We start from the raw sequence: 288,358 nt of genomic DNA on the forward strand, positions 1-288,358 counted from the left end.
AGACATTCTGCTGCAAGTTCTCATGGAATGACAGTTACTGCTTAGCATAGAACTTTATTAGCACCAATTGTCATCTATCTCAGTAATAAGAAAGTTTGTGTTCACAGAAAACAGATTCCACCTGTGAATTGAATATTGAAAAAGAAAAATCAGTCCAAGAGGATAAAAAAAAATAATTCTTCAAAAAAGTATTTTTTATTTTTTTTATTTTCACATATACTATTCTATGGACAAGAAAATTAAAATGATAGTTACACTTTAAACGTTATTGGGGCCAATATCTCCTATGGAGGGGATGTTCTACCATTTAGCCCCATGCCTACTTACTGTAACTGCAGGTGGCCTCAGATTCATCACTTCCATCAGGACATTCCTCCTCACCGTCACACTTCCAACGAGCTGAGACACAGTGGCCATTGTCACAGGTGAAGTCGGTCTCTGCACAGGTTGTTTTAGCTGCAAGAGGAACAAGGACCAGTCAGTCAGAGAGAATATCTGCTACACAAGAATAAAGATCAAAAAAATATTCTAGACCCCAGTTGTAAACCATAGTACAACAGAGCAAACTAGGTCCAGAACACTGGTATCTGAGAAATGTATGATGTGACGGATCCTCAATAAAGAATTGGAAGAGAAGAGCTTTTGATAGTCTACAAAAGCCAAACATTTGCTAAAAAAGTATATTCCCTCACCCTCAGGCTTACATGTAGGATAAACTTTGTTCTTACTGCTAAGTTATCCAAAATACTGCAACAACCAATTTCAGTTTCTGACAGAAAAACAAACCAAATATTTTGATCAGTGTGTGATCCAAGTGTCATCATCAGTTTTTCTTGTAGATAAAAAAAAAATAAAAAAATAATTCTCCACCTTCTCCTAATGTGACATCTCGTGAAATTTGGACCACACTCGGATGTCATCCAAGTGCAGTCTTTTTTTTTTTTTCACAGACTCGTTAACTTGCTTTGCAGATTTTGATCCGATCCTTGAATCAAACAATAGAACAGGTCTCCAAAATTTTCACCAAAAATCACGGACATGTGAATGGCCCTATAGACTATAACAGGTACACGTGCTATAAATGTGAAAAAAACAGATATCACACGTAGGTGAATATGCTCGAACTAGTGTACATTTTTACACCAACAATTTTCACTACTAAATAGCCTGTCTTAATAAATTTGATGCAGCAACTTAAGCATGCCCTTAATTCCTGATGCATTATTTAGGGTTCTATTTTGGTCCATTTTGCAAAAAAAAAAAAAACAACACACTAATGCATTTTAATTTCTGACATTTTCCTCGAGGTTTCTGAGATAATGTATTAGTTTGAGACACCCAAGGACATTATAAGAATCTTAACTGCATTTACACCAAAAGTAATGGGCATAGGAGCAGAATTTCCCATCATTTGATTCCCGCTATGACAGGTCCCTGTGGTCTCACAAACCAAGAAAAACCTCCTGACCGTTTTTTTTTTTTTTTTTTTTTAATATAAGCACCACAGTGCAGTCCTCGTATGCCGACAACACGTATCACCTGCATCAAACAGAAGACAGAATCATCTGCCTGGATCTGCCCTAAGAGGCCACCAGGGACCGACTGGAGTGTGGGAAAGGGAAGGTAAGACTTGTTATTTTACACATCTATATCTACGTTTTGACTAGAGATACAACACAGCAGTGTGTGTTCACACAGAATTTTATTTTTCACTTTTTTAAGGTATTATGAATATTTAGATTTTTTTTTTTCTTCCCGAAAAGTTTTTGCAGTAGAAACTACTTGTGCACATACTCGTATACAAATGTAGCTGTTGGGCTTCATATCTGGTAGCACTGCGGTCAATCTCTTAGATCAAGTGGTTGTCCACCATCTTGATAGAGCTTGTTGATAGGCCCAGGATGGTACAAAAAAAAAAAAAAAAAAAAAATTTATACATATAAAAATACTCAATCCGCACTATGTTTCCAGCAGGGGGCATCAGCTCATTTCTTCTGACTTGGATGATCTGTGGCCCCTGTAGCCAATGAGATAATGCTAATTTGCTGCAGTGGTTACCCAATACCATCACCCAGCCAGAGTGGTGCAGAGGGGCATTGAGGGTCCTAGATGGCCCATACAATCCCTACACGCGAGATTACATTTTAAGGTTGGGTTTTATATAGACCATCTGGTAATTATGTGAAATTACAGCAAAAAAATATAAAATGGCGCTTATCCATTTTGCACAAAACCTACAGAGATTATATATATTTTATAAATACACACACACTGCTTGAAAAAAATAAAGGGAACACTAAAATACCGCATCCTACATATCTCTGAATGAAATATTCCAGTTGCAATTTTTTATTCATTGCATAGTGGAATGTGTTCAGAACAACAAAACATAATTATCAATGTAAATCAAAATGAATATCCCATGGAGGTCTGGATTTGGAATGATACTCAAAATCAAAGTGGAAAATCAAATTACAGGCTGATCCAAATTCAGTGGAAATGCCTCATGACAAGGAAAAGATGCTCAGTATTGTGTGTGGACTCCACGTGCCTGAATGACCTCCCTACAACACCTGGGCATGCTCCTGATGAGGCGGTGGATGGTCTCCTGAAGGATCTCCTCCCAGACCTGGACTAAAGCATCCACCAACTCCTGGACAGTCTGTGGTGCAATGTGACGTTGGTGGATGGAGCGAGACATGATGTCCCAGATGTGTTCAGTCGGATTCAGGTCTGGGAAACTGGCGGGCCAGTCCATAGCTTCAATGCCTTCATCTTGCAGGAACTGCTGACACACTCCAGCCACATGAGGTCTGGCATTGTCCTGCATTAGGAGGAAACCAGGGCCAACCGCACCAGCATATGGTCCCACAAGGGGTCTGAGGATCTCGTCTCGGTACCTAATGGCAGTCAGGCTACCTCTGGCGAGCACATGGAGGGCTGTGCGGCCCTCCAAAGAAATGCCACCCCACACCATTACTGACCCACTGCCAAACCGGTCATGCTGAAGGATGTTGCAGGCAGCAGATCGCTCTCCACGGCATCTCCAGACTCTGTCACGTCTGTCACATGTGCTCAGTGTGAACCTGCTTTCATCTGTGAGGAGCACAGGGCACCAGTGGCGAATTTGCCAATCCTGGTGTTCTGTGGCAAATGCCAAGCATCCTGCACGGTGTTGGGCTGTGAGGACAACCCCCATCTGTGGACATCGGGCACTCAGACCATCCTCATGGAGTCGGTTTCTAACCGTTTGTGCAGACACATGCACATTTGTGGCCTGCTGGAGGTCATTTTACAGGGCTCTGGCAGTGCTCCTCCTGTTCCTCCTCGCACAAAGGCGGAGGTAGCGGTCCTGCTGCTAGGTTGTTGCCCTCCTTTGGCCCCCTCCACGTCTCCTGGTGTACTGGCCTGTCTCCTGGTAGCGCCTCCATCCTCTGGATACTACGCTGACAGACACAGCAAACCTTGCCACAGCTCGCATTGATGTGCCATCCTGGATGAGCTGCACTACCTGAGCCACTTGTGCGAGTTGTAGAGTCCGTCTCATGCTACCACGAGTGTGAAAGCACAACCAACATTCAAAAGTGACCAAAACATCAGCCAGAAAGCATTGGTACTGAGATGTAGTCTGTGGTCCCCACCTGCAGAACCACTCCTTTATTGAGGGTGTCCTGATAATTGCCAATAATTTCCATCTGTTGTCTATTCCATTTGCACAACAGCATGTGAAATTGATTGTCAGTCAGTGTTGCTTCCTAAGTGGACAGTTTGATTTCACAGAAGTTTTATTTACTTGGAGTTATATTCTGTTGTTTAAGTGCTCCCTTTCTTTTTTTTTGAGCAGTGTATATATATATATATATATATATATATATATATATATATATACACACACACACACACACACACACACACACACACACACACACACACACACAAACGTTGCCATTGATTTTTTTTTAGTCGAGCTTATTGAGAGGGTCAGGATTAACAGATCATTTGTTACCAGAGAATTATAAAAAAAAAAATTCTAGTGAAAATCTATTTCACCTCTGATATTAAAAAAAAAAAATGTGGTGCTTCTTACACCAGCTGGCTTTTATTCCAGACTTGAGAATGAAAATTTAAAGGGAATTTGCCAATAGATTTTCACTATGTAATCTGAGAGCAGCATGACGTAGGGACGGAGACCCCAATTCCAGCGATGTGTCACTTACTAGGCTGTGTGTTGCCGTTACAACAACATCAGTGTTTTTTTCAGCAGCAAATGACTACAGGACTAGTGCCTCCTAGTCAACTACTCTGACCCCGCCCACACCACTGATTGGCAGCCTTCGGTGTGCACTGTACAGTGACAGACAACTGCCAATTAGTGGTGTGGGTGGGATTATACAAGGCTCAGTATTCTGAGTACAGCTACATCTGCATCTGAGAAAACAAGGATTGCATGAAAATGACAGCAAGTGACAATTGGAATCAGGGATTCAGCCCCTACATCATGCTAGTGTTTGATTACATAGAAAAAAAATGACAGATTACCTTTAAGATTGTCCTACCATTAGGATAGGACATCGATGTGTGACCACAATTCATTAAATCCACCACTATCCTTATTTGAATGCAATGATCAGCAAATATATCCAGTATATGCAGATTGTTAAAAAGGTGACTTGTGCAAGGTCATAAAAGATAAAAGTGGTCCAGATAGTCTGCCCCTGTCATTACTATTCTGGGAGCATGTTTCATCACTGCGCGGCCCCAGCAGCAGGTAAGATGTAGGAATTTAAATTCCTTCCGTAATATCCTCATAAAACCATATACCGCAGTGCTGAGCATCCAGGACAAGCATTCCATTAATATCACAGCCTCGCTGACATACCTCCCAGAAATACAGCAGGTGATGACACCACAAGAAACATGAAGTGCGACAGCACGCGTCATCTCCATAATGGCTGAAGGCTAAACTCTTATGGCACAAGAAGAAAAAAAAAAAAGTTATTTGGAACTTGCAGATCATGACTGAACTGCTGCAACTCACTACTAATAATCCTTTCACTAAAGCCTCGCTCACTCCTCATGTGAATTTGGCCTTACTCTTCTAGCGGAGACAACCCATGAATGCTGCAGCCAATCACTGGCCACAGCAATGATGTACCTTTGTGAAGGGTATGATTGCAGCAGTTACGCAAAGGAAGTGAGTGTAATGGGGCAATATGGTGATTGCAGATCAAAAAGTATATACGGTAGATATACTGTAAGTAGATGGATATAGATAGATAGATATATGGAGATATATATATATACACACATACATTTTTTTTTCATTATTTAATTTTCAAACTATGTTGAGTCTGTTCATGATATATAACTTTTTTTTTTCCAAGGACAAAGTATTATATATTTCATCTGGCACGCTTGTCAAATATCTGAAAAAGCAATTGACGTGACGCAGAGGCCGAGCCCTGACCTTGACGTGACGCAGAGGCCGAGCCCCGACCTTGACGTGACGCAGAGGCCGAGCCCCGACCTTGACGTGACGCAGAGGCCGAGCCCTGACGTGAACCAGAGGCCGAGCCCTGACCTTGACGTGACGCAGAGGCCGAGCCCTGACCTTGACGTGACGCAGAGGCCGAGCCCTGACCTTGACGTGACGCAGAGGCCGAGCCCTGACCTTGACGTGACGCAGAGGCCGAGCCCTGACCTTGACGTGACGCAGAGGCCGAGCCCTGACCCCGATGTGACGGAAAGGCCAAGCCCTGACCCTGAAGAGTAGGATCCACCATCAGGCAGCTCTGCTGGACAGTATTTCTTCTGAAGAGCAGACCACTTCAAAACTTCACACAATCCTTGTTATTTGGGTCTCCGTGTATGTATAGTAACACAGGACAGAGAGGACACTGGGTATTGAGAGTTGTTCACTCTGGGGAAAAGGATGCTCAGAGTTGCTCACCAAAGAAGAGCTCCAAGGGCCCACCAGGTTGCCCATTTGCTAGTGAGCCCCTACCTATGAGTGGTCCATGGCAGCCACCCCCGAGAACTAATTTTAATAACTGAACACCTGAAGTGAACACAGTGAAGAATAATTGGTGTTGGCAGTGCTGTACAACAGGTGAAATTCATCCATGTTAGAACGATGACATGATGGACCAAGTTCCAACCATCAGAAGAAAGACCAATGAGCTCTGCACACTACGGGTGTGGAAATCAATGACTTACTACCTGTCGTATGACACGTCTTCAACGTGGTTTTAAAAAGGAAGCTTTTATTGATTACAATTACAGAATAAAATCCATATATGTTTGAACCTACAAAATGTTCATAAATCATGAAATTCCGCACTGATATTTCCAGGATCGGAGAGTTCATGTTGGCCATAGATTTTCAACTAGAAGATGTAAAAGAGCCCATCATTAGATCGATCTGTAGATTACTGTAACATACTAGAATAGGCACACTACACGCTCAGGTCTTCTGAACCGGCATGTGCGGCACAGGAGGATTACATTTTAATAATGTGTAAAGCCTTCAGAGCAGCAGGGATTAGAGGAAGATGTGCCCGCACCGAGGAGCGCCAGGACAGGATGATAACCTATGCCAACCTATAGGTCCTCTAGGAATAGCAGACACGGAGCATGGATTTTTCCCTCATCCTAAAAGGATCGGGAAGTGAAACTTCCTATTTCTACACGAGTTTCCAGGTCTCCAGCCCGTTGTCAAGACAACAGCCGCCATTAGAATACAAATCACCTCCGCTGCAGCAAGCACCAAAGCTGCATGCAAATGTGAGAGGGCGACTGAGTAAACAGGGGAGTCATTGGGGTCACGGTAGACAAACATAATACTAAGCGGAAAGGTTATTAATGTCCTACACTGTCCCCTTTCTCCATGGGAACCGCAATCGCTCAACCGCTATGCGCGGGGCCTTGCATATCATCATGTGTGAGCCTAAAGCTTGTCACTTGGTTGTGAACTGTGCCACAATGCCTGGGTCACATAGTAACCTCGGCTCTGGCCATTTAACACAAGGGAGTTTGCAAAATAAATAAAAAAAAAAAATCCAAGACAGGAACATAAATAACTCAAAATACATAACTGCTCAGAGCCATTATTATCCAACCCAATACGTCTCTATAGAGCCGGAGACAATATGTCACTGCCTAGGCCTCTCGAATACAATTAAAAGGCAATAGTGGTAACCGTTCTCTATAGCTGCGTGTTGCCTCATTGCGTAGGTGTACAACAAAGTGAACAAATTACTTTCCAGTCTCCTTTTCTATTCCTTATGCCAAATACCTAATGCATTCTAATATCTCAAGAACCTCCAAAAAAAGGGCAGATAAATACGACCACAGCATGGACTGCCGATGCCCATGCTGCCCCGCAGAGCTGAACGGCAAGGCTTGTTTTTCTCCTCCGGGAGAATTAGGCCCCTTAATCCTCTGACCTAGACTGTACACACAAACACATACTCTGTGGGGATACAACCCCCATCATTTGTGTCCACAGGAAGGGTGTCCTCCCCCCAGACCTCATTCAGGGTAATGACGGGCAATTCTGAAAGTACGGCGCAGAGAGATTCTTACTGGACGAATGGAATATCTGAGACAACCGTGGATATTCTTTATGTTTAATACAAAAAAAGGAAACGTTAAAAGGAACAAAAGGACCGAAATGCAAAGAGCAGAGTGAATAGGAAAATGACCATAAAATAGACCGTTCATGTAATCATTGTGCAGTAACGTTAGAAATAACAGAGCTCTAAAGAAAATGGTGTACATTTTTTATTTATTTTTTTAAAACACAAAATGCCCAGAAATTATAGAATAGGAAAAGCAACGGTTTACATAATCCCTACTGCAACCTAAAAAAGGCTCCCTTTTCAGAACTTAATATACAAGAAAAATGCAAAAATAGGAAATAATACAGCATCATTATTGGATTATTCCCCCCCCCCCCCTTCAGCCATGAAGGCATTCCAATAAACACACAAGGCTAGTTTTGCACTGAATATTAGGGCGCCCATTATTCATACCCCGCTGCGTGCTCCAGTCTGCAGAGTTGTTCGCTAGGAGTCTCCGGACTTGGACTCCCACCGATCTACAGATAATTAAAGTGCCAGCCTACTAGTATAAAAAAAAAAACACAACAATAACAACATGTTCCAAGTCTAGCTACTCTTAAAAAAAAAAAAAAAAACAATGTTAAATGCATTCTCACTCACACATGCACAGTATAAATGTCCGAGGAAATACCGTAATTCCTTTTTTTTTAATTTATTTTTTTTTTTTTAAACACTGGAAATTTTGCACGCTTCAAAAAAGGAAAGAAGGACATATGTGACAATATGAAAACGTCATGCAGAATCCAAACAGAAGTCAAATCAGGTCAACCTCCATTGTGGTAGAGGTATTAACTCATAGAACCATTGTTTTGATGGTGGACTATTGGACAGATGGAATCCCCAAAAAAGCTAGTGTCTTAATACGATGCACATTGATTTGGAGAATCTTGGTCAGAAGTGGGCAGCACGTTGACTCATTAGTTTGCACTGTATGGTGGCTAGCACTGTTGCTTTGCAGTGCAGGGGTCCTGGGTTCAAATCTCACCAAAGACCACATCTGTATTGAGTTTGCATTTTCTCCCCATTGGTTTCCTTTGGGTTCTCCAGTTTCCTCCCACACTCCTAAGACATATACTGATTTAGGGAATTTAGATTGTGAGCCCCAATGGGGACAGTGATGATAATGTCTGTAAAGCGCTGTGGGCCGGACATAGATCTCCCCGAGAATCTGCCTCCAGAGCTTATTATAAATAAAAGGGGGAGTTACCAGTGTGAGACATGTAATGACTGACAGTCTGCTCTCCTGATCTCCACGTCTTTAAAATACGCTCTGGAGGCAGATTCTCGGGGAGATCTTTGTACTGCTTGCAGATCTTAACATCTCATTTATATATTAAGAAAAATGTGAATTACTCAGGAATAAAAAACATTGCATCACAGATATCAAGGCATCATTTTATTAAACTTTCTATGACCTAGATGTCAATATTAACGGCTTAGGAAGGTTGATCCTACTGTCAGATTCCCTTTAACTAGGTCTATACCTCCTCAATACTAGATATTGTAATGCCTGTACTTAGAATTTTTTTGTTATATAAATTGATCAATAAAAACGAATCTTTAAAAAAAAAAAAAAAAACCTGCTTGTTGTTATCTGGACACTATAGACGAAGAGTAACTAACAGTAGCCCTATAATGGAGAGGTGTAGCTTCACTTAAATCCAATTTATAGAAGACTGCAAAGTTCACGGATGACATCAAAGCGATCATTTACAGAAGTGTACACACTATCCAGGATGTGCAGGGTCACGAGAGGATACACCTTAAGCCTGCAACTAAGGGTACCGTCACACAGTGCCATTTTCATCGCTACGACGGCACGATTCGTGACTTTGCAGCGTCGTATGATTATCGCTCCAGCGTTGTAGACTGCGGTCACACGTTGCAATACACGGCGCTGGAGCGATAATTTCATGACGTATTTGCGATGTAGAAGCCGTTGGTTACTGTGCGCACATCGTATACAACCTGTGTCACACGATGCAATCATGCCGCCACAGCGGGACACTAGACGACGAAAGAAAGTTTCAAACGATCTGCTACGACGTACGATTCTCAGCGGGGTTCCGGATCGCAGTAGCGTGTCAGACACTACGATATCGTAACGATATCGCTAGAACGTCACGAATCGTGCCGTCGTAGCGATGAAAATGGCACTGTGTGACGGTACCCTAAGGAGAGAGTTTAACCTCTAACTTAATCCTATAAAAAAGGTGCAGCAAACATCCCCACAGAACATGTCAAGATAATTCAATCTGGGGGCATATGCAGACAGTAAAGGGGCTATATGAAATATATGAAATATAATAAAAATAAATCCAACAGCAGGAAATTGTAGAATATTAATAATAATGTTATTGGAAGTGCATGAATTATGGACTTGGCAATATTATTGCTGAAGCAGAGGAAAAACTGAAAAAAGATAGTGCCGATGTACGGACCACACCACGATGACCCCAGCTCAGCCTTATCGGCATATAGGACACTTATGGGTTCGGGTCAGGAAACCTGTGGCAGATCCAGAGATCGATCTCTGCACACGGACTATGAAACAAGGACAACTAAAGCTGGCCTTACAGATACAATGCAGAAGATGAATGTAACAAAGAAATTGCTTAAAAGGACTGCACACTGTACGTTGTAGTATTTGTAGGACTATTGGGGCCTGTGGACACGTCATGGTATGAGGATCGCAAGGCCATACAACTCTGACAAAATTAAGAGACCACCACATCAAGTCCTTGTCATGGGCAGCCCAATCTCCAGACCTGAACCCCAATAAAAACCTCTGGAATGTAATCAAGAGGATGATGGATAGTAACAAGCCATCAAACAAAGAAGAACTGCTCACATTTTTGCGCCAAAAGCAGTGTGAAAGACGCATGAAAGCGGTGATTAAAAATCATGGTTATTCCACAAAATATTGTTTTCTGAACTCTTCCTAAGTTAAAACATTAGTATTGTTGTTTCTAAAGGATTATGAACTTGTTTTCTTTGCATTATTTGAGGTCTGAAAGCACTGGGTTGATTTTGTAATTTTGCCAACTTTTCAGGAAAAAAAAATGTATTGCTTGGAAATTCGGAGACATGTCAGAAGTTTATAGAATAAAAACAATTTACATTTTACTCAAAAATATAACTATAAAGAGAAAAATCAGACAAACTGAACATTTTGCACTGGTCTCTTAATTTTTGCCAGAGCTGTATAGTACTGCAGCTCCTTTCAATGTATTCCACTGCTAGAGCCGCTGGGAGCGGATGCATGGGGGGTGCCAAGTGTCGGACCTCCACTGATCCAACATTACCCTGAGGATAGGTGATAAATATCTTTTGACCGGACGACCCCGTTGAGCTCAAAAGCTTTACAAAGCCATATAATACTCATGGGTGTGAGATCTTCGTTAATGCCATTATATGGAAACAGTCTTGGAGTGACTTATTTGCTTACACTTTTCTTAATATTCAGCAGTTATTAAAGTGATCCCACCCAAGAATGAATTGTGTCGCAGTGAGACGAGGGTCTTTCACACAAGATATCTCTGCAGAGTTCTAGAAAACAGTTACAGAATGGATCAAGGAGCTTGAGTGACAGCGCGCTGTAATAACTCCGCTTCCCAATAATTACTGCACAGCATGGTGAGCCGGAAGAAGCTTAGCCTGGGGATCCTTGTGCTTTAATTACGGTTCCATTGGCCGCACTTCACTACAAACTGTTTGAAGTGCCGCTCAATCCATATTATTCTCCATCTAGCGCAGAGAATCTTCATACCGCCACACACTTCCCAATTGCTCCCAATCCAGCCATGTGCTAAAGAAAATTTTGTTGATTTAGCCTAAACAGTAGATTTCAATAACATGGACGATGAGGTTTTTGTCCAAGCTGAACCAGCTGTGATCGGCCCTCAGATGCCGCAATATTACAATGATCATTCCTATAATTATATTTGCATAATGTCATCGCTCTATTGGGAATCTCTGGATAATGTTAGTTAATGCTGCAATATACACACGTGTATTTCAAATAGGCATCATCAGCCATGGGACATCCACTTACTCCTGGTTATAAGTCTATAGAGACCAAAAGATTTAACAGTGTATTTATTCCTTAGTGTGTGCATAGGTGAGGCAACATATTTTGCCTTTACTTAAAAAAAGAAAAAAAAACAAAAAAAACAAAACTGTAATTCAATTTGTAAGGTTCATGTGTGGAAGACGTCCATGGAGCCAAAGCTTTCCCGGCAATGCTCAACCCAAATGTCCTTTTCAGTTATATGCCAAGAACCCTAACCCCAAGGATACGTGCACACGGCCCTTTTCTTTCCATCTGGGAAAAACAGTCCAATTATTTTGATCAGAGTGGCATCAGATTTTCGCAGACGTGGAGTGAAAAAAAAAAAAGTTTTTCCACTTTCTCCATTAGGTCAGTCCATGAAAACTGGACTGAAAAATCAGACAACACTTGTAGCAGTCATCTAATACAGTGTTCCCCAACTCCGGTCCTCAAGAGCCACCAACAGGTCATGTTTTCAGGATTTCCTTAGTATTGCACAGGTGATTGAATGCTTGCCTGTCCAGGTGATGCAATTATCACCTGAGCAATACTAAGGAAATCCTGAAAACATGACTTGTTGGTGGCTCTTGAGGACCGGAGTTGGGGAACACTGATCTAATAGATGCCCTTGATTGACAGGGTTTTCCAAAAACAAAAACTTGATTGCTTAGACTCTAAACTGGCCATCATGGCTTGCATAGTCCATCGATTGTCACCAGAAAGTAGTGGTAGTGGTGTTATACACAGAAAGCAGTACCTGGTACTAAATGTAAGCGATCACACCATGAAGTTTAGACTAGCTAGAAACTCCTTTTGAAGTGATTTTTCGAGAGTCAAAACATCTAAAGCAGTGTTTCTCAACTCCAGTCCTCAAGACCCCACAACAGGTCATGTTTTCAGGATTTCCTTAGTATTGCATAGGTGATGGAATTAATGCTTGAGCAGGTGATGAAATTATCACCTGTGCAATACTCAGGAAATCCTGAAAACATGACCTGTTGTGGGGTCTTGAGGACTGGAGTTGAGAAACACTGATCTAAAGGCATGAAGAAAGCAACCAGTAGCACTATCAACGGATGAAAAGTCGAAAGCTACAAGGAACCCACTTGAAGATAATCCAGTACATAATGAAAGAGTAAAACTAAATTTATTTAGTCATGAAAGGCAACGTTTCGACCTATCAAAAAAGATCTTTATCAAGTACTTGATAAAGCTCTTTTTGACATGTCGAAACGTTATCAAGAACTTGATAAAGACCTTTTTTGATAGGTCGAAACATTGTTAAAATTTATTCTGCCATATAAAAGGTGTTTTACTTTTTCACCCGGAACTTGGACGCTGTCTTTTATTACTTAAAGAAAAAAAAAATTCTAGAAAGTCTAAGCAATAAGGACATTATATCTGAAAGTAGAACCAGACAAACTAGAGTCAATAAGGCCTCATTCAGATGTCCATTTTTGCTTTTCACAGAACATATGCCTATTACATTCTAAGGGCCTTTTGACACACTTATTTTATTTTTTGGGGAAATGGAGATGTCCAATTACGATCAGATCTGCAGATAAAAACTGCCCATTAAAGTCAATGGGTTCGTGAAAGAAAACGGATATGCCATCTGTGTTGCATCAGAGTGCTGTCCATTTTTCACTGTAATAGGTCGAAGCTTGGTAACCTTCAATGTTGGCTTTGCAAATGAGAAGAAAGGATTACACACTGATCGTTCAAATGGACACAGAAGAAAAAAAAATAAATGTTTTGATGAAAATCAGATCCAGCATACTAACGAAAAACGGTTTACAACACAATTAGAGCTAAGAGATTACGTCACAAGACAGCAGAATGTAGAAAATGTATTCCTTTCCCAAGGGCAATCAGCAGATTTCTAGTAGCAGCTTTAACCATGATATAACAGACTATAATTAAAAAATAAAAATAGTACAAAATAACAACAGCCAAATATTAACAAAAAAAGATTTTAAATGGTAAAATGATCTCATAAGTTCAAGTATGTACAATATTGTGCCATTTTATTTGAGAGGCATTTAGACCTATTGTTTTCTATTACAGCTTTAAGAATCCACATGGTCACTGTCTACAATGTCTAAAGCTTCATATCTATTTCAGCCCTATTAATAACGTTGGCAGCGTCTCATGTGCACCAGTCACTCCAGTAACATGCTTGTCAGATGGGTCCTGGGAGTGGTTTGGCAGAAGACCCTCCGTTTCCCAGCTGGTTGGAGGAATTGGTAAGTTTTAGAAATTTGACCGTACAAGCAAAACTCAGAACCTTTCACGTGTTCCCAGCGTAAGGGCTGAATTCAGACTTCTGTGTATCACAGTCCAAATAAGGACCCCCGTTCTTGATGCGTTGCCTGGCCGCAGGTTTCTGGACCCAAACTTGGACAGCCTCATAGGCATATAAGAGGCTGCCAAATTCAGGTCAAGAGAGACAGCCAGTCAGCACATTGCAATCTGTATTCGGAGCATGATACATGGACCTCTGAATTCGGCCTTAGGCTCCATGCACACTGCGTCTGAAGGTTGTGTACCTGAGGCCAAGAGTATCTCCAGCGTCCATTGGGGTGGAACATGTTAGTATCTTTTTTTTTCCCAGTTTATAGCAAAGTTCTGCAGACTGCACTCAACATGCCTCAGCAAAACGAAAAATAAAGAGGGAATTTTTCTTCTTATATTGACCTACATATACTGTGTAATATGAAGACTTGTCACAAGGGTGTCACGTCCCCCTGAAAGACCTGGAGTTAAACGGTCACGTCGAGTAATGAAAGATCTTCTTTAGAGATGGTGTGATTTGTGTGACATATTAAATGGATTTAGTTTCCTCTGGTGCTGAAGAGGGTAACGACCCTGTTTATGCTGGTCAGAAACATACTACAGCTCCATTTCAGCTGCTTCTGATCTGGTCATTAACTCTTCCTATATAAACTAGTCAGACCTTTTTGTAAATGCCGGTAAAAGATTCATCTTCCTGTGCTGTGTGCTAAAGCTAAGTGGTTGGAGTAGAGATGTTGTACAAATGTTCTGTGGTTTGCTGTTGTACGTGTGTATTTATCTCCTGGACCCTGTTACCATATAGTTTATTCCTCCTGGTCCCTATCCTCCTCCCCATCTCCTGGACCCTGTTCCCATTTAGCTTATTACTCCTAGTCCCTATCCTCTTCCCTATTGTTGGTTAGTGCTTTTGTATGTTTTTTTGCTTTCTGTTATCCCGACTTTGTTATTGTGGGACAAGGGAGGGGGCAGATCAGGGTTTAACAGGAGCATAGTAAGCTCGGAGACTCAGGCAGCTCTACCTTCAAGTAGTACCCCCAGGACAAGGATAGTTAGGGTCCGACAGTTTGAGGCCCCACTTTCTTACTGAAGACCGTCACATTGTGACAAGACCTGTACAACTGGAGGTATAATATAATCAATATGGCCTCTTAGCTGTAGTGCATCATGCGCATGGTCACCATCTGTCCTCTGGAGTCTTAGTTGGAGTCATTGCTAGTTTTGGGTGGAGTGAATAGAAATGTACCAACTCTTGATAGATATAGCATCTCTCTATCTCTATATAGTACTGAAAGCTCTATGTTCCCTAATGGATGCCCAGGTTCTACTACCGTACATACAAAATGTAATGGCAACCCAATCTGTGGAGTTAAGGTTCTGACTCCGGCTCGTCTATTTTTCCACAATTTAACCTTTTAAAAAATGGTCAATATTTTTAATATCAAAAGTCAATTATATATATTGATGGGCAAAAGCCATAGCATGATACAGAAGAAAATTTCAGATTCGCTGGCGAGAGAAGCAATATTATGATATAAAGCAGGAGACTTGGATTGATGGGATAGATCCAGTAAAGGCTCCACGCCCTTTAGACTAAAAGTTGTCTGAATACGTGGACATTGGCTGGATTGTTCAACAGTCTAATGTGTATGGAGCCTCCCACCCAACTCTCCCAATACAGATGATGTGGGGAAAAAGAGAAGGATCCGATAAATTGGGTTTCCAACAGCCGACCATTTTTGTTCTCCAGGAGATAGAGTCTGGAAGCCACATGGTGCTGCATGTTGCATCTACTTTGGAACCGATACTGTAGCTGCTACATAATAAAATATCAAATCACCAAAATAAAAAACTGAAGACAGAGATAATAAGAAATTCAATAAGACTGATTATCTAGAACCTGTTCAGAATTAAATAATAATTCCGTTGCCTCTCCTTTGGCGGATACCAGGAAACAGTAGATTAAACTCCTAGCCAAAACAAATACAGAGACAACAAACATAAAGGCTCCAGATTCATCATTTTAGTTTTTTGGTATTTAAGAAACTCTTCTTTTGTCTTGGTAGATTTGGTTGCGAAATTCTTACTAGTGCACACTTGGGTAAATGAATTTTACGCAAATAAAAGTTTTTTCCACCTAATCTTTTACATTCTTTGCACCTTTTTAAAAACAAAACTTTCAGCTAATTCTTTAAAAGGTTACACGATAGACTTCATCTATGCAAAGTTAAGATGAACACCGATGTTATACTCCAGTAGGGGACTGGAGTTACCTTAAATTCCACCAAAAGTATGGGACAACCAGTACAGCAGAAAAATAAATAAGATGAAGTCAAGTTATCTTAGAAAATGGCGCAACTAAAATAACGAATAAGATGCACAAATAATTTTTTTTTTTAAAAACTCACAATTGGAACCATTTTTACTCCAGAAATAAAAGGTGAAAAGGTCTGCGTCTCTGACTCGTCACAAGGATGAATTTATCAGAAAGTTTCACAGCTTCACGCACTTTAACAAACTATATTTTCCAATCAATTAAAATGCTGCTCCTGCAGAAAACAAGCAACACCATCCCTGCAAACGGACAGCGACTGATTAAACACCTTCCGACAATAAAAAAAATCCCTCGGCTCTAACCTGCCAGCAAGTACGGCGACAGGCTTTGATTAGTCTGCTGTGAACTCGAACGCAATCTCTGCTGATGTAATTAACAGCACGGCTAAAAATGGAACCACCACCTCATCAGGCGGAAAGGTCTCACTTAAAAAATATATATAAATCGATCTCCCCTTCTTCCCCAAAGTGTAAACGTAGCAATACTGTCACATTTAGGCAGTTAAACATTGCAGCTCAATCTAAGGATTTGCAAAAGTTGCAGCAAAACATACAATACAAAAATAATGCGTGAGTGTTTAAAAGCAAGGCCAACAATGACAAGCTTCATAATAATGGAATACAAAGAAGTGCAAACAGTCTTGGGGGCCGATTCATTTTCCTTATACTATTCCCTTTAGAATAATATTGTAAGTTTGTGGACCTTTTTGGTATTTGAACGGGAAGTATTTTTGCCAAAAAAGATAGGAGTTGTCATTTTCAGAGAAAAAAATCGAAAGTGAAGTGTTTAAATTTCCCTGCAGCACCTCCAGAGGAGAAATAGAGCATTACACAACTTTTGTTAAAATCATAAGACAAGTTTGCCATGAGCATGTTCAGTGGGGAGAGGGGAGTAAACTAGAGGCAGACACATCTGGCAGCAAACGAGCTCTCCTAAAAAAAACAAAAAGGATCGTGAATTTACATTCACAAAGCCTGATACTTCTTATCCCCAGCATAATCTTTTGGGAAGTTTGGAAGCCCCCACACGCATTAGTTTGCCATCCTGCTAAAGTTAGCAAGTTCAGCCCACTTGTCTCTAATGGGTATGGGGACTTCAAAGGGCCCCTTAAACATTACGCCAACATCATCTGAACCTTCAGATATCAATGCGCTTGGCTGACAGTAATTTGTATGTGGGTCCTCGAACATTAGATTAGCCTCTGGCAGACATCTCTGGCGGAGGCTCTCTCAGAGGACACAGGATCACTCAGCTGAGTGAACGCTCCCGTGCCACAGAAAGATGGGTGACATAGCTGCCAGCCATCTAAAGTTCATAGTGGGTTTAAGGGGTTTTCCACTACAGACAACCCCTTCCCATGTTATGTTTACCCCAATTAAAGTAATACCTGTACTCACCTCCGGTGCAGGGGCCATTCCAGCGGTGTTGACACCGGCTCTCCTGGGTATAACCATGTCACGCCATCTCTGTGGATAATTAGCAGCCACTTTAATGTTCCATCCTTTGGGCAAATCAGACAGCCGGAGGTTGTGAGCAGCAAAGTTATCACTTTCTCGGGATGCCAATTATGTCCAACAGAAGGGAAAGTGAAGTGGCCGTTGATTGGCTGCAGGGATGGCATGATATAGACCGGGAGAACCAGGGATTATAGCACTGGAACGGCGCCGGCCCCAGAGGAGAGTATAGGTGTTATTATTTAAGTGATCGAGAAGGCGTTATCCAAGTAGTAGACAACCCCTTTAAGTCAAGACGTTTTGATTAATTTATGGTTAAGACAAAAGTGTAAATTAAAATTTATTAAAAAAAACAAAACAAAAAAAAACCGAAACAAAAACACCAGATAACTTGTCATCTGCTACGTGCAATACTAGAATACTGATAAGACTGGCAAGGAAATGGTAGACATAACAATCTAAAGACAAGCGAAGGTTTAATAGTGGCCAACTTTTAGCATCCAAGACAAATCACATCACTTTTCAGATTCTTCAACAGAAAACAACCTTGAACTCCCCCGATTACCCCAGGGACCGTCTCCAGTCTAATAATCTTATTCTGCAATGTGTGAGGGCTGACAGCAGACTTGTCACGGGGAGAGTTTACTGAAGAGCAGGAAGGTGAGCAAAGAAAAGATATCCCAGCTACTATATTCCCAGCATCTCAGATACAAGGCGGTAAAGCAAGACATAGAAAGAAATCACATTTAACATCACAAATTTAGAGTTCATCACCTCTGGGGTTGGAAACACTTCAAGCATCCTGACATCTTAGATATTACTGTAGCCATATAAAAAAATACAAAAATAAAATATAAATGCAATCTTTATGAAATACAGGAATTTATCTCTGAAATCTACAAAGTGCGTCATTACATATAATAGAGAAGAAGAAAAAAAAAGAAGAGAGGAATAAATACAAGACATAAGTTGTCTACCATCTACAGACCGGCCCTATATGCTGCACCATTGGGCGCATTGGTCTCATTGTAACTATATTGGCAAATTTAATTAAAAATTAATAATTCTTAGTCCTTACCTTAGTTATGGGATGGAGAGTAATGAAAATAAAATTAAATTGGGATTTATCTTATAAGGTGCACGCCAGCCCTACAGACACATCTATATATCACAGAGACTGGATTCCTATAGTAATTTCAACCCAGATTAATTCCATGTTCAATTTTATTTTTATTTTTTACAGCAGCTGTTTGCCTAACGCTCAGTTTGGTCCCCATCTTCCCAGCGGCTGTCAGACTCTGCAGCAAATAATGGATGGAGAGGCTGATGGAATCAGACAAGTGCATTGATTACATGGCCAATAGAAGCAACCTGCAAGCCGCTAGACAGCATTAATATCAGGAACTGAAAAGTGACACCTGCTTCTTAGGAAGGGAAAGCCTCACCCTCTTGTTCTAGGTATTCTCTCTGATAAGGACCCTGTGTAGGATTAGTCTCGCCCACGTTCTGCAGATGACTTTTGGCAAATCGCTCAAAATCTTCAAGGGACTATAAAATGAAATTCTTAAAACAGGCCAAAAGATTAAACTTTTGGCAGAATGATTATTTCAGTGTCGCACGGCACATGTAGCCCTAACCCAAGTGTTCTTGTACCTGGCTGTATTATGGCTCCATACAAGCTTGGAGTTGTATGAAGTCATTATAAAACACCCTATAGTAGGAGCAAACACATTAGAGGGCCCAGTTGCGAGAACAGTATATGGGCCCCGTACCGTACGATAATGCGTCTGTGGCAGGAGATGCTTGCCCCTTTGGAAGTCGATGAAGACGCCCCTCACCTGTTGGGCCCTTGCACCGGTTGTACTAATGGTAAGTCCACCCCTGCCCTACAGAGATCGGCTATTCCAATTTTATGCAGAAACATTTTTATTTCTGGTTTATATAGAACAATTCTGTATCCCAGAGAACACATTTGGACTATTATTGTTTATTTAATGGAGCACGGTACAACATGTTTTGGCAGATGTATACAGAATCTACTATGAAGATCCAATGCATGCCACCATATATATATATAGAAATTTGTGGAATACTATAGCACAGTATTTTCCCCACACACTTTAACCTCTATTTATAATTAGGGCTCCATAAAACTCCACAGATCGATAGCAATATAGATTTATTTATTTTTTTAAAGGGGTTGTCTGGGACCAACATTGATGGCCTAAGCTTGGGACAGGTCCTCATTGTCTGATCTGTGAGGTTGCGCCACCCAGCACCCACACTGATCAGCCGTTACCAGAGATTGTGGCGACCGGAACTTCTCAATTACGGAGCTGCACAGCTTTGTCGACAGACTAATGGCCACAGCCAGGTACTGACGTCAGCTCCCTATTGATTTCAATAGAGGGCGGATGTGCAGTACCCAGTCACGGCCAGTATACAGTCGATGGAGCTGTGCAGCTCCGTAAATGAGTAAATCCACCTGCCGGCAACACTGGGAACAGCTTATTGTCAAGGCTACTGGGTTTCATACCCCCCACTCAGACATCGATGAATTACCCTGGTCAACGCAATTTTTCTGGCAAAAGGTTTTAAAACATATTTTAAGTCAATTTTGGCTGCTAATTACGAATATGAACTCAGTTTTTGGCTATCACATCAGGATTTCAAGATTTTTCAATTTTTGATGAAAATTACTCCTAATGTTTTATGATAAAAACACATGATTTTTGATACTACATTGTATATTTTTAATCAAGGAATAACAAAGATTACAAAGTCTATGTACAGCAAATCAAATATACTTACAGAATTAAACTACAAAATATAAAAACACATATATATGGCACACAGATGAATGACAAATGGCAGTTATTTGAACTTTCTTTTCTTGGCTGATCTGTGATGTCCAGCTTCTGGGTTGTCTCTCATCAAGCTCCAACAATAGTCAGCCATCATATGTGAGTCCCACCGGCCTTGATACCGTTCTTCCATTGTTTTAATGTCCTGATGAAAAAGCTCCCCTTGTTCCTCGCTCACATCCCCAAGGTTCTCTGGAAAAAAGTCCAAATGGCTGTGTAAATAGTGAATCTTGATACTCATTCTACATCCAAGATTTCGCAGACTCATTAGTAGCTCTTCCACAATCTCTTCATAGTTGTCCGCTTTCTTATTCCCTAGAAAATTCTGCAGCACATTACAAAATGCATTCCAAGCTCTTTCTTCTGTCTCATTCATTGATGTGATAAATTGGGTTTCTCATAAGTGTGCTTATTTGAGGTCCATCAAATATTCCAGCCTTTTTCTTCTCTTCACTAAGACCAGGAAAAGTTGAACATATATAGTTAAAGCATTCTCCACTGTGATTGAGAGCTTTGACGAGCTGCTTCATCAATCCAAGTTTTATGTGTAAGGGAGGAAAGACAATGTCCTTCCTATCCACTAGAGGATCATGGATGACATTCTTATCGCCAGATGCCAAACTCTGTCGCTGAGGCCATTCAGTTTTCACCCAATGCTCTGCTGTAGCTCTACTGTCCCAGTAGCACAGAAAACAATGGTGTTATCATAACAAATGGGAATTATGCATGTTCTAAGAAAACAAAGATATTCTCACATTTATTTGGAGACTAAATGAAAACTAAATTTACCTTAGTGAACCGTATAAACCGGCACTTTTCATACACTACTTATATTTATCATGTAATTCTTGCAAATGGGCTATATACCTGTAGCGCAAAAACATGATGTGATAGAGACATTATAAGATCGGATTTGAATTCAGCACCCTCAAATTAGTCTAAAACTGTTCTTAAAGTCCATGCCAGAAATTGTTTTTTTTTTTTCTGTAGACCAGTGTTATCCTAAGGATAGGCCATCATTGTAAAAGTCCTGAACAACCCCTTTAAGGAGACTAAAAATGGTGAAAAAAAAAAGTATATACGCTGCTCAAAAAAATATCCCGACTGCCATTAGGTCCCGGGATGAGATCCTCAGACCCATTGTGAGACAATATGCTGGTGAAGTGGGCTCTGGGTTCTTTCTGATGCATGACGATCCTAGGCCTCATACGGCTGTACTGTGTCAGCAGTTCCTGCATGATGAAGGCATTGAAGCAATGGACTGTCCCACCCATTGCCCAGATCTGAATCCAATCGAGTACATCTGAGACATCATGTTTCGCTCCATCCACCAACGCCACGTAGCACCACAGACCATCCAGGAGTTGACTGATGCTTTAATCCAGGTCTGGGAGGAGATCCCTCAGGAGAACATCCGCTGCCTCATCAAGAGGATGCCCAGGCATTGTAGGGATTTCATACAGGCACATGGAGGCCACACACACTACTGAGCATCATTTGTCTTGAAGCATTTCCACTGAAGTTGGATCAGCCTGTAATTTGATTTTCCACTTTGATTTTGAGTATCATTCCAAATGCAGACCTCCATGGGATATAAATTTTTATTTAAATTGATAATTTTTATGTTTTACTGTTCTCAACACATTCCACTATGTAATAAATAAATATTTGTAACTAGAATATTTCATTCAGTGATATTTAGGATGTGGGATTTTAGTGAACCCTTTATTTTTTTTGAGCAGTGTATTTTGTTCACAAAAATGTGTTCGTAAAAGCTTAAAAAAAAAAAAAGGTATTAAAGTATTGTTTATCAAAACTAATAGCAAGACTGGCACTGTTGCTTATGGGAACCAATCTGAGCACAGCTTTCATGTTTGTTTTTTTCCGGAATAGTTTAGTACATGAAAGAGGATTTCTGTATGATATAAATCTGAAAATTCCCAAAATGTTCAGAAATTTGATGTGAAAATTATAAATCTTCCTCTATAAAAAAAAAATGTAGGCCTTAGTAGTAAAATCATCTTTGTTGCCCATAGCAACCAATCAGAACTACACTTTTATTTCTTAAATGACTCTGGAAAAATGAAAGCCGGGCTCTGATTGGTTGCTATGGGCAACAGACAGTTTTACTCCTAGAGATTTGATATATGAGGCCTTGATCTGGAAGAACACCTCAGACCAAAACTAAAACAAAAATAGCCATCTTTTTTCCCCACAGAGGAATTTCTTCTCATTAGTTTATATCCTCAGGCATTGCCAGTTAACACACTGAGCAAACTTGGGACTGAAATTCAGTTTGGTCATTAAGGCCACAAATCTTGAGTCGAGGCCTCAAGAATTAATAGTCAAGCATTAAAGGATTTATTCCAAACTTCATAAATAGGTATTGTTGCTTAGTGCTTGTAATGACAAGCAACTTTGCAATTAACTGCTTACAACACTTTTTTTTGTTTACACCTAGTTGCCAGAGAGACCGACCACCACTGCTAGACCGCAGAACATGAGTAGCGTGCTTTCAAGTGTTTTTCTATTGAGCTTGTAAATGCTGCTCTGAATCCAGCCAGGATTGCTGAAACATGCCATTACCTCCTGACCCTGGCCAGCTGCAGAGCACAGCTGTCAAGCTAGACTGCAGCAGTGGTCGGTCTCCTAGGCAACAAGCTGTGACCAAAAGAAAAAAAAGTGTTAATATCTCAAGAACAGCTGCAAATTTTAGTAAGAAGTAAAATGGCAATTTTTTTTTTTTATTATTTATTTTTATTTTTTTTATGTAATACAAGCACTATCCGACAATGTCCATCTACGAATATGGGAATAACACTTTAATATATGTTGGGTACTACAAGCCTAAGCCTGTCCTAGGCATGAATCCATAAATTAACCCAAGTGATTGAAAATATACATAGATTAAAAATGAGAACACCTGCCGCTGCCATTCAGAGCAGACAGTCAATTTCTATGCTGAACTCCTATTCATGGAGGATACCAACGATCAATTTTAGCCAGTCCATCAACAGCATGCATTCTCCTGAACATTGATTTAGTCTTTAAAAGGCGTTTGTGTGTGTAAATGTGAATTCTAATAATGGATTGCCTGGTAAAAAAAAATTAAAAAAATTAAAAAAAACACAGCAAGCATATTTTATGGAAGCATGCATTTTTACCAAATATTCATACTTTATGTATGAAAAGGAAATTCTACTCCAATTGGCAACTAAAACAATTGCAAATGGGGCCAAAAATAATTGGCTCACCATTTTTTTTTAAATTTGGGATAAAGTGATTTTTTTTTTACCCTGGATTTAACAAACTGACTACAAATTAGCTGCCACCAGAGGGAACTTACTGCGTACAGTTTCATTACCATATAGGTTTTCACATTGTGTTTCGGCACCCGTTCGGTGGCTATTGAGCCCCCCCCAGGATTCGGACGCATGTGAAGGGGCCATAGACTAATGGTGCTGCTGAGCAAACGTGCTCTCGGCCATGCATCACTTTCGAGCGTGTATGCCAACTGGAGGCAGACACTCAGACGTAGTAAACGGCACCCGACTATCCACCTCCAGGAGGCATACACGCCCGAAAATGATGCACGGCAGAGCGCATGAACAGGTGTGTCCAAACTTTTGACACGTACTGCATATACATGCATTTTTAAATTTTCAAATCCATAGCATAATAAATTTAAAGGATTTATATTGCTAGTGGATTTTTTTAATTTTATTTTTTTTTTCCTATAGCCTGATTGGCATATATGGTAACAAGTGATGAGCGAACGTGCTCAGATAAGGTGTCATCTCAGCATGCTCCTGTACCAGCCAAGTGTCTTCTGCGTGCTCTAAATATGTACGAGTCCCCGCGGCTGCATGTCTCGCGGCTGTTCGACAGCTGCAACACATGCAGGGATTGACTAACGAACAGGCAATCCATGCATGTGTTGCAGCTGTCGAACAGCCGCGAGACATGCAGCCGCAGGGACTCAAACTTCTTTTTTCGAGCACGCAGAGCACTCGTTTAGCCCCCGACCATGCCCAGATAACACCTTATCCCAGCACGTGAGCTCGTCATCACTAATGGTAACCCTAATGGGAGCAGACAGAGCACTTTACATTGCTTCATGCCCACAAAGCAGTAAAACTGGTGTAAAAAGAGTAATTCCAATCACATCCACATGAGTGAAAGACACAATCACCATTTTGTTGTGTGGAAATTTTCGCATTATATGTGATGGATAATGAAACATTTATACGCAGCTAAATGAGCAGCTGGGAAATGTAAATGTATATTCCCTACACAATGACACTGCTCATTAAAAATTATTTTTAAGAATGGGCATGAAATGAAGCCCCACTGGGAATGGCAGCTCCTCTACCCACGAGGGTGAGGACGGTATGTGAGCGTGGCACAGTCCTCTCTACCGGTGTGATTAATGTATTCAGTCATAGTGATTTATAACAGGATCTACAGCGGGTTCTCCAGCAGCCGCATTACTTTCTGCACATTTTCCACTTTAACCCTTTGATATCGTCATTCTTCTCTATAACGGAGTCACCTTTCAATAGGAGCCACTTCAGTTACTGACGTACATATACCCTATGTAAGGGTAGATATATGGGAGTGCGGAATAGTATATAGACTGTGCTAGAAAAGAAGATGGCAATTAGGAGACATCTCAAATTCTTTGACCCCATTCTTTCCTTTCTATGCAAATTACTGTATTCAACGTCGGAAGACTTTCAAAGATCTTGGAATATGTTGTACTTGTCAGCTTTCCACCATAGGAACAATTCAAGGAGCTTTCCACCATAGTAACCGTATCTACTGAGAGCTGGCGGTATATCTACCGTACCATCAAGGCCCCATATACTGTAGCATATAGCTATGCGGTCTGTGGATGAACCATCCAGCTCTATAAGTGGGTTGTAGAATGTATTCTCAAGGAGGACCATTTCAGCTACTTTATCTTTTAGCTTACCAAATGTATTGGGAGAAACAACTTTTTGACACTTCCGAATAAAAAAAAAATATATATATATATATATATATATATATATATATATATATATATATATATATATATATATATATATATATACATACATACATACATACACATACACACACATACCTACATACATACCTACATACATACATACATATATATAGCGTTATTGCTAGTCTAGCATTCCACATAGCGACTAAAAAATGGCAGGTCACGGAGGAGCATGTGACTAGATCGGTCCATCAGCCTTCTCAAATTGAAACTGGGAGAATATAAGAATGGGAAAGCCGATTTTCTGCGGGAGCAAGTTGACAGACAGGTTTGGGTACGTGTTCCTATAATTAAATTAACAAATGAGAGATTTCCACAGCTTGAGGTCTACTAGAGTGTTGGCAAGCAGGCTCTGCCATTTGATGGTCAAATTTTGCAGGGCAAGAGAGGGTAGCAAGAACTGCATCAGCAGGAATTGTAGAGTGAAGTACATGGTTCCTAAGGGGGAAGAGATTGGAGGGGACACCAGGTCAGGCGACAGCTGTGGCCCAGTGATTAATTATAAAAGGATCAAGAGGGCAAAGAAGAGGGGTAGTCGGCGCCTGGACCTATGCCGGTACGGACGTGAGGTGCAGTGCTGTTGACATAGCCGCCTCCTTGAGTAACCAGATCCAAGTGAGGAATGGAGTGACCAGATCAGAGGGAGGAATAGTGTGACCAGAACCGGAGACTACAGACAAGAGCTTTGGAGACCCGAGAAGTGTAAGCACTGCCAGGGCTGAGAGAGCCTACTAGGCCTGCAGAAAACGGATGTGTAAGATGTAACAGTTGGCAGCCAGCACAACAGGTGTGCAAAGTGACTGACGGATAACAGACTTGTATAGCATTGTAGACTTCCGTTGAAGCCTGTACGACAGTTCGTATTGCCTAAGAGTAACAACGGTGACGGGCCCAATAGTAACATGACGCCTTTTTGGTCGAGGTAGGCCTACGATACCCCTGACAATACTAGTCATTCACTTTTAACAGAACAATGGTGCGTGAACAAAATTGTGTTAATAATCAGTATAGCCAAATTGCGGTATTCTCATTGTATAATAATTGACTATTTTGATTGTTTGTTTTCCCCTTTGATATTGTGCTGTAAGCATCAAATATATATCTGTTAGGCTACTTTCACACTAGCGTTAACTGCAATACGTCGCAAATGCGTCGTTTTTGCGAAACGCCGCATCCAGCAAAAGTTTTTGCTGGATACGTTGTTTCGTCATAGAGTAACATTAGCGACGCATTTGCGACGCATTTGCGACGCATTTCCAAACGGTGAATGCGTTTGGCGGCGTTTGGGCGTATGGTAGCGGTCCGTCGGGAAAACAAAACGCTACATGTAACGTTTTTTGCTCCCGACGGTCCGCTTTTTCCGACTGCGCATGCGCAGTCGGAACTCCGCCCCCACCTCCCCGCACATCCCCGCACCTCACAATGGGGCAGCGGATGCGTGGAAAATATGCATCCGCTGCCCCCGTTGTGCGGCGGAGACCACACTAGCGTCGGGAACGTCGGCCCGACGCGCAGCGACGGGTTGTTCCCGACGCTAGTGTGAAAGTAGCCTTAGTCAAGTGACTACTGAGTCCTCATTCTGCGCGGTTGCATCCTCATACCTGTTTACACTCACCCAGTCAGCGGCAATTTGAGAACAGAAAAGCAGTGCAGTATGATGATGGCGGCACTAACGTGTAGTATAAGGAGCTGTAATAATTATGTATCAGGAAGTATCTCAACCATGCTCAAAACACATTTGTAAAGATAAAGTGGACCATCCCTCTAACTTCATACAATGTACTTGGGTTGTACTGCCATTATGTGTGAAGACCCAAGTCTCCAGACAGCATTTTATAGATCTCCAGGATACAAATCGTCACCATACTTTTATTCCCATCATTCTGGTACAGGTTGATCTTAGTATCATCTATCCAAAGCATGCTTTTTCAGAACGAGGTTGTGTTCTTTAGATTTTTGTTTTGGCAAAGTCGATTCTGGCCTATTTTTACAGATGATTAATGGTTTGCACCTTGTGGTGAACCCTCTGTATGTGCGCTCATGAAGTCTTCTCTTTATGGAGGAGTTAGACACCGAAACACTTCCAGTAGTGTTCTACACTTGGGTGGATACTGTAAAGGGGCTTTTCTTCACCATGGAAAGGATTCTGCCATCATCAACCACTTCTCTTCTGTGGACGTCCATGCCTTTTTGGAGTTCCCAAGTTCAATAGTGAACACTTTCTTCTGCAGAATATACCAAACTGTTGATTTGGATACTCCTAACATTTCTGCTCTCTAATGGATTACTTTTTTTCAAGATGGTTATATAAATCAATATGGGTTTAAAGAGCTAAAATTTGTGACGCACAAAATCTATTGCACAGATCCAGCATTAGCCAATACTTTGGGAAATGGCCTCTTACAATACAATGGAAAGATATCACCGATTATAGTCAGGCGGCTCCTTTTTTCCAATATGTATTTTTTGTTATCCTTTCGGTGAGTAATAGAATTTCACTTTCCATTATTTCCTTTTTATAAACCAATGTTTGCACTGTTTGAATGGAAAAATACAAACATTTCCAAATGGAAATTAAAAAAGCTGGCCATGCAGTCTGGATGTCCGCGAAATGCTCACCGGCTATTCTTCTGGAAACTCCATAAACCTATACGCTTGCTCAGCAGTGCAATTATTTCTTGGTTACTTTACTTTTTTTCTTTGCAGCAGTTTTAATACATCTCCCACATTGTGCCACTTGTACACGAAAAATGGACTTGTGAATTAGTCCAAATACTACCCATGTTTTTCACAGCATTTGTACCTTTGACTGTCTGTGGGGCGGTTTACATTTGAAACAAGGTAAATGTAGCAGCCTCACCAATCTCTGTATTCCAGGCAGTAGCAGCTTAATAAGCAGTTCAAGATAAGATGTTTTAAGCATAGCGACCTGTTCATTTAAGGACCACGCGGGTTTAAAAGCCCCCATCGGTGACAGCTTGGCATTCATCACAAACAAAGTGATAAAATTTCATGCAGAGTAATGCACAACAAGCAACCAAAATATTCATAGTCTCCACACAAGTGCTGCAAGTATATTGTATTATACTAGAAGCCAAAAATCCAATGTAGCCATCTGCAGGGTGTTCTCTAATTGGGACTGAAACATAATTATCCCGCTAGACACTTGTCACCAGCAGCATGTCCCCAATTTTCCTTGATGCATAAGTCTTGCCATGTACAGATGGGTCCAGTAACTGGATTAGAATAACCAATTACTGAAATATGACAGCAGAAAACAGTTCCCTCCAGAACATGTGACTTTTACGTCATATTACTTACCTAGTCTGGGAAGCTCTCTATCTGGTAACCTTGTTATATCTCCTACTACTAACTGGGGGAAATGATATGCCGCTATCAGCATAAATGTACAGTACCTTTCACTTTTTCTTCCTCTTTTTCCAAGAGTCGCAACTTTTTTCTTTAGGCACTGTACGGTAAAAATGATTTTGTAGCATGATTTTTCCTGGTTAGTATGATTACCGTGATACCAAACCACATAGCAAGTTGGAAATAAGATTATATATATATATATATATATATATATATATATATATATATATATATATATATATTTATTATATACACATATATACATACATACATACATACATACACACACACACATACATACACACATATATACATACACACACACACACACACACACACATACATACATATGTATATACATACACACACACACATATATTTGCTTGTGCCACCATATTCTGAGATACAACTCAACCCTGCTAAGCTAACCCAGCTGCTGTTAGGCCTGAAAACTCCAGCTGCAGTATGGGAACAACCTTTCCCACGCACTCTGTTGGTCACTCCTAAATCTCGGATCCAAATTTTATATAAATATTTTTATTTATTTTTTTGCTTGTGCCACCATATTCTGAGATCCATAATTTATTTTTTATTTTTTTAAACTTTATTAATCATTAATGATGAGCGAATATACTCGTTACTCGAGATTTCCCGAGCACGCTCGGGTGACCTCCGAGTATTTTTTAGTGCTCGGCGATTTAATTTTCATCACCCCAGCTGAATGATTTACAGCTACTAGCCAGCTTGAATACATGTGGGGATTCCCTAGCAACCAGGCAACCTCCACATGTACTTATGATGGCTAATAGATGTAAATCATTCAGCTGCGGCGATGAAAACTAAATCTCAGAGCACTAAAAAATACTCAGAGGTCACCTGAGCATGCTCGGGAAATCTCGAGTAACGAGTATATTCAATCATCACTACTAATCATACATACTTGCTTACCCCAATGAAATTACCATCTTATCTGTTTTGTGCAGTTCCTCCGATATTCCGCCTATTAATACTTACATAAACTGGTTTCCCTTCTTAAAGGGAACCTGTCACCTGAATTTGGCAGGACCAGTTTTGGGTCATATGGGCGGGGTTTTCGGGTGTTTGATTCACCCTTTCCTTACTCGATGGCTGCATGCTGGCCGCAATATTGCCTTGCGCTGGCGTGTACTCCGGAGGACAGAGAATGAACTTCAATCCAATATTGCGGCCAGCATGCAGCCAGCGGGTAAGGAAAGGGTGAATCAAACACCCGAAAACCCCACCCATATGACCCAAAACTGGTCCCGCCAAATTCAGGTGACAGGTTCCCTTTAAGAGGACGTGACCGTACATTTTGTTCCTTAGTTATCAATTTATTACGAAAATTCACAGGAATGACAAAAGAGGAGCAGCCCAAAGCAGTTTCTAAAAGATGCTCCAGGATAGCCATTTGATCAGAAATACAAAGTATTTACTAAAACAAAACAAAAACATATCAGGAGAGGAGGCCGGCCCTCTGTAGGGAAGCCTTCATAGAGTCTAAAAGCCGTCCATATATTTATTTCTTAATGATGCATTAGCTCAGGCTGGCGGGGTATGTGGGACGTAGACTTTCACATCACCTGGGAAACTGAAGCTTACCCCACTTTGATCTACAAATTTCAATAGCGCCGCACAATATAATGGCTGATTTAGTGTTTCTATGGTGTTTTACATTGCAAGTGCTTTGTGCTCTATATTCTCTGCCATTGTTGCATATCATAGCATTAAGGGGCCATTTATAAGACACTCATTTTTCCAGGTCACATAAAGCTCTAAGTGAATGTCATACAGCTTGCATATGGCAACCATTATTTAAAGAAAAAATAAAATAAACACCATATGAGGAGGAAAAACTTTTTTTTTGCTGTGACTTAATGTGTAGAAAAGTAAAACAGGGTATAATCAACATATACATATAATGAAATCACCAAAGCAAAAGACAGAAAACAGACTGAGGTCCAAGTGCATAAATAAAAACACAAGCTTTATTTATAAAAAAAAATAAAATAAAATAAAAAAAAAAAAAAAAAAAAAACACAAAACACTGAAAATGCCTGACCTAAAAAAAAAAAATCTGAATCTGTACATAAGAAAAGGAGGAAGAACTCAAGAAATAACAATTTGCACGTTCAAAATTTGCATTAAACAAAAACCCTACAGTAGCCACAAACACGAGTCATACATACAGTATGGCGCATTAGGCCGGGGTCAGACCTAATGTATAAAAATACGGTTCGTTTTTTACGGTCCGAGATACACAGAAAAGTTCCTGAACAGTGATCCGTATTCAATGCGAGGATGCAATTTTTTCTCCAAAAAACCCGACAGGATATGAGACATGGTTTACATACAGTAAACCATTTCATATCCGTTATATTTTTACATATTCCTCAATATTAATGTTAGTAGAGTGTGTGTGTGGGTGGGAGTGGGAAAGCCAGTGACTGAGGGCAGATATTAATAGCCTGGAGAGGGACCATGGTTATTGCGCCCCCCCCCCCCCCCCCCCCCGGCTAAAAACATCTGCCCCCAGCCACCCCAGAAAAGGCACATCATTAAGGTGCGCCTATTGCGGCACTTTGCCCTTCTCTTCCCACTCCCCTGTAGCAGTGGGAATTGGGGTAATTAGGGGTTAATGTCACCTTGCTATTGGAAGGTGACATTAAGCTTGGTTAAAAATGGAGAGAGGTCAATAAGACACCTATCCATTATTAAGCCAATATTAGTAAAGGGTTACAAAAACACACACATTAAGAATAAAGTTTTTTAATGAAATAAATAAACACATGAGGTTTTATTATTCTTTATTGTACACTCAATCCAACTAACGACCCTCGTTCTCCTGAAAAAAAAAGAAAAAGGAAAATAAAAAAGCAACAATATCCCATACCTGTCCGCCGTACAATCATGTCCCACGATGTAAATCCATCTGAACGGGTTAAATACAGTAACAACCAGGAGCGGTGCTAATGCGACTGCTCCTGGCTGTAAGAGACTGGAGAATGAATGAAATTAAGGTAACGGAGCTTCGGGGACTTGCGGTGCCGTCACCGAAGCTGCGCCCCCTGGTGGCATAAACTCATGAACTCTGTAGCGCGAGAAAATATTCAGAAAAATTCTCATGCTACAGTTCATATGAGTTTATGCCACCAGGCTGCGCAGCTTCGGTGACGGCACCACTAGTCACCGAAGCTCCGTTACCTTAATTTCCTGTAGTATATACGTGTACAATGTATGTACAGTATATAATGAAAAAATTGAAACCGCACCATCAAATTCCTCAATAGTGTGCAAAGCTTTTCCAACCAACAGTCCAATGGTTCCTTATAATAAGGTAAAAAGAAAAAAACGCACAAAAAATGAAAAAAATTGACTTCGGTTAGAATAGATTGGACAGAATAGATATATACACATAGTATAGGTAGAGATATAATATATATATTTAATACAGCGCTAGAGAGCATAAGAGCCCGTAATTCAATTGCCGGCTTTTGCTAACTTCTTATCAAACCCGACAGGATGTGAGACAATTCAGGTGACATGTTTATATATTTGACATGTAACGCACCATCATGCCATGGGAAGAAGACCTCTCCATGACCAGTTATTAAGTAATAGTGTCACACTGGGAACTAGACAGAGATCCCTTATGCCCACGCCAAGTGATCTAATGCCCTAACATGACCACTATAGGGCCTGCTCCCCTCTCATCATCATGCATGCTGTGACTGCAGCGATCAGGGGGCCTCAAGTATTACCTAATTCTTATTTTTACAGTGTATTTTGAACAATGAGTCTCCACTTTTAATAAAAATGGACCTCAGAGTTGGCAGGAGTTCTTAAGACCCCAGAAGGGTAACTGGCACAATGCAACGACAGACTGAGGAGCAAGACAGAGGCTGGCAAGTTATATAACTGGCTCCCATCTGTCTGCAGAAGTCGGGTCTGTGTGAGATGTCCTGATCTGAGGCAATGAGATAAGCAGGAGATGATCGGGATTAACCAGCTGCAATCAAACACACATTTCATAAGGCAGCAAGAGCCAGGAGGAGATCCCATGTGTAAAAAGGTTAACCCAGGATTAAGCTGCCACACCGACAAGGAGCGGAGCCATTCCTTGTATCACTACGAACCAATACTTGGACTCTTGTATTGTTTTGATGTAGCTGTAAAAGTCTTAGGAAAGCAGAGCCAAAAGGGACAAAAAATATATATATATACAGACTACAGAAATACGGTGCACATCAGAATAAAGACACAAGTACGAAATCGCACCACAGCTGAAGTAAATCATGAATAATTACACCTTAGAGATCTAGTAGTTGCAAGATATTCATTATTTGATTTGTATTTTTTGTTTACCTCTAATAAAACGTAACCTGGTGCTTCAGTGCGCATTGGGCCAGGTTTAAATCGCCATAATTCGTCCATATAAACGCTTAAAAAGCTCAGATACTAATTGGTTCGGGTCAGTAAAAATGCAGGAATGAACCCCAGGACGTGTTGATATCCAGCGCTTCTACCATGTTTCTCCTAGTACCATGGCAGGGTCTTTAAAAAGGAAATAGTTCTGTTACACTGTATACATACAGTGGGGCAAAAAAGTATTTAGTCAGTCAGCAATAGTGCAAGTTCCACCACTTAAAAAGATGAGAGGCGTCTGTAATTTACATCAGAGGTAGACCTCAACTATGGGAGACAAACTGAGAAAAAAAAAACCAGAAAATCACATTGTCTGTTTTTTTATCATTTTATTTGCATATTCTGGTGGAAAATAAGTATTTGGTCAGAAACAAACAATCAAGATTTGTGGCTCTCACAGACCTGTAACTTCTTCTTTAAGAGTCTCCTCTTTCCTCCACTCATTACCTGTAGTAATGGCACCTGTTTAAACTTGTTATCAGTATAAAAAGACACCTGTGCACACCCTCAAACAGTCTGACTCCAAACTCTACTATGGTGAAGACCAAAGAGCTGGCAAAGGACACCAGAAACAAAATTGTAGCCCTGCACCAGGCTGGGAAGACTGAATCTGCAATAGCCAACCAGCTTGGAGTGAAGAAATCAACAGTGGGAGCAATAATTAGAAAATGGAAGACATTCAAGACCACTGATAATCTCCCTCGATCTGGGGCTCCACGCAAAATCCCACCCCGTGGGGTCAGAATGATCACAAGAATGGTGAGCAAAAATCCCAGAACCACGCGGGGGGACCTAGTGAATGAACTGCAGAGAGCTGGGACCAATGTAACAAGGCCCACCATAAGTAACACACTACGCCACCATGGACTCAGATCCTGCAGTGCCAGACGTGTCCCACTGCTTAAGCCAGTACATGTCCGGGCCCGTCTGAAGTTTGCTAGAGAGCATTTGGATGATCCAGAGGAGTTTTGGGAGAATGTCCTATGGTCTGATTAAACCAAACTGGAACTGTTTGGTAGAAACACAACTTTTCGTGTTTGGAGGAAAAAGAATACTGAGTTGCATCCATCAAACACCATACCTACTGTAAAGCATGGTGGTGGAAACATCATGCTTTGGGGCTGTTTCTCTGCAAAGGGGCCAGGACGACTGATCCGGGTACATGAAAGAATGAATGGGGCCATGTATCGTGAGATTTTGAGTGCAGACCTCCTTCCATCAGCAAGGGCATTGAAGATGAAACGTGGCTGGGTCTTTCAACATGACAATGATCCAAAGCACACCGCCAGGGCAACGAAGGAGTGGCTTCGTAAGAAGCATTTCAAGGTCCTGGAGTGGCCTAGCCAGTCTCCAGATCTCAACCCTATAGAAAACCTTTGGAGGGAGTTGAAAGTCCGTGTTGCCAAGCGAAAAGCCAAAAACATCACTGCTCTAGAGGAGATCTGCATGGAGGAATGGACCAACATACCAACAACAGTGTGTGGCAACCTTGTGAAGACTTACAGAAAACGTTTGACCTCTGTCATTGCCAACAAAGGACATATTACAAAGTATTGAGATGAAATTTTGTTTCTGACCAAATACTTATTTTCCACCATAATATGCAAATAAAATGATAAAAAAACAGACAATGTGATTTTCTGGATTTTTTTTTCTCAGTTTGTCTCCCATAGTTGAGGTCTACCTATGATGTAAATTACAGACGCCTCTCATCTTTTTAAGTGGTGGAACTTGCACTATTGGTGACTGACTAAATACTTTTTTGCCCCACTGTATGTTCCGTTATGGTTTCTGTTTTTTTTGTTTTTGGTTTTTTTTTTAAATACTTTTTCAAGAGCAGAATGCTGTTTTTAATGGCATAAAAAGGAGGAAAATAAATACGATAATAAATAGTGGCCAAGCAAGAGCACTACCAGTTCGTTCACATGGTTGAGGTGGGGGTGTCACAGGTTCCTCATTCACTTACATTGGTAGGGATCTCTGTTCAAACCAAGCACAGGCACCCTCGGTGTGGCCAAGCAGTTCAGAGCACCCTCGGTGTGGCCAAGCAGTTCAGAGCACCCTCGGTGTGGCCAAGCAGTTCAGAGCACCCTCGGTGTGGCCAAGCAGTTCAGAGCACCCTCGGTGTGGCCAAGCAGTTCAGTGCACCCTCGGTGTGGCCAAGCAGTTCAGTGCACCCTCGGTGTGGCCAAGCAATTCAGTGCACCCTCAGTGTGGCCAAGCAATTCACTTGTTTTCCATCCATCTCTGCGCATCTCTTCCTTGATTTGACAGCTCTGGTATTACAGGAGCCAGAGAAGAAAAACAAGTAGGTGGGAGAGTGAACGGAACTGTATGGCCATGCCAAGGATGCACAGAGTGCCTGTGCTTGGTTTGAACAGCCATTGAGTGCCAACAGACTATAAGAAGCATGTTGGTCCCTGTATTAGGAAATGACCAAGCAGCACCAACCCACTCTTATTTAAAGGAGTTTTCCAGGCTTGTGGTTCACGTCTGCAGACTTATGAATCCTCTCTGCGCGCTGTCAGGATTCTCTAGTGCGTTACCGCAGGTCATACATGCGGTCATGTGCCGACTAGACGTGAACGGTCTCACTCAAAACAAGTTGACCAAGCGAGACTGGAGGCATATAGTCCGAATGTGGCTGGAAGTGTGCAAATTGCATGACCACCCTTTCCCGACACTGCTGAATCCTGACAGCGTGCACTGTGCACTCTGTGAGGATTCAAAAGTCTACAACCCCTTTAAGGAAGGGGGTGTACATTAATCTTCATTTTCATATCTCATAGATCCATATTATGCATCCTTATTTTCATACCCAAGTGCGAATAAGTCCTTGGCCATTTTTGGGTAACTGGTCTCAATTTAGGCAATTTGTGTTCTGCTTTTTTATTGCTTAGTATTAAACTTTGTTTCATTTTTTATCTCCTATGTTCTCAGCCATCTTTTCTGAATGTATCAATGTGCAAGTGTGCTCTGTCACCGGCAATTACATCAGTTTGTCACAGTGCGAGAACGACGGAGTTACTATTGATTCCCTGGTACTATAAATAACAGAACAAATATAGAACTTGTGCCAGCATTGTATTACTAGATCATTAATATTAAAAAGCAACTATTTACAGTAATGGCTTCTGCGGCAGCTTGAAACAAAATGTAAAAAGTTTTATGTTTCCACCAAGCTGAAACGTACATCATAAAAAAAAAAAAAAAAAATGTATCTCATTGCACATGAAAGTCGCTGTATATGCTGTAACAAATGGATCCAGCAGTGGAAGAAACTTTCTTTTTGAAGAAACAGCGCCACGCTTGTCCATGGGTTGAGTCCGGTATTACAGCTATACCCCTTTTTAATGAATGGACTGAAGTTGCAATACCAGACCGAACCTATCCAGAAAAGTGTCGCTTTTCCTGGAAGGGAAGAACAAAACCCTTTTGAAAACTTGATGAATCACTTCAATAGTGCACCAAGAACCAGTTTCTCATGTGCTTACTCACTAATAATAAGAATCCCTCAATGTCTGTCCACTATTTCATCCTTTTTCTCCGCTAGATTTCTCAAACTTAACATGGACAAAACAGAATTCATCATCTTTCCCCCATCTCACGCGACCCCCCCAACGAACCTATCCATTACAGTAAATGGCTGCCCACTCTCCCCAGTCCCACAAGCTCGCTGCCTCGGGGTAATCCTTGACGCTGATCTCTCCTTCAAACCACATATCCAAGCCCTTTCCACTTCCTGCCGACTTCAACTCAAAAATATTTCACGAATCCGTTCATTCCTCAACCAAGAATCTGCAAAAACCCTAGTCCATGCCCTCATCATCTCTCGCCTTGACTACTGCAACCTCCTGCTCTATGGCCTCCCCTCTAACACTCTCGCACCCCTCCAATCTATTCTAAACTCTGCTGCCCGACTAATCCACCTGTCCCCCCGCTATTCTCCGGCCTCTCCCCTCTGTCAATCCCTTCACTGGCTCCCCATTGCCCAGAGACTCCAGTACAAAACCCTAACCATGACATACAAAGCCATCCACAACCTGTCTCCTCCATACATCTGTGAGCTCGTCTCCCGGTACTTACCTACACGCAACCTCCGATCCTCACAAGATCTCCTTCTCTACTCCCCTCTTATCTCCTCTTCCCACAATCGTATACAAGATTTCTCCCGTGCATCCCCCCTACTCTGGAACCCTCTACCACAACACATCAGACTCTCGCCTACCATCAAAATCTTCAAAAAGAATCTGAAGACCCACCTCTTCCGACAAGCCTACAACCTGCAGTAACCACCGATCAACCAAACCGCTGCATGACCAGCTCTACCCTCACCTGTATTCTCACCCATCCCTTGTAGATTGTGAGCCTTCGCGGGCAGGGTCCGCTCTCCTCCTGTACCAGTCGTGACCTGTATTGTGTAACATTATTGTACTTGTTTTTATTATGTATACCCCTCCTCACATGTAAAGCGCCATGGAATAAGTGGCGCTATAACAATAAATAATAATAATAATATAGCACAGAATATATGCACTCATTAACCCATATCATAGTGGGGCCTAAAATCTAATTTACCCATTTTACAGTGACTGTCCAGTCCCATGGCATGCATGCTAACCCGCATACAATTTTAGAATTATTGCCAGGTTTAAACAGTCACCCGTTTCCAAGAAAGGAGTGGACAGATTCTTGCCAACGACTTGACCAACTATGTCCAGCTATCAAAAGTACAGGAACGCATTCAATCTTAAAATACAGATTGTCCTAAATTGTCTCCAGGGAGAACAAACTATTGTTGGGTTTGGAAATTTTAGCTACTCGAAACTACAAGGATCCAATAGCAGAAAGTCCTGACCTCAAAAAGTGATGGTCGCCCAAAAACAAAGTAGGATCAATTTTATAGGACCAGGACCTGACCTGTGTGCTTTTGGATTGTGGTCTCAAAATCAAGTACTTCCATCAATCAAGGAGAGCATGTATGGGGACTTCATGGGCATGATCAAGGCCATGGTTAGTGTTCCACACTTGTGGCATAGTTTACCTTCTGTCAAGTCTCTAGGAGTACTTTCACTAAACTTATAATAGAGAGTGAAGTGTTTTATCATAGTCTTGAATACTTGAGTGTAATGTAATGGTTGGGTATTTGGGTCATAACTTTAAAAGAAAAAAAATAATCACTAAAAACAGGAGTAGAGTGTCCTCAGTATGAATGTGCAACACCAATTTAGAGACACTCACCGATAGCTCATTCAACCAGGGAACGCAAGCGCTCTGCTTTTTCTCCAGCACAAGAAGAGTGATGCAAGGACTAGGGATGAGCAGACTCGTGGAAGTTCGGGTTCTGGTATTTGACCATACTTTATATCCAAAGTTGGGTTCGGGTACCAGAACACAATGAAATGTATGGGGAACTGAACTTCAGAAATGGAAAAGTCTCTCTTTCTCCTTTAAAGTTCAGGATCATTCATCTGAAGAAAGGACCAAAAAGTAATTCTACTGAGCCAGTATAACACTTCTGCTTCTCAAGGGAAAAAATGAGCACTTCTGCTCTTTGGTTAAGTGAATAGATTGGAGTATTAACGCTATTAACGCTACTAAAGTGGGGCTACAACAGATCGAATAAGATAGAAGATAGAAGTTTGCTTATCTCTTTGAAACAAACCTGTCAGCAGGAGTTTGCAAGTAAACTACAGGCATTGTCATGTTGGTTTTGTTACTTTCATTAAAATTATAAATGAGAAAAAAAAAGGGGTGAAGAAATCAGTCTTGTGGTTCTTGTGTTATCGGTGTTAGAAGTTTTGAGTTAATGAGATGCTCCCGGGCAGGACTGTAGGCAAAGTCTTATCTTGGTGCTCTAGGCCAGAGAAACCAAAAAGAGACCTGACCACCAGCTGCCCCGAAGCTCAAACATGTTCCTCATCATAGAGAGAGACACTGACTGTTTGTGCTTTGGCACGACCTGTGGGCAGCTCTTTCCTTGGTGTATCTGGCTTAGAGCAGGAAGGCAAGACTCTACCTACAGCACTGCCCCGAAGCACGAGCTTCTCATTAACTGAAAACTTTTAACACTGATTACACAAGAACCACAAGACAGATTTCTTCACCCCAGGTATCATTTTAATCAGTGTAACAACGCCAACATGACAATGCCTGTGCAAAATCCTGACGACAGGTTCACTTAAAAACTAAATTTTGCCTATATTTTGGAACCCAATTTAATAGGATACAAAATGAAGCCGCTCAAAAAGTCTGTATCAGTGGAGCACACAGCACAGCACACTTTCATGTACATTTTGGTCCCAATTATACGCAGCATTACAAACTTTTCTTGACATGAGGATTCCCAATGTATCAGAGCAGAGAGGTTGTAGCATATGATTATTATATCAATTGAATAGCACTTCTAGTCACCCCATTAATTCTGCTAAGGATTCTGAACTAAGTGACAAATGGGAGCAAATACAGCACTGTGCAGGGCCTATAGAGCCGACACACAATGGCCATGGCAAACAATAGGGTTTTCTCTGTTCTCACACCTCTCTTGTCCTTGTTCTGTTATACATCGATTCTCTATTAATAATGAGCTGATTCTGTCCAGGGATCCGCTGCAGATATAGCTGCCGTTTTGTTCTCTGAAGACGGATGTCCTATTTCCGTCTTAGTGCCGGGTTGTGACAAACCCCAATACAAGCCCCAATCATGACACTCTTGTTCGAGTCTAGACAGGACATTAAGAGCTGTTTGTTTTATTTTCAATAGAAACCCTTGGCAATTCGGGGCAAAAAGGCAGGAATTTGACTGCAAAAAGGAAAATCTTTTGTTTTGGAAAAACTTAAAGTCAAAGCAAAAATGCCAAACATGAGATGGATGGGAAGAGTCGGGACCTAATCAGGCAGAATAAGAGGATTGCAGATGGAAACTACCCCCATTTTCTTGGGGCTCATTTGTTAAAGAGAACTTACTCCCGATGACAAAGGGCAGCGTCATAAATCATAATTACTGTCATCGCTATTCATGACGAAAGACATATTACATTATTCCTCCAAAAGGAAAAAAAAAGTTAGACATTTAAAAAGTAACTTTGTTCCAGATGAATAATTTCCACTACTTATCATTTCGTAAAATCACCTCTGCTGATTTTTTTTTTTTTTTGTAATTACGGTAAATATACCTTTTAAAAATGTTGCCTTTTCAAAATTACAAAAAAATAAAACACATCTTTTCCAAGGTCTAACTGGAAGCACTGTGCTCCAAAGGTTTTAAAAAAGACTTAGCAGGTGAACAGTGTCCAACTTTTGTGATTATATTATTCTAGCTTCATAATTTGCTTTATTTATTTATTTATTTTTTTTAATTGGCCATGCCGTTCCAGAGAGTTGGACCTTTTTTATTTAGTGGTAATTTTTATGGGCTCTACCAATGGGGTGTAGCTCACAGGATCCTCTCGGCTGTGACTTTAGGCTACTCTGCATTATTACCCTATGAGCAGCACCCTCTTGATAAAGACTATAAAATTAGCACTAAATAAAATGTTCCCATATCTCAGAAACTGTGGTTTTCACTGACCGATAGGAGAAGCTTGAGAAACCGCCATCAGTTTTTGCTGCACACAAGAAAAACTGATAAAAACGGACAATGTTCAAACACTGAGAAAAATTGGTCCATTTTGTACACAAATAAATAAATAAAATAATCACCGACCTCTTGATGTGTCCTTAGACCTCAAGTGCACAGAACTTTCAGAGCAATATGCACCCCTGAGACAGTACATTTCGCCTTTGTGATACATCTCCTAAATGGAGAATTCTTAACATAGAAAAAAAAAATAAAAATAGAAACAAAGTAAGATAAAAAACCCATTACACCCAAAAAATATATATATTAATAATAAATATACGGTACTAGTAAAATAGTAGTACAGTGTGGGACATGTATATGGATACACCTAAATAAAATGGGAATGGTTGGTGATATCAACTTCCTGTTTGTGGCACATTAGTATATGGGAGGGGGGAGGAGGAGGAAGAGGAAGAGGAAGAGGAAGAGGAAGAGGAAGAGGAAGAGGAAGAGGAAGAGGAAGAGGAAGAGGAAGAGGAAGAGGAAGAGGAAGAGGAAGAGGAGGAGGAAGAGGAAGAGGAGGAGGAAGAGGAAGAGGAAGAGGAGGAGGAGGAGGAGGAGGAGGAGGAAGAAGAAGAAGGAGAAGAAGAAGGAGAAGAAGAAGGAGAAGAAGAAGGAGAAGAAGAAGGAGAAGAAGAAGGAGAAGAAGAAGGAGAAGAAGAAGGAGAAGAAGAAGGAGAAGAAGAAGGAGAAGAAGAAGGAGAAGAAGAAGGAGAAGAAGAAGGAGAAGAAGGAGAAGAAGGAGAAGAAGGAGAAGAAGGAGAAGAAGGAGAAGAAGGAGAAGAAGGAGAAGAAGGAGAAGAAGGAGAAGAAGGAGAAGAAGGAGAAGAAGGAGAAGAAGGAGAAGAAGGAGAAGAAGGAGAAGAAGGAGAAGAAGGAGAAGAAGGAGAAGAAGGAGAAGAAGGAGAAGAAGGAGAAGAAGGAGAAGAAGGAGAAGAAGAAGGAGAAGAAGGAGAAGAAGAAGGAGAAGAAGGAGAAGAAGGAGAAGAAGAGGAGGAGGAGGAGGAGGAGGAGGAGGAGGAGGAGGAGGAGGAGGAGGAGGAGGAGGAGGAGGAGGAGGAGGAGGAGGAGGAGGAAGAGGAAGAAGAAGAGGAAGAAGAAGAAATGAAAACAAAATTAGAATTAGTATTCTCTCTTTTGAAAAAAAAAAACAACAAATATGAAATTGAAGTCTATGGATGCCATATCGTCTACCATGCGGTTGTGGTTTCTGACTATGTGCTAAATAGAGACAGGAGAACAGATATCCTTCATGTGTATGTGCTGTGAATAGGAGACGGAACATCAGATAATCGCCGCTTACTAGTTCATAGACACCTACAAAGTAAGAATATAGGGAAAACTGAAAAATCCCATGCAAGTCATTTAATGGCCAGAAACAGTATAAATCCTCCCTCTTGCGCACATACGACCGCTCATACTGAAAGTTATCTGAAACGACCGGTAAGATTTAAAGTGATAGAGTATTAAAGAAAAACTGAAAACATGAAAATAGAAATATTCCACAAAACAGCCGATCACTGACCTCAATAGTGCAGTTGTTGGTCACCAATTGCATGTATGTGGACCAGAAACCAATTCTATACATCATATTTCGCCAAATCAGATATGTGACTACCACGAGGCCAACGGCGGTGCGTCGTTCACCACTGAGGATGATGATTGGCAGAAGTGGTAACTCCTTATCTGAGCACGTTTGCTCATCACTAGTCAAACTGTAACTGGATTAGTCATGTCTAGCCTATAATTGTAAGTGAACGCTCCGCCAATGAATTTTCAAAAACATAATAAAATATTTCACTCTTCATCAAGGATAAGGGATAAATTAACTTCACCATTCTCCGGTAGGCTGCAGCTTTCTCTTGACACTATAAAAATTGTAATCATCTCTGAAGACCTTGGGTCCCTGAAGACCACACCTTGCTGGCGTGAGATGATGAAAGCACAATCCTGAAACATATGTAATTACGAGCTTCGGGAGAATACTAAAAAGCCACCGGCGGTGCACCTGACACTGCGAAGAGGCTGAATGAACTCAATTAACAGAACAGAGTATTTAGAGAATTCCATTATATAGTAGGAACAAGCCGGTAAACACTGGGGGTCATGGCTGAATGTAGTGGGAAAATTAAATCATTTGCTTGTATGATGCTCAGTAATGGGTCATGTCTATAAAAGATGTGCATATGCCAATCACAATTTTATTTTATTTTTATTTAAAACTGCAGACGGTCAAAAGTAGGGCACGAATAATATGCATTTTGCAGCATATGGTATTGTAACCCTAAGGGACACGAATATGCCAATATACAGTTGAAGCTATAATGGGGAAAAAAAAACAACGTCCTAATGGCACCACAGACTACAGTGCTGCCGAGATTGATATTTTGAAAATATTAAAAGTAATTTCACCTGACAAATGAACGTTTTGCCATTAGGGTCCCATTGCATTAGCAGTTTCTCTAGGAAGGCTGTAGGCCTTAAAAAAGGGGTGGTAAGAAACTAATATTGATTTTAATCATAAATGTGTCAGTGCGCTCTGTCTTAGATTCTAATGAGAAGTGAGGAGTCGGAAAGAGAGCACACCGTCAGTGTGCATTGTAAGGAGACAACACGGCAAGTGGAGAGAGAAGGGATCAGAAGTCACTTTTGGGGTCTGGTCTCTGCTCTCCATGCTTGCCACATTCTCTACTTAAAATGCACACTGACAGAGCACTCTTGCTGGCTCGTCACTCCTCATTAGAGTTGATGAAGGAGCGCACTGTCACTGTGCACTGAAAAGAATATTGCACAGTGACAAGGGAGCTTGTGTAACGCCGGCATCACTGCACAGTTCTTCTCCTTCCTCCCACAGCAGGGACGCAGATATTGTCCCCGGCATAGGCATCCCTTGCACAGTCTTCCAGCTTACAGCACCCATAATGCAGGTCTCCCCGCTTCTAAAAAGCGGCAGTGTGGAAATTTCCTCAGCCTGTAGCTGGGAGGCATTAGATATTTAAGGCACCAACCCCTGAAGGGAAGTGCACGAGCATCTTCATTACCTAGTGTGTCTTTAACCCAATAGTCCGTTGTTAGGTCCCCGTGTTCCTGTGCCTTCCCTTTTTCTCTGCACTTAATATCACTGAGGTCTAAGACACAACATGACCACAGTGCTGTTTTTACTCAAATCACTCCCCTGCCCTTGTAGCTGGCAATCTAATCTACACCTCTCAGACAGACACATGCACAGTAAGCACTGGGGGAATATCACAAGAAGCCATTTAAAATCCACCAGTAAACCCATCTAAATGCATCTAGAGTCAGTTTTTCAAACATGCAACACTATCTTCCACAGCACAGCACGAGTCTCATCGGTTCAGGCAGTAGTATCAGTCACCGCCTGCGGTACAGTAAATCTATAGTTACTCCCTGCCGTTCTAACCAAGACGACATTAAAAAGTGAGCACTCCCTCTCACCATCTTGAAAAAAAAAAAAAAAAAAACAATCCGACAACAGTCTAGAATGTGAATTACATTAATTTATCAAGAACGTTCATGGACATTGGACCCTAAACATCCTCGATTAGTCAGCATGCCCAAAGGGCTTCTCATCTAAGGCCAATTTGCGGCAGATATGAAGCACTTTTATGTTCAAGAGATCTAGGAAAGCTCCAGCGTTTTATTACGCTTTGTAATATAATCACTATTCCATGGCTTTATGGTTTTATAGATTTTTGTTATTTAGTCAAGTGCGTATCAAGGCTTTAAATTAGTAATCCGAAAGACAATCAAGAAAAATGCTTTGTTCAAACCCAGAGCTTCCTTAAGATAATAAATGTGAAAAGACTGACTCATGCCGATTTTCATCAATGGCTCTTTTTATTCATCTACAAAGTACATACGGGATACAGGCACCAACAGTTTAAGTGCCACCACATGGTGTAGTAATACCGAAACACTGTGACCAAAAAGCACTTCTAGTGTAATTATGCATGACATTATACCTGAGGAAGACTAAGAAGTCGCTCATCAGTTCCCAGATCTCTGCAGCAAACTGAATGGAAAGAGGAATGGAGTGATCCATGGATTGGATCTATACGCAGTATCTCAAGACACCAAAAAGGTGAGTGGATTCACACTGACTATACACCTTTGGAAACTAACTACTACACTCAGAAGTCTGCGCTTCCCATTTCTCTCCCTATAATCCCCTCTTGTTTTATATTTATTTCTAGTGCAATGACACAGGACATACACCTTTTAAGACTGAGCACAGTAAGAAAGTCACAAGGTAGTTATACTGCATCAGCAAGGTGTCTACCAGGCAAAGAATTCAAAGCAGTCAGGGTTTCAAAATATGCTGGTCAAGCTCATTTGAAGAAGCATCAAGAATTGGACATTGAGGACTGTAGGATGCATTGACAGGCCAAAGCAGATGAAAGACATCACGCTTACATCCCTTCAAAATCAGAAGATGATAATCAATGTCATCAGTTCAGAACCGGCAGCAACCGGTGGGAACCAGCTACAACTATCTACTGCTCTCTGATGTCTGGCCCAAAGTGGTGTTCATGGAAGAACTGGGGCCAAAAAGCCATTTCTTCTACATAAAACAATTCCAAGTGATTCAACTAGGCTTAAAAACAGAGGAACTGGGGAGCAGAGTGATGGCAGCAGGTGCTCTGGACAGAGGCATCAAATCATGAAATATTTGGCTGCAACAGAAAGCAGTTTGTTTGCCAAAGGGTTAGAAAGCAGCACAATAATGAGAGTCTGCAGGCAGCGGTGAAGCATGGTGGAAGTTTCATTTCATAAAGTGGATTTGGTTAGGATTAATGGTGTCCTCAATGCTAAGAAATAAAGGCATATACATTTATCACGTAATACCATCAGGGAGGCGTTTGATTGGCACCAAATGTATTCTGCAGCAGGACAACGACCTCCAACATACAACAAATGTTAAGAACCATCGACAGCATAAAGAAGAACAAGGAGTCCGGTAAGTGATGGTACGGCCCCCAAAGAGCCCTCATCTCAACATCGAGTCTGTCTGGTATTACATAAAGAACCAGAGGGATTTACGCAAACCAACATCTACAGATCAAGATCAAGTTTCCTTCGAAGAGCCTACAAAATCCTGTGTTCAAGTACAAGTGTACATAAAAAGAGTGATTAAGGTAAAGGGCGGTCACCCTTTTCTCTTTTAAGAAATCACTTATAATTTTATCAATTAAAAATGCAAAACACATACATATACACCCAACCAACGAATCCAATTCCTACACCCATCTACCCCTTTTAAAAAAGAATGTCAAAAGGAAGTGGCAGGCTCGCTCCTCCTACAAAAATAAAACAATAAGCGACTTTGATGATTTTGAGTTAATGTTTTCTTCTCCATTCACATAAACTTTACTTTGATTAAGGCAAGACCAGCCGACAATCTATCACATATGGGGGTCTCCTGACTTATCCCCCCACCCCAAACAGATGAGGTTGGGGAAGATTGAGCAGTTGGCATTTCAATGGCTGATCCTTTTGGGGGGGGGAAGCTGCAGCCAAAGTGGTCTTGCGGCACCCTTCTCTCTTCCCACTGAAAAAGATGTGAAAGCTCGCATGTATGGGGGAGTTGGGACACATCGCAGTCTGCTGAATGAACGTTCAGCCTTTGGGTCTCATTAATATGGCCAGCTTTAGAGCACGATTTTTCTACACCTTGGAGATGGACGTGACCTCGTGGTGCCAAAAAGAAGCTCCCAAAGTATTTGCAATGTTAAATTTTTATGTGGATGGTTCTAAAAAATGCTGATCTTTGTTCTGTTCTTTATGAACATAGCACTCAGGAGAATGCAGCGCACCATTTGCCCATCACTTAACCAAGAACTATGGGTATACACTATATAGACAATTATATTGCCTTGATCTACCCCGCACTGTTTAAAGTACCTTTCCCTAAATTATTGATGAGCATTAAAGCCTTCCTTTAGCTCAGTCTGACATGGCTGAGAGTAGATCCGCATTAGGTCTTGTCATCTAGGATGTGTAAATGCTCATATATTCACCTCCACTGAGTTCATGCTGGTAATTGTGCCTTTCACGGCCAATAAGGGCTGCAATTCGGAGAAGATCTGACTCGGCTTGACCATGTTTGAATGCTACCCTCACCCCCTTTGAACATAATGAGAGCTTTTTCTCATACATTTCTAATCCACCATTCTCTTTCTTCTTTCCTGTAGAACATGTTCACTTCTAAAAAAAAAAAAAAATTAGAAAAAAAAATCACATCTAGAAAAGTTTTTTTTGTTTGTATGTTTCAGATCTTTTATATAGTTTCCCCCCCCCCCCCAAAAAAAAAGAGTTGTGTCTTTACAGAGAAAGAAGGGAAAGCATTTGCTACTTTGTTACATTCAGGATATGGATCAAATGTATACAGTCATTGTTCAAAGTGTCTGCACCCTTGAAATTGTTCTGGAAAGTGAAGTAATTTCTCACAGAAAATTATTGCCATTACACGTTTTACTATACACCTTTATTTCCTTTCCATATTGGAACACCACAAACAGGAAAAAAAAAAAAGGCAAATTGGAGAATTTCATTAAAAAAAAACAAAAAACCTCCAAAAGTGGATTGGACAAAATTGTTGGCACCTTTCCATAATTGAGGGTAAACCACTTTGAACGAGCATCACATGCTTGAAACAAACTCACATGTGGCAAGTAACAGGTGTGGGCAATATGAAAATCACAACTGAAACCAGATAAAAAGGAGATAAGTTGACTCAATCTTTGCATTGTGTGTCACACTAAGCATGGAAAACAGAAAGAGAAGAAGAGGACTGTCTGGGGACTTTACAACTAAAATTGTTGAAAAATATCAACAATCTCCAGAGATCTTGATATTCTTTGTCCACATTGAGCAAAATAAAGAAATAAATATACAACTCATAGCACTGTAACTAATCTACCTGGATGTGGACAGCAGAGAAAAATTGTTGAAAGGTTGCAAGGCAGGATCGTTCGGATGGTGAATAAGCAGCCCCAAAAATTTAAGCTGTCCTACAGGCTCAGTGTGCATCAATGTCAGCGAGAACTATCCATCAATATTTGAATGAAATTAAACACTATGGCAGGAGACCTAGAAGGACCCTACTGCTGACAAGGAGACCTGGAAAAGCTAGACCGCAGTTTGCCAAAATGTACATGGAGTAAACCAAAATCATTCTGGTAAAGCATCTTGTGGACAGATGAGACCAAGATAGAGCTTCTCGGTAAACCACAACATTCTACTGTTTACTGAAAATGGAATGAGGCCTACAAAAGAACAGAACACAGTACCTACAGTCAAATATGGAGGAGGTTCAAAGCGGTTTTGGGGTTGTTTGCAAGGTGCAAGACATCATGAAAGATTACCAACGGATTTTGGGTCGCAATGTAGTACTGAATGTCAAAGTTGGGTTTGCGTACTAAGTCATGGGTCTTCCAGCAGGACAAAAACCCCAAACATACTACAAGAAACCCTCAAATGGATGGAAACAAAATGCTGGAGAGTTCTGAAGTGGCCAGCGATGAGTTCGGATCTAAATTTCATTGAATACCTGTGAAGATTTCTTAAAATTGCTATTGGGAGAACACACCATCAAATATGAAAATCCTGGAGCAGTTTACAAAAAAAGAGCAGTTCAAAATTCCAGTTGAGAGGTGTAAGAAGCTTCATGATGGTTATATGAAGTAATTAATTGCAGTTATTTATTCCAAAGGCAGTGCAACCAAATATTAAGCTAAGGGTGCCAACAATTTTGTCCTGCCCAATATTGGGGTTGTGTGAAAAATTGCAATAATTGGGAGAAATACATTTTCTTGAGCAATTTCAAGGGTGCGAACACGTCGGCCATCATTGTACATCATAGTATACACATACAGTAAAGTTTGAACACCTAGTAGAAAAGTGTTTTTGTTTTTTTGTTTTTGTTATTTTAAAGTTGTTATCCACTTCAAGTGGGTTGTCTTATTTTGGGCATTTATCCATACCAGACATTATAAAACCAAGACACAAACCAGTTAGAAGGATTATCGGATTCCATGGCTCATTCTTCCCTGAGTGGAAGAGGCTGGTTGCGTTTCAGCGAGAGGGAAAGTTGGTGGATCTTAGAAGCTGTAATGCCTGAGAGGAAGTCCCTAGTACCAACAGAAGCTGGTGAGGTAGGGGCAGTTCGGGTAGAATGGAGTTAAGAACTTATATACTGGGCAGTGGGAACACCAACCGGAGGCGATTCTGTCTCATTATGTATACTGCAGCTATACTATTATTATTATTATTTATTTATTTATTTATTTATTTATTTATATAGCACCATTAATTCCATGGTGCTGTACAGAAGAAGGGATTTACATACAAAGTTATAGATCTCGTTTACAGTAAACAAATTTACGATGACAGACTGGTACAGAGGGGAGAGGACCCTGTCCTTGCGGACTTACATTCTACAGGATAATAGGGAAGAGACAGAAGGGTGGGGGGGTGTAGCAGCTCCTGTGGTGGCGAGGCGGCAGCCCTGGTGGTGGTGAGGCGGCAGCTCGGGTGGTGGCGAGGTGGCAGCCCTGGTGGTGGTGAGGCGGTTATTGCAGGCTGTAGGCTTTCCTGAAGAGATGGGTTTTCAGGTTCCATCTGAAGGATCTGAGGGTGGTGGATAATCGGATGTGTTGAGGCGTGGAATTCCAGAGGACGGGGGATATTCGGGAGAAATCATGGAGGCGGTTGTGTGAGGAACGAATAAGTGTGGTGGAGAGTAGGAGGTCTCGGGAGGATCGAAGATTGCGTGAGGGAAGATAGTGGGAGATTAGTTCAGAGATATAGGGAGGGGACAGGTTGTGGGTGGCTTTGTAGGTCAGTGTTAGTAGTTTGAACTGGATTTGTTGGGGAATTGGGAGCCAGTGGAGAGATTTGCAGAGGGGAGAAGCAGGGGAGTAGCGAGGAGAGAGGTGGATTAGCCGGGCAGCGGAGTTGAAGACAGACTGGAGTGGTGCTAGAGAATTAGCGGGGAGGCCACAGAGGAGGGTGTTGCAGTAGTCGAGGCGGGAGATGATGAGGGCATGCACAAGAGTTTTAGTAGATTGAGGGCTGAGGAAGGGACGGATTCTGGCAATATTTTTGAGTTGGAGGCGACAGGAGGTGGCAAGAGTTTGGACGAGCTATACGTATCCAAATTGCACAGTAACACAACCTGTTCAACCAAATCAAATGTCTCCTGTTACTTGTGCAGCGGTTTCCGTACTCAAGGACGGGGAGGTAATACGGCTCATCAACGACAAGCGAGTACAGAATAACACATCTCAAATTCCAGTTTAGAAGAGGGATTTCAGGGTGAAGTGAAGTCAGAACCGGCCCGGAGCCCCAACACCCTCCTTCAAACACCCTGCACTGAAGTCTGGAAAACCAAACAAACAGGTTTCGGGATTGCCAGACTACTGGAACTTTGCAGCATTTACATACACAACAATGTATTCCAAGTTTTATCTTCCGCTAGGATTTTTCAATTGTTATTACACTGAATAGTTACAAAGATACACACACAAATTATAAGTGGGTATACCAAGTACTAGTCATTTAATCGCTTCATTTATAGGTAATGCAAATCTGGAGAAAGGCTGAAACCTCCCATCCTTTCCCCCTCTCCGGAGGCGATTGCTGGCCTACATGCCCCTCGGCACAAAGCCTCCTGTTCCAAATTACGTTCTGCAGTCTGATCGCGTTCAGGAACTGCTAAAACTCCAACATTCTTTGTCCACTTCATGCCCAGCCGGGCATTTCTAGCATGACGTATAAGGCAGCATACTGCTTCCATGGAGAAGGGAAACAAAATCTTTAAGGAAACAAGAACGGTCCATAGAGCAGCGGTTCTATACGTCCACATATAGGTGGAGGGATTCACAACGGGCATGTAAATACAAATGACGTGATACAAAGCCCCCCTTCCTGCTCACAAGACCCTCTCTGCCCCACTCCACATACAAAAGGCCGTTCACGGCGGCAGCGGCAGTAACAGGGTATGAAGTGGAGCGCTCTTAATAAATAGCTGCTAGGAGATTAAAGCCGACACAAACAGAAACGGCATTGTACTCCTTTAAATTTCAAACGAGGATTTAATTGAGTGTGTGTTATCCACAGAAAGGAACTATTGCAATTCTATTTCCTATCCCTCCCTAAAATCACAAGGTCAGTAGCCATTTTTCTTCTCTGGTGTCGAAAAAAAAAGAATCAATTTCCTCATCCTTAAATGCATGGTGCAACTGGTGGCAATGTGATGGTGGAGGATGGGGGGGGGGGAAGAAATGTAGGAATAAAACAATTTATAGAGAGTACCTCAGACGTAAAAGTAAAGCAAAAGAAAAGAAAAACAACAACTTTCCATTCTTGGGCTACATTCACATTACATTTTAAGCTTCTAGTCAATAGGTCCCCCATTTGCCCAAGAGGAAAAAAAAAGAAAAAAGTACACAGATAAAAGTGCCCCTTTTCAGTGGTCGCACCCCCAACCATCTAGAGGTTATCACCTACCCAATGGTAACCTATATCTACCGGGATATCCCCCTGAACGCAGGAGTCTATAGAACATTTTGGTTGCCAACTTTTTTTGGACTCCTCCTTGGCCTCATTTTGCAGTTATACACAAGCGGAAAATAAGAGACGACATCATAGTTGGCAACAGTCCTGATTTTGGCAAGTCTTTCCATCAACTAAGTCCTTAAGTGTGTGTGAGGGATGTTTTATGCTAATTTATGCAAAACAGAGGAGCATTCTGGGAGAGAATACAGAGCGAGAGACCTTACGATGGCCTTAGAGCCTAGAGTTCTGTAACACTATGCTGATGATGACCAAAGCTGTACACACATTATAAATCACATTTTTCTTCAGTTTGTTTTCTTTCTGCAGGCTCTGTCACTTTTTTTGTTAGTTTTTTTTCTGACCTATTGGCTGGTGTGATGTCTCCCATAGACAGAAATCGATTCCTGGTTCTTTTCTTCATTCAGCAGAAGCATCATCATCATGGAAGACATTACAAGGCAGTACTGAGCAATGTAGATGTGAATCCTGCACTAAAAGTAAAATAAATATGCTAGAAGCTGCAGCTGGATCTTTCCAGTCTCTCTGGTCAATGTGCTAAGTGCTCCTCACTTCATAGATTACTGAGCTAGCACTCAAATTTGCTTTGACCATGAAAGATTTCAGCTGTGTTTCCCCCCTTCCCCGAGAGTGAAAAGCTTAGGAGGCAGGGAGAAGTGGCTCACAAGTGGAGAAAAAAAACAAACAAACAGATTTTGCTGCCAAAATATATTTCTCATAGTCGCCTGTACAATTTATACTTTTTATATACAATTTTGACCATTTAAATAGAAGGTTTTTAGTTTAGAAAAAGGCAAAGAATTTTGATGACCATCTCAAAGTTATCGGAGAATTGTATTATTATCTTTGGATGGCATTCGTACTGTGCTTTAATAATGCAACCAGAGAAGGACATGGGTAATTGTGGCATAAAACAATAGATGCCATTTGTAGAGAACTTTTTAATCGCTGGAAACATTGTACTGCGGCACAGAGACCCATATATCTGTATGTGCGGCCATACAACCTCTGTGCTTCATGCTGTGCTTTGCATGGATACTCTGCAGCATGAAACCAACTTTGAACATCTGAAACAGAAATTTTCTAGCAAGCAGACTACTGTAGCAAAAGATATTAACGCCTCAGGCCACGACAAGTAGATGAAACATTTACATTCACATTTGCCTAGAATATAAGCCATAAAAATGGTGTAAATATGTTTAATATTTAGGCCGAGTATTGCAATATCTTCCAAGTAGAAGTGAGCAAATAGATTTTCTGTTTTCATCCGTTTCGCCAATTTGCTGCTCCATTACTGTTCAATGTAAGAACTGATTGAGTTTCCTTATAAACTTTGCAAAATCTTACACTAAGCAAATTAATTTGCCAAGACTTTGTGCAGCTCAAGGAGATTCTGTGCACCCCCCCCCCCAAAAAAAAAATAAATATATATATATATATATATATATATATATATATATATATATATATATATATATATATATATATATATATATATAAATAATATAATATAATATATATTACAGACCAAAAGTTTGGACACCTCATTTAAAAATGATTCTGTATTTTCATGACTATGAAAATTGTAAACTCACACGGAAGGCATCAAAACTATTAATTAACACATGTGGAATAATATAATTAACAAAAAAGTGTGAAACAACTGAAAATAGGTCTTATATTCTAGGTTCTTCAAAGTAGCCACCTTTTCCTTTGATGACTGCTTTGCACACTCTTGGCATTCTCTTGATGAGCTTCAAGAGGTAGTCACCGGGAATGGTCTTCCTACAATCTTGAAGGAGTTCCCAGAGATGCTTAGCACTTGTTGGCCCTTTTGCCTTCACTCTGCGGTCCAGCTCACCCCAAACCATCTCGATTGGGTTCAGGTCTGGTGACTGTGGAGGCCAGGTCATCTGGTGTAGCACCCCATCACTCTCCTTCTTGGTCAAATAGCCCTTACACAGCCTGGAGGTGTGTTTGGGGTCATTGTCCTGTTGAAAAATAAATGATGGTCCAAATAAACGCAAACCGGATGGAATAGCATGCCGCTGCTAGATGCTGTGGTAGCCATGCTGGTTCAGTATGCCTTCAATTTTGAATAAATCCCCAACAGTGTCACCACCAAAGCACCCCCACACCATCACACCTCCTGCTTCATGGTGGGAAGCAGGCATGTAGAGTCCATCCGTTCACCTTTTCTGCATCGCACAAAGACACGGTGGTTGGAACCAAAGATCTCAAATTTGGACTCATCAGACCAAAGCACAGATTTCCACTGGTCTAATGTCCATTCCTTGTGTTCTTTAGCCCAAACAAGTCTCTTCTGCTTGTTGCCTGTCCTTAGCAGTGGTTTCCTAGCAGCTATTTTACCATGAAGGCCTGCTGCACAAAGTCTCCTCTCAACAGTTGTTGTAAGATGTGTCTGCTGCTAGAACTCTGTGTGGCATTGACCTGGTCTCTAATCTGAGCTACTGTTAACCTGCGATTTCTGAGGCTGGTGACTCGGATAAACTTATCCTCAGAAGCAGAGGTGACTCTTGGTCTTCCTTTCCTGGGGCCGTCCCCATGTTAGCCAGTTTCTTTGTAGCGCTTAATGGTTTTTGCCACTGCACTTGGGGACACTTACAAAGTTTTCCCAATTTTTCGGACTTACTGACCTTCATTTCTTAAAGTAATGATGGCCACTCGTTTTTCTTTACTAAGCTGCTTTTTTCTTGCCATAATACAAATTCTAACAGTCTATTCAGTAGGACTATCAGCTGTGTATCCACCAGACTTCTGCACAACACAACTGATGGTCCCAACCCCATTTATAAGGCAAGAAATCCCACTTATTAAACCTGACAGGGCACACCTGTGAAGTGAAAACCATTCCCGGTGACTACCGCTTGAAGCTCATCAAGAGAATGCCAAGAGTGTGCAAAGCAGTCATCAAAGCAAAAGGTGGCTACTTTGAAGAACCTAGAATATAAGACATAATTTCAGTTGTTTCACACTTTTTTGTTAAGTATATAATTCCACATGTGTTAATTCATAGTTTTGATGCCTTCAGTGTGAAAGTACAATTTTCATAGTCATGAAAATACAGAAAAATCTTTAAATGAGAAGGTGTGTCCAAACTTTTGGTCTGTACTGTATATATACAATTTTTATTTTTTTTTGCTGTCCCTGAAATCAAATATGTGGATAGCTCTCACGTAATACAATACTTTGGCCGTTGCAGGGGAAAATGAGTCTTGCTCTGATAGCGGTCTCAAGAATCGGAGATTAAATGGTTTGTCTGCGATTAAACAAACCATTTAGGCTGCACGACAAGCTAAAAAAATGTGCTCCATGCCACTGACACATTGTGATTAACATCAGCGTAGAAGAACTATAGACACTCCAAATATTGGGGACTGACTTCCCCAAAAAGTCACTTTCCGTTGCGGATTTTCACCTGTGTAGCACGGTTAAAATCTGCATTTTTTTTTTTATTTATTTTTTAATATGGGGAATATTCTCTTATTCCGTCTGCAAAAATAGTCTCAGTATCTAATCCACACAAAGGAAAACTAAAAATTATCATAAACATCTAGACATACCGCAACAATGTATGTAATTGCTGCTACTGTAACCGCATGTAATCAACAAGAAGAGAGCAACTAAATACCGGACGTGGACATAATGATCGTGCAAATAAGCCGTGGACAAAGGAGCCACCCATGGAAACCATGTGGGAAATGTATGATCCATAGATTCTAAGGCTTTTATATGAAAACAAAGCACAGAATACCCAGAACAGCCGGGCATTGCTCCGTTATATTTCTAGACTTTCTGGATGCTTACCACTATATAATCCTTCCATTTTTTTTTCCCAGAAGTTCTGCTTTGCTCGAGCGCCCGCAGAGTCTATCTCCATCACTCCTTATTTATCCCGGCGGGGAGTTTCTGGCTCATTGTAGAATATATGTGGGAACTGTTATTAACAGCCCAGCAGATAAAACAAGAGGAACTCTCGTCCTGTGGGCATTTCCCCTCCCAAATAACCTCCCTGGAAAAACAAAAGCAGACTCTGCGTCCAGGAGGAATACCAGAACAGGTACGATTGTGCTGAAAGTTAAAGGGAAAGGAGGACGATCAACAAGAGAACCAACCACCGGAATGTGACCAGAATGCTGGTCCAAGCAACAAATACTCATCACACGAGCCCCAAGATTAGAACCTTACTGTAGTAAAAAAAAAAAAAAGGAACTTTCAATGAAATAAAATAAAAGGGATCAGCCATGAATAATTAGAAAGTTCCCCTTTGAGCCTCATAAAATATACAAATCCGTGCATCACGCTTAGGTTACATACAAAAAAAATCATCACAGCTGTAAAATCCACAAAGAAAAAAATAAACAGATTTTGCTGTAAAAATGCAGCAGATTAGGAGAAGCTTTAACTTTTTGGATGAGATTTTTTAATATCCTATTCATAATGCTGGTATTGGAATAAGCTGTCAAACGCAAATCCGGCTAGAAGTACACTAGGGGTGTGTCAATGCACTTGGACTGCATCTCTCGGGTGCACCAGCACGCCCCAGTGCACTTAACTTCTCAGCTAGTTTGCTCATGACTGGCATGACTGGATCTCTACACACGCACAAAAAAAAAATAAAAAAAATAAATTAAATATTATTTATTGGGGGATAAGCTCCTATACAGCCATACTCCTACGTCCATCTGTAAATCTTGCCAATAGGGGCACTTTCAAAGCTGATTTAAGATACCGATAAAAGCAGAAATTTGGATAGGAAGAATATTAAAAAAATAAAAATGTGAAAAGTATAGTTAAAAGGGGTCCTCTTATTTTAAACATTCAGGGCATATCTACAAGATAGATGCTTGTGTTAGGGTACCGTCTCACAGTGGCACTTTGGTCGCTACGATGGCACGATCCGTGACGCTCCAGCGTTGCTCCATTATCGCTCCAGCGTCGTAGACTGCGGTCACACTTCGCAATGCACGACGCTGCAGCGATAATTTCATGACGTATTTGCGATGTAGAAGCCGTTGGTTACTGTGCGCACATCGTATACAATATCGTGCACACCTTTGTTACACGCTGCGATCATGCCGCCACAGCGGGACACTTGACGACGAAATAAAGTTTCAAACGATCTGCTACGACGTACGATTCTCAGCGGGGTTCCTGATCGCAGTAGCGTGTCAGACACAGCGAGATCGTAAGTATATCGCTGGAACGTCACGGATCGTGCCGTCGTAGCGACCAAAGTGCCACTGTGAGACGGTACCCTTAAGTCTGGGACATTGTGGCCACTATAAATGAAAAGGTGCAAAAAATTATTCTAGAAATAATTGCAGGCCCCACTTTCTCTAGATTTGCCATAAATGTCTAGGATGAGAATAATCCAGTAAATGGTCACCGCCTGTGTCCGTGGTCTTGCAATATCCAACTTGAGATGATGCAAGAAAGTGGAGAGGAACTAAATTATGTGTAGGGTCTGAAGTTGCACTTTGGCCTTGGAGCCTAGGACAGCCCGTCCTAAAGTTACACTACTTTATGCAGATTACTTCCCTCTTAGTTGAGGGTGCCCATTGCTTAGATAATGATTATTGGGCACAAAAGGGTAAAAAGAAAAAAACATTTTGCATCTGCTAAAGAACCTTTTTCTATAAAGAGCAAAAACATTACTCGTCAATCAGTTGTAGACACAGGAGGAAAAATGTACTGCAAGAGCTAGCAGTGACCGACCTACTCTACGTTAACGTTAACGCGAAAATACTTCCTACGACGTGTAATAGCAATAATAGCGTTGGATCCACTCTAGTTTTGCATGGTTGGATAAAGAGTATCAGTAAGAGACTATGATTCTTCTAAATTAGCCTGATCTAGGAGACAAGTAGCTGGACCCACCATTAATAAAGCAGGCCGCCACTTTAGTGTAAAACTAATAATGCACGACAGCTACAAGGTAAGAGAATTCCTCCATGAATCACGATACCGAATACTAAAGAAAGCAGCAAATCACATCTTAAGTCATCCCGGTCTGAAGATTCCTCCAGCAGGATCATTAATTAGCTTAACTAAAAAGGAGCAAAATAGAAGTAATAGTAATTAAATTTGCTAATCTGTAAAACAGAAGAACCAATTAAAAAGACAACGATAATTCTGCAGCGTACAAACCTAAGGAAGGTAAAAAACAACAACGAGGAACATTCTCCAATACCTAGAACATTCATTCACACTTCTCTTCACTGATGTCCCAAGGCACAAACCTCCTCTATAAAAGCCTTTGTATCTGTTCCCCGTAGAACGGATCATCAGTGATTTCACACCGCAACAAAAGCCATTTGGGGTCACACACCCTGAAGCGGAACCTCCAGCTGAAAAGAGACAGTGGGATGAAAACAGAGGTTTCATCAGTGTCAAACTATGAAGAAAAGGTCTGAAATGGCAAAAGAATGCGTAAAACTTCAAGAATAATATGCTAAAGTGTTGGGGGGTTCACAAAAAGGAGGGGGGGTCCAATGTAAGAGGCAGTACCTGCAATTGTATACATAGTCAAAGTGACCCCTTCCTCTATGTTGGGGTAAAAGATATAAAAAAAAAAAAAAATGCTAAAACTTTGCTCTCCAACAAGAAAGTCAGACTGGAGGAGCACAGAACTCTGATGAGTCTGGGGGCCACGTTCACAAGTTCACTATTTGACATCAGTATTTGTAAGCCAAACCAGGAGTGGAACGATCAGAGAAAAAAAAAAAAAAAAGAAGTATCTGGAGCGCAACTTCCACTTAAGCCTAGCCGCATGGCATCAAATCATGAAGTCACATGGCCTATTGAGCACCAGATGCGCATAAGATACCTCATTGATGATACCGGGCACAGAAATGAGGACCAAACCAAAAAAAACTTAGCTGGGCAGCGTTAATTAGATTGCTCATCTCTATTTGTTATCTTTATTTTTCAAATCACTTTGCTGCAGTGTTAATTCAATACCCAGTTCATGATCCTTTAGTTGCTCCTTTTAATTGCTGCTCAGAGTAGAGACTTTAACAGTCAGAGACTTAGAGAGGGAAAGTCCTGTACTTTGATGGTATGATTATAGTGTTTGGATTGAATTGGCACTTTCAGCATGGTGGAAGGAAGATAACGAGGCAAAATATGGTAATGATGTATGGTATATGGTATATTACAAAAAAAATAACTTTTCAATTCCTGGAGAATAATTAAATTTTTTAAAATATTTAACTACTCTATAAAAAGGGAAAGGACCCAATAGAACAGTTATTATTAGGAAGTTGGATTTGTGGAAATCCCATTAACATATTTTACTGTATTTCAAGGAAGACACTGAAGATCTCCGAAAGTCCAGATATGGTAAATACCTGAAGGGTTTATTAATTAAGACAACCCCTTGTTTAGAAAGAAGCCAGCCCAGTGAATAGTGGATCCAGCTCCTCAACTCGTCAGAAGCACTCCCATTCTAGAAATACACATATGCCCTATTAGGGAGGCCACAATTTTAGACAATTTGCTATATAGCTGCTTCTCACACATTATATAAAGTCATTACAAACAGAGTGATCTATTTCAAGTGTTTATTTCTGTTAATGTTGATGATTATGGCTTAGAGCCAATGAAAACCCAAAACGTCATTATCTCAGTAAATTAGAATAAATAACAAAAACATCTGCAAAGGCTTCCTAACTGTTTAAAAATGCCCCTTAGGCCATGTTCACACTTTGCTGGTTTTACCGCGGATCCGCGGCGATTTTGATGCTGCGGGTCCGCAGCAGTTTCCTTAGCGTTTACAGTTACATGTAAACCCTATGGAAACAGCAATCCGCTGTGCACATGCTGCGGGAAAAACCGCGCAGAAACGCAGCGGTTTACATTCCGCAGTATGTCACTTCTTTGTGCAGAATCGCTGCGATTCTGCACACATAGGAAAGCATTGATCCGCTTACTTCCCTCATGGGGCTGTGCCCACGATGCGGGAAGTAAGCGGATCATGTGCAGATGGTACCCGGGGTGGAGGAGAGGAGACTCTCCTCCAGGCCCTGGGAACCATATTAGTGTAAAAAAAAAAAAAAAAGAAAAAGAAAAAATAATGATATACTCACTTCTCAGCGCTGCACGCGGCCCTCCGGTCTCAGGGTTGCTGTGCGAGCAGGACCTGCGGTGACGTCGCGGTCACATGACCGTGATGACGCCGCGGTCACATGACCGTGACGTCACGAAGGTCCTTCTCGCACAGCATCTTTGGAACCGGACCGCCGCGAGCAGCGCCGAGGAGATCGGGACGTCAGAGGGTGAGTATATAACCATGTTTTATTATTTTTAACATTACTATTGATGCTGCATATTGCTGCATATGCAGCATCAATAGTATAGGAGTAAACCCGCAGCGGAAACCGCAAAACAAACCGCGATAAATCTGCAGGGATAACCGCAGCGGTTTTGCCCTGCAGATTTATCAAATCCGCTGCGGGAGAACCCGCAGAGGACCCCGCAAAGTGTGCACATAGCCTTAGTCTGTTTCAGTAGCTCCACAATCATGGGGAAGACTGCTGACTTGACAGATATCCAGAAGGCAATCATTGACACACTCCACAAGGAGGGTAAGCCACAAAAGGTAATTGCTAAAGAAGCCGGCTGTTCACAGAGGGCTGTATCCAAGCAAATGAATGGAAAGTTGAGTGGAAAGAAAAAGTGTGGTAGAAAAAGGTGCACAAGGAACCAGGATAACCACAGCCTTGAAAGGATTGTTAAGAAAAGGCCATTCAAAAATTTGGTGGAGTGGACTGCTGCTGGAGTAATTGCTTCAAGAGCCACCACACACAGACGTATCCAGGACATGGGCTACAAGTGTCACATTCCTTGTATCAAGCCACTCATGACCAATAGACAACGCCAGAAGTGTCTTACCTGGGCCAAGGAGAAAAAGGACTGGACTGTTGTCAGTGGTCCAAGGTGTTGTTTTCAGATGAAAGTAAATTTTGCATTTCATTTGGAAATCAAGGTCCCAGAGTCTGGAGGAAGAGCCGAGAGGCCACAATCCAAGCTGCTGGAGGTCTAGTGTGAAGTTTCCACAATCAGTGATGGTTTGGGGAGCCATGTCACCTGCAGGTGTAGGTCCACTGTGTTTTATCAAGACCAAAGTCAGCGCAGTCGTCTACCAGGAAATTTTAGAGCACTTCATGCTTCCCTCTGCCGACAAGCTTTTTGGAGATTGAAATTTCATTCTCCAGCAGGACTTGGCTCCTGTCCACACTGCCAAAAGTACAATACCTGGTTTGCAAACAACAGTATCCAATAATCTCAATTCGGGTTCCAGATCTGGATCAGGGCAATTATCGGATGGCAGACAGAGATCTTTAACGAGCATTGAACACAGAACCGTTGGTGTTGTAGTGGGGTTTATTCTAGGAAAACGCAGTTCACCTTTCAAAACCCACATTGGGACCATTATATTGATAAAGGTGATTGCCGCAGAGCTCCGCCATAGTGCTAGTGCTTATTTATGAGGAGCTGATACTCCCTCCTGCATTTCTCACCTTATGCAAGCATTCAGGAACTCAAGACTACAGTGCAAAAGCTGCCCAGACATTGCAAACGAAACCGATAAATATCAAGTATTGAGAACAGCTCTGATACACGGTCCACCGCCGGCACATCAATGATGTCTACATTATTCTAGGTGGCGAGTTTGCATGGACTTTCTTATGCTTGGACCATAACCTTTACACCAGGTTCCATATATTATTCTGTAGGTGCTCAAACTGTAAAGGTACCTTCACACTAAACAACTTTGCAACGAGAACGACAGCGATCCGTGACGTTGCAGCGTCCTGGATAGCGATATCGTTGTGTTTGACACGCAGCAGCGATCTGGATCCCGCTGTGATATCGCTGGTCGGAGCTAGAAGTTCAGAACTTTATTTGGTCGTCAGATTGGCGTGTATCGTCGTGTTTGACAGCAAAAGCAACGATGCCAGCGATGTTTTACAATGGTAACCAGGGTAAATATCGGGTTACTAAGCGCAGGGCCGCGCTTAGTAACTCGATATTTACCCTGGTTACCATTGTAAAAGTAAAAAAAAAAAAAAAAAACACTCACCCTCTGGTGTCTGTCACGTCCCCCGGCGTCCGCGCTGCTGCTCAGAGCTTCCTGCACTGAATGTGTCAGTGCCGGCCGTAAAGCAAAGCACAGCGGTGACGTCAACGCTGTGCTTTAGGGCCGGCGCTTACACAGTGCAGGGAAGCTGAAGGCGAGGGACGCGACAGACACGGCAATGTAAGTATGTAGTGTTTGGGTTTTTTTACATTTACACTGGTAAAAAGGGTAAACATCGGTTAGTAACCTGATGTTTACCCTGGTTACCCGGGGACTTCGGCATCGTTGGTCGCTGGAGAGCGGTCTGTGTGACAGCTCACCAGCGACCACACAACGACGAAACAGCGACGCTGCAGCGATCGGCATCGTTGTCGATATCGCTGCAGCGTCGCTTAATGTGACGGTACCTTAAGGCAATTTGACACAGATTTTGGAGTGGAATCCATGTAAAGTATAACCACAATCAGTATCCCAAGCACAAGAGTAGGGTTCCTACAATACCTTCTATATACAAGCCCTGGCATTTGAAATCACACAGGCCCATGTTGTCCCCGTCCCCAAGAACCAGATGGGGAAATATTACTAATATTACCCTGGATGGAGGACAGCAAGATTTTCTACAAAACCAATGTTTCTAATTATATCTGTGGCCTGCCCACAACCAGACAGGCCCTTCTGGCATTTGCCAGAATTGCCAGTCCGGCCCTGGTGCTCAGATACCTGGGGATGTTATATGCCATGCTCGGGTACTAAACCGAGTGACTTCGGCATGCTTGAAAAATATGTTCGAGCCCCCAAAGCTGCATGTCTCATAGCTGTTCAACAGCCACAACACATGCGGGGATTGCCAGTCTGTTAGAAACAGACCCAAGAGCAAAATATACTTATGCAATTAATTCTAATCTAGGTCTATTATTATTTTATTTATTTTTTTATATACTTCAGATGTCTCTTTGAACATCGGTATCAAAGTCTCTGGCTTTGGGTACTACCCGCTTCCAGTGTGGATTTGACATCTCCGTCATCTGAGTGAACAGTACAAGTAATTGTGACGGGATATTCACAATCTTTACTCAAGACTAGATAGTGTACTAATGCACATGACATGTTCTAAGGGCCCTTCACCGAGGACTACTAATGGCACAAATACAGGTTAATAGGTTTCCCCAGAGACAATCTCACTAATGGAAGAGACGTTCTTCAAAAAAAAAAAGATGCTCACGGGGACCAGAGTGCAGCAAGATCGACGTGAAGCGTCCACATTTATATACTGTTTATTAAAAATTGGCATTCTCCAGGTATATACAGCAGATATACATCTCACAATTATTTATATACATTAATCATCAAACTATAGGTGATAAAAAGTACCAAGACTCGTTTCTTGCTTAAGGCAATTAAGATAATCCCCAAATCTGCAGAGCTTTTAACCCACGAGTGAGGAAGTTAGTGTAGATCGTGCACACAATGAGAAGTTGCGCCCCCCCCCCCCATACAAAAAGAAATAAAAAATTTGGACCAATCACTCCCCCCCACATTTCTTTTACTATTACCAATCTTTGGACATTGAGAGAACTGGGACAGGTTCTTAGTGGCAGCAAAATTCCAGCCCTCCCCCTTCTAAATAAGTAATTATTGGTATGTAAATTACCATATAATTTTATTTTTTTGTTTTTTTTCCTAGTATTTTTACATTTCACCCTTGCCGCACAGCTAACCATTGGTCTATTATTTTTTTTTTAAGCTGTCCACTCAATTTGGCCAACAATAACCATCCCCCCCAACCAAGGATGAAGACTTGAACCCTAGTACCACCTACCGGAAATGACAATACTAAAAGTCAATATCGACCCTTTAAGGAGCCTTGTCACATGACTTAGGATACAAGTCTAACCTGAATCTCTATTTGCAGACACTTGTTTCGGGGGGGGGTTTGCCCCTCATCAGTGCAAAAACAGGAGATCTGATTTGGCTATATGAGAAGACTTGGACGGCCTGCAAATTGAGATTCTGGTTTGGCTTTTATCATAAATCATATGGCAAGGCTTGTTAAAGGGTCAATATTGACTTTTAGGATTGCTGCTTACAATAAGTAGCACTAAAATTCAAGTCCTCTTCCTCTCTTAAGAGGCAATCTTTAGTTTCCCAGAGGAGCATTGCATGGATTATAACTCTCCTTACACTGGCATGTCACTCTCCACAAGGATAGACGTTACCCATTAGACCCCAGTCAGTGGCCTCTCATACAGCCAAATTAAATCTCATGCTTTGCAATGAGGAAGGGCAAACATCCCAGAACACGTGTCTGAAAATTGAGATTCAGGTTTGGCTGCATATTTAAAATTTCCCAAAAAAGCATTGCATGACCTATAAGTCTCCTTACACTGGTAGGTCACTCTCCACAAGGATATAAGTCACCCTTTAGACCCCATTTCAATAAGGACACATGCTGCCATCAGACCATTCTGACTCATATTAAGTCAATTAGTAAATGTGATCACGATCTATTACTTGAGGGTGAAGAGCGATTGCTGTATCCACGTGTCACCCTTACCAACAGCCCAACCTGGATAACGAGTGTTTATCTATAAACGTGGCCTATTTTCACAAGATTTTGGAAATATTAACCTAAAACTAGGTGAAAAGCAGTACGCCAGATTATATGACGCCTCATCTCAAGCGCAGAAAATAGATTGGAGAATATTAAAAAGGAGAAAAAAATCCAATATAGAAACATTGGGGGGTAAGGGTTGACATAATTATGTTTCGCATTGTGCATACACTATATGTGCGCACCACGCACTTTTTTTTTTTTTTTTTTTTTTTTTTTTAATCTCTATTGGATTAAATTATTCAACAGGGTTATTATAAAACTGCACATTAAATTGGATTAAATAAATAGAGAATGAAATTGCCAGATATTTAGGTAAACCGAATACTATCTGCATTTTCTAGTCAAGTCGATGCAAATCCGCTTAAGGCAGGATATGAAGCGATAAACCACTTGTCCTGCTTTGCAAATTAAAAATTAAGGAAAAAACAACAACAGTTACATAAATGTAATTTCCGCATCTTTTAGAGTGAAAAATATCCAGAAGAGATTTATTTTCTTTAAGCTGTCCTCTACAGAAAATAAATATTGAAGGAGATTTTTGGTACTCACAGAAAAATCTCTCATAGCCGTCATTGGGAAGAGGGGGGGGGGGGGGACACGAAATCATGAGACGTCCAAAATCCAAAAAAAGTCTCTGGGGGTGGAAAAACTAATAAATGTTGCAGAATAACAATACCTTTGGTTACTACCTGAGTGACTGAAGCTTGCAGTAACCTTTTGCCAAGACTTGCATTGCCGACACAAAGGTAAGAGCTCTGCAAAGAGGGGGACTGAAGACTAGGTAGCCCTATAGAGTAGAAGAACACAAACCAGGAGATCTATGACCCCAGAGGTTTCTCAAGTTTAGGAGGAGTGAGCCGTGCCCAGCTGGCGACCCCCCTGGCTTAGCCGGATTTCTCAATGACAGATCGAAACCAGCCAGCAATGGCAGCTCTACAGGTGGTCCGACCATTCGAATCTCTGAAGGGAGCTCAGAGACAAGGAGGGTGCTGGACATAAAACCACTCTATCCCGATTAAGGAGAAGGACAGGCAAGAGCCACCCTTTGGAGTTTCGCCTGATGGAAGAGATCACCAAGAGAAAAACACCACCTTGACGGAAAGCCGGAACGTTGAGATGTCCCTGATAGTCTTCAAAAGGAGAGGACTGATGAGCATCCGCCTTGGGGTATGGTGTATGTATAGACATGCATGTCTTATTTTAAATGTTTTTATGTCTTTTTGAGGTGTAATAAAGGTTTGGTGATATTTATATATACATGATTTCTGTATTTTGATTTTTGTGTGGTTGTGCATACCATGTGAGTCTGCCTTTCTTCTTGGTTTTCTTGGTTTTTGGAGCATCCAGGACTAGACTGAAGTCCCTTGGATCCAGTGGGCCCCCGAATTCACCTTACCCAGGTGGAAAGTGCTGACCTGAGGCTTGAAAGTCAGATACCGCTGGAGCCACTTGGGAACATGTAACCAAAATGTGCCTCAACACACAATGTAGACTATTCGGAAACTTGTTACACAAAACAGAGAAACTTTTTTTTTTTCCTCACAACAGTGGCATGTACCGTACTTAATGGTTGTAGACGATTGTTAGAGGCACAGTAGACTTGATGGTTACATGAACAAACTTGAAGGCAGGAACAGTTTTCGAGTGGTCTCTGACCATGGCTGGGGACCAAGAGGCACTCCAACTTGTCCATCAGTGCTTTTGCTGGTCTAAACGTGCCACCATGAATCAATAACTCGTGCTACAGATTATGCAGCACAGACAATTCTTGTGCGGTTGCATAAGTCACTCCATATGGATCCTGGTGGCAACAACGCTACTTCCATTAATGGAATTGGAAACAACTCACAGTGACAGATAGGCAAACTGCTCATCACTCAACACTGTCTAGGACCAACTAAAATGTGCAAAACGAGCAATGCAATAGTACATGTAACAGCAAAGGGCTGTCCACACTGCATTCGGCAGTGACTCCTGGAATAAACTCCACTTTGTCTCATTGTTAGACATTTCTTTTGGCCCAACACCGGCACACTCCTCAGTGGCTGGATGCCGGACTACACCACACAAACTATGAACAGGCTTCGGCAGGTATCCATCGTGCGTGATCAAACTGCACGGACACGCGTTCCATCGACATAACCCTCTCTCAACCAAAGTTGCAGCATAGCACCCCCATGCACACCACCATGTCATCGTCTGGTTCTGCCTGGGTCTGCCCCATCACTGGCATCTCTTCTTGCAAGCCAGCTGCCAGGAAACTACGGTATGTCTTCTGATGATCGGCAACTTTCACATGGCATGGTGGCACGCAGCGACCCAGAAGTCTTTACATCCCGACTTAACAAATGCACAAAGAAAGTAGGAGCACAACATTGGTCAACAATAATCTGTTTTTAAAGATGCAACTAGACAAATTATTACTGTATCTTTTTGCCCCTATAGTAAAAATAAAAATCACCTGCACATGATGGAGGACAAATGGAAAGGACACTAACTTTGCCTCTATCAGATGAGAACTACTATTTTCTCATACCCCATTAGGGAATCCAAAGTTATAAGGAGTCTATCAGCACAAAGTGACTGTTCAAACTAAGCACAGGCGCTCGGTGCACCCTTGGTGTGGCCAAGCAGTACATTACACTTCCCAACCTACTTGTTTTTCCATCTGTCTCCTGTAATGACAGCGCTGTCAATTAAGGAAGAAAAGGGTGTAGATAAAGGGAACACAAGTACAGTACTTTTCAAACTATAAAGACACATCGGACCACAAGATGCACCCCAAATTTTCAGGAAAAAAAAAATGAATGCATCAAATGGGGGTCTGTCTAAGGGTATGTGCAGACGATCAGTAAACGCTGCGGAATAGACGCTGTGTTCTTGTGCAGCATCCAACCCACAGCATCCAGATGTAAATTCCATGCTCTCTAGGCGTCCAGAGACACCTGCGACTCACATGCGGAGACGGACATGCGGCGCGTCTCTCCAGACCGCATGTCAATTCAGCTTACCGGGAAGCAGGGAGGGGGGAGCGAGCGGCGGAGGTGCAACGCTGTGGGGCAATGCTGTGAGTCCCATCCCAGGCCGGTGTTCGGCAGTGTGGGGGCTCCGCCGAAATTTTCTGAAGGCCTGGAGCCCCCACACTTCCATGGTTTCAATACGGTGGACACTAGGAAAATGGCTGCCAGAGGCGGCACATGTGTAGATTTCGATCTGTGGAGACGAGATCTTGGTGCAGAGATCTCAGTCAGTGCATACACCGACTCCGACGACTATTTTGCCAGGATCCACCGCATTGAAACCATGGAAGTGCAGGGGCTTGGGGCTTTCACAAAACGTTGGAGCACCCGTACTGCCGAACAACCCCTAGCAGCCTGGGACTCACATCACCCAATTCCTGCCGCCACCATCCCAGGAAGCTACATTTGGACTATAAGACGCACTTCCATTTTCCCAAAAACATTTTTTTGGAAAGAAAAAGTGTGTCTTATAGTCTGAATAATACGGTAAGTGGGAAGGCTCAATAAACAGCTTGGCCACACCAAGGGTGCACTGAACACCTGTGCTTGGTCTGAACAGTCATTTTGTGTGGACACGCCCTGTAAAAGGTTTGTGGGTAGTAACAATGCAGAACAGCTACAAAAAGCATCCCTCTTTCTGTCCATGAATTACAAATTATGCTGCTGTTCCCCTGTGTTGGCGCAGCTTTAAATTTAATACATTGTACCGGGCTCCATCATAACTTACAGCTGGTCAATGGGCATCCCAAAAGTGATATCCTGTGCCGGCATACTGTCATTGAACCGGTCAAGCCAGTAGAAAAAAAAAAAAAAGGGGTTGCCGAACACAAACAACTCTGAAGACACAACTTATCTGAACACATGCACCACTAAATCTGATCTTATCTATCTAGCAAAGCCAGTTAGGACAGGGATAAAATTCTAGTACTGCAGGCCTTAATTAGATGCATTTCACTAGTTTTAACCAAGAACCCGGAAATGGGTTCACCTTGTGGACCGAGAACAGGAAATTGATCAGAGTCAAGTGTTTTAACCTGGTGAGTGACCAGCCAAAATGTGAGATGTAGCTGGAAAAGAGACAAGTCAGGGTCTCTCTGAATAAAGACTGCAAGGGTCAGCTAGGAAAGCTGAGCAGTCTGTGTGTTGGAGCTGCACAGTAACATGTCGAAGTTGCAGCCTGTTCAGTGTGAACTGTTCTGTTTGGCGCTGGAAGCTGCTGGAGCTCAGGCTGAAGGGGATACAGAGACTACTAGTACTGCACCTTTTCTGTGTATACAGTCTGTTCCAGGAGAAAGGACTGTAAAATTAATAATAATATTTATGAAATGAAATATCGGCAATCAGTAGGGTCATAGAAACATTCCTTTAAATCCTGGAAGAATGAAGTCATAGGGAGCAATGTGAGCCCTGTCCTCTGTGCGCGGTGCTGATTCAGCTCCAGCATGTAGCAGATCTAAGCTTACCACTCGCACAGTTCAGATGTGACATTAGTTATACAGTATAAAATGGAACCCAGCATTCCATCTATATGCAATCTGCATATTTCCCTCCTGTATTTGATGTATTTTATCATTATTCTCCACTGCAGAGATGGAAGAGCGCGATATTTACATCAGATAACTGCACACCAAGCAGAACAGCATACAGAGCCATCACAAGCAATGTCAAAATTCTGCATAAAGAAATCTCCGCTCAGATCCTAAAACCCAATAGCAATTAGTGCTACACCCAGCAAACAGACAAGTGAAACGCACATTAATAATTCAGTTTAACATTCCCGTAACCCCTTCTGACTGCATTATAACTTCACGTATCTCCACAAGAAGTCTGAGGCTTCATCCAGTCTCGGCACTTCAGAGTTATCACAGTAAAACATAAGTATGAAGTAAAGGGAACCTGTCTGTGTAAAAACAAAAAAAAGAAAAAACGTGCAGACAGTAGTGGTAGACGCTTGTCCCCCAATAAAAATGATACCTTTTTGTAAAGATCAGGTGTGCCAGTCATGAGAAATCTAGTATAGAAGTAATTTGAAAATCAGGTTGAAGTGCACTGGGGGAGTGTCAGTGCACTTGCAGTTTCTTACAAGTGCACTGACACGCCCCCAGCGCACTTCCAGTTCAATTTGCATATGGCTTCTACATTGGATTTCTCATGACTGGCACATCGGATCCCATCAAAAAAAATGTTCTTATTTATTGGGGGACAAGCTCCTACACAGTCACACTACTACTTCCATATCTAAAAACAAGCTAACAGGTTCTCTTTAATAGAGGTGGTTTTGTTCAATGATCATGTCCACAAATATTAAAAGTTCAGCTTTTTATGAATATGCAAATTATACAGAGACTCTATGGTCACAATGTGTTCACACGAAAATTTTTGTACAAGTTTTAGATTTTCATTTTTTTTCTGTTAGTCCACAATTGGCACATCTCATAGATGCGCCTATGTCAGAGGCGGCTGTGGGCTGCTATTTTCAGGCTGGGGGGGTTGAATATTCATGGCCCCTTACCATCCCGAGAATACCAGCCCTCGGCTGTCTGCTATAGCTTGGCTGGTTATCAAGTCAAGAATGGAGGGGGTCCCACTTTTTTATTATTATTATTATTATTATTATTTAAATCATTAGAAAAAGAGGAGAAAACAAAAAAAAGAGTGATCTTTTTCATATATTGGCACCAATGAAGAAGGAAATCTTAGGTAATGATCAGACACCATCTTGTATTACCTGCTCTGCATCCCCTATGCTGTGCAGAGTTCCCTCCGATGACAGATCTTGTGGTGGCTCTTACATGTACTATACAGACAGCGTGGTCACAGATTGTGCTGTAACCAGGACATTTTGTAGAATTGCGGTTAAAAAGTTGACTACGTGTTGACCAACACTAAGGTATCACCTGGTAAAAGCAAAGGCAACCTCTGTACCTCATATACTTACATACACAAGAATGCACATAGTTATATCACACCAAGGGGATAAGACACACAGCGATGTCATAGGGGAGAATGTAGACAGGGAGGTCACAGCTCAGGAATAGACAACAGTCATCTCACAGTGCAAGGAAAATAAACACTGCAAGGTCTTAGGAAAGCAACATTGCACACAGCGATACGGGAAAGATGGCCCCCAAAGCGAGGCCACGGTAGGGGCAAGAAGTTGGCCCCCAAAGCGAGGCCACGGTAGGGGCAAGAAGTTGGCCCCCAAAGCGAGGCCACGGTAGGGGCAAGAAGTTGGCCCCCAAAGCGAGGCCACGGTAGGGGCAAGAAGTTGGCCCCCAAAGCGAGGCCACGGTAGGGGCAAGAAGTTGGCCCCCAAAGCGAGGCCACGGTAGGGGCAAGAAGTTGGCCCCCAAAGCGAGGCCACGGTAGGGGCAAGAAGTTGGCCCCCAAAGCGAGGCCACGGTAGGGGCAAGAAGTTGGCCCCCAAAGCAAGGCCACGGTAGAGGCAAAGAGATGGCCCACAGCGAGGGCACGGTAGGGACAAAAAGTTGCCCGCAGTAATGTCGCAGCACTGGGATTATAAATAGGAACATATCACTATACAGAAATAAATCCTGGCATTCCATCATGGAGCAGAGGCCAATTGCCCCTTCAAGCCACCCACTTGTTGGCATTAGCCAAGACCCCTTTTATATCACAAGGTCCAATTGTTTGTGGTCTTAAAACACACACAGGAATACTAATCTCTGATATATGATGTGTAAGTAAGAGCAACAAAAGAAGTTGCCCCATCGGGATCAGGTGCATGCCAGATGGTGAATTTACTGATGGGAGATGGGTTCTTTGTGCCTTGATCTGCCAATGACAAAACCTAAGAGAAACAAAATGAGCATATAACCTACTGTAACTAAATAACTTGTAACAGTACATGTAAATAACATAGGGGACTTGGTAAACACTGCTTTTGATTAAAAAAAAAAAAAAAAAAGTGTATAGGCCATCCCACTGCGATAAGGTGTACTCAATCGGCATGGTCCTATCCATACATTGTATGTATACCAACGTTCCCATCCTTCTTATATGTTGCCTGCATACCAACTTGTGCTCCGGCTCATTTCTTTGGTTTTGCAATAATCAAATGTGTAAGATCTAAACACTTGATCTGTGATGGAAAAAGAAAATATAATAAAGTGGCCATTTAAGTAAGGCTAAGCAGCGCCAAGGTGCGTCTTGATGCCCATATTCTTCCCACTTAAATGAACCAAGTTTACGTGCCTAGAAAGGAAACCTGAAGCGCCGGCTATAATCTCATTGCACTCACAAATCCAATTTAGAACATTGCTATGTAAAGTAGAGAAACTCGCGGAACACGTCTCCCTATCTGCGCATTATATATTACAGATCAGTAGATTACACAGAAAAATCCTGCAAATGTAAAAGCAAATTACAGCATCAAAGCTTCCTAATGGGGACGTGTGACCGCATTAATGCCACATATGTCACCATGAGGCGTGGCGATTGACAATGCCCTGACAGCATGACAAAGCAGGACGGGCATTCATTTCCTCCTGTAACCAGAAACTGCAGTGTTAGAGGAGACGTGTAAGACGACCACAGGAGCAGCAACGCGATACATCACTGCGGATATAGGGGATCTAGAACCCCGGGGGATGCCAAGCTCTACATGCTGCTGATCATCAGCCATCGCTGTCTTATGCATGTCGCTAGATCAGTGCTGGAAGAAAGGAGCTCGCAAGGGTTAATGCTGGAAACACCCTCTGGTATACAGGGTCGAGGGTGTGTATACAATCTCGGTGTTATTACTGGGCACCTTGGCTACATGTGACTATCTGATGCCGTACCGCAGCCAATGAGTCCGGGGTGGCCGTGTTCATTCAGAAAGAGCGGCTATATCCAGAGGATCTGATGAACACGGATATCAGGTGGTGCGTAAGACGAAGCACATGTCCTGGTGGATGCCGCAGAGCGTCCGTGCGGTGTTCAACAGGTGCCTCATCACCAGGTGGTCATATGAACGCTGCTCGGCACATGGACCTCAAAGAGAGAACTAATGGACTTTGCTGATCAGTAAAGAACAAGAACATTTCAAGCAAAACAATAAAATAATCCGTTTGATCCAGGACGTCAAATATGGGATCAGATACATGTGACACAAGAAATATACTCAACATATAAAGTACGGTAGTGATCAGCACATGTCCTGGGTCATCAGCCTGCGCTTCCAATGGCATACACTCCATGACCTTAGGATGTACACACGGTCCGCCTGGGGATATTGGATGGGGCAGAAAAGCCGCAGGATAAAACTTTGCGCCAGAAATATCATTCACCAGACAAAGGGGAACAATCTACCCAGCTCTAGATATATGAAATTTAAATTATGTCAATAGATGCTGCGGACTTTTGTTGCACATTGCAACGCAAATGGTCAAACCTGCTGCAAATCCATAGCATTTCCACAATCCATAGTCCCGTACAAGATAGCACGAAATATGTTATCATTAATTAATGGTTATCTGTAAGATGGTGGTCCCCAATTATTTTTATACACTTTGCTGCACTGCTGATATCACTTACATCCACATGATCGCTACAGCCAAATCACTGTGGACGGAAGGACGCACGTACGACTCAAGATCGCTGACGCTTTTGACTGGCTGCAGCGGTCTCATAGATGTATGTGATGTCATCACTGCAGCAAAGTAAACAAAGAGAGGATTTAACAGGCAAGTGGCGATTATTTCACCAATATAATCCCTGCTCACTTTGCTGCCAAAGGCCACGTTCACAAGATCAGTATCTTTTCATCAGCGTTTGTAAGCCAAAGTCAGGAGTGGGTGAAAAATGCAGAATCGGTGACATGTTCCTATTATACTTTTCCTCTGATTGTTCCATTCCTGATTTTGGCTTATAAATACCGACGTAAAATATAGACCAAATACAGACCTTAGGTCTGTGTCTGAATACACTTGCAAAGATAAAATAGCGTATGGCTGCTGTTCCCGGGGCACAGGCCCTACTGGTCTCCCTCTAAGGCTCTGTTCACACATCTATTCTTTCAGACCTTCCATTGTCCGTTTCGTTTTAGGAACTAACAAATGGAATAAGTATCAATTATGCAAAAGGAAGAAGAGGGCCCCATTGATTATTGGGGTACATTTAGGGTTTGTGCACACGTCCGGATTTCTTGCAGAAATTTCCTGAAGAAAACTGGACATTTTCTGCAAGAAATCCGCATTTTTTTTTTTGCGTTTTTTTTCCGTTTTTTTCGCGTTTTTTTTAGCATTCTGCAAGCGTAATTAGCTTGCAGAATGCTAAAGTTTTCCAAGCGATCTGTAGCATCACTTGGAAAACTGACTGACAGGTTGGTCACACTTGTCAAACATACTGTTTGACAAGTGTGACCAACTTTTTACTATAGATGCAGCCTATGCAGCATCTATAGTAAAAGATAGAATGTTTAAAAATAATAAAAAAAATAAAAAAAATGCTTATACTCACCCAGACATCTCATCAGCGGCGTCCGTTCCTCTTCCTATAGCTGGTGTGTGCGCGCAGGACCTTCCATGACGTCGCGGTCACGTGAGCAGTCACATGACCGCTCACGACCAATCACAAGACAGTGACGTCATCGGCATGTCCTTCACCGCACAGCAGCTATAGGAACCGAAGCGGCAGCATGCAGCGGTGAGGCGGGAAGACATCGAGGGTGAGTATAGGACTATTTTTTATTTTAATTCTTTTTTTTTTTTTACCAATTATATGGTGCCCAGTCCATGGAGGAGAGTCTCCTCTCCTCCACCCTGGGTACCAACCGCACATAATCTGCTTACTTCCCGCATGGTGTGCACAGCCCCGTGCGGGAAGTAAGCAGATCAATGGACTCCTAGGTGTGCGGAATCCCCGCAATTCCGCATTTTTAATGAACATGTTGCTTTTTTTTCCCCGATGCGATTTTTTCGCGGAAAAAAAAAATCGCAACATTTGCACAAAAAATGCGGAATACACTGTAAATAATAGGAGGCATATGTTAGCGTTTTTATCACGTTTTTATAGCGAAAAAACGCGAAAAAAAACGCTAAAAATCCTGAACGTGTGCACATGGCCTTAGTGTTCGATTTCTTTAGATTGGGAAAAAAAGCTGCCCTGCATGCAGAACTTTTTATTTTATTCTTTATAAAAAAAAAAAAAAACCCTGACCCCAGGCATACTCCATAACAATCAGTAGTGCCAATCTGCTTCTCTTTGCACTGCTGATGGCAAGGATACATTTGTCTGTTCCTGAAACTGAGATGTAACAGAACCTTTGTTACATGTAAACTCTATTTACAAATAATAGTGAAACATTGTACCAAGGAAACATACTGCCATCTGTATCAACTGGAAATGTGCTTAAAATCCTCAGGTTCCATTGTTGGGCTCTGCTTCATATTAACATGACTACGATGATCACTGGCCGCAAAATTCAAACCCAGGATTATTCAACGAAGTGACAACTAGGAAGTCATCTCAGAGAATATGTATCACAATCCATTGCCCAATCTCCCCTGCTGCCAGATACATTATCTGTCAGGAGTCCTGAATACACAAAACGACAGCCGTGTGGTGCACCCATCTCCAGCAATCAGGTTACAATCAATCAGTCTCTATTCTACATCCCATAGACACAATATGGGCAATCATAAATGGCGCGCCGTCGTTTGGCGACAGGTTCCGAGGGCACCCATGGGGAATTGGTTTCTCCCTCAATCTCCTCCAGATTGTGACAGTATTTCAGGGAATTGCCCAGAATGTAATTAGGAATACGTGAGCCTCAGTACCAGATGTTTAAGAGCCTTGTCCTGCGCATTCTCATCAGCGTAATATCAATGCAGCGTGCTACAGCGGCACACAGGCCCAGATGGGCAATGCAGTGCCAGCAGCGTCCTACTGTGTGCCACTAGGACCGGGCTCTAAGGAAATCTCAGTTCATGCAGGAATGCACATTGCATTGGATGGATTCCTTCCCAAGAGGTTCTGCAGCATCTTGGGTGGTGAACACCATAATTACTGAAAAAAAAGGCTCCCCACCCCCCACTCATAACCGAAAACCCCAAACTCACGGCAGCCCTCCTCATCACTGTTATCGGAGCAATCATCATCCTCATCACACCTCCACAGGCTGGGGATGCAGCGCTGGTTGGAGCACTGGAACTGGTTCTCCTCACAATCGGAGGGGGGCAGCGCTGGGGAAAAAGCCAGAGGGTGAGTGGGGTACAGGCTGAGCGGGGGAGGGGGGGAATGGAGGATGAGCCAACTGGTGATGGAAAGTACATGATGGGGGTGATGATGATGCTGAGAAAACATGGGGTGATGATGATGTGCCCAGTACAGACTGGGAAGTCAGACTCCGGTGATCGGATACAAGTGGAAAACCGATGGGTACAAGAAGTCGGCCTAAGACCATGTAAAACTAGTCAGCCTTTTTTTAATCGCTATATTTTGCACTATTTTGACTTTAAGACATTTATAAGTTGGACGCCTTTATTAATTTTTACTTTTCCCTGTTTAAGCCAGAAACAATTAAATAATAATTAAATTAATATTAAAAAAATATATATAATAATTATAATAAAAAATAAATATATACCGTATTATTTTCTAGGGATAAGTTGTGCCATGTTTATTAAACATCATGCGCCACTTTCATCAATTTGACGCCAATAACGGAAACACAGGACGGACTACAGACAATTGGTCATGTGATAAAATCCCCCTATAGACATTCCAGTCACTTCTATGGGAGGACGATGGGGTCAGATATGAGGGGGGGGGGTGAATTAATCTACATGGCCATATTGTGCCACTCGTAGGTGAAGGCAGCAGGCACGACACTTGGCGGCATTACTGGGACCTGGAGGGCAGTGACTGGCACAGGCTTGGCCCATTGTGTGCACCCTATTACTTTGTGCAGCCACTTTCCATAGGAGTCAGTGACGATGGAGCACTCCCATAGAGGTGTATGGAGATTGGCAGAAGTCGCACTGCTGGAATCGCAGGAGAGTCGCATCATGTGACCTGAGCTGTGTGGGGAGGGGGTGCAGGGTGTGAGGAGATGAGCACAGACAGAGAAGGGTTAATGGATGACAGGCAGCGACTGGTGATAATGGTGGAGGGGGGGGGGGGGTGCCGGCGGCTGGTGCTGATGGAGCCCGGCCTGGCCGTGATGGAGGAGGAGACGCCGCACGGTGAGCAGGAGAATGACAAGTGACCCCGCGTCCTTACCTCTAGCACTGCGGCTCCCCAGCACCAGCAACAGTAGGAGACCCGGGATGGCCCCGCTGCTGCAGCCGCTCCTCATGGTGCCTCCGCCGGGTCCCGGAGCGCATGGAGCCGGCAGCCGGAGCACTGACCGCCAAGGCTCCGCCCACGGGGTGTATCTGATAGGGGGCGGGGACTCCGGGAACCTGCAAGCGTTTACACGTAAGGAGTGGGCGGGGCTACGCTGGGAGACGATAAAAGAAGAGGGGCGTGGCCGCTGTCAACCTGCGCTATAGGTCACGCCCATCTGTGGGCGGGGAAAAGGGAGGAAATGCAAAACAAACCGTAGAATTAACTCTTTAGCATCCGGGATGCTGCGCTGTTCTTAACAGATAAGCGGGGACTAAAAGTCTCAGCAGTGCTATGGCTGGAGATGGAGACCTCTGAATTGGAGAGCTATGAAAAATCGGACTTGTAACACAACAGTGAAGAAAGCAGCACATATAAACTGTCATAAAAGTGCAGGACTGAGGCCATCAGGCAGGAACATTGCAGAACTGGGACAGCTCTTACCCTTAGCAATTATTATTTTTAATCTCCATTGAATATTTTGCAACATTCAAGGGGAAATGTTTATTTCCCAAGTGTGCAGCGTACAGCATCTTGTACCTGCGAAATGACAGGAGGAGCCCCATATTAGACGTAGGAGCATTATTAGTCAATAGGGGCCCAATATTAGTCGTGGGGGCCCATTACTAGTCATAGGAACCTAATATTGGTCAATAGGAGCTCATTATTAGTTGTAGGAACCTATTATTAGTCGGTAGGGGACCATTATTAGTGGTAGGGGCCCATAATTAGTCGGTAGGGGACCATTATTAGTGGTAGGGGCCCATAATTAGTGGTAGGGGCCCATTATTAGTCGTGGGGTCCCATTATTAGTCATAGGAACCCATTATTGGTCAATAGGAGCTCATTATTAGTCATAGGAACCTATTATTAGTCAACAGGGGCCAATATTAGTCGTGGGGTCCCATTATTAGTTATAGGAACCTAATATTGGTCAATAGGAGGTCATTATTAGACATAGGAACCTATTATTAGTCAATAGGGGCCCAATATTAGTCGTGGGGTCCCATTATTAGTCGTGGGGTCCCATTATTAGTCGTAGGAACCTAATATTGGTCAATAGGAGCTCATTATTAGTCGTAGGAACCTATTATTAGTCGGTAGGGGACCATTATTAGTGGTAGGGGCCCATTATTAGTCGTGGGGTCTCATCATTAGTCGTAAGGACCCATTATTGGTCAATAGGAGCTCATTATTAGTGGTAGGAACCTATTATTAGTCGGTAGAGGGGGCCATTATTAGTGGTAGGGGCCCATAATTAGATGTGGGGGCCCATTATTAGTGGTAGGGGCCAATTATTAGTTGTATCGGACCATTATTAGTCATAGGGGCCCATTATGAGTCAGTACTGGACCATTATTAGTCACGGGTCCAGTTTTAGTTGGTAAGGGCCCATAATTATTGGTTGGTTGGTTGTGGCCAGTGATTAGTCATTGGGGCCCATTATTAGTCATCAGGCCCATTTTTAGAGGGGCAATTAATAGTCGTTCGGCCCATTAATATAGGGGCCCGTTATTAGGCCGGGGTCACACTTGCCGCATGTAAAATGGCCCGAGTCTCCCTCCCAAGAGTCAGAGGAGTGTTCTCCGTATAGTCATCCGTGTGTAATGCGTTTGCAATGCGATGATACGATTTTCTCGCACCCATGTATCCGTATGACATGCGTATGGCTTTATATTTCTCACTGCTTTTCTTCATTGAATTTAATGACTGAGGAAAATGTGTGTATTTCTCGCAGGTCACACTGATGGTCCATGGTGTCTGATTTTTCCTCGCACCCATAGACTTGCATTGGTGAGACTCGGGCAATATACGCACACAATTGCAGCATGCTGTGATTTTACACGCATGTTGAATACGCCTGAGAAAAAATCCGGTGATGTGAGCTGCCCCATAGATTAGCACTGGTCCGAGTGCTATGCGATGTTTTCTCTCATAGCCCTCATCTGTAGTCTACGCTAGTGTGACCCCGGCCTTAGGTGTAGGGTTGGGCACCATTGGCGCCCATCATGTAAATGATTGGGCCTATGGATGGCTCAGTAATGGCCGTCAGCTTTTCCTCCAGCATACAGATGCACAGCCGGTTCATCTGAGCGCGCACGCACTGCATTAAGTCGCTAAGTCGCAGAATATTTTTCCTGAGACCAAAAGTGGATCTGCATGAACATCTTAGGGTGTCAAAGCTTGAGGCAAGGCAAATATTTTGGGTCCCCTAACCCATAGACTGTAAATCCTCATATATACATATATAATCCTCCTTATATTGAATTGTGGGGGTCCGACATCAATATCAGCGCAGCAGACAACCCGTTTAATCCTTCTGTGGATTTAGATGACGTGAGCAATCACCGGGAACCTGTCATAGCCGTGAGTCATGGTGGCTTTGAGCTCCTCCATACCCAGCTGCTCAGTCAGGCCTCATTCGGACGTCAGTGATTTTTCGTGTGCAGGAAACAAGTATCATCAGTGTGGGATCAGTGTATCCATTTTTTTTCTAGGATGAATGGATGAATGTTGGAGGTTTCTGCACCTTGTCCTATCAAACAGTCCTTGAAAAACACACCGCACATAGATGGCATTCGAGTGCTGTCCCATTTTTTTCATGGCGATTTCGATTAGAGACTTAAATCAAAATCGGACAAGTCTCTGCAATTTTGTGCAGATCACCCGGTCCGCAAAAATACACGGGAATTGTGACCAGCGCCATAAACTGTCAGTAAAAACACGGATAAAACTTGTAAGAGAAACTGATGTCTGAATGAGCCCTTATTGTGAACGTTTTTAGAATTTTCGGTTTCCAGAATGAGACAATTCTAACGCTTAGGGTATGTGCACACGTTGCGGATTTTGCTGCCGATCCGCAGCTGTTTTCCATGCGGTTTACAGTACCATGCAAACCTATGGAAAACCAAATCCGCAGTCCAAATGCTGCAGAAAATACCGCGCGGAAACGTAGCGTTGTTTATTCCGCAGCATGTCAATTCTTTGTGCGGATTACACCTGCTCCATAATAGGAATCTGCAGGTGTCAAACCGCTGGTGGAATCCACACAAAACCCGCAGGAATTCCGCAGTAAATCCGCAGGTAATACACAGTGCGTTTTACCTGTGGATTTTACAAAAAAGGTGCAGAAGAATCCGCACACGAATCCGCAACATGTGCACATAGCCTCATTGCGGCTCCTGGATACAATTCTGCGCTATCCATTCTTTTTTTTTTTTCTTTAAAATTACTTTGAAATTTACTTTTACAAGATTAGAAAGGACGGAGCATTCTCTCTCTCTTTCAAGTAAACGTGTATTAGTTACTTTATTGTGGCGAAAGCTTCTGTTGCCTTTGAAGTGACGCGCATACGTTATCAAAGGACGAGTACGAAACGGGATTTTGATGCCTTTAAATGTTCCTGGCGCAGGTTCTCTCATTCATGATTTCCTGATAAATATTTAAAATGTTCCCAATTACATTAATATAAGGATCAGCCATGGGGCTCATCACCGTAGCGTGTTCTTAATAGCGTAGTATTAATGGATTGCCTGTGACTAATGAGGTCACAATTTACTGCAATAGAAAGGGCCGACGGCTTTTATTATTTCAGGAGTTCACCTTCTGTAGAACAGATAGTAGGAAGCCGCCAGTAAGGTACCTTAGGCTCCTTTACCTACTAGTCCCCGAGTTGCACTGATGGTTTGTCAGGTCTCTGATCCGCTCGTTTCCCAGAGAAGTGAACTAGGATGTCACCGAGTCAGCTCTGCTAGATCTACACAAGATCAGCGTTTATAAATGTTAAATGGGCTGTCACGCTGCATCATTGATATCAAATAGAGTGGAGGAAGGCGGCAGATCTAAGCGTGTGCAGTATATGGCGGCACAGCGGTGCCACCACCACTGCTCCAGGCGGCTGGTAATGCTTTAACCCCTGTTGCTATCTGTTGCTATTCCACTAGCAGTAGGGGGCTCACTCATTATTCAGTAGGGCCAAGGGGGCCGCAGCGCAGCCGGCTTCAAAAATACTTATCAGTACAGAAGCCTGCTTCTGAAACCGGTACCACTCAGGCAAAAAGCTGCATTTTTACAGGGGGATTGTTATATTCCTATTATGTTCATATTATGCTTCGTCACAATGAGAGAAATCCATTGGATAAGGACTGTAGAGAAGTTAAAGGGAACCTGTCAGTCGAATCATGCTGCCTAAAGCAGAGGGGGGCAGCATTAATCAATATACCCATCTGCGATCATGCAGTGTAATGGGGATAGTGGTGGAACCACTGTGCCATGGACCGAGGACAGCCTGGAGGGTGTGACTAGGTGAGCCCCTGATGGTGGAGTTAGACTTGGCTTCAGATGGATGCCACGTGATACTCCAGGACAGACCTCAGACACACAGGAGCTGAGCCTCAAAGGAGCAGGTAGCTGGAATGGCCAGGAATGGGTAGACTTGGCTGGTACAGGCAGGCACAGCAGGAATACTGGAAAACTAGGCAGGTATAGACAGGCACAACTGGTACTGGCAGGTAAGGTTGGAATACAAACTGGGAAGGCAGGTACAGTGAGGTATGGCTGGTAGACAGGCAGGCATGGCAAGTGTGGGCAGGTAAGGCTGGTTTACAGGCAGGCAGATGCTGAAAGGCACAAGCAGGGACAGGCAGGAACGAGAAAGAACAAGTGAGTACTGGAACAAACTGGCAGGTACCAACAGACAGGGGATCTGAGAACTAGCAAACATGCAGACTAGCAGAGTACACACGTTGCTCAGGCACATCCCAACAGGTGAAGGTGCCTTAAATAATAAGTGTCTCAAAGCCATTGGCTGGGGACACTTTAGGACGACGCGCACTGTACCTTGAAGAGACCAGGATCGCGCCTGCCTTAAGCATAGTGCCCAAGGATCTGTGAGCCATGCACAGACCCCGGGCAGCAGAAGGAGGAGAAGGAGTAAGTGCGAGAAGGGAGGCCTCGGTAGTGAGTGAGTCGACATCCCTGCCGAAGGAGGGAAGGTTAGGAAACGTGCAGGGACATTCAGCCAGTCTTTGATTCATGCTGCTTGTGGTTTGGACAGCATGAATCAACTGATAAGCACCCTTTAAAGGGAACCTGTCATGTCACAAAATGCTATTAACCTGCAGATTAATTTAAAGGTTAATAGCATTCTAAAGCTGTGCTGCCGCTGCACTGAGAGCCTTGCTGCCAGGAGGAAATGAACCTCTGGCTTTCAGTCATTGAGGTGCGGTCAGCGCCAGTGGTGTAACTAGAATCTGATGGCCCAGAACAAAATTTTGACCTGGCCCCCTCGACCCTCCACATGTTGGTCCGATGTATGGGCACTTGTAGCGTTCTAAATCCTATAAGGACATATGAGTTACACCCCCTCCCCCATTATGTAGTAATGTCCCTGGTCTCCTTCCTGGTATATATGTCCCTTATCCTGGACTCCATCTTAGTGTCTATATCTCCCATTGTGGTATATATGTCCCTTATCCTGGACTCATCTTGGTATACAGTCATGGCCGAAAGTGTTGGCACCCTTTTAATTGCTCCAGAAAATGAAGTATTTCTCCCCAAAAAATATTGCAATTACACATCTTTTGTTATACACATGTTTATTTCCTTTGTGGGTACCGTATTAGAACAACACAAAAAAAGAGAATAAAAGCAATTGGAACATAATTTCACACAAATTCCCCAAAATGGACTGGACAAAATTGTTAGTATCCTTCCAAAATTGAGGGAAAAATAGGGGTTTTTTTTTAGAAAAAATACAACAAACTGGTTCTTCCATGTTGTGTTTCCAGGGTTCTTCAAAATGGTTTATTAAAATGCAAAGATAAAAACACAACGCGTTTCAGCTGGGACAGCCTTCATCAGGTAAATAAGAGTGGAAGCGCCAATTTCTTGTATTTTTTGGAATTTTTTTTTTTACTTTGGAACATCTTGAAGTAACCTCCACAGATTAACAATGTGGCAGCAGACCGCTATCAAGGATTTATACAGAATACATGTTATCTAAGGGTACTGTCACACAGTGGCACTTTGATCGCTCCGACGGCACGATCCGTGAAGTTGCAGCGTCGCTTGATTATCGCTCCAGCGTCTTAGACTGCGTTCACACTTTGCAATGCACGGCGCTGGAGCGATAATTTCATGACGTAGTTGCGATGTAGAAGTCATACGGGACATTGGGAATATCGTGCACACCTTTGTTACACGCTGCGATCATGCCACCACAGCGGGACACTTGACGACGAAATAAAGTTCCAAACGATCTGCTACGACGTATGATTCTCAGCGGGGTCCCTGATCGCAGTAGCGTGTCAGACACAGCGATATCATAACTATATCGCTGGAACGTCATGGATCGTGCCGTTGTAGCGACCAAAGTGCCACTGTGTGACAGTACCCTTAGAGTTGTGCCTGTATGCACAACCACATAAGGCTACGTTCACATTTGCGGTCGGCGCCGCAGCGTCATGCGCCCCTATATTTAACATGGGGGCGCATGGACATGCGTCGCACTTGCGTTTTGCGCCGCATGCGTCCCTGCGGCGCCCGCGTCCGGGCGCAGAGGACGCAGCAAGTTGCATTTTTGCTGCGTCCAAAATCAATGAAAAAAAGGACGCATGCGGCGCAAAACGCAGCGTTGTGCATGCGTTTTGCTGCGTTTTTGTTTGCGTTGTGCGTTGCGGCGCCGACGCTGCGGCGCACAACGCAAATGTGAACGTAGCCTAAGTTGAGCAAAATATTTCATTTGCTACCAATCATGATATAATCTAATACTACGCTTAGATAGCGCTCACTTGTCTCACGTGTAATCTAGGTTTCACCCTGCAGCAAAATTGTGGGCAAACAACTTTGTTTTAAGCAAGCGATGCTCATTCAACTCACCTGTGGCAAGTAACAGGAGTGGACAATATGAAAATCACACCTGACACCAGATAAAAAGGGGAGGAGTTGGCTCAATCTTTGCATTGTGTCTCACACTAAGCATGGAGAACAGAAAGAGGGGAATAGAACTGTCTGAGGACTTGAGAACCAAAATTGTTGACAAATATCAACAAATTCAAGGTTACATTCCACCTCCAGAGATCTTAATGTTCATTTGTCCACTGTGCACAACGTAATCAAGAAGTTTACAACCTACAGCACTGTAGCCAATCTCCCTGGATGTGGACGGCAGAGAAAAATTGATGAAGGGTTGCAGCTGTGGGTAGTCTGGATGGTGGATAAGTAGTCCCAGTAGAGTTCCAAGGAAATTCAAGCTGTGCAGCAGGCTCAGGGGGCAACAATTGAATGAAATGAAACGCTATTGTAGGAGACCCCGTAGGACCCCACTGCTGACACAGAGACATAAAAAAAGGCTCTGCGCCACAATATACGTCAGCGGCTTTAGTCACCGCTCAGTACATATTGACCAGCGGCTGAAATCACGTCTGGCACTGACTGACAGCCGGCTCACCAGTGCATCAGTGCTGAGCTGGCTGTCAGTCAGTGCCGTGGTTACAGTTGCTGGTGACTATGTACTGAAGCCGTGCCAGCAGCAGCCATATGACTGAATGAGGAAGAACGTTATTATGCTACTAACCTGCAGATTAACCCCATGTTTGTATGTTAATAGTATTTGGGACATAACAAGTTCCCTTTTGACTACTACTAACCTTCCATTTTGTGAATACAGCTCCTACGGATACCTATATGTCTCCACGATTACAGACTCCAAACCTTATCCTGTAGTCATCCTCCCTTCTCTCAGTCCCTTAAAAAATGTACACTTGTTCAGATTTTATTTGTTTTCTCCAACGGATGCAAGTTTGCATTGGAGCTGTGTACACAAAACGGTAGATTTTAGATGCTATGGAGAAATAAAAAATAGTTGCAAAGGTGGCATGTACTTTGATTGTGCCCTGTTCCATGGTTTGCACTGTGTAGTACAGCAATCTTGACAGTGACACATCGGGCGTTTTTTTTTTTTAGTTTTTTTGCAGCAAAACCTGAGTGCATGGCAAGAAAGAAGCTGCGGCAAAAAACACAGGTTTTGGTGCATTTTTTTTTTTTTTGTGGCGCTTTTGGTGCATTTTTTTCCATTCAATTCATGGGGTGAAAAGCACTGAAAGAAGAGACATTCCCTATTGTGCAAAAAAAAAACATGAGTGCATGAGATTCCTGAAATCTCATCGATAGTTCAAATGCAGCTGAAAATTAGTATTAAAAAAAGCAGCAAAAACACCCAGTGTGAACTTAGCCTAAAGAGGACTTTTCACTTGCCGTATATAAATATATTCTTTTAACCTGGTGGAAATGTATCGGTCCTCCTGAGTCCTGGATCAGATTTTTTAGGGGAATCTTATGTTATAAAATGAGAAGAGTAGAAACGACCGGGCTGTGACTGAATATTCCCACATCCTGTTTGTTGGTAACTCGGGGGATTTGGGTAACATTGCATTAGTCAGTGACTTTTTGGGTCCATAGACTCCTAACAATTGCAGTTAAGCCGGCTGCTTAGTAGACTGGAAAATGTTGCCTTGAGCTCATGTCTGCGGCGCTGCGGACAGGACATTAGTACCATAGAAGTTTCTTTCTTCTCAGTGTCTATGTTTATGGTGCAAAAAGGCAACTAACATATACCGTAATGTAATAACGTGTCCGATTAATGCCGTCCCTGATGAGTCAATACAGGAAGGAGGAGGAGGGGATTTTCAGGATTGCAGAATTTACACGGCTCTTGCAGTGCAATGAGGAAATAGTCACCATTTTTTCTCTAGATGTCATTCTACATAGCAATCAAACTATCAGCATATTTTACATGTGACATATTTTACATGTTCCCCAATAAAAATGATACCTTTTTTTGATGAGATCAAATGTGCCAGTCATGAGAAATCTGGCGTAGAAACCATATGCAAACCATGTTGGAAGTGCACGGGGGCGTGTCAGTGCACTCAATCAGAGCGCATAGACACGCCCCCAGGTGCACTTCCAGACTGATTTGATTATGGCTTCAAGGCCCGATTCCTCAAGACAGGCAAAAAAAATGCTTGTTCTCGCAAAACGAAGCAGAGCGTCCATTATAGGGAGAGGCCTGCTGTGTCTATAGGGGAAGTCATAGATTACATCTATGGGAGTTTCACAGGTATTTTATAGCAAAAATCATCAGAGGCCAAAAAGTCATTGAATCATTCAGGATTAGATAAATATATCTGCTTTCATACAAAAACACCTCTGACCGCAGGATTTGTATGATATCAACCACATTCGATTCAATGGAGCAGAGCTGCAATATGACACACAACCTATGAATAGGGGGGGGCGCTGTCTTCCAAGAAAAGTAATGGACTTTAGGGATGCCGAGATCCAGAGATGAGATGTGACCGTTGGGATTGGGCTAATGAACCTAGACAAGTGTTATCTCCGGTTATCTGATGGCTGAATCCTAGGGTTTCACTTCTGAGGTCAAGGCTTTTTTTTGTGCAGTTTTTGGAGTCAGCGGCGCCACCTACAGATCATACTTGGAAGGCGCATGGTAAGAAAAGAAGAGAATAAGACTTTCTCTTTATTTCATCTCAAACTTTTGACTTCAAAAGCGGAGTCAAGAATTTGAACATGTGAACTCAGCCATAATCTGTGACTGGTTAGTTCTCTATCACAAAGAAGGTAATATTTCAGTTAGATTATTTTATGATGGTCATGTGCTCACAATCGGAAGGAAAAATTATCAGTAATTGCACAAAGCTGTAGATAAGCAGAGATATTGTTATGCCGAGAGGAAATTATGAGCCAGTAGCTGCTAATACCAGCTGGGTATATAGAGAGGTGTTTCCTAATACTGGATAAAAGTATTGGGCTCATGTCCTAGTCAATGAATTCAGGTTCTACATTCAGTTCCATGGCCACCTGTGTATAAGATCTGGCCACGTCACCTCAGGTGTATAACATCCCGCCCATTGGCCCCTGGCGTATAACATCCCGCCCATTGCCCCCGGTGTATAACATCCCGCCCATTGCCCCCGGTGTATAACATCCCGCCCATTGCCCCCGGCGTATAACATCCCGCCCATTGCCCCCCGGCGTATAACATCCCGCCCATTGCCCCCGGTGTATAACATCCCGCCCATTGCCCCCCGGCATATAACATCCCGCCCATTGCCCCCGGTGTATAACATCCCGCCCATTGCCCCCGGTGTATAACATCCCGCCCATTGCCCCCGGCGTATAACATCCCGCCCATTGCCCCCCCGGCGTATAACATCCCGCCCATTGCCCCCGGCGTATAACATCCCGCCCATTGCCCCCGGTGTATAACATCCCGCCCATTGCCCCCCGGCGTATAACATCCCGCCCATTGCCCCCGGTGTATAACATCCCGCCCATTGCCCCCGGCGTATAACATCCCGCCCATTGCCCCCCGGCGTATAACATCCCGCCCATTGCCCCCGGTGTATAACATCCCGCCCATTGGCCCCTGGCGTATAACATCCCGCACATTGCCCCCGGTGTATAACATCCCGCCCATTGCCCCCGGTGTATAACATCCCGCCCATTGCCCCCGGCGTATAACATCCCGCCCATTGCCCCCCGGCGTATAACATCCCGCCCATTGCCCCCGGTGTATAACATCCCGCCCATTGGCCCCTGGCGTATAATATCCCGCCCATTGCCCCCGGTGTATAGCATCCCGCCCATTGCCCCCGGCGTATAACATCCCGCCCATTGCCCCCCGGCGTATAACATCTTGCCCATTGCCCCCTGGCGTATAACATCCCACCCATTGCCCCCTGGCATATAACATCTCGCCCATTGCCCCCTGGCGTATAACATCTCGCCCATTGCCCCCCGGCGTATAACATCTCGGCCATTGCCCCACTGGCGTATAACATCCCACCCATTACCCCCCGATGTATAACATTCGGCCCCTCATCATGCCTGCGCTAGAGTTGTAGCTGCGTTGGCGCAGCTGATGTAGGTATACAGATCACTTTAAGGTTTTCCTCTCGGTTGCACAGTACAACCCAGGAGAGCGCTCTTCTGTTCCTCTCTTTCAGCCTGGCAGCCCTTATCCTAATATTTTGTGCCAAACTGGCTATGACCAAGCACGTCAGGACCCAATGGCGCCATCTTATGGACTGCACCCTGCATTACGAGCTCACAGCGCTGTCTGCAATGTTTTATACAGCAGTGCTAGATGGCATGTCTTCATTCTGGCTTATTAGCCGTCATGGTACTTCCTTCCCAGGGAATCAATAATCCTCCTATACAGATCCGGCTGCGGGTTATGTGCACTCAACCATAATCTCCCATCCCACAAGATGTCAGGATGCATCAGATAATGGTCTAAAAATGTAAATCTGTAACAAGCAACCATATTTGCAAGGTCACTGTCACTTTATTACCTGGTTACAGAATTATTATTACATACTGCACTAAAGGGGTTAATTGAGGGGGTCCTAAATTCAGGATCTGCAGCTGCCATACGCTCTGTGGTTGTGATGTCACCATTGCAGGTTGTAAACAATCACCAGGGGCAGCGGCGGAGAGGCAGTGCTGCAGTGAAGGAAGGTTCGAGATACTGATAGTATTATTTTTAACATGGGTATGGTGATGGCGTACAGAAACCCATTTAAAGGGTTAACCGCTTTATGATGCTCCTTGGGCAGGGACACATTTTAGGCTGGAGTCACACACAACGTATAAAAAATCGGTCCGTTTTACACGGACGAGAATCGCACAAATGTTTCATGAACAGTGATCCGTGTGCAATGCGAGGATGCGATTTTTTCTAAAAAAAAGTATCCATGTATCATCCGTATGGCGAGATTTTCTCGCCGGCTTGCAGAATGGACATATAATGGATCCATGGCCTCAAATATTCGTGAAAACATATATACAGTCTATATATACACTTATATATACACTATGTTCCAAATTATTATGCAAATGACATTTTTCTCGGATTTTCCTAAATGGTCGGTGCAAATGACAGTCAGTCTAATAAAAGTCATCACCCGTAGATTATACATCAAATTTTATTGAAGAAACCTCCCAATGATAACAGTATAATCTTCAAAATGAATAAAAACTTAAAATGCACTGTTCCAAATTATTAGGCACAGTAGAATTTCTAAATATTTGATCTGTTTTAAAGAACTGAAAATGCTCATTTGTGGAATTTGCAGCATTAGGAGATCACATTCACTGAACAAACAAGCTATTTAACGCCAAAACATCCTAACAGGCCAAGTTACATGTTAACATAGGACCCTTCTTTGATATCACCGTCACAATTCTTGCATCCATTGAACTTGTGAGTTTTGGGAGAGTTTCTGCTTGTATTTCTTTGCATGAAGTCGGAATAGCCTCCCAGAGCTGCTGTTTGGATGTGAACTGCCTCCCACCCTCATAGATCTTTTGCTTTATGATACTCCAAAGGTTCTCTATAGGGTTGAGGTCAGGGAAGATGGTGGCCACACCATGAGTTTATCTCCTTTTATGCCCATAGCAGCCAATGACTCAGAGGTATTCTTTGCAGCATGAGATGGTGCATTGTCAGCATGAAGAGGATTATGCTCCTGAAGGCACGTTTCTGCTTTTTAGACCATGGAAGAAAGTTGTCAGTCAGAAACTCTATTTACTTTGCTGAGGTCATTTTCACACCTTCAGGAACCTTAAAGGGCCCTACCAGCTGGTTCCCCATGATTCCAGCCCAAAACATGACTCCTCCACCTCCTTGCTGACGTCGCAGCCTTGTTGGGACATGGTGGCCATCCACCAACCATCCACTACTCCATCCATCTGGACCGTCAAGAGTTGCTCGACACTGATCAGCAAACAAGACTGTTTGGAAATTAGTGTTCATGTATGTCTGGGCCCACTGCAACCGTTTCTGCTTGTGGACACTGTTTAGGGGTGGCCGAATAGTAGGTTTATGCACCACAGCAAGCCTTTGAAGGATCCTACACCTTGAGGTTTGAGGGACTCCAGAGGCACCAGCAGCTTCAAATAACTGTTTGCTGCTTTGTAATGGTATTTTGGCAGCTGCTCTCTTAATCCAATGAATTTGTCTGCCAGAAAACTTCCTCATTATGCCTTTATTTGCATGAACTCTGTCTGTGCTCTGTTTCAGTCACAAATCTCATCAGAGTATGATGATCACTCTTAAGTTTTCGTGAAATATCTAATTTTTTCATACCTTGTCCAAGGCATTGCACTATTTAACGCTTTTCAGCAGCAGAGAGATCCTTTTTATTTCCCATATTGCTTGAAACCTGTGACCTGCATAATAATGTGGAACATCATTTTTGAGTAGTTTTCCTTTAATTAGAATCACCTGGAAAAGTAATTATCACATGTGTTTAAGATTGATTTCAGTGATTCATTGAGCCCTGAGACACAATACCATCCACGAGTTTATTTGAAAAACAAAACAATTAAATCTTTAAGACACTTAAATCCAATTTGCATAATAATTTGGAACACAGTGTATATATATATATATATAGATATGTGTGTGTGTGTGTGTGTGTGTGTGTGTGTGTGTGTGTGTGTGTGTGTGTGTGTGTGTGTGTGTGTGTGTGTCTGTCAGTGTCATTCAGAGCTAGAATAGCAGAAAAGCCGGTAATTCAATTGTCTTTTGCTAAATCATTACCGAGCCCGTCAGGATATGAGACATGATTTACATACAGTAAACCATTGCAGAACAGTTAGATTTTTATATTTACCTCCCTAATAATGTTAGTAGTGTGTGTGTGTGTGTGTGTGTGTGTGTGTGTGTGTGTGTGTGTGTGTGTGTGTGTGTGCGTGTGTGTGTAAAATTGGAGCTGTGGGTGTTCAACTAAAGGGTTAATTCACGGAAAAAAATGGCGTGGGCTCCCGCGCAATTTTCTCTGCCTGAGAGGGAAAGCCAGTGACTGAGGGCAGATATTAATAGCCTAGAGAGGGACCAGGGTTATTGGCCCCCCCCCCCCCGGCTAAAAACATCTGCCCCCAGCCACCCCAGAAAAGGCACATCTGGAAGATGCGCCTATTCCGACACTTAGCCGCTCTCTTCCCACTAGCCTGTGGCATTGGTATATGGGGTAATAAGGGGTCAATGTCGCTTTGCTATTGTTAGGTGACATTAAGCCAGGTTAATAATGGAGAGGTGTCAATAAGACATCTATCCATTATTAATCCAATAGTAGGAAATGGTTAAAAAAAACACACACACATTATGAATAAAGTATTTTAATGAAAGAAAGAAACACACACACAGGTTTTATTATCTTTATTGTACGCTCAATCCAACTGAAGCCCTCGTTCTTCTGTAAAAAAATTGCAAAATAAAAAAGCACGGGAGCCCACGTCAGTTTTTTCCATGAATTAACCCTTTAATTTAACACATACAGCTCCAAACTTTTGCACACACACACTACTAACATTATTAGTGAGGGATATTGTGACGGGGTGTACGGAAGAGCAAGAAGGGACAACAGGCCAAGGGATGATTCAACAGATTTATTATCAAGAACGCTGGAACAACACATGCAGGTAGATCTACAGAGTCCACAATTAGTCCAACGGAACAGATTCGGGGGCACCTCCCGATAATCCTTGTGCCAGCTAACAAAGCAATAGTCCACACGAGTCCAAGGGATCCCAAAACAATCTCATGAACGACGAGATATGTCCTCAGCTCAAGTCTTGCCCCATTCGCTTCCGCAGTCACAGATGGACGTGGGGTCTTGCCTCATCTAAGAATCCCCACTCCTTCTCCTTTAAGGATCAACTCACATCTGATCTCAAAATAAGAATGGATTGTCTGAGCTCCTGGGATCCGCCCATGAAGGGGGGTAGGGGTCACACCTTCTATTCAATGGTTGGGTCCACCAGAAGATTCTAGACTGGTCGGCTCCGCTTAGTCTATCTAGTATGTACATTTGACTAGCCACCTGCTGTGAGGAAGAATGGCTATTCTTCACTAGTGGTGTTGACAAAGCTTAATTACATTATAGCTTAGGGCTGCAAGTATTGGGGGAAGGAGACATATTGTTACAGGTGAACTCCCAGCACAAGAAAATACATAAATTACAGCTAACAGAAACCAGAGAACAGTTACATACATCAAATGGCATATTATTCAAATGCAGGACAGGGCAAAAGTACATATCATGACAGATATATAAAAATATAACGGATATGCAATGGTTTACTGTATTTAGCAAAAGCTGACAATTGAATTACCGGCTATTCTGCTATCCAGCACTGTATGAAATATATATACAGTATATATATGTGTCAATGACATATATATATATATCCCTATACTATGTGTAGACATTTATTTTATTCTATTCTAACCTGTCAGTGTGATTTTACTGTACACCGCACTGAATTGCCAGCTTTTCTATAGGACACCGGTGCGTATTTCTCGCAAGTCACACTGATGGTCCGTGTGTTGTGCAAGTTTTTCTCGCACCCAGAGACATGCATTGGCGATTCTCGGCCGAGATACGCTGACAATCGCAGCATGCTACTATTTCATTTGCACACTGAATACAGCCGAGAAAATATCGGATGATGGGAGCTGCCCCATAGATTAACATTGGTCCCAGTGCTATGCGATTTTTTTTATCGCATAGCACTCGTCCGTATTACGGTCTAGTGTCACTCCGGCCTTACATTCAAAGTTGCGCTGTGCCTTGGCCTGAGGTCAAAGAAGAACGGCCTCAGCAAGGACTTATAAGCACAAGAACTTAAGTTTGAAATATGGGGGCATCTTGACGGAAACCTGGTGGACCTCACAATGGTCAGTGGGGACAATCGGGCTCTGGTGTTGTGCATCTGATGATGGATCCATCTGCAGCTGCCACTCCTTTAATGGTCAGGATAACAGAAGGGGATAGCAATTGCGCGAACACTGCCCTAAAGAGGTTGTCCATCACCTTCTAACATTTTCACAATGTGGTCAGAGTAGGGAGAAAGAAAAGGTAAATGGGTCTGGCAGTGGGCATGGTTTGGAGCCGGGGGGTGTGATTATGGGTGCAACCCAAATTTTTGATATGTCCCTCTGTGTTTCAAAAGTTGGGGGGTATGCAGATGGACATTATAGAAGAAGCTGTATAAGATACAGTAGCAGCATGAGGACCATACTCTATATATCGTGCATCACGACCATTAATTATATGGACAGACATTCATTCAAAGGGGTTGTCCAGGACATTTTTTTTTAACTATGGGCCTAAAAATGAATAGGAAGGTAGCTGCTAACAACTACCTGCCTTCTCTTTTCGGCGACAGCTCAGAGCGGTCATGGACTGCTCCTGCCACCGTTTTATCTGCTCCACCTTAATAGAGAAGCTCTTCTGCACGGTTCTGTTGACGAGGTGTGAATGCTGATGTCATGTTGATTGCAGTTAGGCAGCGGGCATCCAGCTATCAATCAGCATGACGTCTCAGCAGTCTCGTCCAGTCAACAGAGCAGAGCAGAAGAGAAGACAGTGCTCTGTTAATGTAGAAGCCGCTTTGTCACCGGCAGTAACGGTGGTCTGTGACGGCGGAGATCGGCATCAGGTGCAACAGACACATAGTGAGCATATACCTGCCTGTTAGTTCTTAGGCCTGTAGTAAAAAAAAAAAAAAATAGTCCTGGACAACTCTTATAAAAAGGTATCATCGCTCGGTAGATCACCAAAATCTAGATCCGCGATGACCAGCAGCTTCAATCTAGTTCTGCAGGGTGTGTGGTTACAGTTACATAATTATATGAGATACTGCAGCATTACTTTATAATATTGTGATAAGGAAAACTGTGACAGATAGATCTGTTCTAGAGTTTCCACACGGATCAATAGCGTTTATTTATACTGAACACTGCAATTATTGGCGACAATCTGTCCAATATGTTCGGAGTCTCCTGGAGCCTCGGCGGCGCTGGGCTGAGCTGTGAACACTCAGGAGATTGATTTTTATTGTTTAGTGCCGTGCAGGTTTCTACTGTAACTTGGAGCTCTAAATGCATCTAAGGAGCTGTTGGAGGCTCCTCCTGACACCACTTCATCCTAACAGTTCACATCATAAAAACTCAGCTACTAAGTCTTGTGCTGGACTTTTGTAGTAGTGGCAAAACTTGAAGAGCGTGGGCCCCAATGCAAAATCTCCCACATGGTCCCCAAATATTACAGATTTTTAATAGAAATAGTCTCTTTTATATAGGATAAGGGTATCTTTTAGGACCCCTTAGGGTCCCCGAGCCAGGTGCAATTGCAACTCCTTCACCTATTGTAGTTATGCCCCTGGAGGTAAGCATTGAACAATTTGCTTTTTCCTTAAATTGTCTAAAATGGCCTCTGCCAAATAACACATCTCTTGGGGAAAGCTTCAACCATGATGCCTTACCGCTGTCCCATCACATTGTATAGTGCAGCCAATCAAGAAAGACTATTAGAGCCTGAATAAAAGCAGAGGCAGGGAATGCAGCAGCTATTTTGTGGCGAATCTGGATAGAGGACATCAAACCTTCCTGCACAACTGGGTACTCGCAGCCCCTTCATTTACAGGATCCTAGAGGTAAGGACTGCAAAAACGTTGCAGTACTATTGCAATGGCAAGAAAAAAAGCGCAATGTGTGGACGCAGCCTTAGGCCTAATCCATACGCTTATAAAGAGTCCATATGTTTTGTAGCCACAATTACTGACCCTATTGCAACTCAAGAACTTCCAGGAACTACAGGTAATAGATCATGGGTCCCATATAGGACAGGGACTGAAGTGTAGTTTGTACAGCACTATGGAATATGTTACCGCTATAGGCAGCATGAAAAAAAATTGTAAGCAAAAATGTCTCCGGCATAGAAGAATAAGATCCATTGTTTTTTGCCTGTTCATCATCACACTGTGGTATAAGGCCGGCGATCATAGGAATCTTGGCACAATCTCAAACCATACCAGGGTCGCTTTAAGGAAAAGTCAGTTAATTCCTTTTTCATTAAAATAAAGTGGGTTTAACATTCTTTTTTTGTGCCCTGTGTCATTAAGTCCCCGATGTACAATTATAATGTCAGGATTAGGGGGGATTAGTAGTTGTAAAATCACATTTAAACAATAAAGCTTTCCTTGTACGCTTCTCGTCCCTCTTGTGCTGGGTGGCAAACACCTGATACCACCCATTGTCCCAGCCCAGATTCTTTCTGCAGTTGCTTTTTTTCCCCATAGAAAGCCAATGAATACATATTGCAATTTCAGCTGTGACTGAGACACGAGACATTCAACGGAGGCTTAGGACAAATTATAAACTTCAATTCCCGTGACCTACCATAGCCTTTTATGTAGCCTGTCACTCAAACGCTGCTTGATGGCATAAATTGCTGCCCCTCTGTTAGAGAATATAACCTTGTGGTTTTCTTACACAAGGGCTGATTGATTTACATTTCCATGTATTTCTACATGACGTTCGTAGTTAACTTAAAGTGTAACCATCATTTTATTTATTTTGTTCCTTATAAATCAATAGTGCACATGAAAATAAGAAACTTTGTAATATTTCTTCTCCTGGACTGGTTTTTCACTCTCAATTTTTGGGTAAAATCTGCAAAGTTTGTATTCAGTAATGACAGATTTTACCATTACTGAGATAGGAGATGACAATTGGTGCTTTTGGGGAGGAGCTAGAAGAACACACAGACATTCTAGGGAGGAGCTAGAGACAGACAGACATTCTAGGGACGAGTTAGAGGCAGACACAAACATTCTAGGGAGGAGCTAGAGGCAGACAGACATTCTAGGGAGGAGCTAGAGGAACACACAGACATTCTAGGGAGGAGCTAGAGGAACACAGACATTCTAGGGAGGAGCTAGGGGTAGACAGACATTCTAGGGAGGAGCTAGAGGAACACACAGACATTCTAGGGAGGAGCTAGAGGCAGACACAGACATTCTAGGGAGGAGCTAGAGGCAGACAGAAATTCTAGGGAGGAGCTAGAGGCAGACAGATGTTCTAGGGAGGAGCTATAGGCAGACACAGACATTCTAGGGAGGAGCTAGAGGCAGACAGACATTCTAGGGAGGAGCTAGAGGCAGACAGAGACATTCTAGGGAGGAGTTAGAGGCAGACACAGACATTCTAGGGAGGAGCTAGAGGCAGACTGTTGTGAATTAGACTTTTTTGGCTCCCTCTAGTGGTTACTAGTGATATGACTCTGGGATTTCCTTCCCTCAGTTTGCACCCAGCTGGGTCGTTACTTCAGGGGTGTTGCTATATAAACCTCCTGGAACCTTAGTCCAGTGCCTGGCATCGGTGTTATCAGACACATTCTGTTTGCTCCTGTTTGCTGGTCCTGGTTCGTGCTAAATTAAGCTAAGTCTTGCTTCTTTGTTTTTTGGGTTATTTGTTTGCTATCATTTTTGTCCAGCTTGTACTAAATGTGATTCCTGACCTTGCTGGAAGCTCTAGGGGGCTGGTGTTCTCCCCCCGGGCCGTTATACGGTTCGGGGGTTCTTGAATTTCCACTGTGGATATTTTTGATAGGATTTTTTGCTGACCATATAAGTTATCTTTCTATATTCTGCTATTAGCTAGTGGGCCTCTCTTTGCTAAATTCCTAGCTCATTCTTGTGTTTGTCTTTTCCTCTCACCTCACCGTTATTATTTGTGGGGGGCTTCTATCCAACTTTTTGGGGTATTTCCTCTGGAGGCAAGAAAGGTCTTTCTTTTCCCTTCTAGGGGTAGTTAGCTCTCCGGCTGGCGCGAGACGTCTAGGATCAACGTAGGAACGTTCCCCGGCTGCTGGTATTTGTGGTGCTAGGATTAGTTATATGGTCAGCCCAGTTACCACTGCCCTATGAGCTGGTTTTCTGTATTTACTGACTTAGCATTATTCCTGAGACCCTCTGCCATTGGGGTCATAACAGTATGCCAGGCCAATATTGAATGTTTAAAGCATTGCAGAAGTGGGATAATAAGAAAGGAAATTCTGAGGGTTTTTTTCCTTCCTTTTCTTCCTCCCCTTTACCTTTGAGTGGCGTGTGCTTGCTGCAGACATGAATGTGCAGACCTTGATTACAAGTGTTGACCAGCTGGCAGCTCGTGTGCAGGGTATACAAGATTTTGTTACCAGTAGTCCTATGTCTGAACCTAAAATACCTATTCTGGAATTGTTTTCTGGAGACCGATTTAGGTTTAGGAATTTCAGGAACAATTGTAAATTGTTTCTTTCTCTGAGACCCCGTTCATCTGGAGATTCTGCTCAGCAAGTTAAAATTGTTATTTCTTTTTTGCGGGGCGACCCTCAGGATTGGGCTTTCTCGCTAGCGCCAGGAGATCCGGCATTGGCGAATATTGATGCGTTTTTTCTGGCTCTCGGATTGCTTTACGAGGAACCCAATCTTGAAATTCAGGCAGAAAAAGCCTTGCTGGCTATTTCTCAGGGTCAGGATGAAGCTGAAGTGTATTGCCAAAAATTTCGGAAATGGTCCGTGCTTACTCAGTGGAATGAGTGTGCTCTGGCCGCAAATTTCAGAAATGGCCTTTCTGAAGCCATTAAGAATGTGATGGTGGATTCCCCATTCCTACAAGTCTGAATGATTCTATGGCGCTTGCTATTCAAATTGACCGGCGTTTGCGGGAGCGCAAAACCGCTAATCCTCTGGTGGTGTTGTCTGAACAAACACCTGATTTAATGCAATGTGATAGAATTCAGACTAGAAATGAACGGAAAAATCATAGACATCAGAATGGGTTGTGTTTTTACTGTGGTGATTCTACACATGTTATATCAGCATGCTCTAAACGCCTAACAAGGGTTGTTAGTCCTGTCGCCATTGGTAATTTGCAACCTAAATTTATTTTGTCTGTGACTTTAATTTGCTCTTTGTCTTCTTACCCTGTTATGGCGTTTGTGGATTCAGGTGCCGCCCTGAGTCTTATGGATCTGTCATTTGCCAAGCGCTGTGGTTTTGTTCTTGAACCGTTAGTAAATCCTATTCCTCTTAGAGGTATTGATGCTACGCCATTGGCGGAAAATAAACCGCAGTTTTGGACGCAGGTGACCATGTGCATGACTCCTGAACATCGGGAGGTGATTCGTTTTCTTGTTCTGCATAAAATGCATGATTTTGTCGTTTTGGGTCTGCCATGGTTACAGACCCACAATCCAGTCTTGGATTGGAAGGCAATGTCTGTGTCAAGTTGGGGCTGTCGGGGAATTCATGCTGATTCCCCGCCGGTGTCTATTGCTTCCTCTACTCCTTCGGAAGTTCCTGAGTATTTGTCTGATTATCAGGATGTATTCAGTGAGTCCAGATCCAGTGCTCTGCCTCCTCATAGGGACTGTGACTGCGCCATAGATTTGATTCCAGGTAGTAAATTTCCTAATGGAAGATTATTTAATCTGTCAGTACCTGAGCATGCCGCAATGCGTTCATATATCAAGGAGTCTCTGGAGAAAGGACACATCCGTCCGTCTTCTTCCCCTCTTGGTGCGGGATTCTTTTTTGTGGCCAAGAAGGACGGATCTTTGAGACCTTGTATTGACTATCGGCTACTGAATAAAATCACTGTAAAATTTCAGTATCCTTTGCCTCTCTTGTCGGACTTGTTTGCCCGGATTAAGGGTGCCAAGTGGTTCACCAAGATAGATCTTCGTGGTGCATACAACCTTGTGCGCATTAAGCAAGGTGATGAATGGAAGACTGCATTTAATACGCCCGAAGGTCATTTTGAGTACTTGGTGATGCCTTTTGGGCTTTCTAATGCTCCCTCAGTATTTCAGTCCTTTATGCATGATATTTTCCGGAAGTATCTGGATAAATTTATGATTGTTTATCTGGACGATATTCTGGTTTTCTCTGAAGATTGGGACTCACATGTGGAGCAGGTCAGGATGGTGTTTCAGGTTTTGCATGAGAATGCCTTGTTTGTTAAAGGCTCAAAGTGTCTCTTTGGAGTACAGAAAGTTCCCTTTTTGGGGTTTATTTTTTCCCCTTCTGCTGTGGAGATGGACCCAGTCAAGGTCCGAGCTATTCATGAGTGGACTCAACCCACGTCAGTTAAGAGTCTTCAGAAGTTCTTGGGTTTTGCTAACTTCTACCGTCGTTTTATCGCTAATTTTTCTAGCGTTGTTAAACCTTTGACGGATATGACCAAGAAAGGTTCTGATGTTGCTAACTGGGCTCCTGCAGCCGTGGAGGCGTTCCAGGAGTTGAAGCGCCTGTTTACTTCGGCGCCTGTTTTGTGCCAGCCTGATGTCTCACTTCCCTTTCAGGTCGAGGTGGATGCTTCTGAGATTGGGGCAGGGGCCGTTTTGTCACAGAGAGGCCCTGGTTGCTCGGTAATGAGACCATGTGCTTTCTTCTCTAGGAAGTTTTCGCCTGCTGAGCGGAATTATGATGTGGGCAATCGGGAATTACTGGCCATGAAGTGGGCATTTGAGGAGTGGCGTCATTGGCTCGAGGGTGCTAAGCATCGTGTGGTGGTCTTGACTGATCACAAAAATTTGATGTATCTCGAGTCTGCTAAACGCTTGAATCCTAGACAGGCCCGCTGGTCATTGTTTTTCTCCCGTTTTGACTTTGTGGTCTCGTATTTACCAGGTTCAAAGAATGTGAAAGCTGATGCTCTTTCAAGGAGCTTTGTGCCTGACTCTCCTGGAGTCACAGAACCTGTTGGTATTCTTAAAGAAGGAGTTATTTTGTCAGCCATTTCTCCTGATTTGCGACGTGTGTTGCAGAGATTTCAAGCTGGTAGACCTGACTCTTGTCCACCTGACAGACTGTTTGTTCCTGATAAGTGGACCAGCAGAGTCATTTCCGAGGTTCATTCCTCGGTGTTGGCAGGTCATCCGGGAATTTTTGGCACCAGAGATCTGGTGGCTAGGTCATTTTGGTGGCCTTCCTTGTCACGGGATGTACGGTCATTTGTGCAGTCCTGTGGGACTTGTGCTCGAGCTAAGCCTTGCTGTTTCCGTGCCAGCGAGTTGCTCTTGCCCTTGCCTGTCCCGAAGAGGCCTTGGACACATATTTCCATGGCTTTCATTTCTGATCTCCCGGTGTCTCGGGGTATGCCTGTCATCTGGGTGGTATGTGATCGCTTTTCAAAAATGGTCCATTTGGTGCCTTTGCCTAAGCTGCCTTCCTCTTCCGATCTGGTTCCTGTGTTCCTTCAGAATGTGGTTCGTTTACACAGCATTCCTGAGAATATTGTGTCTGACAGAGGATCCCAGTTTGTTTCCAGGTTCTGGCGATCCTTTTGTGCTAGGATGGGCATTGATTTGTCGTTCTCGTCTGCCTTTCATCCTCAGACTAATGGACAAACTGAGCGAACTAATCAGACTCTGGAGGCTTACTTGAGGTGTTTTGTTTCGGCAGATCAGGATGATTGGGTGACCTTCTTGCCGTTGGCTGAGTTTGCCCTAAATAATCGGGCTAGTTCCGCTACTTTGGTTTCGCCATTTTTCTGCAACTCTGGTTTCCATCCTCGTTTTTCCTCGGGACATGTGGAGCCTTCTGACTGTCCTGGAGTAGATTCTGTGGTGGATAGGTTGCAGCAGATCTGGAATCATGTGGTGGACAACTTGAAGTTGTCACAGGAGAAGGCTCAGCGTTTTGCCAACCGCCGCCGCGGTGTGGGTCCCCGACTTTGTGTTGGGGATTTGGTGTGGCTGTCTTCTCGATTTGTTCCTATGAAGGTCTCCTCTCCTAAATTTAAGCCTCGCTTCATCGGTCCTTACAAGATATTGGAAATCCTTAATCCTGTGTCCTTTCGCTTGGATCTTCCGGTTTCGTTTGCCATTCACAACGTGTTCCATAGGTCTTTGTTACGACGCTACGTTGTGCCTGTGGTTCCTTCTGCTGAGCCTCCTGCTCCGGTGTTGGTTGAGGGCGAGTTGGAGTACGTGGTGGAGAAGATCTTGGATTCTCGTCTCTCCAGGCGGAGGCTTCAGTATTTGGTCAAGTGGAAGGGTTATGGTCAGGAGGATAATTCCTGGGTGGTTGCCTCTGATGTGCATGCGGCCGATTTGGTTCGTGCCTTTCACGCTGCTCATCCTGATCGCCCTGGTGGTCTTGGTGAGGGTTCGGTGACCCCTCCTTAAGGAAGGGGTACTGTTGTGAATTAGACTTTTTTGGCTCCCTCTAGTGGTTACTAGTGATATGACTCTGGGATTTCCTTCCCTCTGTTTGCACCCAGCTGGGTCGTTACTTCAGGGGTGTTGCTATATAAACCTCCTGGAACCTTAGTCCAGTGCCTGGCATCGGTGTTATCAGACACATTCTGTTTGCTCCTGTTTGCTGGTCCTGGTTCGTGCTAAATTAAGCTAAGTCTTGCTTCTTTGTTTTTTGGGTTATTTGTTTGCTATCATTTTTGTCCAGCTTGTACTAAATGTGATTCCTGACCTTGCTGGAAGCTCTAGGGGGCTGGTGTTCTCCCCCCGGGCCGTTATACGGTTCGGGGGTTCTTGAATTTCCAGTGTGGATATTTTTGATAGGATTTTTTGCTGACCATATAAGTTATCTTTCTATATTCTGCTATTAGCTAGTGGGCCTCTCTTTGCTAAATTCCTAGCTCATTCTTGTGTTTGTCTTTTCCTCTCACCTCACCGTTATTATTTGTGGGGGGCTTCTATCCAACTTTTTGGGGTATTTCCTCTGGAGGCAAGAAAGGTCTTTCTTTTCCCTTCTAGGGGTAGTTAGCTCTCCGGCTGGCGCGAGACATCTAGGATCAACGTAGGAACGTTCCCCGGCTGCTGGTATTTGTGGTGCTAGGATTAGTTATATGGTCAGCCCAGTTACCACTGCCCTATGAGCTGGTTTTCTGTATTTACTGACTTAGCATTATTCCTGAGACCCTCTGCCATTGGGGTCATAACAGCAGACACAGACATTCTAGAGAGAAGCTAGAGGCAGACAGACATTCTAGGGAGGAGCTAGAGGCAGACAGACATTCTAGGGAGGAGCTAGAGGCAGACAGACATTCTAGGGAGGAGCTAGAGGCAGACAGACATTCTAGGGAGGAGCTAGAGGCAGACAGACATTCTAGGGAGGAGCTAGAGGCAGGCAGACATTCTAGGGAGGAGCTAGAGGCAGACAGACATTCTAGGGAGGAGCTAGAGGCAGACAGACATTCTAGGGAGGAGCTAGAGGCAGACACAGACATTCTAGGGAGGAGCTAGAGGCAAACACAGACATTCTAGGGAGGAACTAGGGGCATACACAGACATTCTAGGGAGGAGCTAGAGGCAGACAGACATTCTGCTGCAAATCGATACAGTTCTCCATAGAACGTTATGAGTACCAAGTGTCATCTCCTTTCTCAGTAATGGGAAAATCTGTGTTTCTTGAAGATACATTTTACCTGTAAATTGAGGTCTAAGGGGTAACATTTCTTTTTATGGAGAGTGATAAGCCAAACATGCCATGTCAGAGGGAGGAAATATAAGCTATGCATGCTGCACTTGTAAATTTAGAATTTTGAGAATGAAAGAGCAGTCTAGAAGGAGAAAGAAGCACATTTCTTCAATAAGATATTTAATATATATAGCCACATGTACTATTGATTTATGTAAAAAAAATAAACAACAGTTACTCTTTAACAATAATATTTTATAAAATCAATTAAAATTGGGCCACTGGATTTTTTCTGTTGTTATGTAGTGGGCACTTATTTATTTTTTTGATTAGTACCGTATTTTCCGGCATATAAGACGACTGGGCGTATAAGACGACCCCCCAACTTTTCCAGTTAAAATATGAAATCTTCTTAAAAGTCAGGGGTCTTCTTATATGCCGTATGTCGTCTTATAGGGCCGGTGACTAATGTGCCTTTTGGGGTGGGGAGTGGTCCCGATGACGAAGAGAGGGGGCGTCTCACAGGAAAGTGTGAGTGGAGTAGCCCCCTATTACCTCATTGCGGCAGCGTGGGGGTCTCTGTGCTGGGGAGCGGCGGCTCCTCATTGCGGCAGCATAGGGTTTCTGTGCTGGGAGGGGCAGCTCCTCTTCGTGCCGTGGGGGCTCTGTGCTGTGGGGCGGTGCATCTTCTTGCAGCGTCGGGGCTCCTCCGGCATCTCCTCAAGGCCCGGAGGCACCAGCAGCTCCATTGCTGCGATGCGGTGGCCTCCGGGAAAATGGCCGCTGGGGGCAGCGCATGCTCAGATTCAGATCTCGTCCCGAGATCTCGGGAGACGCCGCTCCCCAGCACAGAGACCCCCACGCTGCCGCAATGAGGTAATAGGGGGCTACTCCACTCACACTTTCCTGTGAGACGCCCCCTCTCTTCGTCATCGGAACCACTCCCCCCAACCCACCATATGCACATTTGTCTGTACCCGGCGTATAAGACGACCCCCGACTTTTAAGAAGATTTTGAGGGGTTAAAAAGTCTTATACGCCGGAAAATACGGTACTTCTTAAAGCGCACGCCAATCGTGTCACAACTAAGGCTACAGTTATACAAGCATTTCCAGTTATACATCTGTCAAATATGAACATTTCTTTCTGTCTTGCATCCACTTTTTTCTCATCTATTTTTAAAAAGTGAAGGATGTAAACTGTCTGAACATGACAATAATGTTTCTGTAAAGAACGAGTGAAAACCGGATGAAAAAATGATGGTTATTGTTTTTCATCCATTTTGTATGGATCTGTATAGACTTGAATGGCTGAGTCTGATCCGCAAAAACGGCGGAGAACAAGACATGCTCTGAGTTTGACTAAATAGACACACGATTGTGTAAACAAAAAAAAATGCATGTGTGAATTATTCGATAAACTCTGAGTCGGAGTGCTGTCCAGCCTTTGTAACCCTCAGAAATCAACTGTTAAAGGGGTATTACCATTTTGTACATTGCCATGAACAATCTCTATCCTGATAATAAGACCCCGACGCGTGCTGCTGTCATAAATAAAGGGGTTCGGAATTCTTATTCATTGTATGGAATTCCAACCACTTCTCCACTGACAGCAGTGCACAACGTGGTCAAGTTCATGAGATAGATCCAGATCTCTGATTAGGACATGCCATAAATGCATAAGGTGGGAATACCACTTTAAGGCCGCTGCTAGGAAATCCAGTATTACATGGAATCAAATGGAACGAATGGCTAGGGCGCAACGTATCGAGTGTAAAACAGATTAAAAACTTGCTGCATTTTTACCCATTGAAACCAGATTTTATGGTTTTTCTCAATCTAGAAGCCAGTGGTTATGTCTTTTAATCAAATTTACACTAGACACTATGCATCCTAGCCATTCGCACACTTGGCTGCGTGCTGGCCCATCTGAATGGACATGGGCACCATCGCTCCATTCATTCTCTATGGAACTGTTGGAAAAAGTTGATCGCTGTACTTCTCTATCTCTGGCAATGCCATAGAGAATGAATGAAGTTATAGTGCCCATGTTCACCCCCCGCTCCATTCAGATGGAGCTCTGTGGACCCCCATTCTCGGGATCAGTGGTATTTGCAGCTAAGAATCTAAAGATGGAAATAACTCTTAATGCATGGTGCATTATGAAGGTATGTTCCCTACAACGACCAGAGTGTGTGTGGCTCCATACAATGGCACCAGGGGTTGCAATCGCACCCGGGCCCTGGAGCAGTGGGGGCCCTAAAAGTCCCTTTGGCCTATAGAAAAAGACTATTGCTATTAAAGATTTAAAATATTTGGGGGCCCCGTTGGAGCTTTCGCATTGGGGCCCATGAGTTTCAAGCTACGCCACTGAATGGCACCATATAGTGACGCGGGTACATACAGGTGCATAATATGGACCTGCAAAGACCTTTATGTGCCCAGTATTGTGCATGAGGCCACAGAGACCCTTGATGCTTGTGGCAATGTGCACCTTGACCATCCATACATAAGAGATTTCACTTTCCAGGCGCCAACACGTGGGTAAGAGACCCAAGCTGCTTAACAGGAACAATTGTTTCTATGTTTGTACCACAATAAGCCTATGTTTGAGCAGACTCTGGTTACAAAAGACTAGATTTCTTATTATCTGAGGATTTCATTAATACGCTTTAATTCCGGCATAAATCTCTCTTAATGGCAAGAAGAAAACTTGGAAGCCGCTGCATTGCCTCCCACGTTCAGCCCAGTTACAGTATAGAAATTGTATCTGCTCCACAAGGAAGAGGGATTTAGTATGATAATCATCAAAGGAAAATATGACAGTGTTATACCTGCCCTGCAGATACAGGTGATCGGTGGCCTGATCAAAGCCTCACATATGGAACCTTTGGGTCACTGTAATACGGACGTGGCAAAGCAGCTCGAGCCCTTGTGGTTCCATGTCATGTTGCTGAAGGCCCTCCGTGTGCCGCTATATGGCATCTTCAGAAAACAAATCTTCTAATATGGTCTCCTATACTGCATGCATATGGAATTTTAGCCATGTGGGGGGATATATATAGATAGATACATAAAATATACATAAAATATTACATCACTCTTCTGGTTCCGTGCCGCTACTTTGCAGGCGCCATTTGCTGAATACAATCACAATTTTGGCACAAATTGTTCCATCAATTTTTAGACCTATTATGTGTTTCAAGTTGTTTTTTTTTTTACCTATTTATAATGCGTTTTAGACATTTTTGCATCTTGTCTGGCAATGATTTGGAAAGGATCTCTGGCTTAAATGCAACCAAACGTGCCAAATTCTTCCAAAATATAAAGGCAAAAATTGGGGCAAAGTAAGCCAACCAGTAGGTGGTGTAAAATTAGACAACAGTGCGTGCCAAATGTATCCAACGATAAATTCTCCATGATTTTAGGCTTTCTAATCTAAGTTCACATGCACAACTATCACCCGTGTCTTGGATGAGACTCACACATTCATATCTATGAGTGCAAGAAAAAAAAAAAATCGGAACGCACAAGGACAATCAGAGCGGCATCCAAATTTTAGGATCCATTTCAATTATAAACCTAGGAAACTGGATGTGATGATGTACATGTTTTACTGTAGTTGTATGAAAACTGATCGCACACATGAATGTAACACGGACATAAAAAACCGACACGTGGATGAAAATCTGGTGAGAATTAGAAAAAAAATCATCCAAATTTTCTGGATGAAACGCAGATGATTTTTCATATGCTCATCTGCAGGCACCCGAAAGGAAATGGGTTGTCAGAAAATAACCCACTGTTTATTAAATCAGGTTTTTGCATTACAAGTATTTATTTATTTACTTTTCAGTTTTTGTCAATGTTATACACTGGGGCTATGTTACACTTTAGTTTCCTGTCCTTTTCTGTAAGAGATTGCATCCCCTGTTCTGTCCGATACTCCGATACATCACAGATCTATTCATTAATGTGTGTGAGTTTGGTCCATCGATTGGATCATATTCAGACATGTCTCCGTTTTGTCTTTTGCAGCCCAATGGTCCACAATAAAATGATACACGAAGAGGCTTATAGACTAGAATAGGTATGATTTCTATCCACAATAATCAAAAATGATAGAACACATAAGCGAAAATCGGATGTGTATCCAAAAGGATTCTCATACCTTTAAATGAGCTTTATTCCATGAAAAACACAGAAGCTTAAAAAATCCTCTACATGTCAAACCTACTTTGGAAATCTCATGGTTCTTAATCGTGGGAACATTCCTAATGTTTGTGCCTGGGAGAAATGATATTGTGAACCCCGATGTGAGCGATACATGTTGTGCACAGCGCGGGGGAAGGTATTGGTGGCATAAATAACGGATAATAAGATTGTGTCTGGTTATCAGCACATCAGAAAATCTGATAAAAGGAAGCGATCGCGCGGCTGATGCTGAAAATCTGCCCCAGTTTGTGGGATTTATGATGCGTTAAACAGGGGGTCCGTGACAGATCAGTGACTGATGCCGCCAGATTGTGGGACTTCGCTGACAGAATGGATCTAGGATTAAACTTTGATGCAAACTTTGTTTCGTGCTCAGAAAGATGATTATTTAATCCCCCGTCCTGCAGTAAGCCGAGTCCCATACTTCATCCTCGTCCACAGATGCTCTGGATTGGGATTTGAAGCCAAACGATATTACCCTTCAGGAAAGAAAATCCTTGTTCCCACCATGTTTCCTCACACTGTACCTCACTCTTTGTTCTCGCCACTTGCCAAGCGCCAGTCACTGTACACTTTCAGTCCTTTGCACGTGTGCACATGTGGTGCCCCTGAGGGTCCAGTCGCCACAGAGGTACTGCACCTCAGCCAGAGGTGTGGTACCCCACTCTCGGGTAAGGAGGGGGCACTACCCGGTACCCGCACACTAGAATCCAACACCACTCCAAGCCAGGAGATCTGGGCGGACCCTATTTAGGGAGGGCCCCATCTCAGGCTGGAGGGGGAACTAGGTAGAGGGTGTGGGTGGAGGAAGTAGATAAGGGTAGAAGACCTGGATGTAGAGTGACAGTTGGGAGTGAAGTGTTGTCATGGAAACGGGAGTGAGGCAGAGTTAGTGAGAGGAGTTGGTCAGAAGAGTGTGAGAGGAGAAGAAAGAGGAGTCAGAGAGGAGCTTCAGAGAGAAGGGGTCCTAGGGGCCAGGGAAGTGAAGAATCCACCCGTGGTGCCCGAATCCATGCCGATCGTAGTCGGATGGAGGGACCGGAAAACCAAAAAGAAAAAGCATAACTGCCAAAACTCGCACACCAATAATACTACATGAAATATAAAAATACAAATCTGATTTTATTGAACAATACAAACACATCACAGACGATAAAAACATAGTTAAAAAATATACACCATCCAAAATATACAGGCCATAGAGATCAAAAAGCAAAATACAGTGAAACTCCCCCCCAAAAAACCCAACCTCCAACCTAATGGCTCATGGGGAAATAAACATACACCAAGATCAGGCAGCATATAGTGCACCTAGTGACCACACAACCATGTGAGGCATATAAGAGGTTGCTGCATAGGGATCATGTATGAAAAACACGCCAAAGCGGGGAAGAGAGGGGGAGAAAGAAAGGGTTAATAGTAGCCCATGGAAAAAAGTATCAGCTAGATCTCAATAGATAAACAAGGAGGAGACCCTCCATCAAAATATAACCTGATATTGTAGGGCGATGCCCACGCGTATCGCCTGACAAGCAGGCTTCGTCAGGGAAGATGTCGCTTGAATGTCCGGACAGCTTTAAATAGCATGAGCCTAATAGCTCATAGAGAACTGGTGTGTGGGCGTGTATCCGCCGGAAATAGGGGAAGCAACCAAGAGCAGGACAGTTGGTCCAACACAACGTTCCTAGTACCCACAGGTCCGACGTGACGCGCATGCGCAGAGAGCTGTGTCTCAAAAGATAACTCATAACGCAACAGCGGCTGCGCCAAATGAAGCGCATGAATACAAAGTGCGCACGCGCATAGGGCACGAAAAAAGGATCAGTTGTGCAAAACCCAATACTACATTAAATAATATAATACCGCCGCAGTGAGCAGACCAGAAAGTTCCACAAGGACATGGAGCATGTACAAGGAGCCTATACGCAGCTGGTAAAATGCGCTGTTACAGATCAAAAAATAAAGGCACAAGAGGTAATTAGTAGATATGTCACCACCTCAAGACACATCTGGAGGGACCGGGTCGCAGTGGGGACCGGCCCCAGACTAGTGGAGAGACTGTAGGACTCAGCTAGTGACCCGGAGGCTGTAGTATCTGTATGTGCAACAGCCAAATCGACACACAATCGCAAAAAAGGCAGCCACATAGAGTCAATGGGACCAGGAGGTCGTCGACAGACATGACCTGAGGCTGCTGGCTTGGGACACTGTGTGTAAGGCGCAGGGCAGGAGGGTGTGAGCAAGCACAGAGAGACGACCTGGAAAGGTACACAAGATGGGGGTCCCGGAAAAGTGCACCCAAACTACCCGAGAGCTGGCTAGACCACCGACCCGGAAGACACAGCACCCCGGCTAGTGATTGTAACCTAAAGACTGTGAGTAAAGTGTGAAGACTGCACCCTGCGTCACCTGCCCAGTACTACAACAGTTAGCATCATCAAATTTACCCTATAACTGCCCTGGGCCCCGCTCTACCTGTGGGGAGCTGTACCATCTTTGCTGTGTCACCATCGGCCCCAGCGGACCTGAACCGCAGCGTCGGCCATCCCTTGCCGAACACCATGGTTGGTGTCACGAATCAATCCCATATCACTTTCCCCTTGCATTTTTATTGCACGCCCAGGGCCACGGAGTCGTGTCACAGCCCCGTGACTTCCCCAAAGAGCTGTCCGACCCGGTTCCAAGTACCCCACGGCCCTGGTGGGCGTCGCACACACATATTGAGAAGTTTCTGCAGCAAAAACCAGAGTGTTGGTAGAAAAAACACTGGGTAAAAGTCATCCTTTTTTATGATTTATTTGAAAAATGTTTTGAAAACCCAGAAAGAATTTACATAATGCAGATTCAAATCTGCTGCAAATCTGCAAGGAAAAAATAAACAGCACGAGCATAAAATTTCAGAAAATTCTCTCACTTTGCTGGTACTGTGAAAAAAACCTCACAGTACCAGCACAGCGGTTGTCTGGCATTAGGCTACAACTCTGCCGTCCCCTTGAGAAACCTGTGGCGAAACGCGCGTCGGGGTTCAGCAGGGCTCTCCAATCTATTCCGACATGGGTAAGTGGTAGTCTGCACTTCTGTGTGATCTATTATGAATTATTCAGTGATATTTGTGCAGCTCCACATAGGATTTAAATACACACGTGATTTTCTCTAGCACTTTATAGTTATGCACTAGCACTTTTTTCTTCCCTTTTTTTTTGATCCTTCATCCAGGAGTATTAAGGAAGTGGGTATCATATTATAGTTATCCACATTGGGTGTTTTATTACACTCTCTGCTTTTACGGTTTGCCCTTCTGTTGTTGTTTTTGGTTGTTCCTCCTTGCTACCTCTTTGACCTTTTGCGACATAAGTACTTGATTTTTAATAGTCATGTTTAAATAAAATTGTTTGTTTTAACTTTCCCTTTGTGGTTTATGTTTACTCAGTTTTTTTATATTTCTGTGCTAATGGGAGTACTCCACACCTGCACTCTTTGTTTGATTATGGGGGAACCATACTATATATGAGTTAGTTCCTGAACTCAATAGATTATGTGTTTTTTGGATATATATCAAATGCCAATGTAAGATCTGCACCCAAGAACCAGATTTCTCCATAATTTCACTTTACTAAATCTGACCCGTTTTTGGACATTTTCAAATATTTTTTACCAGTTTCTTTACATTCCCTCCTATCCCGAAATATTAGGCATTTTCTTTACACATATTCTTTCATTTTAGTGCCAGAAGTTGAGATTTTTAGTATTCCGATCGTTTAGGGACTGACAAGAAGACGTATTGGGCCGCAGTGGCTATCCTATTGATCAGCTCATTGAGATGTGGGCTCTGTCTGGTGTTCTGTGGTTTAATATTTCCAGAATTTTTTCATTATAGAATATGTTTTATCACCCGGCAGTCTGATCCCACACTGTCACCCTATGAGGATTACAACCCCCACCCGACTCACCCCGCTCTGAATCTGTACTGCAAGCATTCACTGTGAAATGTTTATTACCTGCCTGAAATGCCGGTCATCACTGTATGGGCATATTCACACGTAGCAGCTGTATGTCACAATCTGAATGGGACTCTCAGAAATCCATGTATCTGCCGCCAACACGTTCTAATTTAGATGAATGAGGCTGATTTTCACTCCAAGAGATTTCAGTCACGTGAAAATTCCCACCGAATGATGATCAATCATACTGTCCATGGTATATGTGCTAAAGGGCCGACATGTCATAGGTGCAACCAGCGCAGTCATACAGGGGCCCAAAAGGTAAGGGGGGGTTCATAGAGGGGTTCGAAAAGCAAGGGGGACCCATACAAGGTCCCAAAAGGTAAGAGGGATCCATACTAGATCCCAAAAGGTTAGGGGGACCCATACTAGGGCACAAAAGGTAAGGGGGATTCATAGAGGGGCCCAAAAGGTAAGGGTGACCCATACAAGGACCCAAAAAGTAAGGAGGATTCATAGAGGGGCCCAAAAGATAAGGGTGACCCATACAAGGACCCAAAAAGTAAAAGGGATTCATAGAGGGGCCCAAAAGGTAAGGGGGACCAATTTTGCTTCCAAAGGTGCATTATGATGAGTTATTAAGGCTGTGCAATGTCTGTCTGTCTGTAGGTGGTATATGTATCATGCGTGGGAGGGGGGGGGTATCTGACAGCTAAGACCCCGTTGATCATGACAACTTGGGACCCAAAGTCTCCTGTGTGAATCTATGAGGTTGACAGAACTGCTATCTTCATCAGTCAAGGAGCGGATGGCGCAGTAGTCGAGCATGCGCACTACTATACGAATCACATCCTGTTCTTGGGGATTGGTGGACGTCCCAGTGGTGGAACCCCCCCAATGATCACACATTTATCACCTACCAATCAAGCTAAAGAGGCTGGGGATGGGTGGGAGAAGAACTTTGGGAGACATAGGTGTGGGAAGTGCTTTGTCACGCCTCACCAGAGCACTTAACAACTAATTTGCATATGCATTAAAATGCTATTTACTCCGGAATGTAGCAGCATATAGAAAATCTAAATGTTCCAATGGATTTATATTTCAAAGAACTGTATGCTCATATAAGGTATGTGGTTTGGGTTGAGGGGAAGGTGGCTTGATCTGAGTGCATATTCCCATATTCTGGGACTATACAGGTCTGACACCCTTACAGCACATGCAGCAAGTTTCTCAGACTGCACCCACTGAAGCGGTGCAGGTATGACCAGTTCTATCTTCCTTTCCAGCTTTCTCCAGATAGAGCAGCCATTGCCACATGATTGTAGCCACAGCCTAACTGACTTCCTGCGCCTCAGCTCTTTTTATAGTTTATGGTACTACAGTGACCTCTAGTGGCAGCAAGTAACATTGCAAGTATATACTCAATATCACACACAACACCACAATAAGCAGTGTTTCTCCATGCCATCACAGCATTATTAAGGGGGTAAATATCAGCACTTACATTTTACCCCCTTCATATTTTTCCTATGGTAAAATATGACAATATATACAATTTCAATGATCATCGATCATGTCATATGTGGTAGAACTCAGTGAATGTGATTGATGTACGCTCAGCTGTATGCACCCGTTAAATTACAAAAAAAAAAAAAAAGAACCAAAGACAATTTTCTCTCCATGCTTCCGGAGCTTTCAAGTGGATGTTTTCACAGATATCCCTGAAAAAATGGAAGATAAGTTCTGCTCCATTTGAATTAATGAGAAAGTTAGTGCTAAGCTTGGAGACAAAGCCGCATTATGCGGAGAGATGAGCCGTCCTCGAATGATGTTCCCACTGACTAGACGCACATTAAATGCCGTATTATACGGTTATTGTTTGCGTACATGAGGCGCTCGCCATCTACAGACACATGGAATGTTATATTATGCGGATATTGTTTACTGCAATTATTATATTACTGCCGATATATAAAACAATAATGATGGAAAGACGGATTGTGGTTAAAATGCTCTGTAAATGAAAAATACGCGGAAATCAGAGGACGCAAGAACGAAAATATTCATAAAGCAAATGTGCAAAGTCTCGTTTCCAGGTTAAACTTTTGTCCGGTTTAACTGCAGTAAATTTTAATTTTTGCACTTTTGTTTTTTTTTTTTCATCCCCATCTTCCAAGAGTTATAACTCAACATAACCACAAGACAATGTACTGGTAAAAGGGGGAACAAAAAGTGTTGTAAAATGGGGAAATAAATGCAATTCTGCCATTTTTTTTATTTTTTAAGTATGACTTTAACGGTGCGCTGTAAAAATCACCTGGCAACATGAATCACCAAGTCAGTACAATTACGGAGATACTAAATGTGACATTTTCTTTTATTTAAGTGGTGATTTATTTTTTTTTATGTGTGAAAAAGATTGTGGCTTTTACATCACCATTTTCTAAGTCCAGCAACTTTTTTTTTTTTCATTTTTTGCCTGGCAAGCTGATGGTTTTGTTTATCGCTTTTGGGTTGCGGATGATGTTTTGATCGCCTTTTTTTTTCATTTTTTAGTGAGGTGTAAAATAATAAAAGACTCATTACTTGCTTCACAAATCTCCTGGGGTCATTTGTCCATTTTGGTTGCTCCAACCAATCACTGACCTGAGAAATATACTGCTGAGCCTAGTGATTGTCTGCAGTGGTCAGGTGGGTATAAGGGGATTGGTTACATGATATGCCTCTATTATATAACTTTAACTGAACATGACGCCTTGTATCTTCCTGATCGAGCCTCTGTTCATACACATTGGGGGACGGTGATCACTCTATTTGCAGCAAACTTTTGCGCAAATCAGGACATTTCAAAACTTATGATGAGAGAAGGAGATGTGCTTAAACTTTTGACATATTTTTGATTTTGTATTTTTTTGGACAGTTTTTTACATAGGCCATATTGGTCTTAAAGAAGGTGAGGAATGGATACATTTTTAATTGCAACATTTTACACAAATTCCGCATTAAGGCGCAACATTAACACATTGTTCAGCTGCTCTTTTGTAACATAAAAAGTTGCAATATCCGCACAAAACTAATTTGTCACATTTGACCCATCGGCCTCTAGCTCTTATCTAACATTGGAAAGTGTCCAAAAAGTTTTGCTGACTTATTCTGCACCAGATGTATTATTACGGTGCGACATGTGCATTGACGGGGATAGAATGAAGATTTTTGCGCAAGTTAAGCCATTTTTTGATAAATATGGGATCATGTTTGCAAGGCTTTTTATCGAAATCTCCAAGGCTGATTTGGATATTTAGGATTCCGTGCCTCTCCCATTATTTGCAGTAAAACATGTGAGTGATGGCAGTGTCTGTGTTACAATTTATCGTGTATATTTCTGATCATCTGACTAATGGCAGGATTTCCATCTATAATCATACTCTATACTGTGTTATAAGGACGAGGAGCAGAAGCGACAGGAAGGACTAAACGTTCTTGCGTGTTCCGGCTCTTATCTTACCCTGTTAGTTTTAGACCAGTATGAGATAATCAGAATTACAAGGTCATATGATTTTCAGCTTCACATTATCTGTGGGTGCGGAGGATGCTAAATCTATGGCAAACTGCGGGTCATGATATTTATTCTGATTTAATGGTGATTTTATATGCAGCAAAGCAAAGTCAGATTAGGGTTTCTGAAGGTTCCTGTGGCAAAAAATAAAACAATTGTGGGGCTGTTTCCTACTACTGGGACTTGGATCCAACCTGCACCCCAATTGCTGGGGGTATAAGTGAGATGCGCGAGCGCTCGGTGCTGAGTGCTGGATTACATAGAGAGGCGAGAGCAGCAAACTGCTGCACCGTGTGAATGACAGCCGAGGCTCTGCTCATTGCAGCCACATGTAGGAGAGGTCCTGTATACACAATAGTGTTCTTCTTGGAAATATTGTCCATGTTATACAGGTCCGAGCTTAGACCACAATACCCGGCCCCATCAGGGGTCTCCTGGCCTGAATTATCAGACTCATTATACAATTACAATCCAAATTATTCATCCTCCTTCCTGCGTTGAAAATCAAGTTTCTTTTTAAAATGTACAAACTTTCTGCTGTTTGCAATAAAAGCAAGGAAATAACATCAACTAGCTCAATATAAGAGATTGAAGAAGGTTTCTCCAAATTCAGCACAAACTGACACTTTACTGACTACCCTACCCCCTTCCCCATGAGCAGCATCCTTAGTGCTTAGTAGAGCACCTCTGGCTGTTATAACCTGCAAGCATGATGTAGAGCCAGACATCAGGTTCTAGCAGCAAACCTGAGGGATCTTAGACCATTCATCATGGGCAAATGCCTCCAGTTCACTAATTATTATTATTTTATTATTATTATACATATTTATATAGCGCCATTTATTCCATGGCGCTGTACATGTAAAAAGGGGGCAAGTATAGACAAATACAATAAAAATGAGCAAAAAAAAACAAGTCACTAACAGGTACAGAAGGAGGGAGGACCCTGCCCAAGGGGCTCACAGTCTGCAGGGGATGGGTGAGGATACACTAGGAGAGGGCAGAGCTGGTTGTGCGGCGGTTCAGTAGGTTGAGGATCACTGCAGGCTGTAGGCTTGTCGGAAGAGGTGAGTCTTCAGGTTCTTTTTGAAGGTTTCTATGGTAGGCGAGAGTCTGATGTGCTGGGGTAGAGAGTTCCAGAGTAGGGGGGAAGCACGGGAGAAGTCTTGGGTGCGGTTGTGGGAAGAAGAGATGAGAGAGGAGTAGAGAAGGAGATCTTGAGAGGATCGAAGGTTGCATGTGGGTAAGTACCCGGAGTGCGAACTGTCTCCTAATCTGAACTAGCCACTGCACCCTCTGAATCCCAAGTGCTTCTATCCCTCTTCTAACTGCTGGTATGTTGCTGCTTTTTCCCTGACTTTAATTCCATGTTTCATACTTCAAGCTTCCTGAATGCATACTGATATGCGCATGTTCCTCACACCTAGCTCTATCCACCCATCTTATCCTATCCTTCACCAACCTTGATGCTAATCAAATGTACTATTAACTGCAATCTGTGAATTGCTCCCTGCTGTGAACTATACCCCACCTCCTTTCTCCTCCCTCTTCCTCTCTCACCTGGATTCATTTCATGGACTCTTCAAATGGTATAAGTTGCATGGTACTGGTCACATATGGCCTTGGTCAGATGTGCCATCATTTGAAGTGACATCTTGTAAGTGTCATCAGAAATATAGCAGAAATAGTCCAGAAATCGGCCAGACGGTAAGACTAATCACTATCTTCTAAATTTACTTGCCTTTTTCTCCCCTGCTCTTTAACCATGCTCACATTTTTCCCACCGTTTTTGCTCCACTAATCCTCACTTTCTTTCACCCACCTGTTTCCCTTTCTCCGCTTATTCTCACTGCTGGCGACACATCCCCCAATCCTGCCCCCCGCCTCATACATTACTACCCCTTACCCTATCCTTCTCACACTATGAGAAACTTTCACAACCCCTCACACTTAAAACCTGTGCCACTGACCCCCACCACCCTGCTTCCCCTCTCTGGGGCACTTTTGAATGCCCGCTCTGTCTGCAACAGGCTCCACATGGTCCATGATCTCTTCACTTCTTGCAACCTTTTCTTCCTGGCCCTCACTGAGACCTGGCTGACGCCCCCTGACATGGCCTCGCCTGTGGCACTGAGTTACGGTGGCCTCCAATTTACCCACACTCCTCGCTCTGGCAACAGACATGGTGGAGGAGTAAGTATCCTTCCTTCTAAAAACTGTTCCTTCAACCCTATCCAACCTCCACCCTCCCTTGTCCTCCCTTCTTTTGAGGTTCACTCTGTCCGTATCTACGCTCCCTCCAATCTCCAAATGGCTGTCATATACCGACCACCTGGCTCAGCCACTGCCTTCATCGACCAATTCTCCACCTGGCTCCTTCACTTTCTCTCTGCCGACATCCCCACCATCATCATGGGCGACTTTAATATCCCTACTGACACCCACCAGCCAGCAGCCTCCAAGCTACTGGCCCTTACTTCATCCTTTGGACTCACCCAGTGGTCCTCCACAGCCACCCACACAGACGGACATACACTAGACCTCATCTTCACCCGCCTCTGTTCCTTATCTAACCTCACAACCTCTCCCTTCCCCCTATCTGACCACCATCTACTCACCTTCTCATCCTTGTCCTCCTCACCTGCCCCCCATGTCCAGCCATTACCACATCCTCACAGAAACCTCGCACATCTAGACATTCACAGACTCTCAGACTCTCTCCTACCCCTGTCCTCCATATCTTCACTCCACGACACGGACAGCGCCACCGCTTTCTATAACTCCACCCTCACATCAGCCATAGACTCAGTCGCCCCTCTCATGCATGGCACAGTGCGACAAACCAATAGGCAACCTTGGCATAACAATCTCACAAAAAAACTTTGACAAGCATCCAGGGTTGCGGAGCGGCGTTGGAAGAAAACACGCCTGCCAGATGACTTCACTGCTTTCAAACAAGCTACATTTGACTTCAAATCAGCTCTCACCTCTGCTAAACAGACCTATTTCACTAACCTTGTATCTTCACTATCCTACAACCCAAAACAACTGTTCAGCACATTTAACTCTCTCCTCCGCCCACCACTGCCACATCCAACTCCCCTCATCTCTTCCAAGGACTTTGCCACCTACTTCAAAAACAAGATCGACCAAACAAGGCAAACCTTTACTTGTCCACCACCCCAACCACTCCATATACCAGACCTCTGCCCTTCCCCAATAACCTCCCTCTCCAACATCACCGAAGGAGAGCTTACTCGCCTCTTCTCCAAATCACACCTCACCACCTGTGCACTTGACCCCATCCCTTCCCACCTGCTCCCCAACCTCACTAACACTCTCATTCCAGCCCTAACCCATCTCTTCAACCTATCGCTACCTTCTGGTACCTTCCCCTCTGCCTTCAAACATGCCACCATCACACCCATCCTCAAAAAAACTAACGTTGACCCAACTGCTATGCCCAGCTACCGCCCCATATCACTGCTCCCGTTTGCTTCAAAACTCCTTGAGCAGCATGTCCATGCTCAAATTTCCTCCCACCTCTCATCTAACTCTCTCCTTGACAACCTCCAATCTGGCTTCCGCCCCCACCACTCCACCGAAACTGCCCTGACAAAAATTACTAATGACTTACTCACAGCCAAAGCTAACAGACAGTTCTCCATCCTCCTCCTTCTTGACCTGTCCTCTGCTTTCGACACAGTCGATCACTGCCTACTGGTACAGATTCTTTCTTCCCTTGGTATCAAAGGCCTTGCCCTGTCCTGGATTGCCTCATACCTATCCAACCGCACATTTAGCGTTTCCCACTCCCACACCACCTCCTCATCCCGCCCTCTCTCTGTTGGAGTCCCTCAAGGCTCTGTCCTAGGGCCCCTACTTTTTTCCATCTATACCCTTGGCCTAGGACAACTCATAAAGTCCCATGGCTTCCAGTACCATCTGTATGCGGACGACACTCAGATCAACCTCTCTGGCCCAGATGTCGCCTCTCTTCTGTCCAGAATCCCGGAGTGTCTGTCAGCCATATCCTCCTTCTTCACCTCTCGCTTCCTAAAACTCAATGTAGACAAAACCGAATTCATCATCTTTCCCCCATCTCACGTATCCCCCCTACCTGATCTATCTATTATGGTAAACAGCATCACGCTCTCTCCCGCACCTGAAATCCGCTGCCTCGGAGTAACTCTCGACTCTGCCCTGTCCTTCAAACCTCACGTGCAAGCTCTTGCCACCTCCTGTCGCCTCCAACTCAAAAATATTGCCAGAATCCGTTCCTTCTTCAGCCCACAATCTACCAAAACTCTTGTGCATGCCCTCATCATCTCCCGCCTCGACTACTGCAACACCCTCCTCTGTGGCCTCCCTGCTAACTCTCTTGCACCACTCCAGTCTGTCCTCAACTCTGCTGCCCGGCTAATCCACCTCTCTCCTCGCTACTCCCCTGCTTCTCCCCTCTGCAAATTTCTCCACTGGCTCCCAATTCCCCAACGAATCCAGTTCAAACTACTAACACTGATCTACAAAGCCATCCACAACCTGTCCCCTCCCTATATCTCTGAACTAATCTCCCAATACCTTCCCTCACGTAATCTCCGATCCTCCCAAGACCTCCTACTCTCCTCCACACTTATTCGTTCCTCACACAACCGCCTCCAAGATTTCTCCCGAATATCCCCCGTCCTCTGGAATTCGATGCCTCAACACGTCCGACTATCCACCACCCTCAGATCCTTCAGACGGAACCTGAAAACCCATCTCTTCAAGAAAGCCTACAGCCTGCAATAACCATTCTGCTGCCTTACCACCGCCAGAGCAGCCGCCTCACCACCGCCAGAGCTGCTGCACCTCTGACCTTCTGTCTCTTCCCCACTATCCCATAGAATGTAAGTCCGCAAGGACAGGGTCCTCTCCCCTCTGTACCAGTCTGTCACTGTAAACTTGTTTACTGTAAATGATATTTAGAACCCTGTATGTAACCCCTTCCTCATGTACAGCACCATGGAATTAATGGTGCTATATAAATAAATAATAATAATAATAATAATGAGGTCACAGATGTATGGAGGAGATAGGTTGTGGATGGCTTTGTATGTCATGGTTAGGGTTTTGAACTGGAGCCTCTGGACGAAAGGAAGCCAGTGAAGGACTTGGAGAGGCTGGGGAATAGCGGGGGGACAGGTGGATTAGTCGGGTAGGATGGATTGGAGGGGTGCGAGGGTGCTAGAGGGGAGGCCAGAGAGCAGGAGGTTGCAGTAGTCAAGGTGGGAGATGATAAGGGCATGGACTAGTGGTTTTGTGGTTTCGTTGTCGAGGAATGCGCGGATCCGGGAAATATTTTTGAGTTTGAGACGGCAGAAGGAGGCAAGGGCTTTGATATGTGGCTAATATTCTTGGGTTTACAAAAGAGTAATAAAAAAAATAATATGATAAAACATTGGCTGGGAACAAAAAGGATACAAAAAAAAATAAAAGCATTTAATGTTGCACAAAAAACACACTTTTGACCAAAGTCTGGTGAATAGGGACCAAAGAGCACATTCCGGCATACGAAGGGTGCACTAAACCTGCTCCTTTTATAGCTATAAAATAGGAAACAGTGACATCTAATGGACAAATACTGTTATTACATACTGATAGAAGTTATAATGATAAGGCCAACAACAAAAAAATGTTGTCTGTTATTAATTTCTGGCATTGTGAACTTGTGTGGCCCTTATATGTGAGGCCCAAAGAGTTCACATAAGATTCATAATTAGAGTAAGACACAAGGTGCAGGGCATCTTGTCTATTTCCTTAAGTGTCCTGGCAACTACTACTTTACATGACTGTGGTTAGAACTCTAGGGGTCATTGTAGCTTTAAGTGTTGCATTCTTGCCAACTTTTGGGAGGTGCACACAGGAAGATTTTGGACAAAACCCTTCATTAAAGACAATGGGCATTCACAAGCTGTAATGAAGAATTAAAGGCACATTACCCCGTCATCTGCAGTCTTATGTAAACCACAGATCACACACAATGATAGCTCTCTAAGTGCAGATAATGTAGCTGATGATACCTGAAATCCCACACTAATATTACCCCATGCAACGATCATATATTGGTACATATCAGTCAGACATAGGAGCTTTAAAGATCATAACTGTGTATACTGTACATTTATGACATTCTCTGAGATTATAGTTAAAAGTGGGGTACAACAGGGGTCAGTAGTGGGCCCTCTTCTTCTTAACATATGTATTAAAGACCTTTGTAGGGGGAATATAGAGTAGAATTGCAATATTTGCAGATCATACTAAACCCTGCAGGGTAATTAATACAGAGGAGGATAATTAAATATTACAGAAGTATTTTAAGTAAGCTGCAGGCTTGGGCTGAGAAATGGAAAATTAAATTTAATGTAGATAAATGTAAAGTCATGCATTTGAGCAGAATAAATAACATGTATAATTGTGTGCTAAATTATAAAACACTGTGTAAATCTGTCACTGAAAAAAAAATTGGAGGTATGGGTGAGGAGCAAACTCCACTTTAGTGATCAGTGTCAGGCAGCTGCTGCCAAGGCAAAGAAAATAATGGGATGCATTAAAAGAGGCAGAGATGCTCATGATGAGAACATAGTTTTGCCTCTACATAAGTTACTAGTTCAGTCACACTTAGATACAACTTTGTATATGAAGGATATATTCGAACTATAGAGGGAGCAGAGAAGAGCAATCAAGATTATTAAGGGAATGGGTGGATTGTAATGCCAAGATGGGTTATTAAACTTAGGGTTACTCAGTTTGGAAAAACGGAGGCTTAGGGGCGATGTTATTACAATGTACAAATATATGAAAGGACAGGACAGTTACCTTTCTATTGATCTTTTTACACTTAGGGCATGTTCTCATCTGCGTATAAATTGGGCGAGAACAATCAGATAAAATATTGTATTGTAGTCTGAATAATGTTATTCGATGATTCTGTGCTGCTCTGCGATTTAAGCAAGTTAATGGGTGCGAGAAAAAAATGGCACGGCACATGGACCATGCGTGTGCCATCCAATTTATTTACGTGCACATCTCAATGGAAACCTGACATTTCATCAGCTAAGTGCAGTAATTTCACAGCCCGAACCATCAGAATGTAATAGATAGAAATATTTCAGTGAGATATAAAATCAGTGCTTTGCGTATGTAGTCTACTGGACATGAATTTAGTGAATAAAAAAATAAATGAAAATAATGGCGTGGGGTCCTCCTTATTTTTAATAAGCAGCTAAGGGAAAGCAGAGAGCTGTGAGATTGTCTTAATAGTCTGGAAAAGGGCCTATAACCATGAACCTTCGCAGTCTATTAATATCCGCTCACAGCTGTCTGCTCAGCCTTTGCTTGTTATTAAAAAGGGGAAACCCCCAAATTGGGCCACCCCTATTTTTAATAGCCAACAAAGGTTAAGCAGACAGCTGCGGACTGACAAATAGGCTGGGAAGAGCCATGATATGATATTGGCCCCTTCCCAGCCTAATAAGACCAGCCCTCAGCCACCCCAGAAATGGTGCAGCCCTTAGATGCTCCAATTCTGGTGCTTCGCCTCGGCTGTTTCCGAATGCCCAGGTGTGCTGGCAATTGGGGTAATGGTTTTGGAGTTGATGTCAGCTGTGTAATGTCTGCTGACATCAAGCCCAGAGGTTAGTAATGGAGAGGCGTCTATCAGGCACCCCCTAACCTTGTAGTCAAAACGCGCACGCAGAAAAGTCCTTTAATTCTAAAAAGCACTCCCCAACAAATTCCCTCTTATACCCATTATCATGAAAAAAAATCCACAGTGTTCCGCTGAAGTCCATGTGGAGGTCCCACACCGATCCCTGTCGTCTTCATCCACTCTATGGAGCCCCGTTCAGAGAGTGCAGCTCTGGAGACTGGAGCTGCAGCCACTGCCGGTTCTCACCCTGTGCAACACGAGAACCCGGCTGCTGTGACGAGCGATGATGTCAGTGAAGTTGTCGCAGTTCACAGTCGCAGTTCACGAAAGAAACCAAAGAAAAAAGATATGCACACAATAGGATCAACCATGCACAATAAATTTTATTTAAACATATCGCTACAAACAGAGTTAATAAAAAGGACAAACGGTTAAAAACATTTAAAAACTAGACGGACCAACCCACATCCCCCAGGACACAATAATAGGGATCAATGTGATAGTACATGCAATATGTGCAGATGATACAAAGGGCACCAGGTCTGACAGCAAATTTAAAGCAGTAACAATAGAAATACAAAATACCCCGTGCTGCCAGCTGAACAAGCCCCTAACCACAGATCCAAATATGCCCAGCAATCCCTCACCATAAAGCAGACATGAGACCGATATAAATTTACACTCACTGGCCACTTTATTAGGTACACCTGTCCAACTTCTTGTTAACACTTAATTTCTAATCAGCCAATCACATGGCGGCAACTCAGTGCATTTAGGCATGTAGACATGGTCAAGACAATCTCCTGCAGTTCAAACCGAGCATCAGTATGGGGAAGAAAGGTGATTTGAGTGCCTTTGAACGTGGCATGGTTGTTGGTGCCAGAAGGGCTGGTCTGAGTATTTCAGAAACTGCTGATCTACTGGGATTTTCACGCACAACCATCTCTAGGGTTTACTGAGAATGGTCCGAAAAAGAAAAAAAATCCAGTGAGCGGCAGTTCTGTGGGCGGAAATGCCTTGTTGATGCCAGAGGTCAGAGGAGAATGGGCAGACTGGTTCGAGCTGATAGAAAGGCAACAGTGACTCAAATCGCCACCCGTTACAACCAAGGTAGGCCTAAGAGCATCTCTGAACGCACAGTGCGTCGAACTTTGAGGCAGATGGGCTACAGCAGCAGAAGACCACACCGGGTACCACTCCTTTCAGCTAAGAACAGGAAACTGAGGCTACAATTTGCACAAGCTCATCGAAATTGGACAGTAGAAGATTGGAAAAACGTTGCTTGGTCTGATGAGTCTCGATTTCTGCTGCGACATTCGGATGGTAGGGTCAGAATTTGGCGTAAACAACATGAAAGCATGGATCCATCCTGCCTTGTATGGAGCATCTTTGGGATGTGCAGCCGACAAATCTGCGGCAACTGCCGATCCAACGATGACAGCGGGTGATCCAAAGGCGAAATAAAGTTCTGGACTTCTAGCTCCGACCAGCGATATCACAGCAGGATCCTGATCGCTGCTGCGTGTCAAACACAACGAGATCGCTATCCAGGACGCTGCAACGTCACGGATCGCTGTCGTTCTCGTTCAAAAGTTGCTCAGTGTGACGGTACCCTTAGCCTCTTTTTTACATCAGAAGATTTTTGACTGCTTACTAAAAAACACATAAAGAACGTGCAGATTTACCAGAGACTCGGATTTGCAAAGCCGCTTTTGGCCACACGATTTTACAGGTGAAAAAAGTTCATTTAACACTTTTCACTTGTAATAACCACACGGCTGAAACTCGTATCACTGAACCCAGCGATGCTCACAACTCCCTGTACTAACATCATATTCTCTGTACTCACTGAGCCTCCTCATACACTACACCCTGTACTCACTGAGCCTCCTCATACACTACACCCTGTACTCACTGAGCCTCCTCATACACTACACCCTGTACTCACTGAGCCTCCTCATACACTACACCCTGTACTCACTGAGCCTCCTCATACACTACACCCTGTACTCACTGAGCCTCCTCATACACTACACCCTGTACTCACTGAGCCTCCTCATACACTACACCCTGTACTCACTAAGTGGCATAGGTTTATTGATGATGTTCTATTCTTTTGGGTTGGGACCCCGGATGAGTGCAATAACTTTATTGATCTCCTCAACAGGAACCCTTGGAATATTAGACTGACATCCAGGGTATCTTCCACCATGGTGGATTTCTTGGATCTTAACATCATCTTGAGGGACAATCACATCATCACGAGCCTACATAGGAAGGAAACTGCCACGAACAGCTTACTCCACTACGACAGTGCACATCCAGAGCACCTTCGCAACAGTATACCTAAGGGACAGTTCCTAAGAGTTAGGAGGAACTGTTCGGCCAAGGAGGATTTTCGGGCGGAGTCCAGGAAGCTCATGGAGAGGTTTCAAGCTAGGGGGTACCCACGTAAAGTTATATCACATGCGTTTCAACACTCCCAGCGCTGTGTACGGGAGGACATACTTAAACCAAGACAGAAGAACACTGTACGAACATTACTGTGTACCATAATCAGTGGGGGGACGTTCATCAGATCTTGAAGAAGAATTGGAACATCGTACTAACGGAACCCAAACTTCACCCTTGGTTGGCCCCTACTCCTAGGATGGTGGCCAGGAGGTCACGTAATCTCAAGGATGAGCTAGTATCTAGCCACTTTAAACGGGAAACCGTTAAGAGTGGCACGTGTGGCCGAATTTTTGGATCCTATCCATGTGGTGGATGTAATATCTGTAGCTTTATGATCTCGGACAAAGGTCTTACACTTCCACATATTCCAGGAAAGATCGAGCCATCGGCATATTTTAATTGCCGTACTAGGAACTTGGTATATGCCTTGGTATGCGGTTGCCCCAAGCTGTATGTGGGATACACAACTCAGGAGTTGAGACGTCGGGTGCAGCAGCACCTCTCTAATATAAATACAGCCAAGAGAGACTTGGAAAGAGGTAAGAAACTCTCATCAGTGGCAGGACATTTTCTGCAGGTACATGGCGGTACAGCTAGGAGTATGAGGGTTATGGGATTGGAAGGGGTTAAACCGGATATAAGAGGTGGCAACATTACGCTTGACCTACTCAGGAGGGAGTCCAAGTGGATCTACAATTTGAATAGTCGGGTTCCGGTGGGCATTAACGAAGAACTTTTATTCACTGGCTTTTATAAGCAGCTTTAGGCTTCTATTTGTCTTGGGGATATGCATTTGGTGCCAGTTAACTTATTCCACTTGTCTCCACAGATATAACGCTTATGATGGTGGTATTTTCCCCTCTTTCAGGAGTGTAATGGAACCAACAAGAAGACTTTGTGGACTTCACGACCATTATCGAATGCACCTTGTGTATATATATGTATAGTCCCCAATGGTGTGCCCACTTTTTGCTTATGTTGCTATATCCCTAATGTGCTGCCGGCTGCATCTTTCCCCTTCCTTCTCCCCATTTCCTGTCGCTCCCCCTCCCTTTTCTCCCCTTCTCATAGTCCTCGTTGACCATTGGACACATATAAGTTTATTTGCTACTAGGTTCCACCTACGTGCTTATTCCCCCCACCTGTATGGTGGGAGCAGGGGACTTGATTTACTATTCTGCTATTGCAGCACGTTTATACCTAGTGGCTGAAGTGTATGAATAGGGGTAATTTATCTGGGGTCTTATCCCATAATGGGGTGTGATTGGGTGGGTGCTCATGTGTGCTAACTACGTATGCCTGGTATGGGCATTAGCTCGTGCCTTCAGCCGGCCTTTTATACGCATTTGTAAATTCTCCTGCGAAATGGATAATAAAGAGAATAGAAAATTTCTACTTATAATCAGAACCACTTATGTGTATTCATTTGGTCTTATGTGTGTAGGTTCATCAGCTTTGGGAGGATTTTGTGTACCTCTCGCCTCCATTGTAAGGTACTAATATCTATCGGCTTGGGCCTTTTTTACCCCCCCTCTTGGGGCTCTGTGCAGTTCTTAAAAGCATGGTTATACTATGCCCACACTGCACCAACAGCACTTATAGGCGATGCGCTTTTACTCATCGCTTGTATTTTCTGTACCGTACTTGTACCCGATACATTTGATTTGGGTATAGATGTGGTATATGGCGGCCTGTTGATCATCTATGTTACTGCGCATGTACCTGGACATCTATTGTGCACATCTTAAGTGTCCTCCCCATGGCAATTTTTTGCACTAGCGCATAAACCTGTATTCATTACAGACTGTCTGGCGTCCATCCTTTTGACTAAATGTGGAGCTTGCGCAGTATAACACTGCTGACTATCTATGCCACTGTCCATGATCCCCATGGCAACCCTTTGCGCCTGCGCACAAACCTGTATTCACTACAGACTGTCTGGCGTCCATCCTTTTGACTAAATGTGGAGCTTGTGCGGTGTAACACTGCTGACTATCTATGCCATTGTGTATGATCCTCATGGCAACCTTTTGCGCCTGCGCACAAATCTGTATTTATTACATACTGTCTGATGTCTATCCTTTTTGACTAAATACGGAGCTTGCGTGGTGTAACACTGCTGACTATTTATGCCACTGTGCATGATCCGGACATCCATCGCGCATGTCCAGGCGTCTTCTCCATGGTGATTTTGGCGCCTGCGCATAAGCCTCTTTGACTGGTTGGTGTTTACTTCATTCAGCGCGTGCGTGGTGGAATATTGGCTGGTGCGCAGTTTTTTACTGGCGTCCCTTATATGCGCATGTCCGGAAGTCCCTTCAGCGCCGTATATCAGTGACCTATTGGAACGCCGCCGTAGCCTCACAGGTGATATCCATTTATCTCTAATTATGGCTAACATTTAAGGGGCATGACTGGGACAATGTTTTCACAACCTTCCCCTGACGAAGACGCTCTAGCGTCATCAATACGCGTGGGGCCTCCATCCCCCTCTTGGACCTTTTCCCAGCAATCCCCCTCTACACCCCAGTTGTGCTAAGGGGCACACGTTCATGTGTGTCTGCCATTTTGGCACCCTTCATCGAGGGTACATCCATACTTCTTCATCCTTAAGGATATCTGCTTCCCAGTAGCTAGGACTTTACCTCGCATTTGGTGATGTATGATATGGGGTGTTAGCATTAAGGATGGATGCGTACAGATCATACCATTCATTTATATGGTTTTGTATTTAATTGTCTGTTGGGACATATATTTATATCGGTCTCATGTCTGCCTTATGGTGAGGGATTGCTGGGCATATTTGGATCTGTGGTTAGGGGCTTGTTCAGCTGGCAGCACGGGGTATTTTGTATTTCTATTGCTACTGCTTTAAATTTGCTGTCAGACCTGGTGCCCTTTGTATCATCTGCACATATTGCATGTACTATCACATTGATCCCTATTATTGTGTCCTGGGGGATGTGGGTTGGTCCGTCTAGTTTTTAAATGTTTTTAACCGTTCGTCCTTTTTATTGACTCTGTTTGTAGCGATATGTTTAAATAAAATTTATTGTGCATGGTTGATCCCATTGTGTGCATATCTTTTTTCTTTGGTTTCTTTCTGTTACTTTTATATGCACATGGTTGATCCCTCCTTTCATATTGTGTGTGTGGTGCCCGCCTTCTTCTGTTTTGGTTATATAACCTCACTGACTTCACTTCGTGAGAACTTACTGCCAGGTCTCACTCTGTGTAGTAAGCTTTCACACTGCGAGCAGGGATGTCAGTAAGGTTAACGGAGTTCATCGGCTGTGGACTGTAATAACCTTACCCACGTCACTGCTCGTCACAGCAGCCGGATTCTTGTGTCGCACAGTGTGAGAACCGGCAGTGGCTGCTGCTCCAGGGTATGGAGCTGCGTTCTCTGAATAGGGCTCCATAGACTGGACGAATAAGAAGGGCATTGTCTTGGGACCTCCATATAGACTTCTGCGGACCCTGTGCATTCTTTTGCTACACAAACCACATAGTACTGTATCCATCCAAGGGGTCCCAGGAAGTAATAACGCTCCTAGTGGACAACACATCATTAGTGTTCCTCATCAGTAACAGTTGACCTTTTGTGTGTCCGCACTGCAGTAATGCCCCCTCTGTTCCTCCACATGATGACAGTGGCCCCATGTTGCCTTAATTCAGTAATAGTGTCCACCAGGCAATAATAATATTCCATTTGTGCTTTCATGCAATAAGTGTCCCCCTCTGTGCCTCTACAAAGTAGTAGTGCCCCTCTGTGCCTCCACACAGTACGAGTGCCATCCCCATGCCTCAACACAGTAATAGTACTCCTCGGTACCCCCACGTAGTAACAGTGTCCCCTTTGTGCCTCCACAAACTAATAGGTCCCTTCTGTGCCCCCACATTTTAATAGTGCCCCTCTGTGCCTCCACATAGTAACAGTGTCCTCTCAGTACCTCCAAACAGTAAAAGTACATTTTTGCACCTCCATACAGAAATACTGTCCCCTCTGTTCCCCCACAATGTAATAGTGCCTTTTCTGTGCCACCTTCTGTAGCAGTGTCCCTCTGTTCCCCCACAGTATAGTAGTGCCTCTCTGCACCTCAAAATTGTAATACTGCCCCCTCTGTACCCCATTGTAGTAATGTTACATTTTAGAAATCCCCCTTTATGCCACCACTTGCCAATAGATAGTTTCCCCTTTGCGATGTGTAGCCTTCAAATAACTAAGAAGACCCCTTCATAGCAATTATTGACCATATCACCAAGTGGATTCAACCTCAGGGATTGGAGATGGCTCAGATCTCGGCCGCTGCAACAATATATCAGCTTTATATTACAGCAGGGGTGGGGAACCTCGGACCCAAGGGCTGTTTTCGGTGCTTGATGGGCTTTTATCTGGCCCCCGGGAAGATTTCCGGGGACCACAGTGTTCAGGCTGGGAGTTGTATTTTGACGGCCACCTTCTTATTATTATTTTGTGGGGGGAGTTGGCGTGCAATTTGTACGGCCCTCGAAGGATGGTATAAATATCCAAATAGCCCTTGGCAGAAAAAAGGTTTCCCCACCTCTGTATTACAGCAAGCAAAAAGTGCAAATTCCACCATCCAGTGGTCAACTCATAACTTTACACCTATTTGCTTAAAAGCATCACTAAAATGCACATATATATGTATGTCCATGTGCAAGAAGGGGTTAAGTAATGGTTACAAGAAAGCAGAACTTGATTGAAATAGCCCTTGAGTTCCACAGATTTGATGGGGGACGGAGGGGAAGGTTTGTCGGTTTGATGGTTCAGATTTATAAAATAAACCCTATAAAATAATAGACACAAATTCATCTTCCCACAAAATCCTGGCTCGGCTAATCAGTGGCCTCAGCGACCATGTCCTGGACTTTCTCAAGGCTTCCATCGCTGACGGCTTATAAATTAAGACTAAGATGCATCAATGCTGAATCGGGGTGGGGGGGAAAGACGCGGTATGACAACTTTTTTTTACAACATTTGCAACTATTTAAAAACTTTTTTGCAACTTTAAATAACCCATTTAATTATCCAAAGAGAGCTAACATACAGAATAAATCTACTGTACTTTCACCACACCATGAAATCTCCACATCTAAATCTACATAAGGCGTACGCGTAGGACAAAAGTGGGCAGACGAACGATCATTTGTTGGTTTAATGGATGGTTTTTCTTCGGAAGGGGAAAAAAAATGTAACAGGCCGATGATGCAACCAGTGTGGAAAAAATATAACCTGCCCGAACGGCTTTTTGAACTTAGGGTCGAAACAAATAATCATTAGTTTTGCCCATTTTGCCCGACTTTTATCTAGGGTCCTATAGGATTATCCAGATCCTTCTCGGTTTGATCTCGTCTTGTGGATCCAGATGCATCGCTGATACAGAGGAACAACAGATTCTGATGATTCTGCAACTCCTATGTCTTCTCTGTAGGGACGGCATGTTACACGCTCATCCCGTAGCATTTACGGAGCATACATTAGGCAGGAACCCATTGTGCAACCTCATTCCTCCTGGTGTCAGACACGTTATGCTGGTACAGATGTGTCACTCAGCCGGTTATTTAATGTCACTGTGATTAATGTCGCCCTCGTGACTCCGGGCTCATTACTCGCCATGTAACGCCACAAACACAACCACGGTCATTATATAACTTTTCCCTATAGAATCCTAGTATGGGAATATTTTAGTAATGCGGCATAGGAACATGAAAATGTGTAATGTGAAGGGAACATTATGTTTTACGATGGTAGAGAAATACTTTTATTATAATATACATCACGACAGCATGTACAAAGGTTAAAGAAAGTGAATCAAGTGTATCATTCATAACTAGCAAGTGTGTGCGGCTATGAATATGGGGTCTATGGGAAAAATAGGAAAAAAATGCATTAATGTATAATATATACACACACACTCCTCATAATTCAAATTCATGCACCTAAATGGAAAAGTCGTGGAATGATGGAAATCGCAGGATGGAGACACATGTTAATGATGTGCAAATGATGAAAAATGGAAACAAAATTTTCAAAACTTCTCGATTTGTTCAGTATGGAGTATGCAGAGATCCCCGCACCCCATCATTGAGGTTATTAATGGTTGTCTGAGGAATGTTCTGCCGCACTGAATGCACTTGGGCAAATCATCAAGATCCGCTGCTGGCAGCTCCTTTGTAATTGCCAACCAATGACGTCCCATATGTGGTTGATGGGAGACACTGAAGGCCACGGTAAAACGTTTAGGCTCCAGCAGTATGAACAACATGCATCGTGTTGAAAAAAAAGCACATGGGAAACTTTGGAGAAATGGACGCACCACTGGTTCCACAGACAAATCAATATAACGCGGAGCTGTAGCTGTTAGTTCACTTGGAATGACGGCTAGAGAGCTCCAACTACCACTCCACGCCATATTCGCAGGAGAAGTACTGATGTGATGTTCCTTCATGAAAGCCTCTTCATTGACTTTACGCCATTGTTCTCAAAAGCTAAAATGGCGCAGAGCAAGACGTCAATGGAGGAAGGAGTGGAGGTCTATCCTCTGTCCTGGATGCAATGATGGCCAGGTATTGGTCTGGAGACAATGTGGGAAATGCAATGATGAGGTCTACTCCTAGGATTATGGTGTAGGGTGACAATGGACGGTATCCGGACCCCTCTAGTTTTCATTCAAGGTGCACTAACCGCGCAGCGTTACGTTTATTTGTGAAATCAGTGGCACGGCCATTTATTTTCCCACCACCCTTCGCCTTTTTACAGTATTTTACATCCCGTTTAAGGCAGAGAGCTAATATCTGAGGACATGCAGGAGCAGAATATCACCACACTGTAAAATGTCTCCTTTAGATGGGTACGGATCCTTTCTTTCCAGATACAGCCACCACCCTTGACATAGATTTATTTTCCCCGGTGCTCCCCACCCTGTTCTCTGCCCTGTCATCTTTACTCTTCTCTGACTCACCTCCCGCCCCAGTCCTGTCACTTTTTCTGCCATCATATTTACCCTTAGGGTGAAAATGTAGCAACCTCTTTGCAATGTGATAATAAACCAAATCTTTCTCTAGGGGGACATTTCTCGAATATGCAAGACAAGTGTATCCGAGCACTCTGCCTACAGGGGAACGAAGTTCAATTTCTCAGATATCGGTCTCCATTTGGCGTAGGCAGGAGATTTCTGTTGGCAGATGAGGCAGATTTCGATGTAATTTGCATTTGGTTTGCATTTCGCCAGACTGTGCTCTACACTGATGAGGGGCAAGAGCTGCCATGTCAGACGGTATGTAGGTATCTCCAAGAGAACAATGCGATCGGCAGTCCGAAACTGGACATGCCCAATAGACATCACTCCTTACCATTGGAAAGCCGGCACCCCCATAATGAATTGGACCATGGATCAAACCTATCGATATTGACAGATTCAGCCGACATTAGTCTAATGGGCATGGGGTCATAAATCTCCCAGTGATCTTTTTAGGGGGGATGAAATATGTCCCCCACATTGTAGTTCCATGGCTGCAGTCTATCTTATAATGCAGATCACTATACTAGTAGATATTGCATTCACCTACATTGTTACACATTATCCACATCACATTTTTATTGACTTTACATTGACTTCAATTATTATATTTTTTTTACACCGTTGAGACTAAATGATAAACTATACAGTAGGTATCACAAGGAGACGGATCGTGCAGCCTCTATTCAATGTCTCTTCTATCCTCTGTATTAGCCATTATTACACTTATTCATATTTCTGCATCGTGGATTCATTATTCCATTATTCCATCGGAGTTTATATTTGCTCCATCTAGTCTTACAGGTTAATTATTCTAATTAGGAATGACCTGGTGACTTCGATTGGGACTGTAGATCTCTCACTCATGACTTTTCACATTGCACTTGGATTTAAATTAATCCAATTACTTTTTAGGTCACTTGATATTTGACGTCGCAGTCATTTTTTTATTTTTTTTTAACTTTTCATTTTACAAAAATCTTACTTTTTTCAAGGTATACATCAAAATCATAGATGAAACCCAATCGAAAACATTGCTCTCCCCCCCCTACTGAGAGATATATCAAATGCAAGTCTTTAATAAAATTAAGAGGCTGTTGGACTAATTACATTTTTATAAAACTACTCAGAATGGTGACAAATAATAAATAAATAATGAATGGAAAAAGCGCAGCAAATACTCAACGTGTGCACAAGCCCTTATGGAGGAAGGATATGCTTTGGATTAAATGATGCCCTTGTGCCCTTTTCTTTGCAGGTTTGAACACCTCCCTATGTAGTAATTGTATCACAAGAGGAGGAAACGACTGTAGCAATAATCGTGGGATTGACTTGCAAAATCTGCACACAAACACTTTGGGTGAGGAGGGAATTCTTGGCAGCCTCTCCCTGCCTAAGCTCCTCCCGAGCTACAGGTGACTCAAACCAGACATACAAGTATAGGGAGCAGGTAAGACGAGAGGAACATTGCCCTGCCAACCATGGAGGAAGAGCCCGGCGTGGACATAGACACTCTCATAGATGAGTTTGAATATTTCCCTGGTTATTTCCACTTGGAAATGAACCTGAACTTTGAGTCGTGCACCCCGGCGAACTGCAGAAGAAGAGACATCAAACTCAAGCGAGAGGTCCTTCAGTTCCAACTGGAGTTCGACTCGAGTTTCCAGCACTGTGGGATCAGGAATTTATTGGGAGTCTTCTCCTTCTACCTGGACGAAATTAACAAAGCCAAGGAGATTTTTATAAACATTTGCAATCAGGATCCAAATAATTTAAACGCTTGGGCCAACTTGTCCTGTGTCTACGACAAGCTGAACATGGAGGAGGAGGCCACGCAGTGTGCGGATAAGATATCTTATCTGATGAAGCTGGATGCAGATGGGGACAGTGACGAGACTAGACTCATGGCTGCACGATGCCTGGCAGAACAAGGCTACGCTCACGCGTTCGATGTAGGCCAGATGACCGACCAAGACAACATGGAGAAGCTGATAATGGGAATAAGTCTGTATGATAAAGCCGTGGCCTATGGCAAACACAAGGTCAGTTTATCAATAGGATATAGTCACATCGTTTTTCAGTTCTGTCTTCATAGTTTCTAACGATGATCATTTGTGCTAATAATGGCATTTTACTGATTTTTTTGCTATAAGATAGCCAATAGCATAGCTTGAACTTGGCGCACCCAACGCAAAGTCTCCAATAGGACTCACGGGTCTTTATTAGCATTGGTCTTCTCATATGGGTCAAAGGATCCTTTTGGGCTCTCCTAGGCTCCAGGGTCCGGGTGCGGCTGGAACCACTGCACCTACTATAGTTATGCCCCTGAAGATAGCCATCTTCCAGGAAGACTTCCTCTGCCGTCACATAACATGTTTTTTGTGACATTTTCACTGTAGAAAAGTCACGTCCACAATTCACTGGTAAGAAAAACTCTCTTGGTGGCAATATAAAATCACCATTGATCACTAAAGTGCAGCATGTCAGATCCCAAACCTTTCATCTCATTGCCACCAATCTGTACTGTTCATATATATAACACATGCTGCCCATTTTTCTCCACACGTCATAGTTATCAACATTGGTTTTGGCAAATTAAGCATGTAGTCACACTCTTGGTCCTCCCTGAAAAAGGCAACAATCCTGCCCGTTTTTAAGCAGTGTTTGTAAGACACATCCCTTTCGGCCTAGGACACCCGATCATTTGTCAGGATTGCTCCCCAAAAATTAAGACAGTCCTTGCAAATTCAGAACTTTTAGCAAGTAGGCACAGTTCTCTGTAATAGGGTCTGCCCCATTCGCCACAACTCCATACTTATCCTCTATTAGCAGCTTCAACGTAACATCTGATTGTCTGTAAAGAGACATTTTAAGATTTTATTAAATCTATAAATTGTGCTGACCCCTTTAATGGTGCCCAAAGTGCCAACAGCACCGTCTGTCATTGGGGAATGGGTTCCGTTGTGCGATATTTCTTCCAAACCAGAAATATCCCAGACACAAATTTTAATACAATCAGACAATGCTTTTTTTTTACAAGGAGGCAATGCTCTTTATAGTTATGACTCAACAGAGGTGTGCACTTGGTGGTTCCCACTAAGGGAAAAAACATTGACAACAAACACCGCTTCACAAGATTAGCAAGGTCCACTTCTCAGAGCCTGGGACATCTCGAGTGGCGTCTGTCCAGTAAATCAAGGGTTACTTTGGCAGAAGATGGTTGCATCCTCCAGCACTGGGTCAGAAGGCATCAATTCATATACATTGATCCATGTCACCTATGTGTCGTCTTGGAATAACCCCACATCTGTATAGCGGAGTACTTTAGTCTTACTTAGGGGTCTCTCAGTCCATGAATTTGGCAGTTTCCAGCCTTGCATGCTTGAGGCCATTATAAGTTTCTGTTCTTATTTACTGGGGGCAGCAGCTAAGGTATTGATGACATAGAAAAAAAAAATCTACAAAAATTTTTATGTGGACCCTAAAAAAGGAAAATGTCCCTATAGCGCAACTATGTAAGATGCAGCACTAGTAGTCACAACTAGGTGGGGATCCATAAGTGCAACGCTCCCATGATGGGGGCCCTGATATAGACTTTGCATTGAGCCATAAATATATCAATGTATGCCTCTAAAGTATAGTGGTCAATGGTGATGGGATTATCTCAGAACAGATGAAGAAGTAAGGAATATACCCGCTCCCTATATATGAGCTTGTTTTGTCAGGCTCCACGGAAAAAGCGCTCCAACCATGCGTTGTTACATCCAGATGAAGAAAGGTGCATCCAACACTCCAGATTAAAAACTTCTTTATTCCATCACCCTATAGCCATAAGATTCATAAAAACTTGCCAAGGTAGTGTACAGACGCAACCCCAGTATGGAAACGCGTTGGGTGGTGTCTGCACATTTTAGTGGATTTTATCTGATGATTAAATAAAGAAGTTTTTAATCTAGAGTCTTGGGGGCCCAAAAGGTCCATTTGGCCCATGTGAGAAGACCAATACTATTAAAGACCCACGATAGTTAGGGGACCTAATGGAGATTTTGAATTAGGGTCCACAAGCTTCAACTTCCTGCAGAGGATCAAGAACAGGAGAGGAAACAAGCAATGGCGCATTTTCTTAACGATGTAATTATTGGGATCATATCTTTAGTAATTTGTATTTAATGCACTGGGGAACAAATTATTTTTCCGTCACATTGGAAATGTAGCTGCTTTTTACCCATTTACAAGCTGGGGTGCCTTACTAGATGCTTTAGGCCTTCAAGGAGTGGCAGCAATCCCAGAATTTGCCCTTGCTTTAACTTTTATATTACAAGTTAAAAAAGAAGTCAACAAATAGAATACGCGTCGTTTCTGGAGCAATTTCTTCTGTCTATTTCTAGCTGCAGCACACGAGTATTAGCTTAGGAAAAAACATCCCTCCTCTTCCCAAAACAGTGCCACCCCAGCCTGTAGGCTGAGAGAGGTATTGCATCTCAATGGAATGACCTGTGATGGCGGATACGACTCATGGACAGGAGCCGCACTTATTACATTTGTCAGTAGCTGTGTTTTTCTAATGTTGATAGAATCTATCAAAGGGTTATTCCCAAAATATTAAGTTATCCCTTATCCAAAAGGATCCGGGATAACTGCTCTGGGTCTCGCTGCTGGGACCCCCAAAAATCTTGAGAACGGGTCTCTGGATCTTGAATACCAGGAGTTGCAGAGCATCGTTTTGAATCGGTTGGACAATGTCTATGGGACTGCTGGAAAAAGCCCAGCACTGCGCTTCACTTTTTTCTAAGTCCTATAGACAGTGAATCAAGTGGAGATCGAGCATACTCATATTCGATCCATTCAATTTAGAGCCCAATTCCCAGGTACTTGATGCCCAATTCTGGAAATCTTGGTTGGGTCCTAATGGTCAAATCCCCAGCGATCAGTAAGTTATATTCTATTCTATGGATTAAGCATACCTTAACATTATGGAAATGACCCTTTAATAATGATTAAATCCTGTTTGTATTAAATAAATTGCAAAAATGTTTTGTGGTTGAGAATATTTCCTTTAAAATGTATTTTTATGCAGATTGTATTTAAAGGAAACCTGTCACCTCGAAAAACGCTGTTTACCTGCAGATATAGGGTAAATTTGCAAGCAAGCACTTTACTGAAAATTGCAGCTACAGGGAGAAAATTAACTTTATTCTTCCTGGTAGCCCCTGGATTTCAGTTATAGAAGCGGCCGAAGTGACTACAGTCACCACTCACTATACTGGGTGCGTTGGTTATAAGCACACCTCAGCACTTTGATTGACAGCCAGCTCCGCACAGATATGTTGCGCCAAGTGATGTCAATCAAAGTTCCAGGTCATGCTTACAGTCACCGCACGCAACGATTAACCCTATATCTGCAGGCATGTATGGTTTTCCAAAGTGACAGGTTCCCTTTGAAAGAGAGAGGTCCATCTATTAGCCAAGCTAGAAAATGGTTTTACTGGTCAGTTATAAGATCTGGAGATACAGTTTTGCATGAAGCTCCATCAGATTGTAAGAGCTAAACCTACCCGAGGACAATATACAGCAAAATAATGTAGAGCAAAATGAACAGCAAAGCCAATATTTTCATAAAACCTGACATTGTTTTGCAGACAGAACCCAACCTATTGTAGATTATCTATGTATTATTACTACATATATCAAACAATGGCCCCATTATATTATTGTGCATTGCTCAAAAACAAGCACAATAAGCTCTTAATATGTCCACACGTAATCAGAAAATGATCTCCAGTGACCTCTGCGGATTCCAGTGATTTACCTAATACTACATATAGTCAGAAAGCCTCCGCTGAGCAGTCCTACACCAAACTGGGTGGTCATATCTGACACTAATATTACCATACTGGGCCCTTACCGATCTGTCGATGGTTGGAGAGCATTAATGTTCACTGCTATAGACATGGTGGGGATAAATGGTTGACGGACACTACTGGCGTTCAAATCTCTAGGGAAATAAAAATTGGTTCATTGGGGGGGGTTATGGTAGCAGAAGTTGGGCGGCCCCTCGTTAATTCGTATGGTCATCCTTAGTCATAAAAGTGTGGGCAATATGAAGATTTTAGTCTGTTGCTTAAGTTTGCCAAGTGTCCCTGAACATCTGAGTCTACGGAGACCTCCAAAACACCCAGGAGAGTCTACACGCCACCCAAGAGCAGCATTTACGGATGCCAACCCAAACAAAGAAGGAATTGTCAGTCAATGGAGACTAGTCTTGTTGTCCTGTATCTGACTGGAGTGGACATTGTGACTGCGTTGCAACGCTTGTCGTTGGAGAAGAGTTGCGTCCAAAAATGGCCATATTTTGGTCACTCTGGCCAGAGAGTATGATCAATGACCACTATCATTATCTCCTACTGTGAGATTGGGCAGAGGACAGGACCTAGCCAGCCACCAGTGGTTTTCCGGAGATAGGTTGGGAAGTCGATGGAGTCTCAGGAGATGAGTCCACATAGATGCAGAGGGAAAAATAAAAGGGACACAATAGTAAAGGAAGATGGATCCGGGTCCGAAAATCTTTCACAGGTGTCACTCCTGAAAATCTGAGGCTCGAGTCGTGACTTGTGAGCCTCAGAAAACCATTGTAGGGTGGCCAGAAAGTGTGTACTGTGAGGATCATTGTATGAGCCCAAAAAAGTTTGCAGAAGGACTGGTTTCCCAAAGCATGCAAAAGTGGCCATTATTGTATGAAATGTGGAGAGCATGACCTGAGGGTGGAGTAAGAAGGATTGTGTCTACCGGGAGCCTACCGATACGAGCACTTCACCTCTTTCTCCTGCAAAGTGAAAACATTCAAGAGGCACCCAAAGCATAAAAGGAGCATAAATAACAAGTGCGACAAGTTATCCTGTACTATACAAACAAGCTAAAGTGTTACTATAGACGTGGACTTTGTAATAAGAGACTTTTCTCTGTGCAATGTTACACGTCGTAAACTCAATAAAAAGTGTCTGCGACTCTCCAGCGGAGTGCGGTGCACCCATCACTCATGCAATTTTACCATAATAAATATATTTAGTCTTTTTACTGTTGCACTCCCATAAAAGTGAATGGCGGACGAAAGAAGACACATGACTATTTAGCAATGTATCCCATTCACTTCTATTGGAATGCGACTCGACAAATATGACATGGAGAGAGTCGCATTATGCAATGTGTGAGTTGCGCAACACAATTCTGCCTGGAAAGTGGATCCGAAGTTGTCTTTGGCCGGGATCACGGAGGCTGCTGTTATTTGAAGACTGGGGAATAACAGTAGATCTGATAGCGCCATTGTTGGTTTCCGCAGTTTATTGCAGGGTGGGTATTTTTTTATTAGACCAAAGACTAGAGTTGTACGAGTTATACAATATGTGTCCTTTATCCGGCGTCACTCGATTGTTATTTTTTTGTGTGTGTGTATTTTAGCGTTAAGAAATTATTCCTTACATAAGTCTACGTGTACAGCCTGTCATTCCTGGTGGCCATGCTCAAATAGAGGAGTGTCCCTGTGCAAACAGCACCCATGTAAATCATCCCGTGCGCTACACTGAATAAGTCGGTATGGAAAACATCAGTTTCTAGCAATGTGTAATCTCCCCCCGGAATTCATAGCTCCATATTTTATACACAATTGCCAAGTCTTCTGTAATGGGGGGAGCCTCCTGGACTTCCAAAGGATTTGGCAAATCTTCCAGGCGCCATATACTCTCCAAAAAACAAGCAAAAATTCCGGCTGCAGTTCCCTTGGCGCACTGAAAATGGTGGTATAATCTTCTGCAGGAGCGCACCAGACTAACTGCATCTACGTGCCGCTGGCCTAAAGAGCGCATCCTTAAATGCTGCACACAGAGCCTCTGCACCATCGGAACGGCACCATGGCACTACCACTTCAGAGCAGCGCTTACGAGCTTTGTTGGAAAGAGCTTGTAAGCACTGTTCATATTCGACCACCGATGCTAGACTGCTCTGGTGGCTGGTAACACGGGCAAAAAGTAATAAACAGTCAAATAAAAATTGACTCCATTTAAGAACAGAGAGGAATTTTAGTAACATGGAAGAACAAGCAAATCAATTTTGGAACAAATTAAGCCGGACATGTCACTGGAAGCAAAGATCACCAAGCTACGACTTGCCTACATTGGACACATCATAGGAAGAGAGCGATTACTGGAGAAGGACATCATGGTCGAAGAATACAAGGAACAAGGCTAAGAAGAAGACCGGCAACTCTATGGCTTGATATTATCAGGATAACGTCAGAGAAGACCCTGGTGGACTTATCTAGACTTACACAAGATCGATCTTCCTACAGATTATTCACCCATCAAGTTGCCATGGCTCCAGACCGAGCCCAAGGCCATTAAAATAAATTGTAAAAATAAAATTGCAAAGTTGCTTGTTTTTCATGCACTTTGCATTTTTACCCCAATAACAAATATTAAAATAACCATTTTATAACTTTCTAGCACCCATCTCAAAAAGTCGGAAAGTAAGAAGTAATGAAATGCAAAAAAGTTTATCTTGAGATAAATAAGGCGGACAATGATATCAGCATGGTGATTGTATAATGTCTGACGGACCAGTTACTGGGTATACACCAGGTGGGGGTGGCAGGATGCATGACCCAGGAACCAATCATAAAATTGTAGCTTTTTTCTCAAAAATATTATTTATTACATAATGACTGGAGCTGCTCATGGGACATATGGAGGATATACGTGGTAATATTCTATCTTTTCTCATACAGATCTCCGTAGAAGAGAAGAGAAGTTGGTTCTTCACAATGGCGTCTCTCTGTATGAGGTAGGGTCTTTTATTTTCACCACACGTTGATTCATTGGCACATTAGGGTTAGTAAGGAACCAAGTTCGTCTATTTTAGGATCTAAAAATTGGGAAACTCGTCTGACAACTGCAATTTGTTGAAAATTAGGCAATGTTCACGACCCATTAGAAAATAATCATGCCAACACACGGTTTTAGGCTATGTGCAGGTGGAGGAATTAAAATGTACAAGTTTTCAAGCAAAAAAAGTTTTCGGGAGTGCTTTAGGAGGAGTTTTACTTTTCCATGAAAAGTTTTGGAAGCTTTTCGAAGAGTTTATTTTTTTTTTCCCTGTAACATTTTTTTGCAGCATTTTGATTGGTTATTGCCTAGTTTTGAGAGACTTCCATCAAAATCCACTTAATAAAAGTGACATGCACGTGGTGTGTTTTGCAGCCTGCAAAATGTTCAAAAACCTCCTCCTATAAACTGCAAAAAAAATAATTAAAATTAATTTTACAGTAACTGCATTACAAAATAATATTTTAAGTTTTTTTAGGCAATATTTGTGGCGTTCTGGGAGCAAATCAGATTAAGAAAAACTCCTCGCAAAACTTTGCATATACCTTTACTTCAAAGTTTTGATAAAGTGGTGGGAGAGCATATTTGTTTCCCATCCATATAGATTATGGGGTCCAGTACAGCAAGTATACAAAGCTTTTATACTCCACAAAAAACGACAGCTTGTGCTGACACAGTGTAATATAATAATTCTGAACAGTCAGTTGATTAAAGGGAATCTGTCAGTAGGATCAACCCTCGTAATTTGTCTATATGGGCATGTAGGTAATAGGAAATTGAATAAAATGATACCATGATATATGCGATCCGATGTTGGAATCCAGAGAAATCCACGTTTTTCTTAATATGCAAATGAGCTGTTAAGATCTATGGGCGGAACATAGATCTCCCTAAGAATCTTCCTCCAGAGCTTATTATAAATAAAAGGAGAGTTACCAGACTGACAGTCTGCTCTGCTGATCCACATGTCTCACACTGGTAACGCCACCTTTCATTTATAATAATCTCCGGATTCTCACTGAGATCTATGTCCCGCCCATAGATCTAAACAGCTCATTTACATTTTAAAACAAATTAGTATTTCTCTGGAATAAAACATCAGATCATAGATATGAAGGTATCATTTTATTCAGGTTCCCATGACCTACATGACCATATAGACGGCTTAGGGGGGTTGATCCTACTGACAGATTCCCTTTAATAGCCAAAAATAATATTTAGAATCTTTCCTTTAATTACAGGTTGGATGAAATATTAATTAAAAAGGGAAATGTGGAAAAAAAACGACTCCAGTTTTATAACAAGACGCTGATGCTCCTGCGGGAAGCTGCAAAGTCGTCTAATAATAATTACAAAGGTAACGTATGCTGTATGTTATCATGGGGAGTGTATAATATCCTGTGCATTATAATAAATAGTATATACCGTGTTCTATAATATACAATGTGTGTTATAGTAGGTACAGAGTTTTTTTTATTACAGGCTCAGTTTACAAATCCTTTGTTGCATTAAGTTGTTTGACTTTCCGTTTCCAATACTAAAAGACTTATCGGCAACGTGACGCTCATGTTCTTGTTTTCAGCCTCTATATAAATGGATTATACTGGAGGAGAAACTTGTTGATATATACAGTAGATTATCACCATTGACTTTCTAAATACATTGGGTGGGAGATAGTGAAGAGCTGTTCTCGGCTTTCTCGGAGGTCCAGATGGCAATGAATGCAGCTGTGGTGCAAACATGAGCCTCTCAGATTGGGCTCGGTAGAGTCCTGTTCTTGAGATTGCTACCGTCCCACCAATCAGTCCCCATTGATCAATAAGTTATCCTCCATCCTATCAATATGAGATACCTTAAAAATGTGGTAATAATGCGTTAACCCAGAGCCCACTATAGTAAAATGCGATAAATTTAGTTTCTTTTGCTATGTCCCACGTCGTAAGGTGGAATCTCTAAGGGTGCTCTCACATTGCATTCCGGTATCCGTTCGTAGTAGTAGACTGCATCTGGGTGTCCGCCTCTAGCAGGCCGACACGCCTGAAAATGATGCATGTTAGACCGCACATTCACTCTGTTGGCATCATTATAGTCTATGACCTTGTTGGCGCATACCTCGGAATTCCATTTTTGCGGGGGCGGGTTCAGACGTAAGCCCCGACGTAAGATGACCCTGGAGGTCCCTTCCAACTCTAACATTCTATGATTCTATGATTCAGCGAGAATGAACTGTTTGGAGCAAAGGAAGCTGTAGAGGCTGGATGGGAGCTGGAGCCAAAGAGGCTGTAGAGGCCGGAGACTCAGTGTAGAAAGACCAATGAAGAAGAGTGCATTAAAAGGCCTAACGGAGATGGCTCGGCAGTATGGAAGAGCTGATCAGGAGATCAGGAGTCTCACTGAAGTAATGTAATGCAGCAGAGCTGGATATTCCAGGAGGCACTCTGTGGTATCGTATATGAGACTACAAATGTAGGAGAGCTGGGAATCCTAGGAGGTACACTGTGGCACTGTAGGAGAGCTGTGTTTTTCAGGAAATATATTGTAGAAGACACCGGCGATATAGGAGACCTGGGTATCCCAGGAGATACACTTTGGCAATGTAGGAGAGCCCAGTGATGTAGCAAAGATGGCTATGTTAGCAGGCACACTGTGGCAAAGAGAAGCAGTGCACATGCTTAGCAGTGGCATGGATGCTAACTGCTTGAATACTCAGGCGGCTGTCTACCACCTGAGCTGGATTATCAGACCAGAAGGTTAATCTGTAAAGGTGCAGAGGAACAGTGAGCCAGCAAGTGGAAAAAGCAGCGTCCATCCAGGAGAATTGAATAAAACTAATAAGTATTCAAGTTATGTATTAAGACGTTTTAAAAGGGTCAAACATTGACACACAGATTAGCATTTTATAGGAGGCAAGGAATAAGTAAGTTTGGAGCGTCAAGGTCAGATGAAAACTACGCTGCTGCCTTTTTAGAAAGAATGATCACTGTTTACTTAGCAAGCAAAGTAGGACCGATAGCCAGTCACAGATGACTTAGTCAGGTAAATTACTGGGATTAGGGCCACACCAACTTACATACTGATGGTAAAAGCTGTTAGGCAGCCTATAACTTTCCCATACTTAAAGAAAACAGTCAAGTATTTTGAAAAAGAAGAAAGAAAAAAGTACAGTAGAGTATTTTCAAACTTACTAATATATATATGCATATTGGACATTGTAAAGATTCACTGTCTCTTGTAGGCATTAGGAAGTGTTCACACAGGCAATGCAGTTTTGGTCCAAACACTTGCAGCTTTTTATTGCTTTCTATAGGTTGCACAGCAGGAAAACAAACTCACAAACATAAATCCGTAGCCTTGTCCAGGCGCTAACAAAACAGAACAGATCCTGGTGCTCATACACGGCTCAGCTAGCCCCAAGCTTAGTTAAACTAAACAGATATTGTCCATAGCACCCACTGATACTTGTGGTTCTCTGCAGCTCTCACAAAAAGACAGCTCAGCTTTCCTAGCTGATCCATGCAGTCTCCATTCAGAGAGAGACCCCGACGCGTCTCTCGTGCTCAGCTACAGTTCACATTTTGGCTGATCACTCCCCAGCAGCACACTCGCCCCTGCTTTATCCAGCAGACTGATACTCCCTCAGGAGACTGCCACTTCATGAAGCTACCGTACTTCCTGCTTGATAGAGAGACCCTTAGAGCTGAGATGCAATCATGCCCTTCCCAGCTATGGTCCATATCCCCCACTCTGCCCAAAGCCAAGAGCTGGGCACCATCTGCCAACCCACAGTGCCAATAGAGTCACTGTCAAAACTGATTATTGGGGAACACCATTCCTGCATTTCACATAGGCTCTGCCGCCTGCACATCATGTGACCTTGTCAGCACACATCACATGTACATCACCACACATCATATCACCTTGTCACCCCAGCCGACTCCTGGCGGCGTACCGGACTACTGGGCGCTACCACTTCAGCCCATAAGTCCGATAGTATACAAGTCTTTGACCACTACCTCTTCGTAAAACACAGAACCACAGTCTGTGCGTATGTCGAACCGGGCCATGGGATAGTTCTTGGGGTCTCAATCGATACACCTTACCCCATCCCAGGGACTAGGACATGCTGGTGTGGCCCCTATCAGGGTCACCAAATTTCCTGTGTCCCGAAGTCCCGTCACTTGAACATCGTTCAAAGTTACTTGGTATACACCAGGATGAGGAACAGCACTGCAGGCAGGGTAGATGAAGCAGGAGTAGCACTGGCCAATGCTGCAGCCATTGGTTCTGGGACTTCATCAGTTCCATCAATTCTTTGTACCAAGGTGCTATGTGGACCTTGCTCCCGGCATTTCAGACCCTGGTTCTCTTACGGACAACTCCACTTAAAGAGATGGCTCCCAGCTCTCCCAATCCGAACTAGCGACGCCATGACACCTCAGTAATGTCACCGTCTGGCAGGGCAGCTCTTCCGTGCTTTCAGACTGGGTTTAGCAACCCTGTAGCCTCCTTTGCCAAGGACATTCAATCTCTACACTGCATTCACCTGTGCTCGCTTGGACTTCACGCCCTCATTTCATTTACCAATTGTTCGGTTTATATATAATATGCAGAGAGATATAGCTGATAATACGCACCAGCATGGTGCATTAGCCACAGAACCATTCATAACCCTGGCTGGACATCCTTTAGCTATTGTTCAAGGAATTCTTAAATTTAGAAAACTTATCTTTCATACACCCTATTAGGAAATTCTGAGTTAATAGAGGGGGTTCTCTATTCTGGTTCTCACCACTTAGCCAGAGAGGAGGACAGCTATAAAGAGCATCTCTCACCCTGGAGGACCTATCCTGTCCTGTGTCACAGAGACAACCTATTGATCATGGAATGTTAGAGTTGGGAGGTGGAATGGACCTCAAGGGTCATCGTGTCCAACACCCTGCTCAATGATTGGAATGGGCACTGTGTAATGCCTCATTTCCCCTGTGGTGGCGCTGCTGGGAAATTGAATACTTACTATACTTATTACCACCGATGACACCTGATTGTTGGGAGCCCTCCCCGAGGGGGACACTTTATGATCAACTTATTATCAAGGAGTTCTTCTAACAAGTAATAAATGTCGAGGTGGAAGACCCTTTTTAAGTCTTTCTCGTCAACCCTAATAAAGTGAATAGTTTTAAATAATAAGTAAAATGAATTTGTCTGGTGTCCTATATTCTCTCATATAACATTACCTATCTTTTAGCTTTATCCTGGTGCTACATTGGGATGATGCTGGAAAAGCAACATTTGTTTTCTACCACACCAATGGGAATTCATGACTACGGATTTTCAGGAACAGACCCCTTGGACTGCTTTAGCAAGGTTTGTCCAACCAGATCTCGTTTTGTGGATGTTTATACTATTACTATTTGTTCGGGTTATACAGTATGTGATTCATAAGCCGTGTCCATCCTATGCAAAGTCAAAGAGAAACGTAAGTCTTTGCGAGTTGATATTGGGAACGCATAGTAGCTAATACATTTTTCATGTGTGCAAACATGTTGCCCTTAAAAGTTTGTCTGCTTTGGACTACCCATTTTTTGTTAGCCGGGTCTCAAAACAATAAGCTAATTGCAAAATGTTGGAAATATCTGTGGGGGATAAGCTGTAATCTATGGGGAACTGGCAGCAAGTGTTCAATTTCCCTGCAGCGCCTCCGCAGGTGACACTAAGTACTGCTCACTTCTGCAGTAGAATACCTGTGGATGCAAGATAATCCGCGCCGCTCACCTCCCGATGCAAAGGTGGTGAGTGGCGCTGGATGACTGTAGACCTTTCTTGATCTGCTCATTTGTGTTTATTTTTATATAAACAGGCCATCGAAATAGGAAAAGGTGACCCCCTGATCCTGAACCATCTTGCCAAAATATTTCACTTCTTAGGAAAGCAGGAAATGGCTACGGGAATCTGTAACATGGCTCTTGATGCTCTCCAAGACCCCAAACTGAACTGGCAGGCGTACTGCACACGTTCCCAGGTAATGACCTACTGGAAAATATGTCTGAACCACGTGCATACTCCACACACTGAAAATTCAAGACATCCTGCAATTTATTAATTGATCATCTATATTTGTATATTAGTTAGTTCAACTTTATATTCTCTTTGTATTCAGTAAAGTTAATAATATGACCTTGATTCATTATTGCATTTGCGCCTTTTTATGCCTAATTTTTGGTGTGAGTTTTTTGCCTGTTTTTCATTTGCGCCTTTTTATGCCTAATTTTTGGTGTGAGTTTGTTTGCCTGTTTTTCATTTGCGCCTTTTTATGCCTAATTTTTGGTGTGAGTTTTTTGCCTGTTTTTCATTTGCGCCTTTTTATGCCTAATTTTTGGTGTGAGTTTGTTTGCCTGTTTTTCATTTGCACTTTCTTTTTTTAATCTGTGTTTTTTTTCGTTATTGGAGATTCAGAGTCTCCAGCTTATTTTTGCCAGATTCAATAAAACAGCAACTTTTTAAAAGATCGCTAAAATTTTGCTCAAATGTACACTGGTCCTCCCCTGGAATGTCTGAATATTTTTATGCAAATTTTGTAACATTTTTTGCTCTGAAAAAAAAAAAAAAAGTGTGAAAAAAGGTTAAAGAAAAAAATAAAGAGCATTTTAGAGCTTGTGCAAAATTCATGAAGCACGAGAGCAGTTTCGATGAATCTGGCACAAAAACTGTCAACAAATACAAGAGTAAAAAAACAAAAAAAAGGGACTTTAAACCCCCCCCACAAATGATGAATCGGTCGCTATGTTTTTGTGTATTTGTGGTGTTATCTCAATTTTAATTGTAATTGATATTAGTCTACATTAACCTGTATCTTTTTTTGTTAATATTTTTACATTTAGATTTTTTTATGGATGTATGTGCGAGACTTGGAACGAGCCAAGTTAGGGTTCGGAGGATTGCCGGACAGAACTCATCTTACCAATGCCAAATCTGACCTGGACAGCATCATAGATGTGTACCCCTGTCTGAAAACATATCTGGAAATGGGGCAGGTGAGGGCCGCTAAACTGTGATGGATGCATTTGTTAAATCATTTTGCGGGAAAGTTATAAAAAATGAATATAGGAGGTTGAGGGGTCGCTGCTCACTGTGATGGAGTGTTTTCCCGAAGTTTCATGAGTGATTTTGGTCAAAGTTACGACCGAGTTTCATCAGTTTTTCTCATACATGAAAATAAAAAAAAAGGTTCTCCACCTTTTTTCTAACATTATGTGAAAATAGGACTGCACTCGGATGGCATCAGAATGCTGTCTGATTTTTTTTTTCACGGACCAATAGAACTTGAATTGCCCTCGTACGCAAGGAACGGACAGCTGAGTGAGCCCGTAAAGAAACTTTGAGCAGCGTAATCTGTACTGTAGTGTGGCTCTGACTCCTGACTCTTCTGCCTGACCCATCGCATAAATTTCCATCCCGTCTGTAACCCTGAGAGCTTTTGTTGGTGCTGTCACCTGGTAGAATGCCTCACCGGATTTCCAGAGAACATGGGAAGAGGGACATTGCCTGGGATGATTTTGGACTAATGGATCTACTGTAAATGGATTTTAAGGGCCATTTCATGAGGTCAACACATGTCCATAAAACTATTACAGTCATGGCCGAAAGTGTTGACACCCTTGTATTTCTCCCAGAAAATTATTGCAATTACACGTTTTGTTATACACATTTTTATTTTTATTGTGTGTATTGGAACAACACAAAAAAGTAAGAATAAAAAAAAGGCAAATGGGACATAATTTCACACAAAAGTCCAAAAAAATGGGCTCAACAAAATAGTTGCCACCTTTCCAAAATTGTGGGTAAACAACTTTGTTTCAAGTACGAGATGCTCATTCAAATTCACCAGTGGCAAGTAACAAGTGTGGGAAATATTAAATTCACACCTGACACCAGATAAAAAGGGGAGAAGTTGAAATGCAATGGCAGGAGATGTATGTGAGAAAGCCAAAATCCTTCTGGAGAAGAGTCTTTGGACAGATGAGACCAAGATAGAGCTCTTTGGTAAAGCACATCATTCTGTTTACCAAAAACGGAACGAAGCATACAAGAACACAGTACCTACAATCAAATATGGTGGAGGTTGAACAATGTTTTGGGGCTGTTTTGCTGCTTCTGGCACTGGGTGCCTTGACTGTGTACAAGGCACCATGGAATTTGAAGATTACCAAAGGATTTTGGGTCGCAATGTAGTGCCCAGTGTGAGAAGGCTCGGTTTGCGTCCTAGGTCATGGGTCTTCCAGCTGGATAATGAACACAAACATACTTCAAGAAGCCCCCAGAAATGGATGGAAACAAAGTGCTGAGGAGGTCTGAACTGGCCAGCAATGAGTCCGGATCTAAAATCCCATTTAACACCCGTGGAGAGATCTTAAAATTGCTGTTGGGAGAAAACACCTTCACATATGAGAGACTGGGAGCAGTTTGCAAAAGAAGAGGAAGGTGAAAATACCAGTTGAGAGGTGTAAGAACCTTGTTGATGATTAGAAGCAATTGATTGCAGTTATTAATTCCAAAGGGTGCTACCAAATATTAAGTTGAGGGTGCCAACAATTTTGTCTGGCCCATTTTGAGGGTTTTGTGTGAAATTATGTCCAATTTTCCTTTTTTCTGATTCTTTTTGTGTTGTTCCAATACACACACACAAAGGAAATAAACATGTGCATAACAAAACATGTGTAACTGCAATAATTTTCCGGGAGAATTTAAAAGGGGTGCCATCACTTTCAGCCATGACTCTAGAGTCTAGATCATATAGAGGTAATCCTCCGTCCCAAGGCCTTCAACTTTTAAAAAATTGCTTTTTACATATGTTAATGGTCACCTGTAGTTAAAATAAAAATTTCAGTCTCCATCCTTCATTCATTCTCAGACTCACTGATATGCAGTTTACAGGCCGGTACTACCTGGCTGTGTGCCTGTGTACTACACACTAGCTGTGTGCACCTCGCTAATACTTGGTGGATGTGAGATGTGTGTCCTGCATACAATCGTTTTCTTCAGCTCTCATTTATCACTGCAGCTACATTCCTCAATGTCCCTTCATGTGCTTTCCTCCCTATCCACAGCCTGTTTTCTCTGCTCTCAGAATACAGATGCTTTGCCTCCTGTCCACAGTTGGATCCAAGTAGAACCTACTCCCAGATGTTATCTCTAAGACCACATTCACACATCCATGGGTCATTGGTTTTGCCTGTTTTACATCCGTTTTTACACTTTTATTTTTATCACAGAACAGGTAGACTGAACATCTTTTTAACCATTAACTCCTAACAATAGATCAGTGAAAAACAGATAAAACATGGATGGAACATTAAAGTAAACAGGCTGCCTTCTGTTATTTTTTATCCGTTTTTCACAGCTTCCCATAGATTTTAATGGTTAATCTGAGTCTCAAGGGTCTGACACAAGGATCCGCTCTTAAAACTGATAGGTGTATTGATTAATGACATTTTATGGGTCCATGTGGTGTCAGAGAAAAACAAAACGGAAGTGTCACACAGATGTGTGAATGTAGCCTAACACTAAGAAAAGGGAGCGCAGAAAGAGCTGTCAGAGCCGGGAGCGGAGATCTGTTGGATTTGTCACGGTTTTGCAGACATGCTAGCTAGGTGAAGGACATTATTTTAATAAAGATTGTGTAAAAAGTTGTTTAATTTTCCATTTAGGAAGCAAATGAACAATAATAAAAAAAAAAATAATGCAAAGGTATACATATAGCTTTTAAGCCTTTTCTTTATGCTTTTTTCCTGCCTAAACAAAAAGCATGCAAATACTGAGCCGCAGCGTCCATAGAATCAGTTCATTTCCATATTATTTTTCCTTACAAATAAAATGAAGCAAAACTTTGGTAAAACTTTGATGTGCAGTGTATATGATGCCGCACCCCTGATGGCTCCTATGACTGTACCCTAATACTTAATAGTGCCGGCCATTCTTCTTACAGCTTTGGTCTATCTCTATTTCAGGTGTGTTATTACATGGGTGTGGATGCGGTGCAGGAGCTCATGTTAACGGATGAAGATTCCATAAATCAGGCTTTGGTTTGCATTGCCAAAGCCATGGAGTACGACCTGGGCGATACCCTCCCTGAATTGCAGCTACTGAAGGGTAAATGTCTACTCGTTAAAGGCGAGGAACAGAACGCAATCGAGTGTTTCAAGAAAGCCATAACCTTGGACAGCAAAGGCTCTCCAGCCACAGAGACCTTCAGATATTTAATGGAAGCATTACTCAGCCTCTATGGTCAAAGTAAAATCGCTGCCGAGACGCTGATCAAGGAGGTTGAGTCCTGGGTAAAAGAAGCTCAAGAGAAGTATGGAGAAGAAAGTGTAAGTCAAGAGCTGCAGGCTGTCTGCAGAAATAACACCACCGAGGTGGTCAGCCTTTCTAAGGTGATGATCGCGACTGGGAAAATGGACTTGGTCAGGCTTTTGTTCCAGTCTATGATGGTCAATGGCAAGAAACCCAGACTAAAACTGAGCAGCCGCTCGTCTTCCATCTAACCACATTAAGAAAAAACTGAGACTTTTCCAAATATATCTATAAAGAGGCTTGTAGGTTCTTCTCATGTCTCTAGTCTCAAGCCTCAAAAACGTGCTTGGGTTGACACCTAATTCACAGAACTGTATTTACAGCACGAAGGTCTGGTCCAATCTCGGGCCTACTGAACCAAGCGCGTATGTGCCAAAGATGCTGTTAGTTCGGGCCACAAAACCCACGGACAGGTTTAGACTTACTGACATAAAATGGAGGAGAAAATATACCCGCTATATGGTCACGTAGATCTGCTGCGGTCATTGGTATGAATATTAGAAACCTTTAAAGAATCGAAGGTGACAACCAATATGGCAGCGTTTCCTGTTGTCACTTTGGCCAAAACGATCGTCTCAACGAAATAGAAAAATAGCACTATCTGTGTAAGTAAAAGAAATTGAAAAATCAAACAATCAATCGTACATGGCAATTTTTATGTTTTGGGTGCCCAAAGGGAAGTTTATGCTGGTCAATTATCACTAGTTTTGGAATAAAAAGCCCAAGAATTGTCCAACAATGCACAAAAGGACTAATAAGAAAATGATTATTAGTTGTACTTGCATAAAAATCGTGTGTTCGGTGACGGAGTCAGGAATCGTAAACTTTTTCAGTACACAACTCATGGTGGCACAAGGAGACCCTGCTGCTCTATACGGAGCCTTAGGACTCAATGAACAAGAGGTCTAAACCTAAAGGTGGAAAGAACACTAGTGCCGAATGCACAATTATGCCTCCTGACCTCCCTATACACAAACACACACAGTTTTCATATTTCATCTATAGAGAAAGGGGAGTAGGCTGCTGTCAGATACCTTTGGTGGCAACTCTTTAGAAAATAAAAGATCAGGCATGCTGAAATTCAACATGCCTGATGCTTTTTTCCTGGCAGAACATCTAATGCACAACAGAGTTGGTCATTCCTGACTATATTGGTGTGCTCGGCTAACATTAACATGCTTGGCCTAATTAACACAGAGGTGACATAATAAAAGGCCACAACCAGTGACTCACTGCAGCCTAATTTTGTTAATGAGGCCACACGTGTTAACATTGACCGTCCAATCCTTTTTATATAATGTATAATTGCTGAATGTCCATGGTCATTATTATGTTGTTTTAAGCATTTTTGTGTAAATAAGCAGAAAGTAATGTGATTTCATAAAAAATAAAAATGAATAAGCCGAAGTTTGTCTTTGTCATTTCAATGTACCGTATTTTTCGGACTATAAGACGCACCGGACCATAAGACGCACCCCAAATTTGGGGTGAAAATTGCAGAAAAAAAGATTTTTTATAAGATGGGGTCCATCTTATTGTCCGAATTTAAGATCTCTTACCTGAGGGCAGGCAGTCGCAGAGCAGGGTCACAGGAGGCATGGTGGTGGCAGAGGTGAGGTGATGCTGAAGTGCGGTGGGCGGAACAGCGTGCACCTGAGCAGGGTCCCATCCTGCTTAGGTGGGCGACGCCATGGCCTGGTGTCCATGGGGAGGTTGCTGTGGCGGCGGCAGATGTGCGGTCACTTCCTCAGGTGGCAGCGGCCAGGGTCCCTTCCACATTTGAGGTGACGCCACAGCAGTAGTGAAGGAGAGCAGCAGAGCTGGGTGGTTTTCCTGGTGGCGGCGGGCTTACCGGCATTGTGGCGGCGACAGAGGTGCGGGCATGATGTGGCACGGTGAGCTGTATGGCGTGAGCAGGTCCCATCCATATTTGAGGTGAATCCGCGGCCCGGTATTGATGGAGAAAAGAGAGCAAGTTTTAGTAATTGCATGGTGTCCCTGATGAGAGATGGTAATATCTAAAAAATTTATAAAATCTTTCCGTATTGTGGGAGTAAATTTAATCGCCCAATCGTTGGAATGTTTTGGTTTTTTTTTCCCCTCTAACTTTAATCAATTTGAAATTACCCTTAATCCAATGCTTTATGTCACTGAGCTACGGAGCGTCTGAGAGGCCAAAAAGGAAACCAACACGTTTCTGGGAATACACAGTTCCCCTTCCTCAGGGTGTATTCCCCTAAATGTGTTGGTTTGCTTTCTGGCCTCTCAGACGCTCCGTAGCTCAGTGACATTACACACTGCAAAGCATTGTCGGCTTTGCGCAAACTCCCCGAGACTCTCCGAGATCCCCACTACAACGGAATTCCCTCCATCACCCTGACAGCGATTCCAGCTCTGCAGGAATGGACAGGACTCCACGGCACTTGACAGGGACGAAGCGACAGTGGGGTAGGATACAAGACATTCAGGCTGCACAGTTCCTCGCTGGTGAGTTACGGTATTTTCCGGTGGCGGCGGCCATCTTGCTGAGGCCGCGCATGCGCAGATTCACTACTCTGCGTCCCAGGGCTTCAGGAAAATGGCCGCCGCGATCTCCATCTGCGCACGAGCGGCCTCCCGCGGCCATTTTCCTGAAGCCCTGGGACGCAGAGTAGTGAATCTGCGCACGCGCGGCCTCAGCAAGATGGACGACGCCACCGGAAAATACCGTAACTCACCAGCGCTGCTGCTCTCCATCAATACCAGGCCGCGGATTCACCTCAAATGTGGACAAGACCCTGCTCACGCCATACAGCTCACCGCGCCACATCATCCCCGCACCTCTGTCGCCGCCACAATGCCGGTAAGCCTGCGTTACGAATATAAGACGCACCCCCCATTTTCCTCACAATTTTTTTTTGGAAAAAGTGAGTCTTATATTCCGAAAAATACGGTACCTTAATTGCATTACACGGGCGGCGATTCTTCACATTGTGCCCGGACTGGGACTGAAATGCAGCCCTGAAATTTGTGGGCACCCAGCCCCACTTATTGTATGGGGGGGGGATGTCAGATCTTTTAATGCAGTTATGGCAGAAGCTAAAATCTGAAAAGCAGAAAAAAGCAAAATCCCAAATTCCTTGGAAACCATGGTGGTAAAACCAAACTATGGCGGAACAGTTGTCAGTTCACCATTTTTGGACTCCTTCTTTGCTCTGAAGCCTCGAAATTGGGACTCCCTCCCTGGTTTGGCCAATAAACCTGGCAGCTACTACAAGAGCTGACATTTTTATTAAAGATGCTGTTCAATTTGGAAACACTGTACAGCCAAACATTCAATAAAATGAGTGAAAAATAAGGATAGGAATGTAAGGGAGCTAGTTCTTAGATTTTAGAGACCTTCTGAGTAACCAAATGTCACCTGCACTGGCTGAACGTCCAGCCGACAACTGCAGTCGCGTTCTTCCCCGCCACACGTAGTTTGGTTCACACATATGGAACTTGCAGTAGCACATTATGCTTGAGACACAAATAATTACTTTGTCCTACATCCAAAGACGTTGCCAAGAAACATACAGATCAGTCACTGACCAGAAACACGTCAGCGACACAATTGTCCTTCTCTGGCATGAAGAATCGTGGCACATTTATCGTTGGTTTTAAAGCTGTGATTAAAATCTGGAATAAAGAAAAGCACGGACACACTGAAATTAAAATACCCGACCATATGTTTACTGTGCAATAAAAAGCATGCACTCAACTTTTTTTTTGTAGGAAAATTAAGAACATACAGGAGGCAGTAAGGTTATGCAAACAGGGAAGGGAAGCCATCATTAGATGACATGGTTTAAATCAGGTTTTTGTATATTTTTTTTAAACTGTTTAACAATGTGTTTATTTTATTCACATCACAATTTGTATTAAACAAAATGAGCAATCGTTCAATTCTCAAACTGGACATTGAGGTTGTTTTACACTCAAACTTCCTGTTCTTTCATAAGTCTCATTATCATCAGAGGTAGGTGTGCAATGACAAGTAACAACTCTACACACAGGATCCAACAACCACAACAGGCGATGTCTCAGCTGACCCTGCTTCCCCCAACCTCCTTCACAAAGACCTTTGCACAAGCCCATTAGATGCATCAATATAAAATATAGGGTCAGAGTCTGTTTGTTGCGGCTAATGTACATGAGGATTTTCTGAAATAGGAAGTGTGGGTTTAGAATAGCTGCAGTGACCAATATGACATTGTAAGATTTCTAATTTATTACTTTTTCATTTAAAAAAAGTTTTTCTCTGATGATACATTCCCTTTAAGTACAACTAGACTGTGCACACAATATAATTGTCTAGGCAGTGTATACTTTACTCTGCAAAAGTGTCAAAAAAGTCAATGCCTAGTTATCAGTTTGCACGAAATCGTGCAGCTGTGCAGGTAGGAAGCCGGCAGACACAGTCAGAATTTCCAGAGAAGAAAGATGGTTTATTAACATGCTTACCTACTCGATCTCTGTATACACAGCACTAAACTTGTGCTGTGTATATGGAGAAGGAAACACTTACCCTGCTTCCTCCGCCCGACCCAGTGATCATGTGATTGTTGGGTGCAGGGAAGGAGCAGGAGCTGCTGAGTGGATTAATTTCCTCTGTAACTGGGCCTAATAAACTAGCTCTAGTAACAGGAGAAATGATCAACAAAAAGAATGTATTAATATGTTAAAATGCCTCCTCCTAATGGTCTTTTAAGACCTTATGGGGAGTGCAAAGTATATAAAATAAAATACATATGTGTGAAAAATATCCACGCAATTTCCTATTTTTCTTACATTTTTCCCCAATATAATAAAAAGAGAAATAGAAAAATGGCGAAAAAGTTAAGATCCATGCATCGTGAAAGAAAAGTACCCAAGAAAGAACTGGTCCTATGAAGATCACAGTTCCAAACAAATAGAAAACCCAAAAAGAAATGGAAGCCAAGGCGACTAAATGGAAAAATGAATTTTACTGAATAAATTATCACATAAAAAATCTTAAGAGGGATAAGAAGGAGAAAGTGTTAAAGAGCAAAAAAATTCACTGCAGAAAGCATAAAGGTAAAAGGTATAGCAAAAAATATATACATAGCCACGAATGGACACCAGTGTACGGGTGGTCAAAATGTCATAGCAAAACACACTGGGACACAAAGTCCAAGGTAAAAGTAACGATATATGCACCACAGACAGATCATGAAATATAATAAAAAAACTCATAACCACAAAATAGGGTGAAAGATATGATTCCAGATGGTCAAAAATTGTATTGTAGTGGTAATAATCCGAAGTGTACTGTACAACACATAGGCAGGGTGAAGCATGTAGGCCCAACTTTACAATTCTTAATACCTGCTGGATAATGGTACATTATATATTCATGGAAGAACCAGGCGCAGTTACAGCCGCAGCTAACTACTTAAAGAGCGGTGACTGAAGCTGCGCCTCTATAACTGAAAGTCAGAGGCTGCCGTGAAAAATAAAGTTCATTTCCTCCAATTAGCTGGGCTTTCAGTGCAGCAGCCGAGCAGCTTCAGAATGCTATTAGTCTGCAGATGAACCTCTTATCAGCATGTTAATATTTTTTTGCATGACAGGTTCACCTTTAAGGAGAACCCCTAGTTTGACATTTAAGAGGTTATTCCCTAACACAATAGGATACGTGATAGCATGCTACAATGGAAATAAATCTTTAAAGGGGTTTTCTAACAGTTCTCAAGAGATAATGAAGTGTTACTTACTGTTACACTGGTTCATGCAGCATTACATGAACACCTGATTCTTACACTATGGCTGGTCCGAACAACGAAAGCAGTTGTTACCATCTACCTCTCGTGTCCCCCCTTTTTCCTCATAGTTTGTAAGCTTGCGAGCAGGGCCCTCATTCCTCCTGGTATCTGTTTTGAACTGTGATTTCTGTTATGCTGTAATGTCTATTGTCTGTACAAGTCCCCTCTATAATTGTAAAGCGCTGCGGAATATGTTGGCGCTATATAAATAAAATTATTATTATTATTATTACACTCCCCTGCGGCTCCGGTGGTCTCGACCATTAAACATCAAACAAGGGATTGAGCAAGGTAGGAAAAACCCAGATTTTTTTTTATTAGTATACAATCATTTTATAAGTTTACTTACAAAATATTCTAGATGACATGAATTGACTGTATAAAGCCTAACACTTCGTCTTTAGAAAGAAACTGCACTTCACCAGTCCTGTGATTGCGCACTTCAAACAGCGAGGGGCTCTCTAAAGCCTTCTTGCCTATGACAATAACATGGGGGTAACCCATCATGTGAGCTTCCTTTACCCTTTTTCCAATAGTTAAATGATCTCTATCATCTAAGACGGCCTCATTTCTCATGTGAGGAATGGCGCATATAGAGTCGTACAGTTCCTCCGCGACCAATGATGCCGCCGTCTCCTTGCTTCCCTTTTTAGGGGGAATGAGACAAATCTGGTATGGGGCAATCAGACTTGGCCAGTGAATTTCCTCCTCAGCAGAAAGAACTTCTATAGATGCCGCCAACAGCCGTGAAACGCCAATGCCATAGCAGCCCATTTCGGCCACAACAGGTTTGTTCTGGGCATCGTGACATACGGCATTGAAAACCTGCGAGTACTTGGTCCCGAGGTAGAAGGTGTGCCCGATCTCGATGCCCTTACTTTCTGCCAGCTCACCTTTACAACTAGGACAACTTCTCTCATCTGGATGCAATGTCTCTATGTTGGCGGCAAAATCACAGCTGCCGCAGACCATCAGCCTGTCCTCACCGATACCGGCAGGGAGGTGAAACTCATGCGACATTTTGCCCCCTATATTTCCCGTATCTGCTTGGACTTTCACATGTTTCATGCCAAGGGTGCGGAATATATTAGAGTAGGCATCGCACACGTTGTTATACGTCACGTAGGCGGCTTCCTCTGTTAGATCAAACGTGTACATGTCCTTCATGTAAAACTCCCTGCCGCGCAGCAAACCAAAGCACGGCCTCTTTTCATCTCTGAATTTCCGGGTGATCTGGTACAGCAGAAGAGGAAGCTGCTTGTAGCTGATGCCGCCCTCTGCGGCGACTAAATTGGTGACGGACTCTTCATGTGTGGGCCCTAAGCAGTATTCCTGATTGTGTCTGTCCATCAAACACAGCAGCTCTTTTCCCACCAGATCCCAGCGTCCACTTTGCTTCCACAGAGTTGCTGAGCAAAGAGTCGCCATGTCAATCTTCTGCCCTCCGATCTCCTGCATAGCCCGATCTATCAGCCTAATGAGCTTCTCCATTGAGCGTACAGTATGGGGCAAATAGTGGAAACATCCGGGACTGGTGGGTCGGATTAATCCTGCTTTGAACATAAGTCTCTGACTCTTACTGGAGGGCTCGTTTGGTTTGGCTTGAATTTCAGACGAGTTTTCTGTCCACAGATTTCCTGGCTGGTAAATCCTGGACAGCAGGTGGCGCCTAACTCTGGATGAGTCATTGCCATACGCTCTGATGGCCACTAGATGGGGTAGTGATGACCACAGCAGCCTCCTCATCACAAACTCTGAAAAATACAAAAAGTCAATAATCCATCACATTGATCACAAATATACAGTCATAGCCAAAAGTTTTGAGAATGACACCAAAATTATATTTTCACATGATCTGCTGCCCTCTGGTTTTTATTAGTGTTTGTCTGATGTTTATATCACATACAGAAATATAATTGCAATCATATTATGAGTACCAATAGGTTATAATGACAGTTAGAATGAGTTAATGCAGCAAGTCAATATTTGCAGTGTTGACCCTTCTTCTTCAAGACCTCTGCAATTCTCCCTGGCATGCTCTCAATCAACTTCTGGACCAAATCCTGACTGATAGCAGTCCATTCTTGCATAATCAATGCTTGCATTTTGCCAGAATTTGTTGGTTTTTGTTTGTCCACCCGTCTCTTGATGATTGACCACAAGTTCTCAATGGGATTAAGATCTGGGGATTTTCCAGGACATGGACGCAAAATCTCTATGTTTTGTTCCATGAGCCATTTAGTTATCACCTTTGCTTTATGGCAAGGTGCTCCATCATGCTGGAAAAGGCATTGTTGGGCGCCAAACTGCTCTTGGACGGTTGGGAGAAGTTGCTCTTGGAGGACATTCTGGTACCATTCTTTATTCATGGCTGTGTTTTTAGGCAAGACTGTGAGTGAGCCGATTCCCTTGGCTGAGAAGCAACCCCACACATGAATGGTTTCAGGATGCTTTACAGTTGGCATGAGACAAGACTGGTGGTAGCGCTCACCTCTTCTTCTCCGAATAAGCTGTTTTCCAGATGTCCCAAACAATCGAAAAGGGGATTCATCAGAGAAAATGACTTTGCCCCAGTCCTCAGCAGTCCACTCCCTGTACCTTTTGCAGAAAATCAGTCAGTCCCTGATGGTTTTTCTGGAGAGAAGTGGCTTCTTTGCTGCCCTCCTTGAAACCAGGCCTTGCTCAAAGTGTCTCCACCTCACAGTGCATGCAGAAGCACTCACACCAGCCTGCTGCCATTCCTGAGCAAGCTCGGCACTGCTGGGAGTCTGATCCCGCAGCTGAAACAGTTTTAAGATACGGTCCTGGCGCTTGCTGGTCTTTCTTGGGCGCCCTGGAGCCTTTTTTGCAACAATGGAAGCTCTCTCCTTGAAGTTCTTGATGCGATAGATTGTTGACTGAGGTGCAATCTTTGTAGCTGCGATACTCTTCCCTGTTAGGCCATTTTTGTGCAGTGCAATGATGGCTGCACGTGTTTCTTTAGAGATAACCATGGTTAACTGAAGAGAAACAATGATACCAAGCACCAGCCTCCTTTTAAAGTGGCCAGTGATGTCATTCTTACTTAATGATGACTGATTGATCACCAGCCCTGTCCTCATCAACACCCACACCTGTGTTAATGGATCAATCACTAAAACGATGTTAGCTGCTCGTTTTAAGGCAGGACTGCAATGATGTTGAAATGTGTTTTGGGGGTTAAAGTTCATTTTCTGGGCAAATATTGACTTTGCAAGTACAGTAATTGCTGTTAAGCTGATCACTCTGACATTCAGGAGTATATGCAAATTGCCATTAGAAAAAATGAAGCAGTAGACTTTGGAAAAATTAATATTTGTCTCATTCTCAAAATTTTTGGCCATGACTGTACAAAAAAATGTTTCCCTTTCCCCAGCAGATGCACACCTGTCTATAGGTCTTGCACCTCAGCCACAAACATTTTTTCTAAGACTTTTACCCAAGAAGAGAGAGCTTTTAGATTTGGTGGTCTCAATGGAAGGTTTCACTTGCACCACTGTTGCAAAATGTAGGGAAACATGTCACAGTGCACAATGCGTTAAATGGAACTTGTCAGCACATTTTTACATAGGTTAGTAGTGGTATGGCTGTGTACGTGGTTGTCTCCTAATGAAAACAATACCTTGTTTGTAGAGATCCAACGTGCCAGTCATGAGATATCTAGTGTAGTAACCATTTGCATACCAAGCTGGAAATTCACTGGGGGCGTCAGTGTACATAGACTGCTTATTTGGAGTGTACTGACATGCCCCTAGTGCACTTCCAGCCTGATTAGCATATGGTTGCTACAGTAGATATGTCATGACTTGGACATGAGATCTCTGCAAAACAGGTATCACTTTTATTATGGGACAAGTGCCTATACAGCCATACCACTACTGTCATATGTAAAGATGTGCTGATTAGTGATGTGCGAGCATGCTCATGTGCTAAAAGAGTATCTTCAGCATGCTTGAATACTATGTTCAAGTCCCCGTGGCTGCAAATCTCACGGCTGTTCATCAGCCACAACACATGTAGGGATACCTAACAAACAGGCGGTCCCTGCATGTGTTACGATTGTTGAACAACCGCGAGACATGCAAGTGTGGGGACTCAAACATATTTTTTTAAGTATGCCGAAGATACGTTATTAGCACACGAGTTGTAATCAGTATTTTAAATGTTTTTTATAGTTATTGTGTTTAAGGTGAAATAAAGGTTTTCCAATTTTACTATGAGGATGTGCATACTATTATTAGTTCAGTCTTTTTTCTGTTTTCATACATTATTGTTGCACGAACTAGGTATTGCACTCTGTTCTAAATACTCTGGACAGTAGTGCACTCTTTCTTCATTAATTCAATAAAACAAGCTCAAGACATGCCTGAAAAATATACGCCCCATCTCACAATGAGCCCACTCCTCTTTTCAGCATAGCAGAGGGGGACATTTGGCACACTACCCTATGCCCAAGCAGTATGTGGCTGCATTTAAAGGGAGTGTACAAGTTTAAAACACAAGGATTTTTTTTTTTAAATATGGAATAGAGCCATTCTTATCCATGGGTGTGTCTGGGGGAGGGATGGGAAGAATGGGGGAATAGCAGGAAGGTGTGTGGCGTGCATGTTTCTACTCATGGATCTGTAATTTTACAATATTATAATATTACAGTATTGCAGTGTATTGTAGAGATCCCTCATTTAAGACCCCTAGAAGATCCCACACAAAATGTGTAAAAAAAATAATATATATATATATTCATATCACTCCCTTTTCCCGGAATGTAAAACAAAAAGTGGCATTGCTGTGTGTCTGAACTAATACAGTATCATAATATTTACCCCACACAGTGAACGCTGAAAATGTAAGGCAAATTGCAGAAAAAGGAGAATTTTGTGTACTCACCGTAAAATCTCTTTCTCTTAGGATCTAGTTGGGGGACACAGGACCATAGTTTTTGCTTAGTGTCGCATAGGAGGCACACCTAAAATTTCGTACGACGGGATTACAGATGAAGAAAAGTGGGTCTCCTGCGAGACTCCCGGCATGGCTCCTTCCTCGGCCCCCTATTATAGGGTGCCCGGTTGAAGTTGAGATGGCTATTCCCCATGTCCGGGGACCCTATAATAATAATAATAATCCTGTTGTACGAAATTTTAGGTGTGCCTCCTATGCTACACTAAGCAAAAACTATGGTCCTGTGTCCCCCAATGAGGCGACAGAGTAACTTGCTTTTCCTCACTTCGACTCCCACAAAAAAAAAGCGTTAATGAGGAAAATTATAGCTCGTACAGCAAAAAAAACAAGACCTGACACATAGCTATGAAACGACAAAGATAAAGTTACAGCTCTTAAAAGAAGAGGAGAAGAAAACTGTAAGTGAAGACAGGCTCCCCGGGACTGGGTCACCAGAGGGGTCACTTACACCCGGCCCTTTCATGGATGACATGGGTGCATTTATTTGCACAATTTCTGCTAGAATACACTGCAGTGACAACAAAAGCAGAGAGGACTTGAAAGGGTTAACACAAAAGAAGTCAAGACTGCTGATGCCTGAGACACGGCAGCCATGACACCCTGCAGGGCAGCTGCGCACACATCACACAGGGAACATTGCCCCTTGCCCTATGTTCCCAGCACTGCTCACCGTTATCAGATACCGGGCTGTCAGCGCCAATATCCAAGGGTAAAAGAACCCGGAAGACGTACACCGGAAACACATGGGGGAACGGAAAGCGCGGTGCACTGCGAGGCACACGTGGAACCATGGAGAAGACCGGAAGTGTGAGACAGAAGAGCGACACCTGAGAGCGTGCTGGAGGACTGAAGACCTAGTGCAGCGGTTAATTTCACCAGGTAGGCTCTTATTTGTCTCATACATGGGCATTGCGCTGCCCTGTTAGAAGAACTACATGTACCAGCATGGCATCCATGTGGTAGCTCTTTCTGACTTGCAGGCCTTCTCGTTTGCAGTAGCTCTGAGTCAGTACTATCATTGCATTGGTGTACAGCAGTGGGAACAGATGCGTAGTGATCTGTGTTGTTGGTGACTAGGCTGAGTTCTGCCCAGCAGAAGATAGGTAACAGGGACAGTTAGAGTTAACTTTGGGACTAGCCCAGAGTGGGAGAGGCTAAGCTGAAGGGAAAGAGATAGGGCCCAGAGTGTAGAGACAAGAGACCTAAGGTCTGGAGTGAGCAGTGCTGCATTTCGTGGGTGTCCCTAGAAGTGAGAGGAGACCAGGAAAAAGAGAGAGTGTGATCCAGAGCGGAAACGAGGACTAGTGACCGAGAGACAGAATAATTTTTTTTGGGAGACGGGTCCTGGAAGAGGATGCTGAGCAGAAAGGCTCAGAGTTTATAACGCCGAAAGGTAACGGTTGGGGCTAGACAGGACAGAGTACGCAAGATGGAGAAGTGCCCAGGGCAGGTGTAACGGAGCATCAGAAGAGAAGATACGTACCGGCCATACTGGCACCATAGTTCCCCTAAGGGGAAAGAATACGCAGAACCGCGGGTCGAGTAAAGGACTCTCACTATCTGTACTGTGGTGTTGAGCTGGGTTGTGGTGAAGTAGTGAGGAAGAGTGAAGACAGAGAGCAAGTGAAGAGAAAGGGATTGAATTTGTGTGAGGAAAATGTTACGCATTATCAGGGAAATGTTTGTAAAGATATGTGCCCGCTATCTACTGTATATAGGTATATATATCCCTCCCCAAGGTAATGTTCAGTAAAAGGTTTGTTTTGAACTGGTTTCATGCTGCCTGCATGGGCGTAGCTCCCTCACAGCACAAATCCACACACCCAGCCAGGACCCCACCTTCATGTAATGTGCCAGGGCATAATAGATGAGTACCTCACTCACAGTTACCGCCTTGCACCACGTTACATATACATCACATAGGAGACACCGACACTGCTGTATCTATCACATAGGAGACACAGAGAAGAGACTGCTGTATATGTATCACATAGGAGACTCCGAGACTGGTGTATATGCATCACATAGGAGACTCCGAGACTGCTGTATATGCATCACATAGGAGACTCTCAGACTGCTGTATATGTATCACATGGGAGACTCTCAGACTGCTGTATATGTATCACATAGGAGACTCTGAGACTGCTGTATATGTATCACATAGGAGACTCCGAGACTGCTGTATATGTATCACATAGGAGACTCCGAGACTGTTGTATATGTATCACATAGGAGACTCCGAGACTGTTGTATATGTATCACATTGGACACTCCGAGACTGCTGTATATGTATCACATTGGAGATGCCGACACTGCTGCATATAGATCAGATCTGCGTGCACGCACTCTCCACGTAAGGAGCAATTTTAAGGTCCTGCAAAACAAGGCTGCTGGTCTGAGTACTGTGGTCCCTGAGAATATGCCTCCCCTGGTTTATATTGTGCCTATCTGGTTTTAAAAGGGGATGTCCAATGGCAGCTTTATTTTCCCCTTTAACGACGAGCCAATATATGGTGTGGGCTTCTCTTGCCCTATTGCAGCTCCCTGCATAGAAGATGCAGTGTATTGCAGTATTGTATGGTAGATGGGAGTGCAAACTGTTTGATATGTGACCTATGGGGTGCTTTTGATGTTAGGTTCCCCCCCCCTCCGTAAATATGGAAGCAGAGCACCAGGATATGGGTCCCTGACCCCTGCCCTGTCTAGTAGGAGGATGAGTGCAGGGGTGGCCATGAGTCTGATCAGGTGGGATCACTATAAAAGTGATGAATGCTGCAGTCAGTAATCATACAGGCCCTCGCACATCCAAATGTTCTCAAATACTTGTTGTCTCTTGCAAGCAAAATTAATTAAAATATATATAAAAACACTTGGATGTCTGTATTTTACAGGAAATCCTGCGCTGTCATGGATCCGAAGCAGCCGGAGGAAGATGAAGTCATGGACCAGTTTATGGATAAATTCCAAACGCAGAAATACAAGGGGGCGTTCAATGAGGACAACTGGCAGGAGGTGAGTGCTGACTTATTAGGTGATGATTGTATTCTACACTCATCATAGTCCCACCAGAGTCGGGCGATATAACTCTCCCTCGTACACATCGGGTGGACTGCATACCTTTACCTACACAATCCATACCGTACCACGGTAGGAGCTGTAATACTTACTGGGAGAGTACAGCAGATGTTATATGGCCTGGTGTGTGAGATTCCGAGATGTAACCTTCATTTTCTACATCCACTGTAGGAGTTTGAGAAGATTCCTATGTTTATGAAGAAAGCTCCGGATGAAATTGACCCAGAGAAAGCCCCGGACCTGGCCTGCCTCCAGTCTATGCTCTTTGACAATGATCGCTCCCCTGAAGGTATTGTTTGCAGCGGCATGTGCATAAGGTGTAATTATTTTGCACATAATTATGTGCACGTTTTTACTATACTGTCTTATTTTCCTACTATATGTAAGATCTCTGATTGCTGGCAGTGAATATGGATTTTTTTCCTTACTATTCCAGTCTGGCCATTTAATAGTTCATCATTTTCCAGTATACTCTAGATGTTGACATGCCTGGTTCACGTTGGCAACACAGGCTGGAAAACTACTTAAAGGGGTGGTCTGCTTATATATATATTTTTTTTTTTTTAATATAAGTGTTTGGGGGACAGGATTTTATGGCACCTAATAATATATAACTATTAAAGGTTCTCCTCCTTCCTCACAGACTGCATAGCTTTTTATACTGCCTGCGGACAAGCATGTGACCCCACCTGTCCATCAACCACCTCCGATAAAAAAAAATAAATAAACGGTTTCCTGAGTGCGGTCTATTTAAATTGAAGGAGGTTGATGGACAGGTCAGGACACAGGCTCCTCCATCAGCAGCTGTTTGATGGACAGAAGATCAGTGCAGGCTGTGAGGATGGTGCAGGAGGAGAACCTGGAAAACTTATATGCTAGAGATGAAAGAATCGATTTGCAGGACCCTGGCCCAGGTAGGATGTGGTTTGCAGGGCTCTGGTTCGGCAAGAGCCGTAATGCCAGATCCAGTTGATGGAGAAGAGCAATGTTTTTTTGTGATGTCATACAATCCCTTTAACCTTGATTGCGCAGAACAAGCCAAATCCTATAAAGAAGAGGGAAATGACTACTTCAAAGAAAAGAATTACAAGAAAGCCATCGTCGCTTACACAGAAGGCATCAAAAAGAGTTGTAAGGATGCAGAGCTGAACGCGGTGCTGTACACCAACCGGGCAGCGGCTCAGTTTTATCTAGGTGAGTGTGTATGTTGACCACAATGAAAAAAGATGATCTGATCATAAAACATATTGCATACATATTTTTCATAAGATGCAGATATTAGGGTTGGGCAACATGCAGCTGCGAGGAATCGAATATATTATTCGAGCATGCTGAAGACACGTTTGTTAGCCCACGAGCATGCTCAGATAACACCTTATCTGAACACGTTCATTCAATTTTTTATTTGTCAAAATAAACCAAGTTGTTCCGTTCTCTCCAGGCAACTACCGCTCCTCTCTTAATGATGCAATTGCTGCAAGAAAGCAGAAGTCGGACCATTTAAAGGCAGTGATTCGAGGTAATTAGTCCAAAATAAACATCATCTTAATCATCATTGTTTGTTTGTTTTCTTTTATTTTTTTTTGTGGGGGATGTTATTGTTTCTTTAGTTTTTTGCAGTTCCAAAAATTATTATTCTCTTACCGACACCCACCCCACCAAGCACAGTCCTAACTATTATCAACCAGCGCACGTACGGATTGCTCTATGATGTTTTACTGAAGGCAGAACAGTGGGGCCGATCTGCGACTCTTAGGGGCCTCGCGGCCAGAGAGTTCCAGATGTTTGGTTTTATAGATTGAATATAGGACTGTTTATTTTACTTTTTTTCTAACTGTTTTTAGGGAATAAAAATAAAAGCATATGTTTGGTGCCTTATCCGATTTAATGTTGTAAGTTGATGCTGGATGCTCCATGTGTCCTGTTTTAGGTGCTCTGTGCTACATGGAAATTAAGAATTACTCTGAAGCTTTGAAATGGTGCGATGAAGGCTTACAGATCAGTCCAACGGAGAAGAAACTTTTGGAAATGAGGACGAAAGCGGATAAACTTCATGTAAGTAAAAATGAATAGCTGGGCCTACTGCAGGGCCGATGTGTATATGGTTATCAGTTACATATAAAAATAATACTATGTTTGATTTATAGTCATCGAATTTTGGAAATGTTAAAGGGGTTGTCCCATAAATAATCAGCGATAAATGAATGATTGGTGTGGGTCCGTCTGCTGAGACTCCACTGTGGCTCCTGGGTGAATGAAGCGTTGGTAAGCCCTTGTCAGGCTCTTTAACACTTCATTCACAAAGGGGACTTTGTGATTCCCATTCTCATGTTCAGTGGGGTCTCGAGCACAGCGGTGTATGGCTCATTAGAAAGTCTGTACACCATCCTGCTCATGCATAGGCTGAGTACTATCCTTGGATCGAGTAATCGGTGGAGGTCTCAGGACTCGGACTATATACAGTCAGCAGTGCTGGGATACAACTTGCCAAAAACAATTACAAAGTTTAGCTACACTTTAAAGGTATTGATAACATTTATCATGTGAGTAAAACACATTGCATGCGCATTTCTGGCCAAGCATTGGCTGCCATGATCGAGTGCCTGAAATGCGTTAGTAATGTTTGCTTTGACCGTATGATGGACTGCATGGAAACGTTTATAAAAGCTGCAAGTTTGAAAGTTTAGACCACTGGATGCTGGACACTTCTCAATGTATATTGCACTTCTTAGCACTTTCTGTCTGCTTTACAGCACTAATTGGATGCGCTGAACAGGATTCTCCTGTGCCGGATGCAGTCAGTCACGTGACTGTAAGTATGTGATTTGTGTACATTTGGTCACATGCTGACCAGACGTCCACAGCTTCGCTCAGTACAAGTGAATTGAGCTAGGGTGGACACGTCTAGTCGGAATGTGATCAGAAGTGTGCAAATCGCATACCGTAATAACAAGGACCTCAGTGTAGGCATGTATGCTGGTTGTGGGCAGACTGCACATAGTCAAGTTCTTTGACTTTATGGAGTTTTTTGTTTTTTTTTGCTTCTTCTTCTTTTTTTTTTCTTTTTTTTATCAATGATATGAAATAAAATGCTTTCTCCATGTACAGAGGGCTGCAGAGCGAGATGCCAGGAAGTTGAGACAGACAGAAAAGAAGAAGCAGGCCCAAAACGATTCTCTTCTGCGTGCAATTAAGGCAAGAGTATTAGACATGTAAAACATAATAATAAATGAAAATGCGCAGTGAGGATGGCGCTGAAGCTCGCTCGCTGTCCCGCTTCCCAAAACTGTGCTAACCCCTTGAGGTACTGGACCATTTTACTTTTTACTTTCATAGTTTGGTAACGCTGCGTCCATAAAGGTCCAAATATGTCTATTTAATTGGAGAAAAGAAGGCTGGAGACTGTGAAAGTAACCGCACAGATATCAGTTAAGCCCACGTTCACACCTTCAGTATTTGGTCAGTATTTTACATCAGTATTTGTAAGCCAAAACCAGGAGTGGAACAATTAGAGGAAAAGTATAATAGAAATATGTCACCACTTCTGCATTTATCACCCACTCCTGGTTTTCACTGAAAAATACTAATGTAAAATACTGACCAAATACTGAACTTGTGAACGTGGTTTAAACATGTTACTGCTTCCAGAATAATATATGCACATTTTATATTTATGTGCGTTTCTTCTCACTAAATCTGTTCTTGGAGCGTGCACATCTCTGTGCAGGATGGGGTCAAACGGTTCTGGGACGTGTTGACATCTGGCTTGGTTCGGAGTATGACTATCAAACTAGTGTATTTATACGTACCCATTACAGCCAGTGCATGTGGCCGATTTTCCACACGGACCATTAGTCTGCGTGGGAATAAAAATCACAGATGCACTCTTCTGATCAAACTAGTGCATGTAAATGGCAGTCAGCTGCATACTCCCAATTTGCAGACGTGAATGGCCCAGTTACAGTGCAGCTGGAGACGTGGAGAATTCTTGCTCTGATAGGAGGACCCTCTAAATATCCCTAGATGAGTAATCCTTTGATGGATGGGAGGATGCACTTATCTGAGCAAGTAATTATCATGATTATTGAACTTTTACTATAGGAACGAGGAATAAAATTACTAGAACAAAGCAGCAAGGATGATGATGACGAGGAAGAGACGGTGGGAACGTTACATAATGGCATCTCCAGGTCTGAAAATGTGACTGGGGCACAAGTGTTTTTAGATGAGAATGGCCGCCTTCATTGGCCGGTGCTGTTCTTCTACCCCGAACACAGTCAGACGGACTTCATCTCTGCATTTCAGGAAGACTCCAGGTAGGCTGGGAATTTCTCACTGCACCATATAGTTAGATGGGGTTTCTGGTGTCTCCATCATGTTTCTGCAGTTCATCATTTAATTATTATTTTTAGATTTATAGATCATCTGAATGAAATGTTCTCACAGGATTTGCCACCGTGGGATACAGAGAGAAAATACGTGGCTCACAACCTAGAGGTCAGCACAGACAGTTGTTCTACTACGTAGTCGCTTCTTTAGTTTTCATGTGCAGTGGTTTCAGCTGGAGGCGGACGGACAGGTCCCATGACGGGCTCCTTCGTCAGCGGCTATGTTGATGAAGTCCTGAGGGGTCACTGACGAAATTGTATCACCTAATGTTAGTACGTACTAGAGATGGTGAAAATTGATTCACAGGACCACATCGGTAATCTACTACTCCCAGAACGGAACCCTACCACTTGCCGGCATCCACAGCTTCTTTTATGAGTAGTCGGCCTGGTATGACATCACACGTCAACGATGACATCACGCCAGGCCGACTAATCAAAAGAGAAGTCAGGGATGCAGTCAGGTAGGAGGCAGTTTGCGAGGCTCCTGTCCGGTGACAACATATTAATGACGTGGCTGCTGGACAGCACCATCCCCAGTAAGGACCACAAAATCATGTCCCAACACATCTGATAGAATAAAGTGGACCAACCCTTTAATTTTCCCCATGGACCTGAGCACCTTTTAGGTTCCCCCACAAATTACTGCTCATAACTATGAGTCCAGCAACAAAACACCATGCTTTCAGCTTATCTGTGAACCTTTTCTGTAAAATCAAAGGGCTGTATCCATCACTTTGGAACAACATGTATACCCAGTGCTTAGTCTGCTTGATTTATGCACTAGTGCAGGGAAAATGTCTACAATTTCAACATTTTGTTTTTTTTGCAGATCTTCTTTGAGGATGAAATGTCTCAGTCCTTTTACCAGGTAGATCCGGACAAGACATTACTCCAGGTCCTGCAGCACAGCAGGTGAGAATACAGTCGTAGGACAACACCCTACTTAGGAATGAATGATGTGTGTTGTTTTTTTCTAAGTTACATAGTAACTAAACTTAAAAAAAAAAATAATAATAATTTTGTCCATAATTTTGTTCTGGAAAGATTCAGAAAAAAAAAGACAAAAAAATGTAGTTACTCTTTTAATATTGCGTTTGTGTTGAATGAACAAGTTAATCCTTGCTGTACTATACTTATTGCTGTCTTGTCTTTTTCTAGGTTTTGTGTGAAAGCCGGGACGCCATCATTTCTCATTTTTGCTAAGCAATCCCCTTTCTGCAAAAAATATTTTTCCGACAAAAAACTTCACAGGATATGCTGCTATGTAAAGGTTTTATGAACTCTGACATAACATCATGTCGACCTGACGGCTGTAATCTCTGCCTCTATTGTTTTGGGAGGTTTCGGCGCTGTTTTCATTATCGTTGCAGTTTGCAGAAGAATCACCACAATGGAAGCGTGCACCACTAAACCACAGCAGTGATACTGCCTATTGTTTTGGCTTCTCTAAGTCTTGAGGTTAAAGGGGTATTCCAGGATTACAAAAACATGTCTGATTTCTTCCAAAAGCGGTGCCGCACCTGTCCACAGGTCGTATGGGGCTTGTGTTACCAAACACAACCGATTTACAAGTGTTGTTGAACTTTGGAAGACAGCAGCCATGTTTCTCTAATCTTGGGCAACACCTCTAACAGTTTGTGGTTTTTCATGATGTTTGGGTCAACCAGAGTGTTTCCCCTTGGCTTTAGCAGCGAACCCCCCTCTGTAATGTCCATGGTATAGAAAGAGGGGAAACATCTTTTATCACCAGCCAAAAACACGGCCTTACTTTTATTACAGATCTCCAGTAATCAGAAGGCTGTCTTGTGATTACGCAAACCTATAAAAGGGTTTGACTATAAAAATATATTAGACCAACATGAAGAGATGTCCCAAAAATATATACTTCTATTTGAACCAAAAATATTAAATAACGTATCAAGAAGGAGTGCAGAGCCCAATAATTAAATGTAAAAACAAATCTATATAATCTTTATTATTACAAAGTTAAAAATATAAAAAACATACAACATCAGACAAGATTTTAGGCATCAAATGGGTGAGTTAAAATAATATATTAATAAAATATATATATATCTCCTTCAGATAATGGAGTAGAAGGTCCTTCGGCTGCTCTGCTTGTGAATCTGCCATTTAGGTCCCATCAGGAACTGCAAGATGTGTATGAGTAAATGTACATGTAGCAGAGCTGTGTGTATTCAAGGGTTCATGTAGCAGAGCTGTGTGTGTATGCAAGTTTGCATGTAGCAGAGCTTTGTAAGTACATGTAGCAATGCTGTATGTATGCAAATGTGCATGTAACAGCTGTGTGTATGAGTAAATGTACATGTAGCACAGCTGTGTATGTGTGCAGATTTACATGTAGTAGAGCTATGTGTGAATAATATACACTGCAGAGAAATGCCAATAACTGATTTATTACCTCTCTATTATTATTATTATTATTTATTGTTATAGCGCCATTTATTCCATTGCGCTTTACATGTGAGGAGGGGTATACATAATAAAAACAAGTACAATAATCTTAAACAATACAAGTCATAACTGGTACAGGAGGAGAGAGGACCCTGCCCGCGAAGGCTCACAATCTATTCTCTAGTACGTTAAAATTAGTGATAACGGCCCTTCAACTTTACACTGCCAAGGAAATTTTAATTAATAGAAAAAATGTTTTTCCTATTTTCTGCTTTCTAAACCTAGGTGTCTAATGGTCCATAAAATTTGGTATATAAAATAACGAAGAGTGCTCTGCATAATCTAATGGGTCGACATTGACTGTTAGGATTGCTACTTCCAATAGGTGGCACTAGAGTTCTAGTCCTCTTCATCTCTGAAGAGACAATTTTGATATTTCCAAGTAATTCTTTATAGAAGTTCCAAATACTTTCGCTACATATGTAAAGATGTTGTTACTGCGGCAGCCGCCCGATCCCGTGATACTTACCTCTCTTCTCGTGCTTCCCGGCGTGCGTCTGAGCGGGGGCTTCTCGTGCCCTTCCGGGATTTCGCCCGCTCCGGGGATCTCGCGCATGGGTGGTGACCATCGTGGCCTATTTGAAGCCGGCCATTTTGGATCCAACTTTATTTTTTCCAATGGGAAGAGGGTCATGTGACACATCAAACTTATTGAGAATTTCACAAGAAAAACAATGGTGTGCTTGGTTTTAACGTAACTTTATTCCTTTTATGAGTTATTTACAAGTTTATGACCACTTATAAAATGTGTCCTAAGTGCTGCCCATTGTGTTGAATTGTCAATGCAACCCTCTTCTCCCACTCTGGACACACTGATAGCAGCACCGCAGAAGAAATGCTAGCACAGGCTTCCAGTATCCGTTGGAAAAAAGTATCTGTTTTTCTTCTGATTCATGTTTGCACACCCCAATTTTTGACATCCACCTTTTCCTTTTTGTTGCACTGCTTAGCTTGGCGCTGACATTTAGGAACGAACGTTCTTTTCCCAAATAACTTGTTTTTATTATTTTTAACTATGTAATATTAAAGATATTTATATTTTTTTCATTACTCCTTTTTTTAAAGCTTCTACTATATAATTGTCTAAGGGGTACTTCCGTCTTTCTGTCTGTCTGTCATGGATATTCATTGGTCGCGGCCTCTGTCTGTCATGGAATACAAGTCACTGATTGGTCGTGGCAAAACAGCCACGACCAATCAGCGACGGGCACAGTCCGGCGAAAAAATGGCCGCCCCTTCCTCCCCGCAGTCAGTGCCCGCTCCGTACTCCCCTCCAGTCTGCCCTCACACAGGGTTAATGGCAGCGGTAATGGACCGCATTATGCCGCGGTGTAATGCACTCCGTTACCGCTGCTATTAACCCTGTGTGACCAACTTTTTACTATTGATGCTGCCTATGCATTATGTATAGTAAAACGATCTAATGTTAAAAATAATTAAAAAAAAATAAAAAATCGTTATATACTCACCGTCCGTCGCCCCCCCCCAGATCGACAACAGGCCTTTCCTGCTCGCGATGCTCCGGTAACCGGTCCATGCTGCGATCTCGCAAGATGATGACGTAGCGGTCTCTCGAGACCGCTACATCATCATCTCACGAGACCGCAATGCACTCTTGAGACCGGAGCGCACGAGCAGCGTCGGTAACCGCTTCGCCTGGATCCGGGGGTGAGTATATAACTATTTTTTTTTTTATTTCTTTTTTTTAACAGGGATATGATGCCCACATTGCTATATACTACATGGGCTGGGCAATATGCTATATGGGCTGGGCAATATACTACGTGGCTGGGCAATATACTACGTTACTATACAATGTGGGCTGCGCAATATACAACGTGGGCTGCGCAATATACAACGTGGGCTGCGCAATATACAACGTGGGCTGCGCAATATACTACGTGGGCTGCGCAATATACAACGTGGGCTGCGCAATATACAACGTGGGCTGCGCAATATACAACGTGGGCTGCGCAATATACTACGTGGGCTGCGCAATATACTACGTGGGCTGCGCAAAATACTACGTGGGCTGGGCAATATACTACATTACTATACAACGTGGGCTGGGCAATATAAAACGTGGGCTGCGCAATATACAACGGGCTGCGCAATATACAACGTGGGCTGCGCAATGTACTGCGTGGGCTGCGCAATGTACTGCGTGGGCTGTGCTATACACTACACATACATATTCTAGAATACCCGATGCATTAGAATCGGGCCACCATCTAGTATTTTGTAAACCTATATTGGTGCTTTCTTCCTTACCTTACATCTTGGTCGCAGTGGCTTATTTTGCGATATGGTTTGTTACATCTGCCATCTAGTGGTTGTAATGTGCATTACAGCTGGAAAGTATTTGGCTAGAATGTCAAAGTAACATAGTAAGGCCGAAAAAAGACATTTGTCCATCCAGTTCAGCCTATATTCCATCATAATAAATCCCCAGATCTACGTCCTTCTACAGAACCTAATAATTGTAAGATACAATATTGTTCTGCTCCAGGAAGACATCCAGGCCTCTCTTGAACCCCTCAACTGAGTTCGCCATCACCACCTCCTCAGGCAAGCAATTCCAGATTCTCACTGCCCTAACAGTAAAGAATCCTCTTCTATTTTGGTGGAAAAACCTTCTCTCTTCCAGACACAAAGAATGCCCCCTGGTGCCCGTCCCCTTCCTTGGTATAAACAGATCCTCAGCGAGATATTTGTATTGTCCCCTTATATACTTATACATGGTTATTAGATCGCCCCTCAGTCGTCTTTTTTCTAGACTAAATAATCCTAATTTCGCTAATCTATCTGGGTATTGTAGTTCTCCCATCCCCTTTATTAATTTTGTTGCCCTCCTTTGTACTCTCTAGTTCCATTATATCCTTCCTGAGCACCGGTGCCCAAAACTGGACACAGTACTCCATGCGCGATAATGTATTGAATTTGCACCTTGAGAAACTAGGAGTCCTTTGTGAAATATTTAGTAGTGTAACCTTAGACTCATCTGTAAATCAGCCTAAAAAAAAAACTTTCTAAGCTTTTGCACAGTTGCCTATTCATCCATTTTCTTTTGGTGGGAAGTTGCATACCTTGAGAACACTGACAGGTGTGTACATGCTGCAACCACTGCCGTTACTGCAGTGACCAATGAGATGCCAGCCTTCAACTGAAACTCCTCCTACCTGTATTCTTGTCTGTAGGAAAGCTGGAGCTAGCACACAGCACAGTAGGAGCCAGAAAGGAGATTGAGATGACAGCACAGTTAGAGGCAGCGTGGAGATTGAGATGACAGCAGCACAGTGAAAACCAGGGGAGATTGAGATGACAGCAGCACAGTGAGAGGAAATAGAGCGAACAGCATAGTGAGAGAGTTAGCTGAGTGTCCGCATTCTGAGTAGCTAATGGTTACTGTTCCCTGGTTGATCCAAGTTTTTTTTTTTACTATCCCACCCATATATCTGTCCTTTTGTTTTATTATTAGACCTAGAACTGGTACAAGCAGTGAAATCTTCTGTGAGCTACTGCTAAAAGTGGAGAAATTAAAGCGTTTATTATAATGGTGCAGCTGAGTGGGCCTGAAGATGTAGCAGACAGGGATTTCACTATTGTGTGGGGAGTAAAGGTTGTGGGCCATGCAGAGATCGAGGAGGGGCAGAAAAGGAACCGTAGATAAGCTGCGCAGGAGCGGGGAGACTCAGAGGAAGGGCAGCAAGGACTGTGGAGAGGAAGGGCAGCAAGAAGGACTGTGGAGAGGAAGGACAGCAAGAAGGACTGTGGAGAGGAAGGACAGCAAGAAGGACTGTGGAGAAGAAGGGCAGCAAGAAGGACTGTGGAGAGGAAGGGCAGCAAGAAGGATTGTGGAGAGGAAGGGCAGCAAGAAGGACTGTGGAGAGGAAGGGCAGCAAGAAGGACTGTGGAGAGGAAGGGCAGCAAGAAGGACTGTGGAGAGGAAGGGCAGCAAGAAGGACTGTGGATAGGTTGTGCATCAAAGAGAAAAGCCCTGAGATTGAGAAGTGATGGGACAGGAGAGGGCCAGTGCTAAGCTGTATATGAAAGGGAGATCCCCAGCCATGGAGAAGAAGAATTGTGGACAAGCTGTGCATGAAAGGCAGGTCCCAAGATGTGGGATAGGAGAGGTGCTATGGATAAGCTGTGCATGAGACGGAGATCCTCAGAAGAAGGACTCAGGATGAACCGTGACAGCTCCTCCGTGTACAGCAGTTCACACCTAGCGGAAGCAAAGTCCTGCCCCAGATCAGACCCTGTTACTGGAGATGGATTCACCCTAACAGGCAGTGGGCAGTAAGCCACAGAGGAGGAACGACTTGTAGCCAGCACTTTAGGGCAGGGGTAGTACAGGGAGTGAACAATGTTTCCTGTAAAGAAAGTGATTTCCAATGTTGCTATTTAATACACCTCTAACAAATGTAGATACATTTATTGGAACGACAGTGACCATTTAAATAAAGAAACTTCCTCACTCTCCAAATATAATGCTGATTTTTTTTATACCTGTTTTACATACATAGGACATTCCACATATACTTATCCTGTTCGTGCGAAATGAAAATAAAAAAATAACTTTGTTTTACTTGGAGAGCACAGGTTTTTCTCGGATCTGCATTTGGGAGTTTTTCCCCCATCACCTCCTGCAGCCACTGATTTGTCTTTTTTTTTTTACACATTTAACAAAATAATACGCTAAGAAAAGAAAACACTTTGGACATAAACCATAACCTGATAGTAGCAGCATACACCCATGGTTTCCTGTGTCACCCAATAAAGCGCCTGAGAAATAGATATTTTTATTTCCTTTTTTTTCCCGTGGGACAAATGCCAGCTTGCTGCAATTACGTAAAAAAACACAAGTAAAAGTATCATAAAAATGGATTTCTCAGCAGGAAGGTATACATATGCAAATATTTAATGGTGGCCATTGTCATAAGCTGCTTTTTTTTGTATATCAGCAATGCTGGATCCTTTTTAATTGTCACTAACCTCTGTTGGATCCAGCACTGGACCCTGCCTTCTCCTCTGGACGTCAACTCTATCTGTTTTTTGGCGCATCAGGTTCTCATGGCAACCCGGCACACACCTCTGACTTAAAGCCCTCCGGCCTAATAGACCACCTCTGCATTGGCAATCTGCCATACTCGGCCCTGCTTTTCCACTGGCCAGTATGTTTGTATGTTGTAACAAAGCCAGGTTTGCTATACTGCACCATGTGACAAACACAGCTCAACTGTACCACTGACCAGTTCTGCTAAAATCTGCTAGTCCAGTCCTGTTTAACTCGGTACATAAGTTACTCATCACTAAGTGTCCTCGGCTTCCTTGTCACGTCTGCTGCCATTTGCTCACCTCTATCTCATCACATCCCGTGATTCCCTTTTGCTCCTCTTGCCTTTTTGCACCTACAGCTTCCATTATTCCATCTGGATCTTTCTGCTGCACCAACATCATCTGTCCGTGCTACATAATAACTGCTCATCCAGGCTTAGGGCTTTGGGGATCCTTCCCACGTACTGAAACAGAACATTATTAAAATCCATTGGGCTTTCTGTTTTTGTTTATTTGTTTTCAAAATATGATATTCTTGCATTAACCCCTTAACGACCACCGATATGCCTTTTAACGGTTAAGGGTACTTATTCCTCAGCGCCGCTTTTTAACAGTGCTGAGAAATAAGGGTATAGTGCCCCCCAGCATTGGAAAATCTGCAGGATATTGGCTACCGATTATCTTTTTTGTATCTCTTTCCTTTTGTATACAATTCAACTACCTTTTCCCAGAGATCCGTTGACAATTCTTTTGCTTTCCCCATGACTCACAATCCAGAAACATCAGTGGCTAGATGAAAGATGCAAGAGTCTGTCTGGATCCCAGAAAGTCACTCAGCTTTTATGCACACAATGATTACAAGCAAACAGGTCACAGGTGAGGATGTTACCTTTAGTAGCCATTCAAACCCATTTGTGTCAACTTCTGTGCATGTTATCAGGCCAAAATCACCAGGGTATGTGAACTTTTCATCAGGTTCATTTGGATGTTTTGGGTTGTCTTTATGATTTAAAAAGAGAAAACACAGTAGTTTGACAATAAATGGCTTCTCCCAACCACTAAGCATGAGTGGAGAAAAAGTTTTGGTGTTATCATTCATAGTCTCTGACAAAAGGCCAAGAAAGCAAAAATTCTGCTGGGGTATGTAAACTTTTGAGCATAACTGTATGTACAATTATCAAAAATGATATTATTGGTGACGATGAAATATAATCCTCCAAGTAGAAAGGTTATGTGAATTTCTGTAATCTTTTCGTCCTGATTAAAATAATGGCCTACATATTCAAAACCTAAATTGTGATCAATATTTGTATAAAGTGATGATGCTTCTATTGATGAGTTGAACACTTGTGGTCAAAGTCAGCTAAAAGTTAAAACTCTTTAACCCCTTAATCCCATTGGACGTACTATCCCGTAGAGGTGACCTGGGACTTAATTCCCACTGACGGTATAGTACGTCCAGCGCGATCAGCCGCGTTCACGGGGGGAGTGCGGCCGATCGCCACCGGGTGTCAGCTGATTGCAGCGTTCCGGCGGCAAAGGGAAGCATCGCACAGGGAGGGGGCTCCCTGCATGCTTCCCTGAGACCCTCGGAGCAACGCAATGTGATCGGGTTGCTCCGAGGGTCTCCTACCTCCTCCCTGCAGGCCCGGATCCAAAATGGCCACGGGGGGCCTTCCGGATCCAGCAGGGAGGTGGCTTGCAAGCGCCTGCTCAGAGCAGACGCCGGGAAGCCTCCTTCAGTGCCTGTGTGATCGCTGATCTGACACAGTGCAATGCAAAGTGTCAGATCAGGGACCTGACCCTATATAGTCATGACCCCCCGGGACAAAGTAAAAAAGTAAAAAAAAAAAATATTTCAATGTGTAAAAAAAAATATATATATATATTGTTCCAATAAATACATTTCTCTATCTAAATAAAAAAAAACAATTAAAGTACACATATTTAGTATCGCCGCGTCCATAATGACCCGACCTATAAAACTGTCCCACTAGTTAACCCCTTCAGTGAACACCGTAAAAAAAAAAGAGGCAAAAAACACTTTATTATGATACCGCCAAACAAAAAGTGGAATAACGCGATCAAAAAGACAGATATAAATAACCATGGTACCGCTGAAAACGTCATCTTGTCCTGCAAAAAACGAGCCGCCATACAGCATCATCAGCAAAAAAATAAAAAAGTTATACTCCTCAGAATAAAGGGATACCAAAATAATTATTTTTTATATAAAATAGTTTTTATCGTATAAAAGCGCCAAAACATAAAAAAATGATATAAATGAGGTATCGCTGTAATTGTACTGACCCGAAGAATAAAACTGCTTTATCAATTTTACCAAAAGTGGAACTGTATAAACGCCCCCCCCAAAAAAAAAAAAAAAAAGAAGATATTCATGAATAGCTGGTTTTGGGTCATTCTGCCTCACAAAAATTTGAATAAAAAGCGATTAAAAAATGTCACGTGCCCAAATGGTACCAATAAAAACGTCAACTCATCCCGCAAAAAACAAGACCTCACATGACTCTGTGGACCAAAATATGGAAAAATTATAGCTCTCAAAATGTGGAGACGCAAAATCTATATTTTGCAATAAAAAGCATCTTTTAGTGTGTGACAGCTGCCAATCATAAAAATCTGCTAAAAACCCGCTATAAAAGTAAATCAAACCCCCCTTCATCACCCCCTTAGTTAGGTAAAAATAATAAAATTAAAAATATATATATTTCCATTTTCCCATTAGCATTAGGGCTGGGGCTGAAGTTAGGGTTAGGGTTGGGGCTAAAGTTAGGGTTGGGGCTACAGTTAGGTTGGGACTAAAGTTAGGGTTGGGGCTAAAGTTAGGGTTTGGATTACATTTATGGTTGGGATTAGGGTTAGGGGTGTGGTTAGGGTTATTGTTGGGATTAGGGTTAGGGGTGTGTTGGGGTTAGGGGTGTGGTTGGGATTAGGGCTAGAGGCATGTTCGGGTTAGCGGTGTGGTTAGGGTTAGGGTTGGGATTAGGGTTAGGGATGTGTTTTGGTTAGGGTTTCAGTTAGAATTTGGGGGTTTCCACTGTTTAGGCACATCAGGGGCTCTCCAAACGCGACATGGCGTCCGATCTCAATTCCAGCCAATTCTGCGTTGAAAAAGTAAAACAATCCTCCTTCCCTTCCAAGCTCTCCTGTACGCCCAAACAGGGGTTTACCCCAACATATGGGGTATCGGCATACTCAGGACAAATTGGAAAAAACTGGGGGCTAAAAAATAATTTTTGTGGAAAAAAAAAAAAGATTTTTTTATTTTCACGGCTCTGCGTTATAAACTGTAGTGAAACACTTGGGGGTTCACAGTTCTCACAACACATCTAGATAAGTTCCTTAAGGGGTCTACTTTCCAAAATGGTGTCACTTGTGGGGGTTTCAATGATTAGGCACATCAGGGGCTCTCCAAACACGACATGGTGTCCGATCTCAATTCCAGCCAATTTTGCATTGAAAAGTCAAATGGCACTCCTTCCCTTCCGAGCTCTGTCATGCGCCCAAACAGGGGTTTACCCGCACATATGGGGTATCAGCGTACTCAGGACAAATTGCACAACAACTTCAGGGGTCCAATTTCTTCTGGTACCCTTGGGAAAATAAAAAATTGGCGAAAAGTTCATTTCTGTGAAAAAATATGATTTTTTATTTTTACGTGTCTACATTATAAACTTCTGTGAAGCACTTGGTGGGTCAAAGTGCTCACCACACATCTAGATAAGTTCCTTAGGGGGTCTACTTTCCAAAATGGTGTCACTTGTGGGGGTTTCAATGATTAGGCACATCAGGGGCTCTCCAAACGCAACATGGCGTCCCATCTCAACTCCAGTCAATTTTGCAATGAAAAGTCAAATGGCGCTCCTTCCCTTCCGAGCTCTGCCATGCGCCCAAACAGTGGTTTACCCCCACATATGGGGTATCAGCGTACTCAGGACAAATTGTACAACAACTTTTGGGGGCCAATTTCTCCTGTTACCCTTTGTAAAATAAAACAAATTGGATCTGAAGTAAATGTTTTGTGAAAAAAAGTTAAATGTTAATTTTATTTTTTTTTAAACATTCCAAAAATTCCTGTGAAACACCAGAATGGTTAATAAACTTCTTGAATGTGGTTTTGAGCACCTTGAGGGGTGCAGTTTTTAGAATGGTGTCACACTTGGTTATTTTCTATCATATAGACCCCTCAATGTGACTTAAAATGTGATGTGGTCCCTAAAAAAAATGATGTTGTAAAAATGGGAAATTTCTGGTCAACTTTTAACCCTTATAACTCCCTAACAAACAAAAAAATTTGGTTCCAAAATTGTGCTGATGTAAAGTAGACATGTGGGAAATGTTACTTATTAAGTATTTTGTGTGACATATCTCTGTGATTTAAGGGCATAAAAATTCAAAGTTGTAAAATTGCAAAATTTTCAAAATTTGCGCCAAATTTTCATTTTTTTCACCAATAAATGCAAATAATATCAAATAAATTTTACCACTATCATGAAGTACAATATGTCATGAGAAAACATTGTCAGAATCATCAGGATCTGTTGAAGCGTTCCAGAGTTATAAACTCATAAAGGGACAGTGGTCAGAATTGTAAAAATTGGCCCGGTCATTATCGTGCAAACCACCCTTGGGGGTTAAGGGGTTAAAAGAGATACTAACTTTCCAAAAAGAGCTCACTGATATATAATCAGTTAACTCAATCAGCAGCCAGCGACATGCAGAAAAAAAAAAGCGTGTGAAAGCCAAATGGTGCAAAACTTGTATTAAAACCCTATTGCAAAAATGAATCACCCTCCCATCCTAAAAAAAAAACTCATGTGATTCAGAATATAATTTTTTTTTATTATTATTATTTTTTTTTGCGCTGGTACAAGCTGTAATGATTCCTGGGTTTGTTACTAAGAGATTGAGCAGAGTTACTGAGCTGTGATTTTTGCTTAGTCAGAGACCTCTGTAACTGGATCTTGAGTGGAGAGAAAGGGACCCAACTGTTGGGCGTCCTAGGGTTAGGTGTAATGATACTTATTGAAACTCCCTTAGTAGATATGATCCGAGATTCGACCGCGTCTCCAGCTATTGTCAGTAATCACTCTGGATTCCTTTCTTCTTGCGTGAAAGAATTTCAATGGCACAAGGTCCAAGTGCAGAGTTCTAGCAGTGCATCCTGTAATTCCAGCCAGAACAAAGGGGTTGTGGGGCCTTCTCAGTAACGTGAGAAGACGTCTTCTAGCTGGAAAAGGAAAAAAGGCAAAAAAAAACGTATTTGTGGACTCCGGTAGAGTATGTGTAGCTGAGAAGAGGCCATTTCCAACGAGAGGGAGCAGAAAGACCGGCCATTCTCATAAGGATTTGGGGCCATCTAACATCTTCTTGTTGGGTGAAAACTTTGGGAAGGGGACGGAATGAAGCACTGCACCTGGTCTAACCTGAGGACGGTAGCGGGCGTCTGTGTATTTTTGGGGGTATGCGTCACCATTGCTGCGCTCTGTCTGACACTGGGAAAACCTCGTCAAAAAGGTACGGAATAACCTTCACCTTTATAGTATTAGACGCTATCGCCGAAAAATCTTATAAAATCTAAGCCGAATCCCATCACCTTGTAGAAATGTATTAATACAACTAAATGATGTATTCTCTGAATATTGTCTGATATGACAGAATCTGAAGTCAGTAGAACTGGAAATTCACATTGCCCCTTTATGGAAAATGATTGGCCAACTAGAAAAAAAAGCGGACGTCCAACCAAAGAATTTTAAGTTTTGCTTGTACTGAAAATTTTGATAAAGCAGCTTATATATTTTTTCTATTTTCCTTTTTTTCCCCCCATTTCTTGTCCAATATTGGTTGCATTGTACAGTCACATAACCATATTTCGGGTTATTAGAATTTGAATCTTTTTTATATATTATGACACTGTTTTTGTGTACAGGACACTTTTTGTATCTACTTCAATCAATTAAATAATCAAAGTTTGAGCTTTTTTTCAAGCAGAAATTGACCTGTTGTTTTCTTTTTCCAAGTGTAAGAAAAAAGCAGCGTTTGCACTGTAGACATGTATTCCCATATTTATCAGTAGAAGTGTATAAGAACAAGATCCTCACCAAAATTCACGTAAAAATAATTGTGTAAAAATAGAAGTACTGACCTCTTTGGGTATGTCTACACGGGTTTTTTTTTCTGCAAAGATTTTGAAATGGGTCCACTTCAAAATCCACATTAAAAAAAATCCTAAATTTCTCTTTGACTACATCCAATAATAAATGGAGCCATTCTGATATGGGTGTTAAAGGGTTTGTACCAGAGCCGTAGCTAGAGTTTTGGTTCAGGGGGGGCGAAACTTCTGAGTGGCCCCTAACCAGGTAACCTTGATTACAACTGGGTGACGCACCCTAATACTGGAGGAGAACCTCAGCAAATGACCGCGCTGTTACTGAAGATGATCTCTATATAAAGACCAATATGGATATTACCGCCATATGGTCAGTGGTAGATACCAGCCCTACAGAACATATAAGAGATCACAGCACAGTTACAGATAATGTCTTACCGCTGACGTCCTTCTGATGGAATCGTTCATTTTTCCTGTCTTTTCCATCTGGCCCAGACCGACATGACAACTTCTTCCAGCCAGAGAATACAACAAAGACACGTTTCACTTCTCATATTCCAGCCCCATCACCATCTATTTCCAACCTGCACAAACTCCTCATCCTACTGATACCCCAATACTGAGCTGCTGCTGCCGTGTGTGTCCCCATTACTGCACCTGAAACCCCAATGCTGAGCCTCTGCTGCCGTATGTGTCCCTATTACTGCACCTGATACCCCAATACTGAGCCTCTGCTGCCATATGTGTCCTTATTACTGCACCTGATACCCAATACTGAGCCGCTGCTGCCGTATGTGTCCTTATTACTGCCCCTGATACCCCAATACTGAGCCGCTGCTGCCGTATGTGTCCCTATTACTACACCTGATACCCCAATACTGAGCCGCTGCTGCCGTATGTGTCCCTATTACTGCCCCTGATACCCCAATACTGAGCCACTGCTGCCGTATGTGACCCTATTACTGCTCCTGATACCCCAATACTGAGCCACTGCTGCCGTATGTGACCCTATTACTGCTCCTGTCACACCAATACGGAGCCGCTGCTGCCGTATGTGTCCCTATTACTCCACCTGATACCCAATACTGAGCCGCTGCTGCCATATGTGTCCCTATTACTGCACCTGATACCCCAATACTGAGCCTCTGCTGCCGTATGTGTCCTTATTACTGCTCCTGATACCCCAATACTGAGCCGCTGCTGCCGTATTTGTCCCTAATAATGCACATACTTTGTGGTTTTCTGTGCCCTCTAAATTCTAAAGCACCCCTCTATATAGTAATGCCGGGTGTAAGTGCCCTAGAAAACAGTGCCCATATTTTGCCACCTAGAAAGTAATATTGCCCTGTGTGCCCCTTTGATAGCCACAGTAACCTGAGTTCCCCTATAACAATAAGTGCCCACTTTACATTTAATAATGTCCCGAGTCTCCCCCTGTACATCTACCCTATACACAGCATGGTGCTCTCTTATACACAGTATAATGCCCCCTCACTGTATAGTACCACCCACACAGTATACTGGCTCCTTAGTAGCCTCCAAACTGTTTGATGGCTCCGACAATGTATAATGACCCCCACAATTTAATCTCCATACTGTATTATGGCCGCCTAGATAGCCTCCATATACAGTAGCATAATGCACCAAATAGTCAATAGTCCACAATATAGTATAATGCACTCCCCATAGGCAGACTCTATAGCATAAGGCAGCCCCCATAGGCAGACACTGTAATAAGGCAGCACCCTCATATAGGCAGACCCTGTAATAAGGCAGTACCCCCATAGGCAGACTCTGTAGTATAAGGCCGCACCCCCCATAGGCAGACCCTGTAATAAGGCAGCACCTCCATAGTCAGACCCTGTAATAAGGCAGCCCCCATAGTCAGACCCTGTAATAAGGCAGCAGCCCCATAGTCAGACCCTGTAATAAGGCAGCACCCCCATAGTCAGACCCTGTAATAAGGCAGCACCCCCATAGTCAGACCCTGTAATAAGGCAGCACCCCCATAGTCAGACCCTGTAATAAGGCAGCACCCCTACAGGCAGACCCTGTAATAAGGCAGCCCCCATAGTCAGACCCTGTTACAAGGCAGCACCCCCATTGTCAGACCCTGTAATAAGGCAGCACCCCTATAGGCAGACCCTGTAATAAGGCAGCACCCCCATAGTCAGACCCTGTAATAAGGCAGCACCCCCATAGTCAGACCCTGTAATAAGGCAGCACCCCTATAGGCAGACCCTGTAATAAGGCAGCCCCCATAGTCAGACTCTGTAATGAGGCAGCACTTATAGGCAGATCCTGTAATAAGGCAGCCCCCCCATAGGCAGACCCTGTAATAAGGCAGCAGCACCCATAAAAAATAAATACTCACCTCTCTTTTTCCTGGTTCCGGCACTGCTCCCGCTGATCTCCTGACAGCGGGCACCGGGCAGTGACATCATTGCGCCTGCTGTCAGTGTTGGCGACGTCAGACGCCGACACTGACAGGGGGGTGATGGGAGAAGGAGCGTAGAGCTCCTTCTCCCATCAATGCGATCAGCAGTATCGGCTTAATGCCGGTACAGCTGATCTTCCGATGATGGCAGGGGGCCCATAGCGACCAGGCGGCAGAGCAGGGAGATCGATTCTCCCTGCTCTGCCGCAGAATGTAACTGTATCGAGGCGCTGCGCACACCGATACAGTTACAGTAGCGTAGCTGCGGGTGGGCCCCTTCAGAGCACCAGGCCCGGGGCGCCACCACCCTCTGCCCTCCCCCCCCCCCGGTAGCTACGCCACTGCTTTGTACCAAGTTTGGAAGCTATTCTTAAGGACCCGTACACACGAGTGTTTATATCAGACGAGAGCTGGCTGTGGTTTTCGCTGATGGCACTGGTACCTGTGAGGTTGTGCATTTGTCTGATTTTTTTTCTTCGGCCAAAAATTCCGAGATATGTCCAATTTTGATCCAAGTGTCAGATCAAAAATTGGCAATACAAATCTATGGGCCCTTGAGAAATATTGGACCACACTGGGATGACATCCATGTGCTGTCCAATTTTCACGGACTGACAGAATGGAGAAGGTGGAGAAATGTTTTTTTTTCTTTTTTGTCCTCCTTTGAGAAATACGTCACTCTGATCAGAATAATCGGATTCTTTTTCTTAGATGGAGAGAAAACGGTCTTGTGCACAGGCCCTGATCCACTGAATAGGAGATAACATCCCGGTCACTGGGGGTCCGACCTCTGGGACTCCTCCAGTACTGAGAACGAGGATGTAAAGAGCCCCGTTCTAAATGGGGCAGAGGTTGAGCATGCGCACCTCCGCACCATTCATGATGGGAGCTCCAAAGAGCAGCCAAGCGAGGTCCTCCGTTATCTCCGGCAGTCCTCTTGCGAATCAATAATGCCAAAATCAAAGATGCAAAGTTTTGGAGGCTCTACTCAACCCTTATCACCTGCTGCCATTTTTTTTTTAGATTCAACATCTGCTTTCTACACGGGAGGAGACATGTTGGACTATCTGCTTTCACAAGGAGAAATTTCATCCCGTGATGGACTCCTGGTCACCTGGTATCATGCGGCAAACAACAAGAGCCAGCTGCAGGACGCCCTCAACAGTAAACTCCATTACTCATATCTGCTATTAGTGGTTTTCACCTGAAAATATAAAAAATGGTTCTGCAGTGAAAATGGCTTTGTTCCTCATATCAACCAGTCAGAAATCAAGTTCCATATTCCTTTTATTTCCAGAGTAATGCTATAAGCTACAAATCCAATCGTTCCAGGCTCGATTACGGTAATCAGATCTGATCTTTCATATGTTAAAGTTGGGATCCACACACACACAAAAAAAAAGATTTAACTAGAGTTTTCAAACTACAATATTTTCAGGTATCGTCTTAGTTCAGGTTTGTCTCATTCCAGATGTGGAAATAACCATGAACACGGCAATCGACTCTCCACTCCGCTAATTGCTAACTATGAAAAGTGTAGGAGACTCTCATGAAAATTAATTCTATATACTGTATGTTTATATATATTAATCCAGCTCTTCAATTTTGGGAGCCTCCAGAGTAGGACTTTTGCGTCACCACTCCTCTTTTATAGACTACACCCTTTTCCCACGCCCTGAGAATTCATTTGGACACCACGCTCCCATTCATCATTAGCTTTTTTAAATTTTTTTAAATTAAGTCCTTTTTTTTCATTGTTTTTGTCTTCTAGTATTGATGACATCTTTTGTGCCCAATTTTTCAAATTGATTCTCCTGGTTCATTAATTTTGAGCAAAAGCAAAAATGCACTTTACTTTTATCTTTTACCTCTTTTGCGCTTTTTTTTAAGAGCAGAAAGTTGTATGTACGGCTAAGATGTTGCAAAAATTTCAAGTGGACGTAACTAGTGCAAAACCATTGCCACTTTTTAAAAAGTCGCAATGAATGTATAGAGAAAAAAAAAAACATGCCCACAATGGCAAACATATAAAACAAACTCATGTAAAATAGATGTTAAAAAAACACACATTAAAAGAATTTGATTCAAATCAAAAACAGGCTAAAAACGCCAAAAACTAGAAAAAAGGCATATATGCAATAATGAATCGGGGACGAAAACTGTGTCTGATGATAGACTATCCATAGGAGTTGACTAATTGTCTGGGGTGTCTCAGAAACCTCCTGGAAAAGTCCAGTAGAGCTCCCCTTTCTTTAGGAGCCTCACAGACTCCCCAGGAGAGCTGACCAGTATGATGTATATCCTCATGTTAGAATTTAAGACTTTCTTGGAAATAGGATACTGGATTAGTTTCTGTCCTTAGCGAGACTAAGAATCTAATTCTGGCCCACAAATATATTAAATTGAATCTGTCAGCAGGGGTTTTCTATGTAATCTAAGAACAGTAAGACATAGGGGCAGAGACCCTGATTCCAGCGATGTGTCACTTACTGGTCTGCCTGCTGTTATTTTGGTAAGATCACAATTTTCTCTGCTGCAGATCTAGCAGTGCTTGCATGCTGAGCCATATGTAACCCCGCCTACATCACTGATTGGCAGCTTTCTGTCAAAAGAAAGCATCCAATCAGTGGTGGGGTCGGGGTAACACAGAGCAGAAGGACTAGTTGGCATGGGGCACCTTGTCCTGCAGTGATAATCTCCTCCTGATAAAACACTGATTTTATTGAAACAGCAACACACATCCCAAAACGTGACACATCGCTGGAATCGGGGTCTTTGCTCCTACATGATGCTGCTCTCATATTACATAGCAAAAGTCTGCTGACATATTCCATGTAAATGTGAGAGTAGCTATGGAGATAGAGATAGCAAGGACATCAGGGACCCCAAAGGACGTTCTGCCACAAAGTTGTATTTTAAATGGTGCATGGAAGATGGGGGGGCTCTGGAAACAGTCAAAAAGCTTAATGTTTGCACCAGTTACTAATTTTTACGTTATGTCCTATGTACTAAAGGCTCACATGGGAGGACAAAGCGAGCCATGAACATTGTGCAATTTAATCCTTTCCTCTGTATCTTTTATTCACTGTAACCGAATATCAATGGGAAAAGGTGATCGAGGAAAGCTCAGAATTGGGATGTGATATGCTGTATAGTGATTCTGCTATGGATCACTATCCGGCGACCCGGATTTGCCTTTCTATTAATTTTAACCCTTCAGGTGCTGTAGTCATATAAAAGAAAGACCCAGCAAGAGTACAGTGGGTGTTACTGGCCTCTATAATCCTTCCAAACTTCAATACTTTAGCTCTGTACTATAAAGCAAATTTACTCGTTGCAATCTATCCCATTCCCCCCTAGAAATATTCACCATTTCACCTTTGCTGACTTCATCCCTAATTTTCAGTTGTCTCTGAGTGACTGGGTGAAAACTAGCTGTTATTATATATCCCGTACACAGCACACACAGACATGAGGGATTCCTGCTCTCCTGTTTATCCAGTTTATAGCACGTGTCTAGAATCAGCAGCAACATGGAGGGCGTTATACAACAGTACTGAGCAGTGTAGCTGTGAATCCAGCGCTAGTGATATAACACTCACTAGAAAGCTTCTGAACGGGTCTGTGTGTGTATACATTTCTCTTTCACTCTGAACTTCCCGTATCCCACTCCATATACTTCAATAAGCAGCTGTAATCTGACACCTCAATGAGCTGGCATTAAGTAGTTTCTGAGCAAGATAGATTTTAGAAGCAGAGTTCTCTGATAAAAATAGATTTAATTTGTATATATATATATATATATATATATATATATATATATATATATATATATGTATATATACTTGCTTGTACTAGTGAATTGTGCAACATTTTTTGAGATGGCAATGACCAATTAAAGGGGTTGTCCGGCCTTGGAGCTCACGTCTGCAGTCATTTTATGTGACCCCCTAAAACCATCCCTGAAGCCACTCATGGTGAGTGTATTTATAATTCCTCAGGTGGCGTCATGGTCTTGGAAGCAGATGTCAATGTGGAAGGACAAGGAACCCCAAATGAGACAGATATTCCGATTATGGCTCATCCTCCCGCTGTATATAGTGACAACACTCTAGAAGAATGGTTGGATACCGTCCTTCAGTCTTCGCAAGGTAATAAATAATTCTGTCTGGACAAAGAACAAATAAAAAAAGCTTGTAAAGAAAAAGAGGACCAGTCACCAGATCAAAATTGACCAGTTGTTGCTCTTATTTAAATTTCCGCTGCTTTCCTGAGTATTCCATTTTTTCTTCCTTTAATTCGACATACGGCTCCATAGGTATGGGTTTTTTTACTTAAGTGATATTTGATGGTCTTTACCTAAAGGGCATGGCTAATTAGATAATAATGCATTGCAGCCTAAAGACACGCCCCAGAGGATCCTGTGTCATGATTCTCAATGGCGAGAGAACATAGCCCAGCATATATGAGAACTAGCTCTTGGAAGATGGAAACTATACTGACCATGAACTAAACCTGCCGCACAACTAGAAGTGGCCGGGTAGCATGCCTACGTTTTTTATCCCTAGATGCCCAGCGCCAGCCGGAGAACTACCTAATCCTAGCAGAGGAAAAGACAGTCCTGGCTCACCTCTAGAGAAATTTTCCCAAAAGGCAGACAGAGGCCCCCACATATATTGGCGGTGATTTTAGATGAAATGACAAACGTAGTATGAAAATAGGTTTAGCAAAATCGAGGTCCGCTTACTAGATAGCATGAAGACAGAAAGGGCACTTTCATGGTCAGCAGAAAACCCTATCAAAACACCATCCAGAAATTACTTTAAGACTCTAGCATTAACTCATAACACCAGAGTGGCAATTTCCGCTCACAAGAGCTTTCCAGACACAGTAACGAAACAGCAGCTGTGAACAGGAACAAAATGCAAAAACACACAAGGACAAAAGTCCAACTTAGCTAGGAGTTGTCTAGTAGCAGGAACATGCACAGAAGGCTTCTGATTACATTGTTGACCGGCATGAAACTGACAGAGGAGCAAGGTTATATAGCGACTCCCACATCCTGATAGGAGCAGGTGAACAGAGGGGATGATGCACACAAGTACAATTCCACAAGTGGCCACCGGGGGAGCCCAGAATCCAATTTCACAACAGTACCCCCCCCCTCAAGGAGGGGGCACCGAACCCTCACCAGAACCACCAGGGCGATCAGGATGAGCCCTATGAAAGGCACGGACAAGATCGGAGGCATGAACATCAGAGGCAGTGACCCAAGAATTATCCTCCTGACCGTATCCCTTCCATTTGACCAGATACTGGAGTTTCCGTCTGGAAACACGAGAGTCTAAGATCTTTTCCACAACGTACTCCAACTCACCCTCAACCAACACCGGAGCAGGAGGCTCAACGGAAGGCACAGCCGGTACCTCATACCTGCGCAACAATGACCGATGAAAAACATTATGAATCGAAAAGGATGCAGGGAGGTCCAAACGGAAGGATACAGGGTTAAGAATCTCCAATATCTTGTACGGGCCGATGAACCGAGGCTTAAACTTAGGAGAAGAAACCCTCATAGGGACAAAACGAGAAGACAACCACACCAAGTCCCCAACACAAAGCCGAGGACCAACACGACGACGGCGGTTGGCAAAAAGCTGAGTCTTCTCCTGGGACAACTTCAAATTGTCCACCACCTGCCCCCAGATCTGATGCAATCTCTCCACCACAGCATCCACTCCAGGACAATCCGAAGATTCCACTTGACCGGAGGAAAATCGAGGATGAAACCCCGAATTACAGAAAAACGGGGACACCAAGGTGGCAGAGCTGGCCCGATTATTGAGGGCGAACTCCGCCAAAGGCAAAAAAGCAACCCAATCATCCTGATCCGCAGACACAAAACACCTCAAATATGTCTCCAAGGTCTGATTAGTCCGCTCGGTCTGGCCATTAGTCTGAGGATGGAAAGCAGACGAAAAAGACAAATCTATGCCCATCCTAGCACAGAATGCCCGCCAAAATCTAGACACGAATTGGGTCCCTCTGTCAGAAACGATATTCTCCGGAATACCATGCAAACGAACAACATTTTGAAAAAACAGAGGAACCAACTCGGAAGAAGAAGGCAACTTAGGCAAGGGAACCAGATGGACCATCTTAGAGAAACGGTCACACACCACCCAGATGACAGACATCTTCTGAGAAACAGGCAGATCCGAAATAAAATCCATCGAGATGTGCGTCCAAGGCCTCTTCGGGATAGGCAAGGGTAACAACAATCCACTAGCCCGAGAACAACAAGGCTTGGCCCGAGCACAAACGTCACAAGACTGCACAAAGCCTCGCACATCTCGTGACAGGGAAGGCCACCAGAAGGACCTTGCCACCAAATCCCTGGTACCAAAGATTCCAGGATGACCTGCCAACGCAGAAGAATGAACCTCAGAGATGACTCTACTGGTCCAATCATCAGGAACAAACAGTCTACCAGGTGGGCAACGATCAGGTCTATCCGCCTGAAACTCCTGCAGGGCCCGCCGCAGGTCTGGAGAAACGGCAGACAATATCACTCCATCTTTAAGGATACCTGTGGGCTCAGAATTACCAGGGGAGTCAGGCTCAAAACTCCTAGAAAGGGCATCCGCCTTAACATTCTTAGAACCCGGTAGGTAAGACACCACAAAATTAAACCGAGAGAAAAACAACGACCAGCGCGCCTGTCTAGGATTCAGGCGCCTGGCAGACTCAAGGTAAATTAAATTTTTGTGGTCAGTCAATACCACCACCTGATGTCTGGCCCCCTCAAGCCAGTGACGCCACTCCTCAAAAGCCCACTTCATGGCCAAAAGCTCCCGATTCCCAATATCATAATTCCGCTCGGCGGGCGAAAATTTACGGGAAAAAAAGGCACAAGGTCTCCTCACTGAGCAGTCGGAACTTCTCTGCGACAACACCGCCCCAGCTCCGATTTCAGAAGAGTCGACCTCAACCTGAAAAGGAAGAGCAACATCAGGCTGACGCAACACTGGGGCGGAAGAAAAGCGGCGCTTGAGCTCCCGAAAGGCCTCCACAGCATCAGGGGACCAATCAGCAACATCAGCACCCTTCTTAGTCAAATCAGTCAATGGTTTTACAACATCAGAAAAACCAGCAATAAATCGACGATAAAAGTTAGCAAAGCCCAAAAATTTCTGAAGACTCTTAAGAGAAGAGGGTTGCGTCCAATCACCAATAGCCTGAACCTTGACAGGATCCATCTCGATGGAAGAGGGGGAAAAAATGTATCCCAAGAAGGAAATCTTTTGAACCCCAAAAACACACTTAGAACCCTTCACACACAAGGAATTAGACCGCAAAACCTGAAAAACCCTCCTGACCTGCTGGACATGAGAGTCCCAGTCATCCGAAAAAATCAGAATATCATCCAGATACACAATCATAAATTTATCCAAATAATCGCGGAAAATGTCATGCATAAAGGACTGGAAGACTGAAGGGGCATTTGAAAGACCAAAAGGCATCACCAAATACTCAAAATGGCCCTCGGGCGTATTAAATGCGGTTTTCCACTCATCCCCCTGCTTGATTCGCACCAAATTATACGCCCCACGGAGATCAATCTTAGAGAACCACTTGGCCCCCTTTATACGAGCAAACAAATCAGTAAGCAGTGGTAACGGATATTGATATTTAACCGTGATTTTATTCAAAAGTCGATAATCAATACACGGCCTCAAAGAGCCGTCTTTCTTAGACACAAAGAAAAAACCGGCTCCTAAGGGAGATGACGAAGGACGAATATGTCCCTTTTCCAAGGACTCCTTTATATATTCTCGCATAGCCGCGTGTTCAGGCACAGACAGATTAAATAAACGACCCTTAGGGTATTTACTACCCGGGATCAAGTCTATGGCACAATCGCACTCCCGGTGCGGAGGTAGTGAACCAACCTTGGGTTCTTCAAAAACGTCACGAAAGTCAGACAAGAATTCAGGAATCTCAGAGGGAATAGATGATGAAATGGAAACCAAAGGTACGTCCCCATGAGTTCCTTTACATCCCCAGCTTAACACAGACATAGCTCTCCAGTCGAGGACTGGGTTATGAGATTGCAGCCATGGCAATCCCAGCACCAAAACATCATGTAGATTATACAGCACCAGAAAGCGAATAACCTCCTGGTGATCCGGATTAACACGCATAGTCACTTGTGTCCAGTATTGTGGTTTATTACTAGCCAATGGGGTGGAGTCAATCCCTTTCAGAGGTATCGGAGCCTCCAATGGCTCCAAATCATACCCACAGCGTTTGGCAAAGGACCAATCCATAAGACTCAAAGCAGCGCCAGAGTCGACATAGGCGTCCGCGGTAATAGATGACAAAGAACAAATCAGGGTCACAGATAGAATAAACTTAGACTGTAAAGTGCTAATTGAAACAGACTTGTCAGGCTTCTTAGTACGCTTAAAGCATGCTGATATAACATGAGTTGAATCACCACAATAGAAGCACAACCCATTTTTTCGTCTAAAATTCTGCCGCTCGCTTCTGGACAGAATTCTATCACATTGCATATTTTCTGGCGTTTTCTCAGTAGACACCGCCAAATGGTGCACAGGTTTGCGCTCCCGCAGACGCCTATCGATCTGAATAGCCATCGTCATGGACTCATTCAGACTCGCAGGCACAGGGAACCCCACCATAACATCCTTAATGGCATCAGAGAGACCTTCTCTGAAAATCGCCGCCAGGGCGCACTCATTCCACTGAGTAAGCACAGACCATTTGCGGAATTTTTGGCAGTATATTTCAGCTTCATCTTGCCCCTGAGACAAGGACATCAAGGCCTTTTCCGCCTGAAGCTCTAAATGAGGTTCCTCATAAAGCAACCCCAAGGCCAGAAAAAACGCATCCACATTGAGCAACGCAGGATCCCCTGGTGCCAATGCAAAAGCCCAGTCCTGAGGGTCGCCCCGGAGCAAGGAAATTACAATCCTGACCTGCTGTGCAGGGTCTCCGGCAGAGCGAGACTTCAGGGACAAAAACAATTTGCAATTATTTTTAAAATTTTGAAAGTGAGATCTATTCCCCGAGAAGAATTCAGGCAAAGGAATTCTAGGCTCAGACATAGGTGCATGAACAACAAAATCTTGCAAATTTTGTACCTTTGTGGCGAGATTATTCAAACCTGTAGCTACACTCTGAAGATCCATTTGAAACAGGTGAACACAGAGCCATTCAAGGATTAGAAGGAGAGAAAGAGAGGAAGGCTGCAGCATAGGCAAACTAGCAAGTGATTCAATTAAGAGCACACTCAGAACTAGAGGAAAAAAAAAAAAAAATTGTAGCAGACTTCTTTTTTCTCTCCTTTCTCAGCCAGTAATTTAACCCTTTTTTGGGCCGGTCAAACTGTCATGATTCTCAATGGCGAGAGAACATAGCCCAGCATATATGAGAACTAGCTCTTGGAAGATGGAAACTATACTGACCATGAACTAAACCTGCCGCACAACTAGAAGTGGCCGGGTAGCATGCCTACGTTTTTTATCCCTAGATGCCCAGCGCCAGCCGGAGAACTACCTAATCCTAGCAGAGGAAAAGACAGTCCTGGCTCACCTCTAGAGAAATTTTCCCAAAAGGCAGACAGAGGCCCCCACATATATTGGCGGTGATTTTAGATGAAATGACAAACGTAGTATGAAAATAGGTTTAGCAAAATCGAGGTCCGCTTACTAGATAGCATGAAGACAGAAAGGGCACTTTCATGGTCAGCAGAAAACCCTATCAAAACACCATCCAGAAATTACTTTAAGACTCTAGCATTAACTCATAACACCAGAGTGGCAATTTCCGCTCACAAGAGCTTTCCAGACACAGTAACGAAACAGCAGCTGTGAACAGGAACAAAATGCAAAAACACACAAGGACAAAAGTCCAACTTAGCTAGGAGTTGTCTAGTAGCAGGAACATGCACAGAAGGCTTCTGATTACATTGTTGACCGGCATGAAACTGACAGAGGAGCAAGGTTATATAGCGACTCCCACATCCTGATAGGAGCAGGTGAACAGAGGGGATGATGCACACAAGTACAATTCCACAAGTGGCCACCGGGGGAGCCCAGAATCCAATTTCACAACAATCCTGTGAGACAAGTCCCTTATAAAAAGACCATAAAAAATAGCACAAAGTAAAAAGGGCCATATCTCTGGAACCGTATGGTGGAATATAAAGGACAATGGGAATAAAATAAGAGCAAAACCTGCTGATAGGAGCTCTTAAACCCAGGGTCCACTACACCAAATATTTTGGACTCCAATAGCATGCCAAATAAACTGTTCCTTAAGCATTTTTTTTTATTTCTTGTGTATGAAAAAAAATGGACAGATTTCCAGCAGTGTTTTATTATTAAGTTAGTTTTTAATGTCGGTATTTTTTGCACGTGACTAAATTATTTAAAAACTTAACTTCTCTTACAATCCAATGTTAAAAAAGGTCAGCACATGGATGTCATTCCATGTGCCCCCATGATTTTCACGTGCCCATATACTTGTATGGATAATTTTGATTCATGACTTAAATGGATCCTGTGCGCTGTAATACACACTGCGGGCCAATCAAAGGCCAGCAGCGGACATCAGCATGCACGTGACGGGGTACATGTCAGTCATGTCATGCGCTTCCATTGCTTGCACTCTGAAGTCAGCTGTCAGCTTCAGAAGAGGATGCTGTAAGCCGGAGGAGCGGAGGGGAGGTGAGTAGCATAATTTATTTTTTTCTATGCATTGAAGAACAAAGACAGAATGGTGGACATATATACCAGGATGGGACATATATACCAGGGTGGGGCCATATATACCAGGATGCGGTCCGGGATAAGGAACCTATATAACAGAATGGGACATACATGCCAGGATGGGGACATATACCAGGATGCAGCCCAGGATAAGGGACTTCTATAACAGGATGGGAGATACACACCAGGATGGGGGACATATATACCAGGATGAGGTCCAAGATAAGTGACAAACATACCAGGATGGGGAATGTGTGTATATATATATATATATATATATATATATATATATATATATATATATATATATATATATATATATCTCAAGGTGGGGCCCAGGATAAGGGACATATATATCAGAATGGGGGACACACATACTAGAATGGGCCCAGGATGGAGGGGACATATATACCAGGAAGGATGGGGGACATTACTTTGCAATGGGGGAGGAGAGGCAACTTGTATGTCCTTATAGGATTTGGAAAACTACAAGGGCAGATACATCTGACCAAAATGTGGGGAGGACGGGGCTAGTGTGTGTCTTAATGGGGTTGTACAGGTCCAAATTTTGCATCGGGCCCATTGGACCATAGTTACCCCATTGCTGGAACACATAATAATTAGCTCTAATCTGTAAAAAAAAACACAGGATAAAAGCACCGCCACAAGGTAAAATGGTTCGTTATCATTACACAGCACCTAATACATTTGTTGAGACATTGATGTTGCTGCATTTAATAGAAGTCACATATGACAGCCTAAAAGTTTGGTCTTTGGAGGAATTAACCTCGACTGATGTTTCATCCACCAGTCTTGAGTCAGAAGCCCGCTGGTGGAAGGTGCGTCAAATCTACTAATAAATTTGTGGTGTCCTTTGGCTATCCGTGCACCAGAAGGTGAAATATGGGCCAGCTATTCCCTTTAGAGCATGTGTCATAGTAAACTTTTTGGACAGCAGTTGTCCTCACCCTTTTATGCAAAGACCAATTTACTTTTTTTAGGTAAGTATCTAGACTGTTGCAAAAGGTAAAAAAGTAGCAATTTTTTAATGAAAATAACGCAACTATTGCACCAAATTTTCTACCAAATTGTGACTTTTTTATAGCATAAAAAAAATTATTTGGGTTTTTCTTGGTATTGCAGCTCTGTCTATACATGGGGCAGAACTACAATATCATGAGCAGCCCATGAACAAAACTGCTGCTGGTTCAGGAAGAAAGTAGCCATGTGTTGTGTGTCTGATATATCATCTAATGTAATAAAAAGCAGCCAATAATAAATGCAATGAAAGTGTCCTCAGAGTCCATATGAAGACTTTTTTAATATACTTATCTATGAGTAATTCATATCCATGTTTTCGGTTTATCCCGTCTAGGTATCAAGTTGGATTTCAAGAATACCAAAGCTGTTGGCCCATCACTAGACATATTACTTGCTAAGGCCTCCAAAACTCCTATAAACCGTCCCGTATGGCTAAATGCCGATATCGTGCCTGGTCCCAATGTCTATCATGAAATAGGAGTAAATGCGACACAGTCAGTATCTGGTGATGTATATTTATTAGAATTTGAATACAAATCTGATTGATACTTGCACAGCGTCACGTTGGCCTATGGACGTTGTGTTCTATTGCAGCTTGGCTTTTTTTTAAATTGACCTGAGCTGCAATACCAGCCACAGCCTATGGGCAAGAGTGGCGCTGTTTCTTGAAGAAAACAAACTTTTCTAATCCTATACAGCCCTTATAATTTATAATTACAGGTTTCTAAAACTCATCCAAGAGAGGTACCCTGACATCACCATCTCTCCTGGCTGGATCACTTTATACTTGCCACCCATCATCTCTAATAGAACTTACTCAAAAGAAATGATTGAGAAGATGTACAATCTAGTAAAAGATCTGCCCCAAAGAATCACTTTCCCGGCTCGCGCTGTTCTCACTCGCTCGGCTTGGCAGAATTTCTACTGGCTCCTGAAGCAATCTGACCGGTAAGCTGATATACTGAGGCCACAGATGGGTATATATAAAGTATACTAAAGATCAATATGTAAACTACGAGAGAACACCGAGCGTCGGATGGAGTGGTGTAAAGTCGCCAACATTGGGCACTGGAGGAAACGTGTTCTGTGCAGTGACGGATCACACTCCTCTATCTGGCGTCTGATGGACGAGTCTGGGTTTGGTCTATGCCAGGAAAACGTTACCCGCCTGTTTACTTTGTGCCCCCTGTACAGTTTGGTGGAGGAGAATCAACACATTTTGGACAAATGTAGCTTACAATCTTGAGGAAAAGGTGTGGAGCAGGCCCTTTTCTGTTCCCGATTACTGTTTCCGGTACAGAAGGTCCATAAGTCATGATTGGGCGAGTTTGGTGGGAAGACCATAACCAACCACACAGAGCCCGTTCCTCAACCCCATCCAACACCTATGGGGTGAACAAGAACTGAGATTGTGAGCCCGGTCTTCCCCCAACATCAGTGACTGACTTCACAAATGCTCCTCTAGATGAATTCATCTAGATGAATGGGCAGAAATTCTTACAGACCTCTCCAAAATCTTGTAGAAAACCTTTCCAGAAAAGCCGGACATGTTACATCTGCAAAGGGATCAACTCAATATAAGTGTCTATGGGTGTAGAATTCGAGGTCATAAAAGCTCCCGTAGTGTAATGTGTGGTGTCCCAATGCTGTATAATGTGTCTCCATAAGAGATGGATACTGTATATTATAAAAGTACAATGGTTTGGAGACAGAACAATTCATGCAGATTATTTTAGGGTTAGACAGTATAGACAGGGAAAAGCTCCTGATATTGGGAATTCAACTGCTTTTGATATACCAAATGCTCTATATTTCTAATTTAGGGATGTTTGTAGATCCTTCTGGTAAATTATGTATTAGGGAGAGGGCTTCATCGTGAACTCCGATCCCGAGTTAGTATTCTTATATAAATATATAAATGTTTTTTCTTATTATTTATCAACTATCGACAGGACGGGTAATAAATGTTTGAGCAACGTGACCCCTGTGAATAAGTGATGAATATATTTTGTGGAAAAATATATTAAATAGATATTAGGGTTTTAGAAAATAATGATATTTTCTTGAATAATGAAGATATACCACTTTCAAATATAGTCACATATTTCAAGATCTCTGCTTGCTGCCATTCAATCAAAACTTTACTTTTAACTTCTTTGGGATAAAAATCTGTCCTGGGATGGACAAGAAGGTGCTTTGCTCGTTACAAGGCAACAGCCCTGATAATCAACTGTATGTCCACTACATCACCGAGCCTGTATTTTTTTCCAACATAGTGAACAGTTAAGATTCTTTCTAACTCCCTGCCAATTTTTTGCACTTTTGCTATTTTTCCGTCGACATAGCCGTATCAGGGCATGCTTTTTTGAGAGATGTATTTGAATTACACCTCTGAAACTGAATCACTACTCAAGGACAAACCGTGAGGCAGGGTAGTCAGGAAGTCCGAGGTCAGATGCTAGGAGGGCTTGTAGTACAGAAGGTCAAGACAAAGGCGTGGTCAAGTAACAGTCCAGGGTCAAATGCTAGGAGGGTACGTTAAGGTAAGAGGATAACAGAAACGGATAGTCAAAGACTAAGTCCGTGGTCAGGTATCTGAGGTCGGAGAGTGTTAATAGCAAAAGGGATAACACAGAAAATTAGTCAAAACAAATCCAAGGTCCGGCAACATGATCAGGAAATCAGACACAGAGATTTACTCATTGATGTGTGTGCTTCGCTTTGTGTCTTATTTCCTCAGGTATCTGACCTTGGACATGGCCCCTGACTATCCGTTTCTCTTATCCCCATTTCCTCAGGTATCTGACCTTGGACATGGCCCCTGACTATCCGTTTCTCTTATCCCCTTACCTTTACGTAGCCTCCTGGCATTTGACCTCGGACTGTTAGCTGATCATGCCTTTGTCTTGTCCCTCTGTACTACAAGCCCTCCTGGTAGCTGAACTCTGACTTTCTGACTACCCTTTCTCACGGCTTGTCTGTGAGTAGTGACTCAGCATCTCAACACAATTTATTTTACCATATAATGCACTGAAAATTGGAAAATAAGGTCCAAGTAGGTTGAAATAGTTAAAAAAAAATGTAATTACACCATTTGTTTGGGGTTTTGCTTTTATGGCATTCATTGTATGGCAAAAAATTATCTGGCAATATGATTCTACAGGTCAGTCTGAATATGATGGTACCAAACTTTGTATATAGTCTTGTCTATTCATTTTAGGGGTTAAAAATTTCCAAACAAAATTTGTTTGTCATCCTTTCCCTGAAACGTGAATTTTTTTTTTTCCATTGATGGCTTATTTTTTTTGCATGGTGAAATGGCGTTTTCATTTATACCATTCTGGGGTATATAACACTTGATGGCATTTAATTGCATTTTTTTTAGACAGATGCGGCACCAGAAAAACTTCAATTCTATTGTCTCCATTATTTTTCAGTTTTCGGTATTTACCACATGGGTTAATTCATTACTTTTCAAGATTGATAGGCTGTACTTTTACAGACATGACAATACCAGATATACACTGCTCAAAAAAATAAAGGGAACACAAAAATCCCACATCCTAAATATCAATGAATGAAATATTGCAGTTGCAAATCTTTATTCATTCCATAGTGGAGTGCGTTGAGAACAATAAAACATAAAAATGATCAATGTAAATAAAAATTAATATCACATGGAGGTCTGGATTTGGAATGATACTCAAATTCAAAGTAGAACATCAAATTACAGGCTGATCCAAATTCAGTGGAAATGTCTCAAGACGAGAAAATAATGCTCAATGGTGTGTGTGGCCTCCACGTGCCTGTATGACCTCCCTACAACGCCTAGGCATGGTCCAGATGAGGCAGCGGATGATCTCTTGAAGGATATCCTCCCAAACCTGCATTAAAGCATTAGTCAACTCCTGGACAGTCTGTGGTGCAACCTGGTGTTGGTGGATGGAACGAGACATCATGTCCCAGATGTGCTCGATTGGATTCGTATCTGGGGAACGGACGGGCCAGTCTATACCTTCAATGCCTTCATCATGCAGGAACTGCTGACACACTTTAGCCACATGAGGCCTAGCATTGTCATGCATCTGAAGGAACCCTGGGCCAACCGCACCAGCATATGGTCTCATAATGGGTCTGAGGTCTCATCCTAGTACCCAATGGCAGTCAGGCTACCTCTGGCGAGCACATGGAGGGCTGTGCGGCACTCCAAAGAAATGCCTCCCCACACGATTACTGAACCACTGCCAAACCGGAGGATGTTGCAGGCAGCAGATCGCTCTCCACAGCGTCTCCAGACTCTGTCACATCTGTCACATGTGCTCAGTTTGAACCGGCTCTCATTTGTGAAGAGCACAGGGCACCAATGTCAAATCTGCCAATCTTGGTGTTCTCTGGCAAATGACAACCACTCTGCACGGTGTTGGGCTGTAAGCACAACACCCACTTGTGGATGACAGGCCCTGATACCACTCTCATGGAGTGTTTCTGACAGTTTGAGCAGGCACATGGATGTTAGTGGCCTGCTGGAGGTCATTCTGCAGGACTCTGGCACTGCTCCTCCTGTTCATCCTTGCACAAAGGAAGAGATATCAATCATGCTGCTGGGTTGTTGCCCTTCTATGACCCGCTCCATGTCTCCTGGTGTACTGGCTTGTCTCTTGGTATCTGCTCCATGCTCTGGACATTTTGTTGACAGACACAGCTACCCCTCTTGAAGCTCGCATTGATGGGCCATCCTGGATGAGCATCACTACCTAAGCAACTTCTGTCGATTGTAGACACTGCCTCGTTACTGTACCTCTAGGGGTGAAAGCAATGACAAAATTTAAAAGTGACCAAAACAACAGTCAAAAAGGATGAGATCAGAGAAATGGTCTGTGGTCACCCCCTGCAGAACCACTCCTTTATAGGGGTTGTCTTGCTAATTGCCTATAATTTCTACCTGTTGTCTGTTCCATTTGCACAACAGCAGGAGAAATTGATTCACAATCAGTGTTGCTTAACTGGACAGGTTGATTTCAAAGAAGTGTGATTTGCTTGGAATTACATTGTGTTGTTTAATTGTTTCCTTAATTTTTTTGAGCAGTGTATATATATTTTTTTCATTTCGTTACCTTTGAACTAAGAAAAGCATGGTCATTTGAATTTTTGTATTTATTTTTTTTAGTTTTTCTTATTCTTTTGTTCCTTTAGGCAACTTGACACTGTGATCGTTTGATTGCTTGCTCTCTATACTGCAATACTAAGGTGTTGCAGCACACTGCGTAAATGATGGTCTACTATAAAGCCCACTATGTCGGGGGAAACCCATCAAATCAGTGATTACATCATTTAAAATTCCGCTGTCAGTGATTGACAGCGGCATCTAAATAGTTAAACAGCAGCGATCAGAGCGACTGTAGAGTGTCGAGTGGGCTCAGCTTCCAAACCTGCATTCATTTGCACCAAGGGGTTAAATGACTGCAAGCAGAGATCTTGAAAATCATTGATTAATTGAAACAGAGACCAAATCATGAAATCATATAACGTTAACGTGGCTCATAATTTCATTTTAATTTTAAGAACAGAATTTTTTTCCCAAAAATAATTTATTTAGCAATTTATTTTGTATATATTTTTTTATTTTGTATGATTTTGTGTAAAATTTGTTCTGAGCGAGCCGTGATGTGAACACTTTGCACTGTATGTGGGTTACGCATCTGTGCTGGGTTACACAATACATCAGTGATAATATCAGTATGATAACTGTGTGTTCTATCATCTCTACAGGTACAGCCTGACTTTATGGCAGGGGAGTTCAGACCCGTTAAAACTGGACGACCTTTTGTTCATCCGAGATAACAGTCAGCCCGAGGAAATCTACTATGACATTTATGATCCTTTGCTATCAGAATTTAAACAAATAGCATGTAAGTTATCAGCCTGGTGACAAAATGAACCACTTACAATAACAACAGAGTTCCACACAGGAATCGTGGCTGAGTATACAAAATACATTTATAATTGACTAAAAGAACAGAAAAAGCATTACCCCTCTTCCATCTAGCATTATTAAAACATTTCATTTAATATTAATAATGTAATATATTCAACCCTAACTAAAATGAAACAGGTGTCAATATTGCTGTCAATTCAGAGCACTATTCCTCTACTGTTCTACTGCTGCAATAGTTATGTAAGGGACAGCCCCCACAATTGTTAAAGCCAAACACACAAGCCCCTTTACAGGTTTCACTAATAACCTGGCTTCTTCAGGCGTACAGAGTTATAAGCCTCTATACCTCTGATGAAGCCAGATAAGCGGCGAAACATTTAAAAAGAAAATAAAAGTGTTTTTTTTTTTAAATAAATGCTAGTTTTTATGGTGGAAGAAGGGTAAAAGTTTTATTTAGACAAGTGTACATGTGAGGTTGAAGAGGTCCTTTCATCAAATTTTTCACCAGATAGCAAGTGATACAGGGAGAAGTGCACCCCCCCCCCCCCCCCCAATGAAAAGTATGTAATAACAAATAGTTGGACTTAAAAAAAAAATAGCACATTAGGTGCCAAATACTTTTTTTTGCTAAGATATCTGCAATGAAGAGGCAAAATTAAAAATATACACTAATGTTTTATTCTGCTATTCCGCTATTACATCGTGTGCCCAGCTCAACATAAAACATTTGATGAAACGTCCTGGGAGCACATACTGTATATGTCCAGAATTATACCAGGGTGTCTTATTGGTTGAACATGGGCAGCAGGGTGGCTCAGTGGTTAGAACTGCAGCCTTGCAGTGCTGGGGTCCTGGGTTAAAATCTCACCAAGGACGAAATCTGCATGATAGGTCCAAACATCTGCAAAATAGGTCCAAAGATGATGGTCCAACAGAGCACACAGTGACTTCATCTGCCTCATTAAGGTAAATGGCCTTTTTCCTGGGCCCTGATGGAGCCACTGAACGTAGGGTAAAACAAAATGTGAGCATAGTCTTACATTGAGAGGCTGAAATTCAAATTGATCCCTGATTCAGATAAAGTATCTGTTCCTGATCTAGTCTAAAAATCCCCAAACCTTATTAATTGCAACACTTATGTGTTTCATTTTACAGTCACAGTTTGCATGAAGCTGTGAGGCTGGGGAGCAGTGGGCTCCTGAAGAAAATAGACAATCAATACAGTGATACTATTTCTACTTGTGTTTATTTCCAAAGTGAATTCAAACCGGAAGAAGCTGTTCTATTCCGGGGTCAGCCTTCAGATGTACTTTCACCCCGATGATGATGATGGAATTTCAGTGAAATGGTTTGATGCTGAGGAAAATGTCTCCACTGTACAGAATCTATTGTCAAGTAAGAAAAGTATCTCCAATTATGGAGAAATACAACATCCAGAACAATGTTTGACAAAAATGGCTTAATGCTTAGAGACCATAAAAGTGTATAACATAGAAAAAAAAATCCCATTTAAAACCAATTTTACAACACAAACAAGTGATAGGGAAAGTAGCCCAATATACAAATGAATGGGCACAATAATAGATAAAAATGTGCCTAAATACAATACCAGGCTGATAACCAAGGGGCACTAATTAACCCTAATCAGATCGTCCTTATTGATACAGTCCTGCCTACCCGCAGAGGTTGGACCTTAGGGTAATGGTGACAGTGGCGCTGCGCTCCTCCACGGCTGACCCTAGGAAACCCTTGGACGGCCTACCAATGAGTGAAGTAGAAATCATATTGCTTAAGGAAGGCAGAAGGGGCTCAAAAACAAAGTAATGGTACTTATCGCTTTAATGGTGTTGTCATTGCCTTGACACGTTTCCCAAATCGTGGGCTTGTGATCCTACCAGATGTCATTCTTATCAACCTCCTGATGAACCCTTAGTTGGGGAAACACGTCGACGCAATGACAACAACATTGTTTAATGCAAATAAACCGAGAGCATGGTTATATAGGTCATCAAATTAAAAATACAGATATACGTGTATAACCACAAAGTTTTGTGCCAGTACAGAGAAAATTCGGTTAGAATGTTTATGAAAATTAGCTTGTAAGTGCATTGAGGGTGGGCTAATACACTAGCTGTGTTCTAGCTGGCTCACCCCCAATGAAGTTCCAGGCTTATTTGCATACACTTTACATATGGGCACCACGGGGGCTCCGGCGTTAACATTGCAGCCTTGCAGTGCTGGGGTCCTGGTTTTAAATCCCACCAAGGACAACATCTGCAAGAAGTTTGTATCTTCTCCCCGTGTTTGCGTGGGTTTCCTCCGGGTTCTCTGGTTTCCTCCCACATTCCAAAGACATACAGTACTGATAGGGAATTTAGATTCTGAGCCCCAATGTGGACAGTGGTGATGACGTCTAAAGCACTGTGGAATTATTGGCGCTATATAAGTGAGTAAAATAAATAAATTGAGAAGTGAGCAGGGCAGGTGTCAACACATTCTCTGATGCCTGCTAATCTCGAAATGGGCCTGATAGAATAAAACAGTTACACGGCAACTATTAAATGAGACAGGTGTCCAATATCCGCAAATCGAAAACATGGCCGGCAGGTAACACAGAACGTGATGACATCTATCCTGCTTACTTCTCAATGTGGAAGTGAGTACAGAGGAAAAACCCTTTAAGGCTAGCTAGAAACTTGCAGGAGAAACTTGACTTGATGAAATTCAGGGTTTTCAAGGCTTTTCTATAGTAGATAGGAAGCTATATTTTGGGCTACCAAATATGTATCACTAGATTCTCCACCTACTGGAGTTTATATGAAGACTGGTTAATGAGATCATTAGATTTATACATTAAAATTTCTGAAAGTGTTGTAATATTTATAGAATCTTCCGTCTTTCCACTATAGGTAATCTTGGAATGCTCACACTCCAGGTAGAAGTCCAAACAAATATTTCTCTTACCCCAATGGTAATCTTTGCTAAGTCATTATCAGCATTTCCACTGGAAGACCTTCTCAAGTTGGTTACCGACAGCAATAATCCATGGGGAATTTTCCTTAAACCAAAAGACCACATCTCACTCAACGAGACCCTCAAGGTCCTGAAGAAACTAGATGACCAGAAACATCTATATCTTCCAGTGTGGGTTGGCATGGATGTGGCTTATGAAAGTTTTAGCACACCAGGATATATCCAAGGAGAAGACTTCATTGGTAGCATCAATGCCATCTTTTCAGCAGTTACAGTTGTGCCTAGTTGGCCCAAAGAACGGTTGGATAAGGGATACACAGAGATAATGGTGCAGGATATGCTGAAACTTTGCAATGGAGTCATGCAGGAGGTCTCATTTCAGCTACAGGCAGTTGCCTTGGGAAAAGCCTGGCTGAGTACAATAAATCTACTGAAGGTCTCCCCAATGTATACTCTTACTGTAGAACACACTACTGAACAAGGAGCGTTCCTGGATGGATATCATGGACTGATGGCCATCAGAACCCACACGGAAAATGGTGTCTATTACAAACTACCACCCGAGTATCGGTATACGCTCATGACAAGTATCTACAGCACCTAGAGTGAAGTCACTAAGGAACCTCACTTGAATTATAAAAACTTCTTTGGTTATTTTCATCATAAAAAAGTCTCCAAAATACAGTAGTGTAAGATAAGGGTACATAGTGTGTATTATTTATATACAGTTCCCCAACAACTCTTTGTGAAAGTTCTGGACTAATAACGACGGTGGTATGACAGGCGGCTGGAGCAGGCATTCGCAGAGCACCTGGTTGGGTTAGTCAAAGGATAAGGTAATTTGAGCAGTAGATCCGGTGTGACCAGACGTAATGTAAAGTATGTAAAAAAAAACAACTTAACGCTTTAACTTAGAAATAAATACGATAAAAATCAATTGTGTCCTAAAATGTTTGACTCAGCAATATTCTGTTTTTAGATTATTGTATTCTCCTACAAAATCAAAGTAATTATGAGAGGACGTACGGTACATAAAAATAAATCACCTAATTATTTTTTTTAATCCTCTTTAAAGGCGATGTCATGTTTTGCAAAAAAAAAAAAATCAAATTTTTTTAAATTATTTAGTGAATTTACAATTTTTGTTCAGGAAGAACATCTCTTGCTCGGGAGGATTCGGCAATTTTGTGACGTCAGAAAACTACCTATTGTTTAAATCTATTATTTATCTAAAAAAATGTTTGGAAAATCATTACATTAAAAAAAAAAAAAAAAAAGAATCAGAAGTATTGCAATTTTCACACTGGACATTAGGCCTAATAATAAACTTTATAAATCCTGTTCTTTACATGAGACTTTTCAGAAGGCTCATTATCATCAGAGGCAAAATAAAGGACTTTTAAGCAAGAACGTGGCAAGTGCAGCTTTTCTTCTTTTCATACGGGAAAAGACATTAGTCTTATTCTCAAAGCTGATTTAGCCACCGTAATTCAGTAATGAGATATGCAGTATGTTCCAGGTCACTTCTTTAATATACGTGTATACGAAAAACCACACGCTGCATGCTCAAACGTTAACATATTGAATAATTCATTCTATTTCATGCAACATCTCAAAAACAGTCAAAATCCCACTAATGGCATCAAAAAATGGAAAGTGCTTTATGTGCAAAATGTCTTAAAACTACTGGGACTGAGGACGGCACATCATGTCAGCTGTGACCAACTTTTGGTTCCCACCTGTTCTTAGGCTGCGTTCCTCCTCACCCAACACCATTGGTGATTTATGACTTGTGTCTGATGGATGATGGACATGTTATACACCCAATCTAAGGGTGCCCATACAACTTAGATAGCTGCTCCTCCAACAGTTTTTCCCTCTGACTTCCCCATACATATGCACACTCAGTTTAGCTGATCATCCATGTGTTTTCAAAGATAAGAGGACAAACCATTGTCTACTGGTGGCTTGTCTACTGGTAGAACAAAAGAGTCAGGCGTTGAAATACCACATTCAAGATTCTTCTTTCTCCCAACATTTTACATCAGGAAAAGTCAGAGGCTACAGCAAAATTACCGGGGTCCTTTGTCTTTGATGTATTGTGTATGGGGGTCTTAAGAATAGGTCTACTGATACATTATGTGAGCTTTATGGCTGGTTAGAGTCCTTTGTATTGGCAAGAAGAAACTGTTCACAGGCTTGGTAAGTGTTGGCAAAATCTGTAGACAGTCCAGAAATATTGGTTGTTAATTGTGAGACGATTCCTGGAGTAAACTGGTTGTAATAGGAAATCTGAAAAAGAAAATGGAAAGTAAATATTCATTTACAACAGAATATTTCGCATATAGAAAACTCCCATAGAAGAGACAGAGGCCATTTAATGATATTAGGCCAACATGTCTCCAACAGCCACCCTTGGTGATATCAAAGTGTCCTGCACCGTTGTTATGATTGAAGCCAATAAACAGCAGTGTTGTGAAGATGTCCTTCTTCACCTTGCCAAAAAATATTGGTGTAGAAACCGTTGTGTAGCCATGTACTAAAATGTGCAACAAGTCATCAACTAGAACCATGAATGTGAGCGTCACTACAGCTGCAGCAGGCAAAGCAGCCATTATCGGGCAAGGAAAGCGGCTCCCTGCTCTTTGCATTTCATTTGACAGCAAAACTGTGTGTGAACATGTTTCTCCTGACAAGGGCAAAAAACATTAGAGACCACATTTTTTAAATCATTGCGTCCTTTTCGTTTCCAAAGTTATAGATAAATATACTGCGGTATTTGGAAGAGTTTCAAAGACTTCTCTACCCTGTCCATTACCCCTTGTCCAATTCCCAGTCTGGTAAGGGAAATTCTGAATAGATTCTCACACAATAGCAGTGGGAATGGGACCATCCTAGTTTGAGCTCTTTTTCTCCAAAAACCCCATGTAAGCACAATTTGCTTCTTGTTATGGTTTATTATTTATTTGCCCGTATACAATTTGATTCTTTGGCCAAATATATGGCACGTGTTATGCATTTAAAAAGTTGGAAACAGAGTTTGAGGAGACTTTAAAGTTAACAAAGGCATAATGTTAACTGCCAGTGCATAATTTATAACTAAATTGTCTCTTCAGAGAGGAAGAGGGCTAGAACTCTGCTGCCACTTATTGGAAGTAGCAATCCTAAAAATAAACATCGACCCTCTGAGCCTCATCACATGACTTAGGATAAAAGCCAAAATCTCAGTTTGCAGACACTGTGTTTCAGGGTACTGCCACTCCTCAGTGCAAAGTGTGAGATCTGGTCTGGCTGTGTGAGAGGCGTCTGACCGGGCATTCTCTGAAGAGACAATTTGTATATTTCCCAGAGGAGCATTGCAAGGCTTAAAAGTCTCCTCACTTTGGCATGTCAGGCTTGACATGTCACTCTCCCTAAGGAGAAACGTTACCTATTGGATCTCGGTCAGACGCCTCTCACCCAGCCACACCAGATCTCACACATTGCACTGATGAGAGGCAGTACCTCGAAACACAGTGTCTGCAAACTGAGATTTTGGTTTTGGCTTTTATCCTAAGTCATGTGACAAGGCTCGTTAGAGAGTCGATATTGACTTTTAGCATTGCTACTTCTAATAGGTGGCACTAGAGTTCTAGTCCTCTTCCTCTCTGAAGAGACAATTTGCATGTTTCCCAGAGGAGCATTGCAAGGCTTAAAAGTCTCCTCATCTTGGCATTTCAGGCTTGACATGTCACTCTTCGCAAGAGGAAACTTTACCCCTTGGATCCTAATTTATACATGGGTCACCTGTCTCTTCTAGCACTACGGTCCCCCGAGGTGGTAGGGAAGCCATAGGAAGGTGCAGCTCAGGAGCAGACACAGACAGAGATGGGCCCCTGTGCAAGAACAATATATGGGCCCTTTGTAGCCCAATAACTCACCCTAATCCACTATCCCACCTGCATTGGAGGTAGACATGGTCCCCCTCACCTATTGGGTTGCCGAGTGGCTACGTAGGTTGCACCAATGGTAGGACGGACCCTGGTAGAGCTGTGACTTTTACAACCCTTATAATTAAGCGCATATCAAAATCCTACCTAACTGGTGCTCCCTGCTTGATCATGTAGGCCAAATGATAAAAAACAATACCTTTGTCATAGGTCCTTGTGACCATATGCAGAATCCAGAACAGAGAGTCTCTCCCCGGGTGTACTCATCACAGGGAGGATGTGCGGGAAGGGAAACGGAGCGAAACGCTACAACGTAGGGGTCTCTGGTAAAGAAAACATGCAATCAGTATACTATAGTTTATGATCAAAATAGACAGGTAGTTTAGGGTCAGAACTCACCCATCATCACAGGGTGGTCGTCGAGAAGCCAGGATGATAAAATCTTGTAATTTGCCATCTGTGCTGCTCACGGTGCAGACTACATGGTAAATAGCATCATCTTCATTCACTTGTTGCAAGAGCTGACATTCTCTGCAGGCAACAGACAGCGTATAAAGATGCAGAAGAGGAATACAGCAAATGTTGTTATTCTTGTGCTCCCACTCTTACTTATAGTAGCTGTCCCATTCTGTGCGGCGGCTCAGATCAGAAAGCAGGTTGAAGGTTTGTCTTGCATCAATGGATACTATTATTTCTACCTTAAAGGATAAAAATTTGCCATCCTCCAGTGTGTACAGCTGAACCTGTGTGGAGGAGAAAGACTGGACGGTTGTACTTTATGTCAATCTACTTTTATGGTTTGCATAGTTCTTGCACAAATGTTTCTGTGGAGCCACAAGGTTTATTAAAGATCATGAAGAATATTAGGAATTTAAAGGACGTGGACACCTTCCGGGGCGGGGTTGAGACATTTTATTACTTAAAAAAAAATAATATTAATAATAATATACCGTACATATAATATTTTGCAACTGGGTTCCATGAAAAATTTTGTCTTTAATGTGAACCATGAACCTGTCAGTGAGCTGTTCTGATGATATACCGTGTTATGATCCGGTGACCTTGGAGCCGCATGAGACTTTCTCAGGAGTAGGTGGAACCTGTACTGACCGCAAACCCTAAACTGTCACCGCAACTAGAAGTAGCCGTGGGGTGTACCCAACACATCCTAGACACCTCGACACAGCCGGAGGACAAAATACCCCTATAGATGGAAATGGGAATTCTATCTTGCCTCAGAGCAGAACCCCAAAGGATAGGCAGCCCCCCACAAATATTGACTGTGAGTATTAGAGGAAAGACACAGGCAGGCAGAAATCAGGATTTAGCAAAAGAGGCCACGCTAGCTAAATAGGAAAGGATAGGACAGAATACTAAGCGGTCAGTATTAAAACCCTAAAAATATCCACAGCAGATAATACAAAAATTCCACCATCTAACTAAAGACATGGAATGTATATCTGCATCTCCTGAGAATCCAACTAGACTGAAATATCCAAACACAGTCTAAGAAAAAACATTGAATTGCACTGAATTGTAAAGCACACAGCATGTGTGCTGCAGAAACAAAACCAGACACTTAGCTTTGCTGATTTGGCAGCAGGGCAGGAGGAACCAGACAGAGATGCAAAACCTCCAAGAACAATGGACAACTGGCAAGGGCTAATGAATCCTGCACACCTAAATACCCCAGTCAGAGCTGCAATCAGCAGGGACACCTGCCCAGGATTGCAACCCAGGGACAACTGCATTACTACCAACAACCACCGGAGGGAACCCAAGAACAGAATTCACAACAATACCGTAACTCTTATCTGTCTTTATTTTGAGATCCTATTAGCCAATTTATGACCATGCGTTGCAAATCGAAAAAGACGGATAAAAGAAGAAGTACAACTTCCCCAACAGAACAAGCTCACTGTCAGGTCCTCAGTGAATGCATTCTTTAGGCAAATATTTGCCAGTAGACTAACAACCTGTAAAAACTAAATGGATCAACATTTTTAATGTAACCCCATGGCAAAATTTAGCAGAATGTCCATCAAACTGTCAGGGAATCATTACACTGCATTCACTGTATAGTGAGCGGTGACTGTTGTAGCATTCTGTACTGCCCCTAAGATTGAAAGCGAGCAGCAGAAGGGAAGACAACTTCATTTTCTCCCTGTAGCCGCTACTCTACTAAGGCAGGTTTGATCGTAACACTATTTACCTCCAGGTTAACGCTATATCTGCAGGTAAATTGAATTTCTGAACATGACATGTTCCCTTTATGATATATTACATCAAATAAAATACTACAAATGAACAAGGCACTGATACCGTGTACCTTATTAATTTCTGAGGCCAACACCCAGTCCGTTTTAGACACCAACATTTTCAAGGCAGAAACGTTGTTGTAGCTGAGATAAACCTATGAAACATAATATACAGCTCAGCACATTCTGGCACTGAGACTGAAGACTGCTCATGTTTAGCCATTTACCTGATTGCATGGGTCCCATGGGACAGACAGAGGTACCTCTGACTGTTTGCAGGAGATGACATATTTGCTATTAACACAAAGAAAACTGTAATTATGAGAAAGCAGAACTTATCTAATTATAGCAAAATTATTTTATAATTACAATCCACCTCCCCCAAATAAACCTAACCACTACAAGGGCTTGGCTGGCCATACATAAGAAATATAAGGACCCAATATAACACCTGGGCGGAGAATTGGGATACAAACGGGGAAAGATACAGATCAGTTGGGATGGCTTTTTATGCAATAGGTGATTTTTAATAATTTTTTAGATCCCCAAAAAATGAACAAGATCACATCTCAAGATGTAAGGGTGGGCAGACTATTTTGGAGCCCTGGCATAGGCCTAATTCACATTAGCTGTCTTCTTATATACCATGGACAGTGACCAGTGTTATGGTGGATGCCACTATCTGTACAGGTTCCACAATGGGACAGAACCATAAATATTCTCAGGCTTATCCCTGAAGGGTAACGAATCCCTCTGATGAGATTCTAGGTAACTAAGGATTGAAATGTGTCGCTATCATGGACAAATTCCCCCCCCCCCCCACACACAATATTAAGAGGATTCACTTTAATATAAAATAGGAAAATATTTATCAAAAGAAGAAAAGTGTCATTGCGGCCCATAGCAACCAATCAGAGCTCAGCTTTTGTTTCTTAAACCGCTCTGGTAAAATGAAAGCTCCACTGTGATTGGTTGCTATGGGCAACTAAGAAAGCCTTCATTTTAGACAGTTTTGATTAATCTGCGACATGTAAAAACATAAAAACAACCTGGGGAAATAGAGAGGTGAAGGTGTTGCCCATAGCAAGAAATCACATTCACTCTTTCCTTTTCGAAAGTGCCTCTGGAAAAGCATAAGAGCTGGAATCTGATTGGTTGCTATGGGCAACTTCTATGTGTTTTATATAACCAGTTTTGATAAATTTATCCTTTAGAACAAAATACACAGCAACGAGTGTTGATTTTGCTTTACCGGTCCAGTCTAATCTTTCGACGAGCAATTGCTTCACGATATCGTCTTTCTCCATCCTATTTAAAACAAAAAAAAAATAAAATGAGAGAAAAAAAGTCCTATATAGGCAAAAATAAAATTCTAAATAAAATGGAAAAGCAGGTAGGCACCTTAAAATGGATAACTAATAAGCATAGAAGGTTTTTGGCCAAATACAGAACAAATGGTAGATGTAACATAAGGCCGAGGTCTTAAACTATCCGGGAACCTTTGGGACAATCACTTACCCCCGATGACTCCGGTTTGATGCGAGGAAGAATACATGGGTGATTGCTTTCATCAAGAACCATGAAAGTCATGAAAGCGCTGTTTATATGCCTTCTGGGTACACACACGTCGTGGCAAAAGGCTTCAACGCAGACGCCAACCTCCATACTGCAAAACAACGACCATATACATTTCCCAATAGTAGTTATTTGAGTTCAGAAAATCACAGAGCTTGCTGGAAATTGTAGTCCTTTTGCCAAAGCAAAATCTCCAATCTAGAATTTAACAGATACTCTTTATTTAGTTTTTTTGTAGACGTGGTCTTTTTTTCCCAGCAGGTCGCCCCCAAAACAAATACAAAAAAAAAAAAGCGCCTATGAGCATATGCATTTCTATGTAAAAATGACTTGTTGTTCACATGTTCGGCCTTTTGAGCAACTTTCAACTACTTCATGTTTCCAAAAGCGCCAAGTGGTTAAAAGTAGTGATGAGCGCAAGCGCCGGTTACTCGAGTTCGCCTAGGGTGCTCGGGTATGCCCCGATTATCGCGGGTGACATGCCACAAACATGAGGGGATTGCCCGACAAACAATGTGCATCTAACTTGTTGGGTAATTCGAACTTCTATAGAAAAGAAATTTTAGGGTTGCCTTCTGTTGACATTTGTATGACCAGGCTGCTAGAAAAATCAGGCTGGTTTTACAATAATTTGTCCATTCCTGGTGTAACTTTATATTACTTTTTTTTTCTGAGTGTTTTCCGAGTTTACCACCGATGTAGATGTAGACTTGAATTGACGATTTTAATCTGAGACATATCTCAAGTTTCTTTTTTTTTTCGGTCTGCAAAAAAGAATGAGTATGTGAACAGCCCCACAGTATAATGGATATATGCTCCATCTGTGAAGGGCACGGATAAAAACACATACAACAGTCAGGGACGTCTGAATGAGGCCTTAATGTGACAGCAGGTAAACTATTTGTCAGTTGTATCTCTGGAAAACACTCTGCACAGCCCAGGAAGAATATACAGGTCCTTCTCAAAAAATTAGCATATAGTGTTAAATTTCATTATTTACCATAATGTAATGATTACAATTAAACTTTCATATATTATAGATTCATTATCCACCAACTGAAATTTGTCAGGTCTTTTATTGTTTTAATACTGATGATTTTGGCATACAACTCCTGATAACCCAAAAAACCTGTCTCAATAAATTAGCATATCAAGAAAAGGTTCTCTAAATGACCTATTACCCTAATCTTCTGAATCAACTAATTAACTCTAAACACATGCAAAAGATACCTGAGGCTTTTAAAAACTCCCTGCCTGGTTCATTACTCAAAACCCCCATCATGGGTAAGACTAGCGACCTGACAGATGTCAAGAAGGCCATCATTGACACCCTCAAGCAAGAGGGTAAGACCCAGAAAGAAATTTCTCAACAAATAGGCTGTTCCCAGAGTGCTGTATCAAGGCACCTCAATGGTAAGTCTGTTGGAAGGAAACAATGTGGCAGAAAACGCTGTACAACGAGAAGAGGTGACCGGAACCTGAGGAAGCAGTGGACTGAGTCTGGTGTGGAAACATCCAGAGCCACCGTGCACAGGCGTGTGCAGGAAATGGGCTACAGGTGCCGCATTCCCCAGGTAAAGCCACTTTTGAACCATAAACAGCGGCAGAAGCGCCTGACCTGGGCTACAGAGAAGCAGCACTGGACTGTTGCTAAGTGGTCCCAAGTACTTTTTTCTGATGAAAGCAAATTTTGCATGTCATTCGGAAATCAAGGTGCCAGAGTCTGGAGGAAGACTGGGGAGAAGGAAATGCCAAAATGCCTGAAGTCCAGTGTCAAGTACCCACAGTCAGTGATGGTGTGGGGTGCCATGTCAGCTGCTGGTGTTGGTCCACTGTGTTTCATCAAGGGCAGGGTCAATGCAGCTAGCTATCAGGAGATTTTGGAGCACTTCATGCTTCCATCGGCTGAAATGCTTTATGGAGATGAAGATTTCATTTTTCAGCACGACCTGGCACCTGCTCACAGTGCCAAAACCACTGGTAAATGGTTTACTGACCATGGTATTACTGTGCTCAATTGGCCTGCCAACTCTCCTGACCTGAACCCCATAGAGAATCTGTGGGATATTGTGAAGAGAAAGTTGAGAGACGCAAGACCCAACACTCTGGATGAGCTTAAGGCCGCTATTGAAGCATCCTGGGCCTCCATAACATCTCAGCAGTGTCACAGGCTGATTGCCTCCATGCCACGCCGCATTGAAGCAGTCATTTCTGCCAAAGGATTCCCGACCAAGTATTGAGTGCATAACTGAACATTATTATTTGATGGTTTTTTTGTTTGGTATTAAAAAACACTTTTATTTGATTGGTCGGGTGAAATATGCTAATTTATTGAGACAGGTTTTTTGGGTTATCAGGAGTTGTATGCCAAAATCATCAGTATTAAAACAATAAAAGACCTGACAAATTTCAGTTGGTGGATAATGAATCTATAGTATATGAAAGTTTAATTGTAATCATTATATTATGGTAAATAATGAAATTTAACACTATATGCTAATTTTTTGAGAAGGACCTGTACTTTGTTCGAGTTTTTCATCTGTAATGGAGATATCAAAAGCAAAGCAATAAAAGCATAAATGTTCTCGTCTTCAAAGATTTATCTCAAATGACCTTGGTCTTTGCACAGATGTATGAGGTGAATCTACTGTAGGATAAAGTTCACCCACAGAGTTTTCTCTAATTAGGTCAAGGACAAAACAATCTATTCGATTGCAGGACAATATGGAATGGACAAAAAAAACAAAAAAAAAAACAACTCGCATCAGCCAGTTTGAGGACTTAAAGGGAACCTGTCAGCAGGATTGTGCACAGTAACCTACAGACAGTGTCAGGATGGCGCCGTTATACTGATTAAAATGGTACCTTGGTTGATGAAATCCGTCTTGTGGTTGTTGTTTGATCTTTATTTTCAGTTTTGAGTTAATGTGGGGGGTCTGCATGTGGTGCTCTGATTAGGTATTCATAATGAAGACTGCTGACAGGTTACTGATCTGTCACTGACCTGCTATCATCCTCTTTGGTGCTGATGAAGGAAGTCTGTGTTTCACCTCAAGATAAGTGTTCCCCTTGTTTGTCTACCCCAGCTATCTCTAGTGGTAGTGGGGATTGACTAGTATACATCCTGTCCTTCCCTATGCAGGGCTTATCATTAGGGTAAGGAAGGGATTAGGTTCCTGCTCAGTGATAAGTGCAGAACCTATATAGGGTTGTTTAGGACAGACAGGGTGACTTTAGGGGTCTCTACTCCCCCCTCCCTCGTGTTGGCCTCCCTTCCCCTCATCCCTTCTTGTTGCCCTTAGTCTTTCCTACACTGTGTGTGACAATAATGACGTCGACCTGACACTGTCTGTAGGTTACTGTGCTAAATGCTGCTGACAGGTTCCCTTTAATGAAAAGGCACAACCTAAGCGGTGACTTACACCTGGGAAGGTACAGTATATGTATTTCTTTAGCTAAACAACAGCAGATCAGGTTCCTTAGTATTGTGCTTCTGATGAACAAAACTGGTTGTTCTGGTTTTGGATAAGAACAAGTTTAATTGTATAGATATTATATACATGTCAATCATTGCAATATTCTCTTACAAGTGTGTTGTACACAGGAACCATAAAAACCAACAATATGGAACACTTGATAGTTTCGACAACTGTAAACTAAATATTTTAATATTATGTCTTATATTTGAGATCCCAGGATTGTAATTTTGCTTACTCAGAAAAACCAAGAAAGTGTCATACCAAAAGAACAAAGGGCCACCAAGTAATTGCCTAATCCTCAAAACTGCAAGACGCCACAAGTGTCAGAGACAAGTAGCGACCTCTTGACTTAGAATAACATATTTGTGCTCTAGCATCTAGACTGCCACCCACGCACCCCCAGAGTTCAAAAGTCTAGATGTGGCTGCCCCCTCATAGTAGCTGGGTGGAAAACGGATGCGTAACCTGATGACTATATGCATTTCACCTACACCATAAAGGACTTTGAAAAAGAACACCGAACACCCAGCTCAATTGTTAGCAGCAGAAAAAAAAAAATAGAAGCCTAGTCAAACTGTCAGATTAAATAAGTGTGTGCTAATAGTGTGTCCTGTCTATCAAGCGTCCTATCCTCACGTTATTTATGGGTGCCTTCTGAGGGCACGTCTTACTTCAGATTCATAGCACACATTAGGTGGCCCACGTTGACCACCCGGTATACTCCCAGGTCTTAACCCCACTTGAGAATAATGTACCCGTAAGAGTCGAGCAAAAATATTTGCAGGACCCTGGTACAGCGTTCACATTGGTACTCCAAGGTGGTCAGATCAAAGTCCTGCAAACTTCCTCAAGCAGCATTCAAATGCCAGCATCATGGGTGCCTCTCGAATTTACAAGACTTCCATGACATTATGGCATGACACCATAAAACTAAGGTGCGATGCAATTCAGAACCTTGTGAATGTGAAAGTCGTCCTTAATGCCGGAATTCAAGTATCATCTGAGAAGGTTCACAGGGCTCTGGTCTGGCTATCATGGAGTATTGACATGGCTGCCAAACCAGGGTCCTGAAAATCTTTTTTGCTCCACTCTAGTATTCATCTATTACCAGTAGCCACTGAAATTAACAAATATTACTATTGATAGCTGCAGACCATTTCCTAAAATTTTCCATTACTGGATGCAAAATTAAAATTATTTTACTATGACCAAGTCCTTCCAGGTATATCTTATTTGTTACTGACCTGTCTTTAAAGGCATTGTTGACAATGGCCTTCAGGATCAATCGGTCCCCGACTTGTGAAGGTCCTCGAAAATGGAACATTTCAATTATCTTTAATGTTGGGTGAGCATGACAAAGTCGGCTGTGTAAATGAGAAAATCAGTTTGTTACTGAGAAAGGTAAAATGATCAAACTAGTACTCAATGGTACTAGAAGGACAATATATGCCAAAATTAAAGAAAATAATGCAAGATTGTATCACAAATATTGGCAGTCATGTACAATCTATGTGGACAATACTGAAAAGCTAGCCATCAATGCCAAAATAGTCATCACAACGTATTGTCAAGAAAGACAGATTATAAATCCCTGGTTCATACCTGGCAGCTATTGTGGCAATATTCTCCATCCATGCCATTATCTGCCCACCAAAAGTATTGCCCTGATGGTTTGCATGGGGAGGCAGTACCAGTTCAACACTTTCCACACGAGTCTTCTCGGCAGGAACTTCTCCATTCGTCCCTTTTTCTCTGCTCCTTTCTATGGTTCATATATTAGAAAATATATTACATTCTGCTTTCTAGAACAATGAAGTTTTTAACCAATTTCTCCCAATCCTCACCCTCGCTCACATATAGGCGCTCAACTACGCCAAGCACATGAGCTCTGATTGGGGAGAAGGGAGTAAGCCGCTGCTGGACAGTCAAGGTGGCATCTCCCATAATAGAAAGACAACTGGGAATGTTGAAAAGTTCAATGTCAACTTGCCCAATCCTTTTTCCCTCTGACATTGGCTAAGGAACATTAAAGGTACCTTCACACTGAACGATATCGCTAGCGATCCGTGACGTTGCAGCGTCTTGGCTAGCGATATCGTTGAGTTTGACAGGCAGCAGCGATCAGGATCCTGCTGTGCCATCGTTGGTCGGAGCTAGAAGGCCAGCACCTTATTTAGTCGCTGGATCACCCGCTGAGTCGGCGTGTGTGACGCGGATTCAGCGATGTCTTCACTGGTAACCAGGGTAAACATCGGGTTACTAAGCGCAGGGCCGCGCTTAGTAACCCGATGTTTACCCTGGTTACCAGCGTAAACGTAAAAAAACCAAACAAACACTACATACTTACATTCTGGTATCTGTCCCCCGGCGCTGTGCTTTTCTGCACTGTGTAAGCGCCAGCCGGAAAGCACAGCGGTGACGTCACCGCTGTGCCCTGCTTTACGGCTGGCCAGCGCTGACAGTGCAGGAAAGCATAGCGCCGGGGGACAGACACCGGAATGAAAGTATGTAGTGTTTGGTTTTTTTTACGTTTACGCTGGTAACCAGGGTAAACGTCGGGTTACTAAGTGCGGCCCTGCGCTTAGTAACCCGATGTTTACCCTGGTTACCAGGGGACTTCGGCATCGTTGCTCGCTGGAGAGCTGTCTGTGTGACAGCTCTCCAGCGACGCTGCAGCGATCGGGATCGTTGTCTAGATCGCTGCAGCGTCGCTAAATGTGACGGTACCTTAACCGAACATTTCATATATATTAGATGTCCAGAGAGTTAGGACGATTTGTCCACTTTGGACATCAATAGCTTATCCTGCCCTGCGCATGATCAAGTGGCATTGGCCAGAAAGTCCAAAGAACGCCCAAAACTGGTGTTGATCTAGCACATACCATCGGTCTGCGCACTCCGGGTCAGCAGGTCCTTTATATTGTCAGTATGGACTAATCTCATACGACGTCTTTCAGCAGCAATACTGTGCTCCAGGTTCTCTTCTTCACTGACCGGCGTCACCAGTTTTAGCTTCACCTACAGACATCAAAGAACATGATCTAGGCTGGAGTGCCATACCACAGAAGTCATGATTGAGAGTTATTAACCTTGGCATTTATTATAATTATTTTTATTACACTAATGATCATAGAATTGATATAACTCTTTATGATCTTACCTTTTTGTTGCCTTGCGGTTGTGCAACAAAAGTTGCAAATGCCTGACACACATTCCATTCGTTTCCATTACACAAGTCTTCTGAGGCGACATGAATACCAACCTAAAGGGTAAATGACATACAACGACATGATCATCAGCTACATGCTCTTCTGATTTATGTCCTAAGCAAGACGGCGTTTCCTGTGTCGGCACGTGATCTGAGCGGTGTGTCAGGGGGCCGACTGATCATTTCAATCTCTAAGCCCTCCTCTGTCTAAACACTAGTTGTGATGGAGAAGGACAATGGCTGAGAAATTTAAATTAATAAATGAAACATTTAAATATGAATAAATTTATACCCCTTTCAGGAGGGTCATACACATCAGACAAATAACACCCAAAAACACTGATTTTAGGGATACTTACTAACCAGCTAAGGCACTTGACGGTGTCCAGAACCTCCTACAACATCAGATATTGAGGGATAAAGGGATCAGGCATGTTGGGTTTCAACATACTGATCCCATATACTGAAGGAAGATAATCTGCCGTCATGGATGTCTGGAGAACTTGCTCTTAGATCAATGTGTTTGATAATTTTACACCTTATAGTAAATTGTCATCATATACAAACCTCCATGCTGGAATTAAAGGCTCGGTTCACTTTTGTCTTCAAATTAACAACTTGTCCTACACTGGAAATAAAAGAAAAGGAATAATAAATACAAACCTAAAAAAACACATCCTCATATGACAACTTTAATTGTATGTTCCAAAACAGTTCAGACCATAGAGGTAAAATACTTCGCTTACACACAATGAGGGTCCTTTCGAACATTCATCTTTCTTGGGGGCTCATTGATCTGATACTCATAAGAGGCCTCAAGGCCCATTTACTCAGATATATCAAAACTCTTTTCTACTTTGGTTTACTGGGAATAATAATAATAATAATAATAAATATAATATGGGGGACTTCCTTGTTTCCAAAGTTCAAAAACTCCTACTACACTTCACAATAAGCAGCTGCTAAATAACTGGTAGAGGCTTAATTCCTGCAGAAACAAAAGGGTTGGCAATGTTTAAATACAACAAGTCTAATCCTTAATTTTATTTTTACCCCTGACATCTGTCATCAGTAGAGAATTTTGCAGCCATCAAACACATTAGATCTTTTCCAAAATCGGCAGGTTCAACCAGCAATTGCCTAATGTTTATGGGCATCTTACAAAATTCCAGGTTCTGGTAATAAGGTAATAATGTATATATTATATCAAAAAAAGAAAAGCAGCACAGAAACAAAATAAAAAAGTGGACTTTATTGCCTGAACGGCGTGGCGACGTTTCGGATACAAAAATTATTTTTCAAGCCAAGATTTTTGTATCCGAAACGTCGCCAAGCCGTTCAGGCAATAAAGTCCACTTTTTTTTTTATTTTGTTTCTGTGCTGCTTTTCTTTTTTTGATATTATTGTTGGAGGCCTTTGGACTGCTGGTTGGGAAAGCTTTGCACGAGGTTGAGGTATTATTGGATGCTGTTCCATTTTTTCATTATATATATATATAAATCCAAGAAATTCATGGCACGATGTGGGGAGCAGGAAACAACACGTTTCAAACACTATCTGCGTTCTTCCTCAAGGCATCTTGGCATGCTTATATTAGTAATGATAATAAAAGGGCAATTGTCATCAAGCTAAGTGCATCATTGCAATGTGGTAGTGATGACAGAATGACAAAATATATTCGCTTTGCATCATTTTTTAAAATAGCTCACATTTTTAATTAATGTTCATGCTTAGCGATTAATTGCTGTGATTTAATACAGTGGAAAATCTCATCCACTTGCTGCGGAAAAAAAAATCTGCAGTATTAAATTACCTAAATTGTTCGCATTTGATCATGCTGTGGATTTTAACTTCTGCACGTAAAAAAAAAAAAAAAAAAAAATCACATATTGGTACTCTTTTTCTTCAATTGTAGATACCGTAACAAATGAGTCCCATGTGTATATATCCTTATTAATGATGAGCGAATGCGCTGGGATAAGGTGTTATCTGAGGATGCTCGAGTGCTAACCGAGTGTCTTTGGCGTGCTCAAATATTATGTTCAAGTCCCTGCGGCTGCATGTCTTAAGGATGTTTGACAGCCGCAACACATCAGGGATTGCCTGTTAGGTAATCCCTACATGTGTTGTGGCTGTCGAACAGCCGTGAGACATGCAGCCGCGGGGACTCGAATATATTTTTTGAACATGCTAAAGACACTCGGTTAGCACTCGAGCATCCTCAGATAACACCTTATCCCAGCACATTCGCTCATCATTAATAAGGATATATACACATCACCCCCGAGCATGCTCAGATAACACCTTATCCAGCACATTCACTCATAATTAATCCTTATACATCATGCATGTGCCAGTACCTAATTGTATGTTCAAAATAGATGTCGTCCATGGAGGCAGTGACGCACGGGCAGCCGGCATGTCTCTCGGCTGTAAGGGATTAAAGAGATGATCAGTCAAGTTCTAACATGCCAACCCATTTCAACATTAATGCAAATATTCTTCTATTGTACAGGATACATGCATATATACACATACACCACATTATTTATTAAAAATATTAGGCTGGGTTCACATCACGTTTGAACCCATGTTCAAGACTCCTTCAGTCTAAAGCCCTGGAAAACGGGATTTGGACAGAACCCCTAAATAGAACCATTCTCTATAATGTGAGTCACTGTTTGTTTGACCTGGACTCCATTCTGACAAGGCAAATCCTTTTAGATGGACTTGAAAGAGTAGTAGACCTCCTAATGAAGGACGTTCCCAGAATGAAGGCCAGGCGGAGCACAAAGCAACTCGTTCTGCCGTATTATAGAGAATGGCTTTGTCAGGGGTTCCGTCCAAGTGACATTTTCCAGGGCTCCAGACAAAAGCCCTTGACAGAGTCTTGTACATGGATTCAAACATGTTGTGAAATCAGTCATATGAGACAATACAGGATTTATTACCCTTCTCAAACCATAACAGCATTCTTGCCAAGAGTCCTGGCAAAGTCACCAGTATTGACCCAATTTTTCTGATAGAATCCAGGCAAGTTTGGAGCGAACCTTGGTCAAAAAGGGCTCTGGTTTTACGAGAACCCCATCCAAAAACCGATGCCTGGTATGGAGGTCTTCCCAAGTCAGACCGGGGGCAGAACTGAAATGTCTCTTATACCCCAATGGTCAGGTTGACAAATAGGGAATGTGCAGCAGTGTTTTCTAACCAAAGTTCTTGAGCCCTAATCGTGGGTTTCTATGAAAACTCTATTCTCATGAATTGTACTGTAATTTGCTGCATAATCCACACCAAAACCCACAGAAAATCAGTAACATTCAGTATGACCTCCCCAACTGCAGGCTTCTTTGAAGCGGGTCAAGACATTAGCGTGACGCTCTCCCTCACCTGACAAGCAGGCGGCTGTGTCTATCCATTTCAGCAGCTGTCCTGTGCTGAGTTGACCGCGGTGGTTGGCGTGACATGGGAGCACCATCTGACTCATGCGCACCTCTGTCAGGTTTCGGACATCTCCATTGCTACTCGCCATGGCCAGATCTTACAAGTGTCACCTGCAAACAATAATTCAATACTTTGTGCTCTTTAAAAATGTCATTGATTTTTGTAGAACTATTAACCAAATTAGAAATGCAAATAAGGTCTCTGTCTGGTTGTACATTTGCTCCACCTGCGGCTGCCAGATGCTAAATAATTGAGGTCCTGTGTTTTGAGGCTATGTCCACACGCTGCGGATCTTGCTGCAGATCCGCAGCGTTTTCCAATGTGTTTACATTACAATGTAAACCTATGAGAATCACAATCCGCAGTGCACATTCTTTGTGCGGAATTCGCAGCAGTTTTACACCTGCTCCATAATAGAAAACAGCAGGTGTAAAGCCGCAGTGGAATCCGCACAAAAACCGTTGTAAATCCGTGGTAATTACGCAGGAAATCCGCAGGTAAAACACAGTGCCTTTTACCTGCGGTTTTCACAAATCCGCTGCGGAAAAATCCGCAGACCTCAAGAATACGTGTGCACATACCATGCTCGCTCTTAGGGTATGTTCACAAGTGGTGGACAGGCTGCAGATTTTCCAAATTTATGGCTGGAAAGACTACTGCGTATGACAGTACCAGCAAAGTGGATGAGATTTTTGCATACCAATAATAAGTCTGTAGAATGTCAAGATTCTTTTCACAGCAGGTTTTTACACTGGGCAACTGAGAGGGTGAATTTACCGTCAAATCCAAATCCGAACCTATGACAAATCTGTACGCCATATGGATTTTAATGTGAATTTCATGAGGATCTGCAGCTGAGAATTTTTAAGTGTGAATATACCCTTATCCAACTTGTTGCAGAGATACAAAAAAAAATTAAAAACAAATGTGTGAATACTCCTAAAGAAAATAATGTGTGCCAGCGCTCTCCACGGAAAACAAAGGAAACAGCACACGGATAGTAAACATCACAGTCTGAATGAGGCCTAAACTGAGCTAAGCAAAAAAAAAAAAAGATTTGCAGGACTCTGACCTAGCGGCCACATCAGAAGTCTATGGCGGCCATATCAGATCCCTGCGAACCTCCTCCTCCACTCCCTTCTGATTAGAAGGGGCAATGTCAAGTGAAGCATCGCAATGATGACTGTGCATTGGTCCTACTAAACGAAAGAAGAGCTGGAGACGCCAACAGTTAGGAGGCAGTTTTCGGCGCTCTCTCTGAAATAGCTTTGCCTTAAAAACCAGATGACTGCGCCTGAGTCTAAAATAAGCAGTGTGCACATACCCTAAGGCTATGTTCACATGAGGAGTTTATTGGAGTGGATATGCTCCAGAATCCTTCCAAAAAAAAACTGATTAATAAATGATCTTCCTACTCCTTTCTATGAGTAATGCACTTTGCTGTTCATATTGGGAGGTTTTTTTTTGTTTGTGTTTTTTTTATGCTGAAGACGTTTTCAAAAACTGTCTTCTGGACAGGCAAAAATTACATGTCACTTTTTGGAAGTGGATCGTGACGAAATCCAAGATAAAAAGTATGTGATGTGACATCTTTTCCACGCCAGCATACCCACCACAGTCTCCAAGCAGAAGACGGCTCAGGAAAATGTCGGCGGTGTTTTTCCTATAAAGTCTTGTTCGGCATCTATGTGGGTCTTTTTTTTTTACTTGGGTATATAAAATAACCGGGCCAGAAAAATAGACTGGTCACTTCTTTTAACCCGCTCTGCCTTTTTACAAACCTGAAGCATTTAAAAGAAGCTAAAAAAAAAATGAACATATGAACAGCAGTCGTTTTTGCATTGCAGTGCATATGTTCATTCTTATTCATTAATTTAGTTTATTTAGTGCTTTTTACAGGTGGATTATGGAGCGTACCTGCTTGAAAAAGACACAGTCAAATCAAAAGACGCTTGGGGAAATACTCTTCAAAAACTCCGCCAGTTTATTCAGGAATTGGTTCCACTTGACAAAGTCAGTAATTTAGAAGGTCTACAAAAAAAAAAACAACAAAGTGTGAACATAGCATAAAAGCGATGAAAAAAAAAAGCAATAATTGAATACTGTAAGTATATCCGGTTAACGTTGCTATTCTGATTAACCTTGTGTATCTCTACTATGCCACTCATATAAATACTGTATATAAAATCAACGTATAGTAAAAGTAAGAGTGCAGTATACCGGAGGAAGGCACAGAAGATATACATAGCAGAGAGAAGTTACATAACACACTGGACAAGTTCCAAAGTTACGGTACATCGCTGAGAGATAGTGCGAGGGTTAACGATAGCGAAGCAGAGTATATAAAGAAATAAGAGACTTTACTATGACATGAGCCAGTGTCCCTCCACCTGCCGCCTGTCCCCACACCAGGGCATGGTATCAGTGTCCCTCCCCACATTTCTGCTTCCCCTAGACTTCCTCAATCCTGCAGAACAGGCGTGGAGCAGTCCTTAAACTGGCAGAACCCAGCTGCAACAGAAATACAATTGAGTTGTATGCATTTCCCATGTACTTGGCTGAAATAAGTTGCATTCAATGGTCCAAGTTCCCAGTACATAGACCAGTACAAGGCAATGTTTGTTTTATGCAAAAATCAAAATATTGTATTATTTCAGGGTTACAATATAACAACAAAAACACAAACATAACTCCTTCTAAGTGCTAGAGTGAGTCAATTATATTGCTAGGTACTGCCGCAGAGAAAAAATAATGCCATTTACTATATAAAAAATATATATTAGAGGATTGTGTGTTATAAGAGGAGCTTTCGGTTTGCAGACATTGCCCCTTTAAATCATAGTTTGTATGTGGAAGGCATAGTCTGCCTAGGATGAGAGAGATTCTGGGAAGGGCACCCTTTTTAGCACTGTGTTGGGTCAATAGGGTCAGATGGGGAGCTGAAGGGGATAACCAGTTTTCGCAAAGTTCTTCGTAGTTTGGAACTTTGGTAGAACTTATGACTGTGATGTTTGTTATGAGCCTGAGGTTACTAAAGGGCAAAACTGAGCATTCACTACAGAGTTGTCTCTACCAGCCAGGAAACTGTATTAGACTTCCTGATAAATGAGTATGACATTTTTTGGGGGCAGCCTTATGCTAGAGATGACTAATCTGGCATTGTATACATGTCCGCTTTAGGGACAGACAAGCTGAATAAGTGGACCGATGCGTCAGTAATTGTATATTATTTATAGGTATTTTAGAATTTAAAAAAAAAAGGGGTCCGGCATGCAGAACTTTTTTTTTTCTGTTCTAAAAAATGGAACCCAGACGGACCCCATAATAATCAATAGGGCCCCTCTGCTTTTATTTGCATAACTGGCGCAGCATGGAACCATGAACAAATAATCTACAGTTTTCATTGTGCAATGACTTTTTTTTATTTGATAAGGACGTGCAGTATTATAAAATTTTTGTTGCTGTTTCTTTTATGATTTTCATAATCGTTTCAAACCCCTCTTTTTTTATACAAACAATAGCACGTGAAAATGAAACACTTGACATTAAGCGACTTGTCAATTTGTTCACACGTTGTTTTTCTTGCATCTAAAAAATATCTTGATTTTCATGTGCGATTTGTGGCTTTTTTGTTCTTACATGCTTGCATATAAAGAAACCTATGAAAAAGCATGTTGTGTTTAAAAAAAAAAAAAAAATATTAAAGGGAACCTGTCAGCTTCCCCAGACCCCCCAATATGTCTTTATTGATCCTATCTACTTCCTAACAAGACCCTTGTTGTGGATTATAGATTTTTGAATCTCCATAAAATCAATTTGGCAACTGGTCTTAGGCTACGTTCACATTTGCGGTCAGCGCCGCAGCGTCGGGCGCCGCAGCGGCGCCGCATGCGTCATGCGCCCCTATATTTAACATGGGGGCGCATGGACATGCGTTGTGCTGCGTTTTGCGCCGCATGGCCGCAAGCGTTGGACGCAAGAAACGCATCAAGTTGCATTTTTTTTGCGTCCAACTTTCGGCCAAAAAGGACGCATGCGGCGCAAAACGCAGCGTTTTAGCGTGCGTTTTGCCGCGTTTTTGTTTGCGTTGTGCGCTGCGGCGCCGACGCTGCGGCGCACAACGCAAATGTGAACGTAGCCTTAGAACTTGCTAATTACTGGGTAACAAGTTGCGGGGGCGTTTTTTTCTCCCCCAGATTAATCTTCCCTCTAATCATGTTCTGGAGAGTTGAATGGGCTAATCCACGAGTGGCGCTTTGAGATACCAATCAAGCCCCATTGAGATGTTAATTCTTGTTTTATCTGTATATTTCATGGACACATCACATTCCCATTGTAGTCTATGGGACTCTTTACATATCAAGGTTTTTTTTCTACATTTTGTACATGGAGGTATCTCCTCCTGGTATGCACCTATTCACACTAGTCTGAATGTGCCAGTCAGTCTTTTGTCATTGTTTTTTTTTTTTTTTTTTGGGGGGGGGGCGTAATAAAAAATGGAGTAATTTCTGTTTTTTGATCTAAGTCATGGATCATCCTCGCCCAGTGAAATCAATAAGTCCGTGTAAAAAAACAGGCAGCGCACGTATGTCATCCATGTGTCATCCCAATGTTGTCTGTTTTTTTTATATTTTAATGGGCAGAAGAAAAAAATTGTGGCAGAAATGATGAATTTGAATAATATAAAACAAACAACGCTGAGTTCATTGTATTAACAAACCCTAAAAGGTATTCATTTGCATATTGCATAAAATTAGGCAGAAAATGAAATGGTCTGCAACATAAAAAGTCACAAGAACATTGTATCTTTACATCACACAGGCGCCGGGGTGTAAATCTGCGAAGCTGTTAGTTTGGGTCATTAGGCCAAAAGGGGGAAATATATCAAAACTGGTGAAGATGAGGCGTTGTCCGTGGCAACCAATCAGATTCCACCTCTCATTATTCAGAGGTCTTCTGGAAAATGAAAGCCGTGACTTGATTGGTTGCTATGGGCCACTTTCACTCTTTCGCTTTGCAAAGTCTTTATGTGAGGTTACCATAGGGCAGAATTTGGCTTTCACTACAGACTTTCTGAGTCAGGCCGCAAAACACATGGCAGCAATGAAGTAATAATTTGGACACCTCTTTGAGGATGTGTCGATTAAAAAGCAGAAGAGGTCTGTGTTGTGCTCACTGCGCTCTCGTGAGGCATCACCAGGCATGGGGAAGGGGTAAACTGGGTATCCAGATAGTGGGGTGTGAGGAGGCAAAAACTGTATCGGGAACATAACGCATGTTAAACCAATTGAGTGGAAACGCGTCAGTCACACTGCAAATCCTGACAGAAACGCCTGGCTCTACGCTGGATTTCTGCTGGAAATTCCTAAGCAAATAAAAGGCCACGTTCAGACGAGCTGAGGACAAATCTCTGCTTTTCACCCCCCATAAATGGGAAGGCTTTCAAATATGTGCCATCTATATGCCATAGGTGTCAATTTTTTCATCTGTATGGCACAGAGTGTCCGATTTTTACCTCCGTATCCTATCCAGATGGCACCGTGTGTTCATTTTTTACATCCGTATCCTATCCAGATGGCACCGTGTGTTCATTTTTTACATCCGTATCCGATCCATATGGCACCGTGTGTTCATTTTTTCATCTGTATGACTGATTTTTACATTTGTATGCCATCAATAAGGTACCGTGTGTCCATTTTTTACCTTCGTATGTCATCGATATGGCACCAAGTGTCTGTTTTTTACATCTGTGTGCCAGCCATAGGGAACCGAGTGTCAACTTTTACAATTCAATGACATCTGTATGGCACAGAGTGCCTGTTTTTAACATCCGTATCCTATCCAGATGGCACCGTGTGTCCGATTTTACATCTGTATCCAATCCATATGACACTACATGTCCATCTTTTACATCCATATGTCACCATGTGTGTTTTTTACATCTGTATACCATCCATATAGACCCGTGTGTCCATCTTTTACATCCGTCTGGTAACCATATGGCACTATGTGTCTGTTTTTTACATTTGTGTGCCATCCATATAGAACCGAGTTTCCATTTTTTACATCCAAATGATATCTTTATGGCACCAAGTACCCGTTTTACCATATGACACCTACTGTCCATTTTTTTACATCTGTATGTAGTTTTATACATCAACAATTAAAAAATACCCAGTTTTAACACAGACCCCATATGCCTCTATAATACACTCATATTTCCCTTACACAAGCATTTTTTTACAACGTAAAAATAATCCAGAAAATTGCATTCTATGGGACGAAGATGTCACAAACTGCCTAAAAACACAATATCTATAGTGCTTTGCGGTTTTGAGAGAAAGTGATGAACGCAAACAATATATTTTTTCCTATTTACTGCCAGAAAACATCTGGGCACATTTTTTTCTTTTGCCGCAAAATGGCGCTTAAAATGATGCGTATTTTTCAAAAACTCTGTGCGTGATTCGTTTTGTTGAAAATCTGCACAGTTTACAGTTCCAGCATGGAGCATGAAACTTTAAGAACTATCACAGCCATGCTTGCTGTGAAAAGTATCCACAGCGTAAACTGACCAGCAGAGCAGATACGATATCTGCAGCATGTCAATTTATCTCTAGGATGCCACTGCGGATTTTATCCTCTGCAATGGGTGAAGTGTGCGGCTCATTTGACACATTTTTTTGCAGGGCGAATTGTGGCTGTGGATATTACTGATGGATTAGGTCTGCAGCGGAGATGCTAACTGGGAACGTACCCTGAAGATGTTACATCAGTCTGGGCACAGTAAGCAAGTCTGTGATAGGCAGATGTGTAGGTACATCTCTATCCTGACAAGTTGCAGCTGTGTTGATGTCGATTGACTTGATTATTGCAAACCCGCATCATTTTCCTTAGTAAAACAGCCAATTAGTGATCCAGAATTCAGATGAAAACTAAAAACACCCAACTTTTTAGGGCCTGTTAACTTTTCCAAGGATAGTAAAAAGGCGCCCTTGCAAATATTTGCTTTGACAAAATATTTAACTTGGCGGATTTTTATGGTGATTATAGTCCAGGTAATGAATTTCAAATATATATCATTAGCACACTCTAGAGGTAGAAATGGGTTACTGCGTATTAAAAGAGATTACATAAATACTTGATAGTGTGCTGTGCCATTACAGGTAACATTATAAATATTGTGGTATAACTGTGCAGTATTTTTGTTGTGACATCACTGTGTGCATTATCCCTGTACTGTGACATCACTGTGTGCTTTATCCCTGAACCGTGACATCACTGTGTGCATTATCCCTGTACTGTGACATTACTGTGTGTATTATCCCTGTACTGTGACATCACTGTGTGTATTATCCCTGTACTGTGACATCACTGTGTGCTTTATCCCTGAACTGTGACATCACTGTGTGCATTATCCCTGTACTGTGACATCACTGAGTGCGGTATCTCTGTACTGTGACATCACTGTGAGCAATATCCCAATACTGTGACATCACTGTGTGCGCTATCTCTGTACTGTGACATCACTGAGTGCAGTATTTCTGTACCATACCTCCCAACCATCCCGGATCCAGCGGGACTGTCCCGATTTTGACAATCAACCCCGCGATCCCGGGCGGGACATTAGTTGTCCCGCACTGGTTGGGAGGTGTGTATATCACCCGGTCAGCTCCCTGAGCCCCTGCACCCGCACGCAGAGCGGCATATTGGCTGCTCTGTGCACACAGGACCTGTGATGAAGTCACAGGATGGGAGGAGTCAGGGGTCACATGATCGGGAGGACCTCCGTGTACACTGTACAGGACTCTGCTGGTTGTCATGGCGTTGGAGGAAGGTAAGCGTATGTGTGAGGTCAGGAGGTGTTTACAGTGTGGATGTAGCAGAGCCGTGTGTGTACGAGGTGTATGGATCGGAGCAGCGTGTGAAAGGTGTTTGGAGCGGAGTCGTGTGTGTAAGAGGTGTACGGAGCGGAGCAGCGTGTGAAAGGTGTATGGAGCAGAGTCGTGTGTGTAAGATGTGTACGGAGCGGAGCCACGTGTGTACGAGGTGTACAGAGCAGAGCCACATGTGTACGAGGTGTGCGGAGCAGAGCCATGTGTGTACAAGGTATACGGAGTGGAGCAGCGTGTGCAATGTGTATGGAGGGGAGCCGTGTGTGTACGAGGTGTATGGAGCGGAGCCGTGTGTACGAGATGTATGGAGAGGAGCCGTGTGTATGAGGTGTACGGAGCGGAGCCGTGTGTGTATAAGGTGTATGGAGCAGAGCCGTGTGTGTACGAAGTGTACGGAGTGGAGCCGTGTGTGTACGAGGTGTATGGAGAGGAGCTGTGTGTGTGCAAGGTATACGGAGCGGAGCAGCGTGTGCAATGTGTATGGAGCGGAGCTGTGTGTGTACGAGGTGTGCGGAGTGGAGCCGTGTGTGTGCAAGGTATACGGAGCGGAGCAGCGTCTGCAATGTGTATGGAGCGGAGCTGTGTGTACGAGGTGTACGGAGTGGAGCCGTGTGTGTATGAGTTGTATGGAGCGGAGCCGTGTGTGTACGAGGTGTATGGAGAGGAGCCGTATGTGTATGAGGTGTACGGAGGTGTACGGAGCGGAGCGGAGCCGTGTGTGTGCAAGGTATACTGAGCGGAACAGCGTGTGCAATGTGTATGGAGCGGAGCCGTGAGTGTACGGAGTGGTGCCGTGTGTGTACGAAATGTATGGAGCGGAGCCATATGTGTATGAGGTGTACGGAGCGGAGCCATGTGTGCAAGGTATACGGAGCGGAGCAGCGTGTGCAATGTGTACGGAGCGGAGCTGTGTGTAGAGGTGTACGGAGTGGAGCAGTGTGTGTACAAGATGTATGGAGAGGAGCCGTATGTGTATGAGGTGTACGGAGCAGAGCCGTGTGTGTGCAAGGTATACGGAGCGGAGCAGCGTGTGCAATGTGTATGGAGCGGAGCCGTGAGTATATGAGGTGTACGGAGTGGTGCCGTGTGTGTACGAGTTGTACGGAGTGGAGCCGTGTGTGTGTGCGAGGTGTATGGAGTGGAGCCGTGTGTGTATGAGGTGTACGGAGTGGAGCCGTGTGTGTGTATGAGGTGTACGGAGCGGAGCTGTGTGTGTACGAGGTGTACGGAGCGGAGCCGCATGTGCAAGGTGTATGGAGCGCAGTCGTGTGTGTACGAGGTGTATGGATCAGAGCCATGTGTGTACGAGGTGTACGGAGTGCAGTGGTGTGTGTACAAGATGTATGGAGAGGAGCCGTGTGTGTAATGAGGTGTAAGGAGCGGAGCCGTGAGTGTATAAGGTGTATGGAGCGGAGCCATGTGTGTACGAAGTGTATGGAGTGGAGCCGTGTGTGTAAGAGGTGTATGGGGAGGAGCCGTGTGTGTATGAGGTGTACGGAGCGGAGCCGTGTGTGTACGAGGTGTACGGAGCGGAGCCGCATGTGCAAGGTGTATGGAGCGGAGTCGTGTGTGTACGAAGTGTATGGAGCGGAGTCGCAGGTGTACGAGGTATACAGAGCGGACTCGGCTGTGTCGAATCAGAGCAGATATTGCTCCTCGCTCTGACACTGACTGGCACTGGAGACACAGGAGGTCTTTATCAGTGGCGTATCACAGCTGCAGTGACGTGAGCAGTCAGCGGCGCAGCTGGATGACACCATTCAGCGCCGTGGGAGTGGAAGCTGCCGGTTGCTGCGAGGGAGCGCGGTGAAAGGTGTGTGTGTGTGTGTAGTGATGGAGAAGGCAATGATGGGGGTGGGGTAACCATGTGTGGCCATTATACTGCACCCAGCATTGTGTGGGGCCATTATACTGTATGGAGCATCGTGAGGGGCCATTATACTGTACCCAGCATTACTGTACAAAGCATCATGTGGGGACACTATACTGTATGGACCATCATGTGGGGCAAGTATACTGTACGCAGCATCATGTGGGGCCATTATACAATATGGAGCATAATGTGGCCATTATACAGTATGGAGCATTATGTGTGGCCATTATACAGTATGGGGCACTGTGTGGCCATTATATAGTATGGAGCATCATGTGAAGCCATTATACAGTAAGGAGCATCATGTGTGGCCATTATACAGTATGGAGCATCATGTGTGGCCATTATACAGTACGCAGCATCATGTATGGCCATTATACAGTATGAAGCATCATGTGGGGCTATTATACAGTATGGAGCATAATGTGGCCAATGGCCATTACACAGTATGGAGCATCATGTGTGGCCATTATACAGTATGGAGCATCATGTGGCCATTATACAGTATGGAGCATCATGTGCCCATTATACAGTATAGGGCATCATGTGTGGCCATTATACAGTATGGAGCATCATGTGTGGCCATTATACAGTATGGAGCACTGTGTGGCTATTATACAGTATGGAGCATCATGTGGTCATTATACAATATGGAGCATCATGTGGCCATTATACAGTACGCAGCATCATGTGTGGCCATTATACAGTACGAAGCATCATGTGGGGCTATTTGTTGTGAACTGTGTTTCTGGGCTCCCTCTTGTGGTCACGAATGGTATTGTATGAGGCATGTCTTTCTGCAGGCCTGGGCTTCAGCTGTTTCATTAAGCTGTGGGTGTTCCCTATTTAGTCCTCCTTAGGACTCAGTCTCTTGCCTGGTATCGATGTATTCAGTCCAATTTGGTCTCCTCCCGATTCCTTGCCATCTGTCTCATGCAAGAAAAGCTAAGTCCTGTTTGCATACTTTGGATCATTTGCATTATCAGTGTTTTTTGTCCAGCTTGCTCAAAATGTGATTTTCTAGCTCGCTGGAAGCTCTAGGGAGCTGATATTCTCCCCTCACACCGTCAGTCGGTGCGGGCCTTCTTGAATACTCAGCGTGGATGTTTTTGCAGGGTTTTCTGCTGACCGCATAGTTCACTTTCTATTTTCTTTCTATCTAGATTAGCGGGCCTCACTTTGCTGAATCTAGTTCATCTCTACGTTTGTGTTTTCCCCTTGCCTCACCGTTATTATTTGTTGGGGGCTGTCTATATCTTTGGGGTTAATTTCTCTGGAGGCAAGTGAGGTCTTATTTTCCCTGTAGGGGTAGTCAGTTCTCCGGCTGGCTCGAGACGTCTAGAATCAACGTAGGCACGTTCACCGGCTACTTCTAGTTGTGTGTTAGGATCAGGTATGCGGTTAGCCCAGTTTCCACCTCCCTAGAGCAGTTTTATGTTTTTGCAGACTTAGCCGGAATACCAGAGATCCTCTACCACTAGGATCATAACAGCTATTATACAGTATGGAGCATAATGTGGCCAATTGCCATTTTACAGTATGGAGCATCATGTGTGGCCTTATACAGTATGGAGCATCATGTGTGGCCATTATACAGTATGGAGCATCATGTGTGGCCATTATACAGTATGGAGCATCATGTGGCCATTATACAGTATGGAGCATCATGTGTGGCCTTATATAGTATGGAGCATCATGTGTGGCCATTATACAGTATGGAGCATCATGTGTGGCCACTATACAGTATGGAGCACTGTGTGGCTATTATACAGTATGGAGCATCATGTGGCCATTATACAGTATGGAGCATCATGTGGCCATTATACAGTATGGAGCATCATGTGTGGCCTTATACAGTATGAAGCATCATGTGTGGCCATTATACAGTATGGAGCATCATGTGTGGCCATTATACAGTATGGAGCACTGTGTGGCTATTATACAGTATGGAGCATCATGTGGCTATTATACAGTATGGAGCATCATGTGGCCATTATACAGTATGGAGCATCATGTGTGGCCTTATACAGTATGAAGCATCATGTGTGGCCATTATACAGTATGGAGCATCATGTGTGGCCATTATACAGTATGGAGCACTGTGTGGCTATTATACAGTATGGAGCATCATGTGGCCATTATACAGTATGGAGCATCATGTGTGGCCTTATACAGTATGGAGCATCATGTGTGGCCATTTTACAGTATGGAGCACTGTGTGGCCAATATACAGTATGGAGCATCATGTGGAGCCATTATACAGTATGGAGCATCATGTGTGGTCATTATACAGTATGGAGTATCATGTGTGGTCATTATACAGTATGCAGCATCATGTGAGCCCATTATACTGTATGGAGCATCACGTGGGGCCAGTACACTGTACGAAGCATCATTTGGGGCCATTATACAGTATGGAGCGTCATGTGTGGCCATATTTTTTTTGTTTATAATTATTGTTACGAAACATTGTGATCAGAAGTGCTAAATGGGTGTGGTTGGGGCGTGACTAGTTGTGAAATGGGTGTGGTCAGAGGTGTGGCCTAAAATTTGCCGCGACTGTAGGAGACTTAGATAAAGTGATTTTTCTATGATGAAGCCTCCATTAGGCCAGTCTCACATGTCCAGATAATTCCGGTACCAGAGAAAATGGTGTTTGTCCGTGTGCTCACGTAGGCCATCCGTGTAGGATCCGTGTGATGTCTGTTAGTACGTTTATAGGGTCCGTGTGCTGTACGTGTGTCCGTGTATTGCAACAATTTTTACAATTTTAACTCTATGACAGGAAAAACGCAGACGGACGGCACACGGACAGCATCCGTGTGCGGTACGTGTTTTACACGGACCTATTGACTTTAATGGGTCGGTGTGATCCGTGCTCTCCCACGAACACTGACATGTCTCCGTGTTTTGTACATGGACACACGGTCCGTGAAAACACGCTGACATGTGCAAAGACACATTTATTTTAATGTGTCTACGTGAGACAGTGTCTCCGGTACGTGAGGAAACTGTCACCACACGTACTGGAGCCACTGATGTGTGAAACTGGCCTAAGGCCTGTCCCACACGTCCAGATAATTCCGGTACCGGAAAAATCGGTACCGGAGTTATCCGTGTCCGTGTGTCCATGAGCTCACGTAGGCTATCCGTGTGGCACACATGCGGCAGCCATGTGCCGCCCGGGTACCACACGGACCGTGCAGGAGAGACAGCGCTACAGTAAGCGCTGTCCCCCCTGTGTGGTGCTGAAGGCTGCATTCATCTCTTCTCCCCCGCAGCGTTTGCTGGAGAGAAGAGATGAAAGATCAATTTTTTCTATTTTTTTGTTAAAAATAAACTTTGCTGGTGTCCTCCCATCCCCAGTGCGCCGCCCGGCCCCTTGCAGATGCAGAGAAATACTCACCTAGCTCCCGTGATGTCTCCTCTCTCCTCTCCGCGCCGCAGCTTCTTCCTGTATGAGCGGTCATGTGGTGCCGCTCATTACAGTTGATGAATATGCGGCTCCACCCCTATGGGAGGTGGAGCCGCATATTCATCACTGTAATGGGCGGCACCACGTGACCGCTCATACAGGCGAAGCAGCAGCACGGAGAGGAGAGAGGAGACATCGCTGGAGCTAGGTGAGTACGCTGCGGGGGAGAAGAGATGAATGCAGCCTTCAGCACCACACGGGGGACAGCGCTTACTGTAAGCGCTGTCTCCAGCACGGCACACGGACGGCACATGGACAACATCCGTGTGCGGTACGTGTTTTACACGGACCCATTGACTTTAATGGGTCCGTGTAATCCGTGCGCTCCCACGAACACTGACATGTCTCCGTGTTTTCCAAACGGACACACGGTCCGCGAAAACACGCTGACATGTGCAGAGACACATTGATTTTAATGTGTTTACGTGAGTCAGTGTCGTCGGTGCGTGAGGAAATTGTCACCTCACATACCTGAGCCACTGACGTGTGAAACCGGCCTAAGAATGATTGTCCGGGGAAGAAAAAGTGAGCGCTACCATGAGTCCTGTGTCATGCCTGCAATTGTCACACCTGCAATCTCTTTTTATTTAGTTTTTGTTTATTTGTTTTTCCTAGGGAGCCTCCACGGACCTCTCTCCCTGGCATGTGCAATGTTTTTAGTGACCTCTACCACCTTCCTAGGGATGATTATTACTTAAGCACTTTATGAATTTTTTATTCGGGCGCTGTATGGCACTATTTAGGTTAATACATGATGGCAATTTGTCTATTTTTCCTTGACCTGCAGGCTCTTTTTATTTAATATCACTTGCCATAGGCCTCCCTAAGCATTTTGTCCCATGTGGCCTCCACAGACCTTTTTCCCTGGCATGTACAATGTTTAATAATTCACAATGGTTTATTACCTCTCGTACAATCTCTCCTCTGGCGTCATTGTTTGCTTGTTTACTCCTCATTGTTCAGATGCATACAGAACATCATGTAATGCGGACATCAACCTCAAGATGGCAGCATGTTTTTTCCTCCCAACAAAAAAAAAAAATCAAAAACAGACAAAACAAGAAAATGTGTTGTTCTACATTCAGGATCAATGACAAAAGAACCAATACTGAGCCACTATTTCTCCCAGCAGCCCTGATTTACTGCTATAATGTCACAATAATTATTGACAATAATCTGAAACAACTATATAAAAAGTATCTACATGACAATGAAGTTGTCACAAAAGGTAAACTTTATTCCAAATACAACAACAATAAAAAACAATAAAAGACAAAACGTGTCAAGATGGGGATAAGGTGAATGACTGCACTGGAAAAAGACCACATATGAGCACACTACTGTGAACCCAACAAGGGGGGTACCAGCCGACGGTAATATAGCATGGCAATGATCCAAATATTTGATACGGCAAGCCAATATTGCTACATATGGGGGACAGGAACGATCAAGAGGTGCCAGTGACCAAATGACTCACGAAAAAACTCTAATTCCTAACTCCATATATATTTAATCTATATTGCACAAATGCCCATAAGGTGCCAATGGTTATTTAAGGTGCCTAAGTGGCATACCGTAGGTGGAGCTTACCCATGTGTGTGCCGGCGTGTGGTCAGTCTCCAGTGTAAAGCCCCGACGCGCGTTTCGCGTGATGTGCTTCCTCGGGGGGCCCCCCGAGGAAGCACATCACGCGAAACGCGCGTCGGGGCTTTACACTGGAGACTGACCACACGCCGGCACACACATGGGTAAGCTCCACCTACGGTATGCCACTTAGGCACCTTAAATAACCATTGGCACCTTATGGGCATTTGTGCAATATAGATTAAATATATATGGAGTTAGGAATTAGAGTTTTTTCGTGAGTCATTTGGTCACTGGCACCTCTTGATCGTTCCTGTCCCCCATATGTAGCAATATTGGCTTGCCGTATCAAATATTTGGATCATTGCCATGCTATATTACCGTCGGCTGGTACCCCCCTTGTTGGGTTTACAGTAGTGTGCTCATATGTGGTCTTTTTCCAGTGCAGTCATTCACCTTATCCCCATCTTGACACGTTTTGTCTTTTATTGTTTTTTATTGTTGTTGTATTTGGAATAAAGTTTACCTTTTGTGACAAATTCATTGTCATGTAGATACTTTTTATATAGTTGTTTCAGATTATTGTCAATATATATTTACTTGGGAGTTTCTCCCTTGTTTTTCTCCCCATTGGGGTGTTATGGGCACTCCAGCGAGAAGGGAGTGTGGTATCTTAAGTTATATCCACAAGTTCGGTTATTGTAATATAATGTCACAATAATTGTGGTGTCCGTCCCTGCCTGAATATATTGAGGCCATATATAAATTATAAAGGGGTAATAAAATAAAAAAATAAAAAATAGCAAAGATGGTATGAGTTGAAAAAAAACCCCGCAAACTGAATTTCGGTAGTAGAGTATGGGAGATGGATCATTTACGTAGCATCCTGCAACTGCACCAGATTCTTGGCCCGAAATTAGAAAACCCAGAAAATATGCCTAGTACTCTGTAACCCGAGATGACTGCATCTCTTCCAGCGAAACGCATTTTATCACTAGACCGATATAAAAGTTGCAGAAGGGCTTATGGTGTCCCTTCCAGCCATAAGTGCACTAGAAAGCAATACAATCATTTTCCAGCTTATATGGCTAATGGAAATGACGACTGATGACATCTTACCCGCAAGACTATGTTGTATAATCCTGTCCACTATCTATTGTATATAGAGGCTTCCCCACTGTCACACACTATCCTGGATGGTCAGCTTACACTGCTTTTTTTATCAATCTAACCAGTATTATTGGCCAGTTAATGAGAATCTATCACCAGTTGTTCACTGAGCAGCATATTGTAGGGGCAGAGACACTGATTCCAGCTATATGTCACTTACTTAGTAATTTTTATAAAATCACTGTTTTATCAGCAGGAGATTATTACTAGAGGACTGTAAACCTGCTGCCATGTAGTCCAACCTCACCCCTCCTTCCACTACTGATTGGCAGCTTTCTGCCTACGCACAGTGTACAGAGAGAGCTTCCAATCAGCGGTGTGGGCGGGGTTATACAGAGTTTAGCATTCAGAGAACTGGATAGAACCTGCAGCAGAAAAAAACAGGGATTTTATCAAAACTATAGCAAGTAGCCAAGTAAGTGATACATTGCTGGAATCAGGGTCTCTGCCCTTACATCATGCTGCTGGGGTAGCAAGAAATCCTCCAACAAGTTCTGCTTCTTTTTTTTTTTTTTTTTAATTCAATTTTTTTTTGTATGGGGAATCCATGCCGAAAAGAGTTTTACATCATTAGTTTATCATGTTCATTCATTGTGCAAAATCTTCACAGATTTTACCCCTTGCAATGGAAAGGGTGAAATCTTAAGAAAATCCATACAAAAAAAAAAAAAAAAGCGCAGATTCTGATGCAGAAAAATCTGCATTAAATTCCACCCCAACCAAAAACTGGAGAGTTGGCAGGAATTACATTATAGTTGACACATTTTCACTTGCATTTTTCTTTTGTTTTTACTTCCATTTTTTTTCCCCATCTTCATTTGAATGGTTAAAAAACGCTGCTGTTGTAAAAATTGACATGCTGCAGATAAAAAAAAAGAAAAAAACGCTTTGAAGATTCCAATCTGCAAGGAAGAAACCGCAGCGTGTGAACAAGCTGTAAGCGTTATGTCACACAGCAGATCTCTCTGCCATGAAACTACAGCAAAACCTGGAAATGTTCCACCTACTTTTAACCCGCTACACTAAAAGGAGTAAAAACCCTCAACAGAAACGAACGTGTTGCCGATTCAAAAATCCTCACCGCCTGAAAAAAAAATTTAAAAAAATCAGTTCGGAAAAGTTTTTCACTTGTGCAAATTTGCAACAATTTTGGACCAGGGGCGATTGCAAATTTATATATTATTCCTGCTTGATTATTTTCTAGAATTGGCTGGAAAACAAAAAAAATGCATAAAAAAACTGCGCGTGTGTGATTTAAGCCTAAGGCTGCCGTCACACTAGCAGTATTTGGTCAGTATTTTACATCAGTATTTGTAAGCCAAAGCCAGGAGTGGAACAATCAGAGGAAAAGTATAATAGAAACATATGCACCACTTCTGCCTTTATCACCCACTCCTGGTTTTGGCTTACAAATACTGATGTAAAATACTGACCAAATACTGCTAGTGTGACGGCAGCCTTAAGACAGGAATAAAAAAATGTGTTTTTTTGTTTTTTTTTCATGGCCAATTTACACCCGCCAGTGTGTGTTAATGTCTGGTACATGACCACAGAAGAGAATGGGGCAGGGACTGTTAGCACAGCCACACGTGGAGTGCACACAAGGGGTGGAGGAGGACAGCATCCAGGCGGTATAATGTTACAGGAGGAGGAGGAGGGGAGCTGTGTCCTCCTGGGATCCTGCTCTCACTCTCCTTCCTGGTGATGGGGGCCCTCACAGCGTCACACACACTCCTCCACCAATCACAGACAAGCTTTGGCGGTTTCAAGGCGCCCTGGAATCAGTGAGACAAGTGTGTGACACTGTAACAGCTGGCGTCATGGTGACACTGTGAGTTGCTCAGCGCCCATCTAGTCACTACAGCCATGGGGCCACAGCTGTCGTCACTAGACACACTTCCTTTCACCTCCAGATTATAAACGTAGAAAACATCTCGCCTTCGTAAACAGATTACGTTTATTCCAAGCGTATGTATACAGGGAAAATTTTCCCCAATCCGGTCCATGTATTTTCTTTTTTTTTGTACCGTCACCGGTTGCAAAAGAACATCTGCACCATAGATCTACCGTCCCATACCCAAACAGATATTTCCTACCATATACCAATTTGACCCATGTCCCAGCCAATGAGGTAGGACTTCACCATTAATCATTTTTAGGATATATTCACACACAACCTTTTTTTTTTTTTACGTGGATTCTGTTCCAAAATCCACCTGGAAAACTGCAGCAAATACTCTCTGAATAATCTTCCTATTCCTTTCGGCGAGTAAACACACCTACAGTGCACATAGCGCCGTTACAGGAGCAACATCTCAATTCTTGCTGCATTTCTGCTTGAAAAAAAAAAAAAAAGGTCAAAATATGACTACCAAATCTAATAAAAACATCCATAAAAAGAAAATAATAAAATATACAAAAAATATTTATTATTGCATTTGATGCTTTTTTTTGTCTAGTTTTTGGTGTTTTTCTACCTTATTCTTTAATTTGCGCCTTTTTTTAAAAAAAAAAAAGTTTGTTATATGTAAAAAAGAAAAAAATACTAAAAATAATGCTAGTGCCCTCACTATGGTGGAGATGAAAGGGAAACCGGAGAAACGGCAAGCTGCAAACTTTGGATTCTGTGTGAAAAAGTCCAATAAATAAAGCAAGAGCTAAAAATAAAAATAATAGTTTGTCGCGTCTGTTAGTGAGGCTGGTGCTTGGAAGGAATAGATGTGTACTGGAAATAATAAATGCAGCCGTGGATGAGTAGTCACCGTTCCAGAGAATGAAAAGTAACATAGAAAACCAAATGAGCGCTAATGGTTAGGTGCACCGTGTGCCTATTCACAACTGCATAGCACGTATGTAAATTGGAGAACTTTGTAATAAAGGATGAACGGCAGGTAGGATATTCAAAACAGCCCGTGAGGCGTGTAACCAACCCTGCAGTTGTACCGTTCGGATGTGATGCTGTACAGCCTCGGGGATACTAGCTGGTTGCGCTGTCCACAGTGACCCACTCAGGCATCTAATGTGATGTGGATTGGAGTTGGCAAATGTAGACCCAGGGGTGCTCCGGCCGGTAGAGTCCCTGGATACCCGGCAGGAAGAAGTTGGCCGACGATGCTTGGAGACAGCGTGTGACGTCACAGAAGTACGGAGTGGCAAAAAGACCAAAAAGCTGATGGACGCGTTTCGGGGAATACACTGTTCCCCTTCCTCAGGGTGTCATCAAAAAGCTGACCGACGCGTTTCGGGCAATACCAAAAAGTTGACCGATGTATTTTGGGGAATACCAAAAAGCTGACTGACGCGTTTTGGGGAATACACTGTTCCCCTTCTTCAGGGTATCGTCAAAAAGCTGACCTATACATTTTGGGGAATACACTGTCCCTCATCCTCAGGGTGTTATCAAAAAGCTGACCAACGCGTTTCGGGCAATACCAAAACATGACCGATGCATTTCGGGGAATACTAAAAAACTGACAGACGCGTTTCCGGGAATACACGGTTCCCCTTCCTCAGGGTATCATCAAAAAGCTGACCGACTCGTTTCGGGCAATACCAGAAAGCTGACTGACGCATTTCGGGGAATACACGGTTGCCCTTCCTCAGGGTATGATCAAAAAGCTGACCGACAAGTTTCGGGCAATTCCAAAAAGCTGACAGACGTGTTTCGGGGAATACACGGTTCCCCTTCCTCAGGGTATCATCAAAAAGCTGACCGACATGTTTCGGGCAATACCAAAAAGCTGACCGATGCATTTCGGGGAATACCAAAAGGCTGACCGACGCGTTTTGGGGAATATTTGAGGAAGGGGAACCGTGTATTTACATAGACATGCATATGTTCATTCTTTTTAATGTTCTTTTGATTTAAAAAAAAAAAACACATGAAAAAGACGTCTTGTGTACATAGTCACTGAGTGGAAAAATCTCCAAATCTGAAAACGTCTCAAAAAGAGTGTCTGTTCAATTTCTGCTCCAAAAACTCAGCAAAAACATTCTGAGGATATGTGCACTCAGCGTTTTTCAGGAATATTCCACCTGGAAACCACCTGAAAAAAAAGTATCGCAAAACTGCAACAAAAAGGGAACATAATGCATAGCAATGTAAAAATGTCACTGCTGTGCATGTTAAGTCTTTTGCTACTTCTTTTCACATATTCAAGATTTTGGAAACCGTGAAATGGTTAAAAGAAGTAGCACATTCATCCTTCAGAAGCCGCTAACTAGCTATAGTATACACTACAGAAAAAAAGACGCCGGTGGCAAAGATGCTGCTGAAATGTCAGCAAAACTGCCAGTGAAGCCGCTTCACCTAGGAAAACCTTGGCACATGCACTGGAATTTTAAAACATCTTGCGCACATACAGTTCTGTGAAAAGTGTTTTCACTCTTCTTGATTTCCTATTATTTTGCATGTTTGTCACATTTAAATGTTTCAGATCTCCAAACAAATGTAAATATTAGACAAAGATAACACAAGTAAACACAAAATGCAGTTTATAAATTAAGATCTTTATTATTAGGGAAAAAGAAATCCAAACCTACAGGGCCCTGTGTGAAAAAGTGATTGCCCTCTAAACCTAATAACTGGTTGGGCCGCTCTTAGCAGCAACAACTGCAGACAAGCGTTTGTGATAACTGGCAATGAGTCTTTTACAACGCTCTGGAGGAATTTTGGCCCACTAATCTTTGTTGCAGAATTATTGTAATTCAGTCACATAGGAGGGTTTCTGAGTATGAACAGCCTATTTCAGATCATATCCCAGCCTCTCAGTCGGATTAAGGTTAGAACCTTGACTAGGTCACTCCAAAGCCTTAATTTGGTTTTTCTTAAGCCATTCAGAGGTGGACTTGCTGGTGTGTTTTGGATCATTGTCCTGCTGCATAACCCAAATGTGCTTTAGCTTGAGGTCAAAAACAGATGCTGGGACTTTTTGGTAGACAGAAGAATTCATGGTTCCATTTACCACAGCAAGTCTTCCAGGTCCTAAGCAACAAAACAGCTCCAGACCATCACACTACCACCACCATATTTTACTGTTGGTATGATGTTCCTTCTCTGAATGCTGTGTTACTTTTACACCAGATGTAATGGGACATACACCTTCCAAAAAGTTCAAATGTTGTCTGGTCATGCCACAGAGTATTCTCCCAAAAGTCTTGGGGATCATCAAGATGTTTTCTGGCAAAATTGAGATGAGCCTTTATGTTCTCATTGCTTAGCAATGTCTTGGAACTCTGCCACCCAGGCCGTTCTTGCCCAGTCTCTTTCTTATGGTGGAGTCATGAACATTGACCTTAATTGAGGCAAGTGGGGCCCGCAGTTCTTTGGATGTTGTTGTTGTGGGTTTTTTTGTGACCTCTTGGAAGAGTCGTCGCTTCACTCTTGGGGTAATTTTGTTTGTCCGACCACTTCTGAAAAGGTTCACCACTGTTCTATATTTTCATCATGTGTGGATAATGGCTCTCATTGTGGTTCACTGCAATCTCAAAGCTTTAGAAATGGCTTTATAACTTTTTCCAGACTGATAGATCTCAATTACTTTATTTCTCATTTGTCCCAGAATTTCTTTGGATCACGGCATGATGTCAAGCTTTTGAAGATCTTTTGGTCTACTTCATTTTGTCAGACAGGTCCTATTTAAGTGATTTCTTGATCGAGAACAGGTGTGGCAGTAATTAGGCCTGGGTGTGGCTAGGGACTTTGAACTCAGCTTCCCAAAGATGTAATAAATCACAGTTAATTTATGTTTTGAGGGGGTGGGAACAATCATGTTTTCACACAAGGCCCCATAGGTTTGGATTTCTTTTTCCCTTAATAATAAAGTTTTAATTTAAATTTGTCTGTTGATCTGAAACATTTAGGAGTGACAATCATGCAAAAGAATAGGAAATCAGGAAGGGGCAAACATTTTTTCCACACAACTGCATGGACACATTACAATTTTTTTAAAGAAGTTTTTGAAGAAAACACTATCCGAAGGTAGGTGCACACTGCGTCTTTAAGATACATAGATGAATAATACCCAGACGACGATATGTTTGGGGGCTTGAGACAGATAGCTGCTGGGAGCCACGATGACTGATCACTAGTGTTGAGCGATACCGTCCGATACTTGAAAGTATCGGTATCGGAAAGTATCGGCCGATACCGTCACAGTATCGGAATCCAATCCGATACCGATACCCGATACCAATACAAGTCAATGGGACTCAGGTATCGGACGGTATTCCTGATGGTTCCCAGGGTCTGAAGGAGAGGAAACTCTCCTTCAGGCCCTGGGAACCATATAAATGTGTAAAAGAAAGAATTAAAATAAAAAATATTGCTATACTCACCTGTCCGACGCAGCCGGGACTTCAGCGAGGGAACCGGCAGCGTTGTTTGTTTAAAAATCGCGCTATTACTTGGTTACGTGAATTCCCGGCTTGTGATTGGTCAGGTCGGCCATGTTGCCGGGACGCGGACCAATCACAGCAAGCCGTGACGAAATTACGTCACGGCTTGCTGTGATTGGTCCGCGTCCCGGCAATATGGCCGCCCTGACCAATCACAAGCCGGGACGTCACGGGAGGCTGGACACGCGCTCATTTTAAAATGGGCGCGTGTCCAGCCTCCCGTGACGTCACGGCTTGTGATTGGTTGCGCCGCGATCAACCAATCACAAGCCGGGAGGCTGGACGCGCTCATTTTGAAATGGGCGCGTGTCCAGCCTCCCGGCTTGTGATTGGTTGACCGCGACGCAACCAATCACAAGCCGTGACGTCACGGGAGGCTGGACACGCGCCCTTTTTAAAATGAGCGCGTTTCCAGCCTCCCGTGACGTCACGGCTTGTGATTGGTTAATGGCGGCCATGTTGCCGGGACGCGGACCAATCACAGCAAGCCGTGACGTATTTTCGTCACGGCTTGCTGTGATTGGTCCGCGGCCCGGCAACATGGCCGCCCTGACCAATCACAAGCCGGGACTTCGCGTAACCATGTAAAAGCGGGAATTTTAAACAAACAACGCTGCCGGTTCCTGCGCTGAGGTCCCGGCTGCGTCGGACAGGTGAGTATAGCGATATTTTTTATTTTAATTCTCTATTTTACACATTTTAACATTAATGTTGTTCCGATACCCGATACCCGATACCACAAGAGTATCGGAATCCCGGTATCGGAATTCCGATACAGCAAGTATCGGCCGATACCCGATACTTGCAGCATCGGAATGCTCAACACTACTGATCACCAATGGTGTCTGCAATCTTAATGAGACAACTTCGTTAAGAAACTGCTTTATTATTTAGTACCCATTATTTATACAGTGTTTATGTTACAACAAAGTAAAAAAATGTTGTTACTCACTCTGAAGCCTGCATCTTGTAAGCCTCACAATAATGGGTTTAACCGGGACTACAAGAGGTCTAATTTTAATTATTCTTATGAGGTCTACGAGGCCTTGCCATCAACTAACTCTACCAGTTTCACAGAGCAGCAGTGTGCAGACTTCGTACTCTGGTACCTGCAAGTCTCTGGAGGAAGGGCACGTTCACACGAATGATTTTCACGTTCAAGTGCTATGAGTGGTTTTCATGGAAAGCACTCTTACCTATGATAGTCTGTGGGGCTGTGCACATGTCTGATTTTTTTCATTGAACCTAGTGGTCCATGGAAAAAAATTTGGAGACACGCCTGATTTTGATCCAAGTGTGGGATCAAAATCGACAATCCAAGTCAATGGGTCAGATTTTCTTACCTAATTGAGAAGGTGGAGAAACCTTTTTTTCCTCTCCATGTCAGAAAAAAACTGATGCCACTGTGATTCAAAGTCTGATCAGAATAGTCCGACTATTTTTCTCAGACGCTGAGGAAAAGGTCGTGTGACCCTACCCAAAGACTGAGAGCAGTTGAAAAGCCTGTCCTTTTATGTGTGCTGAATATTTTGGGCAAATAATCTGGAATCAGGAGCTAAAAGCGATAGACATTAGTGAGACATGTGAAGAACAGTTTCCTGTAAATCACAAGTGACCAGTCAGTTGAAACATTTACAGATATTCCTTTTTGGAGTTCCGTAAGTTCAAGAAGCTGAACCCAGGAGAGGGAGTAACCACTAAGCATCAGTGCCTTTATTTTCCTGCAACCATAAAGCTTGTTGTAACCTCTTTTTGCTGAAGAAGAAAAAGTAAAGTTGTCTGTTTGCTGAAATAGTTTGTGACTTTTTTTTTTTAAAGGGGCAAATCTCATCTCACCCACCACCATGCAGGTCTCTCAGAGGAAGACCCAGAGCAGTAGCAAAACCAGTAGAGATAGTAACCACTATGTATCATCGCCTCCTTGTGAGAATTGGAACAGGATTGATGTGCCTCTGTTTTGCTGCAACCATAGAGCTTGTAACCTATTTTTGCTGAAGAAGAAAAATTAAAGTTGTCTGCAGGAATTGCTTGTGACTATTTGCTTAAAGGGGGAAATCTCGACCACTACCATGCAGGTTTCTTAGAAGAAGACCAATAGAAGTAGTAAGCTTTCAGATTGTACCTGTCATGTCCTCCTGGAAGACCTGGAGTTAGATGGTCACGTCGGGTAATGAATCGTAGGTCTTCTTTAGAGATGATGTGATTTGTGTCCGATATTAAATGGATTTTTTTTTCTGGTGCTGAAGAAGTTAATGACCCTTTCTATGCTGGTCAGAAACCTACAGCTCCATTTCAGCTGCTTCTGATTTGGTTGTTACTTCTTCTATATAACTTGGTCAGACCTTCTTGTCCCTGCCAGTGAAAGATTTGTCTTCCTGTGCTGTGTGCTAAAGCCAAGTGGTTGGGTTAGAGTTATTGTAGCAGTGTTCTTGGATTTGCTGTATTACATGTTTGTTTATCTCCTGGTCTAATTTAGTTTGTTCCTCTCTGTCCCTATCCTCCTCCGTATTGTTGGTTAGTGCTTTTGTATGATAGAGGTTTTCTGTTATCCCTGTTTCGTCTTTGTGTCTTGTTTACATTACATTTCTATCCCATGCCTCATGGGGTGGAGATAGGGGACAGATCAAGGCTTAACAGGAGCATAGTAAGGTTGGAGACTCAGGCCTCTCTACCATCAAGAGTACCCGTGAGACAGGAAGAATTAGTCTCCCAGTTCCAGGGACAGTATGAGGCCATCCTTCCTTACCAAAGACTGTCAAAGCATGACAGTAGCTGTACTAAAAAGTATTTTGAGCAATTTATTTGGAGTCAGGAGCTAACTGTGATAGACACTAGTCAGCCGTGTTAAGCTGACCTCTGAGCTGCAAGCGATCAGTCATACTTGAAATGATTAATTGATATTCCTTGTTGGAGTTAGTTCTGTAATGTTCATTAAGCTGAAACCAGTAGAGATAGTAACCACTAAGTATCAGCGCCTCTTGGTGAGAATTGTAAGAGCATTGATGTGTCTATGATTTTCGGCAACCATAAAGCTTGTTGTACCTTGTTTTGCTGCAGAGGAAAAAGTAAAGTTATTATTATTTATTATTATAGCGCCATTTATTCCATGGCGCTTTACATGTGAGGAGGGGTATACATAATAAAAACAGGTACAAAAGTTATCCGTTTGCCTGAATTGTTTGTAACTGTCTCTTTAAAGGGGGAAAATCTCAACCATGACCTTACAAGCTCCATTCCAATGTTTTTAAGTAGTGATTTCGGAAATGGTTCACAGGACATATTTACAGTACAACCTCCATAAAAGTGGTAATTCACTTTAATTATTAATTAAGGAAATAGTGATGGTCCATCCCAGGAGACCCCTTACTGTTTGTAGTAATTATATCTCTGCCCTCAGAAAAGCTTTGGGATCTCCTTTTCTTTGCTGTAGTTTTTCTAAAGCTCAGAAAACTTAAACCAAAGAAACCTGGTATCCTCTATAAATGTCATCTACCAATGTTATGTGAGAGGAACACCAAACAGTCAGTAACTTTTTCGGAGGGTAATGAAAACGAAATGGATGACATAGTGCCAGCCGTCTATTGGATGTCATAAAGTGCTACATAAAGGTCGTATGGACCCGATTCGTTACTGCTTTTGCATCTTTTTTGTCAATTTTTTGTGTTTTGTGCATTTTATTGCTTGATCCATATTCATCTTTCTATATATTAATATTTTATGTGCTTCTTTTAGTTTGCCAATGTGGCCTGAGTTTAGGCTTTCCAGATATTGTCTCCTGATTCATCGTTTGCGACATTTCAAAAAGTTGCAAAACTTTTTGTAAATGTGCACCTATTTCTCCCCGGAGTGATTTTTATGTAAAGCTGAAACTTTCTGTGCAATTTTTGCAACATTTTGTTGCAGCTTGAAACTTTTTTTGCATTTAAAAAGGCACAAAATGAGTTAAATACAAAAATAAAGAGCATTTTTTAACATTTTGCGCAAAATGTATAAAATGTGTGATCCCTTTTAATCGGTTTGAAGCAAAAAAATCACTAAATACAACAAGAAAAAAATAGGTGACTTAAAAAAAATGTGTGTGTGTGTGTGTGTGTGTATATATATATATATATATATATATATATATATATATATATATATATATACTGCATATATAATATTATTTATTTACCGTATTTTTTTTCTTGGCAAGTAAAGCATATGGATGTAACGGAGGTGATGGAAGAAGACCTTCTGCTGAGGACCAGACTTATTCTACCATCCTATAATTATCCCATTGAGGAAAGCTCATCACCTGGGGTCCTATCACATGGGAAGGGGCTTATTTTACAAGTAATCTAGTGGATGGCCAAAAAGTTAATTTTGACTATCAAAAGTGCTGTTTCACCCTGTCGTGAAATTCTGAGATTGTAGAGGGGGGTCATCTGGTCAGACTCTCTGCTGCAGGGAAATGTACCCTCAGGTCCCCTACAGAAATATCACTGATCACTGGGGCATCCAGCAGTTAGGCTCCATGTGATCACAATTTTTTGGGGGGAGTCTTCCAACAAAAGAAGATTGGAACGCACAATCTGAGTTTGATCAGAGTGGGATCAGTTTTCCTCGGACGTGGAGAGAAAAAAACAGCAAGAAAAAAGTTTCTCCATCTTCTTCCATTCTGTCAGTTCGTGGAAACCGGACCGCACTCAGATGTCATCCGAATGCAGTCCGTTTTTTTTCTTCACGGACTTGCATTGCCAATTTTGGATCAAAATCAACACTTTGAACAAAATCGAACATATCAGGAAAAAATTGGACATAGAATATCATAGGTACGAAGGATATCTGTGAAAAACATAGCGAAAAAATTGTTTGTGTGCATGAGCCCCTAGCCTCACCTTCTACTTACTACACTGTTTTCTTCTTAGTGACACATTTAACTTTCTCTAGATTTTCTGGCATTAAATCATCATTTCATCAACAGAACTGGACAAAACCAGAAGCTGGAGGCTCCAGCGTTGCTTTCTGGCTGCTTTGGACCAGTTTGGTGAACACAAGTACTTTGTTTTGCTATGTACACTGCACACAGAGATCTGTCCAGAGCTGAACATTAGTTTCCCTTTAGATCATGGAGAGTCGTGTATTACCCATTCCTGCGCCTCCCGCTCCCTTGCTCTGTTTTACTGTCTGTTGTGAAATTTGAAGCTTGTGAGACCCCCAATGCAAAACCTCCAACAGGGTCCTCAACTATCAAGGAGATTTAATAGTATTGGTCTTTCAATATGGACCAAAGAGACCTGTCGGGCCCCCCAAGGTCTAGGGTCCTGGTGTGTTAACATATGCACGTTGTGTATGCATTTCTATGTGAGTTTTTACTGGCTTTTTTTCCCCCATTAATTTGAATGGATGAAAAACGCTGCAAAAATGCTGAAAGAATTGACACGCTGTAGATTTGAAAAATTAATTATTTATTATGCTTTACTTGTACAGCGCCATCATATTTCACAGCACTTTACCGATATTATCACTGTCCCCATTGGAGCTCACACTCTACATTCCCCAGCAGTCTTCGCAATGTGGGAGGAAACCGGAGAACCTGGAAGAAACCCATGCAAACACGGGGAGAAGATACAAGCTCCTTGCAGATCTTGTCCTTGATGCGGTTTAAACCCAAAACCACAGCGCTGCAAAGCAACAGAGCTACCCACTGAGCCACCCACTACCCGCATGATGGTTCAAGACACAAAATACGTAGCATGTGTGTAGGCGGATTATAACGAGGGCAATCTAACTTTATTTTTTATATTACTTCCTTTTAGACGCTTCATTCGAGAATCCAAGTGCATGCCGGAATACGCAAACTAAGCATCTGTAACCGCAGCAACCTCTTTCCCCTCTCTAAAATGAAGCATCATCAGTGACATCTGTCTTGGGGCCTGGGCTAGTCCCTGCTGTACTGAGCATATGTCGGGTGTTAATTACAATGTATGATCAGTAGATTCCCGTCACTGTGCAATATTATACTCAGTAACAATACGCTCTCTCACCGGCTCTGATCAGATGTCTCTTGGGGGAGACTGGTCTCGTCTCTTCTCATTCTAGTCTTACAATATGCACTGACAGTGCGCTCTGTTGCCGGCTCATCATTTCTGATCAGAGCCAGCGATAGAGTGCATTGTCACTGTGCACTGAAAAGAACAGTGTCCAGTAACATGAATCTACTGAGCATGCATCAGAATTGACAACTGAAGCAAGCTAAGTAGAGCAGGAAATAGCCAGCCCCTGTAATGGACATTACTAATGACGCTTCTTCTAAATTGCCTGGGGCCCTGTGGAGCCACAGCACTGTATCTTAATTACCCAGATGACTATTTTTAGCAAGCCAAGAAGATTAGATTGAAGAAGAATAGATCTGTATGTTTGCTTTTGAATTTATGTGTTGGTCAAGAAAACAGACTTTTGCTTGTATAAGCCTGTAATATTGACTTATAAGTTGGCATTTAATATAACATATTGTGCACTTATCCTTGATGACTAGTCATTTGTATACTGATATGCTAATTATACATTCTCTAGGCCAGGTAGTTTGTTGATTTTTAAAACAGAGGAGGAAAATTTATGCAAATAGACTACATAATCAAACAGTGTGACTTGGTCTAACATCCCCTGTAATCCGAACCTCACACCTCCGTCTCCAAGACTTCTCTCGTGCTGCGCCAGCTCTCTGGAATGCACTTCCCCAGACGATCAGACTGATACCTAGCCCCGACCTATTCAAGCGCGCTTTGAAAACCCATCTCTTCAAACAAGCCTACCACATCAACTACTCAGTAAACTAACTTTGCCCTGTTCCCTCCTTCCAAATATTACTCTGAATCTGCACCCTACTATTCATCTGTCTCCGCACCCTCCATGCACATGATAACTGCACTTGATACTTGACTATTGCACTTAAACACACGGGCTGACGACCGGATCATGCAGCTTTATATGAAAATCCCTATTTATTATAATTGCCAGACCTGAAATAACGTAAAGTGCTGCGGAATATGTTGACGCTATATAAATAACAATTATTATTTATTATTATTATTGGTCGTCACCATTCTTCCCCTTATCTGTGATGCTGGATTGAAGGACACTTGTTAAACATAAGAAGAGGTGATATGCCTGAGAGAGACACAGAGAGTGAGAGACAGCGAGAGATATTGACAAAACGTCCAAACAGCCAGGCGATCCTACAGGACTGCTGCCAATACATCTTGGCTCCATCACGAGTGACACGGATCTATCATTCTACAGGAAACAACCTAGGGGACCTCAGCTCTGGTTGGAACAATACAGATGTGCTCTATTAATCATCGCTGAACCTTGGATACGTTTGGAGAAAGCCAGGATTGGGACTCACTGGTCGCCTGGCTCCATGAAGATGTTCGAAGAAGCCAGGTTGTGACCCTCGGGTCAACTGGCCTTGTGCCTGAATGAACTATCATATTCCTAAGCTTGTCGTTACCGCCTCTGTGTGTGTGCCACAGGTGGGGTAACCGACCCTGGGAGCTCTGAAGTAACAACTGCCATTATCCCGGCGAGTCAGCAGAAGGGTGAGACTCTGTAATGTGCACCATCTTGCGGTGTTTTCCTGGGACTGTTCTACGTGTTATCTGCCTGTTTTGTGGTTCAATAAAGTATTGAACACTGTTTTACCCTCAACTTGCATTATCTGATTAGCATTATGCCCATGTTAAAGGGAGAGAGGGCGTTCGGCCGGACGATCCCTGGTCCATGCGGTTTCGGCTAGTGTACTGGGGCGCCCGCATACCCACCGTGTCCCCACAAGCCCTGGCTACTCTTAATCCACCCCTGAGCATGTGCATGAGATCTCCATGGGGATACAGGAGTAAGATGCTGCCAGAGACCTGTCAGCAGTTTATATACAAGGAGAACAAAAGGATTGGCCATATTAATTTAACAAGCCCGATCCTAAGGAGTCAGTGGACCCCCATAAATATTAGTTGGTCCTAGTCCCAGCAAAATTGGCAAGTTCAATCTGATGTGTTTTGTGCATTAAAGAGGACCTATCCCTAAATATGTATTTTTAGTCTAGTGTAAATGTCGCTGTTTTCCTGAATCCGACTGTGTTTTTCTTTTGTTCCTGCGCCTCTCCATTGCTGAGATCTGGCCCCCTCTTCCCTGTATATTCTAGTCTTTTTTATCCAAGTGGGCGTGGTACTCAACTCTTCTCTGTGGGTGTCGTCTTGAAGATCATGCCCACTTGCCTAACAAAATTAGATTTACATACAGGGAAGAAGGGTCATATCTCAAGAACGAAGAGTCACAGGAAAAAAAAGAGAAACAACGCCAGACTCAGGAGAACAGCGGCATTTACACCAAGTTAAAAAAAAAAATGAAAAAAAAAACCTACATATTTATGACAAATGACAATTCCTCTTTGAGGAACCAGGCTTTACAATATAGCATTATTAATAGGGTTAGTGAAAAGGGAGAAAAAAACTGACATTGCTAATTAAGGGATTTTGTTGGCCAATGTACACAGTATGACGGTATAAATATAACTTACATCCACATGGCGTCATTATTTTAGCACTTTATGGGCACAATGCCACGGCTCGACTCATTACATTTTATGTATCTTATATCAGGTGTACGGATGTAGTTTACAGTCAGGGCAGTCTACAGTAAGTTTGTCAGTAAATTACAGTAATGGCTTCTCCTTGCAGAAATGTCTGACTCATGGCTTATTTTCTTCTACATGGATCTCTTTCCCAACAGTACGTTACATTATTAGACCATATGCAAACAGCTTCCCCCTTCCCTGAAAAGGTTACGTGGAATTTTGTTAATAAGCTCTGATCGACAGACTGTGACATAAGGACTCGGACAGTTTTGATGATAATTGCATTTTAATTTATGCTTTTTATAAATAGTAAGTAATATAGTATGAGCCGTGCAGAATATATTCTCAGGTGCAGTACCATGCCCGTAAATCTGCTGTTGCGTGCTGTGCTTGGCAGTAAGTGTTCATTTTTTCCTGCAGCCCCACCACATGGAAAATTAAAGGGGTTGTCCATCGAAAATGAATTATCACCTATCTTCAGAAAAGTTGATAACTTGCTGATTTGAGGGTGTTCCACTAGTATTTGGCAGGCTGAGGGACTTTTACCCCATTAGAAAATGGTGCGGGACTTCCGGGAGGCGGAGCTAGTGAATGGCCGCTTCTTAGCAGAGCTCCTGGGTCAAGGGTGTAAATTTTATATAAAGCCCTGATTTATTTCACCCAGAGACCAGGATACGGACCGGACAAGGGGTACTGAAGGCAGTCCCAGCTCTCCGGATCCCCCGGGAGTCAAGAGGCACTTTCAGTGCCACATACTCCAAGGTACACTACACCGACCCCGGCCAGCAGAGTCAGCGGCGGCGGAGGCGGCTGGGAGACCGGAGGAGGAGAAAGAGCGGCATGCAGAGGCACTAACCTGGGCGGTGAGGTGAGCGGGTGCCGCTGAGGAAGACCGGAGGTATAAAGGAGCAGTGAGCGGCTCCAGAGCGGCGCAGAAGATCAGGGCGGGAAGAGGAGGTGAGCCGGCGCCATCTTGCTGGAAAGCGCGCCAGCCCTCACAGCCAGACGAGCACAGCCAGAGAGGAGAGGGAAGTTGAACCGTATCTATATCGCTGCTACAGGGACAAGGTGAGCAGCGCAGGGGACATACATTATCTTGGTACAAGGGGAGCTGGCAAAAAACAGTATAACCTGAAGTCCCTAAGAGGAAGGTTCACCAGACCCCCACCCCCTACATTGTGGGCACTATCTGGCAGAGTCTTGTAACAAGCAGCAGCGCTGGTGCAGGAGATTGGTTGTGGCACCTCTGATTTGAGTTAGCCGCAAGGAGAGAGACATTTCTGCAAGAAGGCACACCTGCTATAGGATGATTTACACAAGCTGCACAGCAAAAGTCCAGAACTGGCTTTTATTATAGCTATATAGCTTTCACAGTGCCATTGCAATTTATTTGGATGTTACAAAGTCTTAGGGGAAAGAACACCTGATGTGATAATGTAGAAGACATTTGGACTAATCCTCAGATGTAGCTATCAAGCATAGATATCACTATCAACCTAACAAATATCTCAGGCTCCCATCTCACCATGGACAAATACGTGGGCAAGGGTACCAAGGCCGGCAGAAGCTCTACACGTAATCTGGCAGGCACATCTCCGGTATCATCAATTGCAGACACCAACACAGACAACCCACAGTCAATTGCAACCGCTATCATAGAACGGTTGATGCCTGAGATAGACAATCGTTTAGCAGCCTTTCAAACTTCATTGGACACAATAGTCTCACAAGTTAATACCCAGGGAGCACGCATAACAGATGCGGAACAAAGAATATCAGACCTGGAGGACTCTACTTTAGCTCTAACAAACAAACTAGATGATAAGGAAAAAATTATCTCGGATTTGATAGATAAAGTGGATGATCTTGAAAACAGATCTCGTCGTAACAATCTGAGACTTATAGGCCTCCCAGAGTCGATCCCTCCCTCAGACCTAGTAAAACTTACGTCTGAGTGGCTGCCTAAAGCCCTTGGAGTCGTGCCATCATCAGGTATCGTGGCTATTGAAAGAGCACATAGACTAGGACCCCCAAGAGGAGGAGAAGGCGACAGGCCACGTCCGGTCATTTTCAAAATATTGGACTTCCAGGATAAAATTCGTATCTTGGCAGCATTCAGGAAACAACGCACTCTATTGTATGAGAACCATAAACTACTACTATTTCAAGATTACTCGGCTGCATTGGCAGCTAAACGCAAAGCCTTCAATCCTGCTTGTAAAATATTGGTGGATAAAAATATTCGCTTCAATCTGCAGTATCCTTCGATTCTGCGCTTTGCTATGGAGGGGAAGAACTGGTCTTTCAGTGATCCAAGAAAGGCTCTGGAATTCCTTCATGGAGCAACCGGGGCTCGCTCTGAATCTGTCAAATCCTGATAAGAAGGCTACTTTAATATGTCATTACTAAGTGAAGTCATGCTTGTGCTAATATGTTTGTGCCCTTAAGCGGCATGTTTACTTTTTATGTTATGTTCACTTTATGGTTGAGTATACCTGTTATTGTCACAGAGTTAATTTGGGGAGAAAATTTGGGTGGGGGGGTTGGGCTCTGCTTATGTACACTTAAATCTTGGGTCCAGAGAGATCTTACACTCACTCGCTGGGATGGGTGGGACTCTCACTTACAACACATACAGGTGGGTCTGGTGGTCACCCGAAAAGGGATAGGTTAATGACTGATCAGGCTGGCACCAAAGATACTACTATCCGCTCCCTGCAATGGTGCTCATGGAATGTCAATGGTCTTAATTCCCCGGTAAAGAGGAAGAAGGTTATCCATTTCTTGCAAAAACAGAATTTTCACGTTATTTTTCTTCAGGAAACACATTGGGTTAAGGGTAGACACCCCTCACTATTAAGCAGAAAATATACACTTTGTGCTGAGGCCTCATATACAAAAAAACAACGAGGAGTAGCCATACTGATATATAATGGCCTCAATTATGAGATACTAGACACTCTAGAAGATCCTCTAGGCAGATTTCTGCTAGTCAAAATTATGATTGAGGGAATGTGTTTCAATTTAGTTAATATTTACGCTCCAAATACGCCAGAGGTCCAGTTCCAAGTTAAACTTCGAGAGAGACTGGCGGGATGGGATACGTCACGGGTGGTCATAGGAGGTGACTTCAATGAGGTAGCAGACATATCCATGGATAGATCTAACCCTAAAGAAACTCATCGTTCAATGCAAGATGGTGGCATCCAATCTCTGATAGATCACTTTGACTTGATTGACATATGGAGATTACAACATCCATTGGAGAGGGATTACTCCCATTATTCCCATGTACACAATACACATGCCAGGATTGATTGCTGGTTATTACACGAATCTTTGCTACCTTTAGTAACACAATCAAACATACAAAACATTCATATTTCAGATCACGCCCCGGTGACGTTTCAGTCCAAATTAGTATCCCCAATACATCAGGAGCGGAGGTGGCGCTTTCCTTCTTACCTATATCAATCAGATGATTTTAGAAAATACTTACAAATGTCATGGGGAGTATACAAAAATGACAACCAGGTCCACTGTGACAACCCACACCTGTTCTGGATGGCCTCTAAGGCCGTGTTGAGGGGTCAAATCATTTCTTATGTCAGTCACAAAAAAAAAGACATAATGAATAAAGCTAAGGATATACAAAAATCAGTTACCCAAGCATACAAAGATTTCAAACTAAATAACACTCCATTGACAAAGGAAAAATATTTGAAGGCAAAGGAAGAGGCAGACTCTTTAGCCCATGAATTGGCTTTATTCAACTTAGACTACCAAAAACAAAAATATTTTAAATGGGGTAATAAGCCGGGGAAGGTGTTAGCATCTCTCACAAAACCTTATAGGAAACAGACGAGAATACACAAAATACAACAACGTAGCGGTCACACCCTAATTAAAAATGAAGAGATAGTAGATGAGTTTCGTTCTTTTTTTAGTGAGCTGTATAGGTCAGAGAAAGGGGGAGGAAGCGGTGAATTCCTCACAGATGACCTTGCCCCAGCGCTTACAGAGGAAGAAAGAGAGACCATTAACTCCCCAATAACACCTTCAGAAATTGTACAGACTATAACTAAACTTAAAGTATCTAAAGCACCAGGCCCGGATGGGTTCAGCAATGAACATTACAAGATCTTAGGTTCATGTATAGCTCCTTATTTGAGTGAATTATTTAACAAGATAGTTGGTTATGGTCACATGCCGGACTATTTCAATGAGGCGGTGGTTATTGTTCTCCCAAAACCAGATAAAGATCATGCCCTGGTCGAAAGTTATAGACCTATTTCATTATTAAATTCAGATTTTAAAATTTTCACAAAAATTCTGGCGGACAGATTACAGAAAATAATGCCAAAATTGATAACACCACAACAAACTGGTTTTATTCACGGGAAATCCATTACATTCAACATTAGGACAGCGGTGAGCGCCATATCTTATAGTAGAGTAAATAAACATACGAAAACCATCGTGGTAAGCCTGGACGCGGACAAGGCTTTTGATAGAGTAGCCTGGAACTATCTGTATGATTTGTTATCATTTCGATGGTTTGGTCCGTGGTTTAGTGAAGCGGTCAAAACAATTTATAGGAAGCCATTATCTAGGATTTCCGTGAACAATGTTCTATCCAGACCCTTTGAGATTCAGAGAGGGACCCGACAGGGATGCCCCTTGTCCCCACTATTGTTCAACATAGCATTAGACCCATTTCTGAGAAGGCTACAAAACGAAGTGACATTTGAGGGGGTGAAGGTGGGATCTACATCGGTTAAAATCTCAGCCTTTGCAGATGATGTTCTTTTATTTATTGCTAACCCAGTTAAAGCAATCCCGGCCATCATGCTTATTTTAGAAAGTTTTGGTAAATGCTCTGGTTTCAAAGTTAACTACAGTAAATCTGAGGCCCTGGCAGTTTTTAGATCTGGCAGGCTGAGTGACCCCACATTCCCATTCCACTGGTGCCAGGAATCCATTAAATACCTGGGAATAAGGCTGCCTGCAGACCCATCTATTTTATATAGGACTAATTATAGACCACTGATCTCCTCCATAATTGATCTTCTCCACTCCTGGAAACATTTCTCACTGTCATTCTCTGGTAGATGCTATTTAATTAAAATGATAGTTTTTCCCAAACTACTATACGCATTTCAGACTCTACCCCTTCTTCTGACTCAATCAGACCAGGATCTGTTGAACTTAAACTTCCGTAGATTCATTTGGGGGATTGGAGGTAGATCACGCATAAGTCTCGCTAAACTACAGGCGACTAAATTGGAAGGTGGGGTTAACTTTCCTGATTTGGGAAGATATAATTTAGCGGCTAACCTCAGATATGCAATTGATTGGATTAGAGGTCTTTCTCATTTTGCAAACGTTGAAATAGAGCAACAATTTTACCCACACATTTCACTACCATCTTTATTACATCTAGGCGGAGAGGAACTCCCAGTGGGAATACAAGAACACCCATCACTTTGGCAAACGTTGCAGACTTGGAAACAATGTAGGAAGATTAGAGGTTTGAGATATGATTTATCTCCATTCCAGACTTTTGTTGGAAACCCGAAATTCATGGAGGGCTCCACACCAATTTTATATAAGATTCTGGCTTCTCAGGGCTGCAGGCAAGCGGTAGACCTCTTGGATCTTAATTTCTCAATAATATCTTTTGAAAAGGCCTCACAACAATACCCATTATTTAACAATAAACCGTTTTTATTTCTTCAAGCGCGTAGCCTGGTACAGAAATGTCAGACACTGGGGGGGATGACAGAGGGGAAAGCCAACTTAGATGGGTTTATCCGGAATGCAAAATCTAACCCGGCTTCTATAAGCAACATCTATTCAATATTACGTGGAAAGTGGGTGGGGGAAGGGAAGACTACGGGTGTGGCAAGATGGCTGAGGGATATGCCTGACTTGGAGGTGAGTGACCTCTTTGAGGCCACTATGACACAAAGAAAAACTCTACCATATAGCAGCTATACTGACATGGCACTTCTAATATTACATAGAGCCTATATCACACCTTGTATGCAATCTAAAATGTCCCCATCCATCGTCTACTTATGCTCCAAATGTAAAGCCCGTAATACTGACATATATCATCACTTATGGAGTTGCCCGCAAATCCAGGGACTCTGGGGAGAGGTACACAAAGAACTGCAGAAAATCTGTGGTATAGGCTTCACTCTTACCCCACAATGGGCTATTTTTAATATCCTAGATGAAACATCTCAAAAATTACCCAAACACATCAAGGCTACACTTATGATATGGGCCTCAGCGACTAGGAAGAGTATTTTACATCAGTGGTTGAGTCCTTTAGTCCCCTCACTCCCTTTTATTCGCACGAAAATACAGTTTATATTTAGAATGGAGTGGCTAGACGCATTGACTAACAAAGAAAAACAAGCAAGCAAATTCTTTTCTACATGGGTTACTTTTATTCCATCGCTCCCTTTGGAGACTAGGGAGAAACTGAGAGCACAGTTTGAAAATACCCAATGGTATTTGTTGCAGCGGATAGGTGGTGAATCACCAATTCCTTGAGGTATCTTCCTGATTGAGTGTACGCAGAGTCTAGAGGTTTATGTTTTTGGTTTTGATAGGGGTGGGAGGTTTTGGAATTCAATTTCGTTAATAGTGCCACATTACTGTATTCATTGGAAATGTATGACATGTATTTTATTATATTATAAACCCTAATAAAAAGATTTTCAAAAAAAAGAAAATGGTGCGGGAGGTTGGATGCCTGACCACCACTCCATTTTTTCTGTATGGGGCTACCTGAAAGAGCTGAGCGCAGAGCTTGGCAACCCTATAGAAATGAATGAAGGGCAGGTTGCACATGCACATTGCCACTCCATTATAGGGGGGATAAAAATACAGTAGGTAATTGCTCAGAATCTCTGTTTTCTTGTGCTCCCCAATAAAATGCTCCCAGGTCCACCATCCACTCCATCATTATTTTTCACTATCAGTTCAAGCACTCTGCAGAACCCCTTTCTATTACTGAAATCTGTGCACAGGGGCTTACATAGCAATATGTGGGCCCCACAGAGAGAGTCCGAATTGGGCTCACCCCCACGAATACCGGTAAATCTCCCATTTGGTAACCACGATTGTGTCATAGGGATGGCAGAGTATCCTCCCCCCACCTAACTGCTTAGATGCTACGGTTGCTGTTCATCACAGGCATTTAAGGGGTTAAACTGGTGCAATCCAAGCTTGCTCCAATTGCAGCAGTTAAAGTACTGGCCTCCTGTGTGAGCCATAACACAAAGCGATCACAGGCCTGTAACTGATGGGACAGTGACAGATAGGACATTGGTGCAATGGCAAACCAGATGCCTGCATTCCCTGTGTGAACACGCCACATACAGTTTTTATCTTAGTGCACGGGTGCACCACACGGCCAAACCCTTATTGAAGGCTGGCTGTCTCATCAGGTATTGCACCTGTGCATTTGCTATTTCATTTGGGTCCGCTGCATCCTGCTTGTGCATTAGTATTGAGGCCTATTCAGACAGGTAAGCATCTCTGCCTGTTTTTGGTGTTTTTTCTTGGATTGTTCCTTTTTTGGTGTTTTTCATGTTAGTGTAGGACTGGCAATAAGTAAGGACCCTTGACGTGGGTTGCCAGCTTCCATATTATGGCCAGAATATCAACCAATACCTTACATATATTTATATGTTTTGATTTTGCACGTATATCTTTTTGCAGGGTGCAGCTGGGCCCAATTGGTTCTGTATACTGTGGCCTCTGTTCACACGGGATGCATTTTGGCACTGGGCAGCCCGCCATAGGGCGTCATTAATAGGCTGGAGCCAGATGCCTGCATTCCCTGTGTGAACACGCCACATACAGTTTTTATCTTAGTGCACGGGTGCACCACACGGCCAAACCCTTATTGAAGGCTGGCTGTCTCATCAGGTATTGCACCTGTGCATTTGCTATTTCATTTGGGTCCGCTGCATCCTGCTTGTGCATTAGTATTGAGGCCTATTCAGACAGGTAAGCATCTCTGCCTGTTTTTGGTGTTTTTTCTTGGATTGTTCCTTTTTTGGTGTTTTTCATGTTAGTGTAGGACTGGCAATAAGTAAGGACCCTTGACGTGGGTTGCCAGCTTCCATATTATGGCCAGAATATCAACCAATACCTTACATATATTTATATGTTTTGATTTTGCACGTATATCTTTTTGCAGGGTGCAGCTGGGCCCAATTGGTTCTGTATACTGTGGCCTCTGTTCACACGGGATGCATTTTGGCACTGGGCAGCCCGCCATAGGGCGTTATTAATAGGCTGGAGCCAGATGCCTGCATTCCCTGTGTGAACACGCCACATACAGTTTTTATCTTAGTGCACGGGTGCACCACACGGCCAAACCCTTATTGAAGGCTGGCTGTCTCATCAGTTATTGCACCTGTGCATTTGCTATTTCATTTGGGTCCGCTGCATCCTGCTTGTGCATTAGTATTGAGGCCTATTCAGACAGGTAAGCATCTCTGCCTGTTTTTGGTGTTTTTTCTTGGATTGTTCCTTTTTTGGTGTTTTGCAATGGCAAACAGACCAACCCCAGCCCCTCATCTGCCTGAATACTCCTGGAGCAGTTATCATGGCATGCTAGGAGACAGGGTCAGACTGTGGTGTCTTGGGCCCACAGGCCTGGTTTGCCCCTTATATCCCTTGGTCCTGGCTGGCCCCTATGTCCCTTGGCCTGGCTGTCCCCATGTTCCTTGGCTTGGCTGGCCTCCTATGTCCCTTGGCCTGGCTGGCCTCATGCTCCTTGGCTTGGCTGGCCTCCTATGTCCCTTGGCCTGGCTGGCCCCCTATGTCCCTTGGCCTGACTGTCCCCTTTATCCCTTGGCCTGGCTGGCCTCCTATGTCCCTTGGCCAGGCTGGCCTCCTACATCCCTTCACCTGGCAGGCCCCATATGTCCCTTGGGCCTGTCTGGCCCCTATATCCCTCGGCCTGGCCCTAGCATCATGGCATATCCACAGAAAAAAAAAAGATTCCTCTTAACTGCCTGCACTCCCCGTGCCGTGCAACGTCCTCATCTTACAGATCCGGCACACCCATGTTAAAATGTCCGCCGGCCTAGCAGAGGCTGGCAGCTGATGTGATTGCACCTCTTGCCAGTGCCGGTGACATCACTGTTATGTGCCACCTGCCACGGTTGCTACAGTGATGTTGCCTTCCCTTCGAGGAGGGTAATGTCACGCTTGGAGGCAAGGAGGATTCCCTTTATCAGGTAACGCACCTACATGCAACACAATCCTTGTCAGAAGGGGCGGCTCTGAACCCGGATTCAGGGGAGCTTCCCTAGATATATGAATTCTGGTCTGGAGGAGGAGTGTTGTGATCCTAATGGCAGAGGATCTCAGGGTCTTCAGCGAAGTCTGCAAACATAAAAACTAGCTCTTAGGGAGGTGGTAACTGAGCTGACCACATACCTGATCCTAGCCCACAACTAATAGCAGCCGGGGAACGTACCTACGTTGGTTCTAGACGTCTCGCGCCAGCCGGAGATCTAGCTAACCCTTTCAGAGAAAATACAGACCTCACTTGCCTCAAGAGAAAGGTACCCAAAAGTAGATACAGGCCCCCAACAAATAATAACGGTGAGGTAAGAGGAAAGGACAAACGTAAGTATGAACTAGATTCAGCAAAGAGAGGCCCACTAAATAATAGCAGAAATATAGAAAGCGGACTTATGTGGTCAGCGAAAAACCCTACAAAAATATCCACGCTGAATATCCAAGAACCCCCGTACCGACTAACGGTATGGGGGGAGAATATCAGCCCCCTTAGAGCTTCCAGCAAAATCAGAAATCACATTATTAACAAGCTGGACAAAAAACAGAATAATACAAATAAACAAAAACAAGAAAGCAGGACTTAGCTTATTGTTGCAAAAATCAGGACCAGTAGACAAAAGCAACCAGACAAGGACTGATTACATAGGTGCCAGGCAATGGACTAAGACTCCAGGAAGTTTAAATAGGAACACCCAGAGTCTTAACGAACCAGGTGACTACCAACCTGGGGAAAGAGATCCAAGAGCCATACCGCGAGTGACCACAAGAGGGAGCCAAAAAGTATAGTTCATAACAGTACCCCCCCTTTAAGGAGGGGTCACCGAACCCTCACTACGACCACCAGGGCGATCAGGATGGGCAGCGTGAAAGGCACGAACCAAATCGGCCGCATGAACATCAGAGGCGACCACCCAGGAATTATCCTCCTGACAATAGCCCTTCCATTTGACCAGATACTGAAGCCTCCGTCTAGAGAGACGAGAATCCAAGATCTTCTCCACCACATACTCCAACTCGCCCTCAACCAAGACCGGAGCAGGAGGGTCAACAGCAGGAACCACAGGCACAATTATTCCTAAAATTCCTAAATTTAAATCGATCTCCAGGGAACAGCTCAGGAATAGGAATCTTAGGCTCTGACATAGGACTGCTAATAACAAAATCCTGAATGCCCTGCACACGAGCAGCAAGCTGATCCACACTAGTAATCAGAGTTTGCACATTCATGTCTGCAGCAGAGTTTCAAGCCATTCAGAGATAAAGGGGAAGGAAGAAAAAAAACAAAAACTCAGAACTTCTTTTTCTTTTAATCCCACTTCTGCAATGCATTAACTATTCAGTGGCCTGGCATACTGTTGTGATCCTAATGGCAGAGGATCTCAGGGTCTTCAGCGAAGTCTGCAAACATAAAAACTAGCTCTTAGGGAGGTGGTAACTGAGCTGACCACATACCTGATCCTAGCCCACAACTAATAGCAGCCGGGGAACGTACCTACGTTGGTTCTAGACGTCTCGCGCCAGCCGGAGATCTAGCTAACCCTTTCAGAGAAAATACAGACCTCACTTGCCTCAAGAGAAAGGTACCCAAAAGTAGATACAGGCCCCCAACAAATAATAACGGTGAGGTAAGAGGAAAGGACAAACGTAAGTATGAACTAGATTCAGCAAAGAGAGGCCCACTAAATAATAGCAGAAATATAGAAAGCGGACTTATGTGGTCAGCGAAAAACCCTACAAAAATATCCACGCTGAATATCCAAGAACCCCCGTACCGACTAACGGTATGGGGGGAGAATATCAGCCCCCTTAGAGCTTCCAGCAAAATCAGAAATCACATTATGAACAAGCTGGACAAAAAACAGAATAATACAAATAAACAAAAACAAGAAAGCAGGACTTAGCTTATTGTTGCAAAAATCAGGACCAGTAGACAAGAGCAACCAGACAAGGACTGATTACATAGGAGCCAGGGAATGGACTAAGACTCCAGGAAGTTTAAATAGGAACACCCAGAGTCTTAATGAACCAGGTGACTACCAACCTGGGGAAAGATATCCAAGAGCCATACCGCGAGTGACCACAAGAGGGAGCCAAAAAGTATAGTTCATAACAGAGGAGTAAGTTGTTGGTCCAGGGAGACCAAGACAGACAGTTGTTCAGAGACAGTGGAAGATTGAGGAGAAACAGCAGAGAGTGGAGCCATGCAGCCAGGAGTGTGCTGCGGCTCCAGGACGGAAGATAACCTGAAGGGTTGGAATGTTAGTAAGCATCTGAGGAAAGGAGCACAGGAGCAGGAAGGAGCTTAGAGAGGAAATGTGACCAGGCACCCTCTGAGCTGGAGCGCAGGAACCGGGCACCGGGAGCCCAAGGTTGTGTTGAACTCTAGGTCATACAGCAGAACCGGAGGACAAAAGACTTTAAGTAATTTGTCCGCACCCACACCTGGAGGTGAAGCAGTACACGAAGAGCCCGGGTCGTGATAGAGACCCTATAAAAAGGCTTGCACGGCCCACCATACGGGTACAGGAGAGAGAGAGGACTTCGCCGGAAAGCCACAGTCAGCAAAGACCTCGCATACGAGGGCAAGTAGGAAGGCTTATGGACCTCACCTGGGATAGAGACCCTCCATTGCCTCCAGGCCGGCCGGACCATATCAACACCTGTTACTGGTACCCTGGATTGTGACCTGCTACCACCAGTAAACCAGGTAAAGACATTACAAACTTGTGTCCTCTGTTTATTCGCCGGCATTCACCACCCTTGCCATACACCTTGGGAGCCCTGGGGACCCCGCTTTACCTGTGGGAAGCATCACCATCTTTGCTGCAGTAACATCACCCCAGAGGACCCCTTTAAGCAGCGTCGGTCACCTCTGACTGAGAACCACAGGTGGTGTCACGAACTTTCATTACTTTACCAATCCCTTTAGAGACTTCCCCTTCTGCTTGGGCGCCCAGGGCCACGGACCGGGTCGCAGTCACCGTGGCCCCCTTTAATAACGACCGGACCCGGTACCGAGTACCCCACTACCAGAGGTGGATTAAAGGTAGCCAGGGCCCCGGGCTGTTCAGACACTGTGGGCCCCCGATCCTGTGACGGGTCATGCGACGGGGTCATCATATACCTGAACCAGATTGTTCCAGAAAAATAGTTGCTGTGTGAAACTATAACCTGTCAAACATCCATTGATCTAGTCAATTTACCCTTCAGTTAGGAAGAAGAAAAAAAACAAACAAACAAACAAACACAATACTATCACCATAAGTGCCAGTATTCACAGGAGATCTGTACTTAGTATGCAGTGTCTGTGTACAGGTAATACAGTGATCACCGGTGACATTATACACAGGACCTCTGTATATAGTATACAGTGTATAGTGTCAGTGTATAGGTAGCACACTTACTCACCAGTGACGTCTCTAGGTGAAGTCCTTCATCTTTCATCCTGCACAGACCACCATCACTTCATCCAGCCAGGACTCGTCTCTGCAGGAAATAACACAGTTATCTCGAGCTCCGCTTGCAGAACACATTACTTAATTTTTCTCAACTTCTACATTACACCACATGAAGAAAAAGAGGCAACATAGTGTCACTCTGCACAGTAACAGGACCGCCCCCCCCCCCATTTAAAACAGTATCCTCAAAAAATAAAATGAATATATGACTGCAGTAATAATACCCCTTAATTAGCCCCTAAGGCAATAATATTCCCCATCCTGGCCCAGTGTATCTCATTCCTGGCGTCAGCCATATGTTCTCCCATCCTGCCCTCATGAGTATCCAATCCTGCCCCATATGATCTCCCCATCCTGCCACATCAGTCTCCATCGTATCCATCCTGCCCCTTGATCCTGCACGATCTGTCTCCAATCCTGCCCCATGTCTTTCATTCTGCCCCGTGTCTCCAATCATGCCCCGTGTCTACATTCTGCCCATGTCTCCAATCCTGCCCCATCTGTCTCCAGTCCTGACCTCAGTGTGTCCAGCATCTTTGCCCCCAGTGTCCAGCATCTCTGCACCCAATGTCCAGCATCTCTGCCCCAATGTCCAGCATCTCTGCCCCCAGTGTGTCCAGCATCCTGCCCCGGTGTGTCCAGCATATTGCCCCCAGTGTGTCCAGCATATTGCCCCCAGTGTGTCCAGCAATCTGCCCCAGTGTGTCCAGCAATCTGCCCCCAGTGTGTCCAGCATCCTGCCCTCAGTGTCTCCAGCATATTGCCCCCAGTGTCTCCAGCAATCTGCCCCAGTGTCTCCAGCATATTGCCCCCAGTGTGTCCAGCAATCTTCCCCAGTGTGTTCAGCATATTGCCCCCAGTGTGTCCGGCAATCTGCCCCAGTGTGTCCAGAATTCTGCCCCCAGTGTGTCCAGCAATCTGCCCACATGTCTCCAGCATATTGCCCCCAGTGTGTCCAGCAATCTGCCCCAGTGTCTCCAGCATATTGCCCCCAGTGTGTCCAGCATTCTGCCCCCAGTGTGTCCATCAATCTTCCCCCAGTGTGTCCAGCATATTGCCCCAAGTGTGTCCAGCATATTGCCCCCAGTGTCTCCAGCATTCTGGCCCAGGCCCCCCGGATTGCCGTTCGCAATAAAAAAAGAAACGAGTTCTCCTCACCTGTCCACGCTCCTTCGGCGAAGCTCTCTCCTCGCAGCTGAAGCACGCACTCGCCGGCGACTGATGTCATTGTCAGACGCTGGTGATGTGCGCACTGCGGCTGACTTCAGCTGCCAGCCTCCAATTGGCTGGCAACTGTTAACTATTGACGTGCGGGCGCGGCCCAGCACGTCAATAGCGTTAAACTGCCGCAGCACCGGTAGGGGCCCGGTGAGCAGATGAGACGGGGCCCGATGCGGACCCCTCTGCCCACCGGGCCCATACGCCAGTCAGGGCAGTAATGCCCTGATGGTGGCGGTCAATCTGAGCAGTTGCCCAGGGCCCCCCCACACCACTGGGCCCTGGGCTACCGCCCAGATTGACCTCATTATAATCCGCCCCTGCCCACTACACTGGCGAGCGTCTCATATAAATATGTGATTCTTCAGATTTTGCATTAGTCTGTGCCTAAGGGCTTGTTTCCACATGCGAGAAACACGTCCGTGTCTCGCATGTGGGAACCAAGTTCTGGCGTCGGCACATTGGAGCGGAGCTGTGCAGCTCCATGTGTTCCTATGCGGCCGCACGCTCCGCTCTGGAGTGCCGACGCCAGAACTTGGTTCCCACATGCGAGACACGGACGTGTTTCTCGCATGTGGAAACAAGCCCTTATGAAGAGACCTGAGTAGTTAAAGCTGCAATTTGTTACCATCTTTTCAGTTAGCAATTAAAAGGTATCAACCACTGAAAACTCTCAATTCTAAATATTTTTCTATCTACTGGCTAACACGGTACAAAGATTTAAATCTTTCCTGTATGACCAATCCTTTATTTTAAAGGAGTCTGGTAGCATCCTATTCCCCTGTCTTTTCAATAGGGAAAGTCTGGGAGAGTAGCTGCCAGCTCGGCACTCATTTAAAGCCCTTTACACAGTATGGTGACCTAGAAAGATGCCAACAAAAATTATTTTTAGGCTGCAAAGAAAATGTGATCAGCCAACAAACGAGCTTTTGTTTTATCGCCTGCTGATCACTGCCATTATTACACGGGGTGAATGATCAGCATTCTTACTTTTGGCCTATGTAAAAAAAAAAAAAGGGGGGCCTTTATAATTTTGATCTCAAGAGCAGATCTACCTCCAAAGACCTTTACACTGAATACCGGCATAAATTGACACAACACATTTTTACCACACATCATTTTTATTTTGTACTGATAATTTTGTTTGAACTTTGCAAAATGTAAGTTTAATTTAATCTTCCCCATAACAGCATTTCCTCTGCCATCCTCTGGGATGCTAATAAGGGTATAACTGTGGTTGGCAGCTAGATAACTGAATTATACGTCAGAGAGCCTCGTCAGTCATTCTGTCAGGAAAGGAATACAGATCAGTCTAAGGGGGGAAATTACCATTCCTTTTGTGCTAATATTTTGGCTTTTTTTTTTTGCATACTTTAATGTCCGTTACATTTATTGAGTATTTTCGCCAAGCTATAATGCTTCTGCACCTCGCCCTAAAGTTTCACATTTTGCCCCCTAGAACAAGTAAAGTTAGCTGGAATAATTTAGCTTCACACATTTACAAAATTGATTTTTTTCTTTTTTTTTTTTTTGCACAAAGTCACTTGGCCACATAAGTGGCGTAAAAATCTAGTATTACACAAATTTGCAAATTTCAATGCAAACCTTTGGCAGTTTGTCAGAAACTGAATTTGTAACACCCCTGCCTGAAGGAATAATCTGTAGAATAATTTTCCATGAGCTATAATAATTTTAAATTATTCATGTTAATCTAATAAATTATTTTTTTTGTCATTCCGCAGGTTAAGCGATGATAAAAGATACCCATAAAAAGGTTTTTTTTTTTTTTAAGTTGCCACCATAGGAATGACTGGCTTATTCACTTGTATCATTTGTGGAAAGGTAGAATGGGAGATAAAGTATTGTGAAGAGTCCACTAAGGGTATATTTCCACGTTCAGGAAACGCTGCGTTTTTGACGCTGCGTTTTTCTGCTGCGTCAAAAACGCAGCGTCCAGATGTTACAGCATAGTGGATGGGATTTTATGAAATCCAGACTCCACTATGCGTTTAAAAACGCATGCGTTTTTGCCGCGAAAACGCATGCGTTGTGCGTTTTTTCAAAACGCTGCATGTTGCTACTATGAGCAAAACACGCAGGTACACCACAGGTGACCTGCCAGTGACCTCAGGTGCAGTTTTGGTCAGGATTTTACCTGCATAAAATCCTGACCAAAGACTGATGCAATCCTGAACGTGGAGACATACCCTAAGGAAGAGGAGTAATCGCCTGGGGGACATTTCTGATAAATTTGTTTTAGGGTCAATTAAATTAGGAACAAAAATTTGTAGCATAATAACATTATTTACAGCCTTATAAAAATAAGAACCGTGCCAGTGAATAAATGAGATATCCGGACATACATAGATCAATAATACATAGCGTGCAAAAATTCATATATGTTGTAAATGTTTTATGACTTTTGTGGTTGCTGGATTTTGCAATTTTTTTTCACAGTTCATTTTCTCAGGAAACCAGTCTGAAATCTCCGTGCACCGCACTCCTATTCTAGGAATTTCTCAACCAGGTGGTCTATTCGTTGTTCCATTGCGTTTTTTATGCCGCTCCATTCCCTGCACCACTGCAGCGCCAATCTTAAAAGCAGGAGGAAAGGAGGGGACTGTTGTATCATCTATGACAACCATCATTGCTGTCAGTCAGTATTTTTTACCCCATATAAATCTGAAATCTGATGATATTTAATGTATATAACCACTATGCTTCATTGTGCCACAGTCAGCGTACCGGGTAGAGTTAGAATTTGGTGCCTGCCTGCCAACAATCTGCGACATCCCATAGATCTATGTACTTAATATAAATGTTTAAATTAAATTTTAAATTTGTATCTGGTGACTAAATATTAGCTAAATCCCCCCATGTTTGTAGATGTATGGTCTCCCATTGTAAAGCTAGGTGTTCCCAGTGACAGATGGTCAGACACAAGAAGGCTTAACTAGTATTATAGCTCCGGGTCATAATCTGCTGCTTGTAAAAAAACGTCACAAATAATCAAAATTTGGACAATATGAAATAAAATAACAAACATCAAACAGCCAGGGAGTCGACTCTTTTTGCTTTTTTTTGTAGCTATTATCTATTCTGCAGGATATATTTTCTGCCTATTTTAAACGGTTCATCTAAATCTTTAAAGGGAACCCAAACGCTATTAATCTACAGATATAGGGTTAATCTGCAGGTTGATATCAGTACAATTCTGTCTAGCCGCCTTACTGAATGTGTGGCTGCTGGGAGAAAATAAACTTTACTCCTCCCAGGAGCCGCCGGCTTTTAACAATAAAGGAGTGCACTCGTATGCCAAAAGAAAAAAAATTGCAATTTTTCTCCTACCAATTGCAATGGTAAAAACAGACAGATTGCTCACTGTGCTGGCCAAGTTTATCACGGACCCATAAACTTTTAAACTTTGACTTTAATAAAACATCACGGATATATTAGCTCGGAGATTGTTTTGCAGACACACAATCCACAAAAAAAAAAAACAGACGTGAAGAATTCTATAGTCTATGGGTACATAGAAAAACATGGATAGAACTTGCAAAAAAAAAACAGAAGTCTCAATGAGGCCTTAAAGGTAAAGTCTTATTGGATAATCCCTACTTTGATTGGTTTCCTTGAAAATAGGATGTTATCAAATTGTCCCCTTGCTGGAACCCCCAGCCGTCAACTGTGATCTGTAGGAAAGGCTGGCGACAGCTGTATCCCTATAGCGCCACCAAAGGGAGAAAGAAGCATTGCACAATGTTCAGTATCATTGGCTTGTGTGTGTAATGCAGGACAGGACAGATCCTGCAGAACAATCGACTCTTTTTAAAGACATTTCACTCTGGGCCAAAACATGAATATGCTCTCAACTTGGAAAACTTCTTTTACTGACTCCCTAAAATGGTATATAAAAATTAATTGCATAAATTGGACAATCACTCTAAGGCCGGCGTCACACTTGGCGTAAGACAATACGCCACGTATTATACGTCCGTACTACGGCCGTAATACGGAGAAATGTTCCCAAAATATTGATCCGTAGTCAGGGTGTGTCAGCGTAGTTTGCGCATGGCATCCTCCGTATGTAATCCGTATGGCATCCGTACTGCGAGATTTTCGCGCAGGCTTGCAAAACCGACATCTAATGGATTTATGTGCTCAAATGTTCGGGAAAACATATATACAGTATATGTATATATATATATATATATATATATATATATATATATATATATATATGTCATTGAGACACATATATATATATTCTGTATTTAGATTTCATTCAGCGCGATATCTGTGAAAAGTCGGTAATTCAATTGCCGGCTTTTCATTTCTCCTGCACAAACCCGACAGGATATGAGACATGGTTTACATACAGTAAACCATCTCATATCCCCTTTTTTTTTGCATATTCCACACTACTAATGTTAGTAGTGTGTATGTGCAAAATTTCAGCGCTGTAGCTGCTGAAATAAAGGGTTAAATGGCGGAATAAATTGGCATGGGCTCCCGCGCAATTTTCTCCGCCAGAGTGGTAAAGCCAGTGACTGAGGGCAGATATTAATAGCCAGGAGAGGGTCCATGGTTATTGCCCCCCCCGTGGCTAAAAACATCTGCCCCCAGCCACCCCAGAAAAGGCACATCTGGAAGATGCGCCTATTCTGGCACTTGGCCACTCTCTTCCCACTCCCTGTAGCGGTGGGATATGGGGTAATGAAGGGTTAATGCCACCTTGCTATTGTAAGGTGACATTAAGCCAGATTAATAATGGAGAGGCGTCAATTATGACACCTATCCATTATTAATCCAATTGTCTGAAAGGGTTAAAAAACACACACACACACACACACACACACACACACACACACACACACACACACACACATGATTACAAAGTAGTTTAATGAAATAAACACAGCGGTTGTTGTAATAATTTATTGTTCTCTCAATCCATTTCCAGGCCCTCGCTTGGCAAAATAATAAACGCACAAGATACATACCTTCTGATGTCAGATCACGTCCAACGAGGTAATCCATCTGAAGGGGTTAACTAATATTACAGGCACGAGCTGCGATAAACCACTCGCTCGTGCCTGTAATCCCCGGGTGCTGAAAGGAAAGCTGGATCTGTACTTACATTCAGTCGCGGTGATGCGCCCCTGCTGGATGTTCTCATGAACTGCAGCCTGGGAACTTTTTCCCACGCTCCAGGTCATATGAGGACATCCACCAGGGGGCGCATCACCGCGACTGAAGGAAATGTAGGTCAATGACCTACATTTCCTTCATTCGCTGGGGAATTACAAGCACGAGCACACCGCTGCATTAGCAGGGCTCCTGCCTGTAATATTAGTTAACCCCTTCAGATGGATTACTTCGTGGGAAGTGATCTGACATCAGAAGGTATGTATCTTGTGCGTTTATTATTTTGCCAAGCGAGGGCCTGGAAATGGATTGAGAGAACAATAAATTATTACAACAACCGCTGTGTTTATTTCATTAAACTACTTTGTAATCATGTGTGTGTGTGTTTTTTAACCCTTTCAAACAATTGGATTAATAATGGATAGGTGTCATAATTGACGCCTCTCCATTATTAATCTGGCTTAATGTCACCTTACAATAGCAAGGTGGCATTAACCCTTCGTTACCCCATATCCCACCACTACAGGGAGTGGGAAGAGAGTGGCCAAGTGCCAGAATAGGCGCATCTTCCAGATGTGCCTTTTCTGGGGTGGCTGGGGGCAGATGTTTTTAGCCACGGGGGGGCCAATAACCATGGACCCTCTCCTGGCTATTAATATCTGCCCTCAGTCATTGGCTTTACCATTCTGGCGGAGAAAATTGCGCGGGAGCCCACGCCAATTTTTTCCGCCATTTAACCCTTTATTTTAGCAGCTACAGCGCTGAAATTTTGCACATACACACTACTAACATTAGTAGTGTGGAATATGCAAAAAAAAAGGGGATATGAGATGGTTTCCTGTATGAAAACCATGTCTCATATCCTGTCGGGTTTGTGCAGGAGAAATGAAAAGCCGGCAATTGAATTACCGACTTTTCACTAACACCGCTGCGTATTTCTCGCAAGTCACACTGCTGGTCCGTGTGGAATCCGTATTTTTCGCGCCCCCATAGACTTTCATTGGCGATTTTTTTGCGCAATACGCTGACAAACGCAGCATGCTGCGATTTTGTACTGCCGTAGAAAGCCGTATAATACTGAACCGTAATATACGGCTGATAGGAGCAGCCCCATTGAGAATAATTGTGCCGTATGTTATGCGAGTTTTACGGACGTAGTTTCTGCGCTCTTACGTCCGTAAAACTCGCCAGTGTGACGCCGGCCTAAGGCCAAATTCACACGACCGTATTTTTAGTCTGAGTGCTGTTTAGGAAAAAAAAGGACAGCAGTTGGACCAATGTTATTCAATGGGGCAGTGCAGATGAGCGGCTTATTTCATGGCTCAAACCTGCGCGCGAAAAAAGTTTGCAGCATGCACTAGTTTCTTCCACATGTCAAATGAGACTCACCAATTCAAATCAAATCAGATCCCATACAGAATTACAAAACGGCATATGATTTTTACTGATACATCGCAATTCTTTAATATAGGAAACTGTATTTAGTCTTGTAAATTTTTAATAATTGCTGATCTATAAAAACAAATAAATTGAGTTTTCTGGGTGAAACTCGCATGATTTGTTATACACCCGTGTGAACGTAGTCTAAGGGCGAATATTCTGGGACGAGTGCTATTAGTGGTTGTCACGATCCACACCGTGACTGTCAAGATCCCTTAGCCGCTGCCTACAATATGTCACGGATTGGGGTGACCTTAGACCAGCAGACGGCTATCACATGTGCAGGGGGGCTTATCCTAGTTATCCCTCCACTGCCACAATGTGATGAAAAAAAACACACACGAGGCTATTGACCTCTTAGTTTACAGCAGGGGCTTATTTTAGGTATCCCACTGCTCTTCAGTATACCATGAACTGCAGGGATTTGTGTCTATCCCGCTTACAGTTCCACTGAGCACTTGCAGCTCTCTGGCGCCCCCCTTACTCTCAGGTCAGATTAGGTACTGCACCTGGGGTAATTAGTCGCCAGAAAGGCTGCCTGCTATGTACTGGCTATTGGGCGCACTACAGCCACGCGATAACTACTCCCACTCAGGCAGGAACAATAATTATCAAGCCGCAGTCGCTACAGTGACCCCCCAACAGCCGGCACACGGTATGCTGCCACCAGCTCCAATTGAACGGGTCTGGAGCTAACCCCCAAAATAGTAGCGTAATTCCCTTCAGAGACAGGGTACGGTTTAGGGCAGGAAGAACGAACTAGTATTAAATATTATACTCCATAAATGATTTTTAGGCAGTGTTTATAAAATATTTTACAAAGATGTTACAAATGAGACAATTGCAAATATGTACAAGGTAATTATGAAAATAAAAGGATTAAAGGAAGAAAAGATAACACTCACATATTCTCAGATCATTGCATTGCAGGCTAGGCTAGGAGAGCTTTCCATCTATCCCAGTGCATTGGCACTCGCAGTCTGGTCGCTTCAGGTAAAAACTCACAACTCCCCCCCTGGAAACCTGCCAGCAACTTTATAACCTACAGCCTGTGACCTCACAGAAAGGGCTGGTTTTTCCAACCCCTCCTACTTCTTCAGTATTGCTCACTGGGCATTAAATATATCTGATGCCCGTAACTTCGCTACAGAACATAAAATAATCGCACCCTACCCATCGTTCATCTCATAGTATCGTGGGCATTCCGATGAGATCAAATATGTCCTATTTGTCACGCACACTGACAGAGAAATCCCTACCTCTGTACCAGATGGAGCTACAAGCCTGTGATTAGAGTGATGCGTAGATCCTCCGAGTGTGATTATGACGATATATTTTGGTGTTCGTAACTTAACCGGTTTGCATAATATCTTCCAAAAACAGAACAAAAGACTTTCATTTTCTGGAAGGTTCTAATCTAGTTAAAGCTGGGCACTTTCCCCCCACAAGAAATACTGGTCGTAAATACCTTTCGTCAATAAAACTCCCCCACAAGGCAAGCTCTTCTACACAGTTAGAAACACAGGGAAGGAAAGAGAACCAGAGAGAAGGGGGGTTTCTTAGCCCACATCCTGGGCTGACAAGAGAAACTAAACTTATATGATATTTCATACCATATCGTGACACCTCCCCCTTTTAGCGTGCGCTACGGCGGCAGAACCTCTCGGTATGCCTCCATGCGCACCTCCGTGGGTTCACCCTGGCGGGACAGTCCATCTGCATTCCCATGCTCTTTGCCTGCTTTGTGTTTAATGGTGAAGTCAAATTGCTGAAGGGCAAGGCTCCAGCGTAGCAACCTGCCATTGGTTCCACACATGGTGCTTAGCCAGCACAGAGGGTCGTGGTCGGTCACCACAGTGAAGGTGCGCCCGCACAAGTAGGGCTGCAAGCGCTGCAGGGCCCAGACTATGGCCAGGCACTCCTTCTCAATGGTGGAGTAGGCCACTTCCCTCGGCAAAAGTTTCCGGCTCAGGTACAACACGGGGTGCTCTTGGTCCTCCGAGTCAACCTGGCTGAGCACAGCACCAAGGCCAAACTCGCTGGCGTCGGTCTGTACCAAGAACGGTCGACTGCTGTCGACTGCTTTCAACACAGGGGCGTTGCACAGTGCGGTCTTCAACGCCTGGAAGGCCCCCTCACAGCCATCTGTCCAGTTGACGATGTGGGGTAGCTTCTTCCTGGTGAGGTCCGTCAATGGTTTTGCCAGGCTACTATAGTGCTGCACGAAGCGCCTATAGTACCCTGCAGTGCCCAGGAAGGACATCACCTGTTTCTTGTTCCTGGGAGTGGGCCAGTTCACGATCACGCCCACTTTGTCAGGCTCCGGTTTCAGGGTGCCTCCGCCTACCCGGTGTCCCAGGTAGTGAACCTCCCTCATGCCCATCTGGCACTTTCCGGGCTTGATAGTCAGTCCTGCTCGGTGAATTCGCCCGAGCACCTCCTCGAGATGCTGCAGGTGTTCATCCCAGGAGGGACTGAAGATGGCAATGTCATCTAAGTACGCCACAGCGTACTTCTCCAGTCCCTGAAGCAGGAGATTGACCATCCGCTGGAAAGTGGCAGGGGCATTCTTCATGCCGAAGGGCATGACCGTGGACTCGTACAGTCCAAAGGGTGTGATAAAGGCGGACTTCTCCTGCGCCTCGGGGCTCAGGGGAATCTGCCAGTATCCGCGACTCAGATCCATTATTGTCAGGTATTCTGCGCCAGCTAACTTCTCAAGCAGCTCCTCGATGCGCGGCATTGGGTGCGCGTCAGAGGCTGTAATGGCGTTGAGCCCCCTGTAGTCCACGCAGAACCGGGTGGTCCGGTCCTTCTTTGGCACGAGAACTACAGGTGAGGCCCACGCGCTCTTTGACCGTCGAATCACCCCCAGCTGCAACATCTCATCGATCTCCTGGCGCATAATCTGCTGCACCTGGTCAGAGATTCGATAGGGTGTTCGCCGTAGTGGGGCGTGATTCCCGGTGTCCACCTCGTGGATGGCTAACTCAGTCCTTCCAGGCCGGTTGGAGAACACGACCCGGAAGGGTTCCAGCATGGTTTGCAACTGCAACCGCTGTGGTTCATCTAGCGAGGCGCTTACCTCCACGTCCTCAATGGACCCATGGGCCTTGGCTTGGGCCAGCATGTCCAGGAGGGTGTCTTCCTCCCCTTCTTCGGGTAAGCTGCAGACCGGTAGGACGAAAGGTTCACGTTCGTGATGAGCCTTCATCATGTTGACGTGAAAGGCCTTTCGCCTACCCCGAGCGTGGTCAAGCGTGACCACGTAGGTGACCGGGTTGAGCTGTTGGTGGACGACGTACGGGCCCTCCCAGGCTGCCTGAAGCTTATCTGTTGGTACAGGAACCAGCACCCACACCTTTTGACCCACGTGGTAGGTCCGCTCCCGGGCGTTTTGGTCGTACCAGTGCTTCTGATCAGCCTGAGCCTGCGTCATGTTGTCATGCACCAACTGCGTCAAGGTCTGCATCTTGTCACGGAAGCGCATGACATACTCCACTATGGACACTTCAGAAGGGTTCGGCTCCTCTTCCCAGGATTCTCTTACCAACCCAAGGGGTCCCCGGACTCGCCTGCCGTACAGGAGCTCGAAGGGGGAGAACCCCGTCGAGGCCTGCGGAACCTCTCTGTAAGCGAATAGCAGGTGTGGGAGGTACCGCTCCCAGTCGCGCCCTTGTGTCTCAACCAGCATGCGTAGCATCTGTTTGAGGGTACCATTGAAGCGTTCACACAAGCCATTGGTCTGTGGGTGATACGCACTCGATACCAGGTGCTTCACCTGCATTTTCTTACAGAGAGCCTCCATTAGGTGAGACATAAATTGGGTCCCTCGATCAGTAAGCATTTCCCTGGGAAATCCTACCCGTGAAAAGATAGCCAACAGGGCATCCGCCACCTTATCTGCCCTAGTTGAAGACAGAGCTACGGCCTCTGGGTACCGGGTAGCGTAGTCTACCACAGTAAGAATAAATCGCTTTCCAGAGCTGCTGGAGACGGCCAGCGGGCCCACAATGTCCACCGCAATCCTCTGGAAAGGCTCCTCTATCACTGGCAAAGGGATCAGGGGAGCCTTAAGAGCAGACCCCGCCTTCCCCACTCTTTGACAGGTGACACAGGAGCGGCAGTAGTTTGACACATCTGTCCCCATCTTAGGCCAATAGAAGTGTTGAGACAGCCGGGCCTTAGTTTTGCTGATCCCCAAGTGTCCAGCTAGCGGGATCTCATGGGCAATCCGCAACAACTCACCCCGGAATTGCTGCGGGACGACCAGCTGTCTTTCCCTCAACCACTCCTTTTGTGATTCTCCGGGTACTGTCTCCCGGTACAACCTTCCTCCTTCCCAGAACACCTTCTCCTTGTCAGTCTCGGAGAAGCGCGTCCCGGCGAGTTGTCTCAAACTCTCTAGGCTCGCATCTGTGTGCAGAGCGGCCTGAAACTCCTGGCTAGGAGAAGCCAGAAGCGACGTCAGGGTCCCTTCCCCACGGGAGCCCTCTGGGACCTGCTCTGGGTCCACCTCTGGTTCAGTCATACTGATGACTGAGGAGGGTCCGGGAGGCAGACAGTTATCTGCGTTCCGGGCACTCTGACTGCGGGTGACAGCAGCTACGTAGGCTGTCTCCCCGGGGATTTCTACAGACCCATCAGCCGATGCTGCTATGGGCTCTACCTCCCCATCCACCCCCATTACCTCAGGAGCATTGCTACTTATGGGCCAGTTACCTTCCTCGGTGGCACTGGTCAATTGCATGGCATCACCTTCCTCACGGTTCCCATGTATTTCCCCATTTCCGGTAGCACCGACACTTGCCCCTGCTAGGGGTTCCTCAGCCGTCTCACTCCGCAGAGCGACGTGGCTGAGCACTCCTGTACCTACGGACACATCAACTTTCATAGAAACAGCGTTATCAGGTACAGTTGGCACAGGTACAACATTTTCACCATCAATCCTAGGGAAAAAATGGTTAACAGATGCATCATTACAAGATAAAGCATGGTCAGGTAACACATGCGATTTCCCATCATCATCATCATCATCATCATCATCAGGGTTAACGTTACCCTTATTAGCAGATTGGGGAGGGGTGTCAGGGACGTAGTATGCAAACAACCTCCCCAAATCAGTCCCCAACAAAACATCAGTGGGCAAATTATCAGACAGCCCCACTTCCTTCACCCCCCTCCCGTCACCCCAATCAATAAAAACCCGGGCCATCGGTAAGGGACAGCTGATGCCCCCAATCCCAGTGACAGTTAGGGTTTTCCCCGGAATGATTTCTTCAGGGGCCGCTAGTTCGGGTCGGATGAGGGTTCGTTCAGCCCCGGTGTCCTTGAGGCCTGTAGCAACACGACCTCCCACAGTGACATGCTGTACGTTATCACACCCCCTCCCAGCCACACCACCCACCACAAGAACTGCTGCATTAGGCCCTGGGGCCTGGGATGAGGGGTTCTTCTGCCTGGCTGGACATCGGTGACTGAGGTGTCCAGTCTGCCTGCAGTGGTAACACTGGCGAAGTTCGGTGGTGGGTCTGGTGCTGTTGGCCACGGGGACAGGACCTCTGGTGTGTTGGCTGGCAGGAGTACTGGCGTTGGCTGCAGGCTTACCCCCTCTCCAGCTGGTGGTGACTGGCTTCCGCACTTCCGATCTACGGTTGGCCTCATAGGCATCGGCAATCTGCGCTGCTTTCGTCACGTCTTTGGGTTCTCTGTCCATCACGAACTGTCGCACCTCAGTTGGGCAAAGACGGAAGAACTGGTCTTTGATCATCAGGTCTCGCAGCTGTGCAAAGGTGGTCACTGACAGTCCTTGGGTCCACTGGTCAAAGTGGGTCCCCAGTCCATGCACCACATCACTGTAACTGTCGTGTGGGCCACGTTGGAGGGTCCGAAACTTTTTACGGTACACCTCGGGTGTAAGCTGGTACTTGGCTATCAGAGCCTGCTTGATGGCCTCATAGTCACCATCTTGTTCTTGAGGGAGTGCAGCAAACGCTTCCAGAGCTTTTCCTCTCAGCCCTGGTGTCAGATACCGTGCCCATTCTTGTGTAGGCAGCTGGTACTGCCTGCAGGCTTTCTCAAAGGCCCGCAGAAAAGTGTCCAAGTCCCCATCCTTTTCCATAACCGGAAAGTGGTCGGGCCGGGGCTTTGGTGTCTGAGCGCTGCTGGGCTCACGACTTGACTGGGATGACCCCTGCATTTGCAGTCGGGCCATCTGCAGCTGGTGCTCCCGCTGTGCTTGGGCCTCTCGCTCGGCTCGCTCCTGGTATTGCTGGATCAGCTGCAGGCGTCTCTCTAGGTCATCTGCGGAGCATTGTTGCAGAGCCAGCTGCAGGAGGTGGTCTGCACCCCCCTGGTTGCCAGTAGGGCCCGTATTCTGTGGTTGGACCTCGGCTGCAGCACCATGCTCGCTTGTGCCGGCTTCTGCGGCCTCTGGGCTCTGTGGCCTGGCTTGGTCTGCTTCAAATTGCACCAGTTCAGCGACCATTTGAGCCTTGGACTTGTCCTGGGGTTTCAGGCCATGGTACATGCATATCCCAGCAAGAGTGTCTTTCTTCTGCTGGGTGTACCAGGCTTCTCCTTTCGTTGCCATGGTTGCCAAATAAAAGATAGAATAGAAAAACGAAGAGAAAGGGAAGGGATAATTACCAGTACACAATTGTCTCACAACTAATAAACACTGAGTTCGTTCTCCAAACTTATTTGCGCAGAGTTCTCGCAAGAACTTTCTGCAAGTTTTTAGTGAGAGGAATGATTGCTCAAACCAAATCACTAATGCTCTAATATCCCACCGCCTTGCCACCAATTTGTCACGATCCACACCGTGACTGTCAAGATCCCTTAGCCGCTGCCTACAATATGTCACGGATTGGGGTGACCTTAGACCAGCAGACGGCTATCACATGTGCAGGGGGGCTTATCCTAGTTATCCCTCCACTGCCACAATGTGATGAAAAAAAAACACACACGAGGCTATTGACCTCTTAGTTTACAGCAGGGGCTTATTTTAGGTATCCCACTGCTCTTCAGTATACCATGAACTGCAGGGATTTGTGTCTATCCCGCTTACAGTTCCACTGAGCACTTGCAGCTCTCTGGCGCCCCCCTTACTCTCAGGTCAGATTAGGTACTGCACCTGGGGTAATTAGTCGCCAGAAAGGCTGCCTGCTATGTACTGGCTATTGGGCGCACTACAGCCACGCGATAACTACTCCCACTCAGGCAGGAACAATAATTATCAAGCCGCAGTCGCTACAGTGACCCCCCAACAGCCGGCACACGGTATGCTGCCACCAGCTCCAATTGAACGGGTCTGGAGCTAACCCCCAAAATAGTAGCGTAATTCCCTTCAGAGACAGGGTACGGTTTAGGGCAGGAAGAACGAACTAGTATTAAATATTATACTCCATAAATGATTTTTAGGCAGTGTTTATAAAATATTTTACAAAGATGTTACAAATGAGACAATTGCAAATATGTACAAGGTAATTATGAAAATAAAAGGATTAAAGGAAGAAAAGATAACACTCACATATTCTCAGATCATTGCATTGCAGGCTAGGCTAGGAGAGCTTTCCATCTATCCCAGTGCATTGGCACTCGCAGTCTGGTCGCTTCAGGTAAAAACTCACAACTCCCCCCCTGGAAACCTGCCAGCAACTTTATAACCTACAGCCTGTGACCTCACAGAAAGGGCTGGTTTTTCCAACCCCTCCTACTTCTTCAGTATTGCTCACTGGGCATTAAATATATCTGATGCCCGTAACTTCGCTACAGAACATAAAATAATCGCACCCTACCCATCGTTCATCTCATAGTATCGTGGGCATTCCGATGAGATCAAATATGTCCTATTTGTCACGCACACTGACAGAGAAATCCCTACCTCTGTACCAGATGGAGCTACAAGCCTGTGATTAGAGTGATGCGTAGATCCTCCGAGTGTGATTATGACGATATATTTTGGTGTTCGTAACTTAACCGGTTTGCATAATATCTTCCAAAAACAGAACAAAAGACTTTCATTTTCTGGAAGGTTCTAATCTAGTTAAAGCTGGGCACTTTCCCCCCACAAGAAATACTGGTCGTAAATACCTTTCGTCAATAAAACTCCCCCACAAGGCAAGCTCTTCTACACAGTTAGAAACACAGGGAAGGAAAGAGAACCAGAGAGAAGGGGGGTTTCTTAGCCCACATCCTGGGCTGACAAGAGAAACTAAACTTATATGATATTTCATACCATATCGTGACAGTGGTTTATACAGATAGCATTCGTACCTATAATATTCTATGGGACCAGGGACCATGCACATGTCCAAGTGATTTGCGGAACAAATCTGGGACATGTCAAATTTTGATCCTTATCAAAATTGGCAATGCAAGTCTATGGGTCTGTGAAAAAAAATGAACCGCTCTCAGATGACATCCGAGTGTAATCTGATTTTCACAGACTGAGAGAATGGGGAAGGTGGAAAAATGTTTTTTTTTTCCTCTCCACATCAAAGAAAAACGAATGCTGCTGTCATGACATAGCTGTCGGGTGACCCGGGACTAGGAGCTCCTTCCCTGTCCCTGATACTAGGGGGCGCCCTAGCTCGCCCTATACCCAGAAATACTTCTGAAGGTGAAGATGCCGGGGCCGCTACCCTTGCCTTATCTCCTGAGTTAGCCCTCCATCTGTTCTCTTCCCCCACCCAGGGAAGAGGGTAGCTACCGTGCACCGCAGTACACCAACCTGACAAACAAGGCTACACAAACGAGGGTTTGTAACAAAAAACAATAGGCATGCAAAATATTTACTCACATATAACAGAGGAATGCACCTGGGAGTGGAGGAAGGGGAATAAACCAAAGTAGAGAAGGGAAGGAAATTACTAAACTTACAAACCACAAAACAGTCACAGATAACTCCTAAAGGCTATGTTCACACTTTGCGTTTTTTGCTGCGGATCCGCAGCGGTTTTGAGGCTGCGGATCCGCAGCAGTTTTCCATGCAGGGTACAGTACAATGTTACCCTATGGAAAACAGAAACCGCTGTGCCCACATTGCAGAAAATCCTGGAAAAAAACGCGCGGAATTGCTGCGGAAAAAAAGAAGGAGCATGTCACTTCTTTCTGCGGATTCCGCTGCAGTTTTCAACATGCACCAATAGGAAAGTGCTGTTGAAAAACCGCAGAGGAATCCGCAGAAGAAACCGCAGGAAAATCAGCAGTGCGGTTTTGCACTGCGGTTTTTCCAAATCCGCAGCTGAAAAATCCGCAGCAAAAAAAGCAAAATGTGAACAAGCCCTAAGAACTCCTTCTCATATGAACTCCTCTCCTCCTAAGCCATGCAGCAAATGATAGCTCTGACATGGATTTGAATCAGGAGCCAGATTATAAAGGGGACGGGAGTGGCTAACTAAGCTCAGCTGACAGCTCAGGATTTTCCAACATGGTAAATTACCCCCTGTTCTGACAAAAGGAATAAGCACCAATAAAATGTAGTGTTTCTTTTCAGTGCAGCAGAAGGAACAATCAGACGCCACGGTCTTCTAGCTCCTCTCTGTTGAGGAAACCCCATGACAGCTGCTCTGATCAAAGCCTGATCAGAATAAGTGGACCTTTTTACTCGGATGTGGAGAAAACGGTTGTGTGAACCTGCCCTGAGGGGGATAACTTCCAAACTATATTTCAGGAGCACACTGCTCTTCAGCCTGCCAGCTGACGTAGACAGGACGGTTCTAAATGAGTGATGGAACAGGCTAGCTGCATTGTTGCTCTGCTGGCCTGAACATGTCCTGGTGGGAATGTGGACAGTACTATAGAGCTGCTCCTGAACGTCTCTGTATTCCCAACAGTTCTATAGTAGTAAATGAAGCCGGATCATGAGCTGCTAGAGCATACAAGTTCAACCGAAGTCCGACTGGTCTCATAGAATGAATTGCACATCTTTAACATTTTTTGCGCCAAACTGAAAAGACAATCTGAAAAATGCAGAGTCCATCTGCACCCTATTTACTTCCTTGTACTCTATGGCTCCATCCATTTTTTTTTTTTTGTGTGCAATAAAACGGAACACCCGACAGAAGGAGCAAAATGCATTGTGAATGCAGAGAGTGGAAGCCATTTCTAAATATTTACATTTGTAAAAGTATCAAGTAAATAAATAATGTGAGAAAATAAATGATCATTTCCTACATGCTTACGGTAATTGTGATAATGCAAGAAATCAGTTTAAAATTAAAAATATATGAGAACTGGCATTAATGTTTTTAGTACAGAACGATGATTAAAACTACAATTTCAGCGGAATTGTTACTTTTTAGCTCATCTGGCCAATTTAATTAAGAACTATGTGTAAAGAAGAACAAGTAGTCCTGGAAGTGATGATATGGCCCCCCAGAACCCTGATCTCACATTATCCAGTCTGTCTGGGATTACATAAAGGGACAGAAGGATTTGCACAAGGGACATCCACAGAAGATCTGTGGTCAGTTCTCCAAGATGTTTGGAACAACCTTGTAAAGTGATGCAGCTTTGAAGGCAAAGGGAGATTACACCAAATATTGATATAAATTAGATTTTTCTTTTGTTCATTCACTTTGCATTTTGTCAATTGATAAAAAATAAACTATTAACACTTCATTTTTTAAATCACTCACTTTGCAGCTTTTTTTTCCATACACTTGCCTAAAACTTTTGCACAGTTCTGCATTAAAAAAAATCCCCAAAATATAAAAATATAAATAACCCTTCTTTTCCCCAAATGTAAATAGCAAAATGTAAAAAAAAAGTTAATTATTGTCATATGCTTAATTGACCTGACTAATGAAATTTAGCAATATTTGACCCATAAAGTGAATACATAAACAAACAAAGAAAAGGTAAAATAAATCCCATTTTTTAGGTTTCTTCAAGAAAAAAATGCAATAAAAACATTGTATGTACCCCCAAAATGGTATAAATAAAAAACAACAGCTTTATGCACAGACAAGCCCTCACACAGCTCCATCAACAGAAAAAAAGGTATGCGTCTCAAAGAATGTCTACAAACCAATGTTTTCATTATTTTTTACAAAGTTTGGATTTTTCTTAACTACTAAAACCTACACAAAACGATAGAAGTTTGGTTATCAAAAAGGAAGTTAAAAAAAGAAAAGAGAAGCAGTTAGATAGTGTAGTTAGAGAACGGTAAGAGATTTTTAATTCAGATATATTGAAAAAAATAGTTTAGATTTTGGAACTAAATAGATAGGGATTTAGAATGAAAATTACTTTGTACCCCTTTTAGTTATGTGTATGGCCAACATTAGTCTTGATGAGTTTTGGAATGGGAAAAAAATGCTTTCCTATATTGTGTGGTTTATAATTCTGATGCTTTATTCTTTGACTTATATTTGTTTCAAGCAAAAAAACAACAGCAACAAACAAACAGCTTTCTAAGACATGCATGAAAATCAGTAAATTTAATTTACCCATTTAATTTATTAATAAAAAAAGTTAATTAAATTAGCCTTAACAGATGAATTCTGGATGTAGATCCATCAGACCCACTTACACAAACGATGCGTCCATTGACCACAAAATATGCAAAAGTGCTTGTAATAAACCCCCAGAGACCTCAAATCCCACCGCTGGTGCAGTATGTTCTCCAGGGACCATGCTGGTTTTCCAGCCCTTGGCTAGACAGTCGGTCAGGATGTTTCCTGATGAAGAGAAAAAGAAACTTTGTCACTGTCTGACATGAAAGCTACACTCTGTATGTGATATGTTACTGGAGTCATAAATGACAAAAGGATGCTGTGCGCTGACCCTCCGGTGACCTGACATTTTCATTGGAAAGTGCTGGTCCAGGGAAAATCCATCTGAATAAAATAGTAACTCTTCACACGTTCTTGGTGATATTGCCTGATATAATCTTATCAGCAGTTGAATCAGTGGTTTCTTCACACAGGGGAGAGCAGAGTGGTGTGGAGGTGGTGGACATGTCTTCTGGAGGTTTGTATGGAAGGTGAAGAAGAGACAATTAACATTTGTCATCACACAACAAAATTTGTGAAACCCCAAACACCAGGTCCGATACACCAGGAATCTATTCATAGCGCTTCTAGATATTTCACATCTCCTATAACGTAGAAACATTGTAAGAAAAAAAGACAACTAGCATACCGGCTGAATAAAGCTCGGACTATGCTAATTCACATTAGGCACACCAGCATAAAGATCAGACAAGTGCTATCCATCATTTAATAATAATAATAATAATCTTTATTTATATAGCACCAACATATTCCGCAGCGCTTTACAGTTTAACAGTTTCAAACACAACAGTCATAGGTAACAATGTTAACAATACAGTAATAAAGCAAAATAAGACGACGCTGCTCGTGAGAGCTTACAATCTACAATGAGGTGGGGGAGATACAAAGTACAGGTGTGTATTTACAATGATGTATTTACAATGATGGTCCAGCCATCTTCAGGGGGTGGGGGGTAGATGAGATAGTAAATGGGCTACACACACACACAAACATAAAATGACTGATTAGGGAACGTGATAGGCCGCTCTGAACAAATGAGTTTTGAGTGAGCGCCTAAAGCTATGCAAGTTGTGGATGGTCCTAATATCTTGGGGTAGAGCATTCCAGAGGATTGGCGCAGCACGGGAGAAGTCTTGGAGTCGGTAGTGGGAGGTACGGATTAGTGCAGAGGTTAGTCGAAAGTCATTTGCAGAGCGCAGCGGTCGGCTAGGGCGATAGACAGAAATGAGGGAGGAGATGTAAGGGGGTGCCGCACTGTGAAGAGCTTTGTGGGTGAGAACAAGTACTTTGAATTGTATCCTGTAATGAATGGGCAGCCAGTGTAATGACTGGCGAAGAGCGGACACGTCCGAGTAACGATTACCAGATGGACGACCCTGGCTGCTGCATTAAGGATAGACAGATCATTTGACGGATAGTGCTCATCACCATGTTATTCAATGAGGCCGTGCAAATGTTCACATTTTTCCTTGGATGGAATGAAAAAAAATGCAACATGCACGTTTTTCCTTCGATAATTGGAACACACTTGGCCATTCAACTCTACGGGTGTATCGGGCTGTGTGGTGGAACCAGTGTGCCGTGGATCAAGGAAAGCCTGAAGGGATGTAACAGCGCCTCACCAAATCCAACCTCAGACACATGGCAGCTGATGGTACTGTGATCAAAGGAGGGACTAAGGAGGTGGACCATGTGCTACTCCAGGACTGACCTTGGGAAGATGGCAGCTGACTCCCTAGAGATGGGTAGGTAGGATGGACCGAAGGAAGACCCATGCAGGCACTGAAGGAACACGGGAACCACGGATACAGACTGGACCAGATGAACTCTGGCAGGTGCAGATTGGACCCTCTGAAGAGCAGAATAGCTCAGGCAGGTGCGCACTGGACCGGCTGATGAATATAAGAGCGCTGGCAGGTGTGGACTTGAACCATCTGGTGAACAGAAGAGCACTGGCAGGTGCAGGCTTGGACCAGCTAGTGAACAGAAGAGCACTGGCAGATGCGGACTGGACCGGCTGAAGAGCAGAAGAGCACTGGCAGGTGTGGACTGGACC

The 288,358-nt window shown here is 43.2% G+C and overlaps 7 protein-coding genes across 10 annotated transcripts in view; 4 read left to right on the forward strand and 3 right to left on the reverse strand.

Annotated features, from left to right (window-relative positions):
- LOC143788598 (uncharacterized) overlaps window positions 1–13,919 on the forward strand; it is a 54,656-nt gene extending 40,737 nt beyond the window's left edge. The window contains exons 2-3 of the transcript XR_013218677.1: window positions 1,500–1,623; window positions 13,798–13,919. The gene's annotated coding sequence lies outside the window, so the exon portion shown is untranslated. The remainder of the gene's footprint in view (window positions 1–1,499; window positions 1,624–13,797) is intronic.
- Window positions 1–76,827, reverse strand: part of LRP8 (LDL receptor related protein 8) — a 146,851-nt gene extending 70,024 nt beyond the window's left edge. For 2 of the 3 annotated variants that reach the window (XM_077278380.1, XM_077278381.1), the window contains exons 1-3: window positions 76,667–76,818; window positions 75,505–75,627; window positions 328–456 (exon numbers count right to left, since the gene is read on the reverse strand). In XM_077278380.1, the coding sequence (XP_077134495.1) occupies window positions 328–456; window positions 75,505–75,627; window positions 76,667–76,742 (328 nt within the window). In that variant the 5' untranslated portion in view covers window positions 76,743–76,818. Of the gene's footprint in view, window positions 1–327; window positions 457–75,504; window positions 75,628–76,666 lie in introns of all 3 variants that reach the window. The other variant, XM_077278382.1, reaches the window with a different exon arrangement.
- Window positions 76,828–132,311: 55,484 nt separating this feature from the next.
- On the forward strand, window positions 132,312–151,598 carry TTC22 (tetratricopeptide repeat domain 22). Its single transcript, XM_077276925.1, has 7 exons — window positions 132,312–133,010; window positions 139,745–139,800; window positions 141,083–141,198; window positions 145,087–145,205; window positions 145,699–145,860; window positions 146,720–146,872; window positions 149,846–151,598. The coding sequence occupies exons 1-7, from the start codon at window positions 132,450–132,452 to the stop codon at window positions 150,380–150,382; spliced, it is 1,704 nt and encodes a 567-aa protein (XP_077133040.1). The 5' UTR covers window positions 132,312–132,449; the 3' UTR covers window positions 150,383–151,598.
- A 4,673-nt stretch (window positions 151,599–156,271) lies between these two features.
- PARS2 (prolyl-tRNA synthetase 2, mitochondrial) lies at window positions 156,272–161,815 on the reverse strand. The gene is made up of 2 exons (XM_077277606.1): window positions 161,643–161,815; window positions 156,272–157,749 (listed from the first exon to the last, which is right to left on the reverse strand). Exons 1-2 carry the CDS (start codon window positions 161,761–161,763, stop codon window positions 156,353–156,355), a joined length of 1,518 nt encoding a protein of 505 aa, XP_077133721.1. The 5' UTR covers window positions 161,764–161,815; the 3' UTR covers window positions 156,272–156,352.
- TTC4 (tetratricopeptide repeat domain 4) lies at window positions 161,709–171,956 on the forward strand. 2 transcript variants are annotated; one of them, XM_077277607.1, is made up of 11 exons: window positions 161,709–161,851; window positions 163,864–163,984; window positions 164,219–164,336; window positions 165,080–165,241; window positions 165,489–165,566; window positions 165,978–166,102; window positions 167,156–167,242; window positions 168,149–168,363; window positions 168,460–168,544; window positions 169,268–169,350; window positions 169,597–171,956. In XM_077277607.1, exons 2-11 carry the CDS (start codon window positions 163,880–163,882, stop codon window positions 169,715–169,717), a joined length of 1,179 nt encoding a protein of 392 aa, XP_077133722.1. In that variant the 5' UTR covers window positions 161,709–161,851; window positions 163,864–163,879; the 3' UTR covers window positions 169,718–171,956. The 2 variants fall into 2 exon arrangements, with proteins under 2 accessions (XP_077133722.1, XP_077133723.1); XM_077277608.1 differs by lacking the exon at window positions 161,709–161,851 and adding an exon at window positions 162,148–162,365 and having other exon boundaries at window positions 169,597–169,854.
- Window positions 171,957–181,031: 9,075 nt separating this feature from the next.
- On the forward strand, window positions 181,032–206,796 carry FAM151A (family with sequence similarity 151 member A). Its single transcript, XM_077276658.1, has 8 exons — window positions 181,032–181,509; window positions 185,562–185,702; window positions 188,540–188,689; window positions 196,710–196,869; window positions 197,096–197,323; window positions 202,145–202,284; window positions 203,568–203,705; window positions 205,220–206,796. Exons 1-8 carry the CDS (start codon window positions 181,395–181,397, stop codon window positions 205,885–205,887), a joined length of 1,740 nt encoding a protein of 579 aa, XP_077132773.1. The 5' UTR covers window positions 181,032–181,394; the 3' UTR covers window positions 205,888–206,796.
- ACOT11 (acyl-CoA thioesterase 11) lies at window positions 206,797–225,659 on the reverse strand. The gene is made up of 17 exons (XM_077276659.1): window positions 225,538–225,659; window positions 225,091–225,204; window positions 223,120–223,283; window positions 222,093–222,162; window positions 220,300–220,360; window positions 219,685–219,786; window positions 219,407–219,542; window positions 218,127–218,286; window positions 217,769–217,888; window positions 212,989–213,136; window positions 212,723–212,778; window positions 211,698–211,764; window positions 211,542–211,625; window positions 209,822–209,955; window positions 209,612–209,743; window positions 209,412–209,535; window positions 206,797–207,575 (listed from the first exon to the last, which is right to left on the reverse strand). Exons 3-17 carry the CDS (start codon window positions 223,259–223,261, stop codon window positions 207,432–207,434), a joined length of 1,680 nt encoding a protein of 559 aa, XP_077132774.1. The 5' UTR covers window positions 223,262–223,283; window positions 225,091–225,204; window positions 225,538–225,659; the 3' UTR covers window positions 206,797–207,431.
- Between the last annotated feature and the right edge of the window lie 62,699 nt (window positions 225,660–288,358).

Source organism: Ranitomeya variabilis, chromosome 8, assembly GCF_051348905.1.
Source record: "Ranitomeya variabilis isolate aRanVar5 chromosome 8, aRanVar5.hap1, whole genome shotgun sequence".
NCBI classification, from domain to species: domain Eukaryota; kingdom Metazoa; phylum Chordata; class Amphibia; order Anura; family Dendrobatidae; genus Ranitomeya; species Ranitomeya variabilis.

Bases quoted from the DNA above. Each gene is read 5' to 3' on its own strand.
- TTC22 (XM_077276925.1), top strand. From the start codon at position 132,450: ATGGAGGAAGAGCCCGGCGTGGACATAGACACTCTCATAGATGAGTTT. The intron at 139,801-141,082 runs GTAGGGTCTTTT...CTTTAATTACAG, and splicing joins ATGGCGTCTCTCTGTATGAG to GTTGGATGAAATATTAATTA. The intron at 145,206-145,698 runs GTTTGTCCAACC...TTATATAAACAG, and splicing joins CCTTGGACTGCTTTAGCAAG to GCCATCGAAATAGGAAAAGG.
- PARS2 (XM_077277606.1), bottom strand. From the start codon at position 161,763: ATGGTTCCACGTGTGCCTCGCAGTGCACCGCGCTTTCCGTTCCCCCAT. The intron at 157,750-161,642 runs GTGAGCAGTGCT...TGTATTTTTCAG, and splicing joins CAGCCCGGTATCTGATAACG to AGTTTGTGATGAGGAGGCTG.
- TTC4 (XM_077277607.1), top strand. From the start codon at position 163,880: ATGGATCCGAAGCAGCCGGAGGAAGATGAAGTCATGGACCAGTTTATG. The intron at 164,337-165,079 runs GTATTGTTTGCA...TTGATTGCGCAG, and splicing joins CAATGATCGCTCCCCTGAAG to AACAAGCCAAATCCTATAAA. The intron at 165,567-165,977 runs GTAATTAGTCCA...GTCCTGTTTTAG, and splicing joins TTTAAAGGCAGTGATTCGAG to GTGCTCTGTGCTACATGGAA.
- FAM151A (XM_077276658.1), top strand. From the start codon at position 181,395: ATGAAGCACTGCACCTGGTCTAACCTGAGGACGGTAGCGGGCGTCTGT. The intron at 197,324-202,144 runs GTAAGCTGATAT...TCATCTCTACAG, and splicing joins CTCCTGAAGCAATCTGACCG to GTACAGCCTGACTTTATGGC. The intron at 203,706-205,219 runs GTAAGAAAAGTA...TTTCCACTATAG, and splicing joins TGTACAGAATCTATTGTCAA to GTAATCTTGGAATGCTCACA.
- ACOT11 (XM_077276659.1), bottom strand. From the start codon at position 223,261: ATGGCGAGTAGCAATGGAGATGTCCGAAACCTGACAGAGGTGCGCATG. The intron at 217,889-218,126 runs GTATGAACCAGG...TCATTTACACAG, and splicing joins ATTGCCACAATAGCTGCCAG to CCGACTTTGTCATGCTCACC. The intron at 207,576-209,411 runs GTATTGTTTTTT...TTTCTTTTTCAG, and splicing joins CACAAGGACCTATGACAAAG to ATTTCCTATTACAACCAGTT.